Here is a 243793-nt window from a genome sequence, read left to right on the forward strand (position 1 = left end):
TTTTTTTTTTTAACTTTTGGTGAGTTTTTTTTTTTTTTTTTTTTGGGGACACAATTCGAGTTGAAAACATGGCGGACAAGGATAGCGTGGAGAAATACCTGGAGAACAACCCCCAGTTCGCCAAAGAGTACTTCGATAAGAAGGTGCGGGCCGAGGCGCTGACCGCCGCCTTCTCCGCCACGCTGGACGTCAAAGACGGCGCGTCGTTCAAGGACATGAACGCGCTGCAGGAGGCCAACGTCATCTTCGAGCTGGTGCAGGAGCTGCAGAAGCCCGGGGACTTTGAGAAGAGCCTGCACAAGGTGCTGCAGAGGGTGGCCCTCATCACGCAGGCCGACCGGGTCAGCTACTACATGTGCCGCTCCAGGAACGGAATACCCGAGCTGGCCACCTGTCTGTTCGACGTGACGCCCACGTCCAAGTACGAGACCAACCTGATCAACCCGCAGGGAGAGATCGTGTTCCCCATCGAGATGGGGGTCGTGGGGCACACGGCCACCTGCAAAAAGCCGCAAAATGTCCCCGACGTTTCAAAGGTAACATAAAACAACAACAAATAAAATAAAAGAATTCAAAAGTTTAAAAATATGCGCTTGCAAATAATGAATTACAGTGTATATCACTGTTTTGAACCAAGCACGGTGGACTTGGCCATGATGATTGATGTCCACAAGTCTAATTATAAAAGTGCCCAGCACTTTAGTCATTATGGTAATTAAAGCACACGAACAGAGCAAACCCCAGAAAAGAAAAATCCTCTCTCTACCTATATTTATTTGTAGCCCACAACTTGCATAATCAGCTTTCTGTCATTTTGCTTTAAAAGTGATTTATATTGGGCCTTCAAGAGGAAAATAAATTAAGGAAAGTAAAAAAACAAGTTGGTATTTTTGCTTTATGATTTATAATGTTAAGCAAATGTAATAATATGTGAATGTCCAGTTTAGCGTCTACATGTTATATTATCTTAGAATAAAATATTGTAAAAAAATAATGAGGGCATACCTAAATCATGCATAGGATGAGGATCAGCCGAGATTTCCGTTATTTTACTGTCCAAGGTTATATCTAACAGTCCATAATAGAGCAGAAGATAGCTTGGACTATATATTTTTATTTCCTTTTTATAATTTAATTCGGACTTAAATCTCTTATTTAGTTTTTTTGTTCATATTTGTAATTTACAACAGCATTTATTGAGAGGGATGAATAAGGTATTCTGATTAGAGTTACTCACTCTTCTTTATCATTATATATTTTATTGTTGTATTTCAGCGTCTGTATTTTCAATCTTGGATCCAACCAGAGCTAATACAAGTGTTTTCCTTTTTATTTTGATCCAGAATCCAAAGTTCTGTGACTTTGTGGACAAACAGACTGGATACAAGACCAAGTGCTTACTCAGTTATCCTCTGATCGCTGATAAAGAGTGTATTGGAGTTGTCATGTTGCTTAACAAGATAGGAGCTGATTCCTTCAGCGCAGAGGATGAGAAGGTAAGAATAGACACCTGAACTCGAACAGTACTGTAAGTTCAGGTTTATCCGTTGTGAGGCGGAACCCTAATATGCTGCGTACGCTTTGCAGATGCTGAGTAGTTTGTTACCCAATTAAAAACACATTCTGTGTCAAGAAGCAGTTAGTATTGTCACTGAGGTTATAAACTCACAGTGAGGAAAACCCATCTAGAATAAACTGGGTCAAATGGATGTTATTAAAGATGAAGGTGCTCTTTTTACTTAAGAAATCTAAGGAAGGAGTTGGTGGTAGTTGTAGCTGTTTAGATGATATAAAATGCCTGGTTGTGTTATGATGCTACTTCTTTTGGGTGATTTCAGTATTTGATTAAATATTTGTTCACTTAATTAAGCATTAAAGGGGGATGATAATCCCAATGGTTATGTAATTTTACACCAAAAATAAGTGTAATTTCTACAGAAAATAGCTAAAGACGTCACTCAGAAGCAGGAGCAATGTTGTTGGAGGGCCCACTTGTAAAAACGAACCCACCATTAATGACTGTGACAAGGGATGATGTCTTAGTTTACCTTTTTAAATTGATATTTAAACTCATTAAAATTAACAGAAAAAGAAAGAGAAACTGAAATGTATGAAGTTGTCATTTGAAAAACAAAGGGAAATGAGCACCAAATTAAGAAACTTTACTCAAAAGTCTCACCCACATTGTATCATTGGCTACAGCTATACTGATGCATTTCTATATACCTGGTTTTGGGATATCCTGAGTGGCAGGAAAGATGGATGTAAATACTTGAAGCACATGAACACCACTTGCTGTGAACATGAGCCCAGCAGAGCTAATGTGATGGCTGTCGATAAAAAAACAACAAATCCAAAGGCACATTAAAAGTCCTGCTGTGGCACGATCGTTCGTCCAGGTCGGGTAAAGCAGAGGCAGGCAGGGTGAGACAATAGGGAGAAATTGATACTAGGGATGGGCGGTATGGACTAAAAAATGTATCACGATAATTTCTGGCATTTATCCTGATAACGATAAAAATGACGATAAAAAAAATACCAATTCAACTCCACCTTTGTAACTATAAATCTATCACCACATTCAGTCTTTGGAGCCCCCAAATCACTGCCCTAAAAGAATACTAAATACTACTAAACTACATCTTTCTTTCTTTCTTTCTTTCTTTCTTTCTTTCTTTCTTTCTTTCTTTCTTTCTTTCTTTCTTTCTTTCTTTCTTTCTTTCTTTCTTTCTTTCTTTCTTTCTTGCTCTTTTCTTTCTTTCTTTCTTGCTCATTTCTTTCTTTCTTTCTTTCAGGCTCATTTCTTTCTTTCTTTCTTTCTTTCAGGCTCATTTCTTTCTTTCTTTCTTTCTTTCAGGCTCATTTCTTTTCTTTCTTTCTTTCTTGCTCATTTCTTTCTTTCTTTCTTTCTTGCTCATTTCTTTCTTTCTTTCTTTCTTGCTCATTTCTTTCTTTCTTTCTTTCTTTCTTTCAGGCTCATTTCTTTCTTTCTTTCTTTCAGGCTCATTTCTTTTATTTCTTTCTTTCTGGCTCATTTCCTTCCTTCCTTCCTTCCTTCCTTCCTTCCTTCCTTCCTTCCTTCCTTCCTTCCTTCTGACTTTACACAAAAACGTCACAAACGGGAATTTATCGTTTTTACCGCGAGATGACAAATTCTTACCGTGGCGAATTTTTTTGACGGTATATCGTGAACGGTAAAATATCACCCATTCCTAATTGATACCATATAAAAGTGTGCTGCAATTACATTTTTATATTGAAGGTAAAACACGTTTTTGAACAATGTAGACAAGACAGAACTAAAGTTGCAAATATCTGTTGTCTTGTTGAAAGCAGAAACTGTTCCTATGGATACAAGTTATTGTGCCACTTTTCTTGTTTTCTGTTGCTCTAGCAACAGAAAACAAGAAATCAATCTCTTTCTTTCACTCTTTCGTCTACCTGAATATAAATAAGATTTCTATAAATGCACTGAGGATGTCAGTCTTTTAAGTGAATGAAGGGATGAAGAGGTCACAGCATTTTTATTAGATCATAATTTTTTTTCATATACTGTATATGAGTACCCACTTGTAATAAATCAAAGCTGTATTAACAATAGTCTTTTAACTTCTGCAGTTACGATACCCAATCCAAAATTGAAATCCTGAACAATTTTGTTTAAATACGAATACACAGAATTTAAAAATATGTCATTGTACTGTACAACATAATTCCTTTACAGTATATATTGTATGATAAATAGTAATACCAAAAGAGAAAACAGTCTCTCCCTGGTGAAGTGTAGCAAAACTGGACTGTCCTAAGAAATGTGCTTTTATCTTGTTTTGTCTGCAGCTCTTCCACAAGTACATGACTTTTGCTCAGGTTGTTGCCCTTCAGCATCACACGGCCTACATGTTCAACGTGGAGTCCAGGAGGAGTCAAGTGAGCCCAACCTGTACTGTTAATAACATCTGACATGAACAGGATTTGATTTGATTTATTAAAAAAATTAAAAAAAAAAAAAAAACACTTCAAGAGAAGTTTAAGAAAACAAAACAAAGAATTTCATCCTTTAGCACTTGATAACTTACCCCATACATACCTACACACACACACTCACACGCATATATATATATATATATATATATATATATATATATATATATATATATATATATATATATATATATATATAATAAGCTACCCATTTCTGTACATAAATATAAACAAATTCACCCAATAGTGTTATATCAGGCCCCTAAAAGCCGCTAAACCCCTTCCTCTTTGTACCTTGTGAAAATCATGTTTTTGTATTTGTTTTTAAATGCACTGTGTGAGTTTCCTGCGTTAATTCTTTGGCTCCAGGTGCTGCTCTGGTCCGCCAGTAAAGTGTTTGAGGAGTTGACAGACATTGAGAGACAGTTCCACAAAGCGCTCTACACTGTTAGGACCTATCTACTATGTGAACGTTACTCAGTGGGTCTGTTGGACATGACCAAAGAGAAGGTTGGTTTCAGTCCAGAATCGTTTTTTTAAAGAGTTCCACTTACAGCTCAAACCATTAAACACTGGAAACCATATTTTTGTGTGTGTTTTTGCCTCCAGGAATTTTATGACGAGTGGCCTGTGAAGCTTGGAGACGTGGAACCATATAAAGGACCCAAAACACCAGACGGCAGGGTGACAAATTCAGTTTCTCTTCATTCAATTATATTTTTACCAGATGCAGCTCTTTATACCCGATTTTCAAAATTGAAAGAAATTATAATACCTTCTACTTTTTGCACAGGAAATCATCTTTTACAAGATCATTGACTACCTCCTAGAAGGCAAAGAAGAAATCAAAGTCATACCGTGAGCAGCAAATGCACTCAAAATCACCACAATACACTTTAAAACAAACATTAGTTTGCAAAAAATAAATAAATAAATGCTCACAGTAATTTTGCATCAACCCACTGGTTTTAGTCAGAGATTGTTCCACTACAGAATGGGAGTTTTTGATAAACGTTCCTTAGAAAAATAACATGAAATGTGGAAATGAGCACTTTCATGTTTATTTCATGCTTTTTCAGGGGTCCACCTGCAGATCACTGGGCCCTGGTCAGCGGACTACCAACCTATGTCGCAGAGAATGGCTTTGTAAGTGCTGCAGTTATTGCCATAATTACTAACTAGAGCTATAAAATCATAGAAAAAGGGTGGACAACTGGTGATTTGGGAAGTCAGTTCAAATCAATTCGATAATGCTCAATTAATCTCTAATAAAAGTGCCAAAATGATGTAAAACAGAGTAATTTATTCTAGAAAAATGGTTATGACTTATAAAATAAGAGGATAAAAAATGTGTGATGTGTTTTGAAATGGTCTAATATAAATGTTTTCATCCGACCCCCTGCAGATCTGCAACATGATGAACGTCGCTGCAGATGATTACTTCACTTTCCAGGTGGGAACACGGATCAGCATCAGCTCTGGTCACAAGGATTTGTTCTGAGGAATGCATGAAAGTAATATGGAGACTTGGGTTCTGCACTTTTACAGAAAGAGGCCGTGGATGAGACGGGTTTTGTCATCAAAAACGTCTTGTCGCTGCCAATCGTCAACAAGAAAGAAGAAATCGTGGGCATCGCCACTTTCTTCAACAGGAAAGACGGCAAACCGTTTGACGAACACGATGAGCAGATCACTGAGGTTTGTATGCTGTCACCATCATACGGCATTCCTTATTTGGTGCCGCGTGTTGCTGTCTGTCTGCCACCTGCCTCTTCTCACTAAATATATGATGTATTTCAGTGTGTCTTACAGAAACTTGTTGTTTTTCTTGCTCTCATCTTGTCTCTACAAGGCCCTGACTCAGTTCCTGGGCTGGTCGGTTCTGAACTGCGACACCTACGACAGGCTGAACCGTATGGAGTGGAGGAAAGACATCGCCCAGGAGATGCTCATGTACCAGACCCAGTGCACCACAGAGGAGATGCAGTCCATCCTGGTCAGTATCAACATGGCTTTCATTTATATCTTTTCTCCATAAACACACTAACCCCTTTTTATTTTGTTCAGAAGGGAATTAAATCAGCAATTAAAATAAGGCTCTGTGGAATAGCAGCTTTCCATCAGCAGCTTTAGAGGATGAATGAACGTGTGATGGATTATTTATCCATTTTAACATTTTGAAAAGACCATCCAATGATGTCAGAGCACTTATGTTTCTTAAAGCAGCACAATGTAACTTTTCCAGCTTAATCTAATATTTCATCATCATCATTGTGATGGTACATCAACTTCCAACAGGTTTAATGAACCTCTGTCATGGTCTGAGGGGTCTGTATCTCCTTCACTGGCACTATGTAACTTTGAGGAGCATGGTAGGAACCCTTCCACACTAAAAAACTACACATTTTTACGGCTTTGACTGCTTTACGGCATACGTCACTTCCCCCTCCTTCCCCATTCGTAGTCCAGACGAAAGCTGGGCGGGGCGTGGAGCGCAGAGCTCAGCAGAAGCTGGTATCATGGCCGAAGCAGCGGAAAAAACCAAGAAAATACAAGTTTTATCGGAGGAGGCAAAAAAAGAAAGTGGGAGAGTAACAAGCTAAATGCCCGGACAAGAACCCGGATCTTGGGTTTTGGTAATTCTAAAATTACTGACAATATCAACAACAGACACATAGAATAATAATAGTGATCATAAAATTGTGTAATTCGCAATGAGGAAGCTTTATAAAATAATAATACAATTGAATAGAATTACAGCACTAGAGGAAAGAATGCAAAGAAAATGTATAGAACATTTCTAGTATTTTTCCTGAGAACTGTAAAATAGTGCAGGGCTGATCTGCAAAACATTCAGTTATTCACAGGTTATAAAGTATCTTTTTATTTTGTCAGTAAGTATGTTGGACTAGCGTATGAGTTTGTAGTTTGGGGCGCATTATCTGGCTGAAACAGGACAGGGGGCGGGGGTGACTTCACTAATAAAACCAAGTTGAACTTAGTGATTTTCAACATTGTCATATTATATTGTTTAGCCAAAAATAGATACATTACCTCTTTGCTATCCATCCTGCAAACGACCGCTGAAAACAGAAAAGTAGTTTTGAAAGTCCGTCCCGTCTTATTTCATTCACTATCAAAACAAATGCAGCGACGGGGACAGGAGTTTTCCGGCAGTACGCGCTGGTGCTCATGGGAAATGTAGTTCTTTCTGGTAAAGCACTACCGCTTTTGTCCAAACTCAACAAAAGCTGAAAGTTACATTGTGCTGCTTTAATACTTGACCAAAGAATTTTTGCAGTGTAAATTGCAATCGGTGACCAAACCGTGATGATAAATAGGATGCATATGTCATTTAAAATGATCGTTGTCCCTTTTTTATAACTAGAATACCAAGGAAAAGTTTGACGCGGACCCTGAAGACTGTGACCAGAAAGAGATGTACAAACTCCTGGTATGTACTGTATGCTGACCTGCACGCAAACTCTTCCATGAAATAAAAAAGACCACGGTGCATAATTATCAATGTGCATTTCATTTCTATGATTTAAAAAAAGGAAAGTGTGACGGATAATACAGGGAGTAACTGTATATTCCTGGGTGCCCTCTGAGTATCTGTATCGTGTCATGTGCTTTTGTTCAGAAAACAAACTGCCCCGTAGCAGACAACGTCGACGGAGAGAGTCTGTACAATTTTGGCTTCAGTGACTTCCCCGTGTCCGAGCACGGCCTCATCAAAGCCGGCATTCGCATGTTCTTCGAGCTCGGAGTCGTCGAAAAGTTTAAGGTTCCTGCCGAGGTGAGTCACATAGACTGCGTTTCCATGCATCAATAACCCTTTTAAAACCCGAATATTGGCAATAACCCCAATTTGCACGGCCATGTAAACACCAATAACCCCTTTGAATAACCCGAATTTGCTCATATTTGTGTTTTTAAAAACCCGAATATGAGCCCTGGGTTACTCCTTTTAAAACCTGAATATTGGGTCATATAAACACCAAACGGAATATCCCCATCAAACGGAACAGGAATTAGTTTTCTGCACATGTTCTGTTCACAAGGAATCCTGGTCTTTTGAGTCCAGGAAGTTCTTATAAACACGGAGAAACACAAGACCAGGAGGAGACTAATCACTTCATAAATGTAATGAAGGATATGAACATTTCTGCATTTGTAGACGCTAGAAAGTACCGGGATAGAAGATTTACAAGAAGGTGAGAGAAAAGTTGTAGTTTGTCACCACCAGTGAGAATGTGTATGAATGAATAATAATCTCTGTAAAGCGCTCTGGGTGCCTTGAAGGGCGCTATATAAATCCAAGTCATTATTATTATTATTATTATTATTATTATTATTATTAAAAGTTGCGCAAAGCAGCATTTGTTTTGGATACAGGAAGGAGAAGCGGAAATGACGTGAATCACGTTCTCCGCGCGTCGCTGGTTTGATCCAGATATCCCAAATGATTAATTACCATGTTTACAGGGATAACCCTGTTTGCTCACTTATGTAAACGGAATATTCCCAATGTTTCAGTAACCGGAATATTAGCAATAACCCGAATTTTGACTGCATGTAAACGTAGTCATTGTCCGTCCCTCGTTGTGATTATTCAGCTCTAACAAGACAATCTCCAGCAGACATTTCCTTCCATCTTCACAAGTTCACATGGTTTTTATTACTTCTCTTTATCCTTTTATTTGATACGTTGACAGTATATGCCAAAAAAAAGTTTGACTAAAATCATTTTTGTTGTTGTTTGTAGTTTAAATCATAAATAACATATTTACTTTGTGTCTGGAAAACTTTGTCATGTAGATGTGATGAACTCATAGTTTAGTATCAAAGGAGGACTGCTTTGGCTCTGGAGAATCCAATCATCCTATTGCAAGAAATGGTGTGTTTTTCCTGTAGTGTGCAGTCGTACAATAACATTATAGTCATATTCCTAAAGTTTGACATGTCAGGATATAATAACGAACATAATATGGTGCTTACCAGGTCTAAATACAACTTGAGATTAACAACAGCTCTTCTGTCATTTATTAAATAAATAGTCAAAATGCAAAAGTAGAAATTGAGCACCCTATTAATTAAATACTCTTGAAAACTAAAGTTTTAGCGGTTTCGCTGGTCGGGAGGTTTTAGGAATGTTAATACAACTCCATAGAGTAAAAACCTTAGCAATGATCTTATAAGAGCAATCGTTGCTGCGCATTAATCTGGAAAGGGTTATAAGACTGCTCTCCATCCATTATCTATACCAAGATATACCAGTGTAGTTTAGACTCATCAATTAACCTGACATTCATCTTTTTTGGACTGTGGGAAGAAGCTGGAGTACCTGGGGAAAAAACCCACAGAGCGTGGGGAGAACTTGAACACTCCACCCAGAAAAACTCAAGCCAGAAACCTTTTTTCCTGTGAGGCAACAGACCATTTCACTGGCAAATTAATTTTTCACAAGTAAAAAACATTGAGGACAATTACCCATCTTCCTAGAAGTGGACATCCCAGCAAGACTGCCTGAAGACCAGGAATTAAAAATCAGAGGAATTTAAAAATCAGAGGAATTAAAAATAACCCAAGAGCAGCAGCCTCTATTTGGGTGTTAACTCTGCAACTTACAGCTTTATTTCCCCTAAAAGGAGCAAGGCAAAATGCACTTTTTAATACTACCCAAGTGTCAGACAGCCCTGAGCAGAGACGTTTGGCCATAAAGCCCATCAGCCCGTTTGATGAAACCCATACACAGCATCTCAGCATAAACACTTTATTGCAACTATCAATCACAGTGGTGGAGGGAGGATTATCTGGCTGGGTTTTGTAGCAATAAGATATGGAAACATTGAATAGGTCTGGATCTTAAAGTCTTCTCAAGTCACATGCGAGTCCAGGGATTGTATAAGTCACTTGAAAAACAGAGCTGTCTTGGTTATTCACACACTGCTTCCGATTTGGGGTTAGTTTTTGTCTAATGGCCGTTAATGTGTACAGGACTGTCTCAGAAAATTTGAATATTAGAATTAGAATATATATGATTTTCTGCAATGCAATTACAAAAACAAAAATGTCATACATTCTGGATTCATTACAAATCAACTGAAATATTGCAAGCCTTTTATTATTTTAATATTGCTGATCATGGCTTACAGCTTAAGAAAACTCAAATATCCTATCTCAAAAAATTAGAATATTCTGGGAATCTTAATCTTAAACTGTAAGCCATAATCAGCAATATTAAAATAATAAAATCCTGTATGTCAGTGTGTCATCTGTTGTTCCTCATTTGAGGTTATGGTACTTTATTTTACTAGACCTTTTGGGTACCTGAAACTTAAAGGAGCTGTATGTAAGAGCAATAATAAAACGAATCATAAAATGACCCCGATATGTCAAGACATTTAAAAATCATGTTAATTTCAAATACTTATGTCACTGACAACAGCACTCAAGCCAGGATATTCCAGTTTAAAAAGAGGAGTTGCAGCCCTCAACTGATGTTTATGTTGTCATTTTTTGTTTTGGCCTGAAGCTCCACCCTCCACCTATCTCCCAATCACCAAGTCAGTATTGTTTCTGAAGCTCCACCCTCCACCTATCTCCCAATCACCAAGTCAGTATTGTTTCTGAAGCTCCACCCTCCACCTATCTCCCAATCACCAAGTCAGTATTGTTTCTGAAGCTCCACCCTCCACCTATCTCCCAATCACCAAGTCAGTATTGTTTCTGAAGCTCCACCCTCCACCTATCTCCCAATCACCAAGTCAGTATTGTTTCTGAAGCTCCACCCTCCACCTATCTCCCAATCACCAAGTCAGTATTGTTTCTGAAGCTCCACCCTCCACCTATCTCCCAATCACCAAGTCAGTATTGTTTCTGAAGCTCCACCCTCCACCTATCTCCCAATCACCAAGTCAGTATTGTTTCTGAAGCTCCACCCTCCACCTATCTCCCAATCACCAAGTCAGTATTGTTTCTGAAGCTCCACCCTCCAACTATCTCCCAATCACCAAGTCAGTATTGTTTCTGAAGCTCCACCCTCCACCTATCTCCCAATCACCAAGTCAGTATTGTTTCTGAAGCTCCACCCTCCAACTATCTCCCAATCACCAAGTCAGTATTGTTTCTGAAGCTCCACCCTCCACCTATCTCCCAATCACCAAGTCAGTATTGTTTCTGAAGCTCCACCCTCCACCATCTCCCAATCACCAAGTCAGTATTGTTTCTGAAGCTCCACCCTCCACCTATCTCCCAATCACCAAGTCAGTATTGTTTCGGCATCCGGGTTGCCAGCTCGGCTCTAATTATCCCAGCCATGGCAGCCTACGTTCCTGCTGCATTCTGCAGCCTACCTGGCAACCTCTGGTCGGGGGGAGGAGGGGGAGGGTACACGCCGCTCAACAATATTTTGAAAGTGACTGCAGTACCAGTTTTGGACATTTCTTACAGACGGCTCCTTTAAAAAATGAAAGCAGGTTTACTGTCTTTTTCACATGACAGAGGAGCGTTTTGGGCTCTGAAATTATTCCGTCGTAAGACCTTTTTTTTTTTTCTTTCCTCCCTCAGACGTTGACGAGGTGGATGTACACCGTGAGGAAGGGCTACCGTTCCATCACCTACCACAACTGGAGGCATGGTTTTAATGTAGGACACACCATGTTCTGTCTGCTGCAGGTAACAGCCTTTAATTGGAGACTGTACACTTGTATTCCGCGCACGTACTCGCCCCTATTGAGCAAAGCCCCGATGTTTAACCATCTCCTTCTTTACAGACAGGGAAGCTCAGGAAGTACTACTCTGATCTAGATGCCTTTGCTATGGTGGCGGCAGCTTTCTGCCACGATATCGACCACAGAGGGACTAACAACCTCTACCAGACCAAGCAAGTCAAACACTTCAGAATATATGGGGGGGTGGGGGGGGTCACGTCCAGAAATTGATCTTTCTCACCTCTTTCTCTTTGCTATAGGAGTACGTCTCCTCTGGCCAAACTTCACGGCTCTTCCATCATGGAGAGGCACCATTTGGAGTACGGCAAAACACTCATGGCAGAGGAGGTACGACTAGGATCAGTCGAGAAAATAAATAGACTTAAAATAGTTTTTGATGAAGCGAGTCTGTCATTTTGACCACTCCTTGTTGACTCTTTCAGAGCTTGAACATCTTCTGCAACCTCCAGAAGCGTCAGTTTGAGACCGTGCAGCACTTGTTTGACGTGTGCATCATCGCCACAGATCTGGCCCTTTACTTCAAGTATGTTTTCATTAAACAAATCTAGAAGTGAAAGGAAAAAAAGGAGAATTAAAGCTGCAAGCAGCGATGAACGGGCCGTCGCACTCATGGCCACCGACCCCCATAAGCATATCAGAAATGACACCACCCACGACTCTATGTCAAACCATTCAAAAGTTATAACAGAAAATAGGAACTATGAAATCTCGACCAATCAGAAGAAGGGGCGGGGCTAATTTGCACCAATTATGGTCAAGGACTCAAAACCGAGTCCGATGACACCACCCACGAGTCTTTGTCAAACCATTCAAAAGTTATGGCAGAGAAAGGTTTTCTAGGGGGCGCTGTTGAGCCATTTTGCCACGCCCATTAATGCAAACCATTAAATATAAAATTTATCGCCAGGCCTGGCTTGCATGCAAAATTTGGTGACTTTTGGGGCACGTTTAGGGGGGCAAAAAGGCTCTCCTGTCGTCAGAAGAAAAAAAAATTCCTACAGATACAATTGGGCCTTCGCACTGTAGTGCTCGGGCCCTAATAAATGATAAAACCTGGCTAGGAATAACTGAAGCAATAAATACATAAAACAAAAAGTGTAATGCAATTCAAAAACAATATAAAAAAATCATTTTGTTAGACATTTTCTGCTTCAGTTAATTCATGGATGTATTTATTTATGTATATGTATATATATTTTCTTATTACATTTAATTTAATATGATTCCTTTCATTTTGTTCTTTTTCACATTTGTATTTTCCCTTAACTTTGTTATCTCCCTATTGCTTTTGCCATTTCCCGAAAAAAAAGTAAAGCCATGGCGTCCAAACAGCAACCTGGCTACAAATACGATTGTCTTGTGTCCTTGGCAACATCAATTTCCCGTGTTGTTAAAAAGTGCCATCAATTGAAGCAGCGGGAACGCAGGATGGAGCAGAACATTGCTGCTTCGAGGCCGAATGGCAGCTTCTCCTGTTAACGTTTGTCAGGAAATAGCTACATAAATAGAAATGTAAATGAAAGAAAAGGCATAAGGAAAAAAACCCTGGAAATAAATAAGTCAATAAATAGTCAAAATTAAATTAAAGCATCAACTTTAAATTAATATGTGTAAATCCCATTTCCAGGAAGGTTGGAATGTTCTCTAAAATACAAGAAATAAACTTAAAGGGGACCTATTCTGAAAAACAGTTTTTTTTTCTTGCTTTAACATATATAAAGTGGTCTCCACTCAGCCTGCCAACTCAGAGAAGGAGGAAAGCAACCAAATTCTGCAGTGTCTGTACAGCCGCCCGGATGAGCCGTCCAGTGTGATGTGGATCTACGAGCCAATAAGATTCTGCTCCCGTCGTTACGTAACCAAAATGCGATTTACATCAATTGGCCTCCGATGCGTGAAACTACGCCCACTACTAACTCCACCGGCCGGAGCTTCCTCCATTTTTTCGTAGCGGTGTATCGCGTCATTCAGGCAGCCAATCAGCACAGAGCCTCATTATCATAGCCCCGCCCCTCAGAATCCTGCATAGATAATGAGGTTAGAGAATGGGAAGATAAAGACATGGCTCAGAGGCTGAATTTCTAATTTATTTAGAAAAAACAATCAAAAGCTTGTTTTTAAGACATTCAAGGCCAGTTTAGAATAAACATTAGATGCCATAATAGGTCCCCTTTAACCCTTGTACTGTCTTTGGGTCAAAATGACCTAATTCTCCTGTCCTTCTCCCTTCCTTCCTCTTTTCTTCCTTCCTTCCTTCCTTCTTCTTCCCTTCCTCCTTCTTTTCTCCCTTCCTTATTTCTTTCCTTCTTTCCTTCCTTCCCTCCTTCTTTTCTTTCTTCCTTCTTTCTTTCCTCCCTTCTTCCCTTCCTTCTTTTCTCCCTACCTTCCTTCTTTTCTTCCTTCCTTCTTTTCTCCCTTCCTTCCTTCCTTCCTTCCTCCCTTCCCTCCTTCTTTCCTCCCTTCCCTCCTTCTTTTCTTTCTTCCTTCCTCCCTTCTTTCCTTTTTTTTCTACCTTCCTTCCTTCTTTCCTTCCTTCTTTTCTCCCTTCCTTCCTTCTGTCCTCCCTTCTTTTCTCCCTTCCTTCCTTATTTCCTTCCTTCTTTTCTTCCTTCCTTCCTTCCTTCTTTTCTCCCTTCCTTCCTTCTTTCCTTCCTTCTTTTCTCCCTTCCTTCCTTCTTTTCTCCCTTCCTTCCTTCTTTCCTTCCTTCTTTTCTCCCTTCCTTCCTTCTGTCCTCCCTTCTTTTCTCCCTTCCTTCCTTATTTCCTTCCTTCTTTTCTTCCTTCCTTCCTTCCTCCCTTCCTTCCTTCCTTCCTTCTTTTCTCCCTTCCTTCCTTATTTCCTTCCTTCTTTTCTTCTTCCCTTCAATTCAATTCAATTTTATTTATATAGCGTCTAATACAACAGAGTTGTCTCTAGACGCTTTACAGAGACCCATACCCAGAACATAAACCCCCGAGCAATTATTACATAAACAATGGCAGGTAAAAACTCCCCTAGTGGGAGAAAAACCTTAAGCCAAACAGTGGCAAGGAAAAACTCCCCTTTAGGAGGGAAGAAACCTTGAGCAGGACCAGGCTCATCAGGGGGGACCCTCCTGCCGAGGGCCAGACTGGTGGGTCAGGGACGGCAACAGCACAGCAGGCAGGTGGAAGCAGCAACGGGATGACCAGGGGTGGGGGCCGCAGGCCAGCACGCAGCTCCCGAAGCTCCGGCCCAATCAGCAAGTCCCAGGTTGGGGTGCAGGATCGGGGAAGGGTCTTTCCTTTCCTTCCTTCTTTTCTCCCTACCTTCCTTCTTTTCTTTCTACCTTCCTTCCTTCCTTCTTTCCTCCCTTCTTCTCTTCCTCCTTCCTTGACCCGAAGACAGCGCAAGGGTTAAATCTGTAATTTGTTTAATTACTTGAAGAACAATTTAACAGAAACAAATACAAAGTAGTGCAGTGTAGTTCAATTCAATTTTATTTATATAGCGTCTAATACAACAGATGTTGTCTCTAGACGCTTTCCAGAGATCAAGAAGTTGGTCAGGGAAGTGTCCAAGTTCTCCTTTTATTAGTCCCATTCTTGACGATGTGTGTGTATTTGCTTCAATTCAGTGTGGCAGAATGACTCTTCACCATCTGATCTGTTCGTCTTCACACAGGAAGAGAACCATGTTTCAGAACATCGTGAATGCCACAGAGCCCATGCCAGAAGAAAAGGATGCCATTGCTTTCATTTCCAACAATCCCACCAGGAAGGAAATTATCATGTACGTTGAGAAAATTCTTCCCCCCTTCACTTGTTCAGGGAGTTCTGTCACAGCAAACCCTTGAAAATCATGGGAACGGCTGGCAGTGTTCTCTCTCTGACTGATGTCTCTCACCTCCAGGGCCATGATGATGACAGGCTGTGACTTGTCAGCCATCACCAAGCCTTGGGAGGTTCAGAGCAAGGTGAGTGGCCTTGAAGTGACGCTGAGAAGAAGTTGAGAAAGCCTTCTGTAAGCACTGGAGCTAATGATACCAATCATTTATTTATTTATTTTCTGATTTAAGCTTTTTTTTTTTTTTTTTTTTTTTTTGAGCATTTGCTTGTTTCTCAGCTTATTTTTAACATTTTCGAAATATGCCCAGTTTCATCCAAAACTGCTTTTGATTCATTCTTCACACAGGCATGCATCATCTATCACCCGTGTGTCTCTCTTTGTCTCCAGGTAGCTCTGATGGTCGCTGCTGAATTCTGGGAACAGGGCGACTTGGAAAGAACCGTTTTGGATCAGCAGCCAATTGTAAGAACCGAACCCCTCCGAGTGCTTTCATTCTTTTTACAAGGTTTAAAAAAAAAAAATGTCCCTTTTTAGTTTTCACATTAAAACCTCTCTTCTGTCTCTCAGCCCATGATGGACAGAAACTGTTCAGAACAGCTACCCAAGATGCAGTGTGGTTTCATCGACTTTGTGTGCGCATTTGTGTACAAGGTAATGAGAAGCTTCCTGCACCGTGCTGCCTCTCTGGCTTCATAAACACAGAGGATCAGGGAGGAGATGTTTTGTCAGAGAGGCATGTTAAATAGACTAGACTTCAAACTTGTGTCTTCATCCATGTGATGCTGCATAACAGGATTTTATAATGAGGCCCATCTCTTGAACTCACCGAGCCTCGGCAGGAAGACTCTCGGGCAAGATGAATGAAAACGTCCCTGACCGTTTTTCTTCTGTTGTCAGGAGTTCTCCAGGTTCCACAAGGAGATCACACCCATGTTTGACGGTCTGAACAACAACAGGTCACACTGGAACGCGCTGGCAGAGGTGTACAATGCAAAGATGAAGGCTATTGAGGATGAGAAGAAGAAACTAGAAGAAGAGGAGGCCAAAAAGGGTACAAATTAATGAATACATTCAAAAATAACTACAGGACTGTCTCAAAAAATTAGAATATTGTGATTTTCTGTAATGCAATTACAAAAACAAAAATGTCATACATTCTGGATTCATTACAAATCAACTGAAATATTGCAAGTTTTTTATTATTTTAATATTGCTGATCATGGCTTACAGCTTAAGAAAACTCAAATATCCTATCTCAAAAAATTAGAATATTCTGGGAATCTTAATCTTAAAGGAGCATGAGGCTCCTTTTAAGAAATTAGACTCTATAGCGCCACCCTTCACCACGACGGCCGTCGGGGGTACTGCAGCCAACAGTGAAGACGGCACGGGAGAACGGGGAGAACGCACATGCAGCGTCATGTGACGTCACATCCGCAGGACAGCGCGGGAAATTCGGGCCCCGAATTGCAGCACATTTTTCAGCACACAGCCTGTTCAAGGAAACAGAGAGATATGCTAGAGGACTCATTGTTTTGGTTTGGAACGCTTCATCTGACATTATTACTAGAAAAATTAAAACGTATACAAATTTTTTTCATAAATCCTGCCTCAATCCTGCCTCAAGCTCCTTTTAAGATGTAAACTATAATCAGCAATATTAAAATAATAAAAGGCTTGGAATATTTCAGTTGATCTGTAATGAATCCAGAATGTATGACATTGTTGTTTTTGTAATTGCATTACAGAAAATAAAGAACTTTATCACAATATTCAAATTTTCTGAGACAGTCCTGTACATAGATGAGTGTGTGATTATCCAGAAGTGGGACAGATCCTCCCATATGTATTCATCCTTCTTATTCTTGTGTGTTTGGTGCAGCTGGTGGCGGTGCCGGCGCCGAAGGAGGCAAGTCCAAGACCTGCACCGTCTGTTAAGGTCCTCCTGCTTGGATCTGGACTCACCCAGTCCGCTTAGGACGGATCTAGACAACACTAGTCTCTTCTGGTCTGACAGCTCATCTTTTCGGATCCTTTCCCTGCTCTCATCTGTACCGCGTCAGTGTAGCTCTCTCTGGTTCTTTTCTGATGCCCTCCAGTCCCGTTGGGTGAAGTCCGGCTCAGTGAAGACTGATCTAGTCTGGATTATGTCGGTCTGAGCTGAAGGAGGGAGGAAGACGCTTCACCAGGACGTAACGACGGGACTGCAAGAGAAGATGTTTGACTGCAGAGATGTGACATGTGTGAAGTGTTTTCCTGCTTCTTCCGAGTGCTATGCATGGTCATGGTCGTTTGAAAAGCAGAGCTTTGTACTCCCCCCTCATACGTAGTTTACTATAGTGTGTATACGTAGATTTCTGACTGAGTGTAGCCAACTGTAGGTGGTGCAAAGCCCTGGCCAGAGGGAGGGGGGACTGAAACAACAACGTACTGTAGCCACAGGGACGTAAAACAATGACTTTGTTAAACAGTTAAAGGAGCTTTGGATGTATGTAAAGAAAAGTATAATCCTCCCCTTCTGCACACAAAAGAGGGCTACTACGATATGAAGGCTCTGTCAACGCTGTAGTGCCGTTAGCACACGATGATAGCACTCGACCTACGAGGACGTACGTCCTCTCACCTTTTAAAGGCAATGATCTCAGTTTCTGTGAAGGTACTTTATTTATTTTAATATGTAATTCATCTATATACTTTTTTTTTTTTTGGGGGGGGATTCTTTGAGCATTTTGTACTTGAGCTGTCTTTACGGATGGAGAGCTTTAGACGAGCTTTGAGTGAGCATGTTCTGGATCTCTGAACAGATGTGCACTGGAAACATATTCAGGCCTGAAACATCAGCTTTGATCAAACACCTTAAAGCTGTGTTGACCTTGAGGATTATGCAATATTTACCACAGTGTTTAGATCAAATGTATAACTCCAGATTCTTTTCATGAATGCACATGTATATACCCTAGTTTACATAGAGACTGTAAAAGGCAGACGTGTAAACTAAAGCACAACATAACTCTGAAGACTGTAAGAGCAACTTTTGCTTCTCTAAGCAGCCAAGAGTTTCTGTAAGAAGCTCTGATAGGATTTGATTGGCCGGCCAGTGTTTAAGATCCACAGCTTTAGGCTTTAAATACCCTTCTTAAGGGGGGGGGGGTAAACGAGGCTACTGTCATGTACGTGCAGACGTCTCATGTTTGTAAAGATGCATCTGCTTTATTGATTGTATAACGTTACGGGCAGAGTTCACTGTTTCTCACACTGATCAGCTCAGCGTGGATCAATAGCTTTCTTTGTAAAACTAAACTAAATTGATGTGGTTAGGCATCTGAGCTTACAGTTCAAGCTGCGGCTCTAAGCTTCCTCTTATGCAACGTCATCTCCTCTAATCAATGAGGCATCAATCAAAGGCGTTAAATCCCGTCAGCGTGGCTTCGGGACTGTGTGGAAATGGCTCGTCCGTTGCCTGACGAGAAGTGAGGAGCTGTTGTAACGCAAACCTTTGCCCAATCCAACCCCAGGTGAAGTGTTTTCAATCATTTTTTGACTCCACTGTAGTTACCGCACATATTTTATATGAATTATTACACCTCCAGTTCTGTCTCCAGTGATTAAAAATGGCCCTCAAGCTTTTCCTTCGGATCTTCTGTGTGATACCAAATGTTGCACCGTGTACTTTCAACTTATTCCATCAATTGTTATTGAGACATTAGAAATCTGTCATTTTTGATGTGTAAAATTACCTCAGCTGCATGTATCAGTGACAAGATGTAATATGTGTAAGCAAGTATAGGATGTCATGGCAGTGTTAAAATAAAGAGTAACCCTTTTTCTCATTACAAAAGCAGTCTGGCTGCAAAGGTGATGCTTTATCTCGTATTTACGTCCATGCATGTGAAGTTTGGACAAAGGCGGTGTGTGCACTCAACAATCCTCGGGCTTAGCTGCAACAGCGCTCATTCTTAGTCATATATCGTGCCGGATCTTACAGGCTCCAAAGCTGGATGAGCCTCAGGAGAAAGAGGATCAGTGGATTGATTCTCTTCCCTGCCCGGTTCAATGCTGTCTGGCTCCGCCGCTCACTGCTGCTTCTGTGCTCCGTGTGCAGCCACTTCTGCATAGAGAAACCCGCAGGGACATCGTCTTGTCTTTTTAACCAATTCATTAACAGGAAAAATAATAATGCTGCAGCTGAGTCATCCAGTACATTTTAATATATAGAAAGCACGTAGTCGTGCCTTTATTGGTTTGTTTTTTAACGGAACAAGTCCCATCATGTTTGATTTTGTTCGCCTCTCAGCTGACGTACATTGTTACCCTTCGTTCAGCAGATAATTACGGGGTCAAAAAGGCCGGGATGTCTCTCCACAAGTCTCCTCCTGCTGCTCTCTGCAGAGCCAAGGCTCTATTTGCATTTATCAGCCAAAAGCAAAAAGTTGGTAAATGCAAGGATTACATTACAGGACTGTCTCAAAAAATTAGAATATTGTGATTTTCTGTAATGCGATTACAAAAACAAAAATATCATACATTCTGGATTCATTACAAATCAACTGAAATATTGCAAGCCTTTTATTATTTTAATATTGCTGATCATGGCTTACAGCTTAAGAAAACTCAAATATCCTATCTCAAAAAATTAGAATATTCTGGGAATCTTAATCTTAAACTGTAAACCATAATCAGCAATATTAAAATAATAAAAGGCTTGCAATATTTCAGTTGATTTGTAATGAATCCAGAATGTATGACATTTTTGTTTTTTTTTTAAATTGCATTACAGAAAATAAAGAACTTTATCACAATATTATAATTTTCCGAGACAGTCCTGTATGTAGACACTTGAGACTGAAGAGCCAAATCACATCCAAACATGTACTTTCGGGGTGGGGGGGGGGTTACTTTATAAGGGTCTTAAACGTGTGAAATAGCCAACAAAAGTGGGATGTGCAAAAATGTGCAAGAAGGAAGACATTTTATCTTGGAAAGCAGATGTTGACAGCGTGATTGATCAACTCTAAATGCATCCGAGTGTACGGCCGTGGCCAGCCGAGCCCGACCTCCACACAAAAACAACACCGTTATTGCTCAGTGCAGCGCGCTTAACCACCCGTAAGCATCAACTGACACGGATCGCGCAAGTAAAAGGCTGAGAAAGCAGAGCGGAAAGTGAAAACAAGACAGACGGTGTCGTAAGTGATAAAGTAATTATCTTTATTTTAATCCAAGGTCTGTCATCTCACGGCAACCTCACGCGACGACGCAGCGCTCCGATCTGTCCCCGGCCCCAAGATCTCAGGCTAATCCTCGCTGGGGTTTTAACAACAGTAAACATAGTTTGACTCTTTTTGTACAGGACTGTCTCAGAAAATTAGAATATTGTGATAGTCCTTTATTTTCTGTAATGCAAAAATGTCATACATTCTGGATTCATTACAAATCAACTGAAATATTGCAAGCCTTTTATTATTTTAATATTGCTGATCATGGCTTACAGCTTAAGAAAACTCAAATATCCTATCTCAAAAAATTAGAATATTCTGGGAATCTTAATCTTAAACTGTAAACCATAATCAGCATTATTAAAATAATAAAAGGCTTGCAATATTTCAGTTGATTTGTAATGAATCTAGAATGTATGACATTTTTTTTTTTTTTTTTTTTTTTTTTTTTTTTAAATTGCATTACAGAAAATAAAGGACTTTATCACAATATTCTAATTTTTTGAGACAGTCCTGTATGTATTGTAGTTAATTCCTGCCCCATAAATCAAGTATTTGCTTTTAGACATCCAGTATTTGAATGTTTCAGGATGCTCGGTACCTTCTTACCATGAATCTCCAGTGTTGGGACAGTTGAAGTCAAGAGTAAAGATTTCCAGGCGTGAAAACACAAGATGGACAGCTACAGGCGGGATAAACATTATTTTTATTTCATGAACACAAGAGTCAAAGAGAACATACGTCATGCCAGCGGGATACGGACAGAAGTGTTGTCACAGCAGGGTTGCCGCTGATTCCAGCAGATTCAGAGAAACATGTCTTCAAAGTACTCATCGAACTCTTCTTCCCTAAACGGATGAAACATGCATAGCATGGATATAAACATCTGAATTCTTCATACGAGGGGAGCTCCTGAAAAACTCCAGCAGTGTCGTAAAATTATCTCTAACACTGATGAACGCCACAAGCAATAACTAGTGAGGAGCAGGAGGCGAGATAAAGTAAGGTAATCAGACCTTTAAGAGGTAAAGGTTTAATGTTACTTGATGGTCTACATACTGCGCTATAAAGAGAACACTAGCTCGTGTACTCTGAGGTCATGAGTGTCAGTGATGGTCTTACTGGAGCTTAACTGGGTGAGTTTTAATATGAACATTAGCCGTTAACCTCACCTGGACTTTTCCTCCACCGCGGGGGCCGGCCCTCGCCAGTGCTCTGCTTCTGATTGGCCCTCCGGCCCGTCCTCCACGTCACTGTCTGCTGGAGAAAAGGTCAGAGGGCAGTCAGTCCCACACCCGCCACGGAAAACCCATACTTCCACCCTAATGATGAGTAATAATGAGTATGCAAAATGAGTATGCGAGATGTTTTAGTGCGTCCGAAACATTAGAACGTACTCAATAGTATGTAATATCCATACTCATTCTGGAGAAATGTATCAGTGTGGATTGATGGACACTAGCTGAGCAGAAACTTCCCACAATGCAATGCAGCGGTGTTTGGTTGCTAAGTGATACTTATATGTCATAAGTATAATATTAAGTATAATAATATTATTATATAATGTTAATATTATAATATTCGTATATAATAATATTATATAATGTCATCTTGTTTGGGCCAGAATAAACAGGAAAGAGCGGAGCGGTGCTGCTACTGCTGCTACTGCTGCTGTTACCATGGTAACAGCTGCTACTGCTGCTGGGACACGTCACTTCCTCCCAACGGCAGGAAGTGACGTGTGAGCTCTGAATAGTACGTCCAAATTAATGCACACTACTGATATTTACTCAAAAGTGTGCCGAACTTAAGTATACTTTTTAGTATATACTGTTTAGTATGGCACTTCGGACGCACCCCAGCTCACCCTGGAACCATTTCTAAACCGGGAGTTCGGCCAAGTCAGGTTTTCTTTGGAGATTTGAAATATGTAACTGGGAAAAGGAAAAAGAAAAACCACAATTCATGAAGAAAGAGAGAAATAGGAGCCATTCTGCAAGCTAGCTAGTGGCTTTTCCCCCTCACTTCAAACAAAAACACCTGTATTATTATTAATATACCTGTATGGATGTATGACATGTTCCCAGGAGCAGCCGGGGGGGCGTCGGGGCGCATTAAAGGTTCATAACTTCCTGAAAAATGTGTAAGTCACAGGGCAGGAGCCCAAATGTCCTTCCGCTGGTGTTTTATGTTGCTTTCAACCTCTCACTTTTGTCCATTATGATCTGATGCGAATAACACAGAGCTGCTGCCTGGATTTAATCAAGATTTACGTATATCAAAACGTTATTTAACCCTAATTGATGCAGCGAGGAGCTTTTTATTTCTTAAACCAGAATGTCAGAGAGCATCAGGTGATTGTAGAAATGCTCTTTGTAGAAAATAAACTCTCCTCTGACATTTCAAATATCAGTCTAAGTTGAGCTAAAGAAAAAATACGGAAATCTGAAAATGTAGCAGTGAGCCTTCGTCCTTGAGGAAATAGAAATATGCAAAAAAAAAAATCCTCACAACCTTTCATAGCAAACATCATACTCCCAATGAACAGAAGAGAAGATGTTGAAGACTAAACAGTTAACTAACTTACAGAAAGCCTCTTGGAGAGAGCTTAAAGACTTGACGTAAACTCCTCCAGAGTGCACGAGGGCGGCAGTATTATGATCTGGGGTCGCTTCAGTTCGGCAGGTCTTGGTTTCAAGAGGCTGCAGACGGAGGAAAGTGGAGCTCCATTCTCCACCGGGAGCGTGCGACCGCCGCTCTTGTGTTATTAAAATTAGGGTGACGAATCAGAGCAGGGTTGCTCCACAGAGTGGAGGTTAGGAATGGGCGATATTTTACCGTTCACGATGTACCGTAAAAAAAATTCCCCACGGTAAGAATTTGTCATCTCGCGGTAAAAACGATTAAATTCCCGTTGATGACGTTTTTGTGTGAAGCTGATTTATGGTTCGACGCAAAGCCTACGGTGTAGGGTACGCCGTAGGCTCTGCATTTAACGCAGAACCATAAATCAGCCTTAACAAACGTGGCGGAAGGCAGATCTGAGAGTGAGGAGCTCGTTGTTAAACAAGGCTCCAGCTCCAGCTCTGGAACTGGTTTGGATTTAAAAAGAGAGACGAGAGGACGGCTTTTATTTATTTGTCATGTTTCTTTATTTATCAGGTTGTATTTTTTTCTACTTTGTGATTTTATAAGCTAAGAAAACTTGAAGGACAATGATATTTTGGCTGTTTGCACTGTTATCCCACTGTTTAAGCCATACAGTTTGAATGAATGTTGAATCTGTTCTTACATTTCAAACTTTCATTTGAGTCATTACAGTTTTGCAGTACAGGTGTACTAATTTAATTGTTTTTTATTAATTCAATTTAATTGGTGTAGTTTAGTAGTATTTAGTATCTTTTAGAGTAGTGTTTTGGGGGCTCCAAAGACTGAATGTGGTGATAGATTTATAGTTAAAAAGGTGGAGTTGAATTGGTGTTTTTTCTATCGTCATTTTTATCGTTATCGGGATAAATGCCAGAAATTATCGTGATAAATTCTTTAGTCCATACCGCCCATCCCTAGTGGAGGTCACATGTTTCCTGTCTAGACCAGACAACCATTATTCCCAGTCTGCAACCCTTTTCTTTGAGGTCAGCTGACAGATTCGTGTCTTCCTGACGGAACCGGCATGAATTGTTCAGACTGCATGAGACATCGTTGCCACACATGGACTGGACCCCACCCAGTTGAGACTTAAACCCCATTAAAAGTATTAGCGATGAGATGGAGATGCTGCAGTCTGACCCCTTCGTCATCAATCCAAAACTTCGACACGAGTAATAAATGTTGGTGTTGCAGACTAGGAATGGGCGATATTTTATCGTTCACGATAAACCGTCAAAAAAATTCCCCACGGTAAGAATTTGTCATCTTGTGATAAAAACGATAAATTCCCGTTGATGACGTTTTTGTGCAGAGTTGATTTATGCTCCTGCGTTAAATCCACGCAGAACATACGTGAAAGAAGGTAGGAAGGAAGGAAGGAAGGAAGGAAGGAAGGAAGGAAGGAAGGAAGGAAGGAAGGAAGGAAGGAAGGAAGGAAGGAAGGAAGGAAGGAAGGAAGGAAGGAAGGAAGGAAGGAAAAATTCCCGTTGATGAGGTTTTTGTGTATCAAACATGGCGGATCTGAGTCGTTACAGTTTTGCAGTACAGGTGGATTCATTTAATTGGTTTTTATCAATTCAATTTAATTGGTGTAGTTTAGTAGTATTTAGTATCTTTTAGAGCAGTGATTTGGGGGCTCCAAAGACTGAATGTGGTGATAGATTTATAGTTACAAAGGTGGAGTTGAATTGGTATTTTTTTTATCGTCATTTTAATCGTTATTGGGATAAATGCCAGAAATTATCGTGATACATTTTTTAGCCCATACCGCCCATCCCTATTGCAGACGCGGGCAAACAAAAGCCACGGGGGGAAAACAGGAGTCCGCCAATGTTTTTCATTTCAGGTGTCTAATTTCTCCAGAAGCCAAGAAAGAAAAGGTTCTAGTTGGCAGCTTTAAGTATTGGAGAAAACCCTCTGTATTTTAGATGAAGCCTTGGGTTATAACGAGTTAAGTACTCATTATGTTCAGCCATGCAGAACAGCTGAACATTGAAATGCAGGCAAAGAAAGAAAAAAAAAAGCCACGAGGCCTGGGTGAATCAATATTTAGAGGCGGACTTTCTACAGGGAGAACTTGAAGATTTATTCCAACTGTGTACACTTTTATAAAAGCACTGTGCATTGGAAGTCAGTGCAAGGCAGGGCTGCGTGTGACTCCCTATTAATAGTTACGCTACAATCAACCACATCACACCGCGTAAAACAACGAAAAGCCCCTCTTGGAAAGCGACGCCTACGATCTAAAAAGGGCTTGAAACACGGGACTGAAGCAGAGACAGGTGAGAGCTGTGACATCACATCTGTGCACAGGGAAGTTTGCCTCTAGCTACACCTCCACCTACGTTACCACTCATCCATCAAGACTCTGGAATAAGCAAAGGCAGGCGGAGAAGGGGAAAGAAGTACTTCCCTTCACGCTGCTCACAGTGAAGGGCAAACGATGAAGGAGAAAAGGGAAGAGAAAAAAAAAAAAAAACAGCAAGTGGAGCCGAGATAAAGAGCGAGCTGAGATAAAACAGAGCCGTTAACAATAATTGTAGGTGTGTGCTCAGGTGGGTGTTTTTACACGAGAAGTCGCAACCTAAAGGTTCAGGGAGGAGACTGTGTATTGCCCGGTGTGATTATCCTCTTCTCTTTTTTGAAGATGATGAGTGTAGTTGTGTGTTTGTGTGTGTGAGTCAGAGAATCGTGCGTGCTACCTTTGTCCGAGTTACGTGACTCCGACTCTGAGCTGCTGGAAGACGTGGAGCGATCTGTGGAGTACAAGTCAGATGAAATCATGTCATTTCCCAAGAACATAATGTAAACATACACGACTGTCTCAGGAAATTAGAATATTGTGGTTATGTGGTATAATATTGTGATAAAGTCCTTTATTTTCTGTAATGCAAAAATGTCACACATTCTGGATTCATTACAAATCAACTGAAATATTGCAAGCCTTTTATTATTTTAATATTGCTGATTATGGTTTACAGTTTAAGAAAACTCAAATATCCTATCTCAAAAAATTTGAATATTCTGGGAATCTTAATCTTAAAATGTAAGCCATAATCAGCAATATTAAAATAATAAAAGACTTGCAATATTTCAGTTATTTGTAATGAATCCAGAATGTATGACTTTTTTTTTTTTTTTTTTTTTTTTTTTTTTTTTAAATTGCATTACAGAAAATACAGAACTTTATCACAAATATTCAAATTTTCTGAGACAGTCCTGTAGCTGCTCACACGACTCCGGCCTCTCTGCTCAGATTACCAGCCGGAGAGGACGGGAGATTTGGCTTGAGAGATGAGGTGTTTTACCTCGGTGCTTCTTGTGTTTCTTAGAAGATCTTCTCCTCGATTTCTCCTTCTTCTTCTTCTTCGGTGGTTCCTGGTTCTCCTCTGATATCCTTCTTTTCGACTTTGGTTTCACCTCCTTCCTCCTAAAAAACAGTCCCGAGTTGACTAAACTGAACTGACAGTATAAAACAGCGAGCTACGGCGCCGCTTTCAATGCAACCTGATCTCATCACGGCACATGTATTGCATTCGAAAAAAGGGATTGTGCATTCTATAAATTTCTGTTTTGGATCATTCCTGTTCTTGCTTAACCAAACAAAGGTGCATTATTTCATACCGCTGCATCCAGTGAAGAAAGAAATAAAAGAAAAGAATAAAATCAGCATGCTCTGCCTGCTAAGGTCAGATGGCAGATATTGTGCACGGCTTGAATTCTAATGATCTGTGCTACTTTCGGTAGACTGCACCCTCTTTACAAATCTGTTTTGGAGCAAAAAGAGCTACTTTTTTTAATATAAAAGATGAAATGTGGCTTACTTGTGATGATGGTTGAGTTTGAAAGAACATTCAGGACACAATCCTAGAACAGGAACAACATATTAGAGGTAATACAACATATTATTCATAAAATAATACGATTTTCCTTTAAATTGTTGTTATTGTCACACCTATCAGTACACAACTCAACTCAAGTATAAACTGCAGAGAAAGTGTAGTCTAATTTAATTTAATTGTTGAACAGGCACATAAAGTACGTTTCCGTTCATCTAATCTGCCCATATTTAGTGAAATTAGCCAGCCATGACCTCCCTCTTCCATGAAATGAATCAGTCTGATTTCTCTGAACGTTGATATTTTGACGCTCCTGCACGAGTCATCATATTTAAAGCTTGCCCCCTCCCTGTTGCATTTGGTCCAGTATGTTTTCTACCGGTGGAAATTACTGTAAACAGGGAGAGTTTGACTGACCAGGCTACATCCAAAAATGTTTCATTGAACATCGATCAGTCATGACTTAGTAGCACACAAGCTTTGAAAGCTTTGATTTCAACATGAAGCGCTTTCTCCCAACATGTTTAATGTACTTCTCTCCTCATGAACGCTTTGTAAAGCCTACAGAGACACTGTTATCTGGGCTTTAAGACAAATACATCAAAACACAACATAAAAAACATTTTTCTGAACTTATCAATATGACTCTGTCCTTCACAGGATAAGTAAAATGGATCACTGCAAAAACTCAAAATAATAATAATAATAATAATTTGTCCTATTTCTAGTTAAAATGTCTCATTTTAGTAAAAAAAATCTTATTACACTTAAAACAAGACTCATCACTGGAAAAAACAACAATTTTCACCTGTTTCAAGTAGATTTTAACTTAAAATAAGTAGAAAAATCTGCCAGTGGAACAAGATTTTTTTGCTTGTAATGAGAAGATAAATCTTGTCCCACTGGCAGATTTTTCTACTTATTTCAAGTGAAAATTTACTTGAAACAGGTGAAAATTGTCAAATAAGTAATTTTTCTGGTGATGACTCTAAATGTTGAAATAGCAGTAAAACCACATTCATTGATGAAATGACATAAGGGATGGAAAGGGGGGATGGCAGTTTTACAGGGGGGATGATTTTGACCGTTTTTATTTCTCAACTCCAGTACTGCATATACATACATACTATGACGTAGTCATAGTGTTTAATATTGTCCAATCAAGTGCAGTCTGATTAGGATCCAGTTATGCACCAATTAAATACTATTTTTTATATAAAACAGGTGCTATTTGCCCTGGATAGCTGAGTGGGAGCGGGTGCCATGGCCCTTGAGCAGGCAGCGCAGGTTCCAGTACAGTCTTGTCGCTCTTAGCTGTGGCTCTTCCTGTCTCTCCACCCATTTCCTGTCCACCTACTTTCACAATAAAAGTCACTACTGCCACATGAAAAAAAAGAAAAGGGCATCATCAAAAGTAAAAAGTGATTCCAATTAGAGTGAGAATTTGACATAAAGGCCAGGTACCCCTCGCAGGAAATGAATCACACGTGTTAACAAGATACAAGGAGAACAAAGAAAACTTTTCATTCTTTTTATGTACTTCCGTTTCTTTAACAACACAGTACTTATACGGGCAGGAGTACGATTTTTAAGCTTTATAAAAACATTTAAATGTGAATGTTTAAAGAAGAAACCTACTCATGAGACAATATTTAAGATCCCATTCTGACATCATCCCTATTTATTATGTCTGCAAAAGAGCAAACCAGAGTTCAGGCGCCGGGGCCGCCAGCTTTTGCCTCATTAGTGTCAAAACACAAGCACAAACTGGGAAACCTTTTTAGCTGAAGAGAAAGCGTGTGTGTGGAGGTGACCTGTCACAAGAGCTTGTTAGAAGAGGCTGTCATTCTCCGCTCCACTGATTTCACTCTGACTGCTAGATCCGCAAATTAGAGTAATGCAGTATGATACCTTAATCAGGACTATTATGAGTCGGGCATTAGGCAGGTGCACAGCCCCAAACACACACACACAGCCCCAAACACACACACACAGCCCCAAACACACACACAGAGACACACACACACACAGACACACACACAGAGACAGACACACACACAGAGACACACACACACACAGACACACACAGACCTTTATGAAGAACAGTTTTCTTTTCTTTTTGAATCTTACTGAGTTTGACCAAAGCGTTCCTCTTCTCTCCATGTTCGACGTAGGCAAAGTTCACCTCCCAGCTCTTTAGGCCTTCCCCGTTCTCACAGCGCTTGTTTCCGCACTGGAACTGACCTGAAACATCAAAGTGAGTGCATGCTGCTTACGTTGAAGAACATACAGGACTGTCTCAGAAAATTAGAATATTGTGATTTTCTGTAATGCAATTACAAAAACAGAAATGTCATACATTCTGGATTCATTACAAATCAACTGAAATATTGCAAGCCTTTTATTATTTTAATATTGCTGATCATGGCATGATTTTGTTCGCCTCTCAGCTGACGTACATTGTTACCCTTCGTTCAGCAGATAATTACGGGGTCAAAAAGGCCGGGATGTCTCTCCACAAGTCTCCTCCTGCTGCTCTCTGCAGAGCCAAGGCTCTATTTGCATTTATCAGCCAAAAGCAAAAAGTTGGTAAATGCAAGGATTACATTACAGGACTGTCTCAAAAAATTAGAATATTGTGATTTTCTGTAATGCAATTACAAAAACAAAAATGTCATACATTCTGGATTCATTACAAATCAACTGAAATATTGCAAGCCTTTTATTATTTTAATATTGCTGATCATGGCTTACAGCTTAAGAAAACTCAAATATCCTATGTCAAAAAATTTGAATATTCTGGGAATCTTAATCTTAAACTGTAAACCATAATCAGCAATATTAAAATAATAAAAAGCTTGTAATATTTCAGTTGATTTGTAATGAATCCAGAATGTATGACATTTTTTTTTTTTTTTTTAATTGCATTACAGAAAATAAAAGAACTTTATCACAATATTCTAATTTTCTGAGACAGTCCTGTAGTTCACCAATCTGTACATTCGGAAGCAAATTCCAGCCCCTGAGCCTGTTTCCACTCTTTTTTTGATAATTATATAGTGAGAGGTAAAAAAAGAGACAGGCGGACATCGTGAACACACAGCAGAAAAGACAATGTGAGACATGTAGGGAAACAAATGAATATTTTATTTTGGAACGAAGCGTTTCAACACAAAAGCTCCATCTCTCCAGCTCATTCTCATTCTTAATCCTGCTCTTTCTCCTCTCGCTGTCTTCATGTCACCTCGTGGCCTAAGGCCACCCTCCAGCTGCTGTACAGCCTGCCTATTATCCCTCCAGGAGCTTAAAGTTGCACTGATCTGGACTCTGGGGTTCCTCCAGATTGTGACAGAGGGAGGGAATGCGTCAGAGCTGTCCATTCCTGGCTCAGTGACAAGCAAAGCACCTCTGTGTGAAGAAAGCGATGCCCCCCTCCCTCCCCGCCCCCCCGTCCCCCTGCCTGGGCTGCAGACTGTCAACATTCAGGCTGGGTGGTGCTGCTCACAATGGCTCCAGGCCATTTGGGCTAAAAGGCAAACCTGCTCTCCACGTGCTGGATTAAGATCCTGTGACGTCGTCGGCTAAAAAGAGCCACGTCTGGCTCTGGACACTGATATAATTAGGTCCACTGTGTTTGTCTTTAGTTGTTTGAAATTAATTAGATATGCTCGATTAAGTAATACCTTCTCAAAGAAGCATTTGTCAAATAAATGTGATGGTTTGTATCCAGATGCAGCGAGAAACATGGCCATTTTAAAGGGGAGCTATTATGGCATCTAATGTCTATTTTAAACAGGCCTTGAATGTCTTAAAAACAAGCTTTTGATTGTTTTTGCTAAATAAATTAGAAATTCAGCCTCTGAGCCATGTCTTTATCTTCCCAGTCTCTAACCTCATTATCTATGCAGGATTCTGAGTGGGCGGGGCTATGATAATGAGGCTCTGTGCTGATTGGCTGCCTGAATGACGCGATACACCGCTACGAAAAAATGGCGGAAGCTCCGGCCGGCAGAGTTATTTACACCATGTCATAACTGCATCAGCGTCAGCGACAAAATCAATTCCATGTCTTTATTTTCTATTGGACTGTCCTAATTCAATTCAATTTTATTTATATAGCGTCTAATACAACAGATGTTCTCTCTAGACGCTTTCCAGAGATCCAGAACATGAACATAAACATAAACCTCGGAGCAATTATTACATAAACAATGGCAGGTAAAAACTCCCATAGTGGGAGTACTCCCATAGCCTAACTAGCCACGTCACGCTGCGCCGCGCAACACGCGGTGCAACATGCGGCGCGCCGTTTTGAGCTGAACATTTGTCGGACGCCCTGCTTCTATTTTCTTCCTGCCGCTCGCGTTGAAAGCCGGTTGAAAGCTGTAGGAAACAGTCATGGATGAGGAACGGCTGATCCAGTTAGTTGAAATGAGAAGTTATCTCTATGATTCCTCCTCATTTCACTACAAAAACCTCAATAAAGTTCAGCTGCTGGAGGGAGATGGACAAAGAGCGTCTGATGTCATGCTGGGCGACGCGATAGTCGGACGCTCGCATGCAGTTACACGGTTTTATAGTTGTGGGCGTGGTTTGCATTTTGGTTACGTAACGAAAATCCGCAGAATCTTATTGGCTCGTAGATCCACATCACACTGGACGGCTCATCCGGGCGGCTGTACAGACTCTGCAGAATCTGGTTTCTTTCCTCCTTCTCTGAGTTGCTGAGGGGAGACCACTTTATATATGTTAAAGCAAGAGAAAATCTGTTTTTCAGAATAGGTCCCCTTTAAGCCAAATTAAAGTAATAATTATATTCAGTGTCAATCAAAGTCCTGACGTTCTTCCACATGGATTTGATGGCACTGACAGGCACAGGCTGATGTGCGCTGCTGCTGTAGCACCGCATGGCCATTGCCATCATCTTATGTGACAACCGATGCGATGGGTTTTGTGAGTGACGCTCAGAAACCTGAGAGCCTCATCCTGGCCAAAGAGACACAGTTAAAAAAGAAGAAAAAGTTTTTAAAAAGTAATTTACTCAGAGATTCAACCTGTGTGTCTGAGTCTGAGCCCCTAAGCTACATCCCCCCTATCAATCCTGGCAAAGTGGAATGAACAGAAATGTATTTTAACACAACTTCGGTGACAAAATAAACAAAATATAATCAAATGTAATCAAGACCACGATCGTTTTGCTTAATTCTGACAGTTTCTGCCCTGGAGCCATAAACCGTCTCGTGAGAAATCTAATCAGACCAGTTTTAATCGCCTGTTCTGTCTTCAGTTTATTCTTTTTCTCTCTCATTTTCTTTAATCGTTTTAATGAAAACACAAAGGGCCCTTTCTCTGCTTGCAAGATAAGGCGCAAGCTCATCTCTGGGTTTCTGCTGGAAGAACAAAAACACATCCACTGCGGTTTGTTGACGAGCCTCCAATATTGTCACACATCACGCTGGCTGAGCCCGACATGCTCCACCAAACAAAGCTGACAACAGGCTGGCCGAGTAAACTCGTTAAGAGGGGAAACTCCTTTGCTTTTACGTCAATGGTTAATAATGCCGGCAGCCAGTCAGCCTAAGATCAAGACGGATATTTGCCACAGGACAGATGGTTGCATGATTAACAGCCTTAAAAGGCCCGTGGCTCGTGTTAGCGTGTATTCACTCATTTATCCCTATTAAATAACTATCTAAAGTTCACGGGACACATTTGTGGTGAAAATCAGGTGAATTTTGCCGTATCGATAAAATGCTACATGATAAAAATTGAGAAAGAAGACTTTGTTCAAAGCAACTTTGAACAAGCGAACGAGCAAAGGAACGTCAATAAAGCCATAAAAGCCAGACATGCATTGTTTATACTGGTTAACGCGGTCAAGAGTTTATTACTGCATTAAGAGGTGATGGCAGAGGGATTCTGGCACAGACTGTCCTCTCGCTTTGAGTGAAAAATCACACGAGCAAATTTCCCAGAATGAACTGGCTCTCTAAATGTCAAGTCTAACACATTTCTGCTATAAATATTCATCAGCTTCTATTGCCGGCACGTGAGCAGCTCGTGAGCAGGGTGATGGGCCTTCTCTGCTGCAGTGCCGTCGTACGTCCACGCATCTTAAATACTGGCAATGCAACTGGGCAAGCTGCAGGCTTTCTCCAAACATACCGTCCCAGACTGCGTCGTAAATACCAATCACTCTATTTTGCAGACCCAAACAATATCATAAACTAGCGTGATTGCCTGCCAGCTGTTGCTTTTTACTGTCATGGTATACGAACGAGGAACGGCCCCGTTTCAGAATCTGAAAATGCAGCTAGGTGTTCTCACTGAGAGATGAACACGAAAACGCCACTGCTGGAAAACAACTAAACTACTTTGTAACTTCTCTGGACCTCATGCAATTAAAAGAGACCACTGGGACGTGCAGTTTACGGCGAAGGAAGGACAGACTAAACAGGTCTGGCTACAGCAATCGTTGAAAGCAGAAGAAATGATCCCACCTTTAAATTGGCCTGTCATTTTCATTTTACTTTAAAAGCCCTTTTTAAAGAAAAACTGTCAGGATCTAACAGGATGGAACATTATCTGAAATCAGTTATTTAGTCGTGGAGTTAATGCTTTCTTAAAACCTGACAAATAAATCTGAGGACAGAGCAGAGGTAAAATCAGATGCATAAGAAAAGAAATTAAAGCTGCAAGCAGCGATGAACGGGCCCTCACACGTGCAATTTTCACCAATAAAGGTCAAGGACTCAAAACTAAGTCCGATGACACCACCCACGAGTCTTTATGTCAAACCATTCAAAAGTTATGGCAGAAAATAGGAACTATCACATATCGACCAATCAGCTACTAGTATCACTTCCTGTTTAGCGTTAAATTTTGACGCGGCGCCACGGCCACGCCATGTCAGGAAAACTCACGATTTTTCAACTTTTGATGGTTAACGTCTTTTGTGTCTCCTGAGAGAGTTTTATGTCGAACGGACGATCCTGCTAGGAGGAGTTCGTTAAAGTACGACACGTGAAAATGGCATAAATTTCACCAAAATTACACGATTAATTCAAAATGGCCGACTTCCTGTTGGGTTTCGGCCATGGCGCCAAGAGACTTTTCTTTAAGTTGTGACATGAACCAGGTGTGTAGCGATTTTCATGCATGTACGTCAAACCGTATTGTGGGGCTTGAGGCACAAAGTTTTCTAGGGGGCGCTGTTGAGTCGTTAGGCCACGCCCCTTTTTGACACTATTAGAATACGTAATTTTTCGCCAGGCCTGGCTTGCGTGCAAAATTTGGTGACTTTTGGGGCACGTTTAGGGAGGCAAAAAGGCCCTCATTTCGTCAGAAAAAAATAAATAAAAAAGAGAACAAAAACGAGAACAATTCCTACATTCCTACCCCTTCCTAGTGTAACCCCTGCCTTTCACCTGAAATGAGCTGGGATAGGCTCCAGCAGACCCCCGTGACCCTGCCAAGGATAAAGCGGGTATAGATAATGGATGGATGGAATTCCTACAGATACAATAGGGCCTTCGCAATGTCAGTGCTCGGGCCCTAATTAGAAGGGTCAAACAAGTCAAGAATAAATGGGAAAATTAACGTTGCAGTGCGCTCTGAAAGTGAGCTCGGGGCTTACGGAGTTAGTGGACAAACAGCAGAGCTGGGTCTATGGCTGGGCGATATATCGAGATTTTAATATATATCGATATATTTTCAAACGCGATATGGTACGAGACAATATCGTTTATATCGATTTAAAACTTTTTTTTTAATGATTTTCATATAGCTTATTTTGTGACAAATTGACTTGAATGTTTTATTTGAGATTTGCACAAATGTTTTGTTATTTGCACAACTGTCAACCTCAGTGGAAAAGTCTGTGCAATTAATACAATGTAGACAGTAACAGGCAGTGTATTTTAATTTAATTGTTATGCAGGAAAGGGATATTTGTTTTATTTTATTCAAGAAGCATTTTTATTCTATATATGCAGGCAGTTTATTTTATTTCATTTGTTTTATACATTTTGATATAGTGCAGACCTCTGTTAATAAAGGAACCTGTGTGACATTTGGCACGAGGCTTTGTATTAAAACTGAGTTTTTTTAAGGGTTTGCCTCAGAAAAAATGAAGCTAACAGAGATGCTAACAGAGATGCTATGCTATAATGCTTTGGGGGAAACCCCAATTATGGCACAGAAAAAATATCAAGATATATATCGGGTATCGCCATTCAGCTAAAAAATATCGAGATATGACTTTTGGTCCATATCGCCCAGCCCTAGCTGGGTCCAACCTTTTTTTCCAAGTAAGTATGTGGTAGGGAGCACGTTACGAGCAGTTTCCGTCAGAAAGCGTACAGAAGCAGAGTCGCTCACGTAAAAGCTGCGTAGCCCCCACGACCGCCGCTTCTTCTCCCGACAGCAACACTAAACCTCAATTCCTACCACAAAGAAACCACATATTTCTTTGTGGAGTGGAGGCATCGGCCCGCAGATATACATGTGTAAATGTAAATCTGAATACAGCAGCGAGTAAATATCCATATTCTGCAAAGCAGCAATTTTAAATCCGGTGAAAATGGTTACACGGTGCTGCACACATGTAGTTGTCAATGATAAAGGACCAAAGTAAGAAAAAGAAAGTGGCCTGAGGGTACGGACAAACAAAGAATGTCATCTTTAAGTATTTTTCTCATTGGGGAAATGGTCTGCACTGATGTTACAGCTTTCTAACCTTAGCTAGGGCTTACAAAGTGTTTTATAATGTGTTTTTCATTCATCCAGCCGTGAAATTACACTCTCATGCCGATTCTTGTGCACTCTGTTTACAGTATGTAGTGATTTTTGCTGTCTTTCTTGGCCAGATGAACATATCGGGTGGCAGTGTGGACTGCTGTGCCCTGATGACTCTTCCCACCGAGCCAAGAACAGGAAAACACACGAGAAGATGACACTTGCTGCTCCAAATGCTCTTCTTTGTGTCGATATTTCTTTCACTTCTGGCAATGGATGTAAGAAGGTTTCATTTCTAGCCAGAACTCCAACAACCTCTGCTCTTTGCCTCATGTAGCCACAAAATAAGTGGGCAGTTGGCTGAGTTGGGTCTAGTTTCCCAGCATGCAGCAGAGAGTGAGTTTCTTAACGTGCATTTAAGAAGTTGTTCTTGTTATTGATGTTGCTTTTACTCACACCAGTTGTACTGTTTTGCTTTACGTGGAGACTGGGAAGCACCTGGAATGAGTTTATGTGTCTGTATAGAGTTGTTCTAGTCTTGTTGACCATTCCGGATGCTTTGCACTACAATCAGCATCACATCCCATTTATACGGGATTCTACTTGTCAACAGATATACAGGACTGTCTCAGAAAATTTGAATATTGTGATAAAGTCCTTTATTTTCTGTAATGCAAAAATGTCATACATTCTGGATTCATTACAAATCAACTGAAATATTGCAAGCCTTTTATTATTTTAATATTGCTGATCATGCCTTACAGCTTAAGAAAACTCAAATATCCTATCTCAAAAAATTAGAATATTCTGGGAATCTTAATCTTAAACTGTAAACCATAATCAGCAATATTAAAATAATAAAAGGCTTGCAATATTTCAGTTGATTTGTAATGAATCCAGAATGTATGACTTTTTTGTTTTTGTAATTGCATTACAGAAAATAAAGAACTTTATCACAATATTCTAATTTTCTGAGACAGTCCTGTATTCATAGATTCTTTAATTGAACAGAGTGCTTTTGTTATATCATAGGCACAACCACAATTTGCTGAACACATAAGAAAGAAGCTCTGGTTCACTATCTTTCCCAATTATGCAGCTATGGACTGCAAAGCCAAGAATCAAAGCACGAACTGTCAGATTACCAGATGACCTCTGTACTTACGTATAAAAGTGCAGCCGCCTTCTTTGGAGCCATACTGACATATGATTTAGAATTAGTTAAAAAAAAGAGAGGATGTGCTCCTTCATGCAGCGTAATGTCAGCAGTATTTCAAACGTGGGTTGGGAAAGGCAGCTGCTCTCATCTCTTATTGGAACTACGTTCCAGCAAAGACCGTTTGACTCAAACGGTCTTTGCTGGAACGTAGTTTGAGTAACGGTTTGAGTGAGACATCCTGCTCGTGAAACCATCCTACCGTGGCCTAATATTCATTCTTTCACATTTGGAAATGTGATCATGAACACCTGACATTTTACAGGCTTTCCGTGAGAACATGTCTAACAGTGTAAGTAACTATTAAAGATGGAGAGCCAAGAGGATGTTAGATGTTCTCTGAATGTTACAAGACTGTGTTTGTGAATTTATGAATATTTTTTAATTTATGAATAAATTAATATGAATTTGATTTCCACAAAGTGCTTTGTCTTTTATAAACTTAATGAATAGGTGGGATGTTTTGAGGAATGTTTGGTGAGAACACCGAGCCACTCCCGCCTCTCAGTCTGGAGCCATGTGAGAGAGAAAGTACAGTACATCGCTTTCCAGTCACCTCTAATCTCAACAAGATGTCATGATTGCATGTTTTTCTTTGTCTGTGCTGCTGCTTTGTAATATAAGAATAGATAAATAGATTTCAATTTTTTCATCTGCCAACAGTGATATAAAGAATATTTTTATGAGTGGGCGTTTCTATGGCAAACAAACCATAAATTGTTATTCACTTAGTGAAACATCTAAAAGACGCCAGACTTATATTATGCTGTTCTGCTGAGGGATGCCACACGTACAGGAGCACAGCGAGGCGCCAGCAAAGATAACAGGTACAACTGTAATTAAATATACACTGCAGAAGCATTTATACCTAGAATAACTTTGATTTCTGTTTACAACAAAACTCCAGAGTAGCTGTTATTGAGAGGCCTTACACTCCCTTACACTCAAATAGAAGAATTCATATAGATGCTTCAAAAGTAGGATTTTTTTGCTGTACTAGAGAAAAAAAAGACAGAAATCAGCATGTTAATGGAGTACATCTTGTGCAGATAAACCAGAGTTAAAGACGGGCCAAAGAAAACCTTACACACTACTTGATCCTGCGTCATGCTGTGGCCATGGAAAGAAGGGTCAGTGTTCTTAGAGATTCACTTTATTGGATGGAGAGCTGTCATTAGCTAATACCAACACGCGCCACGGTGCACACGCAGCACAAAGGTGTTTGCAGCAGAGCCCCAGTGCGCTACACCTTACAAGGAAAGGCAAGGTCAATTCAATTGGGGGAAAAGTTCAATCTTTTCAATTATCAATTATCGATATTTGTAAATAGACGTCGAGTCTGGACATCTGATCTCACAACACGTGAGCCCGGACTAGAAACATCTAGTATACGCAGACGACTTATCAAATAAATCACCATTTCCTTTTGACTAATTAACGACAATATTTTACATTTAAGTGCTCGTTTTTTTGCTCTATATGAGCCTACAGATTAAATTAAACTCATATCATATTGAGTCTACTGAGTCACCTTTAATTTAATACACTTTAAACCTCTGCTCCATATCTTTTTACCGTGTAAATGGCAGTGGTACATCTACTTCACAGGCACCGATGGGTATTGATTTCACAGGAGAGAGTTCAGATCAGGGTCCCCAAAAAGTACTCCTGAGATTCTCAGGCAATTATTATTCTGCACGAACCACGGAAGTGACAGTTGAAAGGAAGTGTGTCTGACCTATGTAATCCCACTTCCTGTAGAGCACTGCAACAGAGGATGGAATGTCAGAGGCCAGGATTACACGGCCTTAATCTGGAACAATATATTGGCTTAGTCAGCTTTCTCAGACACACTTTATGTTTGTGAGCTCGCAGCAGTATAAACATAAGCATACTCCAAGCTCTAGGTCACAGCCAAAGCCGTATTTTTTTTGTTGCAGGGAGAAGATAAACTGATCTGGATCCACACAAAAAAAAGTCTTTGTATTCTCCTGTAACTATGCCACCAAGTTTTGGGAAACTCAGCGTGGTAGTTTTTGCGTAATCTTACCTCTGCTGCGGCAGAGGTAAGATTTAAACATAAACATGTGCATGTGAATGAGTCTCTGGAGCTCCAAGCATGTCAGCGAGCCGTCATGGTAGGTTAAGATTCACCCAGCTGCAGATGTTGTCCTTCCTGGTAAAACCCCCGAAAATATCCGTCACTGTCACGCAAAAGAGTTGTTGACAAAGAGGAGTTGTTGGAATAAAAGATTCTGGGTAGTACGGAGGTTAACTGAGGATAAGAAGCTGAGAAATGAACAGTTTTAAGTGAGCCAAAAATATTCAGATGACTGTGGCGTCGCCAACGGGTGGAAGCAAACACTAAACCAAAAGTCTGACAAATAAAAGGAGAAAAAGCCCACCAGAGGGGAAATCATGAAAAGGAAGTCAAACTAAACTGACAGGAGCAAGTCAAAACTCTGCTATGAGGAGAAACTGGTGGAAAACATCAACGGCATGTTACGCAATGATCAGTGAAGTGTCTTCATCTCTGTCGCCATCTAGCGGTCAAGTTTGTTAACTGAAGGCAAATAAACTTTAGTTTCCCAAATATTTTACACTGTAATAACACACAAGAAGTCCAAGCAATATATTAATATGTCTTACGTTTGTTTTGATCTGTTAAAATATACCACATAGACATTGAAAATAAAATGTAATTTGGAGTGAAACTTAAGTTATCAAAAATCTTTCAAGAGTGTTGAACTGAAAAGCCCCAATTGTTCAGCTTGGCCCGGCCACACATATCTTGACAATGAAATATTTGTTTTAATTTGTCTGTATGCACCTTTACAATGGATTTAAAATACAATTATGAACTTTTACTTTGGAAAGATGATTCCCCTCCAACTTTCAAGTTTTTTTTTGATCAAATTTCAGTTTTTTTACCATTGGAAAAATTTACTTTTTTTCCAAAGGGGACCAATGAGTATCTTTATTTTCGAACTTGTGCCTTATATGTATGTATGTTTGTATGTATGTATGGATATATATATAGTTTGATATCGCTGTTGCTGCCATTATATATTTTTTTTATTTATTTATTTTTTTAAATATTTATTTAATTTTGTTCTCCCTTAATGTATGTATGTTTTTTTTTTTTTTTTTATCCCTAGGGTAATTATGGGGAGGGTAGGAATGTGGGTATAATAGAAATCATGCATGTGAAAATGTGAATTGTGAAAATTATTGTGAAATAAAAAGATATTAAAAAAAAAAAATCCAATTATGAACATACTATTAAAGTGTGGACCGGTTTGATTTATGAGGTTTTCACACAAATATGACACTTGTCATTTATGAATCACAGCCATATAAGGCCAATTACTTCCGCTTCGAAGGGATCAAGAGACGTAAATGTAGAAATAACTATCATTTTCAGTATTTCCATTCAATTCCCATTAACATCCAAGGAATGGGGGCCTCCTTTACTCACATTTAGATCTACTTAGACATCATCTTGGTAGCTGTAGTTAAACCGCTGCTAATAACCAACTCAGTCACTAATATTAAACTCCAGACCTTTTATCAATTTCATTTGTCTTGAGGTAATGAGGGAATGGACCACATTTGGCCAATAAACAGCTTGTCAACTGGACGAATACTTTTGAGCATCTGAAAACGTAGTTACTTTGCTTAAAATGGCAGTAATTCTTGATTCATAAATGACATTTTTTGTGAAAGTTAGTTAATTAAAGCTGAAAGTCTGTTCAAAGTGATGGTTTACAGACCCAAAAATCATCAAATCTGTGTCCAAAAACTTCCGGACCTAACTTTATATTAGCTTTACAAAATAAAAAAAAGACTCTTAAACCATTGTTTACTAAACCAGAATATCTACAGGGTTACTATAACATAGACAAATATAAACATCCTGAATAGTTTATCAGTTTACCTAAACAGGAAAAGGCATTTAAAAAGTATCACTTCTATAGCAGAAAAGAAAAGAGGTCATACCTTTGCCAGAGACAACCTCATTCTCAGTCCGCCAGCGAAATCCAAACTGTTGCGAACACATAACAAAGGATCCGTGTTAATTAGTTATACTACGCATAATAAAACTGAGACAGACCAGAATAAATCCTACATTTGTCCAGAAAACAAAAGCTGTAAATCTGCTCTTTTCAATAATCCTACTACATTCATCAGTTTTCAGTCGCAGCTGCTACAGTGGAAGAATCCATCGTGTCAGGACGTGACTGTGACTCTTGCATGGTAAGAGCTCTTCTGAACCTGTGATATTCCTTATATACTTTTTTCTATTCAGTCTATCTATACTTTTTTCTGTTCCTTTCAAGTTTTAGGTTTGTTTCATTCATCTCATACAGATTTACAGTGTAAACACATTCATCAAAGGTGTCTAGGTCTAGGACTTCAAAAGGCATAAAGGCACAGAAGTGGAATATTCTCCAATTATCATGTCATACACCTGATCTCAACACAATAAAATACAATATTCAGTTACTTGGACAAAAGTGAAGCTAGGAAGACTGAGGCTGGCCACGGTGAAGGTGTGGCGAAGCATCACTCAGAGGAAACTCAGGATTTGGTGACGCCTGGGGATGTAAAGGTGTGGGATTTTACAGTACAGTATACCGCAGTATTTCATATTTAATTTTTTTTTAACGATTTTTTTTGTTCTAGTGGCCGGTGAGTGTATATACAGGACTGTCTCAGAAAATTAGAATATTGTGATAAAGTTCTTTATTTTCTGTAATGCAATTAAAAAAACAAAAAAGTCATACATTCTGGATTCATTACAAATCAACTGAAATATTGCAAGCCTTTTTTTATTTTAATATTGCTGATTATGGCTTACAGTTTAAGATTAAGATTCCCAGAATATTCAATTTTTTTTAGATAGGATATTTGAGTTTTCTTAAGCTGTAAACCATGATCAGCAATATTAAAATAATAAAAGGCTTGCAATATTTCAGTTGATTTGTAATGAATCCAGAATGTATGGCATTTTTGTCTTTTTAATTGCATTACAGAAAATCACAATATTCTAATTTTCTGAATCCTGTATGCTATAGTAGGGGCCTTATGGAAAGATGTATGTTTGTCATACTGCCTATATTATGCATCTCACCGTGCATCCATGTATTACACTGTAATACATTCTTTCTTTTGTCAAATTCGAGTTGCACTTTGGCGTGACGTCACTGCCATGCACCACACAAACAACTAATCTACAGGTGAACTAAGTGTCGCAAAGCGATGTAGTAATGTCTTGTAGATCTGCATCTTCTGTGGACAGCAAGATCACGCCGTTCCACGGAGAATTAAAGCAATGCACAACAACAATAACCATGCTCTTTGAATTAAACATCGTAGACCGGCTACCGTGAGATTTATAATGATTCATCTTCCCTGCTTGGACTCAAGCGCCGCATAATATCAAGATAAATAATGAATTACCGTCACTATGAACTTGGAAATCTCACGGTCACCACCGTGGCTTTTTACCGAAATACGGTATAAACGTTTCACCCCTAGTGACGCCCATGATCTCCTAATCAATAAATGAAATGAAAGGAATTTCATCCAAGTATCACAAAGTATGATTACATTTACAGAGCAGTTTGCATAAATGTTTCTACTTCTTGTAGAAACCTCTTAAATTCGACCTGAAAGTCCAGACTTTGATCACATCTCTTTGATCATGTCTACATGTCTTGTTTTATTTCAAATCCATAGTGGTGGTGTAGAAAAGCAAACTCATAACTGGACCTCACTACATGAATGCAATTAGAATGAACTCGGATGAACTGGACATGTATTAGATTTACTTTAGAAAATTACAACCAATACAAATGAAGAACATCAAATACAAAGCATGGAAGTGCCGTCCAGTCAAAGTGAAGTGGGACACCTGCTGACTAAAGAGGCAACACGTCTTATTTCCATTTGCCGTATGAAGATAATAAAAGAATAGATCTGAGTCACTTGTATTTATGCATTTACTGCTACATGTATATTTCGAATCGTGATTACTTTCAGTTGAATGATTGCCCACAATACCTGCAGGAGCTCTGGATATTCTCTATAAAACATAATCTGTGAATAGTATAAGAGTGAGAAAGGAATGTAATTATGACAAGATGGTGTCTTCTTAGATGTAGCTTTCTTATAAAAAAAACGTATCCAGCTGGACCCTCGTATGTGATTTTGTGCTTGTGTTGTTCTCTCAGATGTAAGTCACTTTGGATAAAAGCGTCTGCTAAATGACAGTAGTAGTAGTAGTAGTAGTAGTACGGAAAATAGAATAAGCTACGAAGCAGTGCTATGTCCACACTGCCTTTTAGTTTAACATACTCTCAGTTTTAAAGCTTGGCCTGTGGCCAGTATGGCCCAGAGGTCACTGCAGACAGAGCACAGTGCCAAAACATATCATACCAGCAACTTTTATTCTCAAGTGGAGCAGTTATGATTGAGGTTAGTGTGAGCTAGCTGATATTAACCTTTACACTTGGCGTCACCGCTTCGGAAATTCTGTTATGTACAAAAGGGGGGCCTGGCAAAAAAAGTTAGGGAACCACTGGTGTAGTCTTTCTTAAAACTGGTGTGTGTCTTAGTGTAATAATGGATGTCTCTGCTGTGCCTTGGCAGCAGAGGTTGGGGTGCACTTGTGGTATTATTGTTTAAAATGAGCTAATTATTCTCTTTTTGCCCATTTGCTTCACCTTGTTTTCTTTGTATCTGCTGAGGTCAGCTATGCAGTACTCCTTAAACAGCTTGTCGTAGTACTTCTTGGCGAGGTCTTTTTCCCTGGACAGGAGAAGTCACACGTGAGGTACAAATACAGTACTGATGCGCTTTAGGCAAGTAGATTTTTGTCACCGAGCACAACTTCCCGGGTATCAGAAGCAGTACTGGAGTTGAGGGGGGATGAGGGGGATGGCATCCCCCCTGAAATAAAAACGGTCCAAATCATCCCCCCTGTAAAACTTCCATCCCCCCTTTCCATCCCTTATGTCATTTCATCAATGAATGTGGTTTTACTGCTATTTCAACATTTAGAGTCATCACCAGAAAAATAACACCAGAAAAATTACTTATTTGACAATTTTCACCTGTTTCAAGTAAATTTTCACTTGAAATAAGTAGGAAAATCTGCCAAGATTTATCTTCTCATTACAAGCAAAAAAATCTTGTTGTACTGGCAGATTTTTCTACTTATTTCAAGTGAAAATCTACTTGAAACAGCTGAAAATTGTAGTTTTTTCCAGTGATGAGTTTTGTTTTAAGTGTAATGAGATTTTTTTTACTAAAATGAGACATTTTAACTAGAAATAAGACAAATATTCTTGTTAAGATTTTGAGTTTTTACTTATCCTGTGAAGGACAGAGGCATATTGATAAGTTCAGAAAAGTGTTTTTTATTGTTGTGTTTTGATGTATTTGATGTAAGCCCAGTGGATATTTAAAGCTTACAGAAGGCTGCATTTAACTGCTGCTATGTCATTCCTGCAGTATTTCTGCAGCTGTTTTGGTCAGTGCTATTATTAGTAATATATTATTTTTAATCAGCACAAATTATCTGTCCCCATATGATAAAATCCATCATCCCCCCTGATTTTTTTTTACAACTCGAGTACTGATCAGAAGTCCACTTGACAGCTGACTTCAGATGCTCACCATGTCATGTCTTCCTCGTCCTCATCCCTCCAGAGGAAGCGATGATTTTCACGCAGCACATCCACATCTCTTTTGTCTTTTTCTCTGAATGAAACAAAGGAGCAAGTGCAAAGTTTACAAGCACTGATACATGAGTACATTTGCACTATTGCGCCTAAAATTAAAGTAGTTAGCAGGATGAAAATGAAGTGATCCAGTGATGTGGCAGGGCAAATTATGATCAATTTAGCCTTGCGTGACTGCTTCATAGTTATAAGACATGATACTTACATAGAGCGCCTGAAGTCACCAGCCTTTCCTCCATAATACATTATATAGTCACCAACAAACTTCTTATGCCGCTCAAACTGGAGTCATTTGCTTAAGGTCCGTCTTTCTTTCAGAGTTGACTTTTGCAAACTGCAAAAACAGCACAAATTTCTAACTTTTATAAGTTCTAATGTCTTGAAATGAACACTCGTTTCTCACATGAGAAGATAAGTGAAAAGGACCATTTTCTTTAATAATGTAAGTTATTAAATCTCTTGACTTCTGGATAAAACGATTGGAAAAATACATGTTAAAAGTAAATCAATAAAGGATACTGCATTCAGCGATATCAGGTGAGCTCTCCTGTTCCTGGCTTCCTCTCTGAAAAAAGGAAGAATGAAAGGTAGGATATTAAAATAAAAGTATGAAAAGACGGATAGCACTGACGACACAATTAGACCGCCTGGTTTTAGAAAACGATGTGTAACACTGGAAATCAGGGAGGAGAAATGCTGAACTTTGACAGCAGGTGTGAGGGAAGTGAGTGCGGTCAAACTACTCTAGACGTCTGACCTGAATGACGACAATGTCTGCTGCCTTTTAACAGATATGAACCATATTGTGTTGGCATATTTCAGCTTTGTTTGTATTTTTAAAAATGTTGAACACAAAGTCTCCTCATTTTCTGATAAACAGATTAGAAAAATCCTTTTTTATGTAAACAAATTAATTTATATCTTCTCTGGATGAAAAATTCAAATGGGATTTCTCTCCTATTTATTGCGTCGTACATCAAGAGCACAGAAACTGACAGCAAAATTTAAGTTTTATGGGCTTTAATTATTATGTTGACAGACAACAATTACTCATTATTAGAGCTGACATTAATTACTATATGAACATGTTCCGGAATAATAGTGAATTAATGACACTTTTTTTTAAATACGGAATAGTAATTATGTAAAAGCTCTGCTGAGGTTCCACATGAAAAAGAAGGATACGATATTTCAGTACCTGTCGACTTCATTACAGTGTAAACTTCGGTGAGCCACCTTTGAGTGCCGATCTTTCTGGAATGGCTTCTGTAAGATTTCCTCCTCACGTTTCCTTTGAAATGCACACATGAGCACAGAAAACTTGAGTTACTAGATGAAGCTGTCTTTCTAAAGCAGTCCAAATCTGAAGTACTGGACAAATTCCCTGTGTTTCTTCAGAGCATATACAACACAGTTAACACACATACAAGAGGAGATGTTTCATTTTACCTTTTAATGGCTCTGTCTGATGACTGGTCATCCTCATCGCTGAAGTCAGAGTCATAGTTGCCACTTCCATGAACCTGAGGAAATACACACATTTATTTCTGTTGCTACTGAAGTCACCCTGGATCAATTTATTATAAAGCACTGACCTACACAAATCCACCACTGAAGCCATGCAGACCTATTGCTTCATTTGAAAATACTTTCTAAACCTGAAGGTTGCTTAAAATTCATAGCTATCTATCAAATAAAAATCAAATAAGACATTGAACCTGCAGTTTTTCTATTCAATAACTGCCTTCAATTGATGTGTGCTATGAAAGTAAAACTACACACAAGTCACATCGGGTCCAAACAAGTTAAGAGTTTTACATATCAAAATAATATTTCAGTACACTATCAGATACATCATAGAGACCCGCTCTGAATACTCCTGTAACTAATACCGTCACTTTTCAAAACAAATCAACCATTTGTTGTCTTTCCCTTTTCAACAATTATGCTGCACTGCTGACTATTGCTTCGGGTTGTTCTGCAAGAGCCCTCACACTATAATAATAATAATAAATAACTTTATTTATCCGTTAGGAACTTCATTTGTGGAAAAGCATCAGCATCAGTGTGTGTACAGATAACATATGCAACAGGACAGTACAGAAACAAACCAAACAATCAATATAAAGCAACATACATTGGGCAATCACAAATACTGCTGGACTTAGATGCTGTAAACCATAGCATAGATAGAATACGAGAGAAAAAGAGATAAAAAAATATAAGTCCCCCATTAAGTGCGTAATAAATACAATGATTTTTTTTTTTAAATATGTATAAAAGCGGGTACAAAAATGAATAGGTAAAATCAGCTGTTTATGAGTCTGATTCTGGGGGAAACATTATCAATCTGTCTTGGCAATCTTTTGATGTCGTAATATTTTTGATGTATTTAAAGATTGTATAAACAGAACAGGTAAAAAGGCTTCAGATCATGATCATTCGCCCACCTCATTATATTCTGGTACCGTGTTATTTTACATAAGAGCTGAATTTTGTCTCTCACAAACAAACTGTCCCTGAAACACCCCCCAAAAAAGACTGTTTTGGTTTTTGCAAACAATGCCCTGCTTTTTTGTGCCTTTCTTTCAGTAGTGGTTTTCTTGTTGGTCTTCTCCCTGCATGGGAACAGGTTAAGACAATAACTTACTGTTATTGTCTGCATGTGTAGGGTTTTGTTTTGTTTGTTTGTTTTCTCAATCTGGACCAAACTTTGAAACTTTCTGCCAGAGTTTGTTTTTAAAGCCACATCCTTCATAGCATCACAATATTCAATATTCAATATCTTCAGCAATTGCCATGTGCCCCTTTGGAGTTGTGCTTTAAATAATAATAGCATTTCTGATGTTCTCAGCTCTGGTCCTTTTATAAATATGGAAACAACCAATTCTTTCTTAAGTAGTTAATGACTTAATTAGAGACATTACAACTCTGAAAACTAAGTACAAATAGAATTGTACCTTTCTTGTTTATATCAATATACAGGACTGTCTCAGAAAATTAGAATATTGTGATTTTCTGTGATGCAATTACAAAAACAAAAATGTCATACATTCTGGATTCATTAGAATATTCTGGGAATCTTAATCTTAAACTTTATCTCTGTAAAGCGCTCTGGGTGCCTTGAAGGGTGCTATATAAATCCAAGTCATCATCATTATTATTATTATTATTATTATTATTATAAACTGTAAGCCATAATCAGCAATATTAAAATAATAAAAAGCTTGCAATATTTCAGTTGATTTGTAATGAATCCAGAATGTATGACATTTTTTTTTTTTTTTAATTGCATTACAGAAAATAAAGAACTTTATCACAATATTCTAATTTTCTGAGACAGTCCTGTAAATGGCTTGTTCTGCTGCTGTTGTAGTTCATCAAAACAACTCTGGCATTTATCAGTATATAACAATAAAAATGGTTAACTCTGTTCGAGGACACTTTTAGACAAGACTGTAACTAAAAAAAAACAAACAGATTTCTGCAAATATCTCCTTTTTTCTGCATGTATGTCAAGTTGCGATGAAAAGCAGTAACTGGTTAAAAATATAATAAAAATGGCTTGCTTTTATATAATATTCACCAATAAAGTAAACCCTGTAAATATGTGTTGTTGTCTTCTTACAAGGTTCCGATACCTGCTAGTCTTCCAGCTACTGCTAACTCACCAACAACCAATGCACGGACGGATAAACCTCTTCCACACTTTCTGAAACGAAGAGTTTTGAGGGTTAAAAGTTCACCTTTACAAGGTTATCCATGTTTCTTCGTCTGTTACTTCAATGTTTACACAAATGAACATGCGTCGCGGAACTATGACGCAGCTGAGAATCGAGTTGCGGAGTGATGACGTAGTAGCTGTCGTTTAGATTTTTTGTTTTGTTTTTTAGATTTCTTTATTGTCGCTGAACAATTTTAGTGAAATTGACATTGCAGTTCTCGTTTGCAAAGAAAAAGAAAAAAAAAAGAAAACAACAGCAACAATACAAAAAAATACAATAAAATAATTAAAAATACTCTGAAATGCAATGGAAATGTGCATGTGTGCTTGGAGGGATGGGTGTATTTGCTGGCGGGGGGTCAGGAGGTCTGTAGGGTCGCCACCCGTCCCTTGAAATACGGAATTGTTACGTAATTGGGAATTAAAAGTCGCGTTCCGTATTGAACCAATACAGACTGTATTATACTCTTATTTATTGATGTCATAATATACAGGTGAAGGTCGGAAAATTTGAATATATTGCAAAACTGCATTTGTAGTAAATTCAACTAAAGGTGAAACAAATATATTATTTCCCACTACATTCAAAGTGAGATATTTCAAGCCTTTATTTGTTATAATTTTGATCATTATGGCTTACAGTTTATGAAACCCCAAATAAAAAATCTAAAAAAATTAGAATATTTTATGAAATTAACAATTCAATCATCAAAATTATAACAAATAAAGGCTTAACATATCTTGCTTTGCATGTAATAAGACTAGGTAATATATTAGTTTCACCTTTTAAGTTGAATTATTGAAATAAATTAACTTTTATACCATATTCTTCACCTGTAGCTATACATCTGGGCTGATGTGGACATACATACCATATGAGGATATTTCAGCTGCTAGTATGGTTGTCTGTCTGTACAGTCATGCAAGTTCAATGCTATTAAAGCACTTTAAACTTTAAAATCAAAGCATTTTGTTTTTTCATATAAAATTAACACATGTCTATGCAGTTTAGAAGTTTTGGGGATGTCCCTTTTTTTTGGCAACTGCGCTGCTGAAATCCGGGCGTCCCTTATTTCTATTTCTGAAAGGTGGCAACCCTATGTCTGTGTGAAGTGGACTGCAGGGGAGTGAAGACTCTGGGGAAAAAGCTGTCGCTCAGCCTGTTTGTTGTGGTCCGTATGTTTCTGTACCGCTTGTCTGATGGAAGCAGTACAAACAGTCTGAGGCCGGGGTGGCTGGTCTCCATGGCGATGGATCCGGCCCTCTTCCTGACCCGACCTGCATATATAGAGTCCAGGTCTGGGAGGGGGCAGCCCACGATGCCCTGAGCAGTTCAGTTCTCACCACCCGGGCCAGTTGTTTCCTCTCCAATGCCCTGCAGCTGCCATTCCACACTGTCACAGTGGGGCAGAGGATGCTGTCCATGGTGGCCCTGTACAAGTTCACAAGCAGCCGAGAGTCCAGCACATTTCTGTTTCCTGGCCAAGAATATTCATATACACACAATTACTTAAGTGGAGTAGCATTTTTGATTCCGTAAGTGGTTTAAAATAGCTATTTATGTTGTCCAAGATCTATTAGATTAGATTAGATTAGATTCAACTTTATTGTCATTGCACATGTCAAAAGTACAGGGCTACGAAATGCAGTTAGCATCCAACCAGAAGTGCTTATGCAGTGAAATAAACACAATGCACAGTATATACACATATATACATATTATAGAATATTCATATATATATATATTAAATATATATATATATATATATATATATATATATATATATATATATATATATATATATATATATATACATATATATATATATATATATATATATATATATATATATATTTTTTTTTTTATTTTATTTATTTATTTTTTTCCGAGTCAGTTGTTGTTTGTAACAATGACACCTTTACTGTTGTATGAATTGAGGGGAGTTTCGTAGAAAAGTCTACACAAACATTTTTTAAATGGCCTTAGATTGGTATCAGATGACTGAGTAAAGTGTTGCAGACATTTTCTAAAGGGGCTTCTTACATGTTTATCACTCAAGTAAAGTATCTCTTAAAGTCACTTTAAGTGAGATACGTTACAACATTGACAAAAACACACACACACACACACACACACACACACACACACACACACACACACACACACACACACACACACACAAAAACATATCAGTGTAACAAAATGTTGAAAACACATCTCATTCCAGGAACCTGCTTAGGATTTGAGCTAAGGTGGGAATAGGCCTTCAGGGAGGGTAAGGTATAAATTGGTAATGCTTAACCATAGTTGGGATTTGGATTAATGGAACATTCTTGAGTTAAAACAACCCACGCTTTATTATTCAATTGTAAAGACTATACAAGCTCATTGGAAACAAAATGAATGTGAATCAAAGCAGTTTTGAGTTGGAACAGAGTATGGTAATTATTGTTAACACAGGGGGCCTTGGAGCTATGTCAAAATAAATGACAATTTTACGCCTCTGAAAAGGCTTGAATATATCATTCCACTGGAGTGATAGTCTGGATCAGAGCTCTCCAAGCAGAGGATGGTAATTTTGACTTTGTAACTGTCAAAGAGTGCATTGAAAGGACTGTTTGTACAGACACAGTATGGTCGCTGCTATATTTTTCAAGTCAAGTCAACTACCAATGTCAAGCAAAGTACCACTTAAGAGGGAGAAGTCGTTGCCTCTGCTTCTAGCAATTGCCCATTTTGTCATAAACACATACAGTAAGTACCAATCTAATGAAGCAGTGGCCATGAACACTCTGCCTTCTGTTTTCTAACTGACAGTAGTTTGCATGATATTGGACTCATGACAAGGCGGCGATGACTGGAAGGAGATGTCTGTACAAACAGTCCTTTTTATACACTTTTACCCACACAATTACTTAAGTGGAGTAGCATTTTTGATTCCTGTAAGAGGTTTAAAATAGCTATTTATGTTGTCCAAGGTCTATTAGATTAGATTAGATTCAACTTTATTGCCATTGCACATGTCAAAAGTACAGGGCAATGAAATGCAGTTAGCATCCAACCAGAAGTGCTTATGCAGTGAAATAAACACAATGCACAGTATATACACATATATAAACACACACACACATATATATATATATATATATATATATATATATATATATATATATATATATATATATATATATATATATATATATATATATATATATATATATATATATATATATATATATATATATATATATATAAATATGTATGTACATAGTGCAGATCAATAAATAACTATTGTTATAAGGTGCAGGTCAGACATGAATGAATGACAATATATATTATGAACAGATGAGATGTGACCATATGATTTACACAGATTTGAATTACATATTTATATATAAGTATAAGTATACATATGTATACTTATACATTGCAGTATTTACATAAGTGTGGGAGTATTTACAGTAGTGCAAGGAGGTAGTTGGCAAAAAGTCCAGTGCAATTATATCATGTACAGTTGTGCAGAATAGTGCAAAGAGTTAGTGGGTACCAGCCCCGTTCACTTCTGGGGGGGTGAGGGATGGAGGGGTGGTGTGTGTGAGCGAGAGGGGGGGTGGGGGGTTGGTGTGGGGGCCTGGGGGGGTCTGGGGGGGTGGAGATCAGCAGAGAGACAGCTGTGGGAAAGAAACTGTTCCTGAACCTGGTGGTTCGTGTACGGAGAGTCCTGTAGCGCCTCCCAGAGGGCAGGAGGGCAAACACTCTGTGTGCTGGGTGGTAGGAGTCCTTGATCATATATATCCAGAGGTGTCTTCAGTATTCACATTCATTACTCAGGTAGAAGTATAGATACTAGAGTTTAAAAATACTCCTGTAGAAGTTGAAGTATCAACTCAAGTTTTTTACTCAAGTAAAAGTAAAAAAGTACTGGTTTCAAAACTACTTAAAGTATAAAAGTAAAAGTAATGTAAGGGGGAAAAAGCCATTAAGGACAAAAGCCATTGTAAATGAATACATCCTAGTATAATGCAAAATATATTAAAGAACCATGTGTACTATTGAGCATTAACATGTGTTTCAGAGAGCAGCAGATATGATGACTAATTGCCTATAAGTATTGTAATGGTGCAAAAAGTCAAACATCAGAGGCATGTTATCATTTATCCTAACCTTTATTGGAATGTACATCCAAGTTTAGTTGCAGGAATCTGAGGGAACGGATGTAAGAACAAAACTGGACAAGAACATCTGAAACAACCACAACCAAATTCACTCTATCCGGATGGAGCAATTTAACTGGATAGTTTTTATTTAAAGGCCGAAATGAAATAGAGTAACGAGGCTGTTTTTAAAATGTAAGGAGTAAAAAGTACAGATAATTGCGTGAAAATGTAAGGAGTAAAAGTAAAAAGTCGTCTGAAAAATAATTACTCCAGTGAAGTATAGATAACTGAAATTTCTACTTAAGTAAGGTAACAAAGTATTTGTACTTCGTTACTTGACACCTCTGTATATATCATAGATATATATAAAGGCTCTCTTGAGACAACACTTGCTGTGGATGGTGTTCATGGCAGGAAGTGAAGCTCCGGTTTTCTCCACCCTCTGCAGTGCCTTCCGGTCAGCACTAGAGCAGTTCCCGTACCAGACTGTGATACAGCTGGTAAGGATTGTCTACTATTGAGACTATTGTCCCCTGTGCTAATATTAATTCCCAATTTGCTGCTTGATTCTTGTTGTGTCACTTCTTTATAAAAGTTTGTATTCCTTAACATCTACTAATAGACCTAAAGGGTTGCTTTGAAATGTCTCTTTAAAATGTAATATGACTGGAAGTAAATGCAATGTCCTTTATAATGATAGCCGACAATAAAAATGGATAATTTCAGTGTTTAATTATTTGAAAAAAACCCAAACAACAACTAATTATCCATCAACCACAGTCCCTTATTTGAGGCCAAGCCATCCTCCTAAAACAAGGTTCCATGGGAACAGACTGACAGGCGTCGGTTGAGCTGACCTCCAGTTTAGGACAAGCAGCTCAATTACACTGACTAATTGGCTTTTAAGAACTCATATCGTTCATCTTCACCGAGCTGACACTTGAAAGGTTTTTGATTTTCCAGATGGACAATAAAGGGAAGCATTATGCCCTCTGAATGTTTGAGAATAAACCAGTCTTTGGATTATGATAGATTGCGGGGGTGAAAGTTCACCACAGTGTGGGAAGAAAGAGTCAAATATGCCATGTCTTTTCACAGAACTAAACAAAGAGCTTTCTGTGGACTAGGAAAGACGGACAGGAAGAGAGAAAAAGAATGCGTATTGGTTGTTGTTTTAAGGACACTAAACTGAGATGCATTACAGTGGCAGCGGTGGATGTATGGAATAAATTAGATATAGATTTGAAATTATGTAGAACTTTAACTTTATTTTAAAAAACATTGAAAAGAAGGATGATTTCCTTATATTAAATTAATGAGTGGCTTGATGTTGATGGGTATTTATTTAATTGGTGATTTGCTTTGATTTTTTAAGGATGAAGGTAACATGTAGACTGCACCTTTATTTTAAAAAAAATTTTATTTCTTGAGGAATGTTTGTTATCCCTACAGAGGCAATTTGTTTTACGGGCAGTCTTTCTCTTACTTTTTGCTTGTATTTTATTAATTTAATTAATCTTTTTGAATAATAAGCTTTGCTTCAGCCTACCCCTTTTTCGGTCTAGATGTTATTTATTTATTTGTATACTGGAAACTTTTTTCTTATGTTTTCTTTGAACAATTGAACGTTTTCTTGTTGTCAGTTTTATTCTTGGTTTTTTATTTTATTTTTTTGTGTCATGACCGAAAATAAACTAAACTAAACTAAGGAAAACATCAATATCCATGAAATCCAGTGCTGTGTTTGCCATGTGTTCCCCATGTTGTGCGCCTATAAAGCCGCGGTCCTTTCACTGCTCACGTCATTATCATGCCAAAGCAGAGAAGAAAAGAGGCGGTATTTAAATGAGTTGGGGCAGGTGCATTTGCACAGTCTCATGAATAGACGCTTGCCATTAAACCATGCACGCTTCAGAAGCGCGCATAAATAAAGCTGGCAGTGCCATTAAAAAAAAGCGCACCTTAGGGCTTCTCCCCTCCTCCATCTCTCCATTTATTCCTCAGTCCTCCTCCGTTCTTTAGTGACAAACACTACAAGACGACTTGTTTGGAGCCAGAAAATTAATAACAGGGGGGATTATTTCCCCCTCTCTCACACGCTGTTCCACTTTGAGGATGAGATCATTACTTTTCGGGATCTCTCCGGACCGGATCGGTGATGTTTTCCGCTCCTGCTCCCCGCATTTGTCCCCCCGCTGCTCCCTGCAGAACCAATCTGCTGGACGGATGCCTTCCCATTGAGACGCAAGGGGCATAGACGCGAGCCTGCGACCAAAAGCTGCAGCCTGTGTCATTAAAAAAAAACAAACACACACAAAAAAAAAAAAAAAAAAAAAAAAACACAACAAGGAAGAGAAAGACCGAGAGCGCATCGATAGATTGCACGCAGAGTTCCAGTCGGAAAGTGAAAGGATCGTTTTTTTGCAGATTGTTAAGTGGAAGTTGCGCGCAGAAAGTGAGACAGGAGTGATAATGGGACGCCCGGGCGGAGGATGGGGAGGATGGAGGATCCTGCTTTATGTCGCTGCTGTCAGCCTGGTCTTAGCTGAGGGAAGGAGGCTGAAGCCGCCCCGATGCCCCTCTGGATGTACCTGCACCAAGGAGAATGCCCTGTGTGAGAATGTCCGCTCCGTCCCGCACGCCTTCCCCCCAGACGTCGTTTCACTGTAAGTAATGCTTTATGAACTCTTAACACTTGATTTCCTTCAGGATCATTCACTCCTTCGATATTTTGAGCCTATAATCCAAACCTACTATGATTTACTCGAAGGCTTATGGGACGTCTCAGCTATTATTTCCTAATTATTATAATTTTTCTGTCAGAGTTGCCTTTAACGAGCCCTCATTTTTCATCATCCAGCTCTTTTGTCAAGTCAGGATTCAATGAAATCTCAGGAGGAAGCTTTGTTCACACACCTAACCTGCAACTGCTGTGAGTATCTATCTATCTATCTATCTATCTATCTATCTATCTATCTATCTATCTATCTATCTATCTATATATATATATATATATATATATATATATATATATATATATATATATATATATATATATATATATATATATATATATATATACACACACATATTTTTTTTTCTCATGTAGGCCTACTTATTTTGTTTTGTTTTTTCAAATCTTGCACTATAGTGGTTACATTGTGTTAAAAGGGTAGACAAAATCAGCTTTGGCTTCAGTCTACACCTTTTGGTCCTTCAACGTTTGGTCCTACAACGTGACCAAATAAACATATCAAATCAAATCTATCTATCCATCTATCCATCTATCTATCTGTCTGTCTGTCTGTCTGTCTATCTGAACAATGGGGCCATGTCTGCCCCGAGGGTTTGTTTAGAGGCTGATATGCATATTTAAAGGGGGATTCTCCATAATGGTGTCAGGATTATGCAATACACCACATGTTCAGAGGAACTAACACCAGGGATTTGCTACACAAGAACAGCGTGTTTGTTGGGAAGAGTGGGAGAGAAACACAATGAACTTGTTTCCTTTTGCCTCTTTTCCATTAAGACAATCAGAAAGTGAAATTCTGGCCTCGAAAAGATTTTTTTCTTTGTTACGTTGCTTTACTTTTGTATTTAAAATGAAGCTCAAAACACAATGAGTTTGTTCTTCTTCTTCTTTTTTTTTTTTCAGCAAATCTGCAAATTGATAGCAAAATCCGGCTCAGTGATGCTCCAATTGCAGCTCACAGTGTGAATAATATCATGCCTTGACCAAGCATCACACTACTGTCTCACAAAATAATCTGTCTTGGTATCAGTTGCTTCATGTTCTCAGATGGCACTGAATAAGACTGAATGGCTATGAACTGAAACGTGTGAAGACGGAGCGTCACAGCTGAGGATAAAGAAAGTGAGGAAAGGCGATTTTAATTGAGAAAAATACAAATTTCTTCAGCCATCAAAGCACATTTCTTCCACTGGGACTTCATTCTGGCCAACCCAACTTGCAGGGATTGGTTTTGTGATGGAGAATATACATTATTTCAAGGCAAAATTATACTTTCAGCCTATTTTTCACCGTAATATTTTAGAATGTCAGTTTGAACTCTTTTAAGGTATTTGTTTAAAATTTAAAGAGAAAACCTTTGTTACAAGGAGCCATGTTTCCCCTGATGCCAAACTAAAAGCCCTAATTATAGTTCTGCTCTGTGTGAATGAACTGACTTGGACATTTTCTATTTTTTTCTTTTCAAACTAGATGTGATTTTACAGATAGTTAGCAAAATGACAAAGGGGCTAATCTGGAGGTTGAAAACATTTTTTCTTTTAATAGTTTGAGCAAAAGTTCTGTTGGAGTGAGCAAACATTTCTCTTTTTTGATGTTATTACTTTGGGTACATTGTGGGAACTATATCAAAATCTTCTACTTTAAACACAATTAACTGAAAAGATCTTTCTAATATTTCATATTTCTTCTTTACAGATTGTTCACAGCAAACTCATTTGATATTATTGACGAAGATGCTTTTCTGGGTTTACCGCATCTTGAGTACCTGTAAGTACTTGATTTTTGAATTGGATAATATAAACAGTTATAAATATTCATCATGGATGTAAATGTCATGGCAAACGTGGACCTTCACTGATGTCCTTGACATTTTCTGTTTTGGGGTCCAAATGATTATGTAAATGTATCCAATAGCAATACATATAATACTGTTAATATACAGATTTAAAACATTGAAAGCCCAATCTTGTCATGACATTAAGGTCTATGATAAGTGTGTGCAAATGTTCATCTGGAGCTGCAGCTGCATGTGTTTGGAAAGGACCATAAAACACAGAAAAGTCTGTTTTCCAAGTGCATATTTTCTCTATTATAACTAATAGTACTAAGCTGCAAGTTAAACAACTAAATATCTAACACATGTCCATTTTCAAATGTGAATCTTTTAGTGTAGTAATTAATGAAAAAAAGAAAAAATGTATATTTAAAGACTGTTCAGTTTATACTTTAACATCATTTTTGTTTTAGCTGCAAAACATTTCAATAATTAGAAGTAGAGTCCATCTATTCACTTTGAAAATTCAGAACCACTTCATACTACTCATCTGCACATGTTTTACTGATTTGGTCCATTCAGGGTGGAAGCTCTTTTTTAATGTTATTTTGCAGCACTTACATAACTCTCCGGTTTGCAATGATTAAGTGAATTTGCTAAAATGACAGAGAGCATAAGTTTTTGTGTCTGTTTCCCTTTTTTTATTTGATTTTTTAGGAGATATCTTTACAGCATGAATGCACAGCTGACGGTACACACTTGCATGTAAAACAGTTATCTGAGTTCAGCCGACTGAAATTCTATGTCTCATTTGCAGATTCATTGAAAACAACAGAATTGCATCAATATCACCATTTGCTTTCAGAGGGCTGAAGACTTTGGTGCATTTGTAAGTATTTTTGTTTTACGGCCTCATCCTACACCTTATTTATCTTCTGCTTTCTTCCACAATGTCTCCGTTCAAGATATGAAAGGAAGTAATAGTACTTATAAAAGACGATGCGCATCAGTTTCCCCTTTCTGTCATGGTTTGCTTTGTCACTGCCTTGAATGCAAAGGCAGACAGAAGTGCTGCTGCCAGCGTTCAGCAGGGACGGTGACTGTCTCAGGTTGTCATCTGGATCAGGTTGCTCAAGGACAGAACTGGCCGTTTCATTCATGTAGCACACCAGAAGTTTGTCAAAAAAGATAAATTGATATGTTATTATTTATTGTATCAATCCATATATTACAAAAATACTCATCATTGAATGATTTCCAAAAGCATCCCCAAAACAACAGTTTTTGTCATTGTCCCTTATGTTGTTACCTTCTGCAAAGTATGAGTACAGGGCTCGTAATTGGAGATTTATTGAATTTACAGAAAATGATACTACTTCCAATGCACACTCATGCTAGTAATTACTAATGCAGGATGAAAGGAATAATGGAAAAAGAAAACACAAACGAATCATTTAAGAAGTTGTTTTCATGTTCAACTGTCATGAATAACATACAGCTTGTCAAAACTGAAGATAGCCGAGGGGTGACCGTTAGGTCAAAACTAAATATAGCTACACCGTAACTTTAAACCAAGTGACCTATAATATGTTCCTGACGTTGTTCTGAGCACATAGTGCACATACTTGCGCTCTTTCTAAAGTAATATTGATGCACGGATAGTTTTTAACTGCTACTCTGACCAAAGGTAAACTAAAGCAAATAGATGTGTTTCAGATCAGTTAAGCTGAATCTGATTGTCTGTGGAAGACTGTTAAGTGAAGAAAAGTGTTTTACATTAACTGAGATTTAGAATTTAAACTTTTATTCCTTCACAGAAAGAATGCAGCTTTGATTCAAACTTAACTTGATTAGAATTTCATTTAAAAAATGGGCATAAATAGATCCATAATGGATTGTTTTCTTTCGGCATTTTGCTTTAACTGTGATAGCTTTTATAGAATATACCCAATCATTGAAATATGTTGTAGGCATCCAAGACAAAAATGTGCATACATTTGTATTTAAATCACCACAATTCTTCACATTTCAAGCCTGAACCCAGTTTGTACCCAAGTAGACCACATTCAGTCCAGACTGGACCCATAAAGACAAGAACTGGGTTCTTGTCTTTGCATTCATTTTCACTGCATGTACAGTGTTTTATTTTTATTTTCCACAGTCTTCCAACTTTTGGAGACTGTTTCAAATGCAGCTCCTTCAAAGTAAGATCTGTAGGTCTAGCACAGAAAGAACTGCCAAGTCTTCCCCTACCCATCCAGTAAAAACGTCACACATCTGTGATGTTTCACAGAAGTATAATCAGAGAATTCACGGTTTTGTATGTGTTTTGTTTCAAGTAGTTGCGCTTGTTGATTTTACTATTTGCAAGCCAGTGTTGCCTAACAACCAGTGGAAAGCAGGAAATGTGATGGAATGGGTCTGTCTTCTGTCTGCAGAGCTGAAATCTACTTCTAATTAAATCACTATGTGCTTTTTGTTTCCATTTGCTGATTAGGAGTCTGGCTTATAACAACCTGGAGACGTTGACCAAAGATGTTTTCAAGGGCATGGAAGCTTTGACAAAAGTGTGAGTCTCTACTTGTGATGACCCACAGTCCCAGCAGCTCATAATGCATACATGAATGTATTTGAACTCTTGACTCTTTAAACATGTTCACCTACGTAGTTATATTGTTGTTTAATCTGTATGAGCTCATCATGTCTAGGATACTTGTTAACATTTGAACTACTGTACAATTGGCAGACGTTCTGTGATGGAAGAGTGCAACATAAACATATTATCTTGGTCCTAATTGATTTGTGGGGAATGGTAGAAATAGTTTGTGGTTGATAATAAGTTATATTCAAAAGAAGGAATTCCTTGTTTTTGATTGCAAGGATGAAAAGAGGATACCAGAATAAAGAAGAACGGAGGAAAGCTTGGGTTGGGATGCCCAAATGTCTGGGTGAATTGTAGATAATTTGATCACGGAAACAGAGGACTGGATTCTACCTTTGGTCACAGTGACACAACCAAACGGGAAGAAAGCCAGTGCCTGTGGATTCACGACTCTCATCCATAATAGCTATTCAATCCGGGAGTGGGAGATGAGCAGAGAATACTCAAGAGAGAGGACACTTCTTGTGGCTTTGTTGGCTTAAGGCCAACGTTCAAGCAAGCAGTAGATACAGGGGTTATAACAGAAAGCAGAACCTGATCAGTGACTGTAAATAAAGAGCTTTGATTACCTTTTTTCATAAGGATAAATATAGATAATTGATTGTCCTAAATCAGGGGTCGGCAACCCACGGCTCTACAGCCGCATGCGGCTCTTTAGCGCCACCCTACTGGCTCCCTGGAGCTTTTTCAGCTTTTTTTTTCTCTTTTTTCTTCTCTTTTTTTCACCTTTTTTTCTTTTTTCTTCTTTTTTTTCCCTTTTTTTCTCTTTTTTTTTCCTTTTTCCTTTCCTTTTTAATCTCGACATTTCGACTTTTTCCCCAAAATTTTGACTTTTTTCTCAACATTTCAGTTTTTTTCTCAACATTGACTTTTTTTTTTACTAAATTTTGACTATTTCCTCGACATTTCGACTTTTTTCTCAACATTTCAAACTTTTTTCTCGAAATTTTGACTTTTTTCTCGACAATTCGACTTTTTTCTCGAAATTTTGACTTTTATCTCAACATTTCGGCTTTTTTCTCAACATTTACTTTTTTTTACGAAATTTTGACTATTTCCTCGACATTTCGACTTTTTTCTCAACATTTCGAACTTTTTTCTCGAAATTTGGACTTTTTTCTCGACAATTCAACTTTTTTCTCAACATTTCGACTTTTTGTCTCGAAGTGCACAATGAAAAAAAAAATCTTCCCCCACTTATAACTAATATAGATACATGCAGCATGTGTTGCCTTCATTCTAAGGCTTATACAAGACTTTTCATTTTTTGCGGCTCCTAGGCGGGTGCAGTTATGGTTTGACTCCAAAAAAATTGCAACAAAAGGTTTCTCAATGGTTTATTGTAGTATCAGGTGTACTTAATAACATATCAAAAGTCTGCCAAAGTCTGACCACTAGAAAGGTCCGATTTTCAAAATGGCCGCCACCAGTCTCTAAAAATACCATTATTCTCTCATTATTCATCCTAGACAAGCAATCTTGGTGTCTAACCCCATGATTTGATTATCTAGAATTAAAATAAGCATATACAAATCATAGTGAAGTGATCGAAGTACAATTATGTATAAAAACAATTGACTATAAGCGAATATGTAATGAAATATGCAGTACATAGACATGAAAAAAAAAAAAGAAAAACATTTCAAACATAATCTCCTTTTTCCACATGCCATAAAAAAAGATGTCACAATGCATGGGGAAATGAGGTTTCTCTCAATTCACATTCTGGTGATTTCTGGAGATTTATTTTTATACTAGTGAGGAATAAATCAATTATTACTACGTGGTACTGTGAAATTAGTCTAAACAGGGCTGCCACGTGAAGGCTCAGTACCGCTAGCCCCTTTTTTATTTTATTTTTATTTATTTTTTTCTTTTTTAGTTTTTTTTGTGTTTTTTTTTTCTTTTTTGTTTTTTTTTGTGTTTTTTGTGATTTTTTTTACCGTCTTACTTATATTTTTTCATTTCCTTTTTTCCACTCCGGAGTAACAATTAGTCATCATCACACTCTTCCTCCCATAATGCTTGATTATGTGGATTCTCACAATTTTCCACTTGGCATGATCCACAGGCAGGCATGCAGGGCAGTCCATATCTTCTACAACTACAACGTTGTGTACGGCAAGCAGTTGTGCAATTACAGTGGACCATCTGCAAGAGGCTTTCTGGGGCAGCAGCTTTTTTTGTCATAACTGGCAGAAAACGATTGTCCTCCGATTTCCATCCCCAATCAACAGGATTCATATCACTATCCATTTCAGTCCACACCATGATCTGGTAATAAACTCTTTGGCAATGATATTTTGTTGAGGACTCTGTAGGAGGGAGATGTTCTGGGGTAACAAATGCCTTCGCAGACACAATTTTCTTGCTGAGAAGATTGTAGCACAAAGATGCAAGTGCATCGGTATTCTTGCCACCAAACATGACTGCCATCGCCTTGCTCCCAAGGTCCTCTATGGCAGCTTTTGCTTGCTTTGGTAGTGCAAATCCATTCACACATGCCTGGATGGTCGTTTCCCCATTCACAAGTTTCTGGAAAGCAGTTTTCTTCCCAACACCAAAAATGCGTGATGTTGTATCAGCCTGTGAAGGCATGAACAAACATCAACTGACAACACAAGTCTTTACCCAGGACCTTTTGCATCTCGCTGATGTCATACACCTTGGGTACTTTTGACTTATCTGAACGAAAATAAAGGCCTCTATTGCTCGTCTCACCATAGTAGAGAAGAAGAACAAGTAAATCTGTATCTTCCCCTATCAAGGTTGTGGGCTGATGTTGTGACGCTTGGACTGCAGCCTTGACAATGTCCACATCTGCATCCCCTGGTGCATTGAGGGAGAGGAGCATAGGGATTGTTTCAGCCTAGAAAAAAATATTTATTTTATGTATAGGAAAAAGTCTAAAAATGTATTTAGTTTAGGACAAATTTGATCCACAGAGCTATCCACAACCTGTCAATAATTAACTGATACTCCTCACCTGAAATGGGTGACCTTTTCAGATGGTTTTAATAGGGCAAATACAAAATATTGGATTTCATAATTATGTAAGTGTATCTCTGCAGTTTGGACAAGACCAGTGGATTCCCAGGCCTCATAAACATAGGATTAGACACCAAAATTACTTGTCTAGGGTATATAATAAAGGAGCTATACACATTTTAGGGTGATTTTGACCATCTGGGACGCCATCTTGAAAATGACACCTTTCTAGTGGTCAGACTTTGGCAGACTTTTAGTATGTTATTAAGGACACCTAATGCTACAGAAAACTGTTGAAAAACCTTTTGTTGCAATTTTTTTGGGGTAAGGTGCTTTTTTTTCATATCTGCACCCGCCTATCCAGACATATTTGTTTTTTGTGTTTTTGGTCCAATATGGCTCTTTCAACGTTTTGGGTTGCTGACCCCTGTCCTAAATACTTTGTTTATGTGATCCATTGGCGCGTGCAGGGATCTGCGAGGCAACAATCTGATATGTGACTGCAAGCTCAAGTGGTTGGTGGAGTGGATGCATCACACCAACGCCACCCTGGACCAGATCTATTGCAGCGGCCCCCCCACTCACCAGGGAAAGAAGATCAATGACCTGCTGCCAAGTTCTTTTGACTGCATCACAGCAGGTATCGTCTTCTACAGTCTGTTTATTGTACAAACAATACTGCATTTCCCCCCACCATTACCTGCATCGCCCGTTCTCCCTCGTCACTCCTTCCTTTCAACAACTTCAGTGCTAAGATGAGAAGGAATGCTGCATAAATGCATGCCAAGCCTCAATATGGTTGTTCATGTGAGACATTTTGAGTTAACATTTTAACCTAAGAGATAAAGGATCATGTCAATTGTTGTGTCATATTTTTCAGAGTTTGCTTCCTATCAGATACTGAAGTTTGAGTCGATTTCAGTGGAGTCATTCACCTTCAACGAGGAGCAGTATGTAGTGTTTGCCCAGCCCTTTGCAGGCACGTGCACCTTCCTGGAATGGGATCATGTTGAAATGACATTCAGGACTTATGACACCATTGAAAGTAAGTAGAACAGCAAATAAAGCACAGGCGTCACACAAGGAAATGTTTATGCCTTACATGTGTAATCATTAATGGGGCCATTGTATTTGTGTCAACATGGTCTAGGTTAAAAGAACGTCTTCAACATTTTTAAATTCTTCAATTTGAGTATCTTCTTCACATGTCATTAATATAATTGATTTAATTGCCACGTACATCAGTCCAAAAAATAAAAAATCCCAAACAGCTGTTGCATGAAATGCAAATGAAACAGATTGCAGTGATTTACAATACATTTAAATCAGATATTAAATAGAAAAGAGACCAACTACAACATATCAAACGGGGGGATATAAGAATGTTATCTCAGAGAAATCAATAAGACCAACTCTAAGCAAGCAACATTTTTCAGAAGAATTGGGACATGGACACAGAAAAAGGTAGATTCTGGAAAAGCTTCAATCTCTTTTTGGGTCACAGGGCATTATGGGGCTTATCACAACCACATTTTACACTATTATAACAACGTGGCTCCATGGTAAAGACCATACGGCCACACCGGCCTACGTGCAGTCGAAATGCCCCATGAAAATGTTTGAAAACATTTGTGGCGTTCAGAAACAGGAAATATGACAAAGGAGGACACAAACTATTGAACGGTTGGAGTCCTGCAGTATGTCAAGCTGTTCACATTATGGCCATTGATTTCCTGAGTTGTCAAAAACCCTAACCAAGTATTATTAAATGAAGAGGTGAACGTGTCACGTTGGTAAAAAGGTGCCCGTTTCCCAACTAGATCTAATCAAATAAATGTTACATGGGGCTCTCAAAACATGGCCTTACTTGTGTAGCAAGCAGGAAGTAATTTGGTTGTTTATGCAAGGACAGAGCTACATGAGAAACACAACTGAACGTGGCCTCAGCTCTGCTATACAAGTCCCTGATCAGGTTGTGTGCTTTTTATTTTATTTGATTTTCCCTTTGCTGTTACATTTGCACTTTTATTCTCAGTACATTTCTTTGCAGCAGAGCAATTTATTGATTTATAACTTCACAATGCAAACTGTGTTGGATGCCATTTATCAGATGCAAAATAAGTCCTGGCAGACAAACCATTGCTACAAATATATATATATTATCTATATCTATATTACTATAGCGTTATTGATCTCTTTTGCATGGTTTTGTCCACTGTTTTCCTGTAAAGGCACCTCCACTGTCGTCTGCAAGCCCATGGTGATTGACAACCATCTCTTCGTCATCGTGGCTCAGCTGTTTGGAGGCTCGCACATTTATAAACGTGACTCTTCTGCCAACAAGTTCATCAAGATCCAGGATATTGACATCCTGAAGATTCGCAAACCCAACGACATTGAGACATTTATGGTTGATGGGGAGTCTTTCTTTGTCATCGCTGACAGTTCTAAGGTTGCGTTTTATATCCATCTTTGTTTATTCCACTTTTCAAAGTATTTCATTAACAGAGCAGGAGCGGAAACCTGTTTTATTGTTTCTAGGACGCTAGCCAGAGTTCTTTGCAGCATGCTGACTTGCGTCTGCTTGTGTTGATTAGTTTTTCACTTCCAAATGTTTGCATATGCTCTCACATGATTTGAACAAAGCTAATCTGAACTGACACGTTTACATGTATATGCATGTTGCTTGTAGGCTGGCTCCACAACGGTGTACAAATGGAACGGCAATGGCTTCTACTCCCACCAGTCGCTCCACCCCTGGTATAGGGACACAGATGTTGAATATCTGGAGATCTCCAACAAACCCCACCTGATTCTGTCCAGCAGCTCCCAGAGGCCTGTCGTGTACCAGTGGAACAAGAGCCAGAAAAGATTTGACCGCAGGACCGATATACCAGAAATGGAGGATGTCTTCTCAGTCAAACACTTCCGGGTAAAAGGTAAGAGCTGTGGCGGGGGGGTTCAGAGTTCAGTGTCCTGATGGCCTCTCTGTTTTGGCCAAACAGGAAGGGAGTCGTTTGCCGGATGGCAAACACTGATAGCATTTGAACCGGGTGTTATTGCCAGGGTGGTGAGTTTGTTTGGCCTTGACAGTGTCTAGTTAGATGTCCTGCATCATGGGGACAGTGCTGTCCTGGTGGTCCATTCAGTGCAGAGCTGTCTTGTCCTGTGCCGTACAACTGCCATATTAGGCAGCAATGCTCCCGGGGATTTATTGAATTAAGTAATACTATTGCACTGTAATAGAAGAAATATTGAAATCCCTTCCAATCTTTTTTTTTTTAAGCATTGTTTTCTTTGTTTGTTGTTTTTCTAACATTCAAATGATTTCCTGCATTTGTTTTTGGAGTGTTTGTAGGCCCAAAATGCAAAAATTGGATGTGTATTATGAAATTAAATCAGACTGGTACAAAAAATAATGAAATAGCATGGTTTCATTTTGCCTATTTAAAATGAAATGCAAGAATGGCTTCATTTCTTTAAAATTAACATTTTCAATTTTCAAAATTTTCGATGTAGCCTAATTCATGTTCACTTTGACTAGTTCTCTAGACACCATAATACATCTTTTAATGAACTAATTGAAAAAAAAAACTGAGGTGAGTCATCCAGAATGCATCTTACATTTTATATGATGTGTTGCATTTTATGAATTCAATAACTCTTGGCTGTAATTTATGAGGCTTGAAAAATCAAAAGCTTTCATTTCAAAGCTGGTTCTATCACTGCCATAAACTCTGCCCATAAATAAATTCAGAAATATTGCTTCAATGCTTTTCTTTCTCCAGGGCAACTAAACTATAAGTGCCTCTTTGCTGGATTCCCTTTGATGACAAGTAGTGAATTAAATTTGGAATTACGTAAACTGTTTTTTGTAGGCTTTTCCACTTCACATCCACATTTAGTCTTTGAATGTCCCAACTAAACCGTTCCTTGAATCTTTGTCCTTTTTAAAGGTGATCTGTTCATATGCTTGACAAGATTCATCGGGGACTCCAGGGTGATGCGCTGGGACGGTGCCATGTTCAAAGAGGTCCAGACATTTCCCTCCCGTGGGTCTATGGTGTTCCAGCCTGTTTCCGTCGGCAACTGGCAGTACGCCATCTTGGGCAGCGATTATTCACTAACACAGGTCTACCAATGGGACACTAAGAGGGGCCAGTTTATCCCATCTCAGGAGCTGAGTATCCAGGCTCCCCGATCATTCTCTGTGATCTCTGTTGACAACAGGGTGTTCCTGCTTGCTTCCAGCTTCAAGGGGAAAACTCAGATATATGAGCACCTCATGATCGATTTGAGTGATTAAACTCATTTCCTGTTTGGCACGTTTTGATTTTCAAATGCTTTCTTGTTTGATTCTCTTCAACTTGTCAAACATTTTCTCCCATAACCCAAGAACAATCTCAAGGTGTCAGATGAGATGTTATGAGTATGATCCTGACAAGACTAAAAAAAAGGCCATTTTACTTGCATAATATTGTGGACTGGATTCCCACAGACAAACCGAGGCCTTTTTAACTTTGTACATCTGTAAAAGGTGTATAAATAGAAGGAGTGTATGCACAGGCATCTCTGTTCGCTGCTGTCTTGTTAGTCAATTAGTTAAACTAGTCAGTAAAGTCTTTATAAGTCACATATCAAATGCAAAAGGTTGAGCATAGCCTCTACCTCCGCAGAACTTGATTAGAATATTTTGTGATTTTTATCACAAAATATTTCAGGCAAGTATTAGAAAAAGCAGAGACCATAAACCTTCTTTATTTCATACACTTTCTGTACATCAAGAAAGTTAAAATGACCTTTTTTGTCTGTGAGGATACTGTCTACACTATCACCTCGAAAGGCATTATCCCGCTTATACCACGGTCTGCAGCCGCTTGTTTTTTTTTAAGTTTGTGGCTCGTGATCCTCGCCACTGCTTGCTGGAGCATTGGGAGATGATAAAATGTTGCTCCATTTTGGTCTCTCCTGTACTGATGGAGCCCAGTCAGCCTGCAGGCTGCTCTCACAGCAATGACCCGTCACAGACATGATCTGGTGAGTTTCCAGCCCGGCACCAGAGAGACGACTACAGCTGTGCTCCGGAGGCTACGTCACCTCCTTGTGCCGTTGCTCCGGTTTCTCTTCATTTTCTTTTCTCTCCTCTTCTGCATTCCAGTCATCAAAATTGTTAAATTAACCAAATAAATTAAAAGAAATTACAAAATCACTCATGTCGCCGTCCTGCGCTAGCCGGCTCTTCTTCTCTGAATCTCCGTTGCCGTGGTTACCACCTGGCAGTTGATCCAGCGCAAAGTTATCAGGCAATTTGACCGAACTTGTTTTCTAGGTGTAGGTTACCACTGTAGGTTATAACTTATAACCTACACCTGCCAGCCAATCAGAATCGAGTATTCACACAGACCGTGGTATAAGTGAAATGTAATTTTTGAGTCTTGTCAAAAAGCATTAAACAGATTTATTTCAACATAGCTCCATCTCCCCAAGTGTTAACATTAGCATATTCTGTTGTCAATCAAAACGGCTTTGATTGTGATCTTTTGGCCTCAAATGAAAGTTTACATCTTATCTAACAATAGACCTGGGGTTGTTACACTCCAAAATGTTCCTATATAAAAGTCGTAGCAGCTTCATTTGCAGTTATTATTAAATCATTAAGGGTTTTTTTGTTGTTGTTTTGAGAAGTCTGAAACATGGTTACCCTTAAACAGCATCCTGACTTCTATTACCGGTATTTCTATTATCTGTTGTAACTAGTTAATGAAATATTTCCATCCTTACTCCTGATACTGTTGGAATGCCTTATAGCCCTTTAAAAAATTAATGTCATGCTTTTATCTAATTTATTATTCACTCTCATCTGCTTTACTGGTATGAGATACACATACTTTATGCTCCTACATGCAACTGCATATGGTTGTTTTCACATTTCCTGTAAGACTTTAGGAATGTGATAGTGTTGATAGCTGGTAAATACGGTACTCCCTCCAAGGTGATATATTTCTTGAGAAAAAGTAAAGAGTGGAGAAAATTTAATTTGCCTTGCTGAGTCAGACTTTGAAAGAAAAAAATGGTCAAAACTAATGGAAAAAAAATTAAGTCTGTCAAAAAAACCTGCTGTTAGTTAGAGATAGGAGAGACTGAGGGAAAAACAAACGTATAGTGTCTTTGTAAGGTTATCATGTGCTGCCAGAACAGCTTCAGTGTGACTTGGCTTTAATTCTTCAAGTCTGTAGATCTCTACTGGAGGTGTGTAAAAAAAACACATACTGTAGGTCCAACCGGCAAAACCATACAGCACATCAGTGGCATACTCCTCAAACCAGTCAGGGCCCCCCCTTGCTATAAGAATGCAGGCAGTGTGAAGATTCTCCCAAGAGGCCAGAGACGTTTCAGAATAAGCATGCAGTGCGTCCGAAATGCCATACTAAAAAGTATATACTAAAAACTATACTTAAATTCGGCACACTTTTGAGTAAATATCCGTAGTGTGCATTAATTCGGACGTACTATTAAGAGCCACACGGCACTTCCTGCCGTAGGGAGGGGGGGGAGTTGTTACCATGGTAACCTGTCACAGTAACAGCTCCGCTCCGCTATTTCCCGTTTATTCTGGCCGAAACAAGATGAGATTATATAATATTATATACGAATATTATAATATTAATATTATATAATAATATTATACTTATGACATATACGTGTCACTTAGCAACCAAACGCCGCTGCATTGCATTGTGGGAAGTTTCTGCTCGGCTAATGTTCATCAATTCACACTAAAAAAAATTATCCGGAATGAGTATGGATAGAGCACACTATTGAGTACGTTCTAATGTTTCGCACGCACTAAAACATTTCGCATACTCATTTTGCATACTCATTAGGGTGGAAGTATGCAATTTCGGACGCAGCCATGTTCTTTTTTGAACAACTACAGATTTGAATTAATCCATTCCTCCGATGGGAAAGGTACACCCTCCCCAGTGGTTTAACAAAGCCCCTAGATCCCCACCTTCATTGAGGGTAAAAGTTCAGGTTTTTCCTTCAGTTTGTCACTTCTGTGTAGGACCTTTTATTCCACTTCTTTTTTGCTCTCCAGAAGCTAAAAACATGTAGGGTTCTTCAGGCCTGCTGACTTATTGGGAGTCACGGGGACGTAAAACCTCACACTGTGACACAAGAGGTCTTAGAGTCAACTGTAACAGTCTTAATATAGGGACATTGTAGTAATAGACAATCTCACAAATGTAAAAGAATCAAATATTTTTGCAACAGCACCAGTGATGTAGTTAGCAGCATTAGTTGTAGTTTGTCAGCATAAGACTGTAGCATTGTAATACAGGCTTGTAACCAACTGAATCAAGAAAGTTGTATATATCCTTTGGCAGCTAGTCAGCGTGCAATCCTTCAGTCTTTAATTACTATAATACATCGAAAGAAACGTAAGGAAAAATCCACTAAACACTGTGAGAAACTGGGAGGGGACAAAAAACCCTGTATGGACTGTATGCATACGCTCATGGTGTTGGTTTCTGATGAATGACACACTAGAAGCGTCCCTCTGTGTCATCCAACCATCCCTCTTTCACTGCACCCTTAACCTTTTTCTCCCTCGGGGGCAAAAGCATTGTTGTCTTTACTCCACAACTAAAGGTCAACTGCTGGTTACGTTACCTGTGCTTTCGCACAGTCCTCTTATTCTCACACAAAAGACGCTGAATATTGATAACAGTTGACAAAGTCCCTGACAACAATTTGCCAAATATAGTGTTTATGTGTTTACAATACTGTGTAAAGTAATTTATATTACTTTTGTATGTAGAGGGGGACCAGACCCAGTGTTATTTTTGATAGGTATCTTTTAAACTTAGTGTAGATGGTGGAAAAACATTACTTCCTTGAAATGTGGTGTAACACACTCCTGCAAATAAATCGATAAATGTACTTGTGTTAGTCTAGACTAATCAATTAAGGTTGTATTTCTTTGACAATTTGCTTATTGTATTTTATGTACAGTAGTAATAAAACACAACAAAATGCTAACGCTGGAATGTCTTATAATTATTGCTGGTTCACCAGTTAAGCTTTTGCACTTGGGATATTACTATGCCTAAGTGTTGCCAAGGGCATTTATCCACAGTATCTATGTATATAGGCAGCCCACTGTTACTAGTCTAAGTCAAGTCTCCCGTTTTGGCCGGGAAACTACCGTATTTTACCCCTCTTTCCCGCCGTCCTCCCGTATTAGTATTTTCCCGTAAATTTCCCGTTTTATAATATAATAATTTTGAAACAGCAAACTGAATTGCCACTAACCTCGCGAGAACTGCCCCCTGCTGTAATAATAATCAATTTTATTTATAGAGCGCTTTTAAAAGATCTCAAAGACGCTTCACAGACACAAAGATAAAACGTTGAGATCAAGAAAATTCAAAATTTCAAACCACAGGATAAAAAAAAGATAAGAGATAAAAGATAAGAAACAAATCACACATTAAAAGCTGTTCTGAAGAGGTGAGTAGTCACTACCAGTGTAGTCTGGTTGGCAGTTCTCGCGAGGTTAGTGGCGGCAAGAGGAGCAAACTAGGAACAACAAATCAGATGGATGGATGTAATAAGAGAGAGGAGGCATTTCAATGCGTATATAAACTGAAAATATTTAAGATAAATAAGTGTGCTTTAATTCCCATTTGTGTTTTCATTTAGGCTCTATTATAGGAATTACATACATAGGAATGTCCTCAGTATTTCAGTGTCAATAAAGGTAGAACTATCAGATTTTAAGCACATAATTGTAGTTTGTAAGTGGTTGACAGGTAGATATTTTAGATTTCTCGTAAATCTGTCTTATAATGTAATACTGGACCTTGGTTGGGCTGGTGGGACCTTTATTTTTAAATCCAAAACTTGACAGATATGAGTCTAACTAGTGATGGGTTAAAAGAGAGGACACATTTCAGTGCGTTTCCATGTATACTGACGAGTAAAGTGGTTATTATATTATTATGTACTGTATAGATTTCTTTAAACAAGATATATCAGCTCTTATAATGATGGCTGAGGTAGGATTTAAAGGGGACTTATTATGAAAAACAGGTGTTTTCTTGCTTTAACATACCTACATACATTAACGTTTGTCAGGAAATAGCTACATAAATAGAAATGTAAATGAAAGAAAAGGCATAAGGGAAAAAAACCCTGGAAATAAATAAGTCAATAAATAGTCAAAACACAGAAATATAAAAATGAACTTTAAATTAATATGTGCAAATCCCATTTCCGGGAAGGTTGGAATGTTCTCTAAAATACAAGAAATAAACTTAAAGGGGACCTATTATGAAAAACAAGTTTTTTCTTGCTTTAACATTTTATAAAGTGGTCTCCCCTCAGCCTGACAACTCAGAGAAGGAGGAAAGAAACCAAATTCTGCAGTGTCTGTACAGCTGCCCGGATGAGCCGTCCAGTGTGATGTGGATCTACGAGCCAATAAGATTCTGCTCCCGTCATAACGTAACGAAGCGATTTACATAGGTTGGCCTCCGATGCGTGAAACCACGCCCACAACTAACTCTGGCCGGCCCGGAACAACAACAACTCCGCCGGCCGGAGCTTACGCCATTTTCTACGCGTCATTCAGGCAGCCAATCAGCACAGAGCCTCATTATCATAGCCCCACCCACTCAGAATCCCGCATAGATAATGAGGTTAGAGAATGGGAAGATAAACGCTGCGTCCAAAATTGCATACTTCCACCCTAATGAGTATGCAAAATGAGTATGCGAGATTTTTTTGTGCATTAGTACGTACACAATAGTCATACTCATTCCGGATAAATTTATTAGTGTGGATTGATGGATATTAGCAGAGCAGAAACTTCCCACAATGCAATGCAGCGGCGTTTGGTTGCTAAGTGATACGTATATGTCATAAGTATAATATTAAGTATAATAATATTATTATTATATAATATTAATATTATAATATTCGTATATAATAATATTATATAATGTCATCTTGTTTTGGCCAGAATAATCGGGAATGAGCGGAGCGGAGCTGCTGCTGTGACAGGTCACTTTACTCAAAAGTGTGCCGAACTTAAGTATACTTTTAAATATGCGGAAACACCGAAAGACATGGCTCAGAGGCTGAATTTCTAATTTATTTAGCAAAAACAATCAAAAGCCTGTTTTTAAGACATTCAAGGCCTGTTTAAAATAGGTATTAGATGCCATAATAGGTCCCCTTTAAGTCTACAAGCTGACTGATACATGCGAGACTCTTCAGTGCTTCTTGTGATCATATAGTTTCCATATATGCACCCGTCAAACCTGTAATGGACCCATGTTGCGTGCAAGTAGATTTGTGTTTGTTCAAATTCCTTATGACATCTAGTGGGCGTGAACCTCGGCTCGAGTTCTAAGGCTGATTTATAGTTCCGCGTCACGGTGTGCGTCGCCGCGTAACCTACGCCGTAGGCTCTGCGTCGATTTAACGCGGAACCATAATTGAGGCTTTAGTGCCCCAGCAGAGCCGGGGCTGAGTTCACTTCTGCCCCCCCGTGGGTAAAGCAACCACCGCACGGGAGTTTCTTTCATTTTTTTAAACCGTGACACCCGAGGTTAGTGATTAACCTGCTCTCCTCAGTCAGTCGGCCGGCGGGATCCCCAGCCAGCGAGGCATGCTGCCGCCCCGCCGCCGCATCTCAGCATGGACGAGCCGGCCCAACACCGACACGTAGCCGTGGCGCTGTACCAAGCCGGCAGCCCTGGCAGCCCTGACAACCATGACAACCAGACCCCCACGGCCGGGGACGAGCCCGGGGAGGAGGAGAGAGTCCACCTGCGAGGAGACTACCTGGACGAGGAGGATGCCGGCGGGCAGGAGGAGGCAGCGGGGAGAGGTCCCGACTCCCGGCCGGGCTCCGGGACGGGCACCGGGGCCGGGGCGCTGCTGTGCCCGCCGGCGCTCTGCTTCAGAAACACGCCGGGGTCTTCCAAAGAGGAGAGCACGCAAGCAGGTAGAGAGAAGTCGCTGTTTTTTTTTTTTTTTTTGTTTGGTTTGGTTTGGTTTTGTTACTGTCATTGAGTTTGGAGATGAGAGGACGCAGGAATGGAGCGTTTAACAGCCGAGCAACGATCTTCCTGTGTAGGTTTACGTTATACAACCGTGTTGCGTCATGTATCGGGGTTTACAGATGAGTCACGTGGGCGCTATTAGCCAATCACCGCCCGGTACATGAGATGTAAAAAGCTCACCGCATGTTTGGAGTGAACGTTGTAGATGTCTACGTTTCTAATTTTCATAACTAAAATGACAAATAACTAATATATCAACTGTGAAGACAAACTACCCCTAAATAGGAAGTAAGTCCTGCGTTTTTCAACTGGGGATGACTACAGACACATAAGTGCATGCATTCAACCTCACAAAAAAAAAAAAAAAAATATATATATATATTTGTCTTAATGTGTCTCCTTTGATACCAAATAAACAGAAAATTAAGTACAGTATATTTAATTATAGACAGTAAACTAAATACAATAATACCAGAAGCTACTGTATATATTGGATATGTTTTAAACTAAATTGTTAATAATAATAATAATAATAATAATAATAATAATAACTTATACTTATGTAGCGCCCTGCTATAAATGATGTTGATGTTATTTCATGTGTTTTAAGTTTACAAATATTCAGTATATTTTTAAGTTGAATTAATATAGAGAAATAATAAGTGCATTTCATTTGGGTATGAGACATTCACAGACCATGGAAAACATGGGACATTTTACTACCTTACCCAAATGAAATGCACTTATTATTTCTCTCTATTAATTAAACTTAAAAATATACTGAATATTTGTAAACTTAAAACACATGAAATAACATCAACATCATTTATAGCAGGGCGCTACACTTGTATAGCGCCTTTCAAGGTACCCAAGGTCGCTTTACAAAGGGGGGGCAAACAAACATCTTAGGCATATTGAAAGTGCATGCTTTGATTCCATGTGAGAATGTATCATTCAGAACCTTTTCAACAGCAAAATTATACTGCATATTATTCCATTAACAGCAGTTCAACACATACATATTTCTCACAATATTTTGACAACTTAACATTTGTGCGTGGAAGCAGACATAACTGCATTTACAACAGATCAAAGGCTCCAAATCCCAGTGAAAATTACAGACAGGCTTAACTGTTACCTCACTGAGTGTACCACCTTAATCCACTCACAGGTTTGGGAGTAAACAATATGTGAGGACCCGCTGTTAAAGTTCTGCTTACTTGTGGTAGATGAGCAATGGGAAAACGAAGAGCATCTGGAAGATTAATATCAGATATATCTAATAAATCAGCAGTCCTGTGTAGGGCAGCGTGACATTCCCCACTATCCTTGAATGGGATGCATGACTGTGCACTTTTCCAGTAAGAGGATTACAAGACCCAAGTGGTTTTATTCATCCCTCTTGAAAACAACACATTGCTTGGAACCTTCAATGAAAACATTTAACACAACTAGCTACTTTACTGTGGTGGTTTTTATTTTGTTCAGCCTGCTTCAGTGGAAAAGCTTTTTAAGCACGAGGAGAGTAAAACAGGGGTTTTCCCATTTTCCTCCTGTGGAGAGGAAAGACTATTCAGTTTTAGATTACAAGGAAGCGAATAATTTCATAACCTCATCCTGTACAAATACTCTGCCGTGTTCTCGGTACCTTACAGCCATGGGACAAAGGACACGCATTGATTTGATAAGTCTAAATCCATACTGTTTGCAGACTTTCAGGGAAATCCTAAAGCAAAGTTTCAGTTACACTGTTGCCCTGAAAGACGTTTCTGAAATTGGCAATTATTTCCTAGTTGCTTAAAACCCTCAGTTAAGGGATTTATTTTCAAAGCTAAAACTTTATAGAGAAAATATTGTTTTGTTTTGTTTTTTTTTTAGCCCATTTTACATGTGACCCAAGTTCCAAAAGAGCAAGAGAATATTGGTAACAAAGACTGGACAACTCAGAGGTTTGTCCCTCTGAAAGATGTTTCCAGAGCTGCTTTCACTGAAGTTTGACTGAGAGGAAGAAGAATTTAGCCATTTTGTGGTATGACAAACTATAACTTGGTTTTGGAAATGATGGACCCTGTGTTTTCCGGTTATTTAACTGGAAAAATGTTTCAGTTATTTGACTGCAAAACACAAGGTGCCGCCCATAGCATGTCTTTTTCAAACAAGGTCCAGGGAGGGAAGGCCATGCATTTAAGAAGGTGATTTCTATTTTATTCTTCATGCACAACAACAGCACGGCCTCATAGTTAAACAGTGCAGGTTCTTTAGAATAGAAGAATACAATAGAATAGAATAGCTCTTATTGTCACTGAGAAAACATTGTTTAAAAACAGTGAATTGCAATTTAGCACCCTCTGAGGCAACAATGAGTAAAAATACATACCGATAATAATAATGATAAGAGGAAGAAAAAGAATAGCTGTATACAGGACTGTCTCAGAAAATTAGAATATTGTGATAAAGTTCTTTATTTTCTGTAATGCAATTTAAAAAAAAAAAAAAAAAAAAAAAAAAAATGTCATACATTCTGGATTCATTACAAATCAACTGAAATATTGCAAGCCTTTTATTATTTTAATATTGCTGATTATGGCTTACAGTTTAAGATTAAGATTCCCAGAATATTCTAATTTTTTGAGATAGGATATTTGAGTTTTCTTAAGCTGTAAGCCATGATCAGCAATATTAAAATAATAAAAGGCTTGCAATATTTCAGTTGATTTGTAATGAATCCAGAATGTATGCCATTTATGTTTTTGTAATTGCATTACAGAAAATTACAATATTCTAATTTTCTGAGACAGTCATGTACAAGTAAAAGAGTGTCCAATATAATATGGGAGGTCGGTCCCCATATTCACTAATATTGGACTCCCATATTATTTTGGGTGATGGCTTTCACAGTTTTCAGTCTTTTGGTTCTTGTTCTTAATTGCCAGTATCTTTTTTCCCCCAGAGGGGAGAACAGGTTGTGTGGGATCCTTTGCAATGGTAGTGGCCTTTCTTCTGGAGTCGGCTGATGTAAAAGTCCCAGAGGGGGAACTTTAACCTGCATTCATTTCAGACCTGCTATTCATTGAAAGTATTTGGTGCATAACAAGATTCAACAAACAAGACATCCAACCAGTGCAGAGCTGCATGATGGTGAAAATGAGAACATGGTTGCTGTTTTTTTTGTCCCTGCCTGTTTCTGTTTTTGTTTGTTGTTCTCTCTTGCGGATTCCAAAGGTTTGTGTGCCCGTTGTGTGTTTTCTTGTGTTTCTCTTGTTTCAGATTTCCAGCACATGCCCCCTCCGCTCTTATTATCCCCCTCATGTACCGGTATATGTAAAAAAAAAAACAATTCTAACCATGAGGAGAAAACTGGCTCCTGACTAGGATTTTGGCCTGTTGTTGCTGGTACCCCTGAGTATATTAAAAAGAAAAAGAAAATGAGAACATGTTTTTGAAAAATGAATTGAATTTCTCAATTCTACTACTTGATATGCTGTTTTTGAACCATTTCTGATTAAGTATGGGGCTTGAGTGATTCAAATTCATTTTATTCGCTTGACATTCTGTAGTGTCCCAAACCTTTTTGAAACAGGGTAATAACAGATGTCGAAAGTACAAGTTAAAGAAAGCAAACACTACTTATCACAAATGGACATGTGAGCACAAAGAGAGAAATTCAGTGTAGTCTCAAGAGGAAATCTAATCTCTCCAAACATATCTAGTTTGTTACTTTACAGGCAGGGTGTGCAAACACTTCCCCACAGACTTTGGCAGGGCTTTTGTTTTGGGTTATTACAGTTCTTACTCAGGTTCAAGTTCAACAACAGACCTGGAAGTTTACTGACTTTTCCTGCACATACACTATCATCCATTAGGGATGGGCGGTATGGACTAAAAAATTTATCACGATAATTTCTGGCATTTAACCCGAAAACGATAAGAATGATAAAAAGAAATACCAATTCAACTCCACCTTTTTAACTAAAAATCTATCACCACATTCAGTCTTTGGAGCCCCCAAAACAAGTTTTCTTAGCTTATAAAATCACTAAGTCGAAAAAAATACAACTTGATAAATAAAGAAACAGGACAAATAAATAAAAGTTCACTGAAAATAAAATCCAATCAGTGATGACCTCTTCTAATATAAATAAAATGTGCAAATTAACCTGTGGTTGGAACATGCCACAACTTAGATACTATTGCCATTTTTTTTTCGTAATAGTCAAACGTTATATCAAAATGTAACAACCATTTCCTTCTGTTTTTTTGCAGACTCTGCATATAATAGATGATGTTTTCTCCTCGTCTCTCTTTTTAAATCCAAACCAGTTCCAGAGCTGGAGCTGGAGCCTCGTTTAACAACGAGCACCTCGCTCTCAGATCCGCCTCCCGCCATGTTTGTTGCACAAAAACGTCATCATGGAAATTTATCGTTTTTACCGCGAGATCACAAATTCTTACCTTGGGGAATTTTTTTGACGGTATATCGTGAACGGTAAAATATCGCCCATTCCTATCATCCATCTATCAATCCATACATACTATTTCCTACTCAGGTCACAGGAGACTGCTGTAGCCTATCTTAGTTCTTTTCTGGCAAAAGACAGGGGTGCACTATCAACTAAATGTTTTTTTTTTTTTTACAAGGTTTTTCTTTTTAATAATCCTCTTTAGCTGCCCCCTGTACATTCTCTCCCCTCAGGCTTCTATTTGACTCTGTCTCCACCATTTCTCTCTTCCCACAGGCTCAGGGAAACCAAAGAAATGTCCTGGTCTGGGTTTGTTCTATGCTTTCCTGGCCACAGTTTTCTTCTCCATCATTGCCCTTTTGGTGAAAACCATCCAGGGAATTCACGCCATTGAGATCAGCGCCATACGCTGCTTCTTCCAGATGCTCTTCGTTTTCCCATTGCTCATCTACCACAAGTAAGCAGAACTTTAACAGCGGGTCCTCACATATTGTTTACTCCCAAACCTGCGAGTGGATTAAGATGGTACACTCAGTGAGGTAACAGTTAAGCCTGTCTGTCATTTCACTGGGACTTGGAGCCTTTGATCTGTTGTAAATGCAGTTATGTCTGCTTCCACGCACAAATATTAAGTTGTCAAAATATTGTGAGAAATATGTATTACTGTCCCTCTGCTGTTAATGGAATATTATGCAGTATAATTTTGCTGTTGAAAAGGTTCTGAATTATATCTTTTCACATGGAATCAAAGCATGCACTTTCAACATGCCAAGAATTTTGTTTAAAACATATCCAATACTGTATATACGGTAGCTTCTGGTATTATTGTATTTAGCTTACTGTCTACAATTAAATATACTGGGCATTGATTTACTGTACTTAATGTTCTGTTTATTTGGTATCAAAGGAGACACATTAAGACAAAAAAAAAACAACGCATTTTCTGGACTATAAGCCGCACCTGCATATAAGCTGCATCCGCTCTATTTTTTAAAAAAATAATTAAAAAAAAAGATATACAAGCCGCACCTGGATACAAGCCGCAACCGCTCTTTTTAAAAAAAGCCGCAGATATTTATGTTGTTAGACTAGATATTTACTACATGTACAGAAGGATATTGAACTGTAAATGATGTACATGTTTGTACCTAAATAGATCTTTCCTAACAGTGTCTTTTAACACGGCAGCAACTTTGCTGATTAAAACGGGGCAGAACCAAGAGAAAATACCCGGTATTTATTTATCTATTCATCTGTTTGAAATCTGCTTCTACCTACTTGTATCTGCTAAGGAAGAAGTAGCGTATTCTTCTTTGCATTTATTTTGTCTTAGTTTTGATTCTAATTCCGGTTAGAGCGCCCCGAGCGGTGGAAGAAAAATCCACAGAATAGCTGCACATTTGTATAAGCTGCATGGTTCAAAACCTATGAAAAAAGTAGCGGCTTATAGTCCAGAAAATACGGTGTATATATATATATATATATATATATACTGTATATATATATATATATATATACATTTTTTTTTTTTGTGAGGTTGAATGCATGCATTTGGGTGTCTGTAGTCATCCCCAGTTGAAAAACGCAGGATTTCCTATTTATTTAGGGGTAGTTTATTCACAGAGTCAGATCAGAGCAGGGTTATCCAGCCTCTCCATGTTTATTTCCTCAACTTCACATCATTCTGCATTTGCTTTACCTCTGAAATGGGTTTGCAAAGCTGCAAGGCCAGTTTATAAACAGGCATAGTCCACATAAGAGGGGTTTGGAAAGGAGTTGAGTGATTAACTCCACCCCTTAAGATACTTAAGCTACTGTCCACTAAGGTGCAAAGACATTGCTGACTTTTATGTACTTTTTTTATCTCTTCGGTATTTAGACCTAAATATAAACAGTCAAACCTCTGATTTTTTTTTAAAAGGAGCCTTTTATGTCTCTTTTAAAAGAAAATACATATTAGAATCACAAAAATAATAATTAAGGTTAAATTGGAAAATATAAGATTGCCACTAGTACTCATTCATTCCTTCATTCATTCATTCATTTACTTATTCATCCACCCATCCATCTTTTTCATCCTGTCCAGTTTGTTTTATCTTAATCATCAACAGCAAAGTTGTTGCAGATCCACCTCTTCAGCTCTATTTGTGTATCAGTTCATCACTGCCATTCCCATTGTACCTAAAAATCTCAATTTCTTTAGCCATCTCACTCTTCAACCCTTTAGCGCTGTCAAATTTTCTCCATCCTTTCTTTCCTAAGTAACTTCTTTTTTTTTATGACTTCCTGTATCAGTCTAGTCATCCATGGTTTCAGCCATCCATTCATCCATCACCCTCATCTATCTGTTCCTCCAGGACAGGTTTCCTTGGTCCCAGAGATAAACGTATTTATCTGGTGCTTCGAGGTTTCCTGGGTTCCAATGCAATGATCCTGCTCTTCTATGCAGTGCAGCAGATGCCGCTGGCGGACGCCACCGTCATCATGTTCAGGTAGGAGCTGGTGCCATCGCATTTATTCTGCATTAAATGATATGTGAACAATACAAATACATTCTGTCCTCTTAGAGTTGTGTTAGGGCCGGTCCCAATCCCCCCCCTACCCCTACTTTTCAGTCCTACCCCTAAATCTTGCGCATTCCTGTGAGGGTAGTGGTGTCCCAATTCCTCTTTGCATGTAGGGCTAGTGGACATAACGAGGGGTAGGGGGTATCAATATAGCCCTTCACAGTGAGGGATTTCAGATGCTGACTAGCTGACCGAGGGCCAGAAAAATTTCCCAGAATGCTTCACGTCATCATTTGCAGACTGAATCAAAAAAAAAAACATGGCGGACATTTCTAATTTTTAGTGAATAAAATCAATATTTTGAGTTAGTTTCTGCATAAAAATGCGTTTTGATTACATTTCTAGCGAGAAATATATATTTTACTTTCATAATATTCACTCAGTGAATGTACATAATCACTCGTTTGCTCGTTTTTTCAGATCTCGCCAGAATAAAGGCTGATTTATGGTTCCGCCTTACACCAACGCAGAGCCTACGGCGTAGGTTACGCTGCGACGCGCGCCGTACGGTGTCGCCGCGTAACCTACGCCGTAGGCTCTGCGTCGATTTAATGTGGAACCATAATTCAGCTCCCGAGCCGGCGGCTCTTCTCATCCCGAAAACATCTGAGCAAATTTCTTAACAGGCGTTATTTGGATAAACTGAGCCCAGGTTGGGGATCTTAACAGTTACTTTTACACCTAATGAAGTGGCATATTAACAGCGCTGCAGCTGAAATTAAAACAGCTTTTATCTCTGGGCTTCCTGATATGGTGTGACGTTTGTGCAAACGTAACTACACAGTCGCTTACGTACCCGAACGTAAACCACGCAGTGCCGTAGTAAGTGGTGTCCCAATCCCTAGGGAAGATTACAAGGGCCCTAGTGGTAGTGAGTGAGGGCTAGTGGTAGAAAGTAGGGGGTGTATTGGGATTGGCCCTTACTGTCTCACTTCCCCTGTCCTTGTCAGTTATAGATGAAATAGAGAAGTAGATTTCTCTGTGTAGTTGAAAAGAAATCTCCACAAGTTATTACTTCTTCACACTAAAGTCATTTTTTTCCTCTTATCTGCCATTGACCCCTCAGCAATCCAGTGTTTACCTCCCTCCTGGCTTGGATTTTCCTGAAGGAGAAATGTACTCTCTGGGACTGCCTTTTCACGGCCTTTACCCTCACCGGAGTCATCCTCATCGCTCGCCCGCCATTCCTCTTTGGCGAGGTCGTCGGTGGCATCGAGGGCGACTACACAAACCACGTCAAGGGGACTATTGCTGCCTTTGCAGGTGACACAATCAATAATTGATCAGGCTATTCAAAAAGAAAACGCTTACTTGATGCTGTGTTCTGTTCTGGTCAAATATTTATGACACCCAATGACCTTTAAATGCAGTTAAGAAAATAAGAAAGTTTAGTCGCTTGAATTTTCCATCTAGCAGATATTGGTCAATAGTTTCTAATTCTAATTAGAAAGTCAATAGTGGCTCTAAAGTCCTAATTACTTTTCCCTTTGAGCCACCTTTGTGACCTAGAGTGTATCTTAAATCATTATTGAGCACTTAATTAAGGGTTTCCCTTTTCCTTCCCGTTCTCATTTGTAAACAATCCTGCATTCAAACCTGCTGCATGTGCAGCCAAAGGCCATTGTGTGCAGTCAAGTGTGTACTTTAATCCCCTTATTGGTCACTGCAGCCACAGCTGTCTCCTGTGCTTTCCTGCAGCGGCAACATGTGGAAATTACAATCCCGATGGGAAGTTGTGAAGCAGAATGAGATAAATTTGGGATTTTTTGTGTCTTTTAACACCAGAAAAAAAAAGAAATCAAAAGAATGTTAGAAATTCTCAAAAGGGGATTGTAAAATAATACACGGAAAACATTTTCACAAAAAAAGGTCTTCTCAAATGGAATTTTAAGAAACTTAAACTATCATCTTCAAGACTTCCTTGAAGACTTCAGTATCAGCAGGCAGCCAATCTTTAAGTCGAAATAGTTTGCAGGTGACCATTTCAAGAAGGATTTTTATTTTTATTGTTTAAAATCGTTTTTGGATTCCTATCAAAAATAATGAAGTTTCCCAAGATGCATATGAAAAATATATGCCATTCATAAAGCATCTGGGCTGGTTCTAACAGCATCCGAACGTCCGACTATCGCGTTGCACTGCGTGAAATCAGACGCTCTCTGTCCACACTGAAAGCGTTATGGGCCCCCACGTTATTTTGATTGACAGCTGAAACTCGCCTTTTACTCACCACTCTACCCGCCCGTGCGCTCCTAAAGTGGCAGCACCTCGCGACGCGCTGATTGGCTGGAATCCGTGCAGCGCAGCGAAGTCAACGGACGAGACGAAGCGAGCGCGACTCCCATTGGTCAGTCTCTCGCTAAGCAGAGACTGGTTATCACATTAAGGTAAATGAAAAAGACACAAGCTTTAGATAATAAGTTGTGAAACTTCCAGCTCTCTGTCCATCTCCCTCCAGCAGCTGCCACTTTATTGAGGTTTTTGTAGTGAAATGAGGAAGAATCATAGAGATAACTTCTCATTTCAACTAACTGGATCAGCCGTTCCTCATCGTTTCCTACAGCGCTTTCAACCAGCTTTCAACGCGAGCGACAGGAAGAAAATAGAAGCAGGATGTCCAACAAATGTTCAGCTCAAAACGGCGCGCCGCGAAGCGCTGCGGCCAGTTAGGACAGTCCAATAGAAAATAAAGCAATGGATTTTGTCGCTGACGCTCGCTCGCATCGCATCGCATAAAGCCTGATTTATGGTTCTGCATCGATTTAACGCGGAACCATAAATCAGCCTTAACTCCGCCGGCCGGAGCTTCCACCATTTTTTCGTAGCGGTGTATCGCGTCATTCAGCCAGCCAATCAGCACAGAGCCTCATTATCATAGCCCCGCCCACTCAGAATCCTGCATAGATAATGAGGTTAGAGAATGGGAAGATAAAGACATGGCTCAGAGGCTGAATTTTCAAATTTATTTAGCAAAAACAATCAAAAGCTTGTTCTTAAGACATTCAAGGCCTGTTTAAAATATGTATTAGATGCCATAATAGGTCCCCTTTAAGAAAGACGATGCTGGACATTTTGTTTGTACGTTTTCAAAATTCATCTTGATTTTGCACATTTTGCAGACATCACCTACTCCACCTTTAGGTTTCAAGTCTTATATTTATTCTCATTTATCTGCTTAAATGTGTTCTATTTGTCTTATTTGATCATTTAACAGGAGCGGTTGGAGCTGCCTTTACGTTTGTTATTCTTCGTAAGATGGGGAAGAGCGTGCACTACTACCTCTCTGTGTGGTACTACGCCGTCATCGGCCTCACGGAGTGCATCATCACCGTGTCTGTCCTCGGGGAATGGAAAATCCCATCCTGCGGCCGCGATCGCTGGATACTGGTATTGATAGCTATTCTGGGCATTGCCGGCCAGACTTTCCTCACAAAGGCACTCCAGATCGAGAAGGCTGGCCCCGTGGCCCTGATGAGGACCGTGGACGTGGTGCTGGCCTTTTTCTTCCAGTTCGTTTTCTTCAACCGTGCACCGACCTGGTGGAGCCTCGGAGGAGCGCTCTGCGTAGTGGCGAGCACCAGCGGAGTAGCACTTAGGAAGTGGTATACCAACTCTCGCAAGAACTTAAAGCGGTAGCTATACAAAGTATAAAATTAGCACTTAGTGTCATTTTTTTTTGTTCTTGATTTATTCTGTAATTTTCTTGTTATTTTAATGCAAACCAGCAAGAGAGTTCAGGCTCCTTTTAAAGGGTTTAAATCTGAACTCACGGCTTACTTTTGTAGATTTCCACATGTTGACCATAAAGCGTTAACCTCGTTATTCAGGTTGACGCATTTACTTTTGCACGAATAAACATCTCTCTGCAAGGAATTAAAGGAAGAAAAGTCCCGGTTCATATCCTGCTCCATGGAGTCAGCGGGACAAGTTGGCCTTCCTATTTTGACCTTATTCAAATATACAACTGCATAAAACTAGCTGAACGTTCAATTTCAGCTTTGTGGCCAAAAATATAATATGACTATTCACATTACATTGAATTACTTAAACATTATAAAATACCAACTTTATTTAAAAACAATTTATGGAGTAATGCCACTTTTGAGCACATGGGCACAACATATCACAAAAGAGTTCGTGTGTGTGAAAGTTTGGGGTTCCAGTGGAACAAGTATCACTCATCACTTACACATTGAGAATCCTGCAGAGCCAAGATTGGTTGCAGTTCCTCAACTGGCCACAAGAGGGAGGCTGCAGCTGTGAGTCAATCTCCATTGATTCCCAACTTCAAAGCCTAAATAAACATATTTACAGCCTGTAATTGTTTTATTTCACACCCCACCAAAACTCTGAGGGCCTTGAATTGTTTAGTACCACGTCAGGAGAGTTTATATAAAGCATTTAATTTATTTCAAATATAACTGATTGACAGTCAGCCTAGCCGATGCCTAGCTGTCATCGCTTCCTGTCCCGTGATTATCATGTCTACTGGGCTTAGTGAAGCAGTTCGTATGTTCGGATTAATCCAGCACTCGCTAAACGCAACTGTCATTTTTGATTTCACCGTCACCGTATGTGTGACGCAGCTCTGCAGATATTTCGGCGGGGTTCAGCTGAAGGAGCTACGAGCAAAGCTCACTTTTCTGTTTTCTGTTCCCGCTTCTTGAGCAACATGGCTGCACCCCATGCAAAGAAAAACGGGCTTCAAAACCAATGGGTCACGCGACCAAATGCTTCATGCATTGTTTTATACTGTGGTTCTGTGGTAGTGCAGTATTGTTAGTGGCTTTGTCCAACACAGCAGATATTTATGCCCCTTTGTGGTCAGAAGTGGTATTGCTACTTAGAGTGGCTTTCATCTAATTGCATTTTACTTGGCACTTTTAAATTAAGCACTTAAATACATACAGCTATGACCTATGAGATAGGGTATTTGCTACTTGGATATTGCAAACAATTCAGGCCACATATAATGGTGCAAAACATAAAATCACAGTATTGGTTAAATGTTTTTTTTACTTCAAAATAGGACCATTCTCCACGATTCTCTCAGGGATTTCTTACTTATTGTACACCTGTGTACACCCACCCTGATCATGTTCCTCCTCCTTCCTTTTCTTTTCTCTGACTTTGAAGTGCCTACTGCAGGGAACTTTATCCTTGTTCTGTGCGATCGACTGTGCAACTTCCTTGTACTATGCAGCTCAGATTATTCTGCTAATGCATCTAGACATAAATATGAAATGATTTACCTAAGAGCCTTATTCCTGCAAAGGCCATGCAGATTTTTTCATGAGCACTGGAGTCTTACTCCCAGGTTAGTTCGCTCTTAATATGGGGTCCAAGCAGGAATGATGCAGCATTACTGTTTTTGTTCTGACATTTTTCTCCCCCGTAACCTTTAGCGTAGCAAAATGGCAAAAGCCACAAGACCTAAATACGTGAAGCTTGATGACACAGTCCTAAATCTCCCTCTATACTTGGACCAGAAAATATAGGGTGCTGCTACCATTATAGCCTTTTCTTTATTTGATTCCAAGCCCATTCATTGAATTAATCTGCATCTTTGTCCTTTTTGATTTTTAAAAATGTTGGTCCTTTTTTTAAAATCTTTTTTTTTTTCCCATATATGGACAGAAACTGCTGGAGCAGTTGCTCAAAAATACGATACAAGAACATCCAAAGATTTAGCTGTAGTTCATCCATCAATCCAGTATCTTTTTATCTTTTATGCTGGTTCAGGTCATGGGGGTCCAGACCTCCTTCTCAATCATCAAGACAATCACATTTGATCACTTCCTCACATTTTCACTTGTCACTCATAGTGCACTCATAGTAGGGCTGGGCGATATGGACCAAAAGTCATATCTCGATATTTTCTAGCTGAATGGCGATACTCGATATATATCGATATTTTTCTGTGCCATAATTGGGGTTTCCCCCAAAGCATTATAGCATAGCATCTCTGTTAGCTTCATTTTCATGAGGCAAACCCTTAAAAAAACAGTCAGTTTTAATACAATGCCTCGTGCCAAATGTCACACAGGTTCCTTTATTAACAGAGGTCTGCACAATATCAACATGTATAAAACAAATGAAATAAAAATAAACTGCCTGCATATATAGAATAAAAATGCTTCTTTGAATAAAATAAAACAAATATTCCTTTCCTGAATAACAATTAAATTAAAATACACTGCAATTAATACAATGTAGACAGTAACAGGCAGACTTTTCCACTGAGGTTGACAGTTGTGCAAATAACAAAACATTTGTGCAAATCTCAAATAAAACATTCAAGTCAATTTGTCACAAAAAAGCTATATCAAAATAAAAAAAAAATAAAAAAATTCTCGATATAAACGATATTGTCTCGTACCATATCGCATTTGAAAATATATCAATATATATATATTAAAGTCTCGATATATCGCCCAGCCCTACCTCATAGTGCACTCCAATCCTGACCTTCAGGAGTCTCCATTACACGCGTACCGTATATAGAAATGCAGTGCACAGTACTTATATAGTGTTTTCCCTTGTTTAACCGCAATAAGTTACTGTTTGCATATTTTGTATTTTCATAAATGAATTTGGAAAGTGTTTGGCTGATTTAAACTTATGTCTAATAGACCCAAATACCCCAGCTTTACATGCATTGTTTTAAGACGTTATACCAGTTGTTATAAGAACTGCAGTGTGGATACAAAGGTCTACGTAACATCCTGCAGTGGAGTTTGGAAAGTTGAAGGATTGTTTCTGCATGTGGTGTTTTTTTGAGCAGCTCAGTGAAGTCAAATACTGATGCTTCAAGTCCTTACAGGACTGTCTCAGAAAATTAGAACATTATGATTTTCTGTAATGCAATTACAAAAACAAAAATGTCATACATTCTGGATTCATTACAAATCAACTGAAATATTGCAAGCCGTTTATTATTTTAATATTGCTGATCATGGCTTACAGCTTAAGAAAACTCAAATATCCTATCTCAAAAAATTCTGGGGATATTAATCTTAAACTGTAAGCCATAATCAGCAATATTAAAATAATAAAAGGCTTGCAATATTTCAGTTGATTTGTAATGAATACAGAATGTATGACATTTTTGTTTTTTTAATTGCATTACAGAAAATAAAAAACTTTATCACAATATTCTCATTTTCTGAGACAGTCCTGTACAGTCTGCTTGGGCTCAAGATCGAAATTGTTTGATTAGCACATTCTCAGTTTCCTAAAGTTTCATCTCCATGATGATATTATTAGCACTTTAAATTCTGCTACAGGGTAGAGAAAGTCTCAGTAACCTGCTAATATACTTTATCAGTTCAGCTGGTGAACATCTGCACACTGGGGTAGCTTCAAGCAATGATGTGATGGCAACTTCCCGTATTAAATTATAGAACTAAAGCAGAGTGATGAGCTGTTGAAACGGAGGGTAAAATTGTATTGCTGAGCTTTCAGTGTTACCATCCTCACTAGATGGCAAATATGATTTATATGATATGAACTATGCCTCATCAAACTCAAATTAGTTTTTCCAGTGGAGTATTTTTGTTTCTGCAATAACTTCTGTGACTTAACACTGATGTCTCTGACTCTTGAGTCAGAGACTCTTGAGTCACGTTTACAATGTCTGTAGTTGCTTGGCGTGGATAAGTTATATCTTGTGATGTTTGATCGGTGTGATTGGTAAATATCCAAAAGAAGGTCGCGCTTATAGAAAGGCTGTCTATTTTCTTTTGAATCTCAAACATTGCCTTTCACATCTGTCCTCAGAATCAGATCATATTTGTAAGAAACCCCTGATGTACGTTTTATTTCCAAAGAAAGGGAGTTTCGAGCTCAGCAGTTTTTCTGTTTGCATGAGGCATAAATGGGGCTGTCTATTCAGAGGGAACTAGCTATGCCAGGGGTCGGCAACCCGCGGCTCTTTAGCGCCGCCCTAGTGGCTTCCTGGAGCTTTTTCAAAAATGTTTGAACTTTTTTTTTTTTCCTTTTTTTCTTCTTTTTTCCTTTTTTTCTCTTTTTTTCTTCTTTTTTTCCTTTTTTCTCTTTTTTTTTCCTTTTTCCTTTCCTTTTTAATCTCAACATTTCGACTTTTTTCTCGAAATTTCAACTCTTTTCTCGACATTTCAACTTTTTTCTCAACATTTCAACTTTTTTCTCGAAATTTTGACTTTTTTCACGGAATTTTGACAATTTACTCGATATTTCGACTTTTTTCTCGAGATTGTACTTCAACATTAATCTCGACATTTTGACTTTTTTCTCGACATTTCCACTTTTTTCTCAACAAGACTTTAAATTTTTTGCGGCTCCAGACATATTAGTTTTTTGTGTTTTTGGTCCAATACGGCTCTTTCAACATTTTGGGTTGCCGACCCCTGAGCTATGCCCTTCCATCACTGAAGCTGCAGTTCTCTGGGACCAGTACAGCTAGAAAAGGGGGGGAAATGATGCTGCTACTTTCCTACTTAAGATCTGGAAGTATATTCTTTGCTGTTTTTCCGCTAACTCCTGCTTCTGTTCCCTTTAGACCTGTTAAGAACAGGTGGACAATCTAAATTGGTTCCTGTTGCCATTAGTCCTTTTAAACAATAATGGTATTAAAGAAGTATCTGGCTATTCCTTCTTATGTTAAATGTGAGCCATCCTTTTTGACCTGTGGTTATTTATGTCTTTAAATCTCTTCTCCTAGAAGTAAAACTGGAATATTTTGGTCCTATAGGACATAGCTGAGTGTCACGTCTGGACACTTAAACAATAAACAAGGTTGATAGAAGGCACTGATTAGGTTGACCAGGATGTTTATCTGCTGTAATTCTATCTGAATTTGCTGTGGTTTAAAGTATTTTGAATAAATTATGTCCATAAACGATATACAGGACTGTCTCAGAAAATTAGAATATTGTGATAAAGTTCTTTATTTTCTGTAATGCAATTAAAAAAACAAAAATGTCATACATTCTGAATTCATTACAAATCAACTGAAATATTGCAAGCCTTTTATTATTTTAATATTGCTGATTATGGTTTACAGTTTAAGATTAAGATTCCCAGAATATTCTAATTTTTTGAGATAGGATATTTGAGTTTTCTTAAGCTGTAAGCAATGATCAGCATTATTAAAATAATAAAAGGCTTGCATTATTTCAGTTGATTAGTAATGAATCCAGAATGTATGACATTTTTGCATTACAGAAAATAAAGGACTTTATCACAATATTCTAATTTTCTGAGACAGTCCTGTATGTATGTATGTGTATAATATATATATATATATATATATATATATATATATATATAATATGGAGATATATACTGCTCAAAAAATGAAGAGAACACAACAACAGAACACAATGTAATGTGTTCCCTTTATTTTTTTGAGCAGTATATGTGTATATATATATATATATATATATATATATATATATATATATATATATATATATATATATATATATATATATATTCAGATGGAAAGTACTTATTCACCCCATGATAAAGAGAAAGAAGTTGTATAATTATTAAACTTACTTGAATGAAAAGTCCTTGGGTAAGTGTTGTTGAAACTGATCCACATGTATTTATTATTCAAACACCCATAAATTCCCTGTAACTGATGTTGTCACTACTGACTTCATGGGATCATCTTGTTTTTAAGGGGGGAGGCAAATACTTCTGAGAAATATGAGTGTCGTTGCCTTGAATGCTGGAAGCTGAAGCCCCCACTGCATTGTACTTCTTACACGTGATTAGTTTAGTCTCAGGACCTCATAAAGCCCATAAAACTGTTTTTTGGGGGTTTTTATACTGAGCTTTAATATTTTTTTTTATTTTCAGTTTGTATTACATCAACACATTCTTTGGAGATGTATGTATTAATGGAAAGTGATGGATTGTATTTAGTGTATAACTTGAAAATAAATTCTCTGAATTCCTAAGCCTTACTGACTTGTGTCTTGGTTTACAGTAGGGGTTATGTGGTGAAAAAAGAAAGTAATATTTCTCTGATAATTCATATTTGAGTGTTTTGAATTAAATATCCGTTCAAAGATTCCAACATGAAACAACCTTTTATCTTTGCTTATGTCAGCCTCTGTCTGAAAACATGTCATACCCTTTGAGATGTTTAAATGTTAAAGATATTTTGTACTAGTGTGCAGTTTCCCAATCGTAATCTCTGCCCACTTTAACATTTGCTGTAACTCTGAAGTGAGCGACACAAAAGCTGTTGCGGTGAGGCTGATTTTGAAAAAAGGCACACACCCAAGTCCTAAGAGTGGATTTTAGTTTGCCAGCTCCTCTCCCTAAATCCAGCTGCTGTGAGCTGTAAACATGGTTTAAAAGGAGCCTTTAGCGCTGTATCTGTGTGGTATGACCACACAGATACGTATGACAGTATGACCAAAGACGGTGGTAGATATTTCGCTAAGACCTCAGGAAATTTAAAAAAAAAAAAAGGCAGCAAGGAGAACCATATGATGATCAGAGGTGGTAGTAACGAGTTACATTTACTCCGTTACATTTACTTGAGTAAGTTTTGTGAAATGTTGTACTTTTAGTAGTAGTTTTGAATCACTATACTTTTTACTTTTACTTGAGTAGATTTGTGAAGAAGAAACTGTTACTCTTCCTCCGCTACATTAGGCTACGTTGAGCTGTTACTTTTCTTTTATCCCTTTTATCTGCGTACGCGTTATTTATTTTATTATTTATTAAAGTACTTGAATTTACTTTAAGATTATTTTAATTTAAGCTATTTTATTTTTTATTAATTTTAATTTATTTTATTATTTTATTGATTTAATTTGCCTGAAGATGATTATTTTGTACTTTTGTCTGTTTGAATGGTTGTGTTAAAAAAATAAATCAGACGTTACTCAACAGTTACTCAGTACTTGAGTAGTTTTTTCACCAAGTACTTTTTTACTTTTACACAAGTAATTATTTGGATGACTACTTTTTACTCTTACTTGAGTCATATTATTCTGAAGTAACAGTACTTTTACTTGAGTACAATTTTTGGCTACTCTACCCAGCTCTGATGATGATCACACCTCTACCATGTTCTCCTATAGAAAGGATTTTGTTTGAATCATTTAGCTACCTGTAAATAAAGTGCTGCACTCCATTCCCAAAGGGATTTGGCTTCCTTAGCATGGAACATCATGCCAAATCCATAATGTTTCAGCAAACATTAGTCTTCCTTTCCTGTACCTGTCTTTCCCATGGCTGTCTCTTACTGTGTGTGCAACTGCTTTCACCTAAACCGTGCTAAAACCTTGACCTGCATTTCAGAGTTGCCAGTAACCAGAAGTGTCAAGTAACGAAGTACAAATACTTCGTTACCTTACTTAAGTAGAAATTTTGGTTATCTATACTTCACTGGAGTAATTATTTTTCACACGACTTTTTACTTTAATTCTTACATTTTCACGCAATTATCTGTACTTTTTACTCCTTACATTTTAAAAACAGCCTCGTTACTCTATTTCATTTCGGCCTTTAAATAAAAACTATCCAGTTAAATTGCTCCATCCTGATTGAGTGAATTTGGTTGTGGTTGTTTCAGATGTTCTTGTCCAGTTTTGTTCTTACATCCGTTCCCTCAGATTCCTGCAACTAAACTTGGATGTACATTCCAATAAAGGTTAGGATAAATGATAACATGAACATGAAGTTTGACTTTTTGCACCATTACAATACTTATAGGCAACTAGTCATCATATCTCCTGCTCTCTGAAACACATGTTAATGCTCAATAGTACACATATATGGTTCTTTAATATATTTGCTTTATACTAAGATGCATTCATTTTCAATGGCTTTTGTCCCTCATACATTACTTTTACTTTTATACTTTAAGTAGTTTTGAAACCAGTACTTTTATACTTTTACTTGAGTAAAAAACTTGAGTTGATACTTCAACTTCTACAGGAGTATTTTTAAACTTTAGTATCTATACTTCTACCTGAGGAATAAATGTGAATACTTTTGACACCTCTGGCGGTGAGGCTGATTTTGAAAAAAGGCACACACCCGAGTCCTAAGAGTGGATTTTAGTTTGCCAGCTCCTCTCCCTAAATCCAGCTGCTGTGAGCTGTAAACATGGTTTAAAGGGAGACTTTAGCTCTGTATCTGTGTGGTATTCTGACCAAAGACTGTGGTAGATATTTCGCTAAGACCTCAGGAAATTAAAAAAAAAAAGGCAGCAAGGAGAACCATATGATGATCACACCTCTACCATGTTTGTTTGAATCATTTAGCTACCTGTAAATAAAGTGCTGCACTCCATTCCCAAAGGGATTTGGCTTCCTTAGCATGGAACATCATGCCAAATCCATAATGTTTCAGCAAACATTAGTCTTCCTTTCCTGTTTCCTGTCTTTTCCATGGCTGTCTCTTACTGTGTGTGCAACTGCTTTCACCTAAACCGTGCTAAAACCTTGACCTGCATTTCAGAGGTGGCAGTAACCAATCAGGACAGCCTAGTACCGTCTTCTTTAGAATTTTGTAGTCATTCTTTTCTGACAGCAGAGGGCAGGATCTCTGCTTCAGTAATATCTGAAAGAGCTGCAATGAAACAGCAAAAGCTGTTAACTATTTAGGCAAGGCAAGGCCAGTTTATTTGTAGAGCACAATTCATACACAAAGCAATTCAAAGTGCATCACATCTACATAAGATCACAAGAAGGCAAATAAAACATACATAATCATTCATTAATTCAATTCAAAACGAAGAGTGCAGATAAAACCCTTTCAGTTGTCAGCTCAATAGAGCTGTTTTCAGCCTGGATTTGAACATCGTCAGAGTTGAGGTCTGTCTCACATCTTCTGGGAGACTCTTCCATATTTTAGGAGCATAAAAACTGGCTTTACCTTGTTTATTCCTGACTCTGGGCACCAGCAAGAGACCACTCCCCGAGGTTTTCACTTGGTTCACATGGCTCTAACAATCTATTTAGGAGAGTGAACACATCGTTTTGCATTAAAGATGAATTACAGCCTCATTCTGTTCCTGCTGCATCAACATTTCAACCCATGAAGACACTTCCAATACTTTGCAGTTGTAGTCATTATTATCTTTAACAAATGTCACAACAATGACAGATATGTATCAATGCACACTTGTACATTTTTTGGTGTTTCATTCTTCCGCCACGTGTTTAGCATTTACAATGTACGCTGTTGTATATATTATAATCATTCCAATGACTTTCACGGAGCACCAGCACATTTTCTGTTGGTATTTTGGTGTTAAGCTTATGTCTGCTGGTCAAATAGGGGCTCTATTGCTAGTCCATTCCTTCAAGGGGGAATCAGAGAGAAATTGAAGGACGTTGGAATATCACGTCCAAATAAAAAGTTTGGGAATGAATGAGAAATATTAAAGTTTAGTTTTAGTTTAGTTTTATTTATTCGCACATATTAAAGGAATACAAAGAAATAATGACAATACAATAACTACTGCAGTGCAGGTGAGAAAAAAGAAACCCAAGGTGGGCTTATGAAGGATTCTCACCAGAGATAAATACAAATAAGTAAACAAGGTAATCAAACTTTACAAAAGCAGCACATGAAGAGAGAGAGAAAAAAAAAGGAAATAAATGGCTAAATACATACAAATACACCATCAAATTTACAAAAATGATTGCAATGTGCGTGTGTGGGTGCGTGCACATACTCCCGAGCATGCACACAAAGCTACATCTTAGAGATCGTGTGAAAAGGGTTTATTTAAGAGGCAGGCCCTCAATCTACGTTTGAAATTTAAGAGAGAAGATGAGGAGTTAGCAATAGTTATGTGTGAGTTCCACAATAAAGAACCTCTGACTTTAATGGAGAACTGACTAAGAGTGGTACGGCAGAAGGGAGGATGAATATTGTCCGATTGTCTAGTATTATAATCATGAACTTGAGAGTTAGTCTGGAAGTAATCTTTGAAAGTTGTAGGGAGGATATTTTGACAGTGAGTACATTTATAAATAAAAGAACAGGACTGAACGATGTTAATGTCATAAATAGACAATACATTTAGAGCTTTGAAAAGAGGAGCAGATGCAAAGGGAAAAAGCAAAGGAAGCAAAGGGAAAAAAAAGACCTTGTTCATTTTGTAATTCTCATTAGGTCAAAGTTCTCGGTGTGAACAGAAGTCTGAACAAATCCCATGTTATCGCTCTAAATTACTGTATTTACATTGCCTGTCAATACCCTCCCGTTCATTCCCTTGCACACATGCAATCTGTCATTTTTTCCAGATAAACCTGCGTCTCTCACATCATCAGGCTGAACCCCAGATATCCCCTTACACCAGTTTCTGTTTTGTGTTGTTTTCTGGCGGTATAATCGGAAAAACCTAGTAGAGGCAGGGTCACTTCACTTCCTCCTTTTAATCTGGTTACTTATTTTACTATTTGAACACCTATAACAGAGATTATTTTAGTGTTATGTGCAACATTTTATCCTTAATGTTATCTCTGCATGGCATTTTGCATAGCACAAAGTTCCATCAGATGTGTTATGAAAATGTGTTACAGTGTTAAATGCATGCTATTCAGTTTCAGCATCATATCAATTTCACAGTGCAAAGACTTTTGGGCTAGAAAAGATGTAACAAACCCACCAAACCTCACTGTGGTCTCATGGTGACATGTTAAAAAAAATAGAAAGAAAAAAAAAGCTAGATAAAGCTGGAAAGCCACCCACCCTCTTCTTTTTAATTAGAGAGGAGGGGATTCCCAAACGTTTGCTTGCTCCTGGTTGGAAGAGAGCTGGAGGAATGGAAGGGGTTGCACATTCCTCTAGGATGGCATAAGACTTCCCATCAGTGGAGCGGGAGCGAATTGGAAAACAGTCCCCCACTTTCCAAGCTGAAATAAATGCAGTTATGGTTATGGAGAGGTTAAGGGTGTCTTTTTTCAAGCGCATGCGTGAAGCAATTTGCAATGATGATAACAAATAACAGAAATAATGCAGATACAGAAATTAAACCACTTGTAAATAATTCAACTGCCTTTGAAACCCTCCTTTTGTCAGAAAAAAAATGTGTGTGGTTTGACTGATCTAAAGCACAGACTGTTAGATGGATTACAATCCACTGCAAGTATATGATTGAAGATGACATAAGTGTCCCAGGGGAGGGAAACTGGTGCTTGGAATGAGCTGGAACAGCTATTTGTATCATTATTCAAAATGATCTCTGTGTTTGTCCCTAGAAGTAAAAGCAAATGCGCATGTTTTATTTTGCACTCATTAAATCTGTGGCAAAACAAGCCTTTGTGGCCAAAGACAACAATGTTTAGGGCGTGTTGTAAATACAGAAAACGGTTGGCTATACGGTGAGAATAATTGCCACACATTCCAATGTAGTGACACACACGTGCAGGCGCAAACGCCAAACCGAGCGGCAGCGTTTATTGTCCTCCTGTCTCCTGTCCTGCACATTTGGTTACCCTGAAGGAAGGCAGTGCTGCATTTGGGTGCTGTCGGATTTATCGCAATTAATACCAAACAATCACGATTCAGATTCAGATTCAGAAAAACTTTATTTATCCCCGAGGGGCAATTGCAAAAACAACTAAGCAGCATGACGTTGAAAGTACCGAATAAAATAATAAAATAAAATGAATGCAGATAAATAAGGCATGTATCGTATGTACAAACAAAGTATATATAAAATATAAAAATATCAAAAATTGTCAAATGTAAAATGTAAAATGAGAGCGATGAGAGCACGATTACTGCGACTTTAAGAAATGACATTCTGCATTAAGCGACATATCCTGCTCTATGTGTGCATTTAAACCAACATCAACACATCTAAATGCAAGTCTTTTTTAAAAATGAGTAAATTAGCCTTTGCATAAAACGTCATCATATAGGCATATCCCTACAAATGAACTAATTGTTATCGTGCAATCAGAGGTGGACAGAGTACTCGACCCCAGTACTTGAGTAAGAGTACAAATACTACTGGTCAAAATTTACTTCGTTACAAGTAAAAGTAGCTCAGATCAGGTCAAAATATTACTCGAGTAAGAGTAGAAAAGTACTTGCTTTTAAAGGTACTTAAGTATCCAAAAGTAAATGCTTTTAAATGTACTTTAAGTAAAAGTAAGAGTAAGAGTAAGAGTAAATTTCTTATTTTCCACGTCAGTAAATTACTATATTTTTTCTAAATTAATTTAAGGATCTTTTAACTCTTGTTTCTGAGAATTAACTCTTTGAAACCAGCTGCACTGATGTGCTGCTTTTAGAACCACAATGTTATATAAAACCTGCAGAAACACCAAAAACAAATCAAATGAATGGGATCATAAGAGGACAGCAGATGATGCAGAGTTTATTAACAATCATGAACTGAAACCAAATGAACCTGCACCATCCAACTACCGTAAGTCTGGATCCCCCTCAAAGACCACTGCTTTACAAAAAACTACATCTCTGCTTTCAATAACTCAATGTTGAAGTCACTTAACTTTACAGGAAGGACATGTACCAGTACAATATAGCAATATAGAGCATAACAAACTGTCTCCCCATGTCCGTCTCTGTGCCTGTCTCCCAATATCCGTCTCCCAATGTCTGTCTTGTTCGTCTCCGTGCCTGTCTCCCAATATCAATCCGACTCAGTGGATTGTCTTTCTTCTCCTGACGCAGGCGTAGCCATTGTTGCGGCTCTGTCTTGACTTGTTGCGGCTCTGTCTTGTCAAACGCAGGCTACTTTGGCGGTATCGTTTTGAGGACGCTTGACGTATTTCTGCTTTACGTACATCCCAGTGGAGAGCGTGCACTGTGATAAGTCTCCTCCTCTGACAAAAACAGCTTGTGTCCAATAGGATTTTAGGGAAGAAGAAAAAAGAGCAGACCTGAAAGTAACGAGTACTTTTCAGCCTTCCTAGAAATTTACTCGAGTAAAAGTAAAAATATTTGTCTTGGAAATGTATTCAAGTAAGAGTAATAAGTACCAAAGAAATCTAATACTCAAGTAAAGTACAAATCCTCTGGATATGTACTTAAGTACAGTACTCAAGTAAATTTACTCCGTTACTGTCCACCACTGCGTGCAATTGACTAGCTTACCATGGGGGTTTCATTGTGTCAGGCCAATTATGGTGTATTAATGAAACATTTTTAAGTGGGAGAACTGATATTATTTGATTTGATTTGATTTCTTTTATTTTTGTACATGTAAAAAAAAAACAACACTTCATGAGAAATTTATATAGGGGGGGGCAGGTCCCCCCCCAATTTCTGAAAAACATGAATTGTCCCCCCCAATAAAAATACCCTTAATTATTCAAAATTGAACAAATGTATAATGTATTTTCAGACTTAAAGGTTGAATATGTAGAATATTTATTAAAAATATATTTCTAAAAAAATAATACATCCACGGTGCGTTTTGAGGTGTACAGAATTAAAGTATTGCTACTCCATACATTTTTTTTTTTAGTCTGAATTAATATTTTTTTAATTTTTGGCTCGACAATGACTTTTTGTTCTGTTTACATTCGTACCTGCCCATAACTACCCATACCCACCATAACTGTGTTAAAACATGATCAGTTAGTTGAAACAACTTGTTTAGGTCTCCATATTTCATCCATATATCAATTGATCGTGCATAAAGTAGTCCCATAGGATAAAAAGAAGGTGGTGAGAAGAATTTGAGATGAGTAGACACTACATGCCCAAAACCCTTAAAATTATGATTTAGGAATATAACAGTTAAGTAAGCAGTGACACACACTGTTGGCTGTTTAGGACAAATAAACAAGAAAGGTAAGCACAATAAATGATTCCCTGTGCAGTAGTTTTTGGCGAGCCTTTACCAATTTATGGCATGGTATGAGTTGCATATTGGCAAAAAATTAAAAATTAAAATCCCGTTGGTGTCCCCCCCAATCCTGACATCAGATCTGCACCCCTGATCCCCCCTGAAAAATGAGCCAGAAAGAAAGAAAGAAAGAAATGAGCCAGAAAGAAAGAAAGAAAGAAAGAAATGAGCCAGAAAGAAAGAAGGATTCCCGTTGATACGTGTTTGTGTAACAAACATGGCGGATCTGAGTCATTCCAGTTTTGCAGTACAGGTGTAACTCATTTAATTGGTTTTTATTAATTCAATTTAATTGGTGTAGTTTAGTAGTATTTAGTATCTTTTAGAGCAGTGTTTTGGGGGCTCCAAAGACTGAATGTGGTGATAGATTTATAGTTACAAAAGTGGAGTTGAATTGGTATTTTTTTTATCGTCATTTTTATCGTTATCAGGATAAATGCCAGAAATTATCGTGATACATTTTTTAGTCCATACCGCCCATCCCTAATACATACATACATACATAGCCTACATACATACATACATACATACATACATACATACATACATACATACATACATACATACATACATACATACATACATACATACATACATACATACATACATACATACATACATACACACACACACACACACACACACACACACACACACACACACACACACACACACACACACACACACACACACACACACACACACACACACACACACACACACACACACACACACACACACATACCGGTAGTTGAATTTGTATTTCGTTTGAAGCGTTCCATTTGACCCACACGCCGCGGGGGTCCGTGAAGGCAGCACGGAGGAGCTGGTTCCCACCGCTGCACGCGCTGCTGCTTCAAACCTGGGACTAAACGCGCATCAAGCTGGAACTAAACACGCACCGCACCAGGCTGGACTCATGCGGTCAATTACTACATGCTACACGGGGCTTGACAGCTCTGGCTGGTAAGTTTGTGTCACGGTGTCTTCAACTATAGAAGTTTATGCAACTTTTCCCCGCGCTGCTCTGCGCGAGTCTCTCCGTCTGGACAGCGAAGTTTGTCCCAAAAACGAGTCACTCATTCAGCTCAGGGACGGCGTCCCTCCACCTCTGCTAAAACCTCTGGTTTTTATTTTAACTCAGTTTCAGGTATGTTCTAACAAAAAAAAAAAAAAAAGTTCTCACGAAGTCGGGGTTACCCCTCGTTTGGAAAGGAAACAAAAAAAAAACACGTGATACAAGGTGCAGCTTTCACTGTAACCGCGAAGATACTGTTGAAATTGCAAACAATTCCGTTTAGTTTAAACCTCGTTGACTTAGTTTATGTTATTTCAGCGTTACTTTTGCCTATGGCCCCATAGGGGTGGTGTGTGTGGAGTTCAATGTGACAGGTGAGTTCACTGTTTACATCGCAGCCTCTCCAGCATCCCGAGGGAAGCGTGACCTTTGACCTTTTTGAATGTGATGTTTATGTGAGAAAAGTGGAGATTTGTTGGTTCCAAACGGGAGTGAAAAGGAAACACAGTTCAGGTTATTAAGATCCAGAATCTTCCTCACAAAAGGGCTGGGATTTTTTGCTTAGTGAGCAGTCCAACTAACAAATATATAATATTTCCAGTGTGAGGTGAGAGGCCGTAAGCACAAGTTAGAGTTAACATGGGGAATTGTACACTGTTGAGGCATTGGCATGTTTATTATTGTTATTTTCAGAGAAATACAGGACTGTCTCAGAAAATTAGAATATTGTGATTTTCTGTAATGCAATTTATAAAAACAAAAATGTCATACATTCTGCATTCATTACAAATCAACTGAAATATTGCAAGCCTTTTATTATTTTAATATTGCTGATCATGGCTTACAGTTTAAGAAAACTCAAATATCCTATCTCAAAAAATTAGAATATTCTGGGAATCTTAAACTGTAAGCTATAATCAGCAATATTAAAATAATAAATGCCTTGCAATATTTCAGTTGATTTGTAATGAATCCAGAATGTATGACATTTTTATTTTTTTAATTGCATTACAGAAAATAAAGAACTTTATCACAATATTCTAATTTTCTGAGACAGTCCTGTATTCATGGTGCTATTGAAATATTGCATGATTTAAATACATGTTTCTGTTTTATGGCTGAGCTTGTTTATTTGATATTCATGTTGTGGGTTTATAGATGGAAATACATTTTATCGGTGCAACAATTTACAGCCTCTAGATTTGCCTTAACGCTGAGTCATCAAGTTAAACTCAAGTGAAATATTTCAACCTTCCGTTATAGTTTGGTTAAAACTGCATATATAAAACTAGGAGGAGATATGTGTATCAAAATAAGGATATGCAATGGTTGTTGGAGAGGTTAGGGTGTCGAAAGGTAAAAATCTGGAGCGGACAGACATGGAAGACTGGTTTGTCTTGTTTTTCTCTTTTGTCTTTACATAACTACTTTCTGAAAATGCATCTGTTTTCAATTAGTTTTTGTGGTGTTTGACTTTCAGACTGTTAATATTGGCCTTTACGGACCCCTGACCCTCACTCCGAACCAAGGAATACGTTCCTTTTGTTGTGTCCCTGACACGCATCAGCTACAAGCTGAATGTTGTATTTTGAGTGGCATGTTGGAGGGATGTAGGGATGTTGTATTGTTCCAGCACCAACTGATTTGTAGGAAAACAGGTGACAGGAATGGGACCTACACTGTTTCTTGGTTTGTATACAAGTGTGTCCATGTGTGTGAATAGTGCAAACAAAACTTAAAACCATAAACACCTTTCATTGTAATGCAACATGGGGAATATGCCAAAGGTTCTTTTAGGATAGAAGGCATTTATTGTATTTTTTGTTAGCTTTTGAGTGTATTTTACCTTTCTAAGTCAGCAAAACAAGTTTTAATGGATATAGAATATGTCTCTTTGGCAGGGATTTGAATTAAGAAAATGTTATTGCTACCACTGTCCTTGATTTTGCTTATTGATCCAGTTCTTCATCGCTTTTCTTATCAGTTTCCAGACTCAGTTTCAATAAGGAAACAAACATGTTTAAATAAGTTTATAGCCTTACATCTCTGTTGATTTACTGTCTTCATTTTTAACACCCATTTGCATCATTTACAGAACGGATACATTTAGAGGCCACCTATTTCTTACTATTCCAATCCATTATGACATTTGGAACCAGGCCTAGGGTGGAACCAGTTTCCATTTTCCCACCTCGACTATTAAGGCATAGGCTTAAGGCTCTTTGAAAACTCTTTTTGGAAAAAAAACAGTGCTTTTTAATAAAATAAGTAAAATTTCCAAGATGCAAAGTTTATCAAAGGACCACCTTCCTAATTAAACCACAACCATTCCCACTTTTGCTTTAGTAGAATAGGAATTGAGAAATATAGAATGGAACTGGTTTTTTTTTGGTGTTATTCATGTATTCATCCCGTAAGCAAATGACTCATGCACATCAGTGCAGGGCTTGGGAGTGGCCTTGGCATTGTGAGGCCTGGCGACTTTACTGTTGGTGTCTTTGTAAGTGCCAAGAAATCACAGGCAACGGTGTGTGCGGTCAAACAAGTCTTCATATCTGTATGTGTTTAGTATCTGTTTTCATAGACTTGCACAGCTTGACTACATTAACTAATATCCAAAGGAAGAATTCTAGCTAACCTATCTAACGATATCGAACCATAGTTGCATAACTGATTCATACAGCAAAATAAAAACAGTGCATAAAGATAAATGGGGGCCTGTTTCACAAAGTAGGTTCAACAAACTCTGAATCAAAAAACTCACTTGGAGTCAATAAACTGTTTAAATTTTCAGTTTCAAGAAAGATGTTCAGGGTTGGTTTGGTAAACTCGTGACTTTGTTGACTCTGAGTAACTGCAAATTAACGACCGTTAATATCGCATGAATTACGAATGTTTTTAATAATCATTGTCATTTAGGTGAAATCCTTGGAGCGAAAATGAAAAAAATCTTGAAACAGTTGAAAATCAAGTAGGCTATAAAACGTGTTTCAGACAAGTAACTCACATGTATCAGGCTTGGTTGTTTTCACTTTAAAAACCTTTGGAATAATGGAGAAATCAATGGTAAAATCACTTAAGGAGCCTAAATGCAAAATATGGCTTTTTTTTGTGGCTATTTTTTGGCTACATACTTAAGCCTGAATTATGGTTCTGCGTCAACCCAACGCATAGCACACGCCGTCGCCGTGACGCCGTCGTGAACCCTTAGGACTTTTCCGTCACTCCATTTCGTCATAGTGCAGTACCCCCCGCGACCGCTAGTTAGCGATCTTTTCCTGAATGGTTTATCCGACTTTTTCCGGTCACATTAAATCAAAGAGATAAGGACAAGTATTGTGCAAAAAAAATCACACATACACGAAGAAAAGAGCGTCGATGTGTACCACACGCCGTAGGCACGGCGTCGTTTTGACGCAGAACCATAACTCAAGCTTAAGTTTCAACATAACCCGCTATGTGAAACAGACCCCAGACAGAACCAAACCTATAGCTACCAACGTGGTGGGGTTTGAAATGTATTAGGAGTACAATGCAACATGTCAACACAACTCACTTAAAGTGTGCTGATTCTGATACAAGCCTCAGAAACACTTACGGCTTCTGGTGAAATGCGAGGTCTCCAAGTATTAACATCTGTGTACCGCATCATTTTTATAAACAGAATTCCAATTCTTCTTGCTCTAAAAGCCCGTGTGGAAATTGCATAATAGCGGCTTTCAACTTTCTGTTTTGAGTCAGCAGGTGGAGGAGTGGTAGCAAGTTAGTTCTTGAACTGAACAAGCTGGTATTAACAGACAACTGGTGGCAACTGGTATCCAATCAGCACTCAGTATCGGCTGATACCCAACGCCCAAGTATTGGGATTTGCACCAAAGTTGAAAGAAATTGTATTACATCTTGACACCGGACCTTATCTTTTGTGTTTTCCGTCAATTGCTTTATGCAATTTAAGACGATTAATTCAATGATTGAGTCTCGTAGGTTGTGACTGAAAATAGAATCACACAAATACAAGAATGTCTTGATTTATTTGGGCAGAGAACTGAGAACCGAGAACTGCAAAAATGACATGAGGGGGTGGCTCAGGGGGTTAAGCCGGGCAGACACTGTGTGATTATCGGCTCGTTTTGAACCGATTTTCCAGTTGTGCGACTATTTTTTGGATCAGGTTTTTTGGATCGGCCGGTATAACGTGATCCTTCCACGTGCTACGTCCGGCCAGAGAAGCCCCACCCTGACTGGTGAAAAGATGCGGCCTGCTCACTCCTCAGGTTAAGGAGGAGACGTGAGCTCAGTGCAGGAACTCCCGGGGTTGGTAGACGGAGCAATGCCCAGGACTGGCACTTAGGTAGGAGCATTGGGTGATAAAATGGGTAAAAATCGGGGATAAAAATATAAAAAAAACAACAAATCATGTTTTAATAGCAGAAAAAAAGACTGCATTTCCAACGTCTGCCCAGCCAATTCCTTGTCCAATCACGACGTTGTCTAATCTTTTTTCATTTATCGCCACACAGAATGGCACAAATTGCTAAAGGCTGATTTATGGTTCCGCGTTACACCAACGCAGGTTACGCGGCGACACGCACCGTACGGTTACTCCGTCGATTTAACGCGGAACCATAATTCAGGTTTAAGGCAGCGCGTTTGTTTTTGCTGAGCATCTTCGGTGTCTCCCACTTCGGGGTTCCTCCTCTTCCACTTCTTTTTGACGTTGCAGTTCCAGTAACAGAAGTCCCACGTGAGGATTATGATCGTTTAGTGTGAGCAGACGGAGCATCAGAGCATCGGGTCGTACAGTGTGAGACCATAAATCGTGGGGTGTGAACTTTTGAACTCAGCGATCTAGTCGTGCAGTTTGAGATGGGGCTGAATCAAACCATTTAAAATATTGCACAGTGTCTGCCCAGTTTAAGTAGATCGCGGCACTTCAGGTCTTGTCTCAAAAAGAAAAGGGAGGAAGAGTTTACCAATCAACATGGCTTTTGGAAAATACAAGGAGAGATTTAGGGGATCTTTCATGGTGAAAGGGATTATGTACTTGTAGGAAGAAAAACAAGAGTTAGTGGATTGAGTTGTGGCTGCAGAGTAGAGTGATGAAGACCTGCAGGACTGTGATGATGCCAAATCTGACCGCATGCTTACAGCAACCATTTTGGTCTCTGAATGTTTTGAGGTTTGTCAGCTGGGCAGTGACTATCTCCAAATGAGTAAATCGCGTTGCTGTAAAATGTCGTTCAAATCTCTCCTTAATTTTCTGAAAGTCTTGATGATAGGTATTTCTTCTTCTCTTCCATAATTGAACAGCAAATGCAGTGTTATCCAGTCATCTCTTACCCTACCTTTTATTGTTTGCAGTGATATGAAAATGAAAGCCACACTCATTTTCAACAGATTTCATTGTAGGGACTTCTTCTGCATTGGCTCAGACTTGTTTTAGATGGAAACATATTTTCACTGCACACTGCTGTATTTTTACTGATGCACAGAAATTATACTTAGAAAAAAAAAAAAGTTATTTTGACACATGACCACAGAAGCTCATTTTTATTTTAACCAACAACAGCCTGCATTTTCGTACATGAACATTTTTATTATTGATGACCACGGAGCCACAGTTGCAGTTCTGCACTGTATGGAAAGTGTAGTTGTTTTATAGGTATGGAAAGTTAACATACTTTATCCTACCTCACTCTACTGTATGTTACCTCACGGCAAAGATCTTTTTGTAACTGTACAGACTAGAGCAGACTCACCACTCACAATAGCACCGTTCTTTTGAGCTCAGCAACCCCCCCCCACCCCCAGTCATCTGTCATTGGACCTTTGTTAATAAGATCATCCATACAGTTCACGTACGTTAACGTTCAGGCACTCGTCTGCCGTGAAAACACTCGTCGAGTCAGCTGTCTCTACTCAGTTGTTACATTGATGTACACACCGGCAGATATGCACGCACACGGATCACTTCTCTCTTTCTGTGCAGTTTCCATTGGTTTCTCGCTGCTCTGCCCTCTTAATCAAAGCCATATGTTCTCGAGATCTCTTGCATAAAAAGTCTGTTTTGCTTGCAGCAGCGCTCCTCATGAAACCAGCCTCCTGCTTTGTGACTGACAGACAGAGACGTTAAAAATTAAAAGGTAACCTGCAAAAGATTGGAGGCTCATGTTTCTTACTATTGTGTTTATTTTCTTTTATTGGAATCTGCGTGTCTGTTGCTATCCATGACAAATTTATGGAGATACAAAGTAGTAACTGTTTTTTTTTCTGTGTTTTCTGCGGAGTTGCTTGGATATGGTTTATGGGCTGTTCTGTTGGCAGGTTGGAGTGAAAGCCTTCTGGGTTTTCTGTGCTTAGCAGGGCTTGAATTTCAGCATGGGTTTGCACACAATTTCTCAGATTCCCACAATTTTATAACCTATGATGCGGGAAATCTTGTAAAGCATCCAGATGATCTTTTTCTCCTTGCAGACCCTTGCAGTGCATGGTAGTATTTGCTGCTTTCTTTTTGACTTTTAAAGAATGTGAGCCCTATTGTGTAGTCACATGATGTGTCTTTCCATCTCTGAGCCCTGTGAGTTGCTGTAAAGAGTCGTGGGTTATTTATTTTCTTTTAGAGAATATTATGCTTGAAATCAAAAATCAGTTGTAGAGGAATTTTTGTTTTGAGATCTTCAATTGTGATTTCCTGGACACTTTGGCTAAACCAGGGGTCGGCAACCCGCGGCTCTAGAGCCGCATGCGGCTCTTTGGCGCTGCCCTAGTGGCTCCTGGAGCTTTTTAAAAAATGTTTAAATTTTTTTTCCTTTTTTTCTTTTTTTTTCTTATTTTTTCCCTTTTTTTTCTCTTTTTTTCTTCTTTCTTTTTCTTTTTTCCTTTCTTCTTTTTAGCTTTTTTCTCTTTTTTCTGCCTTTTTCCTTTCCTTTTTAATCTCAACATTTTGACTTTTTTCTCGACATTTCGACTTTTCTAGACATTTCGACTTTTTTCTCGACATTTCGACTTTTTTCTCGAGATTGTACTTCAACATTAATCTCATCATTTCAAATGTTTTTCTCGACATTTTGACTTTTTTCTCGCCATTTTGACTTTTTTCTCGACATTTTGACTTTTTCTCGACATTTCGACTTTTTTTCTTGACATTTCGACTTTTTCTCAACATTTTGACTTTTTTCTCAACATTCCGACTTTTTTCTCAATTTTTCACCTTTCGCCATTTGCCTTCATTCTAAGGCTTATACATACAAGACTTTTCATTTTTTTGCGGCTCCAGACATATTTGTTTTTTGTGTTTTTGGTCCAATATGGCTCTGTCAACATTTTGGGTTGCCGACCCCTGGGCTATACAGAAGTTATGTGTCAAATATATATATTTGTGTATCAATTTCGTTACGTTTTGCTTACAAGTGACATATAAAAGGCTTGTAAGTCATTGTTCTTCCTGGCATGAGTACAGTATTCAGGACTGTAGAGATTCTCTGCTTGAAATCTGCATGTCATTTGCATGCAGTGGGATATCAGGAGCACTACCCAAGTGTACTCACATGACCCACCTTGTTTTCTCTGAGCGCTGGATAACAGGAAAGGGGATTCCTTGTTTCCCTGACCTGCCTATTACATTAGCGGAATGTTCGAGATCCAAGACTTAAATCTTTGAGGGTAATTTGGAGGCTCAGGAGGATAAGTGGCATTTCAGCTCAGTTTTAATGCAGCTCTCTGTGCCATTACACTCTTTTGCCCCCTGACTGTGGAGAATTAAAGTAAGCTTGAAAACATTTGTTCTTATCAAGTGGAAAGCGTTTCTACCAGTACTGCATTGTTGCTTTCCACCTCACTGATTGGGCTGACTTTCATGTGCTCATTCTGAGGGTGGATCTAATCACATACCGGGCCGTGAGTCATCGTTTGGATGAGTTGTGAAATAATCCCTCATGAATGAGCATTAGAAAAAGGCTTTTATGTGGGAATGAAGGCCCCCTTTTGAGGGGATAAGTGGTGATTTAGGCCAGCGGTTCAAAAACTGTTCCATCGCCTGAAAAACAAACTCATTTAGACAATTTGTTTGGATTGTTTATATATATATATATATATATATATATATATATATATATATATATATATAGATAAAATAAAATCCAGATTTTTTTCTCTGAAAACCCGATTTTCGATTTCGATTTTTTTTGGTAAAACTACAAAAGACAATGGAATAAATTGTTTCAAATATTTTATCTTTTATTTTTAAAGAAAAATAGCAAACAAATTTCCCTATTGGGAATGAAGTGCAATTGAAAGATACTATAAATCCTCCTTGAGTTTAGTAAAGTGACAACATTTACAATTTTCTTGACCAAACAAAGATGACTAGACGAGCTCTGCCTGTAATGCAGCCAGCTGCAAAAAAGGAAAATCAATTTTCCTTTTGTTAACATCGATTGTGATTAATAAATCCGATTTAGATTTAAAATCGATTAATCGCACAGCCCTAGTGTGTGTGTATATATATATATATATATATATATATATATATATAGTATTTATATATTAAAAACAAAAAGAGTGTTACCTTACGTGGCAGAAGGTCTTACTTTGTAAAAACTGTCCAACTTTGGAAAGTAACGATAGTATATCATTTTATCTAACGCAAGCCATTATTGTAAAATATTGGGGTTTATCTCATGCACTTTGTGTTTGTGGACGTTTGTATGGTCTTAATACAAGTACACACTTTTTTTATTGGCCATCTGATTCTTGTTAAATCCGGTTTCTTCAGGACTTTCAGAAGTGCTGACATCATAGCCTTCACTTTCATCAACATTTGTTGCACTTTATGGCAGTATGAGCATTTTTGGAACTGATTGGACAGAGATATACTGAAGGCACAAAATGTGCTAACGACTGTCTGTCCTCGTATCGTCAGACGTTGTGGTTGTGGGTTTGCAGTGGTGGTTCTCTGCTTGTATTAGATTATGAAAGGCAAAGGTTTCATTTCAGTGTAGCTGTTGCTCATAACTTTTCAGAATCCCACAAACTTAATACTTATAGTGTGGAAATTCCCCAACACATTTACAGTAATATATTTTATGATGTTCAGTAAATGCAGACAGTGGTACAGAATGCGGGGAGAATGCAAAGGAAAGCTGGAAAATGAGCCAATGTCTGTCCTGGAGAGTGTGCTTGGTGTATCCGCTCTTCCTCTTTCACAGGTCTTTTGCCACATTTTCCAATGACATTTACAAGCTTGATTGATATGAACATCTGAAACGTAGATGTTAATTAGGCTTGAGTGTTCTCCTGTGGATGTAACGGCAGATCAGTTTTGACTTGTGTGCTCTCACATGATCCGTCAAGAAGTCTATTCATTCCGATGGCAACCTTTATAATCTTTTACGTATTAGTGAAATTTCTTTTGGTGGTTTTATTTATTTTATTTAAAAAACACAGATTACTAGCAGGCTTTTGAAAAGCAAACTTTTTTTCAGTTGTTCGACTATGTATTTAAAATTGAGCGGGTTACAAATGTTGGCTGTTATAAAATTAGGCAGCAGAGAGTTGGCAGCAGCAATATCATCATACTTAGCATTAAGCCAACCTGTGCGTAAATAACTGTTAGGAATGAACACCAAGAAGCAGGTTTTCATTTCGATTGATGGAGGTTAAGTGGAAATGAGACGTTAGGCCCTCTTTCAGACCTTGCATTTATTTCCTAGTGCTCAAAACATTTGTTCCCTCTTTGCATAAAAAATGGTACCCATGTGCATCCTAAAGGAGCATGAGGCAGGATTGAGGCAGGATTTATGAAAAAAATTTGTATACGTTTTAAGTTTTCTAGTAATAATGTCAGATGAAGCGTTCCAAACCAAAAAGAATGAGGGACTAGTCTAGTGTATCTCTCCGTTGCCTTGAACAGGCTGTGTGCTGCAAAATGTGCTGCAATTCGGGCCCAAGTTTCCAGCGCTGTCCTGCGGATGTGACGTCACATGACGCTGCATGCACGTTCTCCCCGTTCTCCTGTGCCGGCTTCGCTGTTGGCTGCAGTACCCCCAACGGTCGTCGTGGTGAAGGGTGGCGCTAGAGAGTCTCATTTCTTAAAAGGAGCCTCATGCTCATTTTAAAGGGGACTATTATGGCATTCAATGTATATTTTAAACAGGCCTTGAATGTCTTAAAAACAATCTAAAGCTTGTTTTTTCTACATAAATCAGAAATTCAGCCTGTGGGCCATGTCTCTAGTTTTACCGCTTCTAAAGCCTTTTTCTGTGCTTCATTCTAAGCCGGGGAGGGGAGGCTATGATAATGAGGCTCTGTGCTGATTGGCTGCTTGAATGACGTGTAGGAGGGGAAGAGAATAAGCGTCGCTCCGGGCAGAAGAGCCGGCTGCGGCGTACACAAAACGTCTCCCATGCGAGAAGCTTCTGCGACAAAATAAATTCCATTGCTTTATTTTTATTGTATTGGACTGTCCTAACTGGCCGCAAGTTTAACAGTTTCAGTGTGGACAGAGAGCGTCCGATGTCACGCAGCTCGACGTGATAGTCGGACGCTCGCATTCAGTTACACGGTGTAAACGGACTGAATTACGGTTCTGCGTTAAATCGACGCGTACCCTACGCCGTAGGCTCTGCGTTGGTGTAACGCGGAACCATAAATCAACCTTTAGTCACCTCGTCTTCACACAGGAAGATTTCTCATCATTTCTTATGTTACAAGACAGATGAATCATGTTAACTGTAAATAAATCACAACACTGAATTTTCACAAATGGCAACTTTATTGTTAAAAAAATTAAACATAAGTTGTATATAAATAACATTTATGCACTATTGCTGGCTCAAGGAAGGACCGTGCATCTTCTGAAGGTGTCGTTGAACAGCTGCAGGTGCTTGGAAGATCTGAAACCATACAGAGAAAAACAATGTATTACTAATTTACCTAACGAGTGAGTGGCTCCATTAGGGAACACTGGAGCCGCCGGGGCCCGGGGCTCCTCACCGGTCTGGTCCGTGAGCAGCTCCGGCAGCTCCGTATGCGGCCCCGGTGCTCCGGAGCTAAGCTAAATACTTAGCCCATGCAAAAACAAACTTGTAGACAAACATAAATAGCATAAAAAAATAACGTCACTTACTGCTGACTTGTGTGCAGTTGCCGGGTCGGTACTGTGGGAACTGATCCTTTTATGAGGGTAAATGTCGATGCAAAACCTCATTTTAACTCTCCCTCACTGTGGAAACCGGTGGAAAACAGTCACCGCTTCTAAACAAACAAATATGTTAAAACAAGAAAAAACGTGTTTTTCATAATAGGTCCCCTTTAAGTGGCCAGATCTGGCCTCCTTGATTCTATATGCACACATGTAATTTTTGCTTGCAAGAACCAAATTATTTGTAATCAACAAAAGGCAATATCTAAAAATAACTAGGCATAATTCATAGAAGGAAGAATGGGTTGAACGAGCTGGTAATAAGACAAATATCTGCCACAAGAAATTATTTTGTTTAACTTTATTAATGAAAGGATATTTATATTGCAGGTTAGTTAGAGTACATACAAATTAAAGCAAATATCTGCCACAAACACCAAGTAACTAAATGACAATGTTTTATTGTGATTGTTCGCAAGCTAAAATGTCATCACCTAAGTTGATGACTTTAGTTTATTTGCTGGTCTCAATCCACTTTTAAATGTGTCCTGATTGATCTGAATTGCTCTTGGAGTGTGATCAAACCTTGTGGTGGCCACTTGTGATTGGATGCCTTCAATGTATTTCATTGCAAAGTCAGAACGTCTGTTTAGGCTGTAAAATCCCACTAGGAAAATTGTGACAGGTTAATTCGAAAAAGCTGAGGTTTCTGGAGGCAGCACGAATAATTGGAGAAACTTTAAGCATTGGACAAGTCCCCCCCCCCCCGCAAGTCACAGCAAAGATTGAAGGGCAATCTCTGGAGTTTGTGTTACAATACTGAGAGAAATTCCCCAAAAGAAACCTAGAGATCCAGCACAACAATAATAAAAATAATGATGAAATAACATGTAATAACTGAATGAAATAAAATATCACAATCCTAGAAATTGGCAAAATTGTGAGTAAAACTAAACGTAATTGAGCTAACTGAACAGAAATGATTAATAATAAGACGTATTTAAAACCACTTGCTCTGGTTGAGTAAATGGTTAAGTGTGCCATGGCATAGAAATGAGAAAAGAAATACTAACAAAACAACAAAAAGGCTACACCAAACATTGCATAGAGAAGTCTGCTTGGAAGGAGAGAAGCACAAATAAGTTTGAATTTTGAAGAGATTACTCATGTCTCTTTGAGTGCTGCATGTAATATTACGACAGGCTTGCAGATGCGAAGAGAAACAACCTGTTCTTCAAAAAGCCATTGAGAAAGCAGGCTGATTCATCAACAGGTATATGTATCCTAGAATCATGTCTGATAATAGATTGAATTGCCTGTGTGACAACGAGGGTGTGAACCTCTGTTACTGTCCAGTCATGTAGTTCACTACGACTCAAGAGGGAAAGTGACATTGATTAACATCTCCGTATAAATAGTTAAAGTCCTGTAATGAACTGCTGAACCAGCCAAGTATGGGCTGAACGATTAATCGCATTTGCGATATTATCGTTATCATAAAACGTGATTTTTAAAATCACAACTTGAGCGATATAAGGTTGTCATGTGACCTGAGAGTGAGCGAGCTCTCGACTACATCAACTCTTCATGCTTTGCTTCATCTGTTGCGCAATGGCCTCTGTCTGGACTGTTTTCTACAGTCTATGGCGCTTTTCCACTAGAACCTACTCAGCCCGACTCCACTCTCTTCAGTTTGGTTCTTTCCCACTAGGGGGCTAACGTGCAGAGTAGATACTTTTCTGTATCTATTCTAATCTAAGCTGCTGAGTCGGCTGTATCTGACATCATCACACTACAGGCCACCGATTGGTCGGGGGGTTGGCCCAATCGCACAATTTAATACGTCACAGCAGCTTTGCTCCAACCCCGCCTACTTCTGATCTGGGTATTGAAAAGAAACAAGGGAAAAGAAGCGAGTCAAGTCAAGACGAGTTGGGCTGAGTAGGTACTAGTACTAGTAAGCGCCACATGGGCTAGATCAGGGGTTGGCAACCCGCGGCTCTAGAACCGCCCTAGTGGCTCCCTGGAGCTTTTTCAAAAATGTTTGACTTTTTTTTCCCCTTTTTCTCTTTCTTTCTCTTTTTTCCTTTTTTTCTCTTTTTTCTTCTTCTTTTTTTTCTTTTATCTTCTTTTTTTTTCTCTTTTTTCCTTTCCTTTTTAATCTCAACCTTTCGACTTTTTTCTCGACCTTTTGCCATTTGCCTTCATTCCAAGGCTTATACAAGACTTTTCATTTTTTGCGGCTCCAGACATATTTGTTTTTTTGTGTTTTTGGTCCAATATGGCTCTTTCAACATTTTGGGTTGCCGACCCCTGGGCTAGATGGAAGAGTCTGAAGCTGATCAGCTGAAACTCAGGCTCAGCACATCCATACTGTGGGATTATTTGGGTCTTTACAAAAGCAAGATGCCATGCAACGTCAGGTGTTCAGAGCAAGGCGTACTAACGTTGTTACTTGACAGTGTAAAACTACAACCTTGTTACAGCATGTTTAAAAAAGAAAAACAACATACAAACACCAGAGCCATGTGCAACAGATGAGTGGCTAAAATGTTCAGCGCTAGTGTGCCAGAGAAGCCAAAGACGGGGATCATTGCCCCAAATGTTAGAAAGTGTCTCTCCTTTGGAGTGCCAGCGTGGTGACCAAGCCTGGGCTCACGACATTGATAAACGATCCAGGGGCTGCATTCGTCCGGGGCGGAGCCCTGGTACGTAATGGCTGCTGCATCAGGAGACACTCATTTAAACAACAAATGTTTCTCATGATTTTCAGTTTTGAATAATTAAAGTAATATTTTCAACCATTATGCTGATGAAACTCCTTGATTGTTCTTTTCTCGCGGCGGGATATTGGATATTGCCACAATACTTCATTTAATCCTAGTTGGAGCAGTTTAACTCTGAGACACGTTCAGTTTCTTTCATTATTTGATTTGTGAAAATCTTAAATAGTTAAATTTCCCTGTTTTCATTGGTCCCAATATTAAATATTTGGTCAAATCTGATTACAAAATAACAAACAAACATACAAAAGAAAATTTAGGTTTCAAATTCGTATTACGTTAATTGTTTCGTCAGTTTAAACTTTATATCTTTGAGGTAGTAGATAGGGCTGCACGATTAATCGTTAAAAAATCGCGATCTCGATTCATGCTTGAACGCGATCTCATTTCCAAATGACGACGATTTAAAAAAAAAAAAAAAAAAAAAAAAAAAAAAAAAATAATAATAATAATTTTTTTTTTTTTTTAAAGATGGCTGCATAAAAAAAGGACTAGGCCTATGTTCTAGGTTGTTGTAGTCCTGTCATGGTCAACTATCATGGTGTCATGTTTGTTATATTTTGTTAATGATTGTGGATTACATTTGGAGAAACATCTACCTTTCTCATCACCTGACACATATTGCACATAAATATTGTTAAAATTGTTATTGTTAAAATTATTTAAAGACAAGAGAGATGTTTATTGTTTTTATGTTCAATGTCAGCTGTTACAGCAAAAAGCAGCCAGAGGAATAATTTGTTGCCTCAGAACTACAGGATCTGTTACAAGTCCCCTTTCTGAAAGGGTGTTCAACTCAGGGAGGAACAAATATTGTTAAATTGTTATTATTGTTTAAATTATTCAAAGGTTTGTGTAAAGAAGACAAGGGATGTTTATTGTTATTATATTTTTGTTCAGCTGTTGCAAAGTTAAAGTAATAAGTGCAATAAATTTTATATTGGAAAAAAATCGTGAGAGAATCGTGATCTCAATTCTAAGCAAAAAAATCGTGATTCTCATTTTGTCCAGAATCGTGCAGCCCTACTCTGTTGGTTTGTGGTGTTGAAGTTATCTGGTTAATACTTTTCTAAAAAGCAACAACATTGTAGGGCTGGGCGATATATCGAGATTTTAATATATATCGATATATTTTCAAACACGATATGGTACGAGACAATATCGTTTATATCGATTTAAAAAAAAAAAAAAAAAAAAAAAAAAAAAAAAACTTTTTACATTTTTTTTTTAATGATTTTGATATAGCTTATTTTGTGACAAATTGACTTGAATGTTTTATTTGAGATTTGCACAAATGTTTTGTTATTTGCACAACTGTCAACCTCAGTGAAAAGTCTGCCTGTTACTGTCTACATTGTATTAATTGCACAGTGTATTTTAATGTAATTGTTATGCAGGAAAGGGATATTTGTTTTTTTTATTCAAGAAGCATTTTTATTCTATATATGCAGGCAGTTTATTTTTATTTCATTTGTTTTATACATTTTGATATTGTGCAGACCTCTGTTAACAAAGGAACCTGTGTGACATTTGACACGAGGCTTTGTATTAAAACTGACTGTTTTTTTAAGGGTTTGCCTCAGAAAAAAATTAAGCCAACAGAGATGCTATGCTATAATGCTTTGGGGGAAACCCCAATTAAGGCACAGAAAAAATATCGAGATATATATCGAGTATCGCCATTTAGCTAGAAAATATCGAGATATTACTTTTGGTCCATATCACCCAGCCCTACAACATTGGTTATATTATCATTTTTATTATTATTAGTCTGTATATTGTATTTACTTGCTAAATTAAAATATGCAATACTTAAAACAAAAATGCCTCGTCTTTGGAAGAACATTTTATACTTAATGTATATAATATTATGTTAGTATTAAAATCCTCCATTAGGTTCTATTGAAAAAAACTACCGTATTTTCTGGACTATAAGCCGCTACTTTTTTCATAGGTTTTCAACCATGAGGCTTATACAAAGGTGCATCTATTCTGTGGATTTTTCTTCCACCGCTCGGGGCGCTCTAACCGGAATTAGAATCAAAACTAAGTAAAAATAAATGCAAAGAAGAATACGCTACTTCTTTAGCAGATAAAAGTAGGTAGAAGCAGATTTCCAACAGATAAATAGATAAATAAATACTGGTTATTTTCTCTTGGTTCTGTCCCGTTTTAATCAGCAAAGTTGCTGCCGTGTTAAAAGACACTGTTAGGAAAGGATCTATTTAGGTACAAACATGTACATCATTTACAGTTCAGAATCCTTCTGTACATGTAGTAAATATCTAATCTAACAACATAAATATCATATCTTGCATATCTTTTTTTTTTTTAAATAGAGTGGATGCGGCTTATAGTCCAGAAAATACGTTAATCACATATTAAATCGCAATATTGAGGGGGAAGAAAATGGCAATTAGATTATTTTCCAAAATGGTACAGCCCTAGTCCAGGCTGTAAGCCACTTTATGCCTGTTGACAGCTTGAATTAGGACTTGAATAGGACAGAATGAGACCGTTAAGAACAAATGATACAAATAATTAAACATACAAACCATAAGATTAAAGCATTACTGTACTTATGAGGTGTTGAGAGATGGATTGCATTACTTTTGGATGAGCGATGTGTTTCCTCCTGGAGCCGGTCCAGGAGGAAACACATTCAGAAAATATTTGTATTTGGAGTCATTTGCATCAGTAAATGTTATGCAAATATAAATGAAACGGTTTCATTGGTTGTTGAGCATAGCAGGGTAGGCCCATCCCTCATATCTTCTTTTTTTTTTGTAATTGTCTGGCTCTGCCTCTTGCTCACACACTTATCTTTCATTCTCCCCTCTCTGTCTCACTCTCATGACAAGATAAAGAGCAGGGAAGCCTGGGTCACTTAAAAAGGAAAACGTGGAGCACAAAGTTTAACAAACCTTTTGGAGCCAAACACGTGCATTATAATGTAAGTATTGTCAGAAAATTGTATGAAAGTATCTGTGAGTAGGATTTGAGGAATTTTAATGGAAAACAGGCTTGTCATGTCAATGATAAATTCCATGTGTTGAACAATACTGCTGATAATACAGCAAGTGAAGTAGAAATGATTCAGGATTTTCTTGGTCAGTGCACTTGCCACTCTGTGTGTCCTGGTTTCCAGTGTCGGGACGGGTTTGCATGTGTATATGTTTGCATGTCTGTGTTTTTAGCCCTAGGCTGAGATTTTGACTGAATGAATCATTTGATTTCCCGGCAAGGGTCAGAGTTCAGCTGATAACCGGAACCACTTTATATAGAGTATAGAGTGGGTGGTTCTATTTTAACATTAGCGATCCACAGAGATAAGATTATTCTTTTTGATTTCTAGCTTCCTAGTTTGTGTGATAACTACTAGTCTTTCTAGTGGTTGGATTCCATTTTTTGTTTCTGCAAAGCCTGATAATTAACTTCAGTCGTGGAGAAATTCCTGTATGAGATATGGGATCACATTTATGTTAATGAGGATAACACATTATCATTTATTTTCACAGGAAATCAATCTCCATGTGGTTTATGAGAAATACTGTCAGGTTTTTCAGTAGCTACATGTGCACATATCCTTTGCTAACATTTGATATATCTGGTTGGACCCGTTGGTTAACTGAAACTCAGAGAGACTACGCAATCATGACTGTTAATTAAAGCATGCCGGCTGTGTAGTGAAGTACAGAGTGCTCCAAAAATGTAATCAGACATGAGGATAATTTCCTTGGACCTCTGTATATTGACTCAGTCATGGTTCACTGAACCATTTCTCAAGCTTCTTCCCCACAGTATTCAAAATATTGTAGAAATGTGTTCCATCACTTCAGCATATTACAGTAGTTGGCCAAATGTCAGATAATGTTTAGTCTTAATTAACAATGGTGTTCCAGAGAAACAGGTTCAAAATAAGAGGGCGTGAGAAAGGCAAGATGAGATGATGAATCAACTGTTTTCATTGAAGCATATTATTCTTTACTTATCTTTTTAATAATTATCTGTTAAAAAGTGTGTTTTATTTTGGGTTTCATTGTGTTTTTATAAAAGTGTCTGTATATAATTATATAGTTCTTGCTGTGTTCATCTGCATGTGGTACACACAGTATGTAAATTGGCAAAACATTTTCCACCTGGATGTTTTGTACATTTTTTATGCATGATTTTAAGTTTTTATCTCCTATCTTTTAATGAAAGGTTGGTTTATAATTACATCTTGCTTACCAGTGGTGGTAAAACAGTTGGGATGTAAACTGATCACTGAACCGTGATGTCTGTGTTGGTGCTGGATTCAGTAAACCCAGTAAACTCATGGTGCAGTTTGTTAACAGCAGCATTCTGCAGTTTAAAAAAAAAAAAAAAAACGAGCACAGACCAAGCAGTTTTGGCTTATGCTCAAAGGTTATCTTTTTTGAATAATTGAATCTGTTTTGCAGTTAAGCTTGAAAGCACAGAATATTTTATGAAGGTTAGATGTCACTGCGAGCTTCTGAATGGGGCCCTTGTCTGTTTCATCTCTTTGGCAAACATGCTGTCTGTGTGAATGTAGCACAGAGCCTTGAAAAGAGTCTGCAGACACCCAGCACACACTCCCGGACTTGTGTGTGTGTGTTTCTCTCTCTCTCCGTTTCTTCATAAAACACACACTCACCAAATGTCTAGCTAGTCTTAGCGAGTCGCTCCCACATTCCAACTGTGGCCCACACATTTTGGCAGGAAACTGAGGGCTGTGGTCACTTTAATTATGAGGTTTAAGGTTTTAGTTTTTTTTCCCCTTCTCTAATTCATCCATGGCCACTGTAAAGATATTGGCACCACACAATTTGTACATGTGCATTTTGTGGCTGAACGTGCCTTTTAAGGACCACAAGGCTGCGTAACACTGACCTCTCATTCACTTTGTTTACCGCTTTTATCAATTTGTGTGGGTAGGATTATTTTCTTATTGTAAAAAAAGTTTTGACTTTATTAGTTCTTACACTTTGTGTAAGAATTGTACTGTTTTCACAAATGGGGGACTTTATATCATGAATGTCGATCAGTCACTATTCTCCTCTGCTTTTGGCAGTTCTCTGAGTTTCCACAAAGGCTTCTCATGAACGGTATGTGCCCTCATTTAAAGGCGGCACTGATCAAGACTACTGGATAATTTTGAAATAAAAGAGCTGTGGTAGCAGCAACATGAACCTCAAGAAGAACTTTGGTGCTTCCTGTCCAAACATATTTCATTATTGAAAGGTTTTATGTGCATAACAAGGTCCCGCTCCTCATACATCACCACAAGAATGTTGGATGTGACATTTGTATTCCCTTTTAATTGTGGTGTAATTTATGATGACTGTAAAATAATTTTTCCTCCCTTTTTTGTCATAAGTCTGCTCTCTGCAGTTATTTAGTTGAATATTTATTGATGGTGTAGCTAAAAAAAGAAAAAAGAATGACATCTGATTATTATTTTAATTTAATTTTTAATTTTAATGTATTCCCTTTTCCTTTTGCATCTGTGTTAGCTTATGGGATACTTTTTATGTTTTTGATTTATTTATATATATATATATATATATATATATATATATATATATATATGACTGTCTCAGAAAATTAGAATATTGTGATAGTCCTTTATTTTCTGTAATGCAAAAATGGCATACATTCTGGATTCATTACAAATCAACTGAAATATTGCAAGCTTTTTATTATTTTAATATTGCTGATCATGGCTTACAGCTTAAGAAAACTCAAATATCCTATCTCAAGAAATTAGAATATTCTGGGAATCTTAATCTTAAACTGTAAGCCATAATCAGCAATATTAAAATAATAAAAGGCTTGCAATATTTCAGTTGATTTGTAATGAATCCAGAATGTATGACATTTTTGTTTTTTTGATTGCATTACAGAAAATAAAGAACTTTATCACAATATTCTAATTTTCTGAGACAGTCCTGTGTATATATAAATATATTGACATGAATGTTGTAAATGTCAGACCATGAAAATAATTCTAAAGTGTGTGCGTTCTCCCTCTATCTCTATTTTCCCATCCCAGGGTCTGAAACAGGATAATTATGCTGCAGACTGGCGTCCAGGTTCAGACTGTGCACACACAGGGACACGCTTGGTCCTGGACGCTGTGACTAGGACTGTACTATCAAGGAAATTCTTCAGTCCTCCAGGGTCGACTCAGTAAGTGTTTTTTTTTATTTTTAAGCTACTGGTTTGTGCAGCTGCACAAGCTTCTGTTTCCACAACACACATGGACAAAGTACATTATGTCTTAGTCACTCAAGAGGTCACTGATAGCTGAAGTTAGTATTATTTCCCTTAACCAATACCTGGATCTTCTGTGAATACTATACTACTGTAGAGTGAGTTCTATTCCTGTGCGATTGTATCCATGTGGCAATTCTTAAGAAGCATATAAGCATATCTAACAGATCCATCCAATCTTCACTTGAAGTGGTGAGTTGACAAAACAGAGATATTAACCCTTGTGTTGTCTTTGGGTCAAGGAAGGAGGAAGGGAAAAAGGGAGGAAAGAAGGAAGGAAAGTTGAAAAGAAGGGAGAAAAGAAGGAAGGAAGGGAGAAAAGAAGGAAGGGAGAAAAGAAGGAAGGGAGAAAAGAAGGAAGGAAGGGAGAAAAGAAGGAAGGAAGGGAGAAAAGAAGGAAGGAAAGAAGGAAGGAAGGGAAAAAGAAGGAAGATAAGATAAGATAAGATATTCCTTTATTATTCCCACAGCGGGGAAATTCACAGGTAGGAAGGGAGAAAAGAAGGAAGGAAGGAAAGAAGGGAAAAAGAAGGAAGGAAGGAAAGAAGGGAAAAAGAAGGAAGGAAGGAAAGAAGGGAAAAAGAAGGAAGTAAGGGAGGAAAGAATGAAGGAAGGAAAGAAGGAAGGAAGGGAAAAAAGAAGGAAGGAAAGAAGGGAAAAAGAAGGAAGGAAAGGAGGAAAGAAGGAAGGGAGGAAAGAAGGAAGGAAGGAAAGGAGAAAACAAGGAAAGAATGTACAAGGGGAGAAAAGAAAGAAGCAAGGAAGAGGGGAAGGAAGGAAAGAAAGGAGGAAAGAGGAAGGGAGTAAAGAGGAAGGGAGAAGGAAGGAGAGATCAGGAGGAAGGAAGGAACAGGAGAATGAGGTCATTTTGACCCAAAGACAGTACCAGGGTTAACAAACCTAAACTGTGAACTGGTTCCACCAGAAAGGAAGATCTGCCTCCCATTTGACTTCTATAAACTCTAGCCCCGTTCACATTGCCAGATACCCCGTGTTTATTACAACGTGAGCGTAGTCAGCCTGGCCAGTCACGCCAGTCACTCTCTCTGCAAATCCTGCTGCTGTTTCAGGGCTAGCATGGATCCATCTGAGCATCTGCTCAGTGTTCTGCACCCAGTGCTGCATCATGCAGGCCAACCAGACAGACAGATCATGTCACGCAGTACCACTCGCTAACGCCTGCTCTCAACTTGTGTTTGGCACCAGGGAGGCAGTGACACCCTTTGCATTTACACTGCCTAGCATGCGGCACACACAAGCTCATTGTCCGGCTGAAGTAGAGTGGAATCTAGAAATGCCTTCTGTGAACCTCGAGTTGTTTTAAAACATTGTTTGCTCCTAAATGCTCATCTGCAAAGTCCCAGTCATTCATCTGCTGCCGGTGGCAGATCTGTGGACGGTGCTGACGGGTTTGTAGCCTCAGAGAAATATCTGGTTAGTTAGTATGTGTGTGTGTATACATATATATATATATATATATATATATATATATATATATATATATATATATATACACACACACACACACATTTATTTATTTTTTTTAGACCAAAAAGGTATAGGCTGAAGCCTCAAGGCTTATTTTGCTTTTATTTAAAACGAAACGAACGAACAAAATAAAGAAATTGAACAAAGAAGAGAAGAAAATAAATGTGGCCACTCACGATTGAGGACAGCATAATTTAGACAGTTGTATATTTAATATCAAGATAATTTATATTAGTGTTCTATATTTATCGATTATTTTAGATTTATAATTTTTTTTTAATTTGTAAATTGAGCTACTTTATTTTAGTTCCTCATCCAGGCATGTGAGTACGTAAAAGATGCATCTGTGTACTTGTGTGTATTTGTATTTGTAGACATGTGGGTTAGTATGATAGAGTACAATTCAGTAACCAATCAAATCAATCAGTTCCTTTTTCTTTTTTGACAAATGTCCTTTTGGGAATTATTTTAAGTAGTTGAGCTCCCATTTAGCTTTCTTTTTTTCTTTCTTTTCAATCCTGTTAAAAACCAGACTCTATGTTAAATCCCACAGGAAAGGCAGAAACCTGTAGGACACCAGACATCACATGTCTCCAAATGCCTCTGATAAGGGTTTAGGACAAGAACTTTCAAATCTGTCCTTGATTTTAGAAGTTTGAAAGGCTAAACGTTGAGAAATATGATCAGTGGTGTTTCTCGTATAAACACTCTTAATTTAAATCAGCTGCAGGTTTTTGGGTCAGCTGGAGGCTGTTCAGAGAAGTTTAAGGACTGCTGTTGATTGTCCACTTTCTGTGCTATGGCAGAGTGAGAAAAACATTAAGAAAAACAAAAGAAGTACAAAAAAACAATTGAGTGTAATATACAGGACTGTCTCAGAAAATTAGAATATTGTGATAAAGTTCTTTATTTTCTGTAATGCAATAAAAAAAAACAAATGTCATACATTATGATTCATTACAAATCAACTGAAATATTGCAAGCCTTTTATTATTTTAATATTGCTGATTTTGGCTTACAGTTTAAGATTAAGATTCCCAGAATATTCTAATTTTTTGAGATAGGATATTTGAGTTTTCTTAAGCTGTAAGCCATGATCAGCAATATTAAAATAATAAAAGGCTTGCAATATTTCAGTTGATTTTTAATGAATCCAGAATGTATGACATTTTTGTTTTTGTGATTGCATTAGAGAAAATCACAATATTCTAATTTTCTGAGACAGTCCTGTAGTATTAAAGGTGATGTTAAGGCTGTTATTTTCAAAAATCAACATGAATGTTAAAAGCCTCTTACTTTGACTTTATCTGTACGCGGCAGATAAATTAGAATGATTTTACTTAAGATGAGAGAAAGCTTGTTCTTAAAGGAATGGGAACATCTAAATAGTTGGGAAGCAATGATTCTAACATGGTCCTAGTCAGGGGTGCACATAGTTGCTCCTCAAGATGTGTTCCTGTTTCAATACACCTGATTCTAATTACGGATCATCATCATCAGCATGTCGTCAGGGTCTGGAAAAGTCTGTTATTGTCTATCAGGGTGTGTTGAAGCAGAGAAAGATCTAAAACCTGCAGGACACCCTGGTCTTAGTGTTGCAGCCTGCCGTCTGTCCAATCAAGACATCCACTAACAGAGACTTAGAAAAGAAAGATCTAATGTTCCATAAGCCACATTTAATTGGTCTTTCTTTCTAAATTTGCTTCTGTAGTGTTGATTTTTAATTCATGTAGTCAGGGAGCGCTGGTGAGACTCTGCAGAAAAACACATGCAACCTCGACTCTGCAGTCTAGATTATCAGGTTTTTGGATGAGAAATATATGCGTCCCCTCCAAAGTGAGTTGGATTCGGTCTCCCCTAATCAGACCAGGTTTCCCCGAAAGGTTTTCCATTATCTATGTAGACCAAATGTTTCCTGAACACCGTCTTGTCAGCTGGCGTTTGAAGGACAACATGTGGCCAAGCACATCATTTCTGCTCAGATTAGGTAGGGGTTCCAGAGAAAACTATGGAGTCTAATAGTTAACATGTGTTTGCTGCTCTTCTATCTGCTCACTCATGTGGAATTTTAATACAACTGAAAACATAACAGCTAACGGTAAGACGCACACACTCTGCCGTGGCTTTACAGAGGAAACAAATGCAACCAGACTGCGTGAGTATAAACATTTTGACGGCGAACCGTCCAGCCCGAAGACGCGGTACAATGACCTCTTACCCAGTCACAGTTGAGATAGGCGACAGTCCTGAATGAGCTCTAGTCTACAACAGACTCTCATGTTATTTCTTGTTTTAAAGCAGTTTAAGGCCCTGTCCCAATCCCCCCCCTAGTCCTACTTTTCAGTCCTACCCCTAAATTTTGCGCGTTCCCGTGAGGGTAGTGGTGTCCCAATTCCTCTTTTCACCTAGGGGGAGTGGAGAAAACGAGTGTAGTGGCTATGAATCTTGCCCTACGGAGCGAGGGATTGCCGATGCTCACTAGTTGAATTAGGGCCAGAAAAATTTCCCAGAATGCTTTTCGTTGACATTTGCGGACTGAATAAAAAAAAAACATGGCAGACATTTCTTATTTTTTTGTGAATAAAATCAATATTGCGAGTTAGTTTCTGCATAAAGATTTCTAGCGAGAAATATATATTTTATATATACTTTCTTTTATATATACTTTCTATATATACTTTTATATACTTTCATAATATTCACTCAGTGAATGTACATAATCACTCGTTTGCCCGTTGTCTTTTTCAAACCTCGCCAGAATAAAGGCCGATTTATGGTTCCGCGTTACACCAACGCAGAGCCTACGGCGTAGGTTGCGTACCCTACGCCATAGGCTCTGCATTGGTGTAACGCGGAACCATAAATCAGCTCCCGAGCCAGCAGGCAGAAATCCCCAAATTTTCGGAGCAAATTTCTTAACAGGCGTAGCTACAACTGTTAGATTTCATCTATTAAACCAACATTTATCTTCCTAAATGATTTATTTCAGCCAGCGGTAATTCTCCACAGAGCTGCAGGTTTCTCCCCCGGGACGACGGCGCAGGTTGACCCGGCCGTGAGCTACTGCTGCTCCGGACCGGCGGCTCTTATCATCGCCGAAAACATCAGATCAAATTTCTTAACAGGCGTTATTTGGATAAACTGAGCCCAGGTTGGGGATCTTAACGGTTAGTTTTACGCCTGAAAAAATATTAAAACTTAATAAAGTGGCATATTAACAGCGCTACAGGTGAAATTAAAACAGCTTTTGTCTCTCAGCTTCCTGATTTTAGGGGTGGTGCTGAAAGTAGGAGTAGTGGGAGTATTGGGACAGGCCCCTGGGAAGATTTCAAGTGCCCTAAAATCTCTCCCTTCTTTTTTAGGGGTAGTGGTAGAAAGTAGGGGGAGTATTGGGATTGGCCCTAAAAGACTAAGTAGTAACCTGTTCATATGTGCAAAAATACAAGCATCAGTTGTTCATGTCAGAATATTGGTCCTTATTAAAGGTCCAAGAATGGTACATATGTAACAATATCTGCAAACTACTTTTTTAGTCAAATCAAACTCATTGAGTCATTTTTTTCCCAGTAGGATTTAAGCAAAAAACGCCTCCTCAACAATGTGTTTCTTTTTTCCAAAGCTGCAGTGAGACAAAGAATACAGCCAGGACACTGTGGGAGACGCTACACGTGGAGACGCGATGGCCACAGAGGAAAATCAGATACAAGCTGGAAATGAAGTATTGACCCAGCATGTTTCACCTCCATCCACTGGTGGAAGAACCAGCAGAGACGGCAAACATGCAAATAACGGGCAGGAAGCATGGCGAGCCTCCGACCAACTGTGGCTTTCAAAACAGCGGAGCAGTCCCTCCCTCGTCTTCTACAGAAAACTGTCCTCCGACAGCGTGAACGGGACCATCCTGGCTGAAGAATATGAGGAATTAAACTATAGCGCAAAAGTCATAAGCACTAAAGAAAAGCTCTTTGCAGACCTGTTGACTGGCAATAACATTGAAGGGATAACGCAGCTGGACACCCCGGGAGACGTTGTAGATGCAGGGGGGAAAAAGCCTGGCAGCCCCCGCTGCTCCTGTGCCGTATCTAGCACGCACACAAGTCCCGACTCCCAGCGTTCCCACAGTCCCAGATCCAGCCCAGGTCAGAGCCGCCACCCCAGCGCCGCTCTCTCCTGCCCTCACAAGAGACACGTACGCCGCGGCAGCCTGCCGGTGTCCATGCTCTTTCACAAGGTAATACGGGAGGACAGTCAGTACCGGAGTTGAGGGGGGATGAGGGGGGATGGCATCCCCCCTGAAATAAAAACAGTCCAAATCATCCCCCCTGTAAAACTGCCATCCCCCCTTTCCATCCCTTATGTCATTTCATCAATGAATGTGGTTTTACTGCTATTTCAACATTTAGAGTAATCACCAGAAAAATAACACCAGAAAAATAACTTATTTGACAATTTTCACCTGTTTCAAGTACATTTTCACTTTAAATAAGTAGGAAAATCTGCCAGTGGGACAAGATTTATCTTCTTATTACAAGCAAAATCTTGTTCCCCTGGCAGATTTTTCTACTTATTTCAAGTGAAAATCTACTTGAAACAGGTGAAAATTGTGTTTTTTTTTCCAGTGATGAGTCTTGTTTTAAGTGTAATGAGATTTATTTTACTAAAATGAGACATTTTAACTAGAAATAGGACAAATATTCTTGTTAAGATTTAGAGTTTTTGCAGTGATCCATTTTATTTATCCTGTGAAGGACAGAGTCATATTGATAAGTTCAGAAAAGTGTTTTTTATTGTTGTGTTTTGATGTATTTGATGTAAGCCCAGTGGATATTTAAAGCTTACAGAAGGCTGCATTTAACTGCTGCTATGTCATTCCTGCAGTATTTCTGCAGGTGTTTTGGTCACTGCTATTATTTGTAATATATTATATTATTTGTAATCAGCACAAATTATCTGTACCCATATGATAAAATCCACCATCCCCCCTGATTGTTTTTTTTACAACTCGAGTACTGATGACAGTACCCTGACTATTATTACTACACACACGATAAGCAGAACAAACTACCCAGTGATTACATGATTAAATGGCTTACACTGTACATAAGGCACTGTTGATTTAGTTTAAAGGTTAATGCACATTCTCTTGAGTTATTTATCCTACCATGTTTTCTGCTTCTAAATACCACCGTACCTGTCCTCCCAGAGCTGTCCCTCCAGTGAGCCCAGCTCTTTGGCGTCCTCGCCCAGCGGCTCTCCCCTTCCCCACAACCGGCAGCGTCACCACAACGGACACGTCCCTCGTCATCACCTCAAAGACGGGTACTCTAGTTTAGAGAGACTCAACAGAAGGCCCCGGGTTAATAAATATTCATTGGAGAAACTATTCTTGCGACGAGCATCGCTTGAAACCATGACAGCAACCCTGGGGTCGTCTTCAGCGGGGATGGGAAGCTGCGGCAGGAGCAGCAGCAGTGATGAAGGTGATGAAGACGTCCTGTCGGATAACGTGGACTTTGTTAGGAATCGCAAAGAGCGTTCCACCGTCCTGGTGAGACGGTTCTTCAAGAATAATCAGAAGGTATTATTTGTCAAAATGTCACTCCTACTGTACAGGACTGTCCAGAAAATTAGAATATTGTGATAAAGTCCTTTATTTTCTGTAATGCAATTTAAAAAAAAAAAAAAAAAAAAATGTCATACATTCTGGATTCATTACAAATCAACTGAAATATTGCAAGCCTTTTATTATTTTAATATTGCTGATCATGGCTTACAGTTTAAGATTAAGATTCCCAGAATATTCTAATTTTTTGAGATAGGATATTTGAGTTTTCTTAAGCTGTAAGCCATGATCAGCAATATTAAAATAATAAAAGGCTTGCAATATTTCAGTTGATTTGTAATGAATCCAGAATGTATGACATTTTTGTTTTTGTAATTGCATTACAGAAAATCACAATATTCTAATTTTCTGAGACAGTCCTGTATATGAACAGCTCTGTTTTAAGTTTTAAGCATTTAAAGGGCACATTTTTGAAATACTCTTTCCCCATAAGGTGACAAAATCGGTATGTACTGGGACCAGAGCGATTGTCAGAACGCTGCCATCAGGACACATCTCAGAGGATGTCTGGGGAGTAGTTGTTCATCATCGATTCTGGCATCCCAGCAAGAAGGATATATGGCCGATGCTAATGCGTGGAGAGGAATTGAGATGCTGCAGAGGGATGCTGCACTCTGTTAGAGTGAAGCTGCTGCAGGTAAGAGAATACCCGTACACCTAACGCATATGCAGCAGTTCACAGTACCAGTGTTTCAGTATCATCAAATAACACAAGGCAAGCCAAGTTTATTTGTATAGCACATTTAATCTACAAAACAAGTCAAAGTGCTTTACATTAAAAGATTTTTAAAGATGCATTAAACAGTAAAAGGGTTTAAAAGCAGAAATTAAAGATGGACATAAGTTTAAAAAATGCAAGGAATAAAAGTTGCAGTGCATTATGGTGGATTACTGAAATGCAGCACTAAATAAAAAGCTTTTTAACCTTGACGTAGAGCAAATGGGAGTTTCAGCAGCCCTGATGCATTCTGGGAGTTTGTTCCACAGGTGAGGAGCAAAAAAGCTAAATGCTGCCTCACCACGTTTGGTACAGAAAGTAGGTGTGACCCTGACGACCTGAGGGTTCTGGTTGGTTCATAATGGACCAGCAGATCAGAGATGTGTTTTGGTCTGAGACCATTCAGAGATTTATAAACCAACAGCAGCATTTTTAGATTATACTTATTCTCTGACAGACAGGAAGCCAGTGTTAAGATCTAAGTTTAAGAGTTATAAGGTCTGCTCTCTTGGTCTCAGTGAGGACTCGGGCAGCAGCGTTCTGAACTAACTGCATCTGTTTGATGGATTCTTTTTTGGGAAACCCGTGAGAACAGTGTTACAGTAGTCCAGTTTACTGAAGATAAAAGCGAGGACAAGTTTTTCTAAGTCCTGCTGAGACATCAGTCCTTTAATACTTGATATGTTCTTTAGTTGATAATAGGCTGACTGCACTACTGTCTTAATGTGGTTGTTAAAATTCAGGTCTGTGTCTGGAACCACTCCCAGATTTCTGGCTCGGCTATGGGTTTTTAGCTTTACTGCTTAGAGCTTGACTTTTAATATTTAGCTCTGCTACAGAAACTGTTATATCTGTTTTGTCTTCTTTGTTTAACTTACTTTAAGAAAATTCTGACACATCTACTCTTTAATTTGATCAATGTGTCCGATCAATGTTTGAATTGGATTACAGTCTCCTGGGGAGATTGTTGTATGGATTTGTCTGTCATCTGCGTAGTAATGGGAACACAGTAACGGCTGGTAACATGGTAGCATAAAGCTGTTCAACAGAAGCCCCAAAATTGAAACTTGGGAAATCCACAAAACAGTCTCTGACTGAAATGTTGCCACTATCTGTATTGGAGCGGATGTTATTAAGGACCTTTACCAGAGCTGTCTCAGTGCTGTCTCAGGGCTGTCATGTGGCTGGAGATCTGCCCGGAAGACATCAAAATAGTTATTTAGTATCAGGAGGTTATACAGCTGTTGGAAAAAAAACACTTTTTCTTTGATTTTTACCAAGAAAGAGGAGGTTTGATACAGGCATATCTGTTCATAAGTGACCTGTCTAGTTCTTTTTTAAAAGTGGCTGAATGACGGCTGTTTCTAAGCACTGAGGAAAGATACCTGAAAGGAGAGACATATTTACAATGTCTAGATCAGGGGTCGGCAACCCAAAATGTAGAAAGAGCCGTATTGGAGCAAAAACACAAAAAACAAATATGTCTGGAGCAGCAAAAAATTAAATGTCTTGTATAAGCCTTAGAATGAAGACAACACATGCTGCATGTTTCTATATTAGTTATAACTGGGGGAAGATTTTTTTTTTCATTATGCACTTCGAGAAAAAAGTCGAAATGTTGAGAAAAAAGTCGAAATGTCAAGATTAATGTTGAAGTACAATCTTGAGAAAAAAGTCGAAATGTCGAGAAAAAAGTCAAAATGTTGAGAAAAAAGTCGAAATGTCGAGATTAAAAAGGAAAGGAAAAAGGAAGAGAAAAAAAGAAGAAAAAATTAAAAAAGCTAAAAAAATTAAAAAAAGCAAAAAAAGAGGAAAAAAAGAGAAAAAAGAAAGAAAAAAACAAGAAGAAAAAAAGGAAAAAAAAAAGGTGAAACATTTTTGAAAAAGCTCCAGGAGCCACTAGGGCGGCGCTAAAGAGCTGCATGCGGCTCTAGAGCTGCATGCGGCTCTAGAGCTGCATGCGGCTCTAGAGCCGCGGGTTGCCGACCCCTGGTCTAGAAGGTCTAAGGCCATATAGTGTGCAACACTTTAAAAAAAGCCCTGTTGGCAGAGTATCAAGGCAGCGAGTGGTGGAGTTCAGGTGAATTATGATGTAATCCAGGTTCTTATGAGTTACTGGACAAAACTGTGTCACGGTTTCTCTGATTGGACGCGGAGGCTGCACATATCTGTCTAGCATAGGAACAACCAAAGTGTTACCGTTCACAGGCTGCTACGTATTTAATGGTTGAACAGATAACCACCGTCTACTGCGCTGCCCCTTTTATGTCTCGTTTTATGTCCAATATTAAACCTTATTTCATTTTTTATTTGATTTAAAGCTCATTTAACACATGTAAAAAGACTGATTTTTGTTGTTTTCTCACTTAACTTTTTTTTATTTTAGAAAATTTAAACAAAAAAAGCATTCTCCAAAACTGGCTTATAGTAATAAAGCAATGAATAAATGCCTTTCATAACTACCTTAAGATAAGGGTTATTAATGTCCATTTGTAATGGATTTATCATTGTTGTTACAGTTTGAACTATTCAGTCTTTAACTGGGATATTTAATATATTGGTGGCTGATGCATTCTTAATAGATATTCAAGAAAATTGAATTATAAGATTAATAGTCTTGCTCAAAAATTGAATTTCAGAGCATTCTGGGGACTTGAAATACCACCCAAACCCTGCTCTGAATTGTAATTTTGTTTTCCTATTTGCAAGGCTGTCACAAAAGTCACAAAGAGCAGGAGAAAACAGTCCAAGGCTCTGCTTCACTCAAGTAAACACACATGATTTTTTTAGTGCAAAAGCAGCAAAAATGTCTTTAATAAGCCCCAACACCATATTGTTGTATTTTCAAATGTCATGGCATTGAGTTTTTATGTACTATGTACTGTGTTTGGACAAAAACGCAGTACTCACTGCAGCAGCACAAGAGTATTTTGATTAATTCTTTGTCCAGTGGAAGAAAATTGTTCTTGGCTTGTGATTGTCTGTTTGTGTTGAAAAGTTATGTAAGATTAATAATTTATACGAGGAATACGTAAATAGCCGAACACAAATGCATGAATATGCACAACCCTACACACACACACACACACACACACACACACACACACACACACACACACACACACACACACACACACTTAAACACACACACACACACACACACACACACACACACACTTAAACACACACACACACACACACACACACACACACTTAAACACACAAACACACACACACACACACACACACACACACACACACACACACACACACACACTCTTAAACACAGGCTCTTTGTTCAGGGTAGGCCCCTCCTGTGGAAAAATGTTTTATTCTGTGTTAGTTACGCTACCATATTACTGACAGACTGAATGACTGAGCCTTGTGTGCGTGTGTGTGTGCGTGTGTGCGCGCGCGTGTGTGTGTGTGTTGTGCGCGTGTACGTGTGTGTGTGTGTTTGTGCGTGTGTACGTGTTCCATACTGATTTAGAGTCTGCATTAAATTTACATCCATAGAAATGTGACAGTGGGTGAGTTAGGAAGAAGGAGAAGATAGATGACAAGAGACGGAGAAAAACTCACTATACTAGAGAGCTGTACTCAAGTTTCCAAGCAGGACTTTTTTTTTTTTCTTCTTTCTTTTTTACAATAATGGAAGCCTGTTACGGGAGCTCTCCAGCCTTTGGAGCCCTTTCAGCCACAGTTTAAAGAATATACTGCTTTTCCTTACCTAGGCAGTAAGTAATAAACCGTGCCTTTTAGTCCTCAGGCTTCTGACGTGTGGAGAATTAACTGCATCACACAGGATGCTTTCTTCTTGTTTTTTTTTGTTATCTTCTTCCTGTAGAAACGCAAAACACACAGACTGAAACCCAGTGCTTTGAGGGGAAAAAACAGCAAGTTATTGCAGGCTGTGCAGGGTAATCGTAACACTTGGCTTGTTACTGTACTGCTCGATAGAATAACGGGTTAGAGCCTGAATTTAATTTGTGAAAACCAGTTAGTGGATATAAAGATATAAATCAGGTCCTCATGGGAATTGGAAGTAGAGGAGGGAATAAGAAGGCACATGAGGGTTGGTGTAACAGTACATTTTATTTTGAATATGCACTGTTGTGGTGTGGGTATAGAGCAGGGGTCGGCAAACCGCGGCTCTAGAGCCGCATGCAGCTCTTTAGCGCCGCCCTAGTGGCTCCTGGAGCTTTTTCAAAAATGTTTGACCTTTTTTTCCTTTTTTTCTTTTTTTCTCTTTTTTTTCTTTTTTCTTTTTTTCTTCTTTTTTCCTTTTTTTCTTCCCTTTTCCTTTCCTTTTTAATCTCGACATTTCGACTTATTTCTTGACATTTCAACTTTTTTCTCGAAATTGTACTTCAACATTAATCTCGACATTTCGACTTTTTTCTCGACATTTCGACTTTTTTCTCGACATTTGGATTTTTTTCTCAACATTTCGACTTTTTTCTGGAGATTATACTTCAACATTAATCTTGACATTTCAACCTTTTTCTCGACATTTCGACTTTTTTCTCGACATTTCAACTTTTTTCTCAACATTTCGACTTTTTTCTGGAGATTATACTTCAACATTAATCTTGACATTTCGACCTTTTTCTCGACATTTCGACCTTTTTCTCGACATTTCGACTTTTTTCTCAACATTTCAACTTTTTTCTCGACACTTCGCCTTTCGCCATTTGCCTTCATTCTAAGGCTGATACAAGACTCCTTTTTTTGCGGCTCCAGACATATTTGTTTTTTGTGTTTTTGGTCCAATATGGCTCTTTCAACATTTTTGGTTGCCAATCCCTGGTATAGAATAAATAGATATGTACTCGTCTTGGTTCATGTGTCGCCACAACAGAGACGTGTTCTGTATAATGTCTGGTGTGTGGAGGAGGCTTGTCAACTCGCACCATAAAAACACACGCACTTAACACTTATGTGCCTGCTGCAGTGTGGTTTTTGAGTTTGCCACAGTGTTTTTATGAATCCTTTGCGGTCATAGAAATACAGGCTGTGTAAAGTCCAGGGAGAGCTGCGTTAATAATGAGTCTATTGAAAACGGAGGAGCTGCCAGCAGTTCCCTTGTAAAAACACAACCCAAGTTCCTCCAGTGAGGGGTCACCAAAGAAACTCTGACAACACTCGGCAGCATTGAATGAGGAAAAGCTGTGGCAGAATGTTCATCAGGATCATAAAAGAGAAAACCAGAAAATGGGAGGAAGTAATTCCATTCAATCCAGGAGAAGTCATGCAGTTAGAAACGCAGTTAACAAAAACAAAACACAATACTTGTATTCCTCTGCACTTTTGACTACATGTGAATAGGTGGAGCATGAGAGTATAGATACAGTGTTAAAGAAGAAAGTAATGTTTGCTGAACAACTTTAAAAACATGTGTCTACACACAGAATTTATCCTCTGCAGGCCTCATGTATCTGCCGTTTAGAGCTGACGCTGCAGTGATCATGCCCAGGACTTTTCTGGAGGAATCCTGTGGACTTGTGTGTGTTTGTTGCTACAACTAATGAAACCAGCCAAAGAACACAGGATTGTATGAGCATCGCTAACAACCCTCACCAAGGAGTAGGTGAGGGGCAAAGCTCTAGCAGAAAAAGAGATTTTTACAGTGGAAAAAAGAGAAAATCTACCAGGGGATAAATGTGAGAAATGTGAGGGCTGTTTGAAACGGAAAAAACAGAGCAAGGAAGAAAAATATTTTTCTCTTGTTGTTTTGAGTGTTTAATATTAATTTGAATATAACTACTAAGTGTATATAAAACTCAGTATTCAATATTTTTTGCCTCTGATCCTCGACGCAACCACAAAAACTGTGGTTTTAATGATTCTGAATGTTTTATCCTCTGTGTTAAAATCTTCTAACTTTTATGCAGCTATTTCTGAGGACAGTTCAGGAGTAGAGAATTTGGGGCCAGTTGTGTAGATAAAGTACTTTCAACCAAAGAGAACAGATAAAATAATGCTGTACCCATTATGTTTAATGATTTTGGACATTTTGTTGGGATTTTTTTACGTCTCATAAAGCTTTTTATGCTGCCGTTTGTCCTTCAACCGTATAATGTTTCCAAATGTATCCCTTATCTGGATTTAACAATAGCAATTCCAACTAAACTGCCAGTGTTTCCTGTCAACACTGTTAATACTCTCGGTTTACTCATCTGTGCATCTGCAGGGTTTTTTGATTGTTTGTTTGTGTAGAACTGTTGCTCCATTATGCTGCATATCAGCAATAAGAAATGTTTCATTCCACCTGACTGGTTTAACAGTAAGGATGAAACATTCTTCTGAAGCATTTCATTGTTCCGGTTGGCTGAATCTACCAATCAGAGCCCAGCTCAGTCCTTTTATTTAACGCACAGTGATGTCGGTGTGAGCTGTAAATGACCAGCTAACTACTTTACAACAAGCAGTAAAGGTTGAAAGATGGATGCCTGTAAACACGTCTTATTCTACTAACTGTTCATGCAAGCACTTTTAAGGAACAGGGATGTATTTTTCTCTCAAGGGACATTCTGTTTTTTCCTGTTTCCCCTCAATATCTTGTCTTGTCATAAGTAGACAAACAGCAATGTTTTCAGCTCTAATCCAGGATTGTTTATGATGGGAAAGTGAATAAAAGTGTCTCGTGGTGTCTGTCGCACACTGTTCTCCCCATAGTCTTGAAACGGCCCCTGGGAGTTTGTTAGGAGCAAAAAAAGAACTGCAGCTGTAACTTAAGTCACAGATGTTAAATGTCAGTATTCTGTTGTTATTTAAATAGATTTAAATTCCCATTTTCTTATATTTTTTCTTATTGAGCTGTTTGGCTTTTGTTTGTTCTCTTAACATATCTGAAAGAAGTCCCCCTTTAAGGCTCATTTATGGTCCCTTACATAGGTAAATGTCATATGTCACTGCCTTCATACTTTTATGCATTTTTTTAATGTTGCGTTGGTTAAGTCTGTTTATACCACGGTCTGTGTGAATACTCCATTCTGATTGGCTGGCAGGTGGAGGTTAAAAGTGATAACCTCCACCTAGAAAACAAGTTTGGTCAAATTGCCTGGTAACTTTAATATCATTGCGCTGGATCAACTGCCAGGTGGTAACCACGGTAACAGAGATCCAGAGAAGAAGAGCCGGCTACTGCAGGACGGCGACATGAGTGATTTTGTCATTTCTTTTGATTTATTTGGTGAATTTAACAATTTTGATGACTGGGATGCAGAAGAGGAGAGACAAGAAAATAGTCAACACTGTGTCCATTGTATAAGGCAGGGGCGCCTCCAAAAATTTTTCATAGGGGGGGCCAGATGGGGCCACTTAAATTCTTGGGGTGGAACCAAAACTAAAAGCCATCATTACAGGATTTTATTATACAGGACTGTCTCAGAAAATTAGAATATTGTGATAAAGTTATTTTTTTTCTGTAATGCAATTAAAAAAACAAAAATGTCATACATTCTGGATTCATTACAAATCAACTGAAATATTGCAAGCCTTTTATTATTTTAATATTGCTGATTATGGTTTACAGTTTAAGATTAAGATTCCCAGAATATTCAAATTTTTTGAGATCTGATATTTGAGTTTTCTTAAGCTGTAAACCATGATCAGCAATATTAAAATAATAAAAGGCTTGCAATATTTCAGTTGATTTGTAATCAATCCAGAATGTATGACATTTTTGTTTTTGTAATTGCATTACAGAAAATCACAATATTCCAATTTTCTGAGACAGTCCTACTGTTGCAGTATACAGGCTCAGAAATACTTAAAGAAACACTTACTGATATGCTTTTGGCCCAAATGGTTTGGGATGAAACACATAACTGACGATAGAATCTATGTGACCGGCAAGTGTTTTTTTTTTTTTTAATTGAGGCAAGTGGGGTGGCCAGCAAATTTGTAGGGGGGCCGTGGCTTCGCGTCGGACGGTTCACGCCCCCGCGTCGTCCATATATTTATGATAATGTACACCCCGTCGGGCATTATCCCTTACTCATCCCCTAGTGGGCAGTGCTGAGTTCAGAGTTCATTTCCGTGTTTTGAGTCAGTTTCAGTCACCGGTTGGTGGTGGAAATGTTCAACTACAAAGTGTTTGCAACTGCCCAAAAACACCTGAAGAAGAAGAAGAAGAAGACAAATAAGAATCAGTGTCAGCAAACATGGCGACGGTGCAGGAGATCATGATAATGCATGCTCTTAGAAAGAGACTCAAAAAGGGGCAGCGCAGTAGACGGCGGTGGTCTGTTCAATGAAGATGAATAGAAACTGCAAATTCATCTTCTTCTCTGGCTTGATCCTTTTGCTGGTTGCATGTAAGCTGTACTGCTCACCACTGCCCCCTGTGGTTTCCGCTGGTATTTCTCTGTATGCTGCATCCAGCGACAAATCTGCGAAGGCCCTGAAAACGCACTAAATGACGTGAGTAAACTAAGCAGGAAACGAATGAAAGGCTCCGCCTTCTGCGTCGAGTGTAAATTGACCTTTAAGCTTTAAATTCTGTCAGCATTTCGTTTTGGAAACAAACCTCACTTTCATAATGTATTATAGGAATTACTTGAAAGATTATGTGCACTATGCATATCATCACTTTTTGTAACTGTGACCTTGTCTCTATGGAATATTATACCTTTTTATAGCTTGAAAAAGCTAAACATAATTCCCACCCCCTTCACCAGAACACAAAGTGGTATTTTTTTGATCCATTAAAACAACAGTCTCTATGATATGAATCATATCCTTTCTGGTAAGACTGAAAGACAGAGAATAGGGGAGCTTATCAACTTGGTCTTAAGATAATAAAGCCCACTCATATGTACCCATACACTTTACAATTAGTTATTTTTCCTTTCGGCTTGAGAAGTTAAGTACAATAGTGAAATGAAGCAGCCTTCAACACAGTATTTTGATCAAATTAGTGCCTTTAATCAACATCTTGTTTATTCAGGGGAGGCATTGAAATATGAGACTTGGCTGTGGTGGAAGTTTATACCAAACCAAGTTTCTGACTACTCCATTTATGAATGACTTTGTGATAGTGAAATAGATGTTTCTGGAACAAATTGGAGCAAGGCTTGTGTTATAACTTAAAGTAGCTCTGCTGCTGCTGCTTTATGGATGGTGCCTCGCTTTGGCATCAGCTTGGATTCTTTCTCGTAAGCATTAACTAGGCTGTCCGAAGCAATGCAATTAAAATGCAGCCTTTGGCGTACACAAATTCTTGTTTGCTCTTTTCAGATTAAACTCTTTGCTGGTTTAAAGATCCGGGCAGGTTATTTAAGAGCTCATGTAATAACTCCTGCAAACAAACCCAGATTGTGGTTCCCAATTAGTGCTTGTTTGGAAGGTTGTGCGTCCAGATCAAATATCCGTGCTCAGTGCCAGACGTTGTCATGTGAGTTAGGTTTAGTGATTGATTTTCCACATTATTGCCTTGAGCTAATAATAATAATAATTAAAAAAAAAACTCAAATACAACAAAATTCTTGATAGGACCAAGTTGAATGATCCAAACTCAGTTAACCCTTGTGCTGTCTTTGGGTCAAGGAAGGAGGAAGAGAAGAGGGGAGGAAAGAAGGAAGGAAGGGAGAAAAGAAGGAAGGAAGGAAGGAAGGAAGAAAAGAAGGAAGGAAGGAAGGAAGGGAGGGAGGGAGGGAGAGAGAAAACAAGGAAGGAAGGGAGAAACGAAGGAAGGAAGGAAGGGAAAAAGGAAGGGAAGATGGGAAGGAAGGAAGGAAGGAAGGAAGGAAGGAAGGAAGGAAGGAAGGAAGGAAGGAAGGAAGGAAGGAAGGAAGGAAGGAAGGAAGGAAGGAAGGAAGGAAGGAAGGAAGGAAGGAAGGGAGGAAGGGAGGAAGGAAGGAAGGGAGGGAGAAAAGAGGAAGGGAAGAAGGAAGGAGAGAGCAGGAGGAAGGAAGGAAGGGAGGGAGGGAGAAAAGAGGAATGGAAGAAGGAAGGAGAGAGCAGGAGGAAGGAAGGAAGGAAGGAAGGAAGGAAGGGAGAAAAGAGGAAGGGAAGAAGGAAGGAAGGAAGGAAGGGAGAAAAGAGGAAGGGAAGAAGGAAGGAAGGAAGGAAGGGAGAAAAGAGGAAGGGAAGAAGGAAGGAAGGAAGGAAGGGAGAAAAGAGGAAGGGAAGAAGGAAGGAAGGAAGGAAGGGAGAAAAGAGGAAGGGAAGAAGGAAGGAGAGAGCAGGAGGAAAGAAGGAACAGGAGAATGAGGTCATTTTGACCTGAAGACAGTACCAGGGTTAAGGTGAAGGATTACTAATGTTTGAAATGACTTAAATTGTAAGAACTGACTGAGCTCGCCCTCATGCAGTAAGTGTTTATTTACAACACACATATTACATGAATCCACACATGCATCATGTTTAACAAAGAGACATTCATTCAGTTACATGCTGTGCTTAGGCAATAGTGTACAGAGTAAAGAACTGTGGGGGAGAAGGTGAACAAACATTAAGAAATATTGTACCTGTTGCAAGACACCTGCCACTGTTGCCATCAAGGTATGCACTTTTAAACGTCAATGAACGAGTAATGCAACTTTCAGTTGTCCCAATGTGTCACACGGAATGAAAACATTCATACTTCTTACTAACTATTAAAGAATTTTGAAGAGATTCTTCTGAACTTTCATTCTCATGCCAATCTAGTTTTTAGCATGCCATTTAACACACTCACACTTTTTCTTTACGTGTTGCAAGACATCCTGAGGAAAGTCAGGCGTCAGTGCTGGGGATTTCTGCTTTTTATCAGCATGGACTGATAGGGTGGAGCTTTAAGGCTAATTTGAATGCGCTGTGATCGATGGCAGGAACAAGTAAGAAAAGCTGCTTGGGTGTTCTGCTGTTGCTGTTAATATTGAAGATTTGACAGTCAGATTCACTCAGCCCTCAGTGTCGAAAAATGTTTACTGATGACATTGCAGTGTCCCAATAACAATGATGGGTAAGACCAGTACTGGAATTGAGGGGGGATGGGGGGGGGACGGCATCCCCCCCTGAAATAAAAACGGTCCAAATCATCCCCCCTGTAAAACTGCCATCCCTCCTTTCCATCCCTTATGTCATTTCATCAATGAATGTGGTTTTACTGCTATTTCAACATTTAGAGTCATCACCAGAAAAATAACTTATTTGACAATTTTCACCTGTTTCAAGTAAATTTTCACTTGAAATAAGTAGGAAAATCTGCCAGTGGGATAAGATTTATCTCCTCATTACAAGCAAAAAAATCTTGTTCCACTGGCAGATTTTTCTACTTATTTTAAATGAAAATCTACTTGAAACAGGTGAAAATGGTTGTTTTTTCCAGTGATGAGTCTTGTTTTAAGTGTAATGAGATTTTTTTACTAAAATGAGACATTTTAACTAGAAATAAGACAAATATTCTTGTTAAGATTGTGAGTTTTTGCAGTGATCCATTTTACTTATCCTGTGAAGGACAGAGTCATATTGATAAGTTCAGAAAAGTGTTTTTTATTGTTGTGTTTTGATGTATTTGATGTAAGCCCAGTGGATATTTAAAGCTTACAGAAGGCTGCATTTAACTGCTGCTATGTCATTCCTGCAGTATTTCTGCAGCTGTTTTTTTTTTTACAACTCGAGTACTGGGTAAGACACAGGTCTGCACTCCTAATTTCTGGACTTCTACTTTGCAAATTTGACCAAAGATTTGCCACTAAGCTAACTATAAAATCCGCCCCCGTTCCAAACATTTATCTGGGAGACCCTGTGTGCAGGATTGGGCGCCCAGTTTTCTCTTTTTGTATGTTTTCTCGCTACTGAAGCAGTGAGTCTTCTGGCACATGGAGCTGCAGCCGCCCACCTGCCAAACCCACTTCCCTGACACCTACTCTTTTGTCGTGCAGAAAATGAATCGAGTAAAAGTGGGTTTCCCACTTTAGTAAAAAGCATGAGTTTGCATTCACTGTGCATGACTCGGCAGCTCTGGTCATTATTAGTTATTTGGTTTTCAGAATGTGGGCTGCAAAAGCTGAGAAGACATTTTTTCTAACAGTAGCTTCCCACTACCAGCTGATGATGTTGTCAAGTCAAAAGCTCATTTAATCTGCAGTATAACTGTTACATTGGAATATCGCTGACGTATTATTAGGGTCCGAGCACTTACAGTGCGAAAGCCCTATTGTATCTGTAGGAATTTTTTATTTATTTTTTTCCCTCGTTTTCCTTTCGACCAAATGAGGGCCTTTTTTCCCCCTAAACGTGCCCCAAAAGTCACCAAATCTTGCACGCAAGCCAGGCCTGGCGAAAAGTTTGATATTTAATGGTTTGCATTAATGGGCGTGGCCTAATGGCTCAACAGCGCCCCCTAGAAAACTTTGTGCCTCAAGCCCCACAATACGGTTTGACGTACATGCACAAAAATCGGTACACACCTGTATCATGTCACAACTTAAAGAAAAGTCTCTTGGTGCCATGTCCGAAACCCAACAGGAAGTCGGCCATTTTGAATTAATTGTGTAATTTTGGCGCAATTTATGCCATTCCTTTGGCCATTAATACGGCCCGAACCGTAACGTGCACCCAGGTGCGTTATACATCAAAATGTGCGTCTAGATCCTGCAATGATGTGCATTACTTTTCTCTTTCAAAAGCGTTACCGTGGCGACGATAGAAGCCAAAAAGCGCTAACCCCCCCCCCCTCATCTGATTGTTCCATATTTGATAGTCCCTACTTTCTGCCATAACTTTTGAATGGTTTGATATAGAGAGTCGTGGGTAGTGTCATCCGCTAAATGTCCAGGCCTGAAGAATCTACATCAAGTCATACAAGCTTCCACTGCAGCCTGAACGTGCACATGGGTGCGAGGGCCCGTTCATCGCTGCTTGCAGCTTTAATTAACTCTTCTTCCTTCATTTTCTGGTACAAACATGTATGGATGAATTACTGAGAAATTGAACTTCCACAGTATAGAAGATTCGCTGTTTCTCAATACCAAGTACACATAGGCTTGTATGGCGTGGTAAACTTGGTAGTTCGTACTTGGCATGTACGACTTGATAGAATGTACTTTGTTAAATGGGAGCATGCAATTCAACATTTTTGCCTTTGGGACATCCATATACTTGATGTCATCATGTTTCAATCACTTTAGTTGAACATAAAAGAAACCCTGAACATTAATGAAACTCAAAATAGACCGTGGACTCCTCAGGCTCAAGTGTTTCCTACTGTGTTTTGTCATGGGTTTAATGCTTTTGTATTTCAGCTGTGATATAAATAGAGTTTGGTTAGGGGTGAAATGAAACAAACTCAACATTGAAGGAACACTTTCAAACAGGCTTTAACTTGATAAACAAAAAAAGTGATGCTAAAAGGACTACATTTTACCATTAAAACAGCATAAAATTACTTTCCCATACAACAGCCAAGTTATTCCTTTCTCCTCTGCCATTACTTCCACCCATCGTTGTGAGATGCATTCTGGGATACTTTACTGCCCATGTCCATGCAAGTCTTTTGTGGATGTGTCTTCTATAAGATGCAAATGTTAATGTTTCACAAGAGAAGTAGGAACAAGTGCCTGGTGGGTGGGCACATGGATGGAGATGGCTTAGCATATTTCTATGATCTTCCATTCCCTGAATTAGGACAATGTTGTAAAGTCATACCCAAGGCAAATTTAAGGTTGTAGGATTTTTTTTTTTTTTTTTTTTGGTGGCAAAAATGTCAATATATGCAGTTTTGAAGATGAAAGTTGTGATTTCTGGGATTAGTTACTGTTGGATTGGGACTAAAAGTACACAATGTAGCCATATGAAGATCAAAATTCAATACAAAAATAGTCTGAAAACTGTGTGAGTTATTCAAAGTCTTTAATATTAAATAAAGTAAAACTAATCAAAGCCCAAACTGTTACCCTAGATACCCCCCTGTCGCTTAATTTCTATAACTTTTAAGATGGCATCATTTCAGCTGAAAGCCTGCCTGGAAGGGTTTTTATAAGCTGTGCTGTTACTGTAGATCAAGCAAAAGTGTTTCCTGTGTCCACAGGCGCAGCTGCCTTTTGTTTGAGCACAGATTCAAGACCAAGTGGTGAATTTATCCATAATATCCTTTGTCTTTTATCAGATTGCAGCTTTTATTACCAGGCACCAACATTCAGAATATTCATTTAAAGCATCACTATTATATATGTATTATATATGTATTATATATGTAACTTTCCCACCTTAATCTAATATTTCATCATCATCATTGTGATGGAACATCAACTTCCAACAGGTTTAATGAACCTCTGTCATGGTCTGAGGGGTCTGTATCGCCTTCACTGGCACTATGTAACTTTGAGGAGCATGGTAGGAACCCTTCCACACTAAAAAACTACACATTTTTACGGCTTTGACTGCTTTACGGCATACGTCACTTCCCCCTCCTTCCCGATTTGTAGTGGAGACCAAAGCTGGGCGGGGCGTGGAGCGCAGAGCTCAGCAGAAGCTGGTATCATGGCCCAAGCAGCGGAAAAACCCAAGAAAATACAAGTTTTATCGGAGGAGGCGAAAAAAAGAAAGCGGGAGAGTAACAAGCTAAATGCCCGGACAAGAATAAACATTGTCCCGGCGTTCACTCGCTGGCGTGAGCTGAAAGACGAGGAGGGATGTCCGACAAGAGAGACAGAATTGTTATGATACAAATGTAAATGTAGAGTTCTATGTTCAATAAGAATCAAAATTAGAATGTTTTCACATACAGGGGATTCGTCTTGGGTTCTAGTATTTTTCCTGAGAGCTGTAAAATTGTGCAGGGCTGATCTGCAAAATATAAGGAATGGTCATTCTGTTATTCACAGGTTATAAAGTATTTTTTTATTCTGTCAGTAAGTATGTTGGACTAGCGTATGAGTTTGTAGTTTGGGGCGCATTATCTGGCTGAAACAGGACGGGGGGGCGGGGGAGACTTCACTAAGAAAAAAACCAAGTTGAACTTAGTGATTTTCAACATAGTCATATTATATTGTTTAGCCAAAAATAGATGCATTACCTCTTCGCTATCCATCCTGCAAACGACCGCTGAAAACAGAAAAGTAGTTTCTGCGACGGGGACGGGGGTTTTCCGGCAGTACGCGCTGGTGCTCATGGGAAATGTAGTTCTTTCTGGTAAAGCACTACCGCTTTGGTCCAAAGGAGCCGCCAAACTCAACAAAAGCTGAAAGTTACATTGTGCTGCTTTAGATATAAAGAGACAAGTGTAACTAAAAGGATTTCATAAGGATACTGAGCTAGCAGTTCTCAATTATCATCAAACACACACACACACACACACACACACACACACACACACACACACACACACACACACACACACACACACACACACACACACACACACACACACACACACACACACACACACACACACACACACACACACACACTCTCATCTTACTTATTTATTTAGTCATTTGTGTGTGTTGTGCCACTGTAGAAAAAATGTGCCGAGCACAGCACTTTTTTGCCCAGCTGAGTGCGACGGCTTAGCCAGAGATTAGGAATGCGCGTGCGTTGAGCAACACTCTCGTTCAGTCAGGTGTTTTCTTAAACAAAAAAGGGCGCAGGGCTGTAAATATCAAGCATACCTTTTGTGAGCAGTTCTGTTTCTCCAGATTCCCCGTGGGACTCGGTGTGACCTCAAAGATGTTTGAACAAAGAGAGACTTCATCTAGTTTTGCTGCGCTTGACAGTTTTACCCACATCCACTGCACGGGAGCACACGGCTGTAGTGTTTTGTTTGTTTTTGTGAAATGACAGAAGTGTGTCAAAACTTCACGTGGATGCATTTTCACATCTTGGGGTTTAATTGTGTGCGTGTGCATGAATGTGTGCGTTGTTAGCTCCGGTCTGTCACATCCGTGTGACATTGTGGGGACATCACACCCCTGCAGAGGTTGGGATTGTGCAGGTAGAGACATCCAGAGGCCCGGCTGCTTCAACATGTCCATAAACAAATAATTTTGCATAGATTGTTCCATAACTTGTTATGTAAAACACTCCAGTGTAATATTTCATGGCCTGCGTGTGCTACTTATGGTATAACATGAATGGTGATAGTTTTCCATGTGGAATTTTAATTCAAATACTTAAAGGAGCATGAGGCTCCTTTTAAGAAATGAGACTCTATAGCGCCACCCTTCACCACGACGGCCGTCGGGGGTACTGCAGCCAACAGTGAAGCCGGCACGGGAGAACGGGGAGAACGTGCATGCAGCGTCATGTGACGTCACATCCACAGGACAGCGCGGGAAATTCCGGTCACAATTTCAGCACATTTTGCAGCACACAGCCTGTTCAAGGCAACGGAGAGATACACTAGAGGGCTCATTCTTTTTGGTTTGGAACGCTTCATCTGACATTATTACTAGAAAACTTAAAACGTATACGCATTTTTTTCATAAATCCTGCCTCAATCCTGCCTCATGCTCCTTTAATATTAATGTCAATTTAGGGCTCTTTCCCAGTTTGAAGACGTAAATCCTGCCATGGTGACAAAATTCTAAATCTTCTGCTTTTCTCACCTCTCCCAGCTTCTGCCTTGTGTTGAGCAATCTGATGTCGGCAACCAGTCTACATGGCTGACACATGCATCATCTTCTTTATCTACCTCTTCATCTATGTGAATATATTCCTGAGATAGAAATAAAGGGTGGATGAGAGCCAGAAACACTCCCAAAAAACATACGAATCTTAAGAGGAACCAGATGTGATTATTTCATTATTGTTCAATACTAGGGATGTAAAATACTAAGCTAGAGGACTGTCTCAGAAAATTAGAATATTGTGATAAAGTCCTTTATTTTCTGTAATGCAAAAATGTCATACATTCTAGATTCATTACAAATCAACTGAAATATTGCAAGCCTTTTATTATTTTAATATTGCTGATCATGGTTTACAGCTTAAGAAAACTCAAATATCCTATCTCAAAAAATTAGAATATTCTGAGAATCTTAATCTTAAACTGTAAACCATAATCAGCAATATTAAAATAATAAAAGGCTTGCAATATTTCAGTTGATTTGTAATGAATCCAGAATGTATGACATTTTTGTTTTTTTTAATTGCATTACAGAAAATAAAGAACTTTATCACAATATTCTAATTTTCTGAGACAGTCCTGTACATTAATTTCCCAGTTGAGGTGTCAATCAGAAGGTGTATTTTACAAGTTTGAAAGAAGAGGAAAAGACTGCTCTGGTTTCACGTGACCTACTGTTGCTCAGAAATCACGACATCCTTGAGCTTGAATGTCTTTGGATGTTTTCCTTGACTCTTCACACTATCCTTCTAGTCAATCTGGGGTTGAATTTCTTATTGAGGCCATGTCCTGGGAGGCTGGTTACAGGCCAATGGACCTTTTTTTTTTTTTTTTTACTTTTAATAACATTTCCAGCTGTAATAGGAGAAATATGAAGCTGGTTGGAGCTTTTATCTTTTCATGTGCATCTTTTTCCCCCCCTGAGCTGCTCAGACAGCATTCTTCCTCGCTCCCTCTGATCCATGTTCACTATGGACAACACAATGATACCAAAGCTACGTCACAATGCGTCCCCCTGTAAGTAGACTGAATGGCAGATGAATTTCATTCATAATTTAATTTGTTTACACTATCACATTACACGGCTTTAGTATCACACAAAAGGGCAGCAGGAATACAAGGAAATGTCTTGTAATTTAATCACTTCTTCAGAAGGACTGAAACATTGTTTTCAGTGGATTGTAGAAAAAATAAATCAACAAATCAAAATGTTGGCGTCATATACAGTTACAGCATGCTAGGGCAGTAATGTACACCACATTACGTGAAGCTTGCAGGATGATGCAGTGATGCTTTTAATTGCATCTTCTCTTTTGTGTAGGAGTATCAACAGTAATCGCCAATTATTATTTGAGCTTGATGCTTAATCATAGTTTATAAACTTTTTGATCTTTATTTATGAACATCCGCTTCCTTTTGATCTCATGCATTTTTCTTTTTAAGATTAAGCATAATGTCTGGATTTAAAAAGGAATGGATGTTATCTTTGGCAAAACTGATCCGTTAGTGCCATCTAGTGGTTGAGAGCATATTTTCTCCTACTGTTGAATGAGGATGCTAAATACTTCAGGGATGTGAACATGATGTAGGCTCAGAGGTGTCAAAAGTATTCACATTCATTACTCAGGTAGAAGTATAGATACTAGAGTTTAAAAATACTCCTGTTGAAGTATAAGTATCAACTCAAGTTTTTTACTCAAGTAAAAGTATAAAAGTAGTGGTTTCAAAACTACTTAAAGTATAAAAGTAAAAGTAATGTAAGGGGGAAAAAAGCCATTAAGGACAAAAGCCATTGAAAATGAATGCATCTTAGTATAATGCAAATATATGCAAATATATTAAAGAAGCATATATGTGTACTATTGAGCATTAACATGTGTTTCAGAGAGCAGCAGATATGATGACTAGTTGCCTATAAGTATTGTAATGGTGCAAAAAGTCAAACTTCAGAGGCATGTTATCATTTATCCTAACCTTTATTGGAATGTACATCCAAGTTTAGTTGCAGGAATCTGAGGGAACGGATGTAAGAACAAAACTGGACAAGAACATCTGAAACAACCACAACCAAATTCACTCTATCCGGATGGAGCAATTTAACCGGATAGTTTTTATTTAAAGGCAGAAATGAAATAGAGTAACGAGGCTGTTTTTAAAATGTAAGGAGTAAAAAGTACACATAATTGTGTGAAAATGTAAGGAGTAAAAGTAAAAAGTCGTCTGAAAAATAATTACTCCAGTGAAGTATAGATAACCAAAATTTCTACTTAAGTAAGGTTACGAAGTATTTGGACTTCGTTACTTGACACCTCTGTGTAGGCTGCATAGGAATTTTGAAAATCTTGACATACAAGATTCATCATTACTTCATCATTACCTTTCTGACCTACAGCTGCTCTGGGTTCTTGTGCATGTACCGTCTTTTTGGTTTGTTTGTTAAAATAGTCTTTACACTTTTGCTTAATGATATGCAAATGGAACATCTTTAAGATAGAACCGGCTTTTGAGATGAACAAGTCATTAACGTGCATTTTATTGATTACCTGATTAATCAGTTTGTCTTTATACTGTCACAGCGGTGATGAAGTGTAACTAGGCAGGACTCTGAACCAAACATTGCTCCTGTATCTACTCGAGGGTCACAGTCAGTACTCGAGTTGTAAAAAACAATCAGGGGGGATGGTGGATTTTATCATATGGGGACAGATAATTTGTGCTGATTACAAATAATATAATATATTACAAATAATAGCAGTGACCAAAACACCTGCAGAAATACTGCAGGAATGACATAGCAGCAGTTAAATGCAGCCTTCTGTAAGCTTTAAATATCCACTGGGCTTACATCAAATACATCAAAACACAACAATAAAAAACACTTTTCTGAACTTATCAATATGACTCTGTCCTTCACAGGATAAGTAAAATGGATCACTGCAAAACTCAAAATCTTAAGAAGAATATTTGTCTTATTTCTAATTAAAGTGTCTCATTTTAGTAAAAAAATCTCATTACACTTAAAACAAGACTCATCACTGGAAAAAACAACAATTTTCACCTGTTTCAACTAGGGCTGTGAGATTAATCGATTTTAAATCAAAATCGGATTTATTAATCAAGACGATGTTAAAAAAAAGGAAAATCGGAAAATGGATTTTCCTTTTTTGCAGTTGGCTGCATTACAGACAGAGCTCGTCTAGTCATCTTTGTTTGGTCAAGAAAATTGTAAATGTTGTCACTTTACTAAACTCAAGGAGGATTTACAGTATCTTTCAATTGCACTTCATTCCCAATAGGGAAATTTGTTTGCTATTTTTCTTTAAAAATAAAGATAAAATATTTGAAACAATTTATTCCATTGTCTTTTGTAGTTTTACCAAAAAAATCGAAATCGAAAATCGGGTTTTCAGAGAAAAAAATCGGGATTTTATTTTTGTCCAAAATCGCCCAGCCCTAGTTTCAAGTAGATTTTCACTTGAAATAAGTAGAAAAATCTGCCAGTGGAACAAGATTTTTTTTGCTTGTAATGAGAAGATAAATCTTGTCCCACTGGCAGATTTTTCTACTTATTTCAAGTGAAAATTTACTTGAAACAGGTGAAAATGGTCAAATAAGTTATTTTTCTGCTGATGACTCTAAATGTTGAAATAGCAGTAAAACCACATTCATTGATGAAATGACATAAGGGATGGAAAGGGGGGATGGCAGTTTTACAGGGGGGATGATTTGGACCGTTTTTATTTCAGGGGGGATACCATCCCCCCTCAACTCCAGTACTGGTCACAAGCCAGTGTCTTCCTGGTGTTGTCCCAAGCACGGGGATATGGGGAGGGTTTTTTCAGGAAGGGCATCCGATGTTAAACCAATATCAAATCAATGTGCAGAGCACAATGGCCCTCCGCAAAAAGCGGAGATAAGTTGCAGAAGTCACACATTGTCCATCATATTTTGCTCAAAGTCAAAAATAGCTTTTATTTGTTTAAACTATAGGTAACAGTAGAAAAACAATAATTTTATTAAGAGATGATAAAAGGCATGCCTTGGTTGCCTTGAGTACGCTTCTTTTAAAAATTGTAATTGTTAATGTTAACATCCTCTTCCAGCAGAGGGCAGCATCATATATTAAATACATTTACAACAGCACGTCAAACTACTGTACAGTATGTAATCATAGTTAATATTGATCAGAGACTTTATGTCCTCTAAGACAATTAATGTAATAAACGTATCATTATTCATGGATCTCAGCCCTTAATACAGGCTCAGGAGACCAGTCTAATTAACTCACTATTCATCAAAGAAATGCAAAGCGAGGGCCGGCCAGCTGTTTTCTTTGTTTTGTAGAGCACTTTGATGTCAACTGGGCATGCGACTGATTAATGTTTCCACTTGAGTAGGCAGATTTAATAAAGCATAGTGTATTCATTCAGAGATGTGGCTTCTACAAACGTGTGTCCGAGTGTGAGGATCCTTGCATTTCATTTATCTAGTCCATGTTTCTCTGACGTGGCTTACATGTGAGCAACACAGGTAATGTGAGGTTTAGTATCTTCTCCGAGGATTGTGGGAGCTGGGGATCGAGCTGACAGCTGTCTGATTTCCTTAGATCAAACACAATAAAGGCTAACTGTCATGTCTGTTTGTTCTGCATCAAGGAAATTGTTGATTGTGAAGAGTTTGCTTTATTTCAAAAGTAAGATAACAGCATTTGACCTTGTTGATGAGGAGCCTAATTGATGTTGATTCCTGGGATATTGATTGTGTTGAACTCGATACTCCCATATATCCTGCATTTCATATGTTTTGTTGACTCAGGACAAGCTTCGCTTCCAATATCTTCTATTCTCAAAGCAAATCTGATAAAATGAGGTCACTGAAAGGTTATTGGGACATGCAAAAGTTAAAGGAGAAAGTGAGATTTTAGATTAACGAAGCCATAGCTGTTTCAGTGTGAGAGCGTTTGAAAGTGTTCAGTATCATTATTCTTGTCAGGTCATGTAAATTAGCTATCTGGATTATGTATAATGTTGGTTAATGAGTTACTGCTTTAAAACTCAACAGTATCACCTCACTATTTGCATACCAACACCGTGCATTTTGCCAAAGATCAATGTATTCATACACACATACTCTTTATACAGACTTGACTTGCAATAAGCAAAGGCTGAGGGCTGTCATGTGGGAGGTCTCATTAACAGAAAAGCTGCAAAGCTGTTCTTTAATTAGAGGTTGGCATGGAAACGGGAGCCAAGCTAGTATCAGGAGGCAGGAGACTATCTGATACACTAATGGTCTGAACTCCAAATGTCACCCGAATGACAAAGCTGGTGCATGAATATTGTTCAGCAGATATCATGCAAGAGATCTACCTACCATCTAATCTTAAATTTGATGCGTTCTCTTTAGGCCTGTGTTGAAAAAATCGATTTCCCAATTCTAAATCGATTCTCATATTAATTCCTAAAAAATCGATTCATATGTCTGAACATCGATTTTTTTTATTTTTTTTATTTTTTATTTTATTTATTTATGTGTATTTTTTTTTTTCATCATTACATTACAACTTTTGGTTATTTTTTTGTTTCTCCCCAAAAAAGGAATGTTTTGTTGGACACGAGAATAACTGCTGCCATGTTTTTGCCTTTAAATATGTTTAAAGGTATGAAAACATTAAAGTGTTCAGTTATAACTGCATAAATTGTCTATATTTCATTACTTTATATACTGTCTTGGGGTTACATTTGCAAAAAATGCTAAAAACCAAATGCTCAAAAAAAAAAACCAAAATAGACCGAAAATGGAACAAATAAAAACGGAATGTGGGAAAAAATAAAAGCGATTTCATCCGTCTCTGTTTCCTCCCTGGATCTGTTTGATAATTCTGACCCACAATGTTTCTTAAAGCAGTTCTATCAGCATTCTGGAGCTGATTGGTCCTTACAGCATCATTAGCTGCAATACTTGCTGTTTAATCTCAATATAATACTAGTAGTAATATGTTGCATAACTAGAGTCATATCATTCATGCAACAGCTCAAAAAACAGTTTTAATAACATTAACCCAAATCAATATCGGAATCGAATCGGATCGAATCAAATCTTGATAATCGATTCTGAATCTTAAGAATCGGAATCGAATCGATTCTTGACATTTGAATCTTTCCCCAGCCCTAGTTCTCTTTCTTAACAGGTGGTGGCTTGACTTAATTTCTCCTTGTTTAAACTAAAAGAGCAGCACACTGTTGTACAAGCCTCATTACATAAGCAGGTTCAGTGGCCAATCTTCAAATTCTGTGCAATTGTTCTTAATAAACACACTGTCTTTTTTTTGGGAGTTTTGTCTGACATTGCTTACACGTTGGAGTGTCTGAGAGAAGGATCGATTTGAAACGGCGTAGACCGGCGTCTCCTCCATCCTTCTGTGTTTAGAGTTTGCTCTGATAAAATCTCCCCTGGTGCTGCAGGGTTGTGATGGGCGAGTTGCCTCTTAACCTAATATGGGGGTTCCCTCTACGTTAGGGAGCCAAGGCTTTTTCTTCTGTCCCTCTTCTCTTTTTTCCTCTTCCCACTTTATTCTCTCCCTCTATTTGTCTTTCTCTGCTAGCTTAACTGTTTTACAGATCTCTCACACTCCCTCTCTTCCTCCGGCTCTCTTGTGCTCCCCTTGCGCTCAAGCCTCCTCACACTTCTGTAAGTATTCGCGGTCCGAGAGGGATATGAACTCGCTGCTTTTTCCTCCATCCTCTCCACTTCATAAGCCTTGTTTGCTTAACAGTAAGTGAACTGTTTACCGTGACTTTTCTTTGCCGCAACGGGAGAAAAAACCTTTTCATCTTGCCGTTTAGTCGCTCCCGTCGTTAAGATTTACGACGCCATCCGATCAGCATTAAACCAACAGGAATCGTGTCGTAAATTTAGAGAAATTTACGACGCGTGCAACGTTGAGCTTAGTGAAAGTATTACGGTCGTGCTTTTAAGATGTTTATAATTTATCTGCTGTTTTGTGCACTTGACAGAGGAAAAAAAAGTTCAAACCAATCTTGGTTGTGGAGATAGACGTCTTAGATTTAGATGTAGTGAAGAACTTTTGTATAAAAAAAAACGTTCAAAGTTGAATTTCTATTATAATACAGTAAAGTACAGTGCAGTGTTGTGGTTTTAAGTTCACTTATGTTTATGAGTTTCTAGAACATTCCATTAAAAGATATCCTTAATAATAACATAGTATGCGTAATAGTAATAATAGTAAAAAAAAGAACAACTCAGTATTGCATGTTGTACGCGTAGTAATGCATCAAACTTTCAAAAGTGAAAGCATTAATCAGGCTTATCTCAGGCTGTCTGGCGGAGCTGTGTGCTGTTATGCGGACGAGTGCAGGGCTCCGCTGTAGTATGACCTCATGAGAACTGTGAGTGAGGGAGTGTGCTGCGTTCAGGGGTCCCGCTGAACGCCGGGTAATGGCTTCCAGGCTGTTTTGGCCCTCAGCATGACCCCGCTTTCTTTTTTTTTTAACTGTTTGACTTGTTCTCCTGCTCTGCTGTCATCTTCCTCTCTGCTGTACTGCAGCTTTTATCCTCTTGAGCCTCAACTTGCACTCGTTCACCACTAGCTACTACACATGAATTGCTCGGCTTATGCTTATAAATACTAATAATAGCGTATTGCTACTACTGGCGTGGCACTATGAGTGATGACCAATACAATGATATTAATGTCAGTCTCTTTTCGCCTTTTTTAATACTGTTTTTTTTCTTGCGAAATGACTTCCTGCAACACTTTTTGACAAGAGAGATTATTCTGCAATACTTAGTTATGATAATACCTGTCTTCTCATGTGAATTAATTGACTCAGAATGCGATATTCTTGCATTAAATAACAATTATATCAGTTTTTTTATTTCGGTCAATCACAAAAAAAAAAAAAAAAAAAAAAAAAAAAAGTTTCAACTGCCTTGTTGATGCAGCATCCTACACTACTTATCATCATGTATATTCCCTCTTTACTCCTAACAAATTACATGATTCAATCCTTTCCTGTTAATGTAGCTTTAATATTTTACCGCTTGGTCGGTTCTACAAGTGGATTTAGTCCATGTTCCAGACCAGATATCAGCACCACTCAAGGTGACACAACTTGCTTATTATTTTTGAAAATATCCATGTCTGCAGATTATATTTTGGTATGAAAACCTTCCTGAGTGGCAGCTGGATCATAGTTATCAGCTCAGGAAGTTCAGAAAATTACATTTTAGATGCTGGTGCATATCCTGGTTTAGACTCATGTACAGGAAATCTGTCACCGTTTCACAATATTGTCTTTGGTATCATTTTAAGCATTCATTCAAGCTAAGATGTGAATCTTTCTGACCAACATAGAGGTCACTGCAGCTCTTTAAACTATAAACAACACACATTTTTACACAATTTTCACCTAAATGATATACTATCTTTTAGCCCTGTGTCATCTAGGAACAACAGAGACACAACATAAAAAAACTGGAATACTCACAGGACCATAAGGATTCAGGAAATGTATCACATCTTAGCTTGAATGAATGCTTTAAAGGTCTCCTTTAAAACGATACCAAAGATAATATTGTGAAACATTAACAGATTTCCTGAACATGAGTCTAAACCAGGATATGCAGCAGCATCTAAAATGTAATTTCTGAAGGGGCTGGGTAACTTGCCTATATAACTCTGATCCAGCTGCCACTCAGGAAGGTTATCATACCAAAATATCATCTACAGACATGGATCTTTTCAAAAATTATAAGCAAGTTTGGTCACCTTGAATGGTGCTGACAAGTGATATTTTGGGCTCCTGGACTAATTGATGAACAACAGATTTAACCACAAGTGGGTAATCTGTAAATCTTGTTTTCATAATTCGACTGTTGCTTGTCTCTTCTAGAACAGTGTGCAGTATGTGTTTATCTTTTGTAGGGCTGGGCGATATGGACCAAAAGTCATATCTCGATATTTTCTAGCTGAATGGCGATACTCGATATATATCGATATTTTTCCTGTGCCATAATTGGGGTTTCCCCCAAAGCATTATAGCATAGCATCTCTGTTAGCTTCATTTTTTTCTGAGGCAAACCCTTAAAAAAACAGTCAGTTTTAATACAAAGCCTCGTGCCAAATGTCACAGGTACATTTATTAACAGAGGTCTGCACAATATCAAAATGTATAAAACAAATGAAATAAAAATAAACTGCCTGCATATATAGAATAAAAATGCTTCTTGAATAAAATAAAACAAATATCCCTTTCCTGCATAACAATTAAATTAAAATACACTGTGCAATTAATACAATGTAGACAGTAACAGGCAGACTTTTCCACTGAGGTTGACAGTTGTGCAAATAACAAAACATTTGTGCAAATCTCCAATAAAACATCCAAGTTAATTTGTCACAAAATAAGCTACATCAAAATTATTAAATTATTATTATTTTTTTTTTTTAAATCGATATAAACGATATTGTCTCGTACCATATCGCGTTTGAAAATATATCGATATATATTAAAATCTCTATATATCGCCCAGTCCTAATCTTTTGTGTTTGATTTCTGGTTCATCTTGTGTTAATTATTTTTTTTTTTTTAGGCTTGTGTCTTGTCTTTGTTGTCCATCTCCCAGAGTTTTTGATTGTGTGACGCACACACACGCAGAGTCCACACAATAGTAGCCTGAGCTTGTTAAAGGCGTGCAGCAGAGCTCAGGAGGAGGGCCCAACTCCTGGACCCGTTGGTAAAACAGCTCAGTGTGAAATTCAACAGTTTAAGTGACCCCTGGCCTCACTCTATTTCCTGTGTTGTGCTCCCCTGTGCTGTTCTCTCGTTACCACTCTTTCTATGTTTCTGTGTTTCCTGCTGTGCTGTCCCTTTTTCATATCTTTTCTCTTCCCCTCTCTCATCTTTCATTTTTTCAGCCCCTCCTCGTCTACGGTTCTCGTCTTCATCCTTCACCTGCTTTTTGTCAACCCCCTATTCCTGTTTTGACAAACCTTCCTCAGACTGTGTTGATCTCATTTGTTTTCCTCTGTATCATTTCACTCTTTTCTAGCTCTGTCTTTCATTTGTCTTAATCTGGCTTGATCTCCTGTGATTGGAAAGGGTTTAAAATCTGGTCCTGATGTGTGAGCTCAGCGCCGCCCACCGTCTTATTTGTACTACCGTACATTTGATCCTGAAGCTGAATATTGTCGTTCTTTTAGGTTGATAAATGCAGAACTCTGACATGAGGCTGAGATGTATTTTTAACCCAACTCCTCCAAAATGAATATATCTACTGTAGGGCTGGGCGATTTTGGACAAAATAAAATCCTGATTTTTTTTTTCTCTGAAAACCCGATTTTCGATTTCGATTTTTTTGGTAAAACTACAAAAGACAATGGAATAAATTGTTTCAAATATTTAAAGAAAAAAAATATTTAAAGAAAAATAGCAAACAAATCTCCTTATTGGGAATGAAGTGCAATTGAAAGATACTGTAAATCCTCCTTGAGTTTAGTAAAGTGACAACATTTACAATTTTCTTGACCAAACAAAGATGACTAGACGAGCTCTGTCTGTAATGCAGCCAGCTGCAAAAAAGGAAAATCCATTTTCCGATTTTCCTTTTTTTAACATCGTCTTGATTAATAAATCCGATTTAGATTTAAAATCGATTAATCGCACAGCCCTAATCTACTGTATTTGTTGCGGTTAAACTCTTCATCTTGATAGCCTTGTCTTCTTTCTTTGGTTTTGTTGACGGACTACGCTACAAACATTACTGTAAGTGCTTAGATATCTGCTGTGCAGATGTGCGTTACATCTGGATTGATGTGTTTGACCCCGAGGAGCAAAGCGAAAGTATTGTCTTGATCATGTCCAAACAAATTAGAAGTAAGCTTAAAAAAAAGAAACAGTTGTATGGATCAAGAGTTATTTCAAGATTTTACTGATTACAAAAAAATCCCACATGAAACTAACTTTTACATGCTTTGATCAAAATACCACAGTATGAAAGTACCACACTTCAGTTTTTAATCATGAAGTTTAGGGCTGCAACAAGTAATCCACATAGTCAACAAAAATTGGTGACAAAGTGAGTGATCAATGACTTTATTAATCAATTACTAGTTGGACACATCAGACGTCTGTTTCAGGCTGTGGATTAGAACTTGCAACCAATCCTAAAGGAATAATGGCCTTCATGTTTATTTTAATGATATCAGTCAGTGGAACAGCGTTAAAAGTTTATATTTTTGATGCAACAGAGATTGATGCAACGTATTTTCCGACGTGCTCTTTGTCTGCTATTGGGAGTGTCTCACCTGTGAGTAGATTTAGGCACAGCTCTGCCATTATAGTCCGTGAACCAGAGCCCAACATTTCACTGGTCAGTACCACTCAAGGTGACAAAACTTACTTATGATTTTGAAAATATCTATGTCTGTAGATAATATTTTGGTATGATAACCCTTCCTGAGTAGCAGCTGTATCATAGTTATCAGTTCATGAAGTAATAATTGTCTTTGGTATCATTTTAAATGGGACCTTCTAAGCATTCATTGAAGCTAAGATGTGAATCTTTCTGACCAACATAGATGTCACTGCAGCTCTTTAAACTATAAACAACACACATTTTTACACAATTTTCGCCTAAAAGATATACTATCTTTTATCCCTGTGTCATGTAGGAACAATAGAGACACAAAATACAAAAACGGGAATACTCACAGGACCATAAGGATTCAGGAAATGTATAATATACCAATACTATATCATTGTTACAGGTCACTGTGAGCCTTAAACTAGAAGAGCATCATTAGGCTCCTATGATACTATAACAGCCACTAATGTCACAAACTGGTCTTTATCTGCAAATACAGGACATAAAGGAACCACAATGAGATAAGGAACCAGCTTAGTTTTATAAACACACATCTAAAATGTAATTTTCTGAAGGGGGTGGTAACTTCATGAGCTGATAACTCTGATCCAGCTGCCACTCAGGAAGGTTATCATACCAGAATATCATCTACAGACATGGATATTTTCAAAAATTATAAGCAAGTTTGGTCACCTTGAGTGGTGCTGATATCTGGTCTAGCCCATGGACTATAACTACTATTAGTGATACAGAGACTAGAGAAAAATTGGAAACACGCATACAAAAACATGCTTGGTGTGTTTTCTCGAGACGGAGCCCCAAATAAATCAGAAATGTCTCTCCCAAACTCTCCATACCTCTCACTACTCACAGCTGCTGGTTGTCGGTCAGTGTACAGTTAACGTAACGTCTAGCGTATCATACGCAACGCCATTGGAAAGCTCTCTTTTTCTACTTTCAGAAACCGTTTTAATTGTAAATTTGCACCAACCAACTTAGGGAATAACATCAATAAGACGCTAATATCACAAATGTGTGAACGTGGACTGTAAATGTGTCACACTGGTGGATCTTGTTTGTAGTTGTGGTCGTACATCAGAAGTCCCCATGGTGCCGCAAAGGCTTGTAAATGTGCACAAAGCAACTTTAAGCATCTTTTTTTTTAACTTAATTTTTATTTAGTTTTCAACAACAATACACCACATACATTTTCTTCTTTCTTTTCCCCTTTTTCAGCTGCATACAGCTGCAACATTTGTACACATTATACTTAAAGCAGCACAATGTAACTTTCAGCTTTTGTTGAGTTTGGCGGCTCCTTTGGACAAAGGCGGTAGTGCTTTACCAGTAGTGTGTCAGGGTTCCTACCATGCTCCTCAAAGTTACATAGTGCCAGTGAAGGAGATACAGACCCCTCAGACCATGACAGAGGTTCATTAAACCTGTTGGAAGTTGATGTACCATCACAATGATGATGATGAAATATTAGATTAAGGTGGAAAAGTTACATAGTGCTGCTTTAAGTATTGAGCAAATAAAACAAGAGAAAACAACAACATAATTATTCACTCCAAAATATACGTATATAATAACAAACCCATAAATTAAAAAAAAAATAGTAAAATCAATAATAATTGTCCACTCCAACGGTGTGTATAGAAAAGCAGGCACCATATTTACTCTAGGAAAAATTGGCATGTGTATAAAATATGTGTATAGAGGGAATACAGTAAGAATTAGGCAGGTGGGCCGAGCAACACTGGGTAATAAACCTCATTGTGTTAATAAAGCTATGACATATTAATAAAGCTATGACATATTAATAAAGCGGCTCCACCGCTTAATAAAGGTGGATTTTTGGAGCCTTAATGAGTAAGTGATTTGCTCCATTTGATAGAGATCCCATACTTTTTGGATCCATATATTGTATGTGGGAGGGTCTGATAGTTCTGCACTTCAAGGCTGCAGTAAATAATATACTTAAAAGGTATTTCTTGGCCCTCCCGTCCAGGCTTTTGGGTTTTACTCCCAGCAGCGCCACTGTGGGGTCTTGTGGAATATCCTGTTGAAAAACCTCTTTGAGGCATCAAATACCTCTCTCCAGAATACTCTTCATTTAGGACATAGCCAGAATATATGGGTGTGATTGGCAACGTGTGTCCCGCAATTCCTCCAGCATGAGCTGACTTTAAGCATCTTTAATAGTTTTACATGGTGGGTGTACCACTCTGTACAAAACTAACAAACTAAACTCTAAAACTAAACTACATTTCTACCCACCAAACATTTGACTGGACAGGGGGGGGACTGAATATGCAGGGTTATTTCCAGAGGTGGGTAGAGTAGCCAAAAATTGTACTCAAGTAAAAGTACTGTTACTTCAGAATAATATGACTCAAAGTTCTGATTTTTTTTTTTAACACAACCATTCAAACAGACAAAAGTACAAAATAATCATCTTCAGGCAAATTAAATCAATAAAATATTTAATTAATTAAAATTAATAAAATAATAAAAAATAGCTTACATTAAAATAAGCTTCAAGTAAATTCAAGTACTTTAATAAATAATAAAATCAATAAAATAGCACAAAGTAGCACAAAATGTCGAGCCTTTGTACTTTTCTTTTTTAACCAGGCAGAACTAGAACAAGCCCATGAACTCATAGAAACTCTGTGTGTGTTTGAGTCTGTGTAAATGTGACTAAACATGCAAAAACAAACATTTTTCCCAAAGAATCACTCAGTGATGTCATGAGATTGACGCGTACGTGGATAAAAGGGATAAAAGAAAAGTAACAGCTCAACGTAGCCTAATGTAGCGGAGTAAGAGGAACAGTTTCTTCTTCACAAATCTACTCAAGTAAAAGTACAAAGTATAGTGATTCAAAACTACTCCTAAAAGTACAACATTTCACAAAACTTACTCAAGTAAATGTATCGGAGTAAATGTAACTCATTACTACCCACCTCTGGTTATTTCTGAATGTCTCAGGACTATTTTCTCTCTGATGTTGCTTGTTTTATTTTGGCTGTAGAGGTCGATTTGACTCAATTTTCCCGAGGCCTCCAAATCTGTGTGCACTTGGCCACAACACTAAGTCCACAAAACTAGAAGCCCACAGCACTAAGCTAGAAATGAAACAGCCCAGAACGGGAGCACAGGTGAGCAAACATCAACTTGTTAAGGCCGGCCGTGGCAGCAGAGGAAGTGGAAGAGGACAGGACGGAGCAGAGGGGTGGTCTATTCTCGCTGATGCAGAACAGGATGAGAAGTTGCTTGGAGAATATTGATAGACTTGGTGTGTATACTCCTAAATCAGCGGCCGTACAGTTAGAAACACGTTTGAAGCAGCCAGTCACAGATGTAAACCACAAGAGGATGTCTGCTCGCGCTTGAATGTGCTTAGTTTATGTGTTTTGATTGAGCTTAAACTCTCTGGGATAAGTGGAATTTGACTGTCTTGTTGCTGTAATACCAGATCTGCAGTACATACCTTACTCCTGGCTGCATTTTCAAATCCTCCGCTCCACTTGATTTGTCTTGTTTTGCAGCTTGGGTAGGGTGCATATTTTCTTTCTCTCAGCCAGATTTGTTGGCGCTTCTCTCACTGTATCAAAGCAAACACATTCTTAAGTAGTCTGAAGGATTTAAGGTATAAGAGGAAACCTCTAACCTAATTGTTCTAGTAATTTACAACATTTTAGAAATTAAGTTGAGATATCCAGATTTAGTGAGTTATGGAAAAGTATTAGGGCCAGGCAAGAGAAAAAAAATTTGAGAGTGGAAGATTTTTTTTTATTGTGCACTTCGAGAAAAAAGACGAAATATTGAGAAAAAAGTCGGAATGTCGAGATTAATGTTGAAATACAATTTCGAGAAAAAAGTAGAAATTTCGTGAATAAAGTCGAAAATTTCGCCTTTTTTCTCAACATTTTGACTTTTTTCTCGACATTTCGACTTTTTTCTCGAAATTGTATTTCAACATTAATCTCGACTTTTAGACTTTATTCTTAAAATTTCGACTATTTTCTCGACATTTCGACTTTTTTCTCAACATTTCAACTTTTTTTCTTTAAATCTCGACTTTTTTCTCAACATTTCGACTTTTTTCACGACAATTCTACTTTTTTTCTCAACATTTTGACTTTTTTCTCGACATTTCGACTTTATTCTCAACATTTCAACTTTATTCACGAAATTTTGACTTTTTTTCTCGACATTTCGACTTTTTTCTCAAAATTCTGCTTCAACATTAATCTCGACTTTTCAACTTTTTTCTCGACATTTCGACTTTTTTCTCGAAATTCTGCTTCAACATTAATCTCGACTTTTCAACTTTTTTCTCGACATTTCGACTTTTCTCGAAGTGCATAATGAAAAAAAATCTTCCTCCTCTAAAATATTATTTTTATTTTTCTCCTGCCTGGCCCCAATACTCTTCCGTAAGTGAGTTAATGAAGCTTTACAAGCAGTTTTTCTGTGACCAAACATGTACACTGAGAAGTTGCTAAATGAATTAAGTTAAGTTAAATCTAAAACGTAGGAATGAGGGACCTAAACTTAGATCTGTCCAGTGACATCAGTTCTGAGAAACAGAATAACACCAGTTAACCTCAACTAACCTTGACCCTCCGGGACATTTCTAAAAGTAGATTTCAGGCAAAGTGATGCATTTCTATTCCTTTAGTGTCAGCGTACAGAGCTCATAGTACTATTGATGTTTTTTGTGAGCGTTTGTAGTCACTTTAAGGATATTTTGTAGGTGTGTAAAGGTACACACACTCTGTTTAACAGTAGCTAGTTAACAGGAGGACTTGGTAATATATTTAAGCAGTATTTTATATTTTATTTTTATTTTTTAATGTTTCATTTTTACAAGAAAATGTATAAACCGTTGTTTGCAAAAGTTGAAAATTTAACCAAAGCAATTTTTATGTTTTTGTTTTTTCCCTTGCTGTACCAAAAATAAACCGAACCATGACATCAAAACAGAGTAGACTTGTAGACTAAACCGAGAGCAAGACACGACCGAGACCAGAGAGTATCAAGACCAAGACTAGTTCAGCTCAAGACCGAGTTTTAGAAAATAAGCACCATACTGGGTTCAGTTGCTTAGTTTGCAGTACATACTGTATGAGGTCGTATTCAACTGCAGCTAATTGATGAAAACATCTATAGTGAGTTTACACATAAAACATCCACTGAGATCAGAAAGTGTGGCGACTTCATTACCGGTATTTCTACACTATTGGAGGATTGACTCCAGTGCTTTTAAGGATTGACACGACTACTAACTAGTCCCCAAGTCCTCTAGCAGAATAACCAGCTCCAACACCCCCCTCCACCTCAGAAAAGGAATGAATAGTAAATGTTACTGATTTAAATTGGACTGAATTTGGAGATGAAACGTGAATTTTAAATGTTAAAGATACACACAATTATCGACTTGAACTTGCATTATTTACCATTATAGTAGCCAAATTACACCGTATATCAGCATCACTGAAATGGCATAGACCCGATGCTTAATCAATCACAACGACATGCAAATATCATTCAAAAGCTAATGATGCCATATATTTATTCAAGGCAGTTATAAACACAATACTGTTATTAAATACATTAAATGAAATGCAAAATACAAATAGTTTACAAAACTGTACATTAACAAGAGGAAGAACTGCTGATCACAAGATTCTGTCACCTAAAGGCTGGATTATGGTTCTGCGTCTATTCGACTCCGTGCCTACGCCGTCACCGTGACGCCGTCGTGAACATACGGACTTCTCCGTCAGTCCATTTCGCCTCGGTGCAGTACCCCCCGCGATCTTTTCCTGAATAGTTTATCCGACTTTTCCGGTCACAGTGAATCAAAGAGATAAGGACAACTATTGTGCAAAAAACCAAAACAAAAAAAAATCACACATACACGAAGAAAAGAGCCCTGAAAGTTCACGACTGCTTCAAACCGGAAACCGGAAATGCGTTGCTACCAAGAGAACCAATCACAGCCCTCTCGGTCTGTGTTTGGTCTGCGTCGCCTCGACACGGAGTTACAATTTTTGGGAGGTGACGTCAGTGACGGCGTGTGGTCTGCGTCGACGTGTACCACACGCCGTAGGCACGGCGTCATTTTCACGCAGAACCATAACTCAGCCTTTAGTGTGTGCAACGGCATCTCAATTATCCGAGACCGAGATCAAAGACTGTCGAGACCGAGACAAGACCCATAAAAAGTGGTTTTGAGACCAAGACCGATCTCCAGAACTACAAGTCTAAAACCGAGGTACGTACCGAACCGGGATTTTTTTTGTCAACCGTTACACCCCTGACATTTGCTTGTTTGGGTTTGTCACAATACTGTACGTTGTTATAGAGGCCGGGAGCGTTTACTGTAGTCGTTGCAGCATTTCACATCCAGATGATATGTCATAATGTTACCTAACCCCACAAGTGATATATTGTAGTTTATATCTAAACAGAGAGGTGCGTACTGATGGGAGTTTGAGAGAGACACTTCCAGTATGAGGAGAGGCTGTGATCGTGTGGCGCTAGGCCAAAGTGAAGTGCTAATGAAGAGGGCGGTTGGATTTCCCAGAGAGCCTCTGCATCTCCAGTGTCCCGTGTGCTCATACATACCCAATGCACTCGCTATGATGTGCAGAACGGCACGGGCATGAGTCACAAATTGTTTGCATGTCTGCTTTTCAGTATGCGTATGTATATACGTACGTATGTGTGCATTCCAGATCAAAGTTCAGTCGTCTGTGGCCCTCAATGCCCCTCGCTAATCCTTTCCCAGAATGGATGTTGCCATGCAGAGAAATGACCCAACAAGCTGTAAATGGGACTAAACAGAATACTCATTCATAATTGTATGTCATTTGGATCCATTGTCACCTGCATGTGAAAGTCATTTATATCTTTAGTATATTTTTCCCCTTTAATTATCAGCAAACCTCAGACAAATGCACTCTCGTGATAATTGCACCACACTAGACAGTTTCATTAATGTGGCCATTTTCCTGTTTTTAACATTAGTGATAGGAAAAGAGACTATATATCCACGAGAAAGGTAGAATTGTAAATTGGAGGAAATATTTCTGAAGCTACTACGGTGTACAGCGTGTGTTATAGATGTGTGTGACCTGTCAGTGGGAAACCTTCGTAGCAAAACAGCTAGGCGGGTGAAAGGAATTAGCACAGCTGCTGCATGCCGTTGTAGCATTTCTACACTGAGCTTAGGCTATTAGCATTTCCTGTACACACACAGAGTAATATGAGCTGCAATGCTTTATTAAGAACAACTGTCTTAATAAAGATTCAGCTCTGGTGACTAGCTAAATAGCAAGATCGCTTGTAATGTAATCTAAGATGAAGAAGAAGCGGATGTATTGATGCTGGATTCCCTGCTGTGTTCGTATGCAGCAGAGCTGAAATGCAATTATGTCTTTTGTGACAGCTAACATTAAACAAAACAGGTATTTTACTGCCTACCTACTTTAAAGATTTTTTTAGGAAGTGGAAAGTTCCTCCCAGAAATCAACAATTACAATGCTTTGTTAAGTTACTTATCAAATGCTAAATGCTAAATTTGCACATGTATATATTATCTGTTTTTTTGTGTTTACTATTTTTTTTTCTCTTGTACATTACTAATTTTTCTACATTTTATATTGCTCTTTTTTTTTATTATTTAGCAATTTATTGGTTATTTCTATTTTAATTTTTTTGTATAAACCGTTGAGCGTGTGTGTTTTGGCTGCTGCACGGTTGAATTTCTCCTCTGGGAGATCAATAAAGTCTTCTATTCTATTCTAAATGCTATCAGTTGCTCACCCATTTATTTTTGTTGTCTGTTCTCCATCATAACAAAAGTGAAAGTTGACAACAGTTGAGTCACGTCCGTCTGCCCGGAGGCCTCGGTATTACTGTTTGTTGTTACGGATGAGAATGATAAACCCTCAGTCTGTATATCCTAAGGTGGAGAGCTGCTATTAGAGCGACCTTTGAGCCCGGAGAGAGACGAGACGCTGCACCATAATCCTGATCAGTTAATCACATCAGCTCCAGATCACGAGATGAGAAAAACCATCCAGGTTGTTATCGAGTACATGCGACACCAGCAGCGTAGGTGATGGTGTCGGGATGTTTGACTGCGTGTGGCACGGTTTACTTTCACATCTGTGATGGTTCCATTGGAGCAGAAGTGTCTATTCTGAGAGACACGATACCAGCAAGATGATAAAATCTTTGGGAGGTCCATCCTTTTTCCGGCAGGACGATGCCGCTTTTCACACTTTCAACTTTATTGTAAGTTACAAGGCGTGAAAGGTTTGTGGCTTTATTGGTGGAGAGCATGTTTGCCTGGCTGGTCTGTCGGCGGTCCAGATCTTTTTTTACAATATTACATTGATGAGGAAAATCAAACAATGATGCTTATAGACTGTTGGAGAATGGACACAGCAACGAGTAGAAGTTACAATTTGAAATGTAGGGTGATGTAACACAGTGGTAAATTTAAATTAAATACTTTTTGAAAGCCGCGCAAGGTTATGGATAAGCCCTGAATGCAGGCATTGTGACGTAGGATTGTCAAATTTCAGTTTGATTCACCGCACGAATTGTTACAGATTACTTTTGTTACACTGTATTTGACCCGGTCTTTGTACGTTTTGACCGTATAGAAACGTAATTCTTGCCATTTTAAGAATGAGATGTACCTGCTGTACTCTACTGCCCTTACTTTTTAACTGGTGCTTTTGATTATTTTACCTCTTTTCTTATCATTTTATTTGTTATTTGCTGCTTAATTGTGTCTTGCTGTTTTTAATGTTGATGTAAAGCACTTTGAATTACCTGACTAAAGATCATGGAAATACACTGCCCGTCTAAAACAAAGGAGTCAACACTTGGATTTAACAAAGCAGATAGGTCCCATTGGATGACTGATTGTGTTTTTATCCAAACTGATGCAGAGTAGCTTCTCATTTCTTAAACGACCATGTTGGAAGACGCATCCTGTAGTTGTGGAAACTGGAAACCTGTTTGAAAAGGGTCAAATTATTGGCATAACGCAGAGAAAACATCTAAGGCGATAGCTAAATGTACTACGATTGCGTTAGGAACTGTTCAATGCATTATTTATAAGGAAAAATAGTGGGGAACCATTATCTTTAAGGAAGAAATATGGTCGGACAGAAATCTTGAATGATAATTATCGCTGATCTCTTCAATGTTTGGTTAAATTAAAACTCTGATCAAGGCAAAAGGAATCGCTGAAACATGTCAAGTATTTAAAAAAAAAAATAAATAAAAAATTCTAGTCCGACAAAAAGAATTAGCAAATTAAATTGTGTAATCAAGTTGTAAAAAAGACAACGGTAGAACTGTTTAATAGTGCAAGTAAGAGCATTTCCACCTGCACAATGTTAAGGAACTCAAGGAATTACCCTGTTGGCACATAGGAGTAAGAAGAGAGGTGGATGAAGTGATGCTCCCATAATGCTTAGTGCCTACTAGGGGTGTAACAATATATCGTGCCACGAAATTTTGCGATACAAAAACGTCACGATAAATGTCGTGGAGGTGACAAACTGTATCATGATATTGGGTTATTAATATTAATCTATTGTGTTGACTAGTAACGCGCATCTGACCGCGCCTCGACCCGTGGACCAAAATCTTCCTCCGCTCAGAAGAAACTAGTACCGTTTTGGTCCCGATCACGGGACTCTTGCAGGGTTTTGAGCTCTGAACTTTTACTTATGTAAGGCTGGTGTAGAGTTAAGCCTTACCTTATTAAATTAAACCTTTTTGGGGTCGTGAGTAGGATAAACACGGGAACATCAACACAGCACCTAGTGCCGTACTGTGGCGTATCACTCCGCCCAATCTAAAACAGACTAATCACTACAGATAAACTGACTAGTGTCATTATAGTCCCTGATTTACATCAGAATATAAAGAATATAGTTATAAAATAATCAACCCTGAATTACCAAAATAACCTTCTTAACAAAAATAAATCTCCTCTTACACTTATAAGGTGAGCATGAATCAATCTGTTTTATGATGTAAAATTGTATGTATTTATTTACTTTTATTTATTTAATTTTAGTTGTTAAATTTCTCGAAAAGAAAAAAATCAAATCATACATGAGAGAAAAATATTTGTACTTGTATGAAACTGAAGATCATAATGCAAACCTGACATTTACTTTTAGTTCAGTTTGTGGAAAATGGTTGTCCTGGCTTTCTCTTTAAAACTTAAACAGTTATAAAGCATTACAAACTGTAACAATAGGGCAAACACACAGCATTGTTTTGTATTTTGTGTCTTTCAAATAAAAGACCATTTTTTCCAGTCATATGTTCCTCATTCAAGGTTGTTAAAAAAATACTGCTATAATATCGTATCGTTATCGTGACCTCAGTATCGTGTATCGTACCGTATCGTGAGATTAGTGTATCGTTACAGCCCTAGTGCCTACTCTCCAAACCTGTGGGGTCAGTGCTAGGATCTGGGGTTGCTGCACACGGTCAGGTCTCGGTTCAACACCGTTGTGAGTCCAAAGAACGAGGTCAGCCGACTACTTTCCATCAATGGATTTAGTTATTTTTCCCCGATTTGCTCAGGCGTATTCCAAGATGATGATGCCAGGATTCATCGGGCTCAAATTGTGAAAGACCCTCATTGAGAATCTTTTGGGTGTTTGCTGGGGAAGACTTTCAGCGGCCGTTCAAGTCTTCCATCATCAGTACAAGATCTTGGCAAAAAATGAATACAAGTTTGGACGGAAATAAATGTGACATTGCAGAAGCTTATTGGAACGATGCCACAGCAAATGTTTGCTGAAAACAAAGCTAAAGGCGGTCCAAGGAAATATCCGACTGAGACTTTTATTTTTGGGACGGAGCGTGTATTTTCTTTTGTAACTGCTAAATAAAGGTTAAAAAAATGAATATCAGATGGGTTTTTTTGTTGCTTTTTTGAAAAAAAAAAAAACTTTCATTCCCTACTTTCTGGAAATGGGGTTTTGTAAATGTAAGAAAGATGATAAAAGACAGTTGTGTAATATATGAACCAGGTCCAGTTTTTGTCGTGTCAATGTCGATTAAATTATCTGTTCAATGGACAGTCTGTAGATAAGCTATTAATCCAAATTACATTGATTTGATTCATGTAAACGTGAGCTTTTTGTTGGTGATGCATCTTGTGTGTCTGTGTCTTTTCTGTATCTCCTCCCCACCCCCACGCTCTTTACTCTTTCCCTTTTAAACGTGCTTACTGCCAAGTCTCCCGTCCCGGGGGACGGCCCAGATCTGACAACGGCTAGGCCTACACCCCGCGCAGGAAACCCATCCCATTGAGACGAGTAGTTGGTCGTGTAGCATATGACGCCGTCTGCTTGTGTGGGCAACTATTGCCAGTCAGAGCGATGCCAGTTTTCTTATTTTTTTTTTGTTTGTTTTTACTCTCCTCTATCACTCATGTGCGCGGAATATAAAAAGTTTAAGGAAAACAGTTTCACACGGCGGTTTCCCAGTATTATATGAAGTAGTACTGCTGCCGGTAATTACACTTTGGCTGCATTTTTCTCATTAAACTTGTATTGTACCCATCTCGTGTTTGTGACCAGTATTGATTTTTGTCTGATTTTTGCTATATCCATCCCCCACTGAAGGCATAAGTAGCCACTTACAGTGCCACAAAACGCTGGCTTAATGGCTTTTCTCTGAAATTTGTGCCAGAAGAGACGGGCTGCAAGTTCACTTAAGGACAGAGAACAAGCCATTCACTCTGGATAAGTGTTCCCTTTTATGTTAGATAGATTTTGTTCCAAGAAGAGCTTGAACCAAGAGAGTGCCGCATGAAGCTTTTCTTTTAAAGGTCAAAATGCTCAGCCAAAGCCCCTCAGTCATTTCCCCTGCTTCTCTCTTGTCTGCCGCAGTCTGCCTTTTTTCTCCAGCTTCCTACTTTTCACCCCTATAATATAACTACACGTTTGTCTGTCTCGCCCAGTCTATCCTTTCTCCATTGTTTTGGGACTCTCTGGCATCACTCTCTGTAAATACTCCTTTCAATTATCTGTTGTTTAAGGGGGATTGTTCTGAGAGCGATCACAGCAGAGGAGCTGATTATAATGACCTCCAATGCAAATGTTATGTAATAGCCCCAAAGGTGAACTAGCTCTGGATATAACTGTTTTTTCCATTTTTATATTCATGCATACTTAAGTGTTGATAAGGACATTTGGCTTCAACCCATCACAATGTGTCTCTCTTGCTGTTACATGTTCTCAGGCCAGACGCGGCCTGACTAGATCTGAATTTCTGCTTAAATCACCTTATTTACAACATAATTGATGAAAATACAGTCTTATAGATTATTATAGATATAGAAAACATCTCTTTCTTTTGTTCATCTTAGAACAATTTATGATGGTTAGGGTTTTCACCTTCAAAAAAAGTGTTGTGAATATGTTAAAATGGTGTAAAATTATATTAACACAAATGCAGGGAAGGCCTGGACATTTAGCGGATGACACCAGCCACGACTCTCTGTCAAACCATTCAAAAGTTATGGCAGAAAGTAGGAACTATCAGATATCGACCAAACAGATGAAGGGGCGGGGCTAATTTGCAGCAATTATGTTCAAGGACTCAAAACTGAGTCCGATGACACCACCCACGAGTCTTTATGTCAAACCATTCAAAAGTTATAGTAGAAAATCGGAACTATCACATATTGACCAATCAGAAGAAGGGGCGGGGCTAATTCATGCGAATGAAGGTCAAGTACTCAAAACCGAGTCAGATGACACCACCCATGACTCTTTATAACACACCATTCAAAATTTATGGCAGAAAATAGGAACTATCAAATATGGACCAATCGGATGAAGGGGAGGTGTGCTTTTTGGCGTCTAGCGTTGCCACGGTAACGCTTTTGACTGAGAAAAGTAATGCGCGTCGGTGCAGGATGGAGACACACGTTTTGATGTATAACACAGCTGGGTGCACGTTACGGCTCGGGCCGCATTAAGTGCCGAAGAAATGGCATAAATTTCGCCAAAATGACACGATTAATTCAAAATGGCCGACTTCCTGTTGGGTTTCGGCCACGGCACCAAGAGACTTTTCTGTAAGTTGCGACATGATACAGGTGTGTACCGATTTTCGTGCATGTACGTCAAACCGTATTGTGGGGCTTGAGGCACAAAGTTTTCTAGGGGGCGCTGGTGAGCCATTAGGCCACGCCCATTAATGCAAACCATTAAATATCAAATTTTTGCGAAATTTTTCAAAAAGGCCCTCCTTTGTCGGAAAAAGAAAAAAAAGAAAGAAAGAAAAAAAAAATTCCTACAGATACAATAGGGCCTTCGCACTGTAAGTGCTCGGGCCCTAATAAGTTAACGTACACTCCTGGCTCACATGGGCGAATCTGCACTCTTGACTTTTACAAAGCGTAACAATTCTATAAACGACAACAGAAAAAGCCATTTCCCTGGATAGTTGTGGTGCTTTTTGCTCATTCATTCACATTATATTGTATGCAGAGAGCTGATAGATGGTTGTTTTTTACGGTTTTGTGAAATAGCTAATGAAATAGTTTATTTGTCAATGTCTTTCTCAACAGATTGACAGTCATGTCCTGGAGAGAGAGCCGTTCCACCTGACTCATCCTGCCAGGAAGCTGCTGTTGTCTTGGCCTGGATGTGTCCGTCTCAGGGAGTCTCAGGGCTCACTGGACGTCATCGCCACAACCAGACCTGATCTCAACACCTGCCATAATCCCTGGACTTGTCAGCCTTCTCATCCAGCCAGGTTTGGTTCATTCTTCACATGATGCTGTTTTTGCTTGTAAAAGTCCTCTACCGGAGGCTGGGAGATATTATTGTCAAAAGCCAAGCAGTTTGATCCAAATGAAGTTACATCATTAATGGTAACTGCTAAACAAATCCAGTGTAATAACCACGAGCAGTAACTCATTTTGAAATACAACTGCAATTTTCTGAACTTAATCAAAATAGATTAAATGGTAGTATTTAATTGTTAGTGTCAGGGCTTTCTGAGACTTTATCACCCACGACTTAAACTACTGTGGTGCTTCAAGTTGTTACATGGAAAATAGGTTTGATCATGAGGATGAATATTTGTTTTTTTACAATGTGAACTGCAGATATTACCAGTACTCGAGTTGTAAAAAAAAAAATCAGGGGGGATGATGCATTTTATCATATGGGGAGAGATATTTTGTGCTGATTACAAATAATAGCAGTGACCAAAACAGCTGCAGAAATACTGCAGGAATGACATAGCAGCAGTTAAATGCAGCCTTCTGTAAGCTTTAAATATCCACTGGGCTTACATCAAATACATCAAAACACAACAATAAAAACACTTTTCTGAACTTATCAATATGACTCTGTCCTTCACAGGATAAGTAAAATGGATCACTGCAAAAACTCACAATCTTAACAAGAATATTTGTCTTATTTCTAGTTAAAATGTCTAATTTTAGTAAAAAAATCTCATTACACTTAAAACAAGACTCATCACTGGAAAAAACAACAATTTTCACCTGTTTCAAGTAGATTTTCACTTAAAATATGTAGAAAAATCTGCCAGTGGAACAAGATTTTTTTGCTTGTAATAAGAAGATAAATCTTGTCCCACTGGCAGATTTTTCTACTTATTTCAAGTGAAAATGTACTTGAAACAGGTGAAAATTGTCAAATAAGTTATTTTTCTGGTGTTATTTTTCTGGTGATGACTCTAAATGTTGAAATAGCAGTAAAACCACATGCATTGATGAAATTACATAAGGGATGGAAAGGAGGGATGGCAGTTTTACAGGGGGGATTATTTGGACCGTTTTTATTTCAGGGGAGGATGCCATCCCCCCCTCACCCCCCCTCATCCCCCCTCATCCCCCCTCAACTCCAGTACTGGATATTACCTTCAATCACTTGTCTATCTTCAAGGTCCCATATTATTTAGTCGAAAGGCTTCAAACCATCTGCAGGTGCTTAATATGGTAATGCAGATACTTAACGTGGTACACATGGCTGCATGCCTGCAATGATCTAACAACGTGTGTTATTGTACCAGAGTGTTGGTGATATCCTAGCTGGAAATGTTTTCATTCTGTTCACAATTAAAAGCATACAAGCATATTATGGAAACTCTGTCAGTAGCATTAAAACAAACTTTATTGTTAGGTTTTATCGTGCTTGTGGCTGGAGAACATCAGTGTGTTCCCTGCTGACTGGAGCGCTGCTGGAGGCCACGGTCGCCGTCGGTGCCCGCTCTTCCATACCCTGTCCCTTGTTGCAGTGCCCCAACACTCACGCTGTCTTGAAAGGTGAGTTTTTATACCCAATCTGCATCGTTGCTTTGGAATTTTAAATAGTGCAAAACGTTTTCAAATAAAAGTTGAATTGGCTTCACGCGGCCACTTCTACCCAGCGGTTGTTGATTTTGTTTGGAATGTTAGCTGGACAGTTTTGTTTTTGATTCCCGAGCTTTATCAGTTTTGTCTGTGTTGGGTTCCAGCCATTATTATGTAACGCATTAAACACGTACATAAAGTAGGATAGTCCACAGTCACATTTGCTCATAAGGTAATAAAGAGAAGTGTATGAATTGGATAAGCAGGGACTTGGGGAGTTCTTATTATTCCCACGAGGCCTCCTGCTCTACTCTTTCTCTTCCACTTTGCTCTTTTCCCACATGGTTCTTATCTATAGCACAATCTTTCTTGGTTAGGTTGTAGCTGATCTCTGTGGTTTCCCTTTTCCTTTTCTCCGTAGTCCCTTCATGTCCCTTTTCCCTCATCATTACCTCTGTCTTTAGACGCACATTTACAAAAGATTCCAGGCTGTAAATGGAAGAAGTAAATGGCTTCCTAAGTCACATGTTACAAAGATGTAGAAACATTCAAACACATTTGATTTCTGCTTGTTGCTGTATGTAACTGTTATGTTTTAGTACACAACAGTATATCACCGAGCAGCAGCAAGCTCTGCCCTAGAAAAACTTCCAGTAAGACACGTAAAGGTGAATTGTTAGATGTTATATCCTTAACTAAATGAGGGTAGAAGTATAATCTCATCATGCATATTCTATTTCACCTATTCCCGTCACTCTCTGTGTCTCTGCGACACTTTTCCTCCATGACTTTACTGTCCAGCTAGTCTTATTTTTGATCACTTGTTCAGCTGGTGACAATTTCCTGTAATGAATTTCCTGTCCACTGGCGAGGAGCCAGCGGACAGGCTGTCTCTGGCAAGTTCAAGGAGACATGCACTCTTGTGTACACACAAGCATGCAAAATGATGGATTACAGTATTTTGATCTCTTAACACTGTCCTGTTCCGATGGCGTCTGCGTAAAAACAGAACTGAAGCAGAGACGAGCAAACTGGGAAGCTCAGACCTCTTTGAATGACAAGGAATGACTTTTGATGCACAAAAATCACAAGGCATGTCTGCAGTGACAGTGGTGTTTTGCGACCAAGTCTTTTTTTTCCCCCAAGCTGTTTCTGTTCCAACATTTGCACACATTCTCTTGTTAGACTAAAGTAAAAAAGGTAAAACACTGAGTTGTTGAGAGAAGTAAGAAAATCAGTCTTCCCTGCAGTAAAATACAGACTAGCGCTACTCCACTTTACTTTACTCTGGTAAAACTTAGATTTAAGAATTTGAGTGTTAAAAAACAAACTTTTTTTCCCCTATAAGATTTTTCAATATTCTGAAGCTTGGACAAAGTCTGTGTTAAGTTTCAAACTTGGACGGTGTTGCTATAGTTATTGCTTTCTTTCCATTTTTGGTAATATTCCTCTCTGCAGTGTTTTAGTGTAATAACCCGCTCCTAATCTTTAAGTCTTAATGAAAAATGCTTTTCTCTCAGTCTCGGTCTGAGCTGTGTAGTTCTGTGGCTGCTATAAACACGCTTTAAGGAAACTTGCTTGTGAAACTTGAGCAATTATCTTCAAGTTTTCTTCTGTTTTTTTACCCACTTAAATGTAGGATTTAAATGGTTTGTAAATTGTGGTGTGGGTTTTTCTTATTTGCATTATACTGTGTATCAGCTTTTAAAGCACCTTAAAACTAATTATATTTTAAAGGCAGCTCAGAGGATAATTTTGAAGATGAGAAATTATATTTTTAAGTGGAGCTGACCTTTTTCACAGTCATTATGTCTTTTTTTGAAGGTACAGTACCTGCTGATGACGGTAAAGACAAACGCTGTGGGTGGCAAACAGTTGGAAAAGACAAGGTCATTGTGGTTTGAAGGTGTACAGCACTAGCAGCCAGACCACTAAAGACCATTTATGTTTTTACTTTTAAAACAAAGTATACATCCAAGTTCAAAAACACTGTACTAATGACTTAAGGGCTGTGAAAGGTCCTGTAGTGGATTTCTTGAGATCATTTCCTTTATACAGTATTTTATTGTGCTGTACTGCTGAAAAGTTAAAGCTCAGTATTGGTGTTTCTCTTAGCTTCCGTCTCTCTTTGTCTCCTGTCTCCTCAGTCGTCACTCTACATTGTGCAGCATTCCAGCATTTAGGACCCATTTAGGACCTATTGACAGCAAATGTGGTGGGGAATCAAAGGAAGTCTCAAGGATTTCAAGAACACATATTGTTTAAATGGTCATTATTGCTAAAAATACTGACTACATAAGATTCCTTTTGTCAGGATTGCATGATGTTTGAGTTTTTTTTTTGCAATCAAAAATGCTTGATTTATACTCATATTTTTGCAGCAAGAAAGGTGAAAAAAATGGCAAAAGGAAACAAAAATTACAACATTTCTTTCGTATGCAGTTTTGCAGCAAGAAAAGTGAAAGAATAGCAAAAGCAAACAATAATTAAAGCTGCAAGCAGCGATGAACGGGCCCTCGCGCGTGCAATTTTCCCCAATAAAGGTCAAGGACTCAAAACCGAGTCCGATGACACCACCCACGACTCTCTATGTCAAACCATTCAAAAGTTATGGCAGAAAATAGGAACTATCAAATATCGACCAATCAGCTACTAGTATCACTTCCTGTTTAACGTTGAAGTTTGACGCGGGGCCACGGCCACGCCATTTCACAAAACCTCACGATTTTGATAACTTTTCATCGTTAACGTCTTTTGTGTCTCCTGAGCAAGTTTTATGTTGAACGGACGATCCTGCTAGGAGGAGTTCGTTAAAGTACGACACGTGAAAATGGCATAAATTGCGCCAAAATTACACGATTAATTCAAAATGGCCGACTTCCTGTTGGGTTTCGGCCATGGCGCCAAGAGACTTTTCTTTAAATTGCGACATGATACAGGTGTGTACAGATTTTCATGCATGTACGTCAAACCGTATTGTGGGGCTTGAGGCACAAAGTTTTCTAGGGGGTGCTGTTGAGCCATTAGGCCACGCCCCTTTTTGACACTATTAGAATACGTAATTTTCAGGCCTGGCTTGCGTGCAAAATTTGTTGACTTTTGGGGCACGTTTAGGGGGGCAAAAAGGCCCTCATTTCGTCTAAAAATAAAAATAAAAATAATTCCTACAGATACAGTACAATAGGGCCTTCGCAATGTCAGTGCTCGGGTTCTAATTACAACATTTCTTTCATTAAGGACAAAAACGAGACATGGTCCCCATTTTAAATTTTATACAGAATGATTGGCTTCTAAATCTGTCAAAAATATGTAAACATCATGTGCATATGAAATCCATGTTGTTCATAGAAAGTAAAAAAACAGTAAGAAGAGTTATCTTCTGCCAGGTTTTACTTGTGGAAATGTTTTACTGTGGAAAAGTGGCTGTCCAGGGAACATTTTCATTTGTGTTCCAACATACTGTTGCCTGTTGCACAGAAAGATTCACCACGTTTATTTAAAACATTTGGAAGTTGTTTTGCTTATCATTTGCTTATTTTTGTTGGGACATGACAGCAGTTTTGTTTCATACTTTCACAGATTGGTACAGCACGCATTTACTAACCGGATGGAGCCATGATAAGTAGTTGTGGGACTTGTTCTCCTTACCTCTGTTTTTGTTTTGTTCAAACAAATCTTAGCAGTACTTTAATAACTCTGAGTGCCCAAACATTGAGACCATGTTGCGGTAAATTAGAATAATTGCAACCCTCCGCATATATTGCAGACTTTGGCTGAAATTGTGTTACTTATTACGATTGGAAGATGGCATATTCCTGGAAGGACTGTTCGATATTTGGGTATCACATAATTTGATTTGGTTAACATTGAGATCATGATTTGATTCAAAATCTATTCAGAATGATTGTTAATTGACCCTTTGTCAGCCTTCTGATTGGTCCCTGACTGACCAATCAGAAAAATCCATCTCCGTTGCTACTTCTGGGCAGCTTATCCGGTTGGACAAACCAGCCGTTTCTCTCATTCACATCAATGGAAAAAGTGAAGTTTTTACTCTTTTTCTTTCAAAATTTAAATCACTGGATTATTTTTTTTTAAAACTTTGTATTCGTAAAAAGGAACAATTGGGAACACACTGCACACAGTGTAGTGAGGGTGTAGCGTATTTTTTACCCCCAAACTGGCAGGAATCCGTTCATTACCACCAAAACAAAGTCAGCTCGGCAGCAGGCTACAACCGCAAAAGCGTTTTATTTATTTACAGTAGCTTAAAGTAGTTAGGCGGTGTCCTTGGGGCACTTGTAAAAGTAATACTCGCCACCCAGAGAAAATCACTGGAATACATTTCATCCCTTTCTCAAAACCAACGGCAAATTACGAAAAATGTCTGCTTTGGATGAAGCTATGTGGAGTTCAACCCTTCCACCATGCTATCAGCTAAACTAATCAAAAGATCTTGTGTTCGCCAAAAACCTCAGATTTTTTAAACTCGGTACACAGTACTTGAAGTGTTCGTTTTTATCTATATCTAGTTGCTGTTGATTTTTTTTGGTATATTTATTAGAAATAAAGTGATGTAAAACCCAATTTTTACAATGGAAGTGGACGGAAGAGATGACAGTTTTGTCCGCCCTAGCAACTGTTGCTAGGGGCTTGACAAAGGCTCAATTCTGTACTTTGTTCTGAATCAATGTCAAGTCCATTCTGTGCAAAGAAGTCCGGATAGACTGACCAGAGTAAGGTTCATTTTATGTATATTGGGAATTCTTAAGAATCTGGTTAAATTATTTCTTTAATTTAATTAATTTAATTTTCTTTTCTTTTTTTTTTTTTAGAACATTTTGAATCTCCATTTGGGACTGCTACATTGAGCTGCTCAGGCTTCACACAGCATTTTGAAATTCTTTTTTTTTTAATCTCCAATTTTTTGCATTCCTTAAAGCACTAAGAACACCTACGAAACCTACATTGTTGAGAAAAATACTTTATGACTTTAAAGACATGTTTACAAAATAGGCTGAAGGTTGAGTTAGTCATTCCAGTGACAATTGATATTTAAACCCACACATCCCTTTAGTGCTGCTTGAGAAGCTTGGCCCATCAAATTAATGTGCTCCATTGCCATGGCAACAACACAAGCAGAACAAAAGACAAACTGAGTGTCTTCTGTAATAGCTGGCACAAAGCAAACATTAAGTAAAGTTTCATCAAGGAAATAACCAGCTATACTACACACATCATATAGTATCAGGTAATCTGGTAGTTGTTAAAAAGATTGAGAGATTAATTAATTAAGATCTGTTATTAATTAATCTAATTAATCTCTTTTTTTTAAATCTCACCTAAAAATTGTTGAGAAAAGTCCTGAACTTGAGGAGTTTTCCTTTAATTTCATTACATTATTGTGGCAGATCAAAAGATTGATATATAACAAAAAAAATTGCTTTATAAAGTAATTTATTTATTCTAACAGACTTGAACAGAAGCAGTCCTAGCCATTTACATCCACTTGGCAAGAACATCCGCCAGCCTCTATTGCACATGAGGTGCTCTCCTAACGTTAGCTGTGGCTGCGCTCGCCCACACACAGGGACAGCCAATCAGGGACAGCCAATCAGGGACAGCCAATCAGGGACAGCCAATCAGGGACAGCCAATCAGGGACAGCCAATCAGGGACAGCCAATCAGTGTCCACTTCAAGTGGGACTGACCGTTGTTTTCCGCCCACAACTAAAGCACAAGAAGCCCACTGCACAAACACAGATTTCATAATAAAGGCAACTCGCAAACAGAGAAAGTACAAGAGATTAAGTTAGAGATTAAAAAATACATTAAGCGATTATAAAACATAAAGTGCTAAATATGCCTGTAATTAAATAATCGCAATTAACGCGCTAATTTGACACCCCTAATTATAACAAGACTGTATGATGGTTTATGGAAAAGATAATATTACAAAGATCAATATTTGGAATGATGCTTTATTCTGAAGAATCTCAACCAACAGCGGTTACAAATGTATTTACAAACACCGCATACAAATATAGCATTATACAAAGCAAACAGTGACACAGTTAGGAATATCACTAGCGTAAGGGAGGGAGCAGGGGCCTCATTTATAAAGGAGTGTGTAGAATTCATACTAAAAGTGCACGTACACCCAAAAGCCGAAAATGGCGGGCGCAAAAAAAAATCTGGATTTATAAAACTGCGTGCAATGTTCGCTTTATAAATCACAGTCCAGCTGGAAGGTTGCGCAGCTGAATCCGCCTCATATCCCGCCCTCTACACGCCCACTTCATACCTTAAAAGGGCAATGCAAAGTAGTATTTGCATATGAATGAGCCTGCTGAGCATGCGCAGCGGCTTCCTGCAGCCTGTTTAGCGTCAGAATGAATGAGACGCATGATGAGACGTGTTGAGCCACCGTGCCACTGAATTTCACGGAGACTGAGATCGAAATGTTGAGGATGAGGTGGAGGCCAAGAAAACGACATTATTTGGTGGTCACAGTAAAAGTATAAATAGTATATATAAAATAAAGCGAGTGAAAATAAAACGCTGTGAGGCGCAAGGGCGCAATTTCCACTGGGAACAGGGGGGACATGCCCCCCCCCCCCCCACTTTTCAAACTCATGCTTTTGTCTCTCTCTCTCACCCCCCCCTTTTTTTACAGTTTAAGAACTAACGGTAGGCTCAGCCTGTAATTGCAAATCATCAAGACCCTCTGTGCGAGGACGGGACGGGAGCCCGCTCCCCCTCCTCACCTCAGTGCTGCTCAAGGCTGATTTATGGTTCTGCGTTAAATCGACGCGGCCCCTACGGCGTAGGTTACGCGGCCCGCGCACCGTACAGGGCGCGTCGCCGCGTAACCTACGGCGTAGGCTCTGCGTCGATTTAACGCAGAACCATTATTTAGGCAAAATTAGGCTTAACTAGTGTGTGCGTGTGTGACAGACGTGCATGGGACGATTGTGAAATACGAAATAAACTGTTTTTATATTCCGTATTTCAAGGGACGGGTGGCGAGTCCACTCACCGCGGCTGCAGCAGCAGCAGCACCAGAGTCCTGACTGACGCTGAGTTTCACACAGAGGGACACGATCAGCGCTATTATATTATAAGTCTGATATGTGATGACATTAACAGTATGACATGAATCTGGCTTCATTTCACCACCTCACCGCCTGCGTCGCCAGTTCCCCATATCTTAAGTAAGTTCCTACAGGAGGGTCAGGGTTGTCGTAGGGATACGCACATTTTTCGGTTAGTTTTTTTTTTTTAAATCCCAACCTTTGCGTAGAAGGTGGCGTGCGCATCTTTCAAGCCCTGTTTTGTGCGCACGCAAGCTTTATAAATGAGGCCCCAGGTAATTTCAGCAACTGCTGTTCCGCTCCTATCAAGACGGTTTTCCTGAGCCAGCATGTAATCTACAGACGCCATGATTACCTTCTGCTTTTTTAAAACGTAGCAACAACATACTGTATCTGTTCTTTAAAAAAATGTTGGCTTTCAGTAAGATACAGGACTTTGAATTTATGTTCAGGTCTTCTCTATCCACGGCAGGAAAAACAAACACAGGTTGTTGCTGATTGCTATAACGCAATCAAAGCGCTCCTCTTTTTTTTGTTTTGTGTTTTGCTTTATTTCTTGTCAATGAAATTATCTTCTGGATACGCTGTCGCTCTGGCCCCTACTGCCTTCTTCCCGCGTGGACTGCGTCTCACCATCATTTGCATGAACACAAACGTCACCTATTGTCAACTTAATCCAGTGTTGTATGGATCAGTCCAAGCTTTTTTTTTTTAATTATTTTACATAGAACTAATAATAAAATAATGTTTTTCATTCAGTTTCATTCAAAACAAGGAAGAATGAGTAAGGGAAGTGATTCCTTTTCTTCTTCTTTTTTTCTTTTTTGACTGGCATGGGGGTATGAATTATGACACTGTTTGTGGAGGGGGATAGTCTGGTTGGTCTAACTCTAGCACATGGCTGACAACTATGTATGGTGTCAATGAAGAGTGGGTGGGTGGGAGACTTAGAGAGAGTTAGAGAGAGTTAGAGAGAGTTAGAGCTCGCTTGCGTGGTCGTGTGTTTGAGAGAGCGAGAGAGAATCGTTGTGAATGTAGTCAAGAGAAAGAAAAGTCTTTGTTGATGAGAACACGGAGAGCAGGCAGGTGAGAGACAGAGAGCAGACGGTACGAGTTGAACAGAGTTCACGTTAGTAAATGGAGTGAGAGAGGGAGAGAGAGAAACAGAGCGAGGGGGAGAGGGAGCAGCTGTGGGAGAGACGGGACCGTCGGCTCAAATGTGGACGGGCGTATCTCGGTCACCCCGGCACCGAGCTGTCAGTGCGGGAGGCGGAGAGCTCAGCTGTGTTGAACAACCATGAAGCACTCTCACCGGACGGACCTCAAGCTGATCAGTGAGTACAGGGAAAGTGAGCTTCAGCGTGGCTGCAGGGCTCCTCGCTAAGCTGGGGAGGGAAAATGTAACTTTAAGCTGTTAGTACACCTTTGAAATGAAGCTTGCCTGCATGTGCAATGTCCATGAATATCTAATCAAGGAATACTACCTATCTGCATGCTGATGTAAATAATTAGCACTTGTATAATCAGCCTTTTATTCTCAGATTCTGCAAAGCACTTTATAATAAAGTCTCATTCACACACACGTGTAGGCAGAGCTGCCATGCAAGGTGCTTGTCTGCCACTGGGAACAACTCGATGCTTGTTATCTCACTCAAGGACACTTGGGCATGTGTCAAACCTTTTGATTTGTGATTAGTGGACTACCTGTTCTTCCAACTTGCTCAGAACCACTACTGTCTAAACTGCTCATCACTCAGTTATATGTACAGGACTGTCTCAGAAAATTAGAATATTGTGATAAAGTTCTTTATTTTCTGTAATGCAATTAAAAAAACAAAAATGTCATACATTCTGGATTCATTACAAATCAACTGAAATATTGCAAGCCTTTTATTATTTTAATATTGCTGATCACGGCTTACAGTTTAAGATTAAGATTCCCAGAATATTCAAATTTTTTGAGATAGGATATTTGAGTTTTCTTAAGCTGTAAGCCATGATCAGCAATATTAAAATAATAAAAGGCTTGCAATATTTCAGTTGATTTGTAATGAATCCAGAATGTGTGACATTTTTGCATTACAGAAAATAAAGGATGAATACAACAATTGAACCATTTGGATATATAATATTTGAAATTTTCAAGCATGTACAGGTATTTTTTCCTAAATGCATAAGTATAATGCATATATAATACATATATATATAATACATATATATCATATATAATACATAATGTAGTACCCCCCGCTTACAGTGATGGCCTGCAATCATAACAAGTGACAGTGTTCTGAAGTGAATGTCAAGTTTTTATGTTTAATTTGTATTTTATTTGAATACAATATGAATTTGTATTTAATTGATCCTAACTGTAAATGCTGCACTCACTGTGAAAATGTTTTGAGACTGAGGATGATTAACAGAGCTTGTAACAGCAAACACGGCCGCTGTGAAGTTTGTCAGCGATGTGGTTAAAATCTACCACCTATATAAAAAGACGTTGGACTTCATTTTATTCATTTATTCGTCTTCTGATTTCCATTTGATTTTTACTTTTCTCCTTCCTGTGACGCGTTTTAAAAGTCTGTTTTGGTCTTGGTTGCCATGATTAGGAACATGGAGCTTGTTTTATCTGAACTTATTTGCCTTGTTCCGCTTCACTGTTAAACAGAAGAAAGTCTAATCTAGGTTTATTGATTCGGTTGCTGCCGTGTCTGTGTATGTTTACATCAGTGTATTATTACTACTAAAGCTGTATATACTTGCATGTTTATGTTTTCCTGCTTTGTACAATTATTTACAACCATCTAAATCTCACTTTTGGCGATTTTTGGGCAATTTTAACATTTTTGGTCCCAAAAGAAAAGATTTTCTGCATCATTTTCACAGATTTGAAGCTCAGAAAGAGGCTCAAACTGCTGGGTATTTTAATCAATCTTGTTTGTTTCAATGATCATCTATGAATAGGTTTAAACAAGTGATTTGTTAACAGTCCTTGACTCCGGCCGTGTGCGCTGCACCTGTTTAAGTGCTCTACATTCTCAAGAGGAGAAGTTGTCATCAGCTCTAAACATGTTTGTGAGAACAGTGTTCATAAGTGTGCACTCTGCTCTCAAAGAGATGCCGGTGTCCGAGTGGAAAAGGGACCACCAACTAATACATGTTGGATTTGGATTCAGGGCGAGGTTGAGCCAAAATCTTCCCTCTCGTGCTCGCAGGGAAGATAGTTAAACATTTTATTGGGGTGGGGGTTTGACTGAGAATTGTATGATTTCATGTTAGTTTGTACATGTTCTCACGGGACTGTTAGAGTCCAGTCCAAACTGTTCACTTGTGAAGCAATCGTGGTTTAGTTTAGTTTTTTGAACTCATCAAAGTTCTGTAAGTTTTGGCTTAAAACATTTAACAATGACCGACCATGGCCGAGGGTTTTGTGGGAAACGGTGTGACACGGTCATTGTGGCATGTACAAGAAGAACAGAGCACTTGGTCCCTTCCGTGCAAAGTGCAGTGAGTGGGATTAAAGAAATTGTATTTTTGCTGCCTTATGTTGAAGGCAATTGCTGTTTCTGTCTTTCTCTTGTGAAAGAGCCGGCTCGTCAGACAGGCATATGGAAAACAGGGAAAAGGACAAAATATTACCCATGCATAACAATTACAACCAGAAACACCAGGGAGATCATCACATGGATTGAGGAAGACGTGGCACAAACATACAGTAGCTGTAAGTCTTTAGGAAGCTGTATTTGCTCCCTCTATTCTTTGAAGCAAAATGTGAGGAATTGATTTGTTGAATCAATATCTTTCCTGCAGACCGGAAAACGCTGACATTATTGAAACATCGTCTATCAAGTGAAACGATATAGATTTATCATCGACCCAGAATGCATTGGACTCATAAAATGACAGTAAGCGCTACAGTAAAAAAATATAAAGTCAACTTGAGGTCCATGTGTTGAGTGTGATATGTTGAACACTTTATAAGAAACGTACACATTCAGCATCTCAGTCTAAGCCTCTAATTTTGAAATACTGTTATGCTTGTATCTGCTGTACACACACACACACACACACACACACACACACACACACACACACACACACACACACACACACACACACACACACACACACACACACACACACACACACACACACACACCGACGTAGACCAAAAGGACACATGTCCATTTCCTGTCATTACAGCAGACGTGTCATGCAAGTGTTTGAAAAGGATGTTCAGCCAATCTCCTCCATCCTCTATTGCATGCAGAAACAGGGCTACACACACACACACACACACACACACACACACACACACACACACACACACACACACACACACACACACACACACACACACACACACACACACACGGGTGTTTTTATACATTATAGATGAGTAAACCCACACATGGAAATCAGAGGTATCATGGTCACTTACTCCACATTCAGGTAAGTCCGAATGCAGGAAAACTAAACTCCATTGTTATAATATAAGTATGACATGTAGTACATGTATAATTTTTTTACATGTACAAAGATAAAATAAATCAAATCAAATAATAATTGTTATACCATTTTTCAGATCCATATAACTAGAATTTGCCGGTAATATGCCTCATGAGTGACGAACAATAACATTTATGTAATACCCGCTCTTTAACAGTTACATTTATCAAGATTTGTTCTCTCTATTTTGATTTACATTGGGGGTTTCTTTTATTCATCAGGATCTTTAGAGACCTTTTGTCACCACTTTGGCTGGCAGCTTTGTCTGCCTGTGTGCTTCCCTGTTCAAATGATGAATAAATGAACGATAGGGCCACTGCATAGTCATGAAATTCATATGAATACTTTGAGGGTGTCTGAATTTCCACTTCAGAGGGTAGCTACTGTAGTAATAAAACAGCTCTTGAGAAAACTAAAATGTTAATTTAATTTTAAGTAATGAACGGTCTCTCTCTTTTTGAAAATAAGATGGAAGTACAGAGAGATTGGGCATTGATTCAGCCAGTCTTTTCACAAAGAGCTTGAAGAATGAGTAGTTTATGGGTAATTGACAAGGAGAAGAACTAACAGATGACAAATGTTGTGAATCTGGTGTAAATTCCAGCCTTGACTGCCTGGTATGATCGGTGGGCTTTGGTTCAGTTTTTTGGAAGCTGCAGCTGTTTCGTTGTTTCAGTCATGGCATTTGCGTAAAATGGCCCAAAAGTGGGACACGTGTTCATACTCGGAATTTTCCTGGATTTGTTCAGTACTTTTTTTTTAGGATGAATCAGTCTTTGAATACTGTTCCTTTTTTTTTTTATTTCTATTTTTTTATAGTAGTTATTTTTTTTATGGTTTTAACTTAGTAAGCGAAAATGTGTTCTGCCTTAAACTTAATAATGAACATAATATTTCATAATGTGTCTGAGAATATCAAGATGATTTAGTGTTTTAATCATTTTCTTTCACTGCATATGTAGATTCTTTGTTTTATCATGTAAATGACATTTACGCAGCGTATATGTTCCTTGTTTGCTGTTGTATTTCTTGTCTTTATTTTTGCTTCATGCATTTTTTTCTATTTTAACTTTTTCTTGATTGTGTGTTTTTACACAATACTTTTACCCTCTTCTTCCCATACAAATGTTATTTTTTCTTTTGCTCTTCACTCCAATTTTGTGCTTCTTTTGTTCCTCCAAGCTTTTCTTTCCTTTTTCTGTTTATCTTACGCTCAGTGTGTCTGTACTCTTATTCTGAGCGCACACACACTCGATCACACTTACGCACACGCACGCAAGTGCCAGTTCATTACAAAAGCTGTGAGGCCGGATCCACAAATCAAACCGTGTAAATGAGCAAGTTTTGTTCCTGCAGAGCAGTCACCGCTGTTGCCATGTCTACCTGTTCCACATCGCAAGGGTTACCAGGGACAACCTTTTAAGTGTGTGTGTCTGCATATGTATCCATGCACAGGTTTGTGTCAGGGTCGTAGGAGGTGGTTGATATTTCTGCATACGACAGTTGACAGTGACCAGAGAGAGTCTGTGTACTTCCTGATGTTCATTACATTTGATGTACATATCTTTGCTTTATAGTGTTGAACATTGTTTAACTTGGAAGCTCAACACACTAAACTGCTGAAATAACTGGCCTATATCAAATACTGTATGATGTGCACTTCACTCACACATAGGGCTGGGGATCGATTCAAATGTCAAGAATCGATTTTATTCCGATTCTTAAGATTCAGAATCGATTATCAAGATTTGATTCGATTCCGATATTGATTTGGGTTAGTGTTATTAAAACAGTTTTTTGAGCTGTTGCATGAATTATATGACTGTAGTTCTGCAACATATTACTACTAGTATTATATTGAGATTAAACAGCAAGTATTGCAGCTAATGATGCTGTAAGGACCAATCACCTCCCAGAATGATGATAAAACTGCTTTCAGAAACATCGTGGACCACAATTACCAAACAGATCCAGGGAGGAAACAGACGGATGAAATCGGTTTTATTTTTTCCCACATTCCGTTTTTATTTGTTCCGTTTTCGGTCTATTTTGATTTTTAATTTTTGAGAATTTGGTTTTTAGCATTTTATGCAAATGTAACCCCAAGACAGTATATAAAGTAATGAAATATAGACAATTTATGCAATTATAACCTTTTAACCACTTTAATGTTTTCATACCTTTAAAACATATTTAAAGGCAAAAACATGGCACCACTTATTCTCATGTCCAACAAAACATTCCTTTTTTGGGGATAAACAAAAAAATAACCAAAAGTTGTAATGTAATGATGAAAAAAAAAAAATATAAATAAAAAAAAAAAATCGATCTTTAGACATATGAATCGATTTTTAGGAATTAATATGAGAATCGATTTAGAATTGGGAAATAAATGTTTTCAACACAGGCCTACTCACACAAACATATTCATATCTAGTAACAACGAAGAATGATTCTTCTCTATTGATCTTTATGAAACAAGCTTTTCTTGCCTGATTTAAATGTTGCGTAACAGCTTTGGTTTGGCATGTTACCAGCGCAGCATAACGTACCCTAACACCCTGTTGTCGGAGTACATAGTCTTTGCACTCAGGTATCATGTCCTAGACTGCAATATGAAACTCTTCAGAAAAAAAACCCTGAAATGATTCCAGCAAAACCTCCTGTGGCTGAAAAGGTTTATGTGGCGGTCAACCCGACAATGTACAGAATGTCCACCTGGCAACTCCTGAACCAGCGTAGAGACCGGCCATTAGCCCTTTGTTAGCAGAGATCCCGACAGGTTTGCATGTGTGTGTGCGTGTGTGTGTGTAAACAGATAGACTAATGGACCGGACTGAAATCCAAACACAGGAACTTGCAGGTGATCAGTGCTGTTTACTTCCAGAGGATGAAGAGGGCTTTACTGTACGGGTTGATAAAGAGTATACGGTATGCAAGTACTGATAGATCAGCAAGCCTGAGACATCCAGGTTAATCCCAAAAAAGAACAGCAAATTTGATTGAGGCTTTAAGCTTTTATGGTGTAAGCGACTCACCGGGGAAAGATATGATGTCTCACTCTTAATCTCTTCGTCTCATTCCTTCTTTATACTCTTAACTTAACGGTATCTACAGTACATGACGGGCCTCTGCTTTCCATTTCCACCTTCTGATAAAATCTTTTCTCCCTTTCGTTTTCTCCATCTTCATGCATCTATTTATCTCTCCCACTCACTCTTCTCGACATACTAGCTGGATGTTATACCACCTGGACTTATAAAGTAAACGTATGGTAGGGCTGGGCGATATGGACCAAAAGTCATATCTCGATATTTTCTAGCTGAATGGCGATACTCGATATATATCGATATTTTTTCTGTGCCATAATTGGGGTTTCCCCCAAAGCATTATAGCATAGCATCTCTGTTAGCTTCATTTTTTTCTGAGCCAAACCCTTAAAAAAACAGTCAGTTTTTTTACAACCTGGACCTTATTTCTGGCATTTTTTATGGTTGTGTACTCACCCAGGCAAGTTTGGTGTCATTTGGAGTCCTTCGGAAGATATTAGGAGGTTTTTTGCGAGCCGCTTCTCCATATAACGGTAGTGAACGGGGCACCGCGGGACACAGACGATGCAGCGTCTAAATAACACATGATTGCCGCGAAACTCTTCATTTCTTTTATGAATCACTAGATCTGCTTCCAGGACCTGTTGTCTACATCCGGGGCTGTGTGTAACAAATAAATCAGTTTGTAAACAAGACCTCTGAACTCATGACGTCATCTCTGTGCGCGCACTCTGTCCTCCGTCCTCCCTTTAACAGAGGTCTGCACAATATCAAAATGTATAAAACAAATGAAAAATAAACTGCCTGCATATATAGAATAAAAATGCTTCTTGAATAAAATTAAACAAATATCCCTTTCCTGCATAACAATTAAATTAAAATACACTGTGCAATTAATACAATGTAGACAGTAACAGGCAGACTTTTCCACTGAGGTTGACAGTTGTGCAAATAACAAAACATTTGTGCAAATCTCAAATAAAACATTCAAGTCAATTTGTCACAAAATAAGCTATATCAAAATCATAAAAAAAAAAAAAAATTAAATGTATTTATTTTTTTCTTAAATTGATATAAACGATATTGTGTCGTACCATATCGCGTTTGAAAATATATCGATATATATTAAAATCTGGATATATGGCCCAGCCCTAACGTATGGTCTCTTATCATGTCTCTCTTGTCGTCTTCTCCTCCGTCTCAGAGCGTCAGCTGGCCACCAGCATGACCAGCAGCAGCTCTCTCCCTCCCAGTGTGAGTGGGATCAGTAAAGAGCTGGCCGAGCTGTGCCACCTGGTCCAGTTCCCCGAGGAGATCGCCTGTATCCTCACCGAGCAGGAGCAGCAGCTTTATCAGCAGGTAAATACCGCACACACAAAATGGGATTTTTTTTTTAAACCCTTGTACTGTCTTTGGGTCAAAATGACCCAATTCTTCTATCCTTCTTTCCTCCTGCTCTCTCCTTCCTTCTTCCTTTCCTCTTTTCCTCCTTCTTTACCCTCCTTTACTTCTTTTTCTTCCTACCTCCCTTCCATCATTTATTCCTTTTATTACCTTCTTTGCTTTTCCTTCCTTCTTTCCTTCCTTTCTCCCTTCCTTCCATCTTTTCTCCCTTCTTTCCTTTCTTTTTCCCTTCCTTCCATCTTTTCTCCCTTCCTTACTCCCTTTCCTACTTCCTCCCTTCTTTTCTCCTTTCTTCCTTACTTCCTTCCTTCTTTCCTTCCTTCCATCTTTTCTCCCTTCCTCCCTTCCATCTTTTCTCCCTTCCTTACACCCTTTCCTACTTCCTTCCTTCTTTTCTCCTTTCTTCCTTACTTCCTTCTTTCCTTCATTCCTTCTTTTCTCCCTTCACCCTCCCTTGACCCAAAGACAGCTCAAGGGTTAAGGGATTGAGTTCTGTTCTTTTTACATTTTAGTATTGACATTAATTTAAAAAGATGGAAACTGTTTCACACCAGAGGAGTATACTGTAGGTCAAGGTGGTAAGAAGATTTTGTCACAGGTAAACCACAGACTAAGTCATTAACATCTGCAATCCCCTTTAAAAAGTGCACCTCTCTGCAGGTCTTTCCCTTGGACTACCTCTGCTTTCTGACTCAAGACCTGGGCAGTCTTGAGTGTCAAACTAAACGCCATCCCAACCTCAAGGCCTCGCTGTCAGCACCCACCATGTCTACTCAGAGTGCTAAGCGCAGTAATCCCGTGGAGGACCTGGTTTCACGCTTCAACGAGGTGAGGAGATACTTGCTTATTGGAATTCTGAATTGTTCCTAATTTTGGCTGTAGTTTTGAATCTACATTTTTTTTTTTTTACCAGATTTTTTTGTGTATCTGCCATTTTTTTTTTTAAGCCAATAGCAGATTTTTTGTTTTAATGACGGTAAGGCTTCGTTGAATTAACTTTACATAGCCAGTTTATAGCTTTTAAAGTTCAGGTTTTACGACATGATGTCATTTTGAAAAAGATATACTTCATGCTTGGTGATACCAATCAACAATGTGAAATAGCTTAATATCTGATTAGTGAAAGTCTTTGAGGTCTTTGTTTAAACACGGCTTGATGGCAATAATTTTCATATTGAAAGGGAGTTCTTGGCATCTGCTGGACAAATATAGATAAAAAGACAGCACTTAAATGTTTTGGATGCTCTTGTGAGTTCCTATTAATGATGTCACTGTAGATAGTAATACTGTCATTGTAGATAGTAATACTGTCATTGTAGATAGTAATACTACAGGTCATGCATTTTGCTGATGTGAAGGGTTCAAAGGAAAAGCTGAGCTATGTTGCAAACCTGCTTTCCTCCAGCAGAATTGTCCTTGTTGCATGAGAACCTATCATTGTAACGTAGCCTTGCGTGACACAAGCACACACACTGGTGCAAGTTGGATGAAGCTACAATCCCCAGCTTTGTCTCTTTACTGTGAGACTTTGAAAAGAAACTACAACAACACTGCACTGCTGAGAGAAAGTGTCGGGAGAGAGATTGATTAGGAATGATGAAGTAATCTTTAAGTCGCATGCCTTTGGCATCAGCTGGTTTTCATTTATGTCAGCAAAGGGAGAGACATGCAAAAAATAGTTTTCCTAATGTGCGGCGTAACCATATATGGCCACATGGAACAAGAATCAAATGACAATAGCGATTCTCCCCTGAAGTCGCAATCTGAAGCCTTGATCTGGCTTCAGATTGTGAACTCAGGGCTTACCCTTCACTGAACACTCGTCTTCCTCAGCAGCCGTGCTATTCCACATATTTACATTTTTCAAGCATTGAGGGCTCTTTCATTTTTTAATTACAAGTTTTAATGGGCTATTTGTCACGTCTGGCATCTCTTTCAGCCATTATTAATGAACAACTTCAACAAATAATAATTGTTTGGACTGTTGTTGTTTAAAAATCTATTAAGCCCGCTCCTCTGTGTGTGATTTTGGAGGTCGCTCAAGATTCCTGGAAGCCCTTGGTGTCTGTATAAGCCTACAATTTACGGTTATGATCTGTCCCTTAAAGGGAAAGTTTGTTTTTTTACAACCTGGACCTTATTTCTGGCATTTTTTATGGTTGTGTACTCACCCAGGCAAGTTTGGTGTCATTTGGAGTCCTTCGGAAGATATTAGGAGTTTTTTTGCGAGCCGCTTCTCCATATAACTGTAGTGAACGGGGCACCGCGGGACACAGACGATGCAGCGTCTAAATAACACATTATTGCCGCGAAACTCGTTCATTTCTTTTATGAATCACTAGATCTGCTTCCAGGACCTGTTGTCTACATCCGGGGCTTTGTGTGTAACAAATAAATCAGTTTGTAAACAAGACCTCTGAACTCATGACGTCATCTCTGTGCGCGCACTCTGTCCTCCGTTCAGTGAGCTCTTCAGCCGTTTACTCTGGCTCAAAACGGTAAGGACGTCCATCATATTCAAAGTCGTCGTCCACAACCTCAGAATTTGACAAATATTCAGACATGTTTCAAATAACTAACAGTAAACTAACAGTAGTGAACTCCAGCTGTACACGGAGCTGTGTCTGAATGAAACTGATTGAAAAACATTATTTTATTATTAGTTCTATATAAAATAATTTTATATAGCGCATATATATATATATATATATATATATATATATATATATATACATATACATATAGCGTGCATCCCGGACACAGCTCCGTGTACAGCTGGAGTTCGCTACTGTTAGTTTACTGTTAGTTATTTGAAACATGTCTGAATATTTGTCAAATTCTGAGGTTGTGGACGACGACTTTGAATATGATGGACGTCCTTACCGTTTTGAGCCAGAGTATACGGCTGAAGAGCTCACTGAACGGAGGACAGAGTGCACGCACAGAGATGACGTCATGAGTTCAGAGGTCTTGTTTACAAACAGATTTATTTGTTACACACACAGCCCCGGATGTAGACAACAGGTTCTGGAAGCAGATCTACTGATTCATAAAAGAAATGAAGAGTTTCGCGGCAATCATGTGTTATTTAGACGCTGCATTGTCTGTGTCCCGCTGTGCCCCGTTCACTACCGTTATATGGAGAAGCGGCTTGCACAAAACTCCTAATATCTTCCGAAGGACTCCAAATGACACCAAACATGCCTGGGTGAGTATACGACCATAAAAAATGCCAGAAATAAGGTCTAGGTTGTAAAAAACCGAACTTTCCCTTTAAGTGTGCCACTGCCAAGTTTGAAGTAACCTTTTTTTGTTTGTGGTCCTTTTGTCTTAGGATATCTGAAATCCAACAATAGGGATCCTGACAGTTGAACAACTGTCAGGTCCAAACACATCAAGGCAAAATACACCCAAATTTAGATCATATAGAAAACTGATCACAGTGTATTTGTAGGATTTGATTTATGATGAATCATTATTTACTGAATGAATATTATTAACATCATTTCTTAGATTAGAAGGTATCACATTTAGTTGTTGAGTTTTAGTCAGGCCCCTAGAGTAGCATTAGCTGGTTAATGTGAACAGCTTGGACACACGTTGTGTCCAATTAGCATAAAATAGGTAATGTACCGTTAAAGCAGCACTATGTAACTTTTCCAGCTTAATCTAATATTTCATCATCATCATTGTGATGGAACATCAACTTCCAACAGGTTTAATGAACCTCTGTCATGGTCTGAGGGGTCTGTATCACCTTCACTGGCACTATGTAACTTTGAGGAGCATGGTAGGAACCCTGCCACACTAAAAAACTACACATTTTTACGGCTTTGACTGCTTTACGGCATACGTCACTTCCCCCTCCTTCCCCATTCGTAGTGGAGACCAAAGCTGGGCGGGGCGTGGAGCGCAGAGCTCAGCAGAAGCTGGTGTCATGGCCCAAGCAGCGAAAGAAATTAAGAAAATACAAGTTTTATCGGAGGAGGTGAAAAAAAAAAGAAAGCGGGAGAGTAACAAGCTAAATGCCCGGACAAGAATAAACATTGGCCCGGCGCTGGCGTGAGCTGAAAGACGAGGAGGGATGTCCGACAAGAGAGACAGAATTGTTATGATACAAATGTAAATGTAGAGTTCTATGTTCAATAAGAATCAAAATTAGAATGTTTCCACATACATTCAACATATTCGTCTTGGGTTCTAGTATTTTTCCTGAGAACTGTAAAATTGTGCAGGGCTGATCTGCAAAATATAAGGAATGGGCATTCAGTTATTCACAGGTTATAAAGTATTTTTTTTTATTTTGTCAGTAAGTATGTTGGACTAGCGTATGAGTTTGTAATTTGGGGCGCATTATCTGGCTGAACCAGGACAGGGGGACGGGGGTGACTTCACTAATAAAACCAAGTTGAACTTAGTGATTTTCAACATCGTCATATTATATTGTATAGCCAAAAATAGATACATTACCTCTTCGCTATCCATCCGCTGAAAACAGAAAAGTAGTTTTGAAAGTCCGTCCCATCTTCTCTCCTTCACTATCAAAACAAATGCAGCGACGGGCACAGGATCTTTCCGGCAGAACGCGCTGGTGCTCATGGGAAATGTAGTTCTTTCTGGTAAAGCACTACCGCTTTGGTCCAAAGGAGCCGCCAAACTCAACAAAAGCTGAAAGTTTCTTTGTGCTGCTTTAAAGGAGCACAAAGAAACTTTTGAACTTTCTAGTTCACAGCGTCCCCCTAAAGTTTAAAACACTGTCCAAGATTAGCCCTCTTCATTTAGTTTACCACCCACTGTTATGCGTGTATATCATCAACGCACCGTCATTACCAGGAATGATCCTGCAGGGAGACTTTTCTGTAACCTCTGCTAAGCCAAACTACATCCTACCATGGGATAGGGACTCAGTGGCCCCAAAAAACGTCTGAGATGTTGACCCGGTGTTATTGGATCTCCTGTGGCCAGGAAATGACGTTGTCCAGCCTTCTCTGTGTTTTGTTTCTTCTCATTCATCGCTGAGAGCCGAATGACAACAGTCATTGCAGTGTATGCAAACACAGAAACCATCTCAGCTCCTTCAATGTTGATATCACCACTTTACTTTGTTTCTCTTCTGTTTTTTTCCTTCTTCATGTTTTATTTATCGTTGGTTGGCAGTGAACAGTAAAAAGCAATGCACTATCGCTACAAGGTGGTATGGAATAGTTATTTGCTTGCCAGAAGATAGAAAGTTACTTTGATTGGTTTTTGCTGATATTAGTTAGATTTTTGAGTTGAAACGAGGAGTAAGCATTTTTCTGTGGGAGTGTGCATCGTTGTTGTCTTTAATCGTTCCTGTGTGTCTCTCTGATAGACTGGTCACTGGTCCAACTTCTATCCTGCTTCTCACCCCATGTCAGATTAGACTCTTCCACGAAAGCTGTTTATATACCAAATACAAGCAATTTAAAGGAGCTTGAGGCAGGATTTATGAAAAAAATTTGTAAACGTTTTAAGTTTTCTAGTAATAATGTCAGATGAAGCGTTCCAAATCAAAAAGAATGTTTCCTCTAGTGTATCTCTCCGTTGCCTTGAACAGGCTGTGTGCTGCAAAATGTGCTGCAATTCCGGGCCGGAATTTCCCGCGCTGTCCTGTGGATGTGACGTCACATGACGCTGCATGCGCGTTCTCTCCGTTCTCCCGTGCCGGCTTCGCTGTTGGCTGCAGTACCCCCGACAGCCGTCGTGGCGCTAATGAGTGTCATTTCTTATTCTTGCCTCAAGCTCCTTTAACACACAAACGCACACATTCACTCATTCACAGCAGAAGTTGGACTTGTTTTAGGAAGCAGCCATACTCCTTAATCACTTATTTAGATTATGATAACAAAATCTGCTCTTGGCAACTCCAGTAGTGTCATCTTCACCACTCAGCTTTTATAGACTATGTACAAATACACACGCACACGTGCACGTACAAATACACACGCACACGTGCACACACACACACACACACACACACACACACACACACACACACACACACACGCACACATGCACACATGCACACACACACACCATGTGAAGATGACAGGAGATGAATAGAGTTTTTCTGGGGACATCTACCTGCTGCTTATTGTGCTGATCTTATCAAACGAAGGCACAGTTTTGCTGATGTGTGTGCATACGAGGGGGAAAAAGCTCTTCTCTTTCTCTTTTTAGCTTTTTATTGCCCGTCAATTAATCCGATAATTTAGGACTCAAGTCTAAATAGGTGCAATGCTCCTCACACCTATATTTTATATAATTCACCACATTATTGCTGTTTTTTCTTTCAGTGATTCCTGTTAGAAAATGGAAAATCTATGGGCTTGTTCTCAAACTCAGTATTATTTGGGTTAATACAGTAAACTTTGATAAGACTGCAATACTAGAGGCCCCAAAGACTTTTTGCATTCTGAGATTATCGTGGTTATCTTTTTGATAGCCAGGACGTTTTCAATCCTGTTCACTTCCCAACCATGTATGGGAGTGAATTACGGTGCAGTTAAAAAGATAGTCCAAGAAGGGAAAACTGGGAGGCAGGGAATGAGAGTTTTGGGCCTCTGTGTGTTTGCCTCCAGTGTTTAGCTTTCACAGGACCAGCATGTGCTTTGTAGAGTTTGTAATAGTTCTCTGTCATCTGTGGTTATGCAATTCTTCTATCAAGGAGAAACTGACCCTCGTGTTCAACTAATAACAGATGGAGACACACAGGAAGAAGGACAGACAAACAGATGCACACACACACAAACATCAAAAGGGGGATCAGCTTGTACCCAGCTCCGGTTCCGTGTGCGATTCTTTCCTAGTCGCTATTGATAAGAACTATGCCGTGCATTTATGGAGGCTGTTGTTTGAGGTCACCTTTTACATTGTTTTTGTCAATTTCACTGAACATGTGACAATCTCTTGTTTTTTCTCCCCATATCCTGTCTATTATCTGTCACACTCAACACACTTGAGTACACATTTTTGCTATCTGGAATATCAGAAATGCCAAGCCAACGTGATCCCTTGATCTGTGGATGGTTCAAAAAGCCAGTTTGCAGAGGACTGGGATGGTTTAGATGGTGACTGTAATTTAAACCTGCTCTGGTGACACGGTATTGCATTATGTCATAATGCAAGTAGTGACTGATGGAAGATTTTCATGCACGGCATGCACATCCTGCCGTGCACAAGACAGGGGCTCAGCAGATAAGAGTCTGCAGGGCAACAGGGTTGTTTGTCGGTTAGCCATGCGTAATAGATTCTTGAGCAAAGCTCAAAGCCACTGAAGCTGAAATCTCAGGAAGCTCCAGGGTTGATTTTCTTCATCTGATGTTCCGTGTCTGATCTGTCAGAGACTGGTAACCAGTGAACGCAGATGAAAAGAAAAAAACGGCCCTTTTCTTGGCAGTGGCAATGAAATAGTAGAGCTGGGGAATTAACCCCTGTGCAAGGTCATGGTCATTTATTCAGTCTTGACCACAAAAGGACCAGAATGCAATGGCGCTTTTTTGCATTTCTTGTTTTATTATCAATTGTGCACGTTTTGTTTGGTTTGGTATATTAAGCCTCAGTTCACTTTATTTTTATAGTGCTAATTCACAGCAAAAGCGCAGAAAATAAATGTTCAGTACAGTCTAATTAAGTCCACATATGTGCCAACCGAGTGTGGAAAGAGCCAAAGGCACCATGTTGGCTCTACCTGCAGTCTAGGCCTATAACAGCAGAACTGAAGCTATAACCACACGCTGTATCAAAGAGGAAGGTTTGAAGGCTAATCTTAAACATTAAGCTGGGCATACACTGTGCGATATTTTAAATCGTATGAGACTGCCCCATCTCACACTTCACAACTAGATCGCGGAGTTCAAAAGTTCATAGCCCACGATTTATGGTCTCACACTGTACTAGCCGATGCTCGGATGCTCCGTCTGCTCACACTATACGACCATAATCCTCCCGTCGGACCTCTGTGTACTGGGACTCGAGGCCGGTTTTGGGGCAGGGGTGTGCTGTGTCCACCCAAACGTGCGTCCTGCCCACCTGATCAAAGGTTATGGGGATCCTTTATTTTTTTATAATTACATTTTTTTTATATATATATTAAAAAAATCCCAAAATATCTGTACCGTTTCTGATTGGGCGGGCACTGCGCATCATTTTTAGACACAATAAAGAACGCATACCGCAAAAGTTGTGTCTCGGCGGAGGAACCCGGCGTCCCAGCAAAATGAGAAGAGAAAAAAGAGTTGTTCAGAACAGCAGACAGCGCACACACTGAAGGCTGATTTATGGTTCCGCGTTACACCAACGCAGAGCCTACGGCGCAGGGTACGAGGCGACCCGCACCGTACGTGGAAATGCAGTCTTTTTTTTGCTATTATAACATGATTTGTAATGTGAATTTGCAACACTTAAACTACAAATAATAGTTTTTTGACGTGACATCAGATATTGCGCATGCTCTCTGTGAAAGGATGAGTCCAATCGGGTCGTAGCTGCTTCAACTGTGTGATTCCTTCACGAGGAGCGACCAGGATTTCAAACACGCTTGATTTTCTTGCGACCTCACGATTTGTGATCGGGAGCTCGTCGTGAGATGTTAATCTCTCGTCGTTACCCCACGTACACTGCACGAGGCACGAGCAACGATTGGGTCAAAATCGGGCCCGATCAAAAAAAAGGTCGCACGACTGGAAAATCGGCTCAAAACGAGCCGATAATCGCACAGTGTATGCCCGGCTTTATTGGGAGCTTCACAAGAAAAAGAGCCTGATAACTGCCTCCCATTTTACTTTAAGAAACTCTAGGAACTTGTGGTTCTCTGTTTGTTTCATTTTGTAATTCACTGACTGGTCAAAGAGGGGAAAAAAGAATAATATAAGTCAATTTGCACTGTTACTTATTTTTTTGCCTAATTTTGTTGAGGTGTGCGTGCATGCGTCTGTGTGTATTTCTGGCTTTTTATAGTCCCTGTGAAGTCACACTGGGGTGGGCTTTACAGATTCTTACATAAGCCCGTAATAGATCTCTGGGCCAGGGGGATGTTTTTACCACCTGCAAAGGGGTTAGAGAGTTTCAGTGTGTGTGTGTGTGTGTGACTTTTTCTGCGTGTGTGTACGTATGCACGTGACTACATTTATGAGGCTCTAATGCAAGGAGACAGTGACACAAGACACGGTGAAACTTGACTGCAGAGTTTGTGTGTCTGCGTGTGTTCTGCTTATATATGTGACCCTGATACATATCTGCTTCTAGCACTGGGTGTTACGCACATACGTGAGGGCAGTCAGTGCAGTTATACAGCACAGCTGATAGATATCTGATCTCAGTCTGTCTCGTGTGGCATGCTGGCTTGATGCTGCACTTATCTGAACACGGCAGAAAGACGTGTCCAGATCCTTCTCAAGCACCGCCAGGACTACACAAGTGAAAATGGCATGATAGTGGATGTTATCTCCTGTTGACTAGGTCGCAATTACTAAAAATCACAAGGCGACCGGTGGTTTAGCACATGATGTCACCTAGTTCTGTGTTAGAAAAAAATCGATTTTCCGATTCTAAATCGATTCTCATATTAATTCCTAAAAATCGATTCTTATGTCTAAAGATCGATTTAAAAAAAAATAAATAAATTTCCATAATTTTCGCCAGGTGAACTTTAATCCGAATAATATCAGAATAAATTAGATAAGCTAAAATGATTTGTTTACTGCAAGAACTGTTGCAATTTCTTTCTTTTTTGCACTTTAAATGGATATTGAAAGGCCTGTTTGAGTTATTTATTTCTTAGTTATTTCACAATAATTATTGTGAAATTATTATTTCACTAGTTATTTTACAGTCATATAATTCAGGCAACAGCTCAAAATCTTTTTTAAATAACACTAAACCAAATCAATCTCGGATCGGATCGAATCATGATAATCGATTCTGAATATTAAGAATCGGAATCGAATCGATTCTTGACATTTGAATCGATACCCAGCCCTAATGTCACCAGTTATCTGAAGTGTCCAACAGAAAGGTTCACGATTTAACATTTCATGTAGATGTGCAGCAGATTAAATAAGACGATGGTTTTGTTCATGTTTGCTTTTTTATTTATAAGCTGAATTTTCACGAAGAGCTGTGTCTTTGCTCCACTGAGTTTATGGTGATATTCACGGCTTAGTACTGCTGTTTACTCACCTGTGAGATGTAACCACTTGTAATTCTGAAACTGCAGGTGAGTTCATGGGTGACGTGGCTGGTCTTGACAGCAGGATCCATGGAAGAGAAGAGAGAAGTTTTCTCATATCTTGTCCATGTTGCTAAATGCTGTTGGAACATGGGAAACTACAACGGTGTCATGGAGTTCCTGGCTGGTCTCAGGTTCGGGGAAAAAAAAGAAAACACACAGACATGTCAAATATGGTGTGTTTTGTTAAGAAATGTATGCAGGTTCTTTTTTTTTTTTGTCCTGCAGGTCCCGCAAAGTGTTGAAGATGTGGCAGTTTATGGACCAGTCGGACATTGAGACCATGAGAGGTTTAAAGGACGCCATGGCCCAACACGAATCTTCTTCTGAGTACAAGAAAGTTGTGACCAGAGCGCTCAATATCCCAGGATGCAAGGTGGGTGGAGCATGCTGGGAAATGTAAATCCACTTGCCATGGATAAGGGATGGGCGGTATGGACTAAAAAATGTATCACGATAATTTCTGGCATTTATCCCGATAACGATAAAAATTACGATTTAAAAAAAAAAAAAAAAAAAAAAAAAAAAAAATACCAATTCAACTCCACCTTTGTAACTATAAATCAAAAACGTTATCAACGGGAATCTTTCTTTCTTTCTTTCTTTCTTTCTTTCTTTCTTTCTTTCTTTCTTTCTTTCTTTCTTTCTTTCTTTCTTTCTTTCTTTCTTTCTTTCTTTCTTTCTTTCTTTCTTTCTTTCTTTCTTTCTTTCTTTCTTTCTTTCTTTCTTTCTTTCTTTCTTTCTTTCTTTCTTTCTTTCTTTCTTTCTTTCTTTCTTTCTTTCTTTCTTTCTTTCTTTCTTTCTTTCTTTCTTTCTTTCTTTCTTTCTTTCTTTCTTTCTTTCTTTCTTTCTTTCTTTCTTTCTTTCTTTCTGTACGTTGTGCGTGGATTTAATTTCTTACCGTGGGGAGTTTTTTTGGTAAAATATCCCCCATTCCTACCATGGATATATTATGATCTCCTCCTCCTTTATCGTGTCGCTGCAGGTGGTTCCGTTTTGTGGAGTTTTTCTGAAGGAGTTAAGTGACGCGTTGGACGGCACAGCGAGTATAATTAGCCTCAAACAATCTTCAGATAACACAGACGACTCCATTGAGGTAAAAACATTCACAACTCAAGCATATACAAATCCATACATATTTTTCACATTACTGACATCTGGATGTGTCTCCAGTTTGTGTCCGACTACAGCGGCCAGAACAATTTCATGTCACGAGGCGGTCCAGACGGGCTGCACGTCCCGGAGAAGGAGGCTACGGTCAGCAACATTCTGCAGATTATCAGGTGTGCTGCGTCCTTCAAGACTCGTTTTCAAAAAGCGCTATGAAGTGTTTGAAACAGGCAAAAAGTGTGTCTAAACTTCCTTTCATTATGTCTCCCCAACTTTCTTCTCTATGGTGCTCAGATCTTGTAACCGTAGTTTGGAGGCGGATGATACTGACGACACGTCCACCAGTCCCTCCTCTACAGGCTCATCCTTCGCTTTCAGAAGCAACTCCTTCAAGGACCGCTGCCGCAATCAGTTAGTTCTCTCACTTTCACATATTTTATTTTTTTTATTTTACCTTTATTTTACCAGGTTAGTCCCATTGAGATCCAGGATCTATTTCAAGGGAGACCACACCAAAAATGGCAGCTTTAAAAGTTTCAGACAAAACAACATCAACAACAACAGAAATAGAAGGACAATGCAAGATAGCTCACAAAACAGTGCCAGTAAATAAGTTACAATACTTAAAAACAGTGACAAGTACCATCAGAGTCATTTAAAAATGTATTTGTAAGAGCTTTAAAATCAGACAATGAGACTAATGTGTGTTTTGGAGGCTTTTCCAAGCAAGTGGGGCAGAACAGCTGAAGGCTTTCTTCCCTATTGGTCCTTGCACTTGAAATGGACAGCAGGATTAGAGCATCATTTGATCTCAGGCTAGAACTACTGATGGCTTTCAACTTGATCAGAGAACAAATGTAAAATGGAAGTTTACCTAATATAGCTTTGTATATGAACAGGTACCAATGACTAAGCTTCTGCCATGTCAGTGAAGGTGAGCCAGCCTTGGAGTACAGAATGCAATGATGAGTTAGAGATTTACACTTTGTAACAAATCTCAGTGCACTATGATACGCAGTGTCTAACATATGCAAGAACTGGGCAGGAGCATTCATAAGAGCATTCATAAGTTAATGTATTTGTCCTCTTGCTTTAAGGCAGGCTTGTAGATTGTATTGTTTAGGACTGTGACCCTCCGAACCAAAGGTCAGTTCCCAAAATCCAGTTCTCTACTTTCCTATTCATTCACAGACAATGACTCGTGGGCAAAATGAAAGATTGTTGCATACAGATTTGTATCAGAACTATAAATACTTCCATGCTCAAAGACATTGGCATGGCTGGTTGCTTCAGTATAAAAACAGTATTCCTGCCCTGCATAGCTGCTCCATACATGCAAACTGTGGTTAAGATTCAGGTGGCTCAGCGGGTGGACTGGTCGTCCTCTAACCAGAAGGTCGGCACTCGATTTCCAGACCCTTCGCATTTAAAATTGTAAAATCCAACATTGCCCACCATACACTCATACATGTGTTTTAGTATAAAAAGTACAGAACATCCTCTTTAATTTCAAAGGTTTTACACATCAGGACATCTGGTCCTTACCAAGTTTTATAATTGGTTATATACAAACTCTGATGATCAACAACACATTCCAAATTACATTATGTTAGTATTTATTCAACAACGATCCAGCCAACAAGCTGTAATCAGGTTTGAAAAACTAAGTTCATAGGATTAATGGGGATAAGTAGAAACCAAGTGTGCTACTTAAAGGGGACCTATTATGAAAACCAGGTTTTTTCTTGCTTTAACATATATAAAGTGGTCTCCCCTCAGCCTGCCAACTCAGAGAAGGAGGAAAGCAACCAGATTCTGCAGTGTCTGTACAGCCGCCCGGATGAGCCGTCCAGTGTCATGTGGATCTACGAGCCAATAAGATTCTGCTCCCGTCGTTACGTCACGACGGGAGCGTTTTACATTGGTTGGCCTCCGATGCGTGAAACCACGCCCACAACTAACTCCGCTGGCCGGAGCTTCCACCATTTTTTCGTAGCGGTGTATCGCGTCATTCAGGCAGCCAATCAGCACAGAGCCTCATTATCATAGCCCCGCCCACTCAGAATCCTGCATAGATAATGAGGTTAGAGAATGGGAAGATAAAGACATGGCTCAGAGGCTGAATTTCTAATTTATTTAGCAAAAACAATCAAAAGCTTGTTTTTAAGACATTCAAGGCCTGTTTAAAATAGGTATTAGATGCCATAATAGGTCCCCTTTAAATGCATTTAACGTGTGAGAACCCCAATAAGAGCTCTGACAGCTTGTTGGTGTGTGTGTGTGTGTGTGTGTGTTAAAATAATGTCAAAGAAAATCATCAGCGACCTTAAAAAAAACGATTGTTGGATGTCCATCAATTTATGATGTGCTTATAAGGACCTTTCCAAAATAATTTGGAGTGCAATTCATGATGAGCCGTCCTAGCGAGTTCAGTCTGGGGCCAGACCGTGCTGTGCTCTGAAAAAGAGCGGTTTCTCAGACGATCAAGGCCTCGGTTAGGATGTAAAATACAAATGTCGATGTGAGTGAAATGATAAATATACTGAACGAGTATGGTGGGGAAAATAAAACAGCCCAGCTCAGGTTTTTAAAGTTGGATCTGAGTTAAACACAAAACGTGTGGAGTAATCTTCTTTGGACATCTCAAGGTCCAGGAAAATGGAAGTTTAGATGTTTGGGGGAAATATAATAAGTGCACATTTTGAATAGCAGTCACGGCTTTATCAGCGCAGGCACCTGGAGGGCTGACATCACAGGCTTCTCTAGAGCGGCTTCCAGTCGCCATGTTCACTATGATCTGGAGTCAAATGATACTGTACCTGTTCAGTGTCCAAGGCTAAACACACTAGGAGAATGGCTGAAAAGAAAATAATCTAGTTGTTGCTATCATGCCAGCAAAAACCAGACCTGGACGGGATTGTTGCAAAAAAAGAAAAAAGAAAATCCTGCGCATTCAATGAGTTACAGCAACGTAAAGAAGAGTGGGCCAGAGTTTCTCCACAATGGTGTGAGGACGATAATGTCATACAGAAAATGATTAATTTCAGTTATTTTTGATAAAAGTTCTTTGCCTTTCACACACTGTGCATATTTTTTTTTTACTTAGTTTGTGCTAAATAAATAATGACATAATATAATATGTCATGTGTTGTTGTTCTCATATTTACCTAATCTCAAGATTTGATAAGAACCAGATGATTAATTTTTATCGTGTTCTGAGGTTTAAACATAACACTTAAACGTGGATGCTTGTTTTTTGTGTGACTGTAATTAGAGTAAGAAATTGTGCAAGTGTGTGTTAATGTATAAATTAGTGTTTTTTTTAGAACTGAGGTTAAAAGGAGCTACAGTAGTGTAGACCCTTTACTATTTCTTAGAAAAATAAAATAAATGTATCTGATTCAACACTTCAGAGTTTTCTTTCAGTCGTTAATGACAAATATCTGCTCATGAGTTGAAATTGATTCTCCCCAAAGCGTCATACTGGTTGATAATTCACTTCATAAACACCTGCACAAGATAATGGTTTATGAAAGAACTTATTTGCAGATTGTTATTGAGATAAAGTGGTGTTTGCATGAAACACTCTGTAACAGAGAAAAAAAGATAGCGGGTTAGTTTCCTGTCAGGACAGGAAGGAACAGAGCTCTGGTTCTTCTCAGCTCTCTGTTGGCCGGCGGCTACAAACCCAGCCTGGGATTTACACAGTGATTTAATCCCAGCCTGGATCTTTTTTTTTTGTCTAAAGTGGTGTTTGCTCTGTCTGAAATATTATTTCACGTTAAAGGTCACCACAACAATTCATTGTTAGTTAGCTCAGCAGTGTTCAGAATTCATTTATTACTCCTTTTCCTGTGTCGTTTCACACTTTCATCCTCTTTCTGTTTCTTTTTTGCCTCAGATCACTGTCAAACCTTTTTTGTCTTGTGTTTTTTCATTTAATGCTTCCTTTTCTTCCTCTTAGTTTCTTTCTATAACTCTCCTTGTTATTTCTTTAGGACAACGCCAGAACCAAAACGTGTTTTGTAAGTGGTTCCACGCTAAAAGTTGCAGGAGTTTGAACGTGTTAAACATGAATTCAGTTGCAGCTTGCATAGAAGTTTTGCTAGTAAGGGAATGAGCAGTTACAAATGCATGTGGCTTCATTGCTTGTTTAACCGCTGCGTGTTCTTCTTGTCTTAAACTAACTTTTAGATGCAAGTCATTTCTTATGTGTGTTTTAGATGACCTTGCATTTCATAAATAACTTTTACAGTGTTTTCTGCAACCGTTACCAGTAAATATAAAGCAGCATGGAAACCAGCAAGTTGAACTCCAGAGCTAACCATCCTCCTGTTCCCGAACTTGGTCTCCGTTTTTGTGAATCCTGCTTCTGTGTTTCTGCAGATTCACGGTTGGAGACTTGTCAGACTCCGATGGAGACTTGTCAACTGAACCGGTGGTGAAAGATGTGGAGTTTCAGGGGACCGAGGAGACGCACAGAGCTTTTAGCCACGGCACGGAGCTCATTCCCTGGTATGAAATACTGTAGACACAAGCTCAGCTACTGCGCTTCAGCAGAAACACCACTAACTATGTATTCCTGTGTTTTCTAGGTATGTGTTGTCGCTACAACCAGATATTCACCAGTTTCTGCTGCAGGGAGCCACTGTCATCCACTATGAGCAGGACAGCCACCTCACAGCTCGCTGTCTCCTGCGACTGCAGCCAGATAACACAACACTATCGTGGGGTAAATGTCATCACTTTAATGTCTTTTGACTCTTGTTGACTCATTCAAACTTTAAAGGATTACTCTTAAGCTTGAGTTATGGTTCTGCGTCAAAACGACTCCGTGTCTACGGCGTGTGCTACGCGTCGACGCAGAACACACGCCGTCACTGACGTGCACCTCCCGAAAATTGTAACTACGCGTCGAGGCGTCGCAGACCAAACGCAGACGGAGAGGGCTGTGATTGGTTCACATGGAAGCAACGCATTTCCAGTTTCCGGTTTGAAGCAGTCGTGAACTTTCAGCGCTCTTTTCTTCGTGTATGTATGATTTTTGTTTTTTTTTTTTGTTTTTGTTTTTTGCACAATAGTTGTCATTATCTCTTTGATTCACTGTGACCGGAAAAGTCGGATAAACCATTCAGGAAAAGATCGCTAACTAGCGGTTGCGAGGGGTACTGCACCGTGGAGAAATGGAGTGACGGATAAGTCCGAAGGGTTCACGACGGCGTCACGGTGACGGCGTGTGCACGGCGTTGGTTTGACACAGAACCATAACTCAGGCTTTAGTGGGAGTGGAATATTTCATTTCATTTTTTATTTATTCCGATCATGGAAATATGCAAACAAAAAACAAGTAACAATAAGTAAAAACAAGTAAAATGACAACACAATCAAAAGCATATTCCATAACCAGAAAGGAGCAGGAAGAAGAAAATCTTTTTCTACCTGCCCCTCCCTCAAATTTAAATTGAACAATAATAACAGATGGTCTGCACAATTACTCAGTTAACATCACAAAGAAAGGAAAACAAAAAAATCAAAGATAGATTGTCTGTCTCCATACGCATATATTATAAATCTTAACTATTTCATCCTTACATTGCTAATTTTTTCTCTTTAAAATTCTTTTTAAACTGAAATATGTTTATACAGCCCTTTAAATCATCATGTAATGAATTCCATAACTTAATTCCAACAACAGAAACGCTCATCTGCTTTAAAGTTGTTCGGGCAAATAGATGTTTAAAATAAAATTTTCTTCGACTATCTTCATTATTTGAACTGAAAGTAAACATGTATTGTGAATTTTCTGGTAATGCTTTACATTTAGCTGTTACATGATTGTGAGTGTCTGTAACTTAACCAAATCATCAAGTTTCAGTAATCTTGATTCAATAAATAATCTGTCTATTATATTAAAATAAACCTAGAGGAGTAGCGAGACACATTTCTTCTATCATCAGTGTACCTTAAACACAGACTGTTTATAGCTCAAGCAGACAAGTTCCATTTCCTCTCGTGTTATTGTTCGTCAAACATATTTAAAATGACCAACCATGACATAAGAAATAACATTTCCTGTGCCATTATGTTTTAAATTGACTATGCGTGGATGTTTATCCACAGGAGGTACAGTAAGCCCCCGTGTCTTTATAACATTTACAATTGAGGTTGTAAATGTATGCATCTTTGAACAGATTCCTCAATTTCCTGTGTTGTTACAACATTTCAAACATGTCATAAATGTGTTGATGCTTTCCAGGTAAAGCTCAGAGCGGAGGAGCTTCCCCCACGGAGCAGCCGCTGGGTTTAGGGCAGCCTGTAGTGGCGGGTCTAGCAGAAGGCCTGCTGGACCTCCAAGTGGTGAAGGTTTGTAGAAAATAGTCCCTGAATCTAGTGCAGTATGGAGCCAAATCAAGGCCAAAAGTTTTGCTAATTTGAGAATAAATTTTGAACCTGAAAATTCTTTTATACAGTTTAAATTTTTTTTTTTTCGGTATCAGATCTTTTTTTCAGTTTCAGAACTGTTTTATTTCAGTATCAAATCTTTTTTTCAGTTTCACATCTTTTTTTTTTTCAGTTTCAATTTTTTTTTTCAGCTTCAGACTTTTGGCCCTGATGTGGTGTGGGGGGCGTGGCATCAACTGAGAGGAGCGTGGCATCATGAGTGACAGCATAACAGAGAAGGCGGGGGACGTTCCTCAGTCATGTTGCCTTCAGGAAACGTAGGTTGCAGAAGTTATCAGTAGAAGTATGATTCAACACTGTATATACACTTTATTCACGTGATGGGCAGGGTAAAAAACGGATACTAGTGACACATTTCTGTTTAAAAAAGCTGTTTTAGACCGTACTTGGTAGTATGTGGAAGTGGGAAATGTCAAACTTTAAAGTGTGGCTGTTGAACTGTACAGTCTGACATAGTTGCTTTTATTCTGCGATTGGTGCCAAGTACGGTCTAAAACAGCTTTTTAAACAGAAATGTGTCACTAGTATCCGTTTTTTCCACTGCCAATCACGTGAATATGGTGTATATACAGTGTTGAATCATACTTCTATTGAGAACTTCTGCAACCTACGTTTCCTGAAGGCAACATGACTGAGGAACGTCCCCCGCCTTCTCTCTTATGCTGTCACTCATGATGCCACGCCCCTCTCAGTTGATGCCACGCCCCCTACCACACATCAGGGCCAAAAGATCTGAAACTGAAAAAAAAAGATGTGAAACTGAAAAAAAGATTTGAAACTGAAATAAAAAGTTCGGAAACTGAAAAAAAGATCTGATACCGAAAACAAATAAATTTAAACTGTAAAAAGGAATTTTCAGGTTAAAAATTTATTTTGAAATTAGCAAAACTTTTGGCCTTGATTTGGCTCCATAGTGCAGTGCCGTGTTCTGGTATTTAATCGCATTGGACTGTCGAGCATTGAAATGCACTCCTGACATTTGCAGGCGGTGTTTCTGGGTCACCAGGGAGTCGACGTTCACGCTGTATGTTTGCAAAACAAGCTGAGCCAAATGACAGTGGAGGAGAATGGTCTCACTCTCCTGTACGGTCTCAGTACCACCGACAACAGGTCAGGCCGCATTACTATCAGCACGCAGCTTCAGTTCCCAAAACCCTTTACACTTTTGCTAAGTCTACTCTCCTAACTCATGCCCTCAGACTTTTGCACTTCGTTGCGCCCAATCACACGGCACAAATGCTCCACAAGGGTCTGTCAGAGTTGGTGAATGCAACCAGGAAAATAAAGAAGTTTCCTGACCAAAGGCTGCAATGGCTGAGGAGGCAGTACGTCAGTTTGTATCAGGTAAACTCCAAACTAATGTATCTGTGCCCAGTCCTCTATTTGAACTTAACTGTCTGGATTAATAATGTATGGATGCAAATTTGCCACCAAGAGCCCTGTCGCATTAGGCCAAGATGAATACTAAAAGTGTCTTAACCTACTTGTAAAGTCTCCTTAATTGCAGCATTAAAATAAAATGTTTATGTATGGTCTGATAAAATGATAGAAACGGTGGCCTTGAAATAAACCTTGCTCCTGGTAACCTCTGCATCTCTGCACGTGTAGGAGGACGGCAGGTATGAAGGTCCTACGTTGGCTCAGGCCATTGAGCTGTTTGGTGGCCGAAGGTGGAACATGGGTACAGGTGGTGTCGAGAAAACTGGAGCCCAAAAAAACAGTCCGCTCGGCATTAATGACAAGTCCAAGAAAAAGAAGAAGGCTCTTGTCAGGGTGAGTAGATAAGCGTGTGCTCTGGCCCCACGTCTGCTGTGTCTTATTTATAAAATTTATTCTAACACGAGTCTGATGCACCAGAAGCTTTAAATAAGAATGTGCATCTTGTACTTAAATAATACAAAAGTCAAACAAAACTTCTGGCCTAGTGATAAATGTAAGATCTCTCTGCTGTGTAAGAAATGTATCTCAAATAGTGATAGCCAAGAGTTACTTATTTCTAGCATTTGTGCCTTTTATACACATCATGCAGGGAGACAGTGGAGATGCCACTGATGATGAGATGGTTTCAAGGAAATCCAAGAGCTGTAAGGAGGGAATGTATCGGAACGGTCCGGAGTCCGACAGCATCGAGCACGAAGACCCAGGTGAAGTTTCATGTCACTGTTTTGATTTAGAGAAAGCAAAGTAAACGGATATATGCCAAGTGTTACGGGGGAAGTTGCATTGCCTGGTCATTTTGTCAGAGTTTTCTCTGGGGATCAAGAAAAATAGTGTATTGGATAGGGGTGTAACAATATATCGTGCCACGAAATTTTGCGATACAAAAACGTCACGAAACGTGTCGTGGAGGTGACAAACTGTATCGCGATATTGGGTTTTTAATATTAATCTATTGTTCTGACTAGAAACGCGCATCCGACCACGCCTCGACCCGCGGACCAAAATCTTCCTCTGCTCAGAAGAAACTAGTACCGTTTTGGTCCCGATCACTGGTGTAGAGTTAAGCCTTACCTTATTAAATTAAACCTTTTTGGGGTGGTGAGTAGGATAAACACGGGACAACTTCTGCTGAGTTCCAGTGTACTTTAATGTCCCTCAACAGTGTAGGATTTTAGAACATCAACACAGCACCTAGTGCCGTACTGTGGCGTATCACTCCGCCCAATCTAAAACAGACTAATCACTACAGATAAACTGACTAGTGTCATTATAGTCCCTGATTTACATCAGAATATAAAGAATATATTTATAAAATAATGAACCCTGAATTACCAAAATAACCTTCTTAACAAAAATAAATCTCCTCTTACACTTATAAGGTGAACATTAATCAATCTTTTTTATCATGTAAAATTGTATGTATTTATTTACTTTTATTTATTTAATTTTAGTTGTTAAATTTCTGGAAAAGAAAAAAGTAAAGTCATACATGAGAGAAACTATTCAGTTTGTGGCAAAATAGGGTAACAATAGGGAAAACGCACAGCATTGTTTTGTATTTTTTGTCTTTCAAATAAAAGACCATTTTTTCCAGTCATATGTTCCTCATTCAAGGTTGTTAAAAAAATACTGCTATAATATCGTTATCGTGACCTCAATATGGTGTATCGTACCGTATCGTGAGATGAGTGTATCGTTACAGCCCTAGTATTGGACAAAAAGAACATGTCAGAATAATTTTCTCTCCTTTTCTGTGCCTCCGTAGACGACGGCTTTCTGGGACCGTTTTCCCTTTCGTCCACTAAGAGCCCCGGATTACTTGGCTCCTCTTCCTCCTCATCTTCCTCCTCCAGCATGACGGGCTCTACCCACTGCCGTCCTCAGTCATCTCCAGTCATTTCAGGAAGCTCAAAGTCCCAGCCAGGGTGTGTTGTGTTGGTGGGGGTCAATTCAGAAAACCAGGGTGTAAAACCGTAGCTTCTGTAAACCTTCTAGACTACACACCACCTGATGTGTTTTTCTTCTCCTCTGCGTGTTGCAGTGCGTGGAGCAGCAGATCTTGGCACGGCCGAGGTAAAGGCTGTTTCAAAGGTTTTCAGAATCTCATGATCTCTGACAGCACGATGAGCTTCGTTGAGTTTGTCGAGCTTTTCAAATCATTCAGGTAATTTTATTTTTTTCTGACATTTTGAATAAACCAATGTAAATTATGTTCTCCATCTTTTCTTCTTCTTTTTGCAGAGATATACTCTGTTCTTATGTTCTGTTTATCAACTTTGCTGTCATTCCTGTTATATAATTGCTGTTATTTTTAATCAAAAGCTTTACTTCTTAATAAAAGGACCTAAAATGTGATGAATACATTCAAGAAATGCCTCTAAAGGGTATCATGTTTAGGACATTTTCAAAGGTCTCTTATCGCTCTAGTATTTAGCTTGTATAATTCTTTTTTCTTCCTCAAATGAAAAGAGAGAGAGTTGTGTACTGATAAGCCCTTTTCATAGGAGTCCTCCTAAATTTCTTAGATTGTGATGTATTCTTTTATCTGTTTCCCAGACTTTTTTTAATAGCAATAGAAATGTTGAGGCCAACAGGTCAATTATGTACATTCCCTTTGGAGATGAATAAAGTATTACTGATAGTGGAGCAGATTAAGGCCAAAAATGGCAAGGATCGTTCAGTTGCGGATACAAGCATGAAAATTGGTACACATAATCTTCGAACCCCACTCTATTCAAAAGTACCGCGTGCCATGCAAAATTCAAAGGGGACGGCCTCCAAAATCCAAGATGTCCGCCCAGAAATGTGGTTTTTCCTTTATAACTCGAAATGCATCGATTTTAAGCCCCATAAATATATTGAGTGCGACTATAAATGTGGGCATTGCGGACATTTTGGTACCAAATACATGTCTGTATCTACTACGGTTCTCGTAATACAGCATATAGGTACTTTTACAGACTCGCGGGAGAAATAGACATTTGAACATTGATTGTTGTTCAGTGAATATTAAGGCTAATATGAAAATGTTTTTTTCCTAACCTTTTTAAGTAGGGTTATTAAAGTTGGGTTTTAATTAGGATTATAAAATTCTAAGTCCAGTGTTCAAGATGGCTGCCATGAACTTGAAATAATCATTTTAGCAACTACGAAACATTTTTTTGGCATGCATGTTTTTGTTCTATGCAGCAGAAATTCCAGAACTTCACACTCATAAAAAGGGAAGAGATGTGTTTCTTGTTTTCAATAAAGATGTGAGTACAGCACTTACACAGTCTTCTGAATATTCAGAAGCAGTACTTATTTCCAAAGCAGCAAGGATTTTAAGGAAAAACATACTAGATCATCCTTGTAGTTTTGATGGCACATTTCCAGAGGGTGCTATTAAAAATGCCACACCTAACCTTCTTCTTCAGTTCATCAGCATGGTTGAACATGGAGGAGATATCAAATCACAGCTGAGATTTGGAGCTTCAAAGTCAGACCAGGCCATTGCCCAACTCCTACAGTACAACTGCTACTCACAATATAAAGAAGCTACAACACACAGGCATTCAAAAGCTAGAGAAACCCCATTTCCCATCTACATGGGACTATCTGTCTTTGCAAAAACAAGAAAGAGAAGTCTTGTAGAAATGATGCATGAGCATGGTCTCAGCATCTCGTATGACAGGGTGCTGGAGATTTCAGCCCAGTTGGGGGGTGCTGCAGTCAGTAGGTATGTAGAAGACTGTGTGGTCTGTCCACCAATTTTGCGCAAGGGGTTGTTTACCACTGCAGTGATGGACAACATTGATCACAACCCATCCGCATCAACTGCCACAACATCCTTAGATGGGACCAGCATCTCCGTCTTCCAGCATCCCACTCAGGAAAATGGGGGACAGGAGAGACAGAAAATCCGATTTGGACCTGATAAAGTCAGGTCAGTTCCAGAACTGCCTGACACATTCACAAATATTCTTCCTGCCTCCTTTAAAACAAAGAATCCCCTACCACCAAAATGCTAAATACCAAAGACAGGTACAGGTGGCATTGGGCCCCAAATCGCACTTGAGTACCAGTGGCTAGAGAAGGTCATGGTGACAGAAGAAATAGATGGTGCCGTGAACCTGACATGGTCGTCACACCATGCATCAATGAAGAGAAGTCCGGAGTTTCAAGTGAGCATTACTGCATTACTTCCTCTGCTCCGTGACCAAGCTCATTCCGTTGCTACTGTGAAGCATGTAATGGAGAAAGTGCGGGATGTTGTAGCACATCTCAACCCTGGCCAGGTTCCTGTTATCACAGCTGACCAGCCAATCTATGCCCTGGCAAAGCAGGTGCAGTGGCAATGGCCTGAACAATATGGAGAAGACAAGTACCTTGTCATGTTCGGTGATGCAGCCTCAACAGGGCAGGCGTCCTATTTGTGCCGGTTCCAAGCCCGGGTAAATGCAGAGGGTAGTGTCAGGTAGGGCATCCAACATATAAAACCAATAAGAAATATAAAATATGGATATAAGATGAAATGATGACAGCATAGAGCATCTTTTTCTATGCATTTTGGGGACTTGGGGACCTAGTCAGCCAGGCTAAATCCGGCCCTGCTCCCGAGTCTGTAAAAGTACCTATATGCTATATGCTGTATTACAAGAACCGTAATAGATACAGACATGTACTTGGTACCAAAACTTCCGCAATGCCCATATTTATAATCACATTCAATATATTTATGGGGCTTAAAATCGATGGATCTCGAGTTATAAAGGAAAACCACATTTATGGGCGGACATCTTGGATTTTAGGGGCCGTCCCCTTAAAATTTTGCGTGGCACGCGGTACTTTTGAATAGAGTGGGGTTTGACGAGTATGTGTACCAATTTTCATGCTTGTATCCGCAACTGAACGATCCGGGTCATAATCTGCTCCACTATGAGTAGAATTGAAGTGATTGCATTTCATACTAGTAGTATTTAAACTAAATAACTAAAGATTGTGTTTGCTGATGCAAATCAGATCTGTTCTTCTGTGTCCAGGTAAATTATTCAAATAGGAGAATCAAAATCTAAACACTGTCCTCATTCTGTGCTGGCAACAAGTCAACTACATTCACTGAATTGTTTTTCTTAACAGTATCCGAAGCAGGAAGGACCTGAAAGAGCTGTTTGACACGTTTGCTGTCCCCTGTAATCGTGCATGTCCAGAATCATCTCCTGTTTACACCAACCTCAGGATAGACGACAGAGACTCAGGACTCCAACCAGACCTCGGTAAACCAGCTAACAGTTAGAGGGCAAGATCACGCCTGCTCGTACCCTTTCCCTCTCCTCCTCATCTCCTTCCGTTTCAGATTTATTGACCCGTAATGGTTCAGATCTCGGCCTGTTTATCCGGACAAAGCAGCAAATGTCTGACAACCAGAAGCAGATATCGGATGCCATTGCAGCCGCCAGCATCGTGACCAACGGCACCGGGGTGGAGAACGCATCGTTGGGAGTCTTGGGATTCGCTATCCCACAACTCAATGACTTTTTGGTCAACTGTCAGCGGGAGCACCTGAGCTACGATGAGATTCTCAGCATTATACAGGTAGGATTCTGCCCAGCGGCTGCATGGATAAACTGGGTAAATGAAAGAAATGGCTGTAAAGTAGCTGCACAGATGATAGACATTTGGGAAATATAGGATGACAAAATGAATGTCAGACAAGCATATTTATATTTATATAATGTATAACTCCTCCCCCCCAAAAAACAAACAAAAAGAGTGCACAATTTCATCAATAGTGTAAATAAATTGTGTTTTTCTTGCAGAAATTTGAGCCATCGTCAACCATGAGACAAATGGGTTGGATGTCATTTGAAGGCTTTGCGAGGTACAGCAAAATAACTATTGTCTTTTAAACTACAAGTAATGCTTTAAAAAAACAACTATGTACAGGACTGTCTCAGAAAATTAGAATATTGTGATAAAGTTCTTTATTTTCTGTAATGCAAAAATGTCATACATTCTGGATTCATTACAAATCAACTGAAATATTGCAAGCCTTTTATTATTTTAATATTGCTGATTATGGATTACAGCTTAAGAAAACTAAAATATCTTAACTCAAAAAATTAGAATATTCTGGGAATCTTAATCTTAAACTGTAAGCCATAATCAGCAATATTATTTTATAATAAGTGTCTTATTTAAAAAAAAAAAAAGCAATATTAAAATAATAAAAGGCTTGCAATATTTCAGTTGATTTGTAATGAATCCAGAATGTATGACCTTTTTGTTTTTTTAATTGCATTACAGAAAATAAAGAACTTTATCACAATATTCTAATTTTCTCAGACAGTCCTGTATATCATTGCACCAATAAAGTATTTATTTAACATTTATATGACAGCTTGATGAACACAGTGATTGTTTATTCCCATCTTTGCCAGGTTCCTCATGGACAAGGAGAACTTTGTTTCTCGTAATGAGGAATCTCAGATGAATCCGGAGGAGCTGCAGTTTCCTCTGTCGTATTACTACATCGAGTCTTCTCACAACACCTATCTCACTGGGCACCAGCTCAAAGGAGAGTCTTCAGTAGAGCTTTATAGTCAGGTACGTCTGGTTCTGGGTACATAGTGATCTCTTACTCTCCACTGCGATGTCTTGAAGTTGATATTTGTTCATCGATGTCTTGTTTGCTTAGGTGCTGTTGCAGGGCTGCAGGAGCGTGGAGTTGGACTGCTGGGATGGAGATGACGGCATGCCAGTTATTTACCACGGACACACGCTCACCACCAAGATTCCATTTAAGGTTAGAAAAACTCATAAGATTTTAATTTGTAAAAGAAATGCCTGCGAGAGGAGAAAAGAAATGCCTCTGCAACCTTTTCTACTCACATGCTTCATTACGTGGACTTGGCAGACGTTTCTAACGGCGCCGTATCTTCAAACCCAATTTTACTGCGGTAATCTATAAATGTTGACAAGCTAAGGCATAAATTTTAGATTTTCAAACACTAACGATGACTTTCGTTTTACAACTGGTCATTCAGTATCATTTAGATTTATTTATTTTGCATGATCTCTGTGAGAAAGTGAGCAACCCCTCCCCTTCTCACCATCACCGGACTTTTTTTTTTAATGTGTGTGTCAGAGTGGAGGATTGGGCGTGGTCTGCGGGGGAGCAGCACACAGGTGTGCCTGCTTCTGCTGATTGTGGCACACCTGTGTCCAATCAACCTCTCCACCCTGCCTGGGTTTATAAACAGCAGCTGCATACCAGAAGAGGGTCTGCTGAATGGAGGAAGCTTGTTGAGAGGCTGTGTATGGAGCCAAATCAAGGCCAAAAGTTTTGCTAATTTGAAAATAAAATTTGAACCTGAAAATTCTTTTTTTCAGTTTCAAATCTTTTTATTTCAGTTTCAAATCTTTTTTTTTTCAGTTTCACATCTTTTTTTTTCAGTTTCACTTCTTTTTTTTCAGTTTCAATTTTTTTTTTTCCAGGTTCAGACTTTTGGCCCCGATCTGGCGTGGGGGGCGTGGCATCAACTTAGAGGGGTGTGGCATCATGAGTGACAGCAGAACAGAGAAGGCGGGGGACCTTCCTCAGTCATGTTGCCTTCAGGAAACGTAGGTTGCAGAAGTTATCAGTAGAAGTATGATTCAACACTGTTTATACACTATATTCACGTGATTGGCAGTGGAAAAAACTGATATTAGTGACACATTTCTGTTTAAAAAGCTGTTTTAGACCGTACTTGGCACCAATCGCAGTATAAAAGCAATAAACTACGCCAGACTGTACAGTTCAACAGCCACACTTTAAAGTTTGACATTTCCCACTTCCACATACTACCAAGTACGGTCTAAAACAGCTTTTTAAACAGAAATGTGTCACTAGTATCAGTTTTTTCCACTGCCAATCACGTGAATATGGTGTATATACAGTGTTGAATCATACTTCTACTGATAACTTCTTCAACCTACGTTTCCTGAAGGCAACATGACTGAGGAACATCCCCCCCCTTCTCTGTTATGCTGTCACTCATGATGCCACGCCCCTCTCAGTTGATGCCACGCCCCTTACGCCAGATCAGGGCCAAAAGTCTGAACCTGAAAAAAAATGTTGAAACTGGAAAAAAAAAGATTTGAAATTGAAAAAAAAAAAAAAAAGATCTGATACTGAAAAAAATTAAATTGAAACTGTAAAAAAGAATTTTCAGGTTCAAATTTTATTTTCAAATTAGCAAAACTTTTGGCCTTGATTTGGCTCCATAGCTATGCCCCATTGTGCCTTTTTTTTTAGACTACTGATTTTGCCCTTCGCCTGTATGTCTTTGTGCTTTTTTTTTTACATAAAATAAAAAGCCTTATTTTTTTGGCATTCTACGCTCTGCGAGGGTTTTTTACACCTCATCCGCGGGTCCAGTTTTGCCTTGTCCCCCTGTACGTGGGGAGGCCGCTCTGGTTCCTCACAATCTCATTTTTTTTTTTGTATTAAAACCTGTTTAATTTGAAGATATAGCTCAAGGTAAATCTCTTAGGGTTGGTGTTGTTACATCATGAATGGAGTGTTTCTTTTTTTTTTTTAAAGTATCTTCTCTCCTTTGATCCTCCAGGATGTGGTGGAAGCTATTAACCGCTCTGCATTTGTCAATTCTGACATGCCCGTCATCTTGTCCATAGAGAACCACTGCTCCCTTCCTCAGCAACGCAAGATGGCTGAAATCTTTAAGGTAGGAAAGGAGCTACATCTCACGTCCCTATCTGTCGCCTTATTTTTTCTTATTCTGAATTTGCTGATAAATCGCTATTTCTTAACAGAACATCTTAGCAGATAAGATTCAAACTTTCTTTCCTTGAGATCAAACATTCATCAAAATCAAATTGTCAATGTAATACAGGACTGTCTCAGAAAATTAGAATATTTTTGTTTTTGTAATGCAATTACAAAAATGTCATACATACTGAATTAATTACAAATCAACTGAAATATTGCAAGCCTTTTATTATTTTAATATTGCTGATCATGGTTTACAGCTTAAGAAAACTCAAATATCCTATCTCAAAAAATTAGAATATTCTGGGAATCTTAATCTTAAACTGTAAACCATAATCAGCAATATTAAAATAATAAAAGGCTTGCAATATTTCAGTTGATTTGTAATGAATCCAGAATGTATGACATTTTTGTTTTTTTAATTGCATTACAGAAAATAAAGAACTTTATCACAATATTTTAATTTTCTGAGACAGTCCTGTATATTGCACATCAACACATGTAAAAGCTTTTTCACTTGTGCACTGCGTTCGTTACAGGAATTTCCAGACAACTGCAGTATTACGACTCCATCTAGGATTATTTTAGTGCTTTCTAAACATACATATCCTTTTTTCTGCTCTGGGTTTTCAAACCGGCAGGCTACAAGCCAAAAGGTCATTTTTGTAGTCGTCTTACTAAAACTGTTCATCCTCCTTCCTTTTTTTACATCATACTGTATATTTAAGGACACATCTTGGCAAGATGTCTGCATCATGGAATATTATTTTGACTTTCATCTAAAGAAACTTTCCAGCGCTTCATCCTCCCTGGAGGCCGACTCCTGAGAATCTTGATAAGGAAAAGTCTTTAAAGTTTAAATGGCGCTGTGCCCCTGGGCAGCCCACATCACCATGTTCTTGTTTATTTGAAATGATTTGAATTGATAAAAAGAACTCTCTCATTTTCTTTATTTGAGGATAGTCCTTCAGTTGCTGAAATTATTATTATTGTTCCGGCTGATTGGTTTGGGACCTCCCATCATTTGACTGGATGCAGTGACCTGATCCGTCATGTTCCAACATTATTTCACCAGACGGTGTGTGGGGAACATCTAGTGACGCGGTTCCTGTTTGAAAGTGACTTCAGTGACGATCCTCACCTCCCGTCACCTCTGCAGCTGCGCGGGAAGATCCTCCTCAAGAATAAAAAACTCAAAGCTCATCAGGCACCTGTCGACATACTCAAACAGAAGGTTGATAAGAAACACACCCTTCACCCCAACACGTGCATAATTGATATTTTTATAAGCTATCCTGTTAAAAGAGCTTCCGGTCTGCTTTAGTGCATTGAATATTTAGCACAGAGGACCGTTAGAGTGCTGTCAAGCATGAATAATAGATATACAAGTCCTCACATATACACACCACATACTCATCCAGATGTTCACTATTCTGCATTAGAGCTAGGGCTGGACGATATGGACCAAAAGTCATATCTCGATATTTTCTAGCTGAATGGCGATACTCGATATATATCGATATTTATTTCTGTGACATAATTGGGGTTTCCCCCAAAGCATTATAGCATAGCATCTCTGTTAGCTTCATTTTTTTCTGAGGCAAACCCTTAAAAAAACAGTCAGTTTTAATACAAAGCCTCGTGCCAAATGTCACACAGGTTCCTTTATTAACAGAGGTCTGCACAATATCAAAATGTATAAAACTAAAATAAACTGCCTGCATATATAGAATAAAAATGCTTCTTGAATAAAATAAAACAAATATCCCTTCCTGCTTAACAATTAAATTAAAATACACTGTTCAATTAATACAATGTAGACAGTAACAGGCAGACTTTTCCACTGAGGTTGACAGTTGTGCAAATAACAAAACATTTGTGCAAATCTCAAATAAAACATGTAAACAGATATTGCATTTCTTTGAGCAAATCTCAAATAATTACAAGTCAACAGATTTTGTGCCAGGAAAACTAACCTGTCAACACTCAGGTTTCAGCACACAAAGGTACTTTTTTACCAGTGAGAGGGGTCAGCGTTGATGTACAGTCAATTTATCACAAAATAAGCTATATCGATATAAACCATATTGTCTCGTACCATATCGCGTTTGAAAATATATCTATATATATGTATATATTAAAATCTCGATATATCTCCCAGCCCTGATTTAGAGCCTCAATTCCTTCTTTAGAAATATCCCAGATATACGTTTGAACATGGTTCTAACCTGTTCCCAGGCTCACCAGCTGGCCCACATGCAGGCGCAGGCGAGCAACGGCTCACCGGGGGTTTCTGCAGCGAACAACCACGCCACTGAGGAAGAGGAAGAGGATGAAGATGAAGATGACTACGACTACGAGTCTCTGTCAGACGGTACGGTTACCTGCAGTGGAGTTTGTGATTGGAAACAGAAATCCAACTCCAACGTGCACCCTAATCTAAAGTCTCTTTTGCCGAAACGGCACATTTGATTTACTTGTACATTTTTATGTTTACACCTTGAATTCAGCTTCTGTTTACTACTTCACTCTGTCTCTACTCTCTTTCCCGCTCCAATCTCTTTTATGTTGACACTCTTTTCTCATTTCTTTGCTGTCCTATTTATTTTCTTCCCTATTTCCCACTTAGCTGATGTCCTCACAGCCTCCACTGCCTCGTATGGCCTTGAAGGTAAATCTGCCCTGATGTGCGTCTTTAAGCAGCCACTCTTTTCCTGATTTATGTTGTGGTTTTTAGTGTTAGTCGATGTTCTTTTGACTCATTGATCTTCTTTCTGTGAAAAGACAACATCTTACAATAATCCTTCGTAGTGTCTTACATTTTTTACTGAAAATACTGTATTCAGATAATGACATTGTTGTTACAGTACCTTTTTTAGAAGTCCCATGTTACGCTTTCCCAGACTTTAAATGGTTCAAAGTTGACTGGCTGCTCAACAACATGTACATACTGTAGTATACCAAGAGTTTTGTCCCTTAGACAATATTCAGTTTAAAGACACGCGTCTTCCAATTGTTTGTGGCACCTGACTGGGACGAATGTGTCTGATTGGTTTAGGAAAGTAACCAGTACTCGAGTTGTAAAAAAAAAATCAGGATGGTGGATTTGATCATATGGGGACAGATAATTTGTGCTGATTACAAATAATATAATATATTACAAATAATAGCAGTGACCAAAACACCTGCAGAAATCCTGCAGGAATGACATAGCAGCAGTTAAATGCAGCCTTCTGTAAGCTTTAAATATCCACTGGGCTTACATCAAATACATCAAAACACAACAATAAAAAATAGTTTTCTGAACTTATCAATATGACTCTGTCCTTCACAGGATAAGTAAAATGGATCACTGCAAAAACTCTAAATCTTAACAAGAATATTTGTCTTATTTCTAGTTAAAATGTCTCATTTTAGTAAAAGAAATCTCATTACACTTAAAACAAGACTCATCACTGGAAAATACAACCATTTTCACCTGTTTCAAGTAAATTTTCACTTAAAATAAGTAGAAAAATCTGCCAGTGCGACAACATTTTTTTGCTTGTAATAAGAAGATAAATCTTGTTCCACTGGCAGATTTTTCTACTTATTTCAAGTTAAAATGTACTTGAAACAGGTGAAAATTGTCAAATAAGTTATTTTTCTGGTGTTATTTTTCTGGTGATGACTCTAAATGTTGAAATAGCAGTAAAACCACATTCATTGATGAAATGACTTAAGGGATGGAAAGGAGGGATGGCAGTTTTACAGGGGGGATGATTTGGACCGTTTTTATTTCAGGGGGGGATGCCATCCCCCCTCATCCCCCCTCATCCCCCCCTCTCCCCCCCTCATCTCCAGTACTGAGGTAACCAATAAGCAGCAGAATGAGCGGGGAGCAGTGGAGAGGCGCAGGAAGCTGCAAGGTCTCCGTTTTTTTGAGTTGCCTTCAAAGTAAAGTGACAATATCATGATGCTCGATCAGTCTAAATAGTAATGGTAACCAGATCTCCAGAAATGCCACGATTAAATATTTTGTAGCATCTTAAACCCATTTAAAACGAATCGGCACAGCTTTCCAACTGGCATCTTCTTGTCTCTCTGGAAAGAATCAACGATCTGTACTGCCATTATTCAAGCTTTCACTTTACATTTCATCACTTGGAATACTGTTTAGTTACCTGGTATTGTTTTTTTTTTTTTTGTGGTTACACATTTCATAAAATGCTTATGTTTTTTGTGCCTCTGCTTTTGCTTGTGTGAAGCCGTCTCACCATTAACCCATCGCTCAGCTAAAACCAAATAAAACCATGCTCAGCTGTGTAAACGCAGTGCAGGATGGGAACGCTATGTCTCCATCTGTGTTGGTTGATGTTGAAGTGATTATTAATGATATTCTAATTGTTCTTCTATATAGAAAAACAATTATGTTCAGCGTGAAAACAATATTGTGTCTGCACATTTTCTCCCACAAACACATCTTGTCCCTTCCTCCTTCCATACTGTATTGGTCTTTGACCTCGCCCGTGGCTGGGCAAGCTCATCAGGGAAACAAAACAAAGCCATCTGGTTTCTCAGGCCCTACGCTGCCCTCGCAGTAAACAACAGACCAGGGGAAACTACCCCGTCCCCGTCCCCGTCCCAGTCCCGGTCCCACCACTGCCCTTTCATAGTTCCTGCTCTCCACATGTGTGTCCAACTCACCGTTCAGGGAAACAAACTCACCCCTTCAATCTAAACCCAGTAAACCACTTCACTCCTGCTACTTGACACAACAGCAATGAGAACAAATACAAAGGGCAGATGTTTGTCCGTTTTAGGAGTAAAACTGTGGAACTCATTACCAGAGTTGTCAAGTAACGCAGTACAAATACTTTGTTACCTTACTTAAGTAGAAATTTTGGTTATCTATACTTCACTGGAGTAATTATTTTTCAGACGACTTTTTACTTTTACTCCTTACATTTTCACGCAATTATCTGTACTTTTTACTCCTTACATTTTAAAAACAGCCTTGTTACTCTATTTCATTTCGGCCTTTAATAAAAACTATCCAGTTAAATTGCTCCATCCGGATAGAGTGAATGTGGTTGTGGTTGTTTCAGATGTTCTTGTCCAGTTTTGTTCTTACATCCGTTCCCTCAGATTCCTGCAACTAAACTTGGATGTACATTCCAATAAAGGTTAGGATAAATGATAACATGCCTCTGAAGTTTGACTTTTTGCACCATTACAATACTTATAGGCAACTAGTCATCATATCTCCTGCTCTCTGAAACACATGTTAATGCTCAATAGTACACATATATGCTTCTTTAATATATTTGCATTATACTAAGATGCATTCATTTTCAATGGCTTTTGTCCTTAATGGCTTTTTTCCCCCTTACATTACTTTTACTTTTATACTTTAAGTAGTTTTGAAACCAGTACTTTTATACTTTTACTTGAGTAAAAAACTTGAGTTGATACTTCAACTTCTACAGGAGTATTTTTAAACTCTAGTATCTATACTTCTACCTGAGTAATGAATGTGAATACTGAAGACACCTCTGCTCATTACACAACAACCTTAAACTAGCAAACTCAATAAAAGCATACAAGATATTATTCAAAGCAAAGGTAATGGACACATATCTAGAAACACAATAAGCAAACAAAGAAGAATGTACACATGCATGAGATAAAATTACAACTTAAATTGGTTTTGTCGGTTTCCTTAGCATCTTTTCACTTTCTGTTTTAAGAGCTATCTTTATTATTACTATTATTATTATCATCATCGTCATTATTGTTGTTATTATTATTTTGTGTAGCCTCATGATACTTCATTTGTTCTTTTTGTATATTCTATTCTGTTAAAAGCTGGGGAAGATAAGCTTTATGCTTCAAGCCCAGACCTTTTCAGTCAAAATAATCACAATGTTGACCAGGGAAAAACCTGTGTTATCTTGTTCGTTGATTTCTATGTTTGTGATTGTCCGAAATAAATATTAACTAACTAACTAACTTGTGCAAGACGTGTTGAAACGAGGCCTCCTGATTAAGTGAACCTGGCACCGCCCAGACTGCTTCTTTAAAACGTACATGTTCACTACGACAGTAGCTGGTCCAGAACTAGACTCAAGCTCTAAGCTGCCAAGTTGCGATCATTTCTGGTTGAACAGTAGCGAACTCCAGTCACGGTTCAGTCCGCCTCCCTTCTCCGGCTGCTGCATGACACTCAAGGTCAACTCTGTTGCACAACCATCTTTAAAGAGGAAGATTGCAATGTCAAGGATGAAATACATTTTCCTGAGATAAAAAGCATTCATGTATTCAAGCGGATGTAATTCTTTTTTGTGGTTTTGGCTGTGATGAATCTTCAGGAGGAATTTGAACAAAGAGGAAAACTCCCTGCCGTTTCTTTTATTTACAGTTAAGAGACATTTGCTTTGATGATGAGTAAGGAGGCATCTTTGTGGGGTTTTGCTTGTTTGGAAGAGATCATAAGCTCCTCAAATAGGAAGGAATTCACTTGTTTTAACTGCTTCTAGTTTTCCTTTTTTCCAATAATTCTCTTAATTATTTCTGCCTGTCCAAAGGTTTCCTCCCATTTGAGACATGTGGAAAAAAATGAGCTAAAAACGCAAGTGAAAAGTCCAGAAGATACAGTATATCTAACTCTAGTGAGTTTAACACTGACAAACTTAGTGAGATTTGTCACCTTTTATCATCTTGTAATTCAATTACCACAACAATCAACTTGATTATGTAAAAGGAAATCGTGAACCATGAGCTTTGGTTCAATGCTGAAACCAATACACGAGTGGATCTAACCTGATAGTCCAGGTTCTGAGCAGTGGCTGGAAAGTTGTTTTTACAAGCAGTAGATTTCCAGAGGGAAAATGTACTGCTTACGATTCATGTCTTACACGTTACCAACATGTTTAATAATGGAGGTTGGAGATGTGGGTTTCTATCTTGTCTCTATCCTGCTATCTACTTCATCCATCACTCAGTAAATTGCATGAATACTGATATCCATATAAACTGTACTTGGATAGATTCTGTCCTTAACAAGAAAGAATATGTCGAACAAGTGAACATCCACACTAGGGCTGGGGATCGATTCAAAGAGTCAAGAATCGATTCGATTCTGATTCTTAAGATTCAGAATCGATTATCAAGATTTGATTTGATCCGATTCGATTCCGATATTGATTTGGGTTAGTGTTATTAAAACAGTTTTTTGAGCTGTTGCATGAATTATGTGACTGTAGTTATGAGTTATTGAGATTAAACGGCAAGTATTTCAGCTAATGATGCTGTAAGGACCAATCAGCTCCCAGAATGCTGATAGAACTGCTTTCAGAAACATCGTGGGTCAGAATTACCAAACAGATCCAAGGAGGAAACAGAGACGGATTAAATCGCTTTTATTTTTCCCACATTCCGTTTTTATTTGTTCCATTTTCGGTCTATTTTGGTTTTTCATTTTTGAGAATTTGGTTTTTAGCATTTTTTGCAAATGTAACCCCAAGACAGTATATAAAGTAATGAAATACAGACAATTTATGCAATTATAACTGAAAAACTTTAATGTTTTCATACCTTTAAACATATTTAAAGGCAAAAACATGGCAGCAGTTATTCTCGTGTCCAACAAAACATTCCTTTTTTGGGGATAAACAAAAAAATAACCAAGTTGTAATGTAATGATGAAAAAAAAAAAACATAATAAAAGCGAATTTAAAAAAAATTGGGAAATCGATTTTTTCAACACAGGCCTAATCCACACATGCTCTCAATGAGGAGCATGTTCCTTTTCCTCGCACATCAGCATGAAGGCAGTTCCTCAGGTTCAGTTTTAATGGTGCTCATTTAGTTCAGTAATCAAGTTAATTTGGTTAGTTTGAACCACGGCCTCATCAGGGTGACAATTGCTACAGATTAATCACGCTCTTCTGCGGTCACAGAAGCAGCTATTCATTTGGAGCCAGTGAACAAATGTGTTCTTCGGTGTGAAATCCAAATATAATTAGGCTTGGTTTTGTTTACTGTTGAACAATCTGCTGCTTTGTTTGTGCAGATAACATCCTGGATGAAAAGCCAGAGGGCAAGAGCTCGGCAGACAAAGACGATCCCCCTGCAGATGAGATACCCAAGAGGATGAAAAAGGGGGACAGCGCCGTTCAAAGCAAAGGAAAGGTAGGAACACGAGCTAACCTGATCTAAACAATTAAAGAAAATAGTTCTTTGTGGATTTATTTCTGCTTTTATGTGACGTTACAGGTTCACGTCACAACAGAAAATGTAAACCATGAATATAGATTCCATAAACCTTAAACAGAAGATCCTGCTTTGGCTCTCCACGCCCGTTTCTCTGTACAGTGAGGTGTTTTTAGGGCCCGAGCACTGACAGTGCGAAGGCCCTATTGTATCTGTAGGAGTTCTCGTTTTTATTTTTCCGACAAAATGAGGGCCCCCCTAAACGTGTCCCAAAAGTCACCAAATTTTGCATGCAAGTCAGGCCTGGCGAAAAATGTGATATTTAATGGTTTGCATTAACGGGCGTGGCAAAATGGCTCAAACCGCCCCCTAGAAAACGTTGTGCCTCAAGCCCCACAATACGGTTTGACGTACATGCACGAAAATCAGTACACACCAAGTCTCTTGGCGCCATGGCCGAAACCCAACAGGAAGTCGGCCATTTTGAATTAATCGTGTAATTTTGGCGCAATTTATGGCATTTCTTCAGCCGTTAATGCCCGAACCGTAACATGCACCCAGGTGTGTTATACATCGAACTGTGCGTCTCCGCACAGTTCGACAACGCGCATTACTTTTTTCAGTCAAAAGCGTTACCGTGGTGACGATAGACACAAAAAAGCGTGCCCCCCTTCATCTGATTGTTCCATATTTGATAGTTCCTACTTTCTGCCATAACTTTTGAATGGTTTGACATAAAGACTCGTGGGTGGTGCCATCGGATTTGGTTTAGAGTCCTTAACCTTCATTGGTGTAAATTGGCTCCGCCCCTTCTTCTAATTGGTCGATATTTGACATTTCCTTTTTTCTGCTATAACTTTTGAATGGTTTGACATAGAGAGTCGTGGGTGGTGTCATTTCTGATATGCTTGTGGTGATAAGTTGAGTTTTATGTGAACAGCAAAGGCACTTTTTATAGTATTATTGACCTAGGAATGTGGGGTGGGGGGGCAGTGGCCATGAGTGCGAGGGCCCGTTCATCGCTGCTTGCAGCTTTAATTCCATGTTTGTATCTTCACCTGCAGATGTTCGACATGGAGCTGGGCGAGGAGTTTTACCTTCCCCAGAACAAGAAGGAGAGTCGACAGATCGCCCAGGAGCTATCAGACCTCATTATCTACTGCCAAGCTGTGAAATTCCCTGGTAGAGGACCCTTTCTTTTTCCATCTCTTTGTAAAGTTGCTGCTTCTCCATTTCTCATGTGAACACATATGCCGTGGTTTGAATGCACTTGCCTTGTTTCATACTTTCCTCCTCTTTCTCCAGCGAAAAACATCCCCTATCCCTTAATTTTTCCACCCTCTTACTTTCCATTTCATTGCTCCTTTTTCCCGCCTTGTTTCACTTGACCCCACCACCATGTTTTATTTAAGAGGTCAGTCATTCCCCATGCTTTTGATATATATCGTTTTTATTTCTTTATTTGTTTTTTTGGGTTAGTCATTGTAAGACATTTAATACCCCCACGTCACACTTATTGTCTATCCCACACAGGACACCATGGCTCCTCTGCTCCCCATGGGAATGAAACGGTTACTTAGCTGTGTTTTAACTCTCCAAACAACACTACAACTGTTTTGGGAATATCTTAGTTGTAATTAAATATAAGGCCTTTTTCACATGTCGCATATCTCTCTCCTCTTGCCCAATTTGAGACCAAGAGTTTAAGAATGCTCTCAGTTCATCAGTTCAAATAGCTGGACTTAGCTTTCTTCACACACACGACGTCTCTCCTGTCATCTTCAGTGGAATCTGTCTTCATTCCACGCTACAATTTATCTAAGATATTTCCCCTCGTCCCTTAAATATCTACCCCTTTATCGGCTCTTTCTCCCTCTTCAAATATCCTCTTCTCTGTTTGTCTCCTCTTCTCTTTAAATGACATTTGCCCTCATAAACCCGCCTGTGCTTCCACTGGTATTTTATTTGTTTATGGTTTCTAGAGACAGATCTGAGAAAGAGGAAGCAGGGCAATTGGCCGAGCTCAGACGGGGAGCAGGCTGGTCACTAGTGTGTTGTCTGGAGGGATCTCACATGGCCACGCCACTTCTACAGACTTATGCGCAATTATTTATTATCTTCAGAAAAGAAGAATAAAAAAGATACTCATAATTTACAAAATAAAAGCAATGCTCCTCATCTCAAATGTACTTTGAAAAGAAGAGAAGAAAAGTAAAAAATGGCACGAGACCATAAACATTCAAGCATGTTAAAAATATTTTGACATCATTTCATGTGAAAAAAGAAAAAGGCCTTTGTTTCAGGCGGAAAATTCAGAGTCTTCCTTTTCATAAAATCAAACAGAAGTTACAGGAACTTAAACTGTACTAATGAAAATCCCATGAACGTAGTTTCAGAAATGAATGCAGCAGAACATCTGGGAACTGGAGTCACTACTTTTTAAGACACGTTTTAAGTCCGTATTCAGATTGAGAAGTGAGAAGCCTGTTTGTTGCTAATGATCCTCTCCTCTGTGTTGTTGTTGCGTGTGGGAATCCAGGCCTGTCTACTCTGTCTCCGGCCGGCTCTAGCAGAGGGAAGGACCGAGGGAAGAGCAGGAAGTCCATATTTGGCACAGCTCCTTCTCGATGCAACACAACGGGGGAGGTGACGACCCAGAACCGGCCGGCCGGGAAAGGTGAGCCCGGATGAGCGGTGCGGCGTGGATGAGTGTTAGTGGGAAAACACAAGATGGGTATTAAAATAAAAATATGAGGAAACCTGTGTATGTTTACATGGTTAACACTTTTATAACCAATTGAACCATCACACTGCAAATGCTTCATTATTTTTTTAAATGAAAGAAACATGACTACTCACTAGGCTTGGGCGGTATCCAAATTTTGATACCGTCAAACTTCCTCCACATTTTACCACAGTACACGGTATTACCGTAACTAATTAAAAATTATGACGTAAACCTCAAGTGGTATTACGGTAACGAGGGTCGAGGAAAGTGCACTTTCGCATTAATTTGCGCACTGAATCAGATTCATACTTGGCCTCCAGCTTTTTTAGAATTGCAGTTTTTATTGACTTTGTTAGTTCAAGGTCGTTTTCTGACACAGCCAACACATTGTCACGGAGATGTGTCCTTAGGTTAGAGGTGTTTGCATCTCTCGTGGTCACCTTTTTATTGCACAATTTACATCTCATCAGTCGCCTCATCAGTATTTACCAGCTCTCCTTTCGCGTTTGGAACCCGAAAAACTCCCAAACTGCAGAAGTAGTGTTCTTTTTTGACACCAAGTCACTGGGTGCGACCTGCCATCTTTCTCCCCCTCTCTCTCCCAGTTCGTCTCTCTCCGCTCCGCGCTGTCACGTGATGACATCACGGTCATAAACTTTATGGAAAGTCTCAAAATGTAGGCTAAAACATATTCAACTATTTAAGTAAAACTGAAAATTCAACCACACATAAGTGCTACTGGACATAGAATACATTTTAGGCATTAAATGAATTTTATTTGATATTTAATTGTTATCTCTTATATAAGTCCATTGCATTTTTTCATGACGGTATTGAAAATGATACCGCTGCTATACGGTATTAGCGTAATACCGCCCAAGCCTACTACTCGCATTCCTGAGAAAACACCTTCAAAAATCTCTCCGTCTCCAGGCGGCTCAGAGCGGCTCAGCGGGGAGGAGCAGCAAACGTCGCCCGTACTCAGCACCCCCACGTCACTCAGCGCCATCATCCGCACGCCCAAGTGCTACCACATCTCCTCCGTCAACGAGAACGCGGCCAAGCGCTTGTGCCGGCGCTTCTCCCAGAAGCTGATCCAGCACACCGTGAGCCAGCTGCTCCGCACGTACCCAGCAGCCACCAGGATCGACTCCACAAACCCAAACCCCCTGCTCTTCTGGCTGCACGGCATCCAGCTGGTGGCACTGAATTACCAGACCGACGGTGAGGACGCACGAGGAAACGCTCGTCTCTATTTACACCACAAGGAACACCTTCTCACTACTTTAAAAAGAATACAAATAACCCCAATGAAAGATAAATGAAAGATGACAAAGTACATTATACAGGACTGTCTCAGAAAATTAGAATATTGTGATAAAGTCCTTTATTTTCTGTAATGCAAAAATGTCAGACATTCTGGATTCATTACAAATCAACTGAAATATTGCAAGTCTTTTATTATTTTAATATTGCTGATCATGGCTTACAGCTTAAGAAAACTCAAATATCCTATCTAAAAAAATTAGAATATTCTGGGAATCTTAATCTTAAATTGTAAGCAATAATCAGCAATATTAAAATAATAAAAGGCTTGCAATATTTCAGTTGATTTGTAATGAATCCAGAATGTATGACATTTTTGTTTTTTTTAATTGCATTACAGAAAATAAAGAACTTTATCACAATATTCTAATTTTCTGAGACAGTCCTGTATTTATATTTCAGTTGAATAGATAAACTGGGTCATTTTCCACGTAATAAAAGCTTTTTACAAGTCTGCATAGTTTTAAAATGGGCTAAAACCAAAGTGAAGTCTGGGTTACCTAGGTTACCAGCCTGTCTGATGCAGATGTGAGTGACGGCCCAGAGGTGCCCCATCTTTTCTGTTCAAATCTCCATCTCCCCTTTTGTTGAACTCCGTTCTTTTGTTTTTCCGAACGCAGGAGAAGACGAGAACTATAAAAGTCGTTTCACATTTAAAACGTACTGCATCTCCCTCTTCTCTCTTCTTCTCCGCTACGCTTTGTCTCACCAGCAGTCTCCTGTTAGTGCTTTTTATCTATCTTTCTGCTTCTCAAATGATTTTTCTTTCTTTGGAATTAAAGTTGACCCAGTTGTTTTTGAGGAAGACAGACTCCCACACATGCAGGTTTTGTTTATAGAACTCCCTTTCCTGCTGATCTACACCAACAAACAGCTACAAACTGTTCAAATGAGTCAAACAGGGACAATCACTGTAGCTAACAGTCCCCTGAAATAGTTTTTCTTTAATTCATCTCTTTTTTTTGAATGAATTTTTATTTCAAACATGTATATAAAATGAAAGTAAAAATAATAATAAAAAGATAAATATTTACATCTTCATATTAACATATGTTCGAAAAAAAAGGAGTAGGAAGAAGTGTACACTTTTTCCTAGTTCCTACCCCTTTATAACTATGGATTTACATTATTGTTATATCTACACAATATCCATATAAATATAATCTATATAAATACTCTGTAAACATGCCTATTATTACATAATTATCCATATAAGTATATAGACAATATAAATATTACATAAATATTATATCAATATCTAGAAAATACAACTATTATATACATCTATATAAATATACACTATATAAACTACATAAATATCCCTATGAATATATATGTGCTACATACCCAATAAATATATAATAAATAATTTTAACTATCCCTCTCAACATATAATATAAACTACATAAATATCCAGATATCTAAACATATCTTAAGCAAGTATAATATACCATTTTTCCCTATTTATTTGTTTCTCACACTCCTTGTTAACCCATTTCCTCTTCCATATACCTGTTTATAAATAATGTTTTGTATTTCTTTTTAAACAGATTTATGTTAGTACTTTGTTTCATTTCCTAATTTCCTATCTCTAAATAAAACCTTTGTTTTCCAGAGATTCATGCTGTTTTCCCTCTCTTTTCCCGTCCTTCCCCAGACCTGCCCATGCAGCTGAACACGGCGTTGTTCGAGGCCAACGGCGGCTGTGGCTTCGTCCTGAAGCCGGCGGTGCTCTGGGACCGGAGCTGTCCGCTTTATCAGCAGTTCTGTCCCATGGAGAGGGATGTGGAGAAGATGAGTCCTGCTGTCTATTCCCTCACCGTGAGTTAAAGTGACAAACAGAGCCGAGCAGAACATCAGTCAGGATCAACGCTTCGCCGCTCGCCCTTTACTGTCCTGCCCTTTCATCTCCACTCCTTCCTGCATGTTTTAACTTCCTTAAGTCATATAATAATGGCTGCTTATGTTCAATGATCCCATGTTGAATTTGTCTGTAGTTTGTATAAATCTTGATTTTAAAATCAGCTGAAAAAGACTCTAATCATTTGGATGGTCGATGTCTCCGAGTCTCAAGTCCCAGAAGGCTACAATACATCCAAACCTTTCATTTGCATGACTGGGTTTATGATTATTGCAAGATATTGAAATGCCAACCCTCTCCTAAAGTACTCATATCTGTTCCATTCAGGTAACTGAGCATCCGTCTCTGAATGCCTTTTGTGTTGAAATGTGGGAATAAAATTCTCAGAGCCATGTGAAGGCTTGAGATAACCTGCATCTGCAGCCCCGCTGTTAAAAGCATCATAAAAACGCTTCAAACCTGATTTCCTGTGTGTCTGAATGAGAGGAGCTTTAAAAGAATGTAAAACCTTTTGTTGGCAGGTCAGAGTGACTTTGCTGGCTCCTCAGACGGACTCGTGTTTTCATCACAACTACTAAAGATAGGCTTGATTTAGTGGCCGGTGAATCATGAGGGGAAAAAAATAGCCCCATCTGAGTTTTGATAGTGTGTGAAATGGAGCTCATTCATCAAATTGCACCTTGTTATCTTTGTGTCTCAGATCGTCTCTGGTCAGAACGTGTGCCCGGGCAACAGCTCCGGCAGCCCCTGCATCGAGGTGGACGTCCTGGGCATGCCCGTGGACAGCTGCCACTTCCGGACCAAACCCATCCACCGCAACACGCTCAACCCCATGTGGAGCGAGCACTTCCAGTTCACCGTCCATTTGGAGGAGATGTGTTTTGTGCGCTTCGCCGTGGTGGAGAACAACAGTTCCCAGATGACGGCGCAGAGAACTCTGCCCCTGACGGCCCTCAAGCCAGGTAGCTGACGGCAGGAGACGCATCCAGTTGAGCAGGAACTTACGACGGAGTATTAGGGCCAAACTAAGACAAAAAAAAAAAGGGAAATTACGAGAATAAAGTCATAATATAATGAGAATAAAGTCGTAAAATTACGAGAATAAAGTCATAATGTTGCTAGAATAAAGTCGTATTATTATGAGAATAAAGTCGAAATATTACGAGAATAAAGTTGAAATATTACGAGAATAAAGTCGTAACATTACGAGAATAAAGTCGTAATATTACGAGAATAAGGTCGAAATATTGCGAGAATAAGGTCGTAATATTACGAGAATAAAGTCGAAATATTACGAGAATAAAGTCGAAACATTACGAGAATGAAGTCGAAACATTACGAGAATGAAGTCGAAACATTACGAGAATGAAGTCGAAACATTACAAGAATAAAGTCGTAACATTACGAGAATAAAGTCGTAATACTATGAGAATATAATTTATGAGAACTCTAACAGGAAGAGCTTCTTCTCCCTGGGTTAAAATGAGGAATATTGAGCATCTTGTGAAGTTATATTTATATATTTATAATATATTTAATATTACGACTTTATTCTCGTAATATTACGACTTTATTCTCATAATATTGTAACTTTATTCTCATAATATTACAAATATAACCCTAACCCTATATTATGACTGGTAATTTCCATTTTTTTTTGTCTTAGTTTGGCCCTAATACTCCGTCGTAGTAACTAGTATTAGTTAGTATGTAGAATAAAAATAAACCGTATTTGTTCTTGTTCTCTGTTTCAGGTTACAGACACGTTCAGTTGAGAACGCAGCATAATGAGGCTCTGGAGGTGTCGAGCTTATTCATCTACAGCCGCAGAACAGAGGAAGGTCCCGCAGGGGGCGCCACCCCCTCATCTTTGGTAAGCCTTGCCCCGGCCTGCTGCTGAGATTGCAGAGTTTCAGACAAGGTTTGATCGGTTAAGTGCACTAGTACAACTTCAAAGCCTTCATAATGACACGTGCTCATTAAAAATTTAAAGTATGATTGCCTGCAATCCAAGAATGTTCAAAGAAATCCTCCCAGCTCAGTCAGCATCATCACATCTCCCGGCTTTATCGTGCTTTAAAAGGCAGTGAAAGAGAGACTGGCTAATGAAGCAGAAATGTCATGTCAGGATGCGTCTCAAGAACCTGCTGCGTCTCCTGCTTTGTCCGCAGCTGTTCAGTTCAGAGGAGAAACAAGTTTCCCAGCAGCACAGGGTGACGGTGCACGGAGCCCCCGGTCCCGAGCCCTTCACAGTGTTTAGCGTTACGGAGCAGACGACGGCCAAACAGCTACTTGACATGGTCAGTACTTCAGATACAAAGATTTGTGATGCAGCTGCATCTCAAGAGGGTGTTTTTATCTACTGAAATCAGTCCTGGAGTTGAGGGGGGTGAGGGGGGATGAGGGGGGATGAGGGGGGTGGCATCCCCCCTGAAATAAAAAAGGTCCAAATCACCCCCCTGTAAAACCGTCATCCCTCCTTTCCATCCCTTATGTCATTTCATCAATGAATGTGGTTTTACTGCTATTTCAACATTTAGAGTCATCACCAGAAAAATAACTTATTTGACAATTTTCACCTGTTTCAAGTAAATTTTCACTTGAAATAAGTAGGAAAATCTGCCAGTGGGACAAGATTTATCTTCTTATTACAAGCAAGAAAATCTTCCACTGACATATTTTTCTACTTATTTCAAGTGAAAATCTACTTGAAACAGGTGAAAATTATTGTTTTTTCCATTGACGAGTCTTGTTTTAAGTGTAATGAGATTTTTTTTTACTAAAATGAAACATTTTAACTAGAAATAAGACAAATATTCTTGTTAAGATTTTGAGTTTTTGCAGTGATCCATTTTACTTATCCTGTGAAGGATAATTAAAATGGATAGGTTAAGAAAGATAAGTTCAGAAAAGTGTTTTTTATTGTTGTGTTTTGATGTATTTGATGTAAGTCCTGTGGATATTTAAAGCTTACAGAAGGCTGCATTTAACTGCTGCTATGTCATTCCTGCAGTATTTCTGCAGGTGTTTTGGTCACTGCTATTATTTGTAATATATTATATTATTTGTAATCAGCACAAATTATCTGTCCCCAGATGATCAAATCCACCATCCCCCCTGATTTTTTTTTTTTTTTTACAACTCCAGTACTGACTGAAATTGTATTATAGTATGCTTGCTGGTTGGACAGAGTTTAAACTTTGATCTCCACAGGTTGTTGCATCCACGGGAAGCCCGTCAGAGTACGTGTTGTGTGAGGAGAAGGTTCCCCTGCTGAAGGAGCGCAGCGAGGTGAAACGCTGCGCTCTCCACCGATCCCTCACGCCGGAGGAGGAGCTGCTCCGGCTGGTCTGCAGCTGGGACACGGAGGACGGCTATGTGGGGAGAATCTGCCTCAAAACAAGGGAGGAGGTAGGAATACAAACTTACAAACATACTACTTGCTGCTTTTTTTTTTTTTTAATTATACTCCAGCTCCCTCTAGTGGCTGCAATTGCAATAACTAGGTATCAGATTTGATGTTTGATGTGGTTTTCTTGTTGCAGAACTTGAATGAGAGACACAGTGTGCGGGAGGGAGAAGAGGACATGCTAGTCGGAGGGAAAGAAGGAGCAGGAGGAGGAGGAGGAGGTGGAGGAGGAGAGGACGACATGTTCTTTGTTCAGGTCCATGAAGTTTCACCAGATCAGCCTCACACTGTGATCAAGGCCCCGCGATACAGCACAGCTCAGGACATCATCCAGCAGGTGAGCCGGGGAACAATCACAGCTGCTCTGGGCTCTCAAACCTGCAACTAAAAACGGCTTATGTGGAAGATACCAGGTTTTTACGTTGGCCGACAAGGGCCAAACGCACTGCAACGGCCTAATGCGTCTCAGTTAAGGAAAACGGCTTCAAGTACAGAAACGATTCAAATTCACAAACTCAAAACGAGGTAAAAAAAGAGGAACGTGGTGCAAATGAAAAAACGTGCTGCAAAAAACAAAGACAAATGCAGCATCATCAAACGCTGCAAATAGAGAAACGATGCAAAGCACAAAACCATATAAAACAAGAAACCATTTTCAAAAGAAAAACGCTTCATAACCGGTCACTACAACCGGAAGTGCTCCAAACCTGCAGGGGGCGCAGCTGACTGAACCTCAGTGTTTACATCCATGGTTTAAACATACAGCAGGAACGGTAATGTGATTTTTATCTGACTATATTTATATACGATGTTTAAATCATGAATATATTTTACACCAGACGATACAAGGCTGCACATTATACACATATTGATATAAAACACCCGTTTTAATAGTACATTAAGAAGCCCTCTTGTCACAGTCTTCCATAACATAAACCCTGTCCTTTTTTTCTTTCTGTCATTAAGAAGTATAACATGTAATGTGCAGCGCTGTATGTTATGGAAGTGATAAAAGGGCTTTTTAATGTACTATATGTAACGTTAACAGGTGCTTTATGTCAATCTCTAATCATGATCTTATCTTATTAATATTATGTGCAGCCTTGTATCGTCTGGTGTAAAATATATTAATCGTATATAGATATAGTCAGATAAAAATCACATTACCGTTCCCGCTGTATGTTTAAACCACGGATGTAAACACTAGCCCCTTTCACACAGCCAGTTCGAGGCGGGAACGTTGCGCCTTTAAGCCGCCTCGCTGTTCTGTGTGAAAGTCACGGAGGCGGAATGGGGGGGCCAAGTGGCCCCACCAATAAGCCGGCAGCGGAGGTAGTCACAGAGCCGTCACAGAGACGGAACGGGGTCTGTGTGAATGACACAGCCGGCATGCCGGGGCCAGCCGGGGCCAGCGCTGACGCTGTCGTCACGCCTCTGATTGCGGAACGCCGGCATGCTGTGTGAATTTACAGACGGGAGCGGCGTTATGCCGGCGTTGTATGGTTCTGTGTGAACCAACAAAGGCGGCGTATTGGCAGGACTTCTTTACACCAATATTGCGGAATCTCTGTGTGAAAGGGGCTACTGTGATTCAGTCAGCTGTTCAGTCTCGGCCGAGAGCGCCCCCTGCAGGTTTGGTAACTGGTTATGAAGCTTTTTTCTTTTGAAGATAGTTTCTTGTTTTATATTGTTTTGTGCTTTGCTATTTTTATTTTATTTTATTTTATTTTTTATTTATTTATTTTTTTTGCTTTTTTTTTTTTTTTCTCTATTTGCAGCGTTTGATGATGCTGCATTTGTCTTAGTTTTTTGCAGCACGTTTTTTTCATTTGCACCACGTTCCTCTTTTTGTACCTCGTTTTGAGTTTGTGAATTTGAATCGTTTCTGTACTTGAAGCCGTTTTCCTTAACTGAGACATTAGGCCGTTGCAGTGCGTTTGGCCCTTTTCGGCCACCGTAGGTTTTGGATCAAAACTGTACGATTTTTATTGCAATTTTATCTTTTTTTTTTTTTTTTTTTTTTTTGTCCAGACTCTGTCAAAGGCAAAGTACTCGTACAGCATCCTGTCCAACCCCAACCCCTCTGACTACGTGCTGGTGGAGGAAGTGACCAAGGACACGGGTTCTAAGAAGTCGTCGGGCACCAAACCGGTGCAGCGGGTTCTGCAGGACCACGAGTGCGTGTACCAGGCCCAGAACCGCTGGAAGGGAACGGGGAAGTTCCTCCTCAAGCTCAAAGAGCAGGTAGCTCCCAACGCCACGGCCCCTTTCCAGTGCTAGAGATCTGTATTTCATCACCACTTTGACCGCATCATTTGCATCTTTGTTCATTCGGGCTTTCCCGCTGTGTAGTTTTGTCGGAGAAAAACAAATGTTTGACTTAAAATGACACTGTAAAGTGAGATATAATCCTTGCACGTCAAACCTACGAAGCAAAGCAGACAGTTGTGGTTTGTGTTAACGCTCAGTTAACACAAGGGTTTTCGTACGTTTTGAAAAAACCTGGAAAAGTCATGGAATTTGAAAATGTAATTTTCAAGGCCTGGAAAAGATTTGGAAACATGAGTTCATCCCAAGAGTTTTGGAAAAGTCATAGAATTTATTTTTCTCACTTAATGATAACATTTAGTAATAACAGCCTATAAGGTAGATTTAAAATTGATCAATAAATATTTCATATCAAAGTCTTGCGCGTTCTCACGCGTGACGTGCCGAGCATCTTGCGCATCATGCAGATCGGTTATTAGTTATTACAGTTATATTAGATTAGTTAGTTAGTTAGATAGTTTAAACAAATGTTTATTTTGTATAAAACCATAATTGTCATTAGATCTCCACTGTGGTGACTTTTTACATAGTTTTATTCCTATATTTCATTCATACATTGATATTTTAGAGGTCATGTATAGTCATGGAAACTTCCTGCCAAGTCATGGGAAAGTCATGGAAATGTGTTGGTTAAAATGTGTCTGAACCCTGTCCATAGATATTCATCATCCTTTTGCTTTCAGGGCCTTTTGCTGTGAAACTGTATAAATAAAGTGCATATTTCCTGCCGGAAATGACTTTGTTAGTTCTGTTTAATGTATAAAGGAGATGATGGAATCTGCTAAAAACAACATAGTGGCAGTTTTCCAGTGACGTGTCATGCATTCTTTTAAAATGAATCCACTTCTGCTTACAGGTGGTGCGGGAAGACAAAAAGAAAGTCATGTCCTTCGCCAGCGAGCTGAAGAAGCTGACGAGCCGCAGCCGCAGCATGACGACCGGCGCGGGCGCGGACGGGCCGGCCCAGAGTAAGGAGGAGCGCGCTGCATGCTGCGTGGCTCTCACAGAGCTGCAGGAGTGACTCACTCTGCCTGCTGTCTGTGCATGGAGAGCACCAGGTACCGTATGGCCTCTAACCTCTAACACTGCACAAGGAGAAGAATATATGAAGTTTAATAGAACAGTTTTAGGCCCAGTCCCAATCCCCCCCTAGTCCTACTTTTCAGCACTACCCTTAAATTTTGCGCGTTCCCGTGAGGGTAGTGCTGTCCCAATTCCTCTTTGCATGTAGGGCTAGTGGACATAACGAGGGGTAGGGTGTATGAATCTAGCCCTTCACAGCGAGGGATTTCTGATACTGACTCACTGACCGAGGGCCTGAGAAAATTTCCCAGAATTCTTTACGTCATCATTTGCAGACTGAATCAAACAAAAAAACATGGTGGACATTTCTCATTTTTTAGTGAATAAAATCAATATTTTGAGTTAGTTTCTGCATAAAAATGCGTTTTGATTACATTTCTAGCAAGAAATATATATTTTACTTTCATAATATTCACTCAGTGAATGTACATAATCACTGGCTTGCTCGTTGTTGCGTTGTATCTTCAGATCTCGCCAGAATAAAGGCTGATTTATGGTTCCGCGTTACACCAACGCACAGCCTACGGCGTAGGTTACGCGGCGGCGCGCGCCGTACGGTGTGCGTCGCCGCTCTGCGTCGATTTAACGCGGAACCATAAATCGCCGGCGGCTATTCTCATCTCAGAAAACATCGGAGCAAATTTCTTAACAGGCGTTATTTGGATAAACTGAGCCCAGGTTGGGGATCTTAACGGTTACTTTTACGCCTGAAAAAATATTAAAACTTTAATAAAGTGGCATATTAACAGCGTTACAGCGGAAATTGAAACTGCTTTTAGCTCTGGGCTTCCTGATATGGTGTGACGTTTGTGCAAACGTAACTACGCAGTCGCTTACATACCCGAACGTAAACCACGCAGTGACGTAGGAAGTGGTGTCCCAATCCCTAGGGAACATTACAAGGGCCTACACCTGTGGCTTCATTTTGAGGGCTAGTGGTAGAAAGTAGGGGGTGTATTGTGATTGGCCCTTATCCGTGCAGGCTGAGCATACATGGATGGTGCTGTTGTATCACCAGTGCAGGATGAGCCTGTTTTTTCTTCTTCACAAGGGGAAAAAAACCCTGTTAAAAATTGCACGGCTGTGATTTGGAGTCTGAATCGATTCCGCGTGTTGTAAGATTTGCTGCTGCTGAAATATAGTTTTCCATTTGGACTTCAGGAACTCAGAGGCCTTGAGCTGAAAACATGCCGCTGCTCTACAGCTCAACAATTGTTAAGCAGCAACAGTAATTTTAACAGTTTGGCTCGTTGAAAACTTCCAAACTCGGCCAGAATCATTTATTTCCACGGAAGTTGAACATTTTGCAGCTGTGGCCCCTCGAGTCTTTAGAGTCGCGACTCAAAACGATCAGGTTGCTGTTCGCAACACCACCTCACGTCTTCCACAACATTTTTATTGATTTAGGTCTCAACTTTGACTCGGCCACGTCAGAATTAAAACTTTAGTTTCTTCTTAATCCATAGTTTGGTGCAACGACCTCAGAGCTGGTGCTTGTTGTGCAGCTGCAGAAAACTCAGAGTTTCCAGCTTGACAGGTCATGACAGCACCCTGTTACACTCGTGATAAACTTACGTTGGAATGAAATAAAACATTTTAGGGTTAAATAAAAAGATCTCAGGCGGACAGATCTTGAGTGGTCTTGTGCACACACACAGGACTGTCTCAGAAAATTAGAATATTGTGATAAAGTCCTTTATTTTCTGTAATGCAAAAATGTCATATATTCTGGATTCATTACAAATCAACTGAAATATTGCAAGCCTTTTATTATTTTAATATTGCTGATCATGGCTTACAGCTTAAGAAAACTCAAATATCCTATCTCAAAAAATTAGAATAATCTGGGAATCTTAATCTTAAACTGTAAACCATGGTCAGCAATATTAAAATAATAAAAGGCTTGCAATATTTCAGTTGATTTGTAATGAATCCAGAATGTATGGCATTTTAGTTTTTTTTAATTGCATTGCAGAAAATAAAGGACTTTATCACAATATTCTAATTTTCTGAGACAGTCCTGTAGTGTCACATGTCTGACCAAGATGCAGTCTGTGCATCTTTGACCTTTAATAAACACAGTATGTTTTAACACAGTCCTTGTAATCCCCCCCCCCCCTTTTTTTTGTACATATTACATCAATGTGTTTGTGTTTGCTCTTATTGCTGGGCGTGAAGTGAATAAACCTGCATGGTTAGATCCCCCCTCACACGACTGGTATATTTAATTAACAATAGCATATTTCATCATCATTTCTAAAAGACTGGGGTCAGATATAACAACAAGGAAATAAAGCAGCCATTAGAAAGGCTTGTATATTTGTCCTGCGTTGAGCCGTTAAAGGAAAACATCCCTTCAAGTCATAATGGAGAAGTACTTTGAAGGAAATCATTTTAATTACAGACTGAGCTTGAAAGGAGGGTCATATTAGTGTAAACGGTGATTGGGTCCCCTTGTTAGAGATGATACGGGTCTGTAATCAGCACCTGCACATTTCAAATTAACAGAGCCTTTAACAGGCTTTAGTTTTACCTTTAACGGCCTGGAGGAGCTGAACAGGTGAGACTCTGAGCCGGACCGGGGCCGGCGTTTGCAGTTCCTTATAATAAACTGTGGTAATGATCCTGTCCATATATCCTTGAATTAAAAAAGAGTGTCAATCTTTCTTATGTAACACATAACCATGCTTGTAGTGCAACATTTATCACGGTTGTGGGGTGTGCTGTTTTATTTATTAGTGCATCAGTGTGATAGAATCTCCTCTCGGCATGAAAACATGAATTGTAAATGTTCTCTCTGCAGGGAGTCCGTCTGCTGCCGCCGGTCTGGAGTCGTGGCTGACGGAGGGCAAGGTGGAGGCCGGAGGATTCCTGCAGGCCTCCTTCCACCCCGGCCACCTCCTCTCCTCCTCCCTCACCCCCCTGCAGCTCCTCAGGAACTGGAAGATCCACACATGAGGAGGGACACATGCACCCATACTTCTGAAGCTGGACAATTCCACATTTCTACGAGAGGCCGAGTGTTTCCTCGGGGGCCTGAGGATTCGTGGACTTCTAGGATAGACTCCTCTCAAAAGGCTGACGGCGCCTGGTCCTGCTCTGATTTGGTGAAGCGAGCGGAGGACAGGATTCCCATCCGGGATCGTTACGGCGTCTGGCGCCGTCGCCTGCTTGAATGTTGGACGGAAGCTGGGAAATCCACCCGGTGTGGGCTGTGAGGGTCGCGGGACGGATTCTTGTAAATATCGTGGCTCCACTGAGGGGCCAGAGTACCAGGGGCAGCTGTTTTTATTGAAATCATCAGGGACATTAAATAGCACTAAAGTATTCCTCCTGTTACTGAAGAACAGAAGAAAGGAAAGCAAACCTTTCCCCGAGTCACTTTCAAAAGAGAAGGAGCTTTTGAGTTTGCTTTGAAGGGCCAGTCTGTTTGTTTCTTTAATCGCCCGGAAATGATAGAAAGAAGTAAATTCAAAGTAGAAGAGCTGCTAAACAACCTTATTTCTTGGATATATTGAACCACAAACTAATTGATGTGTTGAATACCTCCTGTGTTTAGAGGACAGTTCAAACATGGGTCCACGAGATAATAATGCTGATTCACCGTTACGTGGTGAGGGCTACACTTGATACAACTTACTTGCAATATTTGATGCCTATTATTGTTTTTCTCTCACTTAAAAAACACTTAAAAGTCATATTTGCAACCTGGCACATTTGCAGCTGCAGAGTTGTAAGTGTAGCAGCCGTTCAGACACACGTAGGCCGGGACTTCCTGCTCGGTGCTCGCTGGTCATGGCTGGACTGCAGACCATTCACACGTTTGTGTTCTGGGTCCGTGGACTTCACCGCCATCCGTTTTCTGTTTTGAAATGACAAAATAAAAATAGAGAAATAATCCAAAATAATCTGTTTCCCATCTTTTGTTTTGATGATAAAAAAACGGAAAACGGATCGTTATCCATTATCCATTATCCGATTTCATGGATGTGTTTGAAAATCAAAATTGGGAATTAAAATAGCGAGTGGAAAACTCTTTTCTCTATTTCCTATTCGTTTCCAACGGGGGGGGGCAGTATGTTAGAGTTCAGTACATGTTATTGATTGGACGCTGCAGCTGAACGGACTGTCACAACATCCCTGCAGTTTCATGATGGAGTGAAGACAGATTACAGATTAAACTCATGTTTCACTCCCAGGTTTCAAAAAAAAAAAAATCTAAAACTGTTCATTTTCAATCTGATCAACAAAAGAACCAGAAACTATTTTCTTCATTTATTACTGCGCATGTGCAATCCCCCCATTTGTCCAATGATCCTTGTTTTCAGTATCCTTGGAAACGAATAGGAAATAGAGAAAAGAGTTTTCCACTCGCTGTTTTAATTCCCAATTTCGATTTTCAAACACATCCATGAAATCGGATAATGGATAACGGATAACGGATAACGATCCGTTTTCTGTTTTTTATTATCAAAACAAAAGATGGGGAACGGATTATTTTGGATTATTTCTCTATTTTTGTCATTTCAAAACAAAAAACGCATGGCCGCGAAGTCCACGGACCGTTCTGCACCTTTATTTCTTTGTCGGTGGAGTTTATCATCCAGTGGGAAAACAGCGTGATTGGTCTTTTTTTGAAGAAGTTTGATGCGTTTCCTTGCATGGCACACAAGCAGTCGTGGGCCGGCGGGGGGAGGTCAGGTTGAGGAAGATGTAGGAGATGGTTTTCTTCTCTCTTCTCAGGGGCTTAGGGTCTTTATGAGGAGGCTGACAAGCTGGCTTGTTGGGTTCTTCGTCCTGTGCTGGTGCAGTTTCACAGTACTGTAGGAGCACAGTTTAAGCAGCGTTTTAATCTGTGCTGGAAGCCGCCAGGCTCCAGTTTCTCAAACACTACCATCTCCGCCCTTAAGGAGGGAACACGGAGGTAGCATCATGAGCGGTGGAAGTGGTCAATATTCACCTATTGACATTTATTGGGGCGATTACGGAACAAGCTCCGGTCCTGTGTTGCTGTAAAATACTTCAACGCCGTCTCGTACTTCAGTCAGTTTAAAGCTGTGTCTTTAAGGACGATGTGCTTTGTTCCACCAAGTATCTCAGCGCTGTCATCGCCGGCCACTCAAAACCTAGTTGTGCTTTTGAAACTTTCACAGCTTTAATTCCTTGCAAAACATCCCCGCTATGTGACAAAGATCTTTTCAAGGAAAAGAGCTGAAATGAAGTACTATTTTCTACGCTTTTATCTTCATTCGATTGAAGCGGCGATGATTTCAGCTCTGTGACGCTTTGTGAAACATTGTGATCTTTTCCAAACAGCATTTTGCACATTTGGTTTTCTTCTCTGTTTTTCTTTCTTTTTCAGCCGTTGTTTGTGTTTGTGTTATTGTCGTGAGACGGTCAGAATGTCGTCTTTATTTTTAGTCAATCCAAACTTTTTAAAAAAGCAACGACTTACAATGAACTGCCTTGTACTTTGATGAATAAGTCCCAGACTTGCTGTCCCGTAGTTTGAGCGCAGCATCTTTCTAGAGCAATGTACTTTTCATCGATTGAGTGATGATTGTAGAGTTTATTGTGTCTTTTTTTTTTCTCTCCTTCACAGCTCAAGCTTTCAGTCAAAACACAAAAGATTTACTTCTTTCAGCCACTTTTCTTTTCTCTGTTTTGATCAGTGACATTTCCATGGGTGGTGAGATACTCCTAGCGTTTAGCTTTTTCCTCTCAGGACATGATTGTATTTTTCTTTGTTCCAGCAGGTTTTAGTTTATTCATCCTCCATCAAACTTCACTGATCCATGAAGAGCACACTCGGTTTATCTTAGAAGGAAGTTTTGTCAAACGATGGCTCCAAAGAATCAGTCCTAACCCAAAATAAGGTCAATAACGGAGACACGTTTGCTGTTACCCACAATGCAATGATGCAAGGTCGCTTACAGTATAAAGAACTTTAACACTTTAATCCACATTCCAACATTGTTTCTTCATCAGACTGAAGTTGTCTATTAAAAGCTCTTAAATTTATGTAAATGTGGTCACACTTTAGTGAAACCTTTTAAACGTTTGTCTTCAATTAACGTCGCTCAAGTTATCAGTTAGAATTTTAGTGCAATATTGAAGTTGAAGTCACTTCAACTTCTGTTCTTTTAAAGTCTGAAAAAGACTGACATGTTCTACTTTAGTTTTTTTTGTTGAACTCTGGTTGTTTCAGTCCGTCAGAATGGATGTCGTCCACGCACGCAGATAATCATCTGCCGTCGGGGCGGCGGCGCGTTCTGCTCCCGCGAGGATTATGGTAATTACGGCAAATGAGACGCTGATCCCAGAAACCACAACGTCATGTCAACAACAATGAAGCTGTAATCCTTTTATCCCGTCAGGCTGCTGTTATTATTATTACGGATTAGAATTTAAACATGGAGAAATGCCATTATGTGGAGTGGAAGATAATACTTGAGCAAACAGCGGTTACCTGCAGCCGCCCCGCCTGGATGAGAGCGATACCGGCTCTGACGAGTGTGGAATCGCTGCAGGGCTTCATCACCCCCGACACTTCTTGTTTTCCTTCCTCCTAACCTGTAGACCTCATTTCTGAATGTAAGATTTTCTCACAACCTGAAACAACTGTGTGTTTTATTTATTTGAATGTGAAGCCCTGGTTGGCAGTTTATCTCTCGTTTCTGTACAAGTTCCTGTTAGTAGTTGAGTGTATTTTTATTTATTTCAGTATGAGAGAGGGTGGATTGTACCACCCTGACTTTACTCAAACTTATTAAATATGTAAGGAAATATTTTACTTATTGTGTAGAATATTCAGTATGATATTCCTACTTGTGGCATGTTATCCTGTTACCCGGCAGCATCTTGTCATGTCTCTTCTTTTTCTCTAACAGGGATGAAACCTGACTATATGAAACTTCATTGTATCCACTGAATATGACGTGTTTCACCTTTAGCACTTGTCGTTCCCATTAAACGTCCAGGATACCCCGTAACATCCGCGGTAAGATGTGACTGTCAAGTGAACGTTTGTTTATTTACTTGAATTTTGAGATGGCTGGTAACTGTTGGATTTGTTGTATAGCAGGATCACAATAAAATGCAAATATTTAATGAGGATGTTCCTCTGGCTGCGTTTGTATGGATTTGAAACCTAACATTTAAAGTAAAAGTATTTATTTTTGTATAACTTATGTCAGGGGTCGGCAACCCAAAATGTTGAAAGAGCCGTATTGGACCAAAAAACACAAAAAACCAATATGTCTGGAGCCGCAAAAAATGAAAATTATTGTATGTATAAGCCTTAGAATGAAGGCAAATGGCGAAAGGCGAAATGTCAAGAAAAAAGTCCAAATGTCGAGAAAAAAGTCGAAATGTCGAGGAAATAGTCAGAATTTCGTGAAAAATGTCAAGATTAAAAAGGAAAGGAAAAAGGAAGAAAAAAAGAGAGGAAAAAAAGAGAAAAA

At 38.9% G+C, this 243793-nt stretch overlaps 5 protein-coding genes and 1 long non-coding RNA gene across 9 annotated transcripts in view; 5 read left to right on the forward strand and 1 right to left on the reverse strand.

Moving 5' to 3' along the window:
- Positions 1-19360, forward strand: part of pde6c (phosphodiesterase 6C, cGMP-specific, cone, alpha prime) — a 19519-nt gene extending 159 nt beyond the window's left edge. The window contains exons 1-22 of the mRNA XM_061707801.1: positions 1-536; positions 1344-1496; positions 3838-3927; positions 4351-4491; positions 4591-4665; positions 4775-4839; positions 5061-5127; positions 5387-5434; positions 5530-5679; positions 5834-5977; positions 7370-7435; positions 7625-7780; positions 11554-11661; positions 11760-11869; positions 11957-12044; positions 12140-12240; positions 15361-15468; positions 15589-15652; positions 15913-15987; positions 16093-16176; positions 16423-16576; positions 17408-19360. The exon at positions 1-536 is cut by the window's left edge and continues 159 nt beyond it. Coding sequence (XP_061563785.1) covers positions 69-536; positions 1344-1496; positions 3838-3927; positions 4351-4491; positions 4591-4665; positions 4775-4839; positions 5061-5127; positions 5387-5434; positions 5530-5679; positions 5834-5977; positions 7370-7435; positions 7625-7780; positions 11554-11661; positions 11760-11869; positions 11957-12044; positions 12140-12240; positions 15361-15468; positions 15589-15652; positions 15913-15987; positions 16093-16176; positions 16423-16576; positions 17408-17463 — 2571 coding nt within the window. The 5' untranslated portion in view covers positions 1-68 and the 3' untranslated portion in view covers positions 17464-19360. The remainder of the gene's footprint in view (positions 537-1343; positions 1497-3837; positions 3928-4350; positions 4492-4590; positions 4666-4774; positions 4840-5060; positions 5128-5386; positions 5435-5529; positions 5680-5833; positions 5978-7369; positions 7436-7624; positions 7781-11553; positions 11662-11759; positions 11870-11956; positions 12045-12139; positions 12241-15360; positions 15469-15588; positions 15653-15912; positions 15988-16092; positions 16177-16422; positions 16577-17407) is intronic.
- Positions 19361-21434: 2074 nt separating this feature from the next.
- Positions 21435-48760, reverse strand: fra10ac1 (FRA10A associated CGG repeat 1). Its single transcript, XM_061707803.1, has 14 exons — positions 48676-48760; positions 46379-46452; positions 46128-46220; positions 45449-45494; positions 45135-45211; positions 44865-44948; positions 43910-43994; positions 41181-41226; positions 29360-29473; positions 27215-27257; positions 26699-26820; positions 26093-26146; positions 21914-21998; positions 21435-21589 (listed from the first exon to the last, which is right to left on the reverse strand). The coding sequence occupies exons 1-14, from the start codon at positions 48691-48693 to the stop codon at positions 21547-21549; spliced, it is 984 nt and encodes a 327-aa protein (XP_061563787.1). The 5' UTR covers positions 48694-48760; the 3' UTR covers positions 21435-21546.
- Positions 48761-55132: 6372 nt separating this feature from the next.
- On the forward strand, positions 55133-69670 carry lgi1b (leucine-rich, glioma inactivated 1b). The gene is made up of 10 exons (XM_061708221.1): positions 55133-55477; positions 55672-55743; positions 57262-57333; positions 58158-58229; positions 59838-59909; positions 63461-63630; positions 63871-64035; positions 65222-65442; positions 65683-65929; positions 66947-69670. The coding sequence occupies exons 1-10, from the start codon at positions 55284-55286 to the stop codon at positions 67294-67296; spliced, it is 1635 nt and encodes a 544-aa protein (XP_061564205.1). The 5' UTR covers positions 55133-55283; the 3' UTR covers positions 67297-69670.
- A 3850-nt stretch (positions 69671-73520) lies between these two features.
- slc35g1 (solute carrier family 35 member G1) lies at positions 73521-87004 on the forward strand. The gene is made up of 5 exons (XM_061707944.1): positions 73521-74007; positions 78802-78982; positions 80883-81017; positions 82159-82355; positions 84307-87004. Exons 1-5 carry the CDS (start codon positions 73698-73700, stop codon positions 84726-84728), a joined length of 1245 nt encoding a protein of 414 aa, XP_061563928.1. The 5' UTR covers positions 73521-73697; the 3' UTR covers positions 84729-87004.
- A 12751-nt stretch (positions 87005-99755) lies between these two features.
- LOC133419474 (uncharacterized) lies at positions 99756-125867 on the forward strand. 2 transcript variants are annotated; one of them, XR_009770518.1, is made up of 4 exons: positions 99756-99903; positions 116740-116831; positions 119934-120070; positions 125262-125867. It is a non-coding gene; the product is annotated as an uncharacterized LOC133419474 (long non-coding RNA). The 2 variants fall into 2 exon arrangements; XR_009770517.1 differs by lacking the exon at positions 116740-116831.
- Positions 125868-126927: 1060 nt separating this feature from the next.
- On the forward strand, positions 126928-240202 carry plce1 (phospholipase C, epsilon 1). 3 transcript variants are annotated; one of them, XM_061708665.1, is made up of 41 exons: positions 126928-127220; positions 127699-127902; positions 169575-169762; positions 171160-171302; positions 187190-187344; positions 188050-188217; positions 197627-197772; positions 197867-198014; positions 198624-198734; positions 198812-198921; positions 199043-199159; positions 203135-203263; positions 203344-203480; positions 205005-205111; positions 206196-206320; positions 206410-206554; positions 206819-206983; positions 207240-207354; positions 208416-208575; positions 208692-208814; positions 211769-211905; positions 211986-212224; positions 212449-212510; positions 213070-213235; positions 213327-213434; positions 215242-215358; positions 216478-216636; positions 217641-217776; positions 223456-223574; positions 224660-224777; positions 226135-226272; positions 227257-227547; positions 229307-229470; positions 230211-230472; positions 231265-231383; positions 231682-231810; positions 232724-232921; positions 233056-233256; positions 234951-235163; positions 236104-236215; positions 239134-240202. In XM_061708665.1, the coding sequence occupies exons 1-41, from the start codon at positions 127053-127055 to the stop codon at positions 239286-239288; spliced, it is 6207 nt and encodes a 2068-aa protein (XP_061564649.1). In that variant the 5' UTR covers positions 126928-127052; the 3' UTR covers positions 239289-240202. The 3 variants fall into 3 exon arrangements, with proteins under 3 accessions (XP_061564649.1, XP_061564651.1, XP_061564650.1); XM_061708667.1 differs by having other exon boundaries at positions 236104-236305; positions 239134-239270; XM_061708666.1 differs by lacking the exons at positions 126928-127220; positions 127699-127902; positions 169575-169762; positions 171160-171302 and adding exons at positions 179526-179757; positions 202747-202773; positions 218032-218073.
- The last annotated feature ends 3591 nt before the right edge of the window (positions 240203-243793 follow it).

This window comes from Cololabis saira, chromosome 19 (assembly GCF_033807715.1).
Source record: "Cololabis saira isolate AMF1-May2022 chromosome 19, fColSai1.1, whole genome shotgun sequence".
NCBI classification, from domain to species: Eukaryota; Metazoa; Chordata; class Actinopteri; order Beloniformes; family Belonidae; genus Cololabis; species Cololabis saira.

What these genes read in the sequence shown, in the direction of transcription:
- fra10ac1 (XM_061707803.1), bottom strand. An exon ending in GCAGATACAAAGAAAACAAG is followed by an intron (nt 41,227 to 43,909) that starts GTGAAGCAAATG and finishes TGTTCGCAACAG; the next exon opens with TTTGGATTTCGCTGGCGGAC. An exon ending in GCGGTGGAGGAAAAGTCCAG is followed by an intron (nt 21,590 to 21,913) that starts GTGAGGTTAACG and finishes TCATCCGTTTAG; the next exon opens with GGAAGAAGAGTTCGATGAGT.
- slc35g1 (XM_061707944.1), top strand. Translation starts at nt 73,698, where the DNA reads ATGGACGAGCCGGCCCAACACCGACACGTAGCCGTGGCGCTGTACCAA. An exon ending in AGAGGAGAGCACGCAAGCAG is followed by an intron (nt 74,008 to 78,801) that starts GTAGAGAGAAGT and finishes CTCTTCCCACAG; the next exon opens with GCTCAGGGAAACCAAAGAAA. An exon ending in GACTATTGCTGCCTTTGCAG is followed by an intron (nt 82,356 to 84,306) that starts GTGACACAATCA and finishes ATCATTTAACAG; the next exon opens with GAGCGGTTGGAGCTGCCTTT.
- plce1 (XM_061708665.1), top strand. Translation starts at nt 127,053, where the DNA reads ATGACAGCAACCCTGGGGTCGTCTTCAGCGGGGATGGGAAGCTGCGGC. An exon ending in CAGCCTTCTCATCCAGCCAG is followed by an intron (nt 169,763 to 171,159) that starts GTTTGGTTCATT and finishes CTTTATTGTTAG; the next exon opens with GTTTTATCGTGCTTGTGGCT. An exon ending in TCAATATCCCAGGATGCAAG is followed by an intron (nt 198,015 to 198,623) that starts GTGGGTGGAGCA and finishes GTGTCGCTGCAG; the next exon opens with GTGGTTCCGTTTTGTGGAGT.
- lgi1b (XM_061708221.1), top strand. Translation starts at nt 55,284, where the DNA reads ATGGGACGCCCGGGCGGAGGATGGGGAGGATGGAGGATCCTGCTTTAT. An exon ending in GACTTATGACACCATTGAAA is followed by an intron (nt 64,036 to 65,221) that starts GTAAGTAGAACA and finishes TTTCCTGTAAAG; the next exon opens with GCACCTCCACTGTCGTCTGC. An exon ending in CAAACACTTCCGGGTAAAAG is followed by an intron (nt 65,930 to 66,946) that starts GTAAGAGCTGTG and finishes TCCTTTTTAAAG; the next exon opens with GTGATCTGTTCATATGCTTG.